This window comes from Rhipicephalus microplus, chromosome 8 (assembly GCF_043290135.1).
Source record: "Rhipicephalus microplus isolate Deutch F79 chromosome 8, USDA_Rmic, whole genome shotgun sequence".
In the NCBI taxonomy this organism is placed as follows: domain Eukaryota; kingdom Metazoa; phylum Arthropoda; class Arachnida; order Ixodida; family Ixodidae; genus Rhipicephalus; species Rhipicephalus microplus.
Genome location: NC_134707.1, coordinates 9999233 through 10226987, shown reverse-complemented (window position 1 = coordinate 10226987; position 227755 = coordinate 9999233). Strand labels below are relative to the sequence as shown.

Here is a 227755-nt window from a genome sequence, read left to right as displayed (position 1 = left end):
GATCGCTCGACACGGAAGCATGGCGAGCGTTTCACGACCCCTTTAAATCTGTCATCGGCTGCATATGAAAAGCACAGGTCTAAATACTTTTCAGAAACACAATGACATTGCACAGATCTCATTCAGATGACTCTTACACAAGAGTGGCCGTGGACAAGTTCAACAGGAGATGCCATAAGGTGGTCAACTTTGTCTTAGTTAAAGGGGTCGTGAAACGCTCGCCATAAAGCGACAATGCGAAGCCACCGGCGTCCACACGCACTAACTAGGTGACGTCATCATAAGTAATTCTTCGCCTATCGAGGAACGCGCAACTTTTCGGTACTTGCGTTCGTTCAACTGGGACACTCGTCAGCGTCTCTGTCATACGCAATCAGCGCTAACTTGAACTCTGACGTCATATTAAGCAGCGTCCTTGTGGGACGCGGATCGCGTATGGCAGACGCCGATGAGCGCCTCTTGCGCATGCTCGATATGCCATAGAGTTTCGCGTTCCTCGATAGGCAAAGCCTCTATGTAGGTACACTCGGGCTGATGATAAAGTTGGCGCATGTGTCTACCGATGGTGCCACATGGTCGTTGTAAAGCGACCGTTTCACGACCCCTTTAACCACGAGATCAGCAACAGTGCAACTCAATATATTCAAGCACTTCATCATCGTAAAAAAGGTTGATTTCGTTATTTTCCGGTTTAACCATTGACCTCACTCTCCTTCCAAACAGGCTTCACAGGAAATTCAAGTTAAACAGCTGTTAACGCGACCAATACTGCAGATATGTGCTTCACACTTGTGTAAGACTTCTAGCTGTTGAACACTTAGACTTATCAAAAATTTTACAATACGATGTCGAGGTATAACTTGTGTAAAGCATTTGCGTCGCCATGTTATCTGTGCTAGTAAACAGTAGCAATTTTAATTATGCCTTAATTTACCCTGCAGTTATGTGTGAGAAGATCCTGAAAAAAAATTAACTTCGCCACATTTCTATGACTTGGCGCATAAATAAATAAATATGACTTCATTCTGCTCGTCAGCCGAAACCTGAAGAACGGCATGCTTCGTTGACGAATGACGAGATGCAGATTACACCAGGGCTCGTATATGACCATTCCTGCTGCAGCGTCACGGGAGCTCTTACGTAACACCTGGCCGACGAATCCCTCCCAGTCCTGCTACCCACGGCTTTATGCTTGGGGGGTGTGGAAGCATACAATTGGTTTTCTTTAATTGGAAATTCACCTCAGGCGAGTAGCCTAAGAAGCAAATTGATTAACATAATTTTACTGAGCCGAATCTAAAAGTCATGCGCTAGTGTCTGATATTGGTGGTGGAAATATGGCATTTTGGCGACTGTTTGGTATTCATGCTGGGAAGAATCGTCGGCCATCAAGTAGCTGTGTTCATCCCTGTGATCAGTCGATACGACTGTGGTTTTGAAGAACCTTTTGAAGAACTTTAGATATCGCTTGACAAAAGGCCAAGCTATTTGCCTTCCCGATGACGTCGGGAAAATTCGTAAGGTGCCTACAAATCATGTTGATCTTTATGTGAAAAGCTTATTGAACATCATGAAAAAAGTGACTTAAGCTTGCTTTGTGTTTACCCAAACCACTAGAACAAAATGAAAGTGAGATTTGCATTCGGTCTACTTCATAACGATAGATCTGCCTGCTTGCACAGTCGGTTGAAAATGGTAAGATTAACACGCAGCGACAACAGCTTTGTTTATATCGACCATTTTTTTTATGGTTTATGCCAATGACTTCAAGAACTAGCAAACTGGCTTTCATGCATTCAGTGCAAGCAACTTGTGATGGAGCTGTTTAAGTTCCCAACTGAAATTATTGACTTAGATTTATACAGGGGTGTCGAGTAAGGCATCCTGGAAGCCAATACAGACCAACATCACTGTCGCCAAATTAACGGCATTAGATCTTCGATCTACAATGCTTGGCAAGTATAACTTCAGCTATTTTTTACTGAGCCAATTTAGCCAGGACCCACTAACTAGAGTACTTGTTTTCAACTCTGCGCTCGAAAAACCCCATACCGAGACTGTATGAATTCAAGTGTAGCCCAAGAAGTGCTGCATTGGCTCAGTTTCCAAGGTTGAGCAAGAACACGAGTTACTTGGATGACGGAGGGTTTATGCTGTTGTTCCTCGACGCCCAGCAGAACGTTGAGGGGCCGGAGCAGGCGTAATTTTTAGATGCACTGCTCGACCTGACAGCATAAGCCGAACATGCGATAGAATATTTGGCAGGGCATGTGGTGTCAAAGCTTTTGAAGCGGCTACACTGTGAAAACTGCCGTGTCGCACTCGTCATTGATGAGGTGCCAGCAAAATTAATCTCAATGAATAACTTATCAGTTGGGCCTTGCGCTGGTTAACCCTTCACCTGCCGTCCTAAGTTATCAAGGTAGTCCTTATCAGTTGGGCCTTGCGCTGGTTAACCCTTCACCTGCCGTCATAAGTTATCAAGGTAGTCGAAAACTTTTTCAAAGGCAACAGAGAGACATTAATAAACTCCATGACCGTTGTAGAACTTCAGGCCACAGTCACTGAAAGCATTTTTTTTGCGACATGGTTCCCTGCATGCCATGAAATCATTGTAGATATTGTAAGCATTCATGCCTAACTACACATTCACATTCTTGCAAAAACGAGGCATCAAAAATACCTCTGTGCTCGAGTTTTCCATTTTTCATGCACTGCTTTGTATGTTTTGCTTCAAGATACGTATTCAAGTTTCACTCAACGGTTAAGGAGTAGCCGGCACCATAATGGTGCGCCAACATCTCCTTATACATCATCACTAAAAAAAAAAAAAATACCTTTCCACCAACTGCAAATGTCCGAGCAAAAGTGTTGGTATGCACGTCTCTGTGGCAAATATAAGATCACAATTGTGCATGCTAGCACCAGCAAATGCAATTTCGTTATTGTACGCGCAGCACCAGAATAGCCACATTTGTTACAAGTGCAAAACCTTTGAACAATACTTCGGAACGTAGACCTTTCTAGAGTACAAGTGCTGTTTCGCGTTTCATGTTATTTTGGGCATAAATAGCGTGCACCTTCGTTTTTTCGAATTCTTTACATTGCTGTGCAAAAATAAAGGCGTTGCTACTCAAGTTTCTTGTCGCAGATTGCCATGAGAATGCTACGGCACCTCTCTTGATGCACACCTTTCTCAACTGTAAATAGAATGTCTTTTTTGTTTTTCTCTTCTACCAGAGTTTCTTTTTTCTCTCTCTCCGCAGTCTCCTTCCAACGTCTGTCCCCCTTCCGTGCAGGGTAGCGCATTGGATCCTAATATTGGGCTCAACTCACAGCCTTCCTCTTAGTTGCTATTTTCTACAAGGTGCACAAAATCGCATCCTTACAATGAACTGCTACAACAAAACCCACCCTCCACAGATGTTCATTCAACTGCAACACTCAAAAGAAAGCACTCTTGACACTTTCACATGTGCAAACTGGTTTAATGCAAGCCACAAATTACCATACGGGGCCGGCATCCCTCAACACAGGTGCAAATGTACAAGGCTGCAATTACTACGTGTGTGAACCTAAAGGAAACAAAACCTTAGCATACACCGACAGTACATATTTGTATTATATAAACACAAAAGTAAAAGAACTCTGCTGTCATTATGTACAAAAATGTTCATAAGTGTCTCCTTTCGTTTCTTCTTAACACTGTCATATATACCAACTTCATTTAAATATGCCCTTAAAAGCTAGCTCAGGTACTGCACGAGACAGCTTTACTTTCTTTTTGTACGATTCTTCATTTTGTGTGGGGACTCTCTAGTGTCATTTGCACTCCCAACGACCTGTAAAACTTGAACACATTTAAGCAAAAATGCTATGACTATGACCATCTCGCTTAAGAAGCAACAAGCTACACTGCAGCAAATTAAACTCCTGCACACAATAAAAACAAAACAAAACGGAAGTGTCGAAGTTTCACTAAGCAGATTTGAAATGCAAAAGCTAAGAATGGACTTTTTGAGAACAAGCTTCAGGCTGTATCCTCTAAGTTACACGAAAATTCCAGGAATGCTATCGGGGCGATTGAAAAGCCCACTACGATTAAATTTTGTAATTAAGATAGATTTATCAGTGCAAAAGAAAGACTTAACATTCAGGAAAAAAAAAACACGCACAGCGCTGACACACATTAAATTTTGCCTGTCTGGGGTTCTTTGATACACACTAAAATTTAAGTGCACGAGCCTTTTCACTTTTCACCCTCATAGAAATCTAGGTAGTATGATGGTACGTAAACCCACAATCTCAATCTTGAGAAGTAATGCTGTTGATTTTAAGCCCCTATGCAAATGACCTGTTGTACATACAATGTGAATAAAAAACACTGATCACACCAGCTTTAAACCTCCAAACAATGTGGTATTCAATAAGCATATACTTCTGTAGTAGCCACAAATTGGAAATCATCTCTCAACAGTTGCTAAAAATTCTGTTTTCTTCGATACATGATGAATTTCTTGTACTGTCCTTCAAAGTCTACGATGACATCATTTCTGCATGATACATATTTTGGAAGAAAGATAAAGATGCAGGCCCGGAGATAAGCGTCCTCTTTACCTAATATTAAACACAAACAGTGTGCACAAGGACTCAACACAAACTGGTATGTGTGCTCTCCACATAAATACACTATTTTTTTTTTTGTGCTTCCACCTAAGCACTTTCCAACGACATTTTGTAACAATGTACACACCGTGCATGAAAAAAATTTAACAATCCCGAAAACAACCGGGCTTTACTTCCTCCCGCACGACTGTCTTTCATGAAGGCCACATGCACACACATGCACGCATGAAATTGCCAATGTACACGGAGCCCAGGCGTACTTACACAGCTATAGTGACATGCGACACCATTCGTAACATGCGGTGAACGAAATCCTTTTGTCATGATGCTCGAACCACCGTATAATGAACACAGCCTTAACGCTATCCGATACAACCAAAAAATATTCAATAGACTGATGTGAAGATGTAAGCTCATGATTATCAGACATAGCATGAGACTTCAAGGGGGTTTGAATGTACAACTGTCGCAACAAAAGAAGCACCACGGCAAAAATTTTCTCGCAAGCCAATGCGTAGCCACAATTCTTTTAAAGTTTCGAATTTGCACAAAGCGAGACACTATTTGACGCAATTGCATACACATTTCACACATCGTGAATTGCTAGTACTCCTTTGCGAAATAAGTTCTCTCGCGGAAGGTATGGTTTTGATAAGCACAGCACTCGGAAGAGACCACTGCACAACTGAACATTGCATTTCTTCACACGCGATATGTCTGGCACACCACTTCAGAGATGTTGCCAGGTGGTCTTGATAACATCGGGAAACTGTGCAAAAGCAGATTTTTTTTTTTTTTTCAAGTGGAGCGAAATACGCTTTGCATTGGCAATACAGTTTTCTTGTGATGATTTAAACAGGAGCTCAACAACCTCGTAGATAGCACTGAACTGTAATGGTATTTTACCAAAAAGAATCAGCTTCACGTGTCAGAACTGTTGGAAATACTGCACCGCATCACAAGGCAGTACTAATATCACGCACTGCAGTCAACGTACTTCTGTTGTTTGGCGAGATACCAAATGCAAAAAAATAAAATAAAAAGAACTTGATATGACCTTTTAGAACTGAACACAGCTTTTAGAAAGTTTCCCAATTTGGCATAGCTGTGCTCTTACACATAAGCTTACAGCCAGACTAAATTGAAGACAATTCTTTCCCCTAATTATGGAAGTGAAACTTTGATAACCGAGTGCTGCAGCAAGAATTGTGCAAGTGTTACAACGTGAAATAAGTGCATGATCTATAAAGTTATCAAAAGAGCAGCAGGATTTTGTTTAAAGGATACAGGTGATGAACGAAGAAAACTACAAACCACACATTAGCAGTCAGAAACTGTAGGACAAACTGTGATACAGAAGATCTGAAAGTGCTATGCCATCATCCCTATAAATCATCACAAAGTAGTGCAATCAGAAAATACAAAGAATCATAACACAGAAGAAAGCTAGCAGTGTGATCTGCTTACAGGTACTAGCAACAATACGTTGACGCCTAGAGTAAGGGGAATAACAGTTTCACACAACAATTCTGTACAATTCGCTAATTTCACTAGCCGACTCAACGGCCGATGAAATTCGCAACTTCAACATCGAAAACTCAACACTCTTAAATGTTCACCGAAGATACCACGAAAGAAAATGCTTGCGTCACAATTAACATTTTTTTTTTCAAGAAAACACATTGTGTACAGAATATAGATCTCTTTTTCAAGTCTTTTTTTTTTTTTCGAAGACCCTCTCGTCGTAAAGACACAGCGAGATTGCCTCGATTATTTTTGTTTTATGCTACAGAACAGTCGTCCTTCATTCTTCGGGGCAACTTCCATAAAAAAGCTTTCGGCAAAAACGCCGTGCCGGTAGAATTATTCTAACATACAGACACAAGGTTTAATGAGCATTAAATGTTTGTGCCGAGCACGCTGAAATAGCACGTGGAAGTGTCAGACATCAAAATTACACTCAATTTAACTACATTTGCAGAGCATTTACAGGACACTTGAATGGAGGAAGTTTCTTGCCACCGCAAGTATTTAGCATTTACGTAGATAAACAATTTCACACACTGCTAATAATATTGCTAGTAATCATATTTGAAACCACATTAAAAAGACCCTAAGGTAAAAACACATAATATGCTTAGATTTATCAGCTGCACTCCGATCCCTTTGAATTCATGACCATTTTTAGACTCGCTCAACGAAAATAATATTACTCATTCAACAGACAACAAGAGTTACTTGCTCGTCTAACTTCTTGTGCATCGAAGTGGCATGTAGTAAATAATGCACACTTGTAACAGTCAAGTTCTGAATAAGCAAGGTACTAGCATATCTGCTAAAAGCATCAAATTAAATGCGACTGTACAGCATATAACAATATTTTGTCTATTACTGGCGTAATCTGCGGCAGAAAGAATGGCTCCAGCTCAAACGTCCATATACGACAAATGTTTGGCCCTAGGTTTCTCAAACCCGAACAATTTCTAATCAACACAAAGAATGACATTGCAACAACAACTCCTAAAGAACAGCCTTTCTAATGGTTTTGATAAAACAGCAGGCATGCCTCGAAAGCAATGAGGGTCGACTGTTCCCTGAAAAGCGGCCCGAGCAACGGTCACAAGCGCGCCTTCGATATTTTCATTAAACTCTGCATTAAAATCATTTCTTCTCGTCCGTGACGAGGCTATGTACATTTTTCTTCTCGGCAGTCGCTGCTGGTTATAAACCTCAACTGGCAAGAGTTGATTCGGTATGTTTATTTTAGCGGTGTTCCTTTTTTTAGGAAATCCAGGCAGTGTCGTTCTGTCTTCGAAGTAAGTGCGGCGCGTTTCTCCGCACTTCCTCATGTTTTTGTAAAAAAATAAAGATACAGATGTCACAGGCACACACAAGTCAAAGGTAAAGAAGAAACAAATGAAGGGGTACATGGTAAGCTTGGTTGCTTTGTCATTTTTCTGAAGGCAGCATCGATGTGACAGAGCATAAAAAGAGCGGATTATTTTTGTGGGGGACAAAAATCCTTGACTTTAGGGTTGGAGGCTCATAATAACAGATGTTCCAAAATTCTTGTGCTACAGAAATAACTGCAAATGTTTATGATGATGATGATATGTGGGGTTTAACGTCCCAAAACCACCATATGATTATGAGAGACGCCGTAGTGGAGGGCTCCGGAAATTTCGACCACCTGGGGTTCTTTAACGTGCACCCAAATCTGAGCACACGGGCCTACAACATTTCCGCCTTCATCGGAAATGCGGCCGCCGCAGCCGGGATTCGATCCCGCGACCTGCGGGTCAGCAGCCGAGTACCTTAGCCACTAGACCACCGCGGCGGGGCTGCAAATGTTTATGTGCAACGAGATGTTCTTTAACATTTTGACTTTACTGCTGAAGGGGTGCAGCTACATGTTCTTACATTTCGACAAGGAAATGAGAAATTCATCCAATCAGTATTACTAAATGACTCGGCACAATTTATGCAGAAGAGCGAACATTGAAACACCAATTGCATGGCTGTGTTTAACCAAGTGCCACGTATATAACTACAAATATTTTACCAGGATTCTCAAAGCACTTATAAGCTAGTTGTAAGCAGCTGTATATTACTGCACACTAATGGACTGATTTGCTCTATGAAAATTCTAGTTTTAACGCCATCTCGGGGGGCCTTGGAAGCAGCTGACGTTTACGTAACATTAACATTGACCACCAAAGGAAGTATGCTGCTTGATTCTGTATGAAAACTTTCAAAATACAAGAATTTCAGGCATTAATATCAACTGGGCACTAAGACTTTTTCACCCAAACACAAACTGCCCCGTAACAAAGCAAGTTATTACCAGCATGTGCGAGTGCCAATTTTTGGAAATTTCGAATATACTGGAAAGTATGCTCCACACTTCACTTGTTCAGCCGCTGCCTTCAGAAAAACAAAGAAACAAAAGATAGTCGTGAAAAACATTCGCACATTTTCACAACAAAGGAACCACGTCACGCAATACTTGCACTCGTAGCAGAGAAAAAGACGGTAAAGTATTAGTTGTAATATATTACAAATAGTTATATTACAGTAACAGTACAATGCCTAGTGGACAGTACAAGCTCATGACCACAGAAACAATATTTTTTTTCTTTTTATATACAATAAAGCCTCTCTACAGGAGAACGAGAGAACCTGGAAAAGCTATTAACACAGCAGTGTTTGTGCAATGAAGTAGATTTCTGTTCACTGACATAAAATAAAAGGTTTCACTGAGCAAGCTGGCAATAAGATGCGTGGCAAGCATCACACTAAACACCAAGATGAATTAAACATCTTCAATCATTATACTGTTACAAGCAGGAAAAAAAAATTGACGGCAGATCCACGAGGTGAATGATGACGAGATTGGGCGAAGCTCCTGGAAGTAATACCGTGAAATTTTCTTCCGTTAATTCGCCTTGCGATATGCGCGCTTCCTCGCCGCTTCCAATTGTCGAACGTTTTCAAGATCTGCTTTTTAACGTTGACGTGCTGCCTTGGCCTCTCGTTCCCGTACGGAAGGATCTTGCCGACGCTGACGTGCCGCTGCAGCTTCTGGTTCACAAACGGCGGGATCTTGCCGATGCTGCCTTGTTGATGTGGCTTCTTGTTCCCGTACAGCAGGATCTTGCTGACGCTGCCTTGCTGATGTGGCCTCTCGTTCCCGTACAAAAGGATCTTGCCGACGCTGACGTGCCGCTGCAGCTTCTTGTTCACAAACGGCGGGATCTTGTCGACGCCGATTTGCTGATGTGGCTTCTTGTTTCCGTACAGCAGAATCTTGGCGGCGACATCGCGCAGCTTCCCGGCGTGCTTTTGCCTCGCGTGCTCTCACTCAGGGTCCTGTCTGCGAGCGCGTGCTCTCACTTGACGTTGACGCCAAATGTATTCGGTGAACAAAAGTAATTGCTTGCGCCATATAACTTGCTGCTGCAAAATTTAATATAACTAGTGCCACTCCCGCTGCTGCCATTCTTAGCCTTTCCAAAATACTAGTGCAAGAATAACTTCACTATACAATGACCCCTGTGGCCACAATCGCTGCGGCAACGTTGCCACAACGTTCAGAAAGATGTTGCTTCAATGTTATTATAACCATATTGGTACTAGGGACGAAGTATTAACACTTTTGGTACAACAAAGATGCCTGTACAGTTGCGCCATATAAGGCATAGCAATGTGTTCATTTCAATGGTGCGAAAGGGGCAAAAATGATGCCGTAACAGGCATCCCGAAGTGATACGAACGTGCCCACATAAGGTTCCTACAGTCAATCGTAAACCTAGTATATTCAGTCACACAGACGTCTGCTGCACATGGAAAAAAAAATGTTCGTTAATAGTCTCCACACGTGTTGCAACATCACACACATTCGGCACATCCACACAATGGGAGAGTACATTTACGACATTCGTACACATGAAAAAGTAGCTTATTCACTTGCATATGTTTCGCAGCACCTACGCATGGCATTTCTTTCGCAATCTCCACATGTGCCAGAAAGAAAGGAACAACCCACTCCATGACAAAAACGTTCAAAAGTGACTGCATGTGGAATGGGATGCATTAGAATAACTGGGCTCACGTTCATGCTACATTTTTTTTTCTTTTTCTTCTTCTGGCCTTCAAACAGTTAAATCCCCCCACAAATTTAGAACAAGTACCACGAAAGCAAAGGACATGCGTGCCAAGGGTTTCAATATCTGCCACCCGCAGGCAAAGGTAGTTGCTTAAAACAAGCAGTGCTTGAAAGATTTTTACACTACACTTATGAACTTCACCCAAGGATAAAAAGAAATCCAGATTCATAAGAACTGCAGCAGCAGATAAAGGCCGGTCAGCAGCTAAAGATGCCGTATGGAATCTTGAAGATGCGTACATAGTTCATCAGAATAGAATGTTATCCAAGCACTGCAGCTCTCCGGAACCCGTCCTCCAGAATTAAAAAGCTACTTCAAAAAAAAAAAAAAAAAAAAAAAAAAAAAAAACCCTGCACTAATATTCCGCGTAGACGGCTTCACTACTCTTTATCCCGGCTAGCTCAACTCTTTTCAGACGGTCTATTATGCAAGTTGAGCACGCCCATATACAGCCCATTCCGATTTTGCACAAAGCACATATATCAAACTGGCAGGTCTGTATCGTAAGCGTCTGATGACTCGCAACGAAGAACTTCAACATATGCCACATCTCGCACACATACATATACGTTCCATTAAATTGTACACAAGAAATGTGTAGAACAGAACTCGAACTTTACAGTTTTCAACGTCACACTAATAAATAATACTCCCGACAAACCCTAGAAGAACAAAAGAGGAATAATGGTACCCCGGTCACTAATACCTATATACACGTACATGCACACGCTCATTTACGTGACATACAAAGAACAGTAGCCAAGTGCACAAGTAGCGTTGGCCCCTGTTCACACAGCAGTTGGCGTCGAATCTGTCACACAGTCGCAAATTACAATTCTGCCACATCGAAAATTAAGGTTTAACCAAATCAAGGTCTGTTGTAGTTATGACAACAGACAATTCTTTTTTTTTGTGGTTCTAGAGTTGCGCATAATGTCACAGAAGGCTAGTTTTTGCACACAAGTCAACCTGAGAGGCCTCTTCTATTACAGGATTTCAAGGTATAATGGTGACGAGATGGCATAAGCAGCAGCTGTGTAAACAAAGGTCTCAAGAAACTGACAAAAATTGCCTCACTCCACAAATGCGAACAGTGCCACAACAACCAAAATTATAGCGCCACAACAATTGTGCTAGTTTCCAACATTGCTTGCAGCTTGTGCAATGTTTTACTGTGACATCAGTCTTATTCAACAGTAAGCTACAACTAACACAAAGTACCAGAACGCAAATGACCTCACACGAGCAACAGAATTAGTCTAAAGTTTCACTAGCACAAGTGACACGAGGGGTGCCAACAAGCAGCCCCAAATGTATACACACTTGAGAAAACCGTCAAAATTGGTGACGGTAGTAAACGAGAATGCACGGTTGACTTAAACCAATCCTGCTGACAAACACTCGAAAGTTCTAACGATGACGCAAATGACGACGAGAATGACATGATGACAGAATGCTTGGAACGCAAGAATGATTTGCCTTCAGTGTTTCTGCTATGACGCGCCGACGTCATTCACCCTAGGATAGCCATGTGGCGGCAGCCTACTGTTGACCGGGTTGACTCGAACGCCATCTTCCTCATCCTGAAATAAAAGCAATGCCGCTGGATTACAATAACACACTGGTGAAGCATAAATGATTTTGTGCGAGCCCAATGCAGCCTTGGTAGAAATCATACGGGCTGCTCCACATCTTAGCTTTCCACTGAACACACAGGTTGCTCCAATGAAAGATTTTCTCACCTCAGACTCATAATCCTCGGAACTGTCTTCCTCAGAGTCATCCTCGTCCTCGGAGCCTGGGTCAACAATGGGCATGCCACCGTGGTCTCGCAGCAACAGTACCAAGCGTAACAGGTCCTTGCTGCGTGGGTCCTGCCGCTGCGCGTCCCACAGGTGGCGCAGTGCCGTCCTGCGGCCGTAGTCGGTGGCGTTGACGTCGACGCGGCCGGACTGAAGCAGCACGTTGGCCAGGTCAGGCCGGCCCAGCCGACAGGCCAGGTGCAGCGGTGTGGCACCACAGTACCGCTCCTGGGTTGACACATCAAAAGAATTTGCTGCAGATTCGTATAATACTCTTCAAATTGTTTCATTCTGCAATATTGAAACAGTGGGAGTGTGACAAGCTAGACCGGAGAGCAAAACCAGAGGTACAAGAAAAACAGGTTCACATTGAAGCCGGAGCAATCTGAAAGGTGGGCGACATTTTACTGCGGTAAGACGGCGAAGGTAGGAAGCTGCATTTTCCTACACGTAACTAAGAACTATATACAGTGGAACTCTGATTATACAACTTTCAGGGGACCACGCAAAGCTGTCGTATAATAAAAAAAAAAAACTAAGAATATATAAATGACACTCAGCCTTGCCCCAAAAATGGGATATGCCCCCTGAATATGCCCGCGGCACGACCTTGTGCCTCTGCTAGAAAGGTAGATTAAATTGTTCTTACTAGCGACAGCTAATCACAGCGTTACTTAGTTAAAAGAGATGCGAGCGAACCTCTATTCTCAAGTTTAAAAAGAATTGAATCCAACGCGCACCCTTCTACCGATAAATAGAGTCCAAAAATTGCCTGCGCGTGATAACGAAACCGTGTTGCCAATAGCCTCCAGTCAGAAGAGTCGGACACAGTGTCATCGCTGTCACATAATGGCGACCAACCACGAGTGTGCATAGAATGCCTTCGTGTGCGACTGAGCTATGCACGTTGCAATTTGTGGCCTCGTGAAGTGCAACTAGTGATGTCCTGCTGTTAGTATGAACGTCGAAGTCGAGTGAAAGCGATCGTTTACAGTGAAAACAGTTGCGTCGCACCCTTATGCGTCCGCAAGCCTGTGACTGCGAGTGCAACAAAGCAGGGAGATCAGCTGCATGTCGACCAGAAAATGTTTCCGTGAACCGAAAACATGAAAATATCAGCTTTTTGGCCGGCTGGAGCTACTTTGTGGGGATAGAGCTCGTCTAGGTAATGACCCCAGATACATACACACGATTGCGGCGTGTGTAGAAGCACACGAACTTCCAGGAGAATAAATTTTTCGTTCTAAGAAGACATCTGTCTCGCTCTCTACTTTTCTAATCGTCAACCTAGGAGAACGCAAATTTATAGTTTGCAATCGTGAATATTTGGTCCACGCTTGATTCGAGTAAAGGCGTTCTTTTTTCTTTTAGACGAAATCTGAATGTCGTCTTAAGTTGCGGGGTCGGCGTCAAACTCCGTCGTATAACCAAAGTTTTTAATACATTATTCCTACAGGGATTTTGCCGGGATTTAACGGATTCGTCGTAAAATGCGGGTAGTCGCAAAATCGGGGGACTTATAATCAAAGTTCCACTGTTAATAGTAACTGTTTTGAAAACGACACCCATCTTTGTTACTAGCAACTTAGCCAAGCTTCCCCCTTCAGCCATGCTTCCATGATTTTAGTCTCTCTTGATCTATAGTGTGAAAAAAAAAGTTTTATAATTGGAACAAGATACTAGATCAGACTGCCTGACTCTCTGCAGAGGCAGTGAACCTTGTGCTTTTGCAAAATGCCGCCACCTTGCGACTCTTCCAATAACTAGCTCAACTATTCACATGCATCCACTTACCATCCATTTGTGCAAGATGGCCAGATCGGTAAAAATGAGACTAAATAGTTGTGTAGCTTGTCATATAATACAGGGCAATGCTCAAGTTTTTGATAAAATGTGCACGAGAAAACATAGCTCGTTAGTGAGACTCTGTGGATGCCATTTTTTTTGTGTTATGATTGGCTGCAGCTAATTTGTGAAGCAGCACGGAGAAATAATGGAAGCGAGAGAGATAGCTTCACTCTATAGTTTTCCGCGCGCTTTTCTCCACTTTTCAGAATGATTGTCGCAGCTTGGCTGCTCTACTTTCGATGCGAACGCTCTATTACGGCCCAGGTAATACACTGCTGGGAAATGTCTCGTGCCTGGCTATCGCAGACGTGCGAGTGTGATGCGCACGACTGCAGAGTTGACACGAGTGCATTATGTCTCACGCTTGGGAACGGCCCTCGCCTCAAAACAGGAAAGTGAGGGCAGCTAGGCGTGATGCAGCATGACGTGCAAGACAAAAGTGTCTTGACAAAACACAAGCAAACAGAGAAACGCAATATACATCCACTTGCAGAAGTAAGCCCCAAGCTAAATAAATAAACAAATAAGAAAAGATGAAAGGACTAAGTCAACAAATCGTTCGGACATGAATAAAAACTGTTGAAATCTTCAAGAAGTTTTACAAGCCAATTAGGAGTCCTTAAGTTCCAGAGCCACACAAAGGCAGCGTGTCATACTAGACCTAACGCCAAAACGTGCTATCTTCAGTGAAAATGCCTCCTAACTTATCGATTCAGACATCTACGCAAACTTTCCTGACTTGGGTACAGGTAAGTTGAGTAAACAATATCTGCCAACATGGAGTAAAATGCTCCAAATGGCAGCCAATGTTCTTTCGCACCAGGGAAAAGTGCTGGGGACCAAATGCATCCTAAATTTGTCACGAACGCATACATCAGCTTGGCATATCTTGACCTAGTTGATGGTGCTTACTATATGACATTATCCTCCGGTAAAGATAACACGCATAAGGAATGCACCAACACTCGTCGTGATTGTGCCATTAAAGTGTGAATTGTCTTAAATACAGTGGCAAAAAGTCATACAGTAAACATTGATACTCGACTGAAATGCTCCTCACTGAAATTAACTTCACTCAAACCTCGATATAACAAAACATTGGTAATAACACATAAAGAATAGTCTATCAATAGACACAGTGTTAGGGAATTTACCTTTATAAATTTTCAGATGTTGCAAACATATTTTGCTGTAATGAAGATGCAACTTCATTATAATGAGGTTTGAGTGTATCCTTGAAAAAACAGTTCCTAAAGTTAACTAGAGGCGACTCTAGCACTGTGATAGCCCAGCGACCATAGGAATGATGACTTGTACACAGACTCACCTAGTCTTCGTACTTGTGGGTTTCAAATGCAATTGTGGCATCATTTATTGCTGTGTTTTGGTTTTGTTTCGAACAACAAAAAAAAAATTGACGGTTATAAACTTTGTGAGCCGATTCAAAATGGTGAGCCGAAAAGGTTATAGTGAAGTGCAACTGCTGAATATTTGTCGATTGTCGTTCTGTGACTAAGCAACTTCCAGGACACACGAAGCCGAAGGTATGAAAATTAGACAAATCTGTTTACTCCGCACCATTCTCATGCTCCCTGAAGCGTTGTGCATTGCAACTCTCATAGACGCTATAACCAGAGTTCCCTCCAGTGTATTTAGAGAAAACTCCAGGATAAAAGATAACACACACACACGAAATACACTAACACTCGTCTGTGTCAATCATGTGCGTGTTGTCTTTACTAGTAGTGGTGAAATGTCATACACTAAACATCGACCTTCGTTTCCTACGGTTCTCGCAGAAATTCATTATCCCCGCAACAACTCGTAGTCACTTACCCGAACGTTGGGGTCAGGCACATGTCGCAGCAGCAGCTCGACGAGGTCCAGCGAGCCGGAGCTGACCGCCAGGTGGAGTGCCGTGTCGCCCGTCAGCGTCCGCTGGGACACCAAAGCAGCTGTGCGGGCAGAATCGTGCCCGCCCGGGCGCACGCCGTAACGGGTCTGCAAGAAGTCAGTCTCCTCCTAAAGACGAGGAGGGCACGAGGGGCCCGTCACGAGAGAGACAGGGAGAGCAGTCCGAGACCGATAATGGCCAGGCGTCTTAATCGTTACAGAGCATGCAGAAAATGACCGATGATTTGCTGATCATCAGGGCGCGATAGAATTACAGACAACACAGTTACAAAGACAATTCGTTTCCTCTAGAAGACGTGGTCTCTTCCCGGATTTCAATTGCACCAGCTCGGTAAGTTTTGGGCACATGAATAAAATCGACCTCATTGTCTGCTATGCACTTCAGAAGAGCCGCCCAGACTTTGAAGTTAAAATAAAATAAAGGATACAAGCATAATGCGCTGAATTGTGATGTTATGGTGTCTTGAATGCATACGAATAAACCAATGTGGTTACTAATACTCTAGTGAGAGCACAGCTAATATTGTTACGGGGAATAAAGTATACACTGGCGAGCAAATGCGTACTGGCGAATATACTGTCGAGCAAATGCGTACAACGCTGCTGCAGTCCGAGCACGTTCACATTCAGCACTTCGTCGTCGTCATCCCCAGACATTTACTTAGCCCGTGACAATATTATCTATGCGACAAAGCCTGACAGTACAAAATAATTTAAATTATTAGTTCCTCATTTCAAGGCATTATCACTGCTTGTACAACTGTGCCCATTGCACAACTTGTTCAAGTTGCTTTTTTAGGCCATGATATATAATGCTTATCCAGAAAACATACTCTCAAATAGCCCAAATTGGTGAAGTTACATAGTCACTCAAAACTATTTGCTGAGCTTGCCACCTTTGAAGCCTTGCTATGCAAGTCAAGAACGCTACTCTAGCTTTCCATCTTTCGTGCGCATCTGCCGGAACTTTCAAGTGTCCGTATGAAATATAATCAGGTTTTAACGAAATGTGAAAAAGAAAAAGAAAAGGTATTCAAGCAGAGCACACGAAAGCATGTCCTGCCCCTGGTGAAAAAGAAAAAGAAAAGGTAGTCAAGCAGAGCAGACGAAAGCATGTCCTGCCCCTGGTTTTACCGCTGCCCAAATATGGGTGAGCAGCGGGGAATAGAGGACAAATTCTGCTGTCTCACGCACAAGAAAATCTTACCCCCTTCTTTGTAAAGTCAAAAAAGACGGCAGCTCAGCGTGAAATGCTCCAATTAGAGCAGGTTACGAAGAAAAAAAATAAAAACCTGAAAGAGTGGACAGGACATGACGAGCAAAAAAAGACCACCACTACAATATTGTAGATGACATACCTCAAGGCAAGCTCTGAGAAGTCGACACAAACTGAGTACTTCCCGATGGTTGGCCAATTCATAACAAACAACACTTGACTCTATGACAGAAAGTTAGCCTTAGTAATCAGCCATAACCACACTGGTAGAGGTTCTATACTCTAGTTGTAACGCAACCATTGATGATATTGAGAAACCACTTTGGAGACCATTCAGGTTCCTATAAGAGGGTACAAGACAGTTTTGAGTCATGTTTCACTGCATTGGTTCTCGCCAATAAAAAAAATGTGCATGCTTGAAAGAAACCGGTGCATTGAACTGCTTAGTAAGAAGTGGGAAATGTAGGTTGAATAGTTTAATCATTTCAATCCTGCCTGACAATGTAACATTGCCGCAGTAAAATGTCGTCGGGCAGTGGGGCATTACTCGACAAGTTCTTTCGTGGTTCATTGCCGTGCTGTTTTCTCGCATTAAGTGTCATCAGCAAAAGCGTAAGAAAACTTCTTTTACTTGAGTTTTGAGTCATTCAGTTTTGGACAAGAACGAACGGAAGGTGGGAAAAGGTTTCAGACGGGCCTCAAAGGGTTAGCAAATTAGTGGTTGTTATAGGGGGCATTTGCAGAGTGAACATCTAACTGCTGCTGCACAGCTTTCTGTGCGTCCTATGAAACTGTTTTTTTAATGAGCAAATACTCAGTTTGAGACCTTGTCATTTGTCCTTGCTGCACCTACAATGTCTGAAGCCGATTCATACCAAATAGCCAAACTCGCATCTCTAATAATTCTACCATCCATTCAGCAACAGCCTTCCAGCTCACCCCGGTGACGTCGGCAAGCAGGTCGCTGGCCACTCTGCAGTCGCCGCGTCGGCAGGCAATGTGCAATGGCGTCCTCCCGACATCGTCCGTTGCATCCACCGTTGCACCGGCAACGACCAGCAGGCGAGCCTCGTCGTGTCGGCCACATAGAGCAGCCACGTGCAGTGCAGTCTGCAGAACAAAAAAAGGTGCAGGTCAAGAGTGTAAATTGGAGACACTGAACTTTTTGGAGACACTGAACATTTTCAATAAATGAATAAATTGTTCTTTGACCTCTCTATTGTCATTAGTTCTGCCATCATGAAACAGTGGCCCTCAATATTACTTGCACCACGGTGGCCATGATTGAAGGGGCCTTAGGCCTATTCGCTAAATAAAGTGGAATTGCTTTTGAAATACAGTCAAAGCCCTTCATAAGAAATAGTGATGTAAGAGACACCGGTGTATCTACCTTAAAATAGGGGTTGATAAAAAATGTATTTAAGGTGCCCTCGTTGTAAGACACCTAATGTAAAAGACAATAATTCCTGCTTGGTGCATGTCTTTTATAAAGGGGTTTAACTGTGCTAGTCGAAAATGTTTACATCACCGATTGTTTTCTGCGTCCAATAAAAACCATGGAATTATTCAATCAAATCAAACACTTGATAATTATCGTGATCCTGTTTCGATTGATCTAGATTCCACTCTGTATACTGCATAAGGTTTTAAGACGACAAACCCAGATGGCACGCATGCAAGCACATGCACGCACACATCAGATGTTGAAAACACCATGTGCACTGACCTGCCCGTAGTCGTTTTGAATGTCAAGAAGATCCGGATGAGGCGTTTCACGAATTATGCGCACAAGCAGTCTCATCCAGCCTTTAATGACCGCGATGTGCAACAGCCTGTCATAAAGAAGAAAAAAACGTAAAGATAATTTTACTGCGTTCACGGTAACTTTGAGGAAGGCAAGGGTTCACACAGAATCGCAGATAACCACTAACGGAGCTTGAAGAGCCCCTTACATAAAAATCGGCACAATGTGACAGTATGCGTATTGCACATTGGCATTGTGTTGGCATTATGGATTTCCTAGAGTACACACAATGAAGTGCACACTACAGCTAACTTTTTCCACAGTGCTACATCACTTTAATAGACAAAAGCGTCATGCTGTAATGTTCATGGTTATATTGCAAATGGTGTAAGAGGCACTGTGCTGTGAACACAACCTTTATGAAAGAAAACATGGCAGTACATTGCCTGCTTTCTACTCTGCCTGCCCGTGACTACAACTAGAACTAATATTACTAGTCACTGGTGTAGCTAAGTGAAAAAAAAGTTCATGAGAAAATTTTTCGTTATTGGTAGCACATGTCAAACTATTGCTTAGGATGGCAAGTTACGAGTTGGTACGTTCCCTTTCATAAAAGCATTGAAAGTCCACATACATACTGTGAGGAATAGGCACATAACAAGGAGAACAAGTTTACCACCGTTGAGTACAAGTTTCTGATGCATGATTCCAAAGATACAGTTTGCAGGACTGAAAGGCACACATTTTCTTGCCCCTGGTTTTACCACCGCTTGAGAGGAACAAAACTGTGGGGAATAGGGGACTAGTTTTGCTGTCTCACGCAACAATAAAATTACCCTCTTCTTCGCAACATGAAAGAGAAGGTAGCTCTGCGTGAAGAGATCATGACAGAAGCATTTTCAATTACCAAGGTGTTGCGACTTGCTAAACCAGGCAAAAATACAGTGTTTTTATAACAACCCGAAACAGCACAGCAGCTCATAAGAAAGACCACAGGCTAAAGCTAAAGGCTAAACCCAACCCGACTGGTTGCCGGCCCAGTACTGTGTATGCTGTGACCATATTTTCCCAGCAAGCAAGTCACCTGACTCACTGTCTTTCACAAATATGCCTTCTTTTAGAATCCAGTCCATTATTTTAATGACAGACCTATACCTGTCATTAAAATGGCATTAAATATGCATCATTAATGTGACATTAAATGTATGTCATTTAATAATAAGCCTATGCATGCCATGCCTTTCATGATAGGCCTCCGCCTGTTAGCTACATGCCCTGCCCATGGCCATTTCTTCTTTCTGATTTTATTTTTTAACCAAGATGCCCTTAACGGCTGTTTGTTCCCTAAGCCACTCTGCTCCCTTCATGGCCCTTGAAGAACTACTGACACAAAAATTTTGGCCTCATAATTATTTGCTGCAATGCGTTGCTGGGGGCCTATTTGCCATAACACGCTAAGTTGTTTGCTCCAGCGCACAACAAATAATTACATGTTCCTCATCGTGAACCATGTCTCAGTCTTTGTTTGAAAGAGCTCTAAGCAGTAAGCCCCCGGATGAAACTCTCACCACCTAGCAAACAGAACTGCGACACACCTCCAAACAGGAAACAGGAAAGTCAGTGTTGCGAAACTATCATCACGTGTGCTGCAGCTACGGACTCGCAAGCAGCCGCTAAGTAGTAGTCTGCTGGCGCAAGCGCTACAAAAGGGCAACGGTGGCTATGACATGATCATAACTTGTTGTATCGGCTGCAGCACAGTGATGTGAGGAAAGTAGGGGTCACTTTTGAGGGTGTCAATACTGCTAGGCGTGGCGTAAGCACTCAAAGCTCGATATGAAGAACCCGGGTATAACGAAATACCGGTTACAATGAAGCGAAAGAAAAATAGTTTTGCAATATAGTGTTTGGAATAAACCTTTATGAAGAATTTTTAGATATAAGGAACTTATTTTCTAGTCAAATTCAGCTTTTTTGTAACGAGGTTTCAGTGCAGAGCTCAATAACACATGGAAACTTCAATATTCATTAACACCTTCCAAGCCATCTCTATTGTTAATATCTTGCAGGTGATATTTGCATGTTCACGGGAATCGATCCCACCCGCAAAATTTTAGTGTTCGTACCTCTTCAATCACTGTTATCCTCAATTTAAGGTAAATCCTCCTTGTAAGCCTTGATGTTTTCACTCGGTATTCAAGTACTACAGTACATCAGGGATAATGATAAACTGGCATTCATGATTTGAACCCCCCCTCGTATTCTCTACTTGCCACTTGAGTGGCCCCTTTCATTTGTAGACACTTGCAGAATAACATTCCAGGTTTCCTCCAAACAAAAAGGCCTTCTGACACATCACGGCAGAACGACAAGGCACAAACTTACGTGTCGCCATCTTCGTCCTGCGCATACATCTCTCGCACACTGAGCTTGCGGCGAAGCAGCTGCGCCTCGCAGTCCTCCTCTAGCAACAACGCCGACGAGGTCGGCTCGATGTAGCCGCTGTCCAGTTTCGCCGCCGATGCCATCTTCAGGTCACTGCTGGGCTGGACTTCTTCGTCCAGCAACCCGGAGTCAAGCATACTGCAGGTAGACCTTGAGATGATGTCTGGATCTGTTGCTGCATCAGGATACCACGAAACTTGTTATGTGGACAAGCTGGCGTTTCAATGAGACGTTATTTGAGCACAGTATGTCGCGACCCAGAAGCTCACCCCATCTCATATTTTGTTACATAGTCGAAATTGCAAATGCGCAAAAGACTCGTATAAAAAACCACCAGGCCTGCGCAGAACACGCAGCACAGTCACAGTGAATCCTGGAAGCCTACGGACCTTTCAGAGCCGTTTTTATAAACTATTCGGGTAACTGCTACTAGTACACTAACAGGGTACCCACTACACCATCAATCATCACAATTTTTGTATAGGTATCCACTATGAAATCCTTCGTCATTCCTTGGAGAAGCGCAGTATTGGCAACACACTTGCAAGAAAATTTGTGTAATTTTTTGATGCGTTGGCTGACGATTACGAAGAAATCTTCCCGTAGCTGTTTTAATGAATTGGAGCATTCGACGGCCGACTTTTCACGCAAATCACATTGTGTGACGCCAGGTTTGTTCCTTTGCTGTTACAAAACGCTTCGTTCCTCATATTAACGTGATTACTTTCCCGTTATCAAGCTCGCCTAAGGCCTGTTTGCAACGACGTTTCAAGCACCGCCATGGCTCTGTAGAAGGGGACTCGGCTTCGAATGCCACTGTGACGGTGTTTCTTATTTATCTAGCTTTTTTTTTCTTCTTATTTAACAGAATAGTGGCTATGGACAACGGTGGCGGTGGACAACTACGGCACACGCGACCCCTGTTGTGATGTCATAACGGCTTTGACTGTAACAATAATTGCTAAGGTTTTACCCGCCACAACCATGGTCCGATTATGAGGGCCGTCGTGATGGAGGCCTTTAGCATTTCACCTCGACCAAAATGTAGCCCTGGCGGCTACAGCGACCTTCGGGTCAGCAGTAAAACACCACAATTAGTTGACCACTGAGACAGGTTTGCACCTAGATACAATCAATGACTTTCCAGTTTTATACAGATACAAGATTGAAAAAACACATAGGTTTGAGACTTGACCCACGAATATTTTAGGAGAAGTACATGCATTAACCACTCTTCAGTTACGTAACATGAACAGGAAATGCCATGTTTAAACAGCTATCAGTTACGTAACATAAACAGGAAATGTCATTTTTAAACAGCTATCCATAGCTTGGGTTGGCATCTACGCCAGATGGACTTCGCTTTCAATTCAATTGCAGAAATTGCATTGCAAGGTTCTATCCTCTTACACCGATCTTTGCATGCCTTATTGGTTGATATGTGGGGTTTAACGTCCCAAAACCACTATATGATTATGAGAGACGCCGTAGTGGAGGGCTCCGGAAATTTAGACCACCTGGGGTTCTTTAACGTGCACCCAAATCTGAGCACACGGGCCTACAACATTTCCGCCTCCATCGGTTTGCATGCCTTATTCTCTACTACAATTAAAACATATAAGCTAGGTCAACTTCCTGCCATAAGTTAACACTGTTTTTATTTTTAGACAATGCATTTTTCCAAAAATTTTCACGAGAGGTAGCATAAGTGCAAGGTCATCAAAACACACAATCCACTCAAGCTCACTGACCACAAATTTTTATCTCCCCGATTACTTTTATATCTATTGGAATTGACCAATTGTAACATTCAAGTTTTCTATGCAAGTTTTCAATGTGCATTCCCTTGGATTGAAATCTCAGCATGGCATGGATATTGAGATAAGGGTCTTAAAAAACGTGCAAGAAACTACATTTTGCATGCTGAAGTAATGAACACTTGTGAGGGCAGTGATGGAAGTGACATTTTGCTTTTTGGAGCAGAAAATATGGTGCTTTGGAGCAGGCTCAAATGTATTCGGAGCAGAAAAAAAAAATGCTATAGCTCAGGGTTGCTATTGATGTTTTCGGAGTAGATGCATGTTCCCAACGACTTCTGAAGTGTAAAACATCACTTAAGCATCTAATAAATATTTATATTCATTATTGAACATGCCATATGCAGTATACAGCTAGTATACAAGCGATATAGTTGGCATAAATCATGGGCGAGGGGGGGGGGGGGGGGCAAGAAAGTTTGGACTTTTCTGGTGTTCAGACTGGGGAGTCTCCTCTTAAGCATTTTTAATGAACTTTGGGGAACGATTTCCTTGAAACTACCGTCACCCTGAAAGTTTGCTCCAATCCGGATATGCTAAGCACATTTGCAGGCTACAACTAGTAAATCTTCATATTTGCCGTGAAGTAATTAAGAGCATTGCTAATGTGTATTTTTGCAAATGAGCCAATCATGTAATTCGATGTCTTGCACAAGTAACGCTCACGACTTAGAGCAGTGGAGGCCAAGAACAACAATTGTGTTGTCTGTCACAGGCAATCTTCAGAATGTCAGCATTGATTAAATTAAAAGTACTATTAGAACTAAAATATTCACTCTTTCCTTCTCAAAATAATAAGCACAGGCCCACACTTGGTGATACATTTATGCATAGCCACAGTGTAGAGCAACAAATTAGCCCTGAAGAGAGCAGCTACCAGTTCATCGTTCAGGTTTGTCCCGTGCCTGGCTTTCGCAAATGTACGACGGTTAACGCACATTCACAGAGTTGACACGAGTTGGACAATGTCTCACGCTTGGGAACGACCCTAACCTCATAAACAAAAGGCAAGGGTAGCTAGGCGTGATGCAATTTGATGTGCAAAATGAAAATGGCATGCCGAAAAAAATTGAACAAAGACACTGTACAGTGCTCACGTGTGGAATGTGGCAGTAGAACCTCTTTAGTACGACTGGTATGCGCAACTTCTCTAGATAATGTTGTGTTGCTATGAATCCTACCAGTGAAGGTAGCGTTGGTTTTTTAATTACGAGTCAATACTACGCTGCTACGACACCAACTGGAGACTGTTTAAATGGAATTGAGCGCATTACTAACCACAAGATGCATTCCAATTTGTGAGCAATGTACTTGTAAGATGAAGTTTCTTGGCTTTCAATGAGAAAGGTATGATCTTTCTTTTTCACGTGGGTAACTTTAACTAGTGGTTCCATTGCTGCCTAGTACTTTTCAGACCCTCATCCACACATTTTATGCTCCTATGCCATTCACACATATGTAAACAAAAAATAAATTAGCCATTGAACAGATCAAACCAGACCACAATCGACAAAAGCAAGATTATCAGTAATTGTAATGAGCCGTGTTAAAGTGATTATAACCCTAATTGAAAGCGTATGAAAAAACACCCTTTCTATTGATGGGATCCAAAACCACAACCTTTGATTCTGCCTTTTTTAGGATTTCCCGGCACATGTGCTTTTTTTCCTAGCAGAAATTTATCAAATGTCTTTTCAACTCAAGGTCCTGCCTCTGGTAGTACCAGTTATCTGGGACCCAAATGACAGAAGACAGCACAGAAAAATGAAAGGGGCAGATTAAAAGCAAGTTTGTTACGTTACACTGGTTGTGTATAACAAAAAAAAAAAAAAATGAGCCCTTCGAACAATTACCCAACTTTCGTACTTTCATAGTGAATGTTTTGTCCCGGCAGACTTGATGCCTTATGTTAGCGTGCGAGGGTTTATTGGTCAGCTGGCACCTTGTGCAAAAATCGTATGTCATATGACACCCTCCTCCGGCAGTGGCGTAGCCAATGGTGGCACACACCGAGGACGCGCCTCTTCGGAAATTTTAGTTGCAATAGCATTGAGAGCCCAAAATGACACTCGATCACTGTACCCAGCCCCAACTTCAGATCCAAATGGTGTCTCTCCTCACCCCCCCCCCCCCCCCCCCCCCCCAAATAAATGTCTCCTTATGACCCTGCCCTCCAGCAAAGAGTGTTCCACACACAGCTTTAGCTACTAACATCACTGCCTAACACACCCATGAAATAAGCATGCACAAATACAAAAAAAGGTCCACTGGTAGATGGACAAATGTGTATTTCGAAGGTTGTGGGCTTGAATACTACCAATGGAAAGGGTGCTTTATTTGTCCAATTTATTTTCTTTTGATTTGGGTCATAATCATTACACTACAGTTAAAAACAACGAATCAAGTCCCCTATGCTTAGCTTGGCTCGACTGTCGGTTCGTTTCATTTTTAAGTCTAACAAAGAATTGAGCTTCTGAACGGTTCCCCTTTCGTAAAAACAGGGTACAGCCCCACTAACCAGTGGAGCAGCTCATTGATGTATAGCCAGCGTCGTATCCCGAATCCATCAGTGACTTGCGTTCATCCTTCTTCAACGGCGACACTGGCGGGGACGAGGCCGTCGGGTCTGTCCGCCCTTCCGCCCCGGGCTTCCGAGGCCCAACTCTTCGGCTCATTGTGAGTCGCTTGTGTTTGCCCTGCACAAAGAATAAACGCACTTGGCTTGACACCCTCCTCAAACTAGTCTTCCCACGGTGAATCATGGTATCAGGCACATTTAAAAGGAAACCACAGCGCATGAAAAATGCCAGGCCTGCACAGAACGCACAGCACTGTCACAGCGAAAGCTCGAAGAGCGGCGTTTCAGAGCCTTTTCTTAACACTGCTGCACATGCACTGCTGCACAAACAAGCACTTGGGAAACCCACCTCACAGGAGGGAGCAAGTCAACAACATTTCCGAGTTATCAGTCACGCGAGTTGTTTGATCACAAACACCCAGCACGCTTTAAAAAGACACACACCTGATATCAACACCACACCAGCTGCAGGTTTCGCAAACCAGTCTGCGCTTCGCATAGAGACCAAACTAACCAGCGAGATAGAGAAGCGCTGGAAACTATGCGCATAGAGTTTCTCACAAAATTACCCAGAGGGAAATCTTGCACCAGTGCGCTGCTGAATGCAACGGAATGCCGGGATATGTGATCTTCGAACTTGACTCTGATTTGTACACCTCGACAATGCGTTTGGCTTCACGTTAAAATGGTGTACTTCTTTAATAAAAGAGCATAAAATAAGCTATTTATGTTTCAACATTGCACGGGAACGTGTTTTATTTAACACTGGAACCTTAAGCGTTCATGTCCAATTTTACCAAGCATAAGAAGTAATCAACGGCGGCTAAACTTGGCAGGCAGACGACAATGCGAGCATTCCCTGTGCCACTTTATGTCGTCTGTTTTTCTTCGTCATTTAGTTGTGCCATCAAAGGGAGTGAACTTTTATTTTAGAATATAATGCGTGGTGATGAGATCCCCTTATAAACGTTTTGTCCTTTATAGAAGCTTTATTTAGGCAGTCCTATTCATTTTTGAGCCGAAGCCTCGCTCAACGCCAGCCAACACAAGCCTCACAGACACGTATACAGTTATTCTCATTGCTCCAACGGGGCGTCTCAAGATATTCGTATAGATAGTGGCCCCACATATCTGTCTAGGTATATTTGAGAGAAACTCTATGACTATGCCAAACAGAAAAAACAGTCCCAGATCTTCAACTTAAAGAGTCATTGGCTTCTGTATCAAGTTGCCACGAGGTCAAAGGAAGGGCATGTGCTTCAATCATGGAAATTCACAGGACTATGACCTGCATGCAATTAATAACATAACAACAGCTACTACGCCTTGAACAAGCAAGCCAGAGCCATGGAGAATGATGCGAGAAAAACAAATACACTCCAACACACTTTCGAGTGCCTTTGACCTCCACGTTAAATTGACCCCAAAATGAGAGATAAGGGGGGAGAAACCAGACCGGCACAAGAAGGAAAAACAAGCGACCCAAACTACGCTCTTCAATGGGGGAATTCCCCAGCCGGCCGGTCGCTACTGCTGCCAACGAAGCGTGACCAAAGAAACAAGCTAGCGAGCCGGCCAGCTGTTGCTCTAGGTCAAACTGGCACCAGGTTCAAGTAGCTAAAGAGGGGAAGCAGACACTTTGCGAAAGGGGCCTGTGTGGCTGTTCCTTTTTTTTGCGCATTCCAAGTGGCAAAAGAGCGAATCGAAAAAGAGAAATGGCCACGTAAACATCACGCACATACACAAAAATACACCGATAAAAGTAGTGCCCGGCGAGTAGGGGGTAGGTATAGAAGGCCGCGAGGCGAGAGAGGTCATGAAGAGAAGACCCGTCCAGATTGAAGATAGTGCACCGATACTTCCGACCCTGCTCCCATTTTGAATGCCAGGATTGCAAGCAGGCAAACATTTGAGAGGCTACAGTGAAAGCCATGGCAAAATGTATCACATTAGGATGAGAACTTCTCTACGAATACTGTCTCTTAACATTCAGAAACTAATCTAAGAGCCGCCGCATATATACATTTGCAAACTTAACTGAAAATCCATCTACACGTTAAACGAGACACATTGTCAACTGGTACGCTCCACGGCCTCGTACAAACTATAAGTCACAGCTACTACAATTTTGCCTACCCACTGTACTAAATACGTTGAAATTAACAAGCGATACTTTACATGTAATGCCTAAAAATTCTATTTGAAGTATGGTTTCTTCAAATGTTTTTACTTCTATGAAAAATGCTTCTTGAATGTTTGTCTTGATTTTTGCAGTGTGAATTCAAATGCTTGCCTCAATTAAACCATTCTTGGTACAACACATTGCTGCCATTGTGTCGTGGTGGCGTGGCTTGTCAAGCTGCTGATATTCCAGTTTTTACCCTGCTATCCTCACCATGAATAATACATTTCCTTTTTCCTATTCTACCTTTGTTATAATTGTAAACATTATTATGTATCGGTTATGGTGAAATAAACCAAATCTCAAAACTTATGCAAGTGCTGATGCAGCATCTTGTATGGTGGTGCTTATGATTGTGAACACTGTGTGCCAAGAGCCCATATGCTGCCCTGTGCATCGAACTTATGACTACGATAATTATTAGTTTGAGCAACCATGTATTATTAAATACCAAAAATTCAAGAGCTCTTGTCCTATAAGGAAAAATGGGGCAGGCAAAGCTTAGCGTCTGCATGCCGGACTTACTACTTTGCACAATGCTCCCTTCTCACTTTTTCCTTCCTCTATGCTGGGACTTGGACCTTCATCCACGCCCATTGTAGCTCAACACCTCAATTACCACATGGCAACGACGCTAGCAATGCATCCATATCTCGGCAACAATGAAATCGCAGGGATGTGAAATGACAAGCGACACCGATAAAAGATCTCGCAAGCAGCTGATTTTTGAATTATTGGAAAAACTGCGCATATGAAAACATACTTGACTGGCACACCCTTGAGGGCAGCATTTCCTTAGGCTCGCCATCACTTGGGTTTTCACAAACTGATACGACACTGCTGGTATCTACAAGTTATAGGAGCTTGGCTTAGGAAGCCAATCCTATTTGGCTGGAATGGGTTACAATGGGCACACTAGGTGTGTAACCACGCACTACACATTTGTGCAGCCCCCCCCCCCCCCCCCCCCCGAGATTACAACCTTTGCATTCGGCACTGCATTCCTTTCCATCAATGTTGTCCACACTACTTTGTGACAATGGTTTCTATGTGCATGCAAGAACAAATAAGCGACTTTTCTAAACTTGCGAGGTCCTGTCAGCAGTTTTAAGATGTCGCAGAAGTACAACCTCCACGTAATAACTTGTGTGACATATAAATGTAACAAAGGAACTGTCCCGTTTGATCCGTGCCTACAGCTGGGTGTTCAAGTACGAACAAAAGGGGGCGACTTATTCTCATTTAACTTCAATAAAGACCCATATCAGTAATCGGAAAGCACTACAATGTAGAACCTCAATTAACTAGATAAAATGACATGGCTAGTAATCTCAGCAACAACGGTTCAATTAAATTAGTTGATTCTGCAACTGGACAAAAGATTACTTTACGAGAAGCCTTCATAAAAGAAAAAATGCTCGCAATGAAGCAGACCTGTTAAAAACATTCAGCAGACATTCAAAAATTCTATTAAAACTCTCCCCCTCCTCCCATCTTTATTTTTTTAATGCTTGTTGACCATAACACTTTTTAAGCTGCCAAGTCTTGAAATGATGACTTCAGTTTGTTAAAAAAAAAAGAGGACACCAGAATTACTTGCCAAGAGATTTTCACACAGTTCCATGAAACTATTGTTCTTTTCCATGAACTGACATCACAGTATCTTTGTTCAAGGAACAGTGCCCACTATGGCTGCAGTACGTAAAAATTTTAAAGATTAATAAAAAAAATAAACTGAAAGCTCACTTGACATACCTCTCTTGCCAATATGGTCTCATCTTCAGCACAGTCAACAACAATAACCTTCTGACAGACACGAACAGTGCGACACAAGGTCGACATGAAAGTTTGCTAGAATGACGCCTTTTATAGGGGTGTGCCTCCAACAACTGCTGTCATAAATGAACAGTTTATGCTTTCATTCCCTCTCAAACGAAACCACAGGGGGCAGAAGAGTGCATGTGCTTGTAGCGCCCCCACACGTCATGTCAAAATGACATTTCACAATCACCCCCCCCCCCCCCCCCCCCGAAGAAAGAGGCATGCACCGACAAGTGCACATGGGGACACTTTATCAACAACGCCACCCCTCCAGTGTGGAAGCGGGCCGGCCATTCCATACAGACTGGGTTAACCCCCAAGTTTGATAACGGAGTGAGAGGAGAGGGGTTTGAAGGTGTACCCCCTCGCCACTTCTTTGTCAGAGGAATTCGGGAAGCGTACCTGTGCTTTCCTATGTGAAAGAGAAAGAAACAAATAAAGCAGACATGGAGCGAGGACGGTCGCCCCCTGATGTTTGTCACTGCTTTAGAAACGTCATTATTGAATATATATATATATATATATATATATATATATATATATATATATATATATATATATATATATATATATATATATATATATATATATGAGAGGAGAAAGCTTCGAACCTCATCCCCTTTGCCTGTTTCCTTGTTCTTAGCGCCCCCTTTAAAGGGGTGACGACAAATACAGGCATTCGGCGAAGCCCCGCGAATGTTGTCCGTAATATGGCAACGTCGATGGTTCGACGGAACCACTTCGGGGGAAACCCTACGGGGCCGGGATCCGATGCATGGCGGAACGGCTGGGCACCGTATCCGATAGAAATAACAGGAGGCCACGATGAGAATAAACAGGAATGGAGGAGGAGGAGGGGTGGATATGGTGGCGCCTCATCCATTTGTGGCGCGCCATTTTCGATAGGGTACAACAGCGCGGCAGCCGGAATACCCCAGACGTCAACATAGCGACGGGATCGCGTAATCCCACCAGCGCCGCAGCAGCTGCCGTCGAAAATATCTATCCCCCTCTCCCTCTTACACCCCCCCCCCCTTTTTTTTTCCGGCGTCAAGGCCAACGACTGCGTTGTGGCCGCCCCAGCCGTGGCCGAACTTGCGTCAACGGTAAAAAAAACGCGGCAGCAATCGAACGGTAGTGGAGGTAGATGACATATGGCCGCGGCCGCAGATGGTGGCGCAAATAACACCAGGTGGCACTAACCGCCTGACCCGAAGAACGGTGAAGGTCGCGGGATCGAATACCGGCCGCAGTGACATGCAGTACTTCGACGGAGGCAGGATGCTGGAGGGCCGTGCGCTTATATTTGGGCGCAGGTTAAACCCAAAAGGTCGAAATTTCTGGAGCCCCTCCACTACGGCGTCCCCATAGCGTACTTGCTCAATACGACCATGATGGTCAATTGTAACGCGAGGGTCAACTTTCAGGCGGCAAAAAATCTTGAGGACGTAAAAACCCCAACAAATTAATTATTATTAATACAAGGTGGTACGAATAGCTCCCGCCACAACGGTGTATCTCCTATAACGAACGCTTCCCGCTATAGTTCCCTATCAGACGTCGCAGATAAAAATAAAACAGGCATTCAGAACGGAACGCCACACGAACGAATAGCGCTTCGAAAGAGCAACGCACAAACTTCTCGTAGCCAAGAAAGAGAGAGAGGCAGGAAATTACGATGGCCGCGCGAGAAAGAATCAAGACCTGTGTACACACGGAAGACGACCCCCGTCTTGTCAAGAGAACTCGCTTCAAAAACATTCCGCCTACACGAATACGCGGTCAAGTTTGACAAAGTCGACCTACCGAAAAAAGAAGTGACGAAACGTTTCCTTCTCATTATCCTGTCTTCCAGTCTGAACAACAATTTGCTAGAAGGGGCCCTGTTTATTTCTCCGCTGAAATACGAGGTCCCCCCCAATCATCGCGGTTACGATAGTTGGCTCGCGAAGCGGCGCTATCGCTTAATCCGATAGACCACTGTGACGTTGCTTTCAATGATAAAAGTCATTGACAGCCAATTTTTTTTATGGTACTTATTTTCTTCAGCGCGACGGATCGAATGCTTACCGTTCCGAGTGTCTAATCACGGAAAGTGAACGCGGGAAACTTAACCCGAACTTTTCGATCTGCGACGACCAGGAACATGCTGCAAACAGTGAACACCAGAGGACGCACGCGCGCCCGGTGTTTAATCAGCGGAATGGTTCTAGGTACGCGATTGTGACTTTAGCGGCCTCGAGAAAACAAGGTACACACGTTTCGACGCGCCGGCGTGGCTTATCGCCAGCGATAGACGCTCCCAAACCCGACTTTGGCGCAATTCGCGTTGATGTCATCAGGATGGCGTAGTAAATCCGGTTCGGCGCAGTAGTGGAACCACTGCAAGAGGGTACCCAAGTTCGAGACGTACCGCCTTCCCTAGGCTTCACACCGTAACCACCAGAAGAATCTAGTCACGTTGGTAACCACCTCCCCTCACCAGTGCTCCATCCTCTCCACCCTTAGTCACGTTACCTTTTTTCGGCGCAATCATTTTCCCTCTCACATTACGCCCTCCTCACAACGCTGCTCACGTGACATTCTAGCGCGACCATGCCAACGAGGCCGACGGACCGCACAAACAAGCCTCGCTTTCAAAAATCGCCAAGAATTTGGTGTTATTCCAACGCCCACCGGATGATGTGACCCAACGCGCGCCCGAGTGTGTCGATGCAGCGACGAAGAGTTTAAAAAAGAAAAAAAAAAACAAATACTTCGTAAGAGATAAAGCCGCGGCATACGTGGCGATGATTACGCTGCCGCCAACAGTTGGCATGTAGGAAAAAAAAAAAAAGAAAAAGGACGCCCTTTCGCTAAGCGCGAGGGAAATACCCGAAGGGTGAGGAAAGCAGCTAGCCCACCGAGCGTGGAGATGGTGATCTTGAGAACGGAACCGTACAGTTTTTTTTTTTACTTATTTGAAAATGCGCGCTTTGCTACAGCAGTCGCGAGTGGATGACACGGAAACCAAAAAAAAAAAAACGGCTACCAGACAAGAAAATTCTGAAACATGCCTTTACCTTTTTTTTTACCGCCATCACCAACACAAAAAATGCGTTACCGACATAACAGCGATCGCTCTCGTTAAATGTGTGCAGCGCGTTGCGAGAAGGGTAGCTAACCGACAACAGAGATGTACGTACAGCTTCGTGAAATTGAAGGGCGCGAGAAAAAAAAAAAATACCTGGGCCGTTTCAGAGGATGAATAACTTGTAGCCAATCTGGGTAGGACACAACACAGAGGTGATACGTACATCATTTTGATGAAAGGTACAGCAGCTTTTTTTTTTTTTTCATTTAGCGAGTGCTCCTTGAAAGCACTTCCACCTCGACATACTTTGGCCAGGTGTGCAGAGCACTACTTATTTACACATTTGTTTACTCCATTTGTTATTTATAATTTTTATCAGTTATCGTCTTCAAAACTCCTTAGCTTCTACAGCACTCTGCACGATCTTTTACGAGAGATGAAAAGAACACTAAGAGAACATGACGGAGGGGGTATTTCCCCAGAGTCGGCTGGCCGGCCTGGCACGGCAGCCGTAGCAGCGGTCCCACCTATGCCGTGCCATGTGAGCAAGCAAGACCAGCAGGAAGTCTTGGCGTGGGTTCCTAGGGGAGACGTAACCGGCACAGCAGGACGTCGTTCATCCGGATTAGTCACACACACACGCGCGCGCGCCACAGAGAAGACGATTCCACCACCGGGGAGAGACGGGAAGAGCGGAACGAAAAATAGAAATGAAATAATGAAGTGCAGTAACGGCTCGAACGGATGCGATGGACACAAAGATGAACCGGACCTCTCTTGCGCAATTCTCGCGCCGCCGACTGCAGAACCGATCCCTCGGCACGCGCGTTCCTTTGGCCGATGCTTCTGTGCCTCAGGGGAGTCCCATGTGCGAAGAACCAATTAAAAAAAAAAAAACATGCATGCCTTAAATCAAACTTCGCTTCCAAATGCGGTCATAGTTTTTGTACCGGCAATAGGTAGCTTAGACGCTTGCGCTCTCCGTCGTGCGTGCCAGAAAGCAGGCTCTGTAGCGTGGATGACGCTGAAGAACTGATGGCGGGCAAGGTTATCGCGTTACACAGACAGATAATGCGGTACTCCCCCAGTGATCGCATAGCAAACATTTTTATGGGGGGCGCCACTTGTTATCCGTTCACTGACAATTCCGGGAACTGAAGATGGCTAGCGCCGCGCCATGATAGCGAAGTATCGCCGAAGGCCTGATAGCACCGGCAGGGCCTTTTGAGACGTCGTGAAACCATAAGCTCTAGTATAACAAATATGAGAAAGGTTGAGGTTGCCCAGAAGTTTGTACTTGTTATCTGTTCACTGATATTTCCGGGAAGATATATTTCCGTATCTGGCTAGATACGGGAAGTGCATAGAGACGCATCACCCAAGACCCAATATCGTCGGCAAGGATCTTTGGTGTGTCATTACGCCACGAGTTCAGCAAATATCGCAAAAGTTGATGGAACATCACATCGTAGTTTGGTGCAATGACTCGTTAATCACGTATCAGCCTTATGGGCGAACGTAAAGAACTGAAAAGAAATGTCACACTATATATTCTCAATTGAAGCATTCTAAAGAGAGCCAAGTCGATTGAAGCCTGTAGAAAAGAGGCGGGTCTCCATTTATCATTAGACTAGTCTTATCTCTCCGTACGCCCAGCGATCTCCAAAGCAATTTCGATCATCTTTACGTAGTTGCAAGCAAACGTGAGACATTCAGCCGTTTAAAGTGGCACTTCGGGATGACTGCACTTACGTAAAGCTACACGAAAGAAGAAAAAAAAAGAAAAACTGAAATCGACATGAGCCGATATACCGTTAATGAGACGACTGGAAGTTCTGAAGTCAACAAAAAAACCGGTTGTAGGTTGATGCTTCAGCGGATACAGGCGTACAAGAAAGCCACCTTTGTCCCCCCTTCCACCGCTTTCTGAATTTCAGTGATTCACATTTCAACGTTTTAGGGGCTATATTCGTGTGTAGCCTGGTACCAACTTGCTTCAAAAAGCAACTTTGTTGAACTTCTTGATATAAAAAAGCAAATACCCAAACATAACGGCCTAGATTGTATTTGCTCCAGACAATTTCGGAAACGACAAACACTCGTATATGCTGTATTTGGTGAGACGCACCGGCGGGAAGGTTTCATCAAACATGGTATGGGAGTAAATGCACTGACACTACGCCACTTTCACTAGCTCATGCGACACCTTACGCACAAACTCTGACGTCTTGGAAGAACAAGAAAGAAAAATGAGGGCAATTCGATCTGAACTCTGACGTCTTGGAAGAACAAGAAAGAAAAATGAGGGCAATTCGATCTGCAAAAAGCGTCAGGCAGTCTGCGACAGACCACAGGTGCAATCGATCGCGGAGACGAGGGGGGGGGGGGCAAAAATAGGAACCACGTTGGAACAAAGAAGGAGGGGAGGGGGATCAACTACGTCACACAAATTCAGGATGGCGTGGGCAAGGGGTAGATTGAGATTACGCAAATCCTTTCGAATGCTATCGATAAAACAGGCGATAGTTTCACCGGAAAAAGAAAAGTGATTTCCACGGGGGCTGAAGCAAAATCGTGGGGAATTTCGCGCGAAACGTGACCGTGAAGACGCGTTGCACAACGCGACACAAGAAGAAAAACGGGTGGTGTACACGTCGAACGGAGAAATGTCGTTAAGGCATGACGACACTGCACAGGTCAATCACTAGCTCAGAGGCGATGTCCATAACCTCACTGCCGGGTTCGTAGGCCTCTCTGACGAAAGGCAGGGCTGTCGCGTCTCGAAGAAACAGGCTACGCAAATCTTGAAGTAAAAACAAGAGGACAAGACAGACGACGCACGGGGAACCGGGATACGCGATATCAGAAGAGACCAACTTCCTTAGGCCTAGCGTTGAAGAACTGGGCCAAGCTCACGGGTCCCTTACCTCGTGGGTTATCCGTATGCAGACGAGCTTGGCACGTTGCAACAAAATCCTCGGCGATGCCTTGCTTCTCTCACAGGCACGGTATCCCTTGTTCACCACTCGGTCAGAGGACGGAGATAACCGCCATCGGCCGTATGCTGCGGCGTCCGCGAAATGAGGCACAGCATATTCGTTCACCGTCAAGCCCCCGAACGGTGGGGGAAACCCCACTCGAAGCGGGCGGCGGCAAAGGAGGCTTGGCGCGGCGGCGGCGACTAGGGAGAGGAAACCGGTAGTTTCGCCACACAGCGGCCTGGACCGACCCAGCCAATGGGAACAATGCTAGCGACGCTCCGACCAATGGAAGCACGGCGTTAGTGTCACGTGCCTTGCTTTTTTTATAAAAAGTGGAGGCAACCGGAAGTTTGAACTGCTCTCGCAAGTACATGGATGGATGACCTCGCCACTCTACTTTTTTTTTCCTGCTCGTTGTGTTGTCTGTACCCTACTGGCTGGGAATGGTGTGTTTCCGTTGCGTGTATTCTAGCCGCAGGTTTTTTTTTTCCCTTTCTGCCGCATTGGTTGGCCGTACCCCGCTGCGTATGGTGGAGTAAAAAAAAAAAAAAAAAAACGCGACCAGTCAGTTTGCGTGCAGTCTGCGTTCCACTCGTATTGTTCAAAGCGGGCATCATTAAAACGAAAAGCGGCGTTACTTGGCCGGAAAGTCTTGTTGATTCTCTCTTCGACTGGAGAGTCTTATCACGACTGGGAACTGCAAGGCGTGCGAAAGTCGCTGAGCGAGCGAAACGGGAAGGGAGCGGAAGCCTTTGCTGGCGTTTCCCCGTGTATTTTCATCGGAAAGTGTTTGTTTCTGGCAATGTGGCCAGAGAGAAACGCTCTAACCACCTCTTTGGGGGTCGCTTACTTTTCCCCAGCCATCGATCCGAACGTTGTGACGGTGGTCGATGCGCTAGAGTTCTCGCGGCCAAAATTAGTCACGGGTTCAGGTGAGTTCACCGCCTTCTCCGAAACCGAAACTGACGCGATTCGTAAGGCCTCGTCAGTGAATGCCTCGTGCACAGTTCCAACGCCGTAGTTATAAGTTGTTCACGGTTCGAAATCTGCAATAGTGAATAAGCAGTTTATCCAAAACTTTCACATGTTGTGCGATTGCGGCAAAAAAGTCAGCGGCAGTTTACGAAATACAGAGCTAGAAACTTTTTTTTTTTTTCCCCAGAGCTTCATGATCAGATTGTTCTCCTGATCATTTCCCCTGAAGTTCCTCGTAGAACTTAGCAGCCAGAGCATTACGAAAAAAATCGAGAGCATTGCAAGGTTGATAATTCAACGCTGAACGCTTATGCAATGCCCTCGGTGTGTTTCAATTAAAATCAGTGGGCTTATGGAAAATGTTGTTGCTTTATGACTGAAAGCTTACAAGCCATATTAGAAAAAAATATAATGAATAAGTGAAATTAACGATCCGTGGAAGTCCGCTAGCTGCAGATCAGAAGTTGGTGGCTCAAAAGTGGTGGACGTGACTTGATATATATCAGAACGTCGCGATTACACACGAAACTTTATTCGTGGTTCTGAGATAACACTATTCCAGCGGTGCACTAAAATTTAAAAGCTAAAGACAAAAGAAACGGTCGTCGATGTAAGATCCCTGAATACAATGAATTCAATGGTATTCAAAATCAAACGTCTGAAGATATACATACATCAGCTGGCACAACACAAACTTTGCGTCACCGAAGAACGCAGATCGTAGCTGTATTTAATACTAATTACAGGATAGTTTCCAACACTGTGAGTCTGAAAAACCTCAGCGGTTTCGTCCATAAATCAAAACATTGCTGAGGGGCAGAGTAAAATAACTCCAAACATGCAAGAAATCGCGAAAAAGTAGTAGTATTTCAATGAATCACGCAAAATTGATTCAACACTGCCGAAAAAAGTAATAAAAGGAAGTATCAACAAAAATGAGAACAATAATAATACTATAGCTAATCAGGTTACTGTTATAACTCGTACAGCTTGTTCTCGCACATTTTATAATAACGAAGATAGTCAATAATCAAGTATTTTAAGAGGTTAATTGTCTCTTCTAAAGAAGAAATTCAGTTAATTCCCGTCAAAGCAACCGTATGCCATGACGACATGACCAGAATACAGGGTTCTAATCACGTGATATGATGCAGTGGCGGGTGAATGGACAACCTAGCCTCAGTTCAATAAGAGGTGCTGTACGTAACGGAGTTCTGCGAAGTATGTATGACGTCATCCCCACTCCGCGCCCTTTGATGTCGTGGAGATTCTGTAACGTAGCATCGTCACGCCAACAGGTAATTCCCCTCGCAAAAGGGGACAGTGAGTGAGCTTGTAGTTTGTACGGGACCTAAGAAAAGGGCACGGTTTCCGGCTGTCCTCGGAAATAGCGCAGCACCTTGCATGTAAATGACCTACAAGATTTGCGAAATAATTTTTTTAGGGCAGACTGAGGCCGTAATATTCTGAATGGGCCTTTTCGGGTTCCAACAGCTACTCTATAGCCGAAATCGAAACTGGTGGCCAGTAGAAAATCTCGGGTGCAAGGTATTTCTCGTGATAATTTGCAAATGTTGCCAACCATGGTGATATGGTGCCTAATGGCGCTCCCAAAAAAGCACGGCGCGAGTGACGTCACCGCCGTTGCGCATGCGCAGATGGTCTCCTGAAAAAAAGGTCCATTTCTCTGTCTGCACACTACCCGTCATGAGCGATTTTTCTCTAATGTTCTCTCGGACAAGTAAAAGACCCGATGTATACACTATATATAAACTGGACCAGCTGGCACTAACGTGTCGGCACGCCTGTAGTTTCTGTCCGTTCATACGCAGTATTGAATGGTTACTCGGTTTCTCATACGGAGGTTGCGGGTTTGACCCCAGCCGCGGCAGTCGAATTTAGGTAAAGGCGAAATGCCAGAGGCCCGTGTGTTGTGCGATGTCAGTGCGCGTTAGGTCGAAACTTCCGGAGTCTTCCAGTGCAGCCTGTCTCATAATCATATCGTGGTTTAGTCACGGAAAGCTGCATAAAAAATCACAGCATATCTACAGAGTGAATAATGATGAGTGAGGTGAAGCGGTCGTCTGCCTGTCTGTCTGTCTGTTAGGTAGCACTAGAATCATCGTGCGCACTGGCGCGCGAGGGGGTTTTGTCACGTGGTATTTTTTTGTATTTCGCCGGCATTTGTAATTAGCGTAAAAACACTAATACTTAACAGATATAAAGTTCAAAGCGGTCTAATCGGAGGTTTTGCAAACCGATCTACAACTTTCTCATTGAATTTTTTATCCATCCTTGTTCCTTCAAAAGTTAGTTAATTAAAAGATATAATTAAACAATACTTGAGAAAAAAATGTTTGACTAACTCCAGGCTACGGTGAGCAACATGCATTTGGTCGTGTAGTAGTTACATGTGTCAGTCTATTTTTAAAGTCTGGCTAAAGATATCCGGGGCACCCTCCATATGCATGGTAATATAGGGATGATGGTGATACAGCACCAAGAGCAACAAGAGAGAATGCAGAGATGTTAACCAGGCGCATGCCCGGTTTGCTACCCTATGCTGGAGGAAGAGAAAAGTAACCATAAAGATGAAGGAGAGAGAGGAAAAAAAGTGAAAGAGACAAAAATTGTCAGTAAATGGGCTCATGCGTATGCAGCGGTGGAACAGAGAGAGAATGCAAAAATGGGCAGGGAGGTTAAATAGACTACGTCATGTTTACTGTCCTTCTCATATAGAGGGAAATGAAAGGACGGAAGAGAAACACCGCACACATTTCACAACACAGATGTACCGTGCAGTGTATATCACAGGCGGTCACTCGATTCCATCGCCTTAATGGGGCCCTGAAGCACTTTTTCACGTAACCATGGCATGAATTCAGTGGAAGAGCTTAATGCCTCACGAATTCAACGTCGCAATTTTTTTAAGAATCCATCTAGTGCGAGTGGAGATACAAAGATTTGTCGCATGTTGCAATTGCATTGTATCTTCTTTCGTCCCGACGAAAGCGCTGGAAGCTAAGCAGGAACGGATGGCAGGGGCAAAGAAAAACGTCACGCGCGCCCTTTGACCTTGATCACTTTTTTCTTTTTTTTTTCTTCTTCGAATGCGCGGCTTTTTTAGTGTGATCGCGTGCGCACGTGTAGACAAGTCGCAGCCTCCCGCGGCGATTCTGTAACGACCAAGCACGCCATGTTCAAAACAGCCAATGGCTGATAGATCAGCTTTTTACGAGTGATTTTTGAGTGTCTTTGAGATTCGTCGAGATAAGAGAAAACAGTTTTTAGCCGACCTTGATAATTTATTGTGAATAACAGGCCGCATGCTGCACTATACTAATTGGCTCGCGTGTTGTCGGGAGTCTCTATTACCAATCGCCAGCGTTTTCTGACCATGCTCAAAAAGTGTTGCAGGGCCTCTTTAAAGAACGTCAGAAGGGCTCAATCGTATATGGCCCCATAACTAATGTACGGAAAATATATCTTCAGACTTTATACAAGCAACGGCGAAATAGCCACTGGAGCATTCACTTAAACTCTTTTAATCCCCTACGCGCTGTCGCATCTGCATGCCTTCTTTCTTCGAGATCAAGAGCCGCAGTTGGCTAGGTGCTGCCGATTTTTATGAGAGCGCGCGACCTGGCACCGTACATAAACGTGACATAAGCTACTTTCCCACAGGGATCACGGTCTAGGCTGTCGTGGTTGGGAATTCCCTCTTTATGAATGCTCAACGGCGTGCGCCTCGAAGACTGAATTCTGCTATCGATGCCAAGATGGCGGCTAAAAGACAGACGATCAAGCAGACGACGATCATTGGTACGCTGATAACCGTGCACTCTTTTGGTAAAAACCATGCATGCATGGCCCGAGGAGCCGGAATCGGTAAGCATTTCGCTTTGAAATGCTTTGGTTAAACTATGTGAATGATTTATTAGCCCTCTGTCCTCTTGATATGTTCATTTCTTGTCCTCTCATCGGTTATGGGAGAATGAGGTGGTACAATACGATTATTAGAAGTCTGCAGGATCAAACAAATGTGGCAGTCAACTCAATGACTGAATTTGCATTGAGAAACCAACATTAACCAACGTAGCCAGCGTTAACATACCCTTAAGCCGCCGTTTATAATCACTTTAGCCGATTTTGTTGACAATTATATGCAAGCTGACGCACCTTCTCAAGGAAGTTCCCTTAGGGCTATATGCAGTGCTTTGGGGCTGTTGTAAGTATATTCGTGACCATCCCCCAGGTGGTCGAAATTTAAGGAGCCCTACGGCGTCTCTCATAATCATATGGTGATTTTGGGACGTTAAACACCACGTATACATATTCGTGACCATCCAAAAAACACAGTCGAGGTACCGACGTCATCGTTTGTATTTCCACGCAGTAGTCCAGAGAAGACGTACATGCATAACAACCGCAATGCAACAAGTATACGTGTTTTCAGTTGTTCATCAGTTGTTTGTGTTATCGTTTCTTGATCGAATTGTAGAATGGCGTTTGACGCGTGTATGCATTCGACTTTGCTGCATGCCACAGTGATCGCATTTGAATACACAAGCCGTCGTCTGTAAATCCCATGAACGTCGTTTGGATACGAATACAAAACCGAAGACGCCCAACTGAAGCAACATTCCACGGCATATACAGTAAGTGTTGTAGCAACTGTTTGCGTGGGTGCTGTCATATAGGAATACAGTGTTTTACGCCATGAAGGCCGCCATTTTGTAAGCAACGATAACATATTAGCGCTTTGCATTTGTTCCGTTGTGTATCCAGTGGCAGTGTACAAACTGTGGGACGCTTCAGTGCAGCGTCCGTATTGTCACGTGGTATTTGGCACCAGCCAAACAGGCCGGCTTACTGGATTTTACAAAAAAAAAAGAAAGTATTGAAATGGGGCAGGTCAATTTTGCCTAACACATTTGCTGCACATATATAGTGCGTTTGTTCAAGAATGCAGAAATGTACGTACTGAGGCTCATGAATGTGCTCTGGCCATTCAAAATTTGTCGAAATGGCAATCGACTATTGACTTTTGGAGAGCTATAGAACCATGATTCACACAGTATCGATCACACATTGCGCATTTCTCAATTGACGGGTAGTTGAACTGCTACATAACTCTATAAAATATGGGCCACCAAAATTTTATTGAAAACTGCATTGGCTATTTGAGCGCTACCTGGGGCACCATTGACTAGTGTACAATATCTAAAGACACATTGCGAATGACTGTAAATACTGTTATGAAAAATATGTAAACAGGGGTTGTGTCAAGCCGACGTTTGGACAAGTGGATACGTCTTCCTCAAGTCTAGAACACTTCCTGAAGGCTAGAAGAGATCTGCATGGTGTAGTCTTAAGGAAGTGCTCAAGCCTTGAGGAAGACGTGTCGACTTGTACGTCTTCCTCAAGACTAGATCACTTCCTGAAGGCTAGAAGAGATCTGTCTGTTCTAGTCTTAAGGAAGTGTTCTAGCCTTGAGGAAGACGTGTCGACTTGTACGTCTTCCTCAAGACTAGAACACTTCCTGAAGGCTAGAAGAGATCTGTCCTGGTCTTAAGGAAGCGTTTCAGCCTTGATTAAGACGTGTCCACTTGTACGTCTTCCTCAAGGCTAGACCACTTCCTGAAGGCTAGAAGAGATCTATCTGTTCTAGTCTTAAGGAAGCGTGTCGAAACGTCGGCTTGACACAACCCCTTGTTTACGGATTTTTCACCGCAAACTTCCATCTTCCCTTTCCTACTATTTCTGAAATACTGTTGGTATGCGCGTATGCGAAGAAATATCTCTTCAGTATTGGTCACGGCAGATTTATTGACAGTTTAAGGATACGCGAGCCACTAAAGACACTGCGTCGCAAGCAGGTGATGGTATCGCTATAGCACCATGCAGGCTAGTAGCCAAGAGGGGAGTCCCCCCCTTTCCCACTCCCTAAATTCTCACGGAGGGGATTTCACTGAAAGTAAGCAACAAAAATAAGTGGTTTTTCTGCGCTGTTCGTATATTCGGTCATGTCCTACCAACTTGCACAAGTTCCCACGCTTCATAAGTTCATTTCTATAGTACAACGGGCTCTTTTTATTGTTCTTTTGCCCCTCACAGTGTTTTATTAAGTTGTATTGCCCTGGCTGTTTGCAAAGCCGGGTCCTTGGCAGTGCCCTCTGCTGTCCTTGTTTCCTGCTTCCGTAGTTCCGCTGCATCTGCTGTTGCACTGTTCATATATTCAATCGTTTCTAAAATAAGGAAGATAGTCAATAAGTGAGCCGTCCCCCGTCCCCCCCTCCCTCCCCTGGTAAAACAAAATCTGGCTACAGGCCTGGTTACGCCTCGGCAACACATGGCGTGCTTTCGTTGAAGTATTGATTAAGAAATATGTTGGGACTTCTCGAGTATTTAAGAGTTATTACTTTCGATTGCGTCCGAAGTGTGATCACTGATTCCTACAATGCTGCGAGCTTCTGCGATGATAAATGGAGAAGTCAGAAGCGCAGTTTAGGTGGAAGAAAGTGGCGGTCCATTTTACTCGCTGATGGTATCGCATTGCACTGGAAGCATTCAAAGTACGCAGGTCGAATTACTAAAAGACGGGGAAACCCCTGACGAGCTGGAGTCGAGCTTCTGAGAATGAATAATTGGCTCCCAATCAAAGACAGACGTCTTTCGGCTGCTTCAGCGTAAAAAGCATTTTTTTGTGGCCAAGTCAGTGTCATTCCTTATTCGTCGTTGTTTTATTTTTGTTTTGTTTCAGGAATCTGTCTCCTCCATATATTTTGCAGCGCAACGTGCATCCGCATCGGCTGAATTTCTTCGCCGAAAAGCGGGTGGCCTGATTGACTCTGCATGCAGCTCACTTTTCGGGCAGTTCTCTGAAAATGACGCTTGGTTGGATGTGTCGAACGCCTTCTGCACATACGCACTCAGTTTATAATGTCTTATGTCATCCCTTCGAAATATCCGTCCACCTTGGGACCTGCACAGCCTGTGAAACGTGGATGGCTTCCCCCACGGTTGCTGTACAGTGAATATTCTAACATTCGATTACGATGTATTCCGAAGTTTCCAGACTATTCTTGCGGATTACGAAACGCTCATCTGGCTGCAAATATTAGGCCTTGTTATTTATTTCCCTGTAGTAATTAAGGCAGCTCGGACTTCAAAAGCAAACCGCTGCTTATTGAATTGAAGTTTATTTGTCCTGAAATTCTTACAGGATCGGGAGCAGAGGCTAATGGCTATATAACCTGACATGGGGCCTGTCATCATAACGATTATAGTTTTATTATGGCGAGAGCCAATGCAAGACATGTCCCCAGTCAGCATCGGTGTCAACGTGATTGATGCAAAATTATCATCATCAGGCGATACGTCATAAGACGTGAAAAATGTCTGACGTCATCATGACTTCGCATATGACGCCACATAACGTGACGTCGTATGATGACGCGATCACGTGACATTTAATGTCACCGATATCGGGAGCAGTGTAAACGCAAAACTTTCGGGAGAACAAGAGGAAGTTATGCCAATGCGTAAAAGACCGCCGTGACTTCGTTTCTTTCCACATTTTCAAACGTTCGCGCTGTTCTTTACAGCTTTTGCATCAACCCCCCCCCCCCCCTTCCCACCGGGTTCGAGTCGCAGGTTTCTTTAGAATACGTGCTGCCTATACGCGCGAGGCCCATGAGATCGCCACTATTTATTTATTTATTTATACATGTACCTACATCGCCCTTACGGGCATTATTGTAGGGGGGAGAACAAGCAAAAGAATACAGTACAGTCGATATACCGAAAAAGATGGTTGCGGATAAAAGGCTGTATCGTTTGAAAGAACATAGTCATAACAAAGTGAAACAACAAAGTGAAACAACACTGTCATAAATAAGGCATCAAATTGCAAATACAAAGCAAACGTTGAAAGAGAAGAGTGCTATTGGTAACACAGGGCAATAAAAACAAAAGAAAATAATTAGTACGAAACGCATCAGAAATGTACAGTAATGATTAGTTCAACAAAAAATTGTGCAGATTTTTAACAAAAGATAAGGGAGGCGCAGAGACAATTTCCTCTGGCAAGCCGTTCCACTCATGCGTGGTTCTTGGAAAAAAGGCGTATTTGAATGCATTGATCCTGGAAGTGTATTCACGCAGTTTTAAAGAATGGTCAGTACGGGGTGACACATAGGTAGGTGGCCTTATATACTCATTCTTGTCGATGCCTGTTTTGTTCATGAATATGCTGTAAAATAGGGACAGTCGTAGGTATTTTCGCCGGTCAGCTAACAGAGGCCATTGCAATCCTGAACGAATGTCAGCTGATCTTATGGTAAAGGCCCCTTTCCAAACGGGAGACGACGCGAACGTAGTGGGGTGACGTCACGTAGCTTATTCGGTGCGCGTGCTGCATCTACTTATGGAGCACGCGCATTAGGAACGCGAAGCCTGCTAGCGCGACATCGCCTACGCAGCGTCGCAGTCACCTCGCCGACACCGCCGGCGTGTTGTGAAGTCCCGTTGTGCAAAGACGTGGTGAGCATCTGCAAAGCCTGTTGCTCAATTAAAGAAAGCAAGAGTGCTCGTGCAAACTGAAGCGTCGGTAAGTGGTGCGGGTTATTCCCGCAATCGGTCTGCACGTCCATTAAGGAAGGGAAAAAAGAAAAGTTAGGAAATGAGTTTTGCGCAACGCAACGCCGTGGTCGCACTTCGATGAGAAAGAAAAATCGAAAAAAAATGAGTGAAGAGAACATCCGCGTACTTCGATGCAGCTACACTCTAAAAAAATATAGAGTAAAAGGGGTGTTTTTTTTGTCCCACAACAATAATCGTCATCAGGCTTGCGTGCGCTTCCTTTCTTGAAAACTCGGCGCTGGCCACTTACCTATCGAGAATGCAATGTAACCCTGATAATGGGCATGTCGATCGTGACCGGAATGTACCGGGCGCAGGGCGATAGCGCAAGGATGGAACGCAATATAGATGACGATTATTGTTGTGGGACAAAAAGACACCCTTTTTACTCGCTCTTTTTTTAGAGTGTAAGCACACATAAAACTTCGACCGGTTGTCCAGGTTATTCCGGAGCCCCACACCAATAATCATGCGGCTTTGGCGCGCATAACTCTGAGGGGATTACAACCCCCCAAAAAGTATATCCTCCCGAAGAGCATGACCCCTAAAGGAATATTATATCAAGAGGACTGTGCCCAAATAGGAGCCCAAGCAAGCGCCAGAGGATTATAACTCTAAAGGAGTATAACAGCGGAGGAGTGTAACACACCCCGCATGAGTGCAAACCGCAAAGGAGTGTAATCCCGGATAATGTATGACCCCCAGAGTAACCTCCGGGGGAGTATAATCCCTAGATCACTGTACACCCTCAGTGGAGTAAATCACCTAAATAAGCATTAGCTCCAGAGGAGTATAACCACTGAGGAGCCTAACCCAAGAAACACTATATATGACCGCTATGGGTGTAACTACTGATGGAATATAACCGGGATTCTAGGCAACGATTCCCGGTCAGAGTACTTGCGCACTGGCCAAGACAACGAGAATAAGAAATGATTATGCCACGCAAACTTTGAACAGGATTTGATGGGGGGGGGGGGAAATATTTTTATTACACGCAAGCGTGATGTATACCCAGATACATCTGGGTTTGTACAGCACTCACGGATTACATGACATCATTGTGTGTGCGTGTGCGTGTGTGTGCGCGCGTGTGTGTGTGTGCGTGCGTGTGTGTGCGTGTGTGTGTGTGTGTGTGTGTGCGTGTGTGTGTGTGTGCGTGCGTGTGTGTGTGCGCATGCGTGTGTGCGTGTGCGTGTGTGTGTAACATATGCGTGATAGCTCGAGATATCCACATCATGTTGCGACTAATGTGGTATTTTAATACAATGTTGGCTCTTATCCGCGCGTTCTATAGTCGAAATTACACAAATATGACCCAGACTGTCAACGCTGGAAACAAAAGTACGTGCGTTACTTAGTCCTAAACTGTCCCGATTCGATCCGTAAGCACTGTACACGTGTAATCTCAACGGCAACACGACATACTCTTGCACAGACACTATGTAATATCGATGCACTTCATATATTGAAACAAATAACAGTATCACACCAAAAATGGTGTAGCTCGCAGGGGAACCGCTCCATCCATCATTTGCAATAAGCATTGTAGAGTAAATAATGAAAAGTCAATGTTATGCGCATTTTATATAGTAAATGAGTCAATCACGCGTTTTATTATTTTCTGCTAGCCATGTCCACTATGTCAAGTCGTGAGGTCGAAGGTCTATAATTAAGAATTAAGCCATATGTCATGGGTGTTTGTTTTTTAAATTCTACATTTTCTAAATACTGCACGTAAAGCCTGAAATGATTGCTTTCATATAACAAGCGAACTGATAATGTTTGAAAACCATCTTTTTAACTTTGACAACGTGTAAGTAAAAAATTGGGATATGCAAAAAGGTTGCTTTTTTTCCTATCATCCGCATTTCCAACAAATTTATCAGCTCTGATTTTCGCCACCGTGATGGAAGATTTCGTCTCAGTTAAACATTTCACACACTGTGCCGTCTCCTGAAGGGTGGCCATTTTTGGTCAATGCCTTGCACGTAAACAGAGATACGCAAATACGCTAGAGAAGAGACATTTGTCGCGAGTGGATTCATAGAGAGCGAAACACAAGGCACGTGAAAATGATGCCGAAAATTGTTGTAGACTCTGTTGCAATCTGCTATTACACATAACACACATTTTCATACGGGGCATTCACCTGCAGCCAGATGCTCTGAGACTTACTTCTTTATACTTTCGCAAGAATGTGTGTTTCGTGCGAAGAAAAAAAAATATCTAAAGCCTGTTGCATGCATGCCTGTGAACGTGGAGTAAACAGCGGACCTCGCAAGCAAGCGCCACCACCTGGTCAATGCAAATGGAGTTGTTTCTTCATCCTATTTTTGTCCTCCCTTCTTTCGTTATCACGTATCCACATCTTCTTTTTCGTTGTTTCGTCTCGCTTTTCTCTTTCTGCGTCACTCTCTCCTCCTCACCCTCGCATCACCCCTTCTCGCACTCACTTCTCTTCCCCACCCTTTGCTACGCTCTGCTTTACAGGGTCGCGTTACGGTTTACCCTCCAACTCCTCCTTTGCTCTCTCGTCATCTTGACATGTATCATCCTCACCACCATTTCTCTTTCTAGTCCCCTCGCTAGGCCATACAAAGCTGTGCCTCGCTTTACCCTCTACCCCCCTCTATTGCTTCCCCTCGCCCTCACGTCGTTTATCCTTCCTCTCAAATCTCTTTCCCGCCTTTCTCTCCCTTCTAAACCACTCTATGCGATAGGATTCAGAGCCTGAATGTCTGGCGAGACGGAATGTCCAATAGGCCACGGGACCGGCGAGACTGAATGTCCAACAAGACAAAATGTCCGACCAAGCCAGAGTGTCCAACGACACCGAATGTCCAACCGAGACTGTGCGTCCAGCAAGACGGAATGTTCAATTTAGAGGAGGAGAATGCGCCCTATAGTTCAAAATTTGTTTTTGTGTGTACATCACCAGTTTTACGTTCCCCTTAATGTTATATCTCTTTCTTTCGATTTCTTCCCCTCTCTCTTTTATTTCTTTCTCTTTCTTTTTTTAGGGGCGAAGCTCCTTAAGTTCGAGGCTTGTCCGTTGGCGGCGTTGGCGTGCACCGTAGCCATGATGACGATGGCGATGACGCTGATGGCGATGAAGATGATGACTATGATGATCACGGACGACTGGCTTTTGTGCAGCATATGACGTCTCGGTGTGCTCTACGATGCATTCCGCATGACTGGAAACAACCACCAGGGGAACGTCCTCGTCTCTTCCAACTTCAGACTAGATCCGATGCCACAAAATCAGTAACGATGAAAGCAAAACGAAAATCACAACTCGTACCATACCATCTATGCCCAAAGTACACCGATTTGTCACTCAGTAATAGTAGAGTGGTCAATGTGGCGGGTGACTTACGGTAAAACACCGAACGATCCCTCTCACTCCGCGTTTTTCTCGTGTGCTCCCACTTCGCCGAGCAAAGTTTTCGCTTAACGTTTTCACTTGCTGCTGTGTACTCGTGGTAGTGGGCTTGCCTAATATCTGTGACGCATACCTACTTGTAGAGTTTTTTTTTTTTTTGGCAATACCGCACGAACTATGGCGACCCACGGCAGTTTGCTATTAATACGAAATATATAAAAAAAGGCACACCTTACTATCTCACCATCCACTTCTGACTTGCGTACGCGATCAAAGTTGAAAAGATCTTGTGCTGGCTTGTGCTTGACGTCGGGCGTTGTTTACCACAGACGATCGCAGGTTGCCTTCGTTTCTCAGAAGTATGTAGCGTGTCGCCGACTGGCTGATGCCGTATACAGACGGATAAAAACTGGATTTCCCTGTACACCCTCCCTGAATCACGACGTGCACCTTTTTCCTTCTCGTGTTTGTCGACCCGCATTGACATTCCTGATATCGGCTTACTGCGTGCGCTCAACTTGGCGTCTGCGCCAACGTCCTCTAAAATTTCACAGAAGCGTATCTACCTCCGACGGTTACTTTTCGTAAGTTCTGCTTTCCCGCAGCCTATATAAGGACAAAAATGCCAGACCACTTCTCCAGAATACAGGAGGGCGTTACAGCTATGCCACGATTAAAGGGAAAAAATAACCGTTTTTCAATAGTCTTGTAGCACGAATTAGCTACATACCACAGCCCACGCTGGTTTCTCAGACATAGTTTCTCTGCAATTTGACGAAGGAATCCGTCGTGGCTTATGGGATTTGAACTCACCAGTAACCTAGCCAGAAATTTCTCCGGCGGGATTGGCAAAACCATACTCTATGTACGTATGTTTCTGTGTGCATTCGTATGCATCTGCGCATACATGCGCCTGAAAAATCGGAAAATTTCGGGCGGGGGGGCTAATAAATTGCGCCCGTTGGCTATGCCAGTGGTTCGAGTAGGTGCTCAGTGATCTGGAGGTCAAGACGTCACCACGCTCTTTATGCCTTTGCATCCCGCAGAAGAAGTGCCTTGTTACTTGGCAAATAAACAGCCTTAAATATTGAAAACACGCGAAAAAGAACAGCTTTTTGTCAGGTTATAAACCTTATTTGTAAAAAAACCCCAACTTTCAGGGGAGGAAATGGTTGCACATGGGATTTACGAGAGCTTAGCTTTCGTGTCTTATAATGTGTTCCGACATGTGACGGCTGTTTAAGGGGCCAAATACAAGTAAAGGTGTATAATTAAGAATTAAGTCATATGTCATGGGTGTTTGTGTTTTAAATTCTACATTGTCTAAATACTGCACGTAAAGCCTGAAAGATTGCTTTCATATAATAAGCGAACTTATAATGTTTGAAAACCATCTTTTCAACTTTGACCACGTGTAAGTAAAAAAATTAAGATATGCAAAAAGGTTGCTTTTTTTCCTATATTCCGGTGATACATATGTATCACCGATTCAGTTTTGACTAAAAAAATATCGCTAGTTTCACCGCGATACATTCTTTATGGAAACGAAAATAAGCGTCAAAGTCTCATTGTTGAATTTCGCGCCTTAACTTCAGCTCCTGAATGTGAGTATAACGTCATACTTTCGAAGGTCTTTTGTTTTTTTGTTTTTTTTGTCGTACTTTGAGTCGAATGGCTCATTCTTAACCCGAAACATTTGTCCTGACATTGTAACTTTTAAAGGTCACTCGTCTCTTTGGTTTAACGGTTAGGATTTTCAACAACAGTGACGAAGGCCGTGGGATCGAATCCCGGTCCGCGGTTGCCGAACTGCGATGGAGGCGAAATTCTCGAAGCCCCTGTGAAAATGTCTTGATCCCTCCACTACGGCATCCCTCATGATCTTATCGTGGATTGGGGGCCCTAAAATCCCAACAATTAAGGAAATTTTAAGGGTTATTCGGAGCAGTAGTTCGCACTCGCCCAGTAATGGCACGCATCTCGCGTGCGATTACTGGGCGAATCTGTACTGGTCGATTACTGGGCGATTACTGGGCGATTACGGTACAGCGTAAGTACATCCAGGGGATGTACTTACGCTGTACAGAAAGGGGTCTGACGCGACTCTCCCACGCCGCGCTGTGTATGTGTCACGGTCTCGCGACCGTATATCGCGTGCATCGCTTCATTTTGTTCGTACACGCTGTTGTGCTTCTTTGTAACCCTCGCACGGCCGCTGAAGCACCCAGAAAAGGGAATCAGAGGCGCGCACACGCATACAGTCGCGTTGGTTTCTGACGCGCGCGCAGAAGAAGCGTTTTAACCACTCAGCGCGGCAACAACTGGTATCTTTTTTTGTTTCTCGTTACTCGCACGCCTCTGGCGACGGGGGTATTCCCCAAGGCCTGCGAGGTAAAGGCACGGCGTTCGGCATGACTGGTCTTGACGTCATAGTGGCCCGAGCAACCGCTGCTCCGCTCGGCAGCGCGAGGAACTGAGCGGGCGGCATTGACGAACGCACAGTCGTCGCCGTTGACGTGAAGCTCTGGCGTTCGACATGTCTCCACTGTTTATCCAAGAACGCGTCGCGACGGAAGAAACGAAAAATAAGTCCCGCGGTCCCTCGACGACGAGAGCCAACTCGTGTCTCTTCTCAGTCGATGTCCTCCCTCACTTTCGAAAGTCTCAGTGGTATCGTCACCCTACACTGCACTTGACATAAGCAAGCTCGAGGCCGCACAAAGCAAGGCAATAAGGTTCCCTTTTCACCGATATATTATCGCAATTTCTCTCGTTCATCTCGAGCATGCGCTTTATTGTTAGAGCCGCTAGTCCATGGACGCACGCTTGAGCGCATCTTTGCTGCATACTGGGACTGCACACGGCCACAGTTCCATTCGAGCTCCGATTTCTTCAGTCATTTCACTAGGCGTGCCACGCGCCGACCACACCCACTTACCCCCGCATTCACAAACGCTCCTCGACTCGACTTTCACCCTTCACTTGACAGAGTTGCGCACTGCACCGCTGCTTGGCTGAAAATGACGCTGCGTTACTCAAGAATAGCAGAAGATTATCACTGATATGCAGTGACTTTCCCCGCCTATAGATGGCGCTCCCATCAGCTTTCTCAAGTGACGGTGGAGCGTAGAGTGCAGGGGCATTCTAGAATACGGGAGTTAACATTCTTCTTCTTCAGCCATTTGTCAATTCTTTTAAGCACTCATTTTTTCCAAGCGTTGTGGACATTTGGAATATGCTAGATGGTTCCTTGCGAGAGAAACCACACGAACAGTTTGTGGAAGAATTGTCGAACCACGTAATGTGACACTTTTACTATGCTTTTTATGACTGTTGTTTACTAACTCATGTACCTACTACTGCTATGTCTCGTCTATTGAGACAACAGTACTTGTAAATAAATAAAAATAAATAACAATAAAGCTTCCTCCTTGCTGTGCCTCAGAGATATGAGGCATTGCAAGATCTTTGCATCTCATGCAGTTTTCTGCTGCCTCCGACATGCGCGCCCACCTTTCAACAAGCGGCGGTATCGTGCGATGAGGTCATCGTATCATCATGTGTCACAAGTTGGGTGATCTTGTCATGATGGCATCGTGTGAGTCACGTTAGTTTTGGTGGGTGGACTGCGCACATCCGCTAAAGTACACTTCAACATTAGCACTAACAACTTTATCCTGCCTAACCTGACCCCAACCTAACCTCAATGTAGTATCAGTCGCTGGTCCCGGACATGCCAGCTGGGGAGCGCATCCGCCTCAGATTCGGGAGGTACTGGATTCGATTCCCAGAGCCAATGTACGCCATAAATTTTTACTCCCTTAAGAGTGTATTTTTGGTCTCATGGGCAACATCCCGTTAGGGTGTTTAGAAACACCCTAAAAGCGTAGGGTGTAAGAAGACATTACACCCTACTTTTACAGGCGTTTATGAACAACTCTAAACTATAGTTGTTAGATCAAGCTACATCTGTGCGAGTGGGGTGTAACACATAAAACACCTTTGAAACGATGACAGTTACATGTACAAGCATACTTGGTCAAATGAAACGCAATTAACGGTACAACAAAAAGAGAGACACACAGGAGACGATTCACCCTGTAAGTCTCCTCTTTTGTTGTCCCTTTCATGGCCCTTCATTCCATCAAATATGCATCATAAACTGGTCCAAGCCTAAACTATTCTATAGAACAGTCGAGATACAAAGGACAAATCGTTTCTTCCTGTGTGTCTCTCCTTTTGTTGTCCCATTAACTGCGCTTAATTTGATTAAGTATGCTGATACATGTGCCTGTTATCGTTTCAAGGGTGTTTTTATGTGTTACACCTCATTCGCACGGATGTAGCTTGACCTAAAAGCCATAACTTAGGGGTGTTCATAAACACCTATAAAAGTCGTGTGACGTCTTCTTACACCCTACGTTTTCAGGGTGTTTCTAAACGCCCAAAATGGCGCTGCTCATGGGACAGAAACCCCCTTAAGGGTGCAAACAACTTCCCAGTGTATAGTCTCAGACGCTTTTTTTTTTCTTTCTTGTGTAGGCGCGAGGTGTACTCCAAGGATTGGCATTCGACAATGTATGGTTGTGTACTCATCTCGACAGGCGCGTCCTCCAAATTTTCAAGAGTCGAGATCTAACATATAGACACGCCGTTATTGTGGTCAAAATGTAGGATGTGTATACGTGTGGTTTATTGCAGCAGTGGGCTACACGTCTAAAACAAAATGCAACTGGCATATAGCCTCTGCATGCAGCTGTGACATAACGCCTCTTCAACCCCCCCCCCCCCAACACACACAATTTTTTTTGCAATTTTGCTTGCGTTTACTCGTACATACATGGACACTAAAAGTGCACGAATGAACATACATGAAGTGTGATTGAACCCTGCCACCCGGCGCAAAAAATTCTGGCTACGTCCTTGCTGTTGCCTTTGCCTGGCCACTACCTCTCACATGAATACACCAATTAACCCTCGGGCCTCCGTCCTCGGATTCGGCGAAGCAACTGCCCACGGCGACGGTCAGACCTGCGACGCAGCGGAGGATGCGAAGAATTCTTAGGTATGGACAGGCCGCCACTGGTATCTGAACTTTGCTACGTTTACTCGTGACCGTTACCTAGTGGGGACAGTCTATAGCTGTGCTATTCGAGGAACTTTAGGGTGATAAATTGGATGTAACAAGGCTCAGTGAAGTAAAGAGGACAGATGAGGCTTATAAACTTGCTGAAGAAAGGCCAAAGGGGGGGGGGCGAAAGTTAGGTGGGACAGATGAGATTAAGAAGTTTGCGGATACAGCGTGGCAGCAGCAGGCGCAGGAGCCACCATGACCATGTCCATTGAAGGAACATGGGAGCGGCCTTTATCGTGCAATGGGCGTCAGGGTTATGAGGATGTATATGTGAGGGTGTCAGCATACGTATTATTTGTGCATACAGACCCGTTCACTGTAGAAGCGAGCATCTGCGTGCCCAGCATGTTTACATCTCTCTATCTTACAGAAGGACGGTGGATTTGATTTGCACAAGGCGACCGGTGGTTGCGAGTTCTGATTTCTCTTGACAGATTAGTGACGTGCATGGTGATTGTTTCCTCATCCACTTGCTGTCAGAAGGTCAGCAACATTGATGGTGTTTATTTGAGTGTTTTCTTTGAGAGAAGACCGTGCTGCACATGACATAGCTGTACACATACCACGGTCATCGACCAACATCTGAAGTAGCAAGCAGAAAGTATGCTCTATGGCCACTTGCAGCCTCTTCATCGTCTTCTTGCTGCCTATGTGAAAAGCTGGACGGCCCTTTCTCATGACGGAAGGCCGGACCTTGTACGAACACGTGTTCTGGTAATGGACAACACGACGCTTTCACTGGAGCGTGGCAAGACGAGGATGCTATCGGCCGCCACCGTGCTGTGCTGGTGTGTGTACATACCACGTTTGTTCGCGTATAATTCTGACATGTTGGTCGCCAAGGAGCCACGTACAGGTAAGTACCTACATGTGGCTTCCTGGAAAAGGAGTGCAACATTTTGAAGAAAAAAAAAAGTATCGCAAGTGACACAAACAAGCGAAAAATTGTTCTATTTCGGTAATATAACCACAGTGTCCAGCACGACACTACCGATAAAGCAAGGCCGTGCAAAGTTTCGCGATTGCGCCATAAAAAGTACAATGTTTCACGAACTTAACAGTGTTGTCAACGTTCCCGTAAAATAGTACGCATCCACCATAAATGCATATTCAGCGAGACAACACGTACAGTTAAGCGGGCATTTCTTGAATATTATCCCATAGTTTGTTGCTGTGAATGATGTGAGTGCAAAAATGAATAAATTGTTTTTGCGACATGCGGCCGGATTGGTCGAGTTTGTCCTGATAAAAGATTTCCCCCTTCCCCAAGATCTTCATGTTTCAAGTGACAGAGCGAAAACACGAAGGGGACATAATGACAGACGGCTGACTTCTCCAACAAGCTGTCACCCACTCCGTTAAATATTATTCCTTGAGCAAACGTAGGAAAGTAATCATTCGGCGACCCATCATCACCGAAAGAGCGGTGAAGGCAGACGCATACTACATTCGATGATACTCGGTATACGCGCCTATAATGATCGTACGACTCCAATTTGCCGTTCCTGGGCCATTTACATAACTTGTCCAGAGAGTGAGCTGGGCTTGTTAATGAGGGTCGGTGCCGGCCAGAAAGCTCTTGGGTTGAGATGTACCTATCCTGTCACAGACCAGTCGTGAAAGTGAAGCGGCTGCAGACTACATATGTCGGTGTGTGTCAGAACAACGGTACACTTTACGTCAACACGTTCTTTCATCCCGTGTGGCTCCGCTATTTGAAGCAAGATGGGCGAGTTGATGGGGCTATGGCTGACTGAAAGATCGCATTGAACGGACTTCGAATACACAAATGCGAAACGTTGCAGAAACACACAAAATTAGAAAAGCAAAAGAAACCCGTTTATGTGGCACAAAGACACAAAGAAATTTATATGGATATCTCTGATCAGAAAAAAAGCCTCTTAGTTGCCCGTAATCAATCCTGTTTCGGGGATCGAACCTGGGACCAGCGTCTTTCTGAGGTGGTCGCTCCACCTATTGAGCTCACCAGGAATCTATAGCAATCTGGCATGCAGCGCCAGGGCGGATTCAAACAGACCGGACTGACAGGCGAGACCTTTCGTCCTCGTGGCAGTACAAGTTCCAAGAACGGCTGAACACCCGCTGTTGCGGTCAAGCTCGATTGCCGATCCGACGAAGGTCGTGGGATCGAATCCTGGCAACGGCTCTGGTACGGAAAACTCCATCAATTACTATTACGATCGGCTGAACATCTCTACGGTTGATCATCTATGTGGAGCAGCGAGGAATATTTTTTCGTGGGAGGCACGTCCATGTAGCTTGACCAGAGGTGCGCAGTCTGAAAGGGCAGTTGTATGTTGTGCATACATGCTCAGTATTTTACGGAGATAAACGTTTCGGGAAGGGTATGTACGTATTGTAGCTATCTGCCACTCCCTGGCAACGTACGCTTCTGACAATCACTGACTAGTCCGACTTGATATACCGTTTCGTTGTCTTGAACAACACATCGTAAAGGAATGATGAGGTGACCTCTCAATGACGTCAGTGGATATTTTCACCGGAGGGACATAGACACTGAAGAGAGACGATGAATTGATCAACACAGATAAATAAAGCCCCGAAAGCTCTATTGTAATTAGTTTCTTCGCCATAGGTTTTTTAATAGAAGAGAAAGTCAAAGAACCAATGATTTTTTTGTGTAATTTTGCGTCGAAATCTCCGCACGTGACATCAGGGATATCAAACCGACTTTTTTTTTTCGTATTTTGGCGACGTTGGTTCAACTAAATATTCTGGAGCTTAATTGGTATGCTACACATCTGGCGCCCGTTGAGGTTAATGTACCACATACTCACCGGTTAGTACTCACGTAGGCTCTAGTACACGCCGTTAAAATGTATGGCGTCACGGCAATGGGTGGTGGAACTTCAAGGTGACGTTTTGTTTTTGAGCCTTTTCTCCCGTACCAAGCGTCTTATCGGCGTGGTGCAAATACGAGGAAAAATGTTTTTTTTTTTCTATCAAGCATCCCTTTAACATATTCCGGCGGCGTAACTTGAACGCTAGGCTAAGCTGTTGTGCAGAGGCCAGACGCCACAGGCACACGACAGTGGGAGGCCACGCCACGTGCCCGGAAGACCGGCTTATGGCTGTCTGGCTGGCCGAGGACAGCACCAGGATTCAAGGCCTGCCCACCACCCGAGGAACGGGGGAAGGGTCCGTCACTCGGAGCGTTTTCACAAAGAACTGAGTGCACCGTCGAGTTGCCGTTCAGCCGCAGAAGCGTTTCATCGCGGTGCCGATGACAAACGCATCGCCCGTCAGAAACCTAAGTAGATGAGTTCTGTAATAATCCTTTTAGATATTTTGACTTGGCTGTACAGCTTCTTTACTATACCCTCCCGAAGTGTTGTTTCTGCAAAATGCGCGATTGTCGTGAACCCATGACCAATAAAGATATCTTTAAAATGGTCATTGTCGTTCTTAATTGCAGACCTCTTTATGTTTAAATATTTCGCTTTTTTTTTACTTTTATCCCTGTGAGGAGTAGCAGGTCAGAAGCCCGCTTTTCAGGCCAGGCCCTCTTCTTTTCTCATCAATAAACATACTCTTCTTCATGTTTCTTCATTAAACTTTCACCTCTTAGACAGTGCTTGAGTACTTCATTCTCTCGCACGTGTTACGATTATGACAAGCTTAAACGGAATTTACTCCGACGGCATTTACTCCGACTTGACGCAACAATTATTAACAAAGCGAGATAGACATTTTGACACCGTATGCGCGCATCGTATGCACTGTCCACAAAAAGAGTAAACTGCTCACAACCAAGAATTCATCCGGCTTATGGAACATTTTTGTGTTAGAACTGCACTGCGAAGTTAAGCGAGAGAAATAGAGAGAGGAGATTGGAATATAATTGTATTGATAGTTACCCCTCTAAGGGCGGAAATGAGAGCCATCTCGTGCCAGAAAGAGTGCACTGAACTAACGATGACGGTGGACAGTCGGAAACCAGTCACAACTGTCATCGAGTAGATGGCATATTTATACTTATAAATTAATCATTAGTACAAAACGTTACCATCCTACGTGCAGCGACTGATTTACTCTTTACGCGAAGGGCCCTTCGCTGTTGCCATTCGAGGACAGTATCTCCAAGGGACCTCTTCTGTTCAGTTCCTGGTATGATAATGTCGATGTATAGTTCTTATCTTATTAAGTTACCGTGTTCACTCACGCACTATACCGACACTATAACTATTATGCTGCAGTGTTCAAAGATTCAAAGATTGTGGCTCACATTGAGTTGCCGTGAGGGCCATAGGTGTGCGCATAAAGATAGAGGAAAAGAGCCCCCCCCCCCCCCGCCCTGACAAATTACTATAATGGGGGGGGGGGGGGGGGCAAAGCATGTCCCATGCGAGTCCGGGGTGAAGGCCTCGTCAGGAGACGTACGAGTGTCCTCTTGCCTTGCCTAATGGAAATATTTCATGTTGTTATGTAACTATGTCCGAAATAAACTATCCTGACCTTAGGTTCAGCAGCCGAGCACTGTGTGACCGCTGCACGAAAGCCCCTGATGTTGCATTCCAGGAGTTGCTCACGTCTTATCGTTGCTCCAGGAAAGCCGAGGACCAAAGGCAGGCCTTTGTGAGTAGCACGACATTGTTATTTCATCGAATTATTGTTGAGCACGCTGTCTTTTGGCCTCGACCAACCTGGCCAGGCTGAGTTAAAGGGTCCACGAAAGGTTTTTTTTACATTCCGTTTTTGATTAGACCCCTACTGGAGCAAATCGTTGGCAACACAGTTGAATTGAAACACTTATTACTAACGGAGATACGAGTTGTGAAAAAGTAGCCTCCTCCTCCGCTCCGCCTTTCACCCTTAACTTCCTTCAACTCTTCCTTCGAGCGCCCGCGGCTAAGCTCCGCCTTCACGGCGCCTGCGTCACGATGTGGCGCGAGACCACATACGCATAAATCCCGCCACCGATACGATACCGGCAATCTGTGCGTCGCGTTTCACAGCCAATCAGATCAGCTGAAAACGATGACGTCAGTAGGGCAGAAGCGTGTCGCTCGGTGCATGGGCGGTTGAAAACGCGTTTGGCCGACTCGCAGCGATCCGGGATCAATTCGCAGCTTTAAAGCGCTGTAATAAATTACACATGCAGTTTAAGCAAAGAGCTCAAATTGGTCTTTAAGTTACCTTTTTGGACTTAGTCTACCGGCCCAATGTAAAAAAAATCGTCAAAACCGTTTCAGCGTCCCTTTAAAACTTTGCCCACCGTGATGGGAAACCCTGCGCACGCCCTCTACGGTAGAAAACGTCAACACTTATTTCTTCATATGCCAACCAAACAGTTGAGTTAACTGTCTGCCAACATGTTTTCATTCGCAATTGATTCCAACGTTTTAAACTAATTGGTATACAGGTTATCTAAAGTGCAACTCACAAATTGTTTTTTTAATCCTCCTTCCGAAGATGAAGTTTTAGCTGTTGGATATAATGTGATGATGTCTTAACCTGCGGCGTAGAAAATTTCGCTGCCATTCCACGTACGCTCGGCGTAAACAGCCGGCCTCTAAAATTAGCCTCGGACATCTCTTGGCGAAGCCATAAGCGAGAAAATGAGAGACAGAAAAAAGGGCCCCGAGGCTGATTATAATCTGCGCGGGAAAAGAAAATAATTGTCGTACGATTACTTGTGAGCGTCCATGGGGCGGCCTTCGGTGAGCAGCAATCTCGCTTTGTTTCCCTCTCTCGACAACCCATATTTTTATTTATTATTTATTTGCGATTTATTCAATATTGATTAGTTATGCCGGCTCGTAAGGTCAAGAATTCAGCGACCATCGCCACATACCAGATGATAGTCGCGCAACCTTTCGGACCACATTCGCCGGCGGCAGTAGATGTTTATCTGCGTGGCACCGCCATCTTAATAGTGGGGACATGAGATATATCAGCCGTAGCCGCTTGCGCACGTGGCGTTTGACACAACCCGAAGGAAAGTCGGCCCGACTATTTGTGAGTCGGGAGCCACGATCGGTTGGTGGCATATTCTAGAAACAGCACTTCGTCGCCACCTGTCGGGGGCGTAGCCTGGATTTTATTTCGGACTATCCTACGTGCACGTTCACGCTTGTGTTTGTTGTGTTTGTATGTGTGCGCGTATACATATATGCATAGTTGTACAAGCTAAATATTTCAGAAAAATCGAGCCCCCCCACCCCCCTAACGCCCTCACGGAGTTAACCTTCTTAACTGCATGGTGCACGAAAAATTGAAGTACAAAACGATGGCACCTATAGACACAGCGCACACTATCAACTGAAAATTTATTGGGACAAACAGACATATATAGGCGGTTACGTGAGCACATGTAGAATACATGATTACACGAGCAGACAGATTTTCTTAATGACGCGCTTCCAGAAAAGCTGCCTCAGCGGCGAGTAACGTGACCGAGGTTTTCGAGACACATGAATCACCTGCTTTGTTGATAAAATACGTTTCTTCGATTTGCCGCGCTGCTCTATATCGCCAAGTTTCGGTTTCACTGTAGTATCAACGAACGAGGGCACGCAGCCACATTCACTACAATGCAAAGAAAGGTTAGAGAACGATTGTCCCTCTAAAGAAGTGTTGTGATCTACAACACCACTATTGAAACAACGCCCCGTCTATCCAACATAACGCTTCCCGCATGAAAGCGGAATGTCGTACACCACAACGACAGAGCAATCAACCACTTTGGCCCTCTGCTTAACCTGGTAAAAACCTTTGCCTTGCTTCTCACCAGCGACCTTATTTTCTACACCGCCACGCAAACGCTACATTGCATTTGCGTGGCGGTGTAGCGTGCTGAAAAGGAAACACTGCATCTGTACCTCGCTCCCACTCTTTTTAAACGGTGTGAGATACCATGTAGTTACGGAGTGCTGGCAACAGGCAGCCCCTTCAAGCACCTGCCACGCTGAGAACCTCTTGCCTGCGCTTTGACGTCCTGCAAGACCCTTTCGGCCAGCCTAGCAGAATTGTACTCAAAAACCTCGACAGCTTGAGCCTGTCCAGTTGCTTCTCGAGGTTTGCCCTCCATCCTGTGCGGGCAAGACTTCTTCAGCGTGGCCTTCAAACATGTCGTTGCGACAGCATTTTTCTCAACTTTAGAGTGCCCGGAACGAAAATCAAGGGCAGGCCTCTCGTTTCTTGGAGCATACATTCAACAAGTACAGCACCCATTGAAAAACACCTTCAGATCCCGAAGCTGAATGCACTTGTCTTCAAGAAGCTCAAAGGCGAACTGCAGACCCACTCCAACGTCCTTGAAAATCTTGAGCACGTTCACGTGCGATTGCACACGTTCGTTGTAATTTACCAACACGAGATAATCGTCCACATATCGAAACAGCGTAACAACAATGCCATCCAGGGCCAAATACAGGTCACGATCAACTGAACTTAAAAAAAAAAATTCTCTCAGCAAAGGTGCAACACTCGACGCAATACAGACACCCGATTTTTTTATAGTATATTCGTCTCCCTTTCATCCAATAATAGCTGAGGACAGGTACACAGTCAAAAGCTCTGAAAATGAAGCCACAGACACACCGCACCTGTCCTGAAGATTCAGTTCGTCGTTGTGAACTTTGATACACTCCTTCACCGGCTTCAACAACCCATTCCGTGACGAAGAGCGGAAAAGGTCCTGTACGTCCACGCTGGACCCTGACAAAGACTGCGGGGCAGCATTTATTAGAAAACGGATCACTTCCTCACAGTTCATGACCCGAAATAGATCCACCAAACACAAGAAAGACAAAGTTTTTTTGTAGGTACGCGGAAATCTCATGCTACCACGCACAGCGCTGGGAAACTATGAGGCGGAACGCTACGTCCGGCTTAATTGTGGGCCTTTATTGTGAGGAAAATTTGAAACAGCGAACATTTTCCTTTTTCACTTCGGCACACAGCTTATCCAAATGTAGCTCAAGCAACAGAGACACCGTCCGTTTTTTATTAACTTCCGCAGGCTTCTTATCTGTTCCCTTATGATTCTTCTCGATGGCCCGCGAGACCTTGTCCAGGGACAAGCACTCGGGAATGAAAGCGAAAGAACACTTTCTGGCCGCCCCCAATGGTCTAAGGTGTTCTTTAGTGAACTGGTTTACAAGCCAGCTATTGTCAAGCTTCAAACCTGGCTTTCCTTTGCTGCTCGTAATGACAGCCACACACTCGGCGACGCAGCGAACCCTTTTAGCTTCAGGAACCCATCAGCAACACAGCGTCCCAGTGCCAAAGATTCAGCTGGTTGCAACCATGTTTCAAAGAAAAACTTCAAACCGAGTTCGATTCCTCACCTTATCATCGAAAATTGCGCCACCCAAGGTTACCACTTTTCCTGGGAATGCAGCGAACTTCTTCGTCGGTAGTGTCGGACGTATCGTGTTCCACAAGAATTCCGCCACTTTCGCCTTCATTTCACCATTCCTTGTACCATAGGCATTTGCCGTACAATTCACAGTACGCACGTAGGCAGTCCTCGTAGATCTTTAGAAGTACTCGTTGCTGGGCTAGTTGGTTCGTCATACTGAGGGAAACTTCTAGACGCCTAAAAACACCATAAGAAAGAAACACTGAAAAAGAGCTTCGACGCTCTTTCTCTGTGTGTCTTTCTTTTTGTGGTGTTTTTACGCGTCTATAAGTTTCCCTCGTAGATCCTGTTTGTTCCAATAAATTGACAGCTGATAGCGTGTGTTGTGCCTAGGTGTATTCCTTTTGTACTTGGATTTTTCGCGAATTTCACTTAAGAAGTTACCAACTCGCCCAGCAGTCTGTGCTTCCCAGGGAATAAGCGCCTGTGATAAGTACCTATCAAATGGATGTATGCACTCAGAAGCTAGAACACGTTGTCTGATCAAGCATGAATTGCACCACCCAAGCGCTCCGTACACACGGTTAACCAAAGAAATGAAAACATGCGGCCTTTGGCGTTTATCGCGGAACTGAGATCTACGGAAGTGTCTCCTATTTATCTGTTGCAGCTTTTGATATCACTTTCGCTTCACTTCGATGATGTTAGTTTATAAATGACCATTAATGCTGCGGCGTGTGTCATCACAATCTATATATGCTATATGCTGACAAAACCTGCAGATAAACTAGCATTGCAAGGGCACAGATTTTACGAAGTTCAGATTGATTGATATTGATTGATATGTGGGGTTTAACGTCCCCAAACCACCATATGATTATGAGAGACGCCGTAGTGGAGGGCTCCGGAAATTTCGATCACCTGGGGTTCTTTAACGTGCACCCAAATCTGAGCACACGGGCCTACAACATTTCCGCCTCCATCGGGAATGCAGCCGCCACATCCGGGATTTGAACCCGCGACCTGCGGGTCACTTACGAAGTACAGTACGCTAGCATTGCTTTTTCATCGTCGTTTCTGCACATTCACTCACTAACGCGTGGACTCACTGGCCACTACATGTTTCGATCTTCCAGTCATATACTGATTCGATATATGAAATGACTATTACAACAGATCAAAGGCTACACAGCCACATCCATCCATCCATCGATGGAACTTTTCGTCTGCTTCGTGGCCACTGCCACCCTTCGCGATCCGCTTGAATGCGAATCACGCCGCATCTAGATTGTGACGTCACGAGGTCGATGTATACGCAGACACAAAACGAGGCCGAAAGGAAACATCTCACGCGTACCAGCAACTCACATATATAAACAGGGAAAGCGAACAGATCTACAGAAGCAAGAAAACAAGCGTCGCGTACAGTAAGTACGCATGCGCACTCTCATTCAAGCGTCACGTGTTGTCTGCCTCAGCGATCGACGCGCCCCTCGCAATAAACAAGGTCCTTTGCACGAACGGAGGAATAAACTGAAGGGAGGAAGGTTGCGCCACGCCGCAGCAGCGTCGGCACATGAAACACTCGATCGGGGAAGCACCATTACTTGTGCCCTCATACGATTTCCGAGCGTCGAGAGGTCATGTCCTGGCCAACCGTGTTTGCGCGCGTACTATCGGCACTGAATGGAGCGTTATATGCACCATGATAGGGACGTCGTGCTATGATGGATGGCATAGGTTTCGGCCGGAGTTTGTTTTTGGGGGTGCGAACCCGCTTTGCATCATGGAGGGAGTGGGGACTCTGGCATGGCTTTGGAGTGGGGGACGGAAGTAAAGACAGCGATGTTAACCAGTCTAGGAGGACTTGGAGCGCTTGTATGAAGCGTGAGGGAAATCAAGTGCTCCATTTCGCCCCCCCCCCACCCCTGCCGACACCCATGATAGAAGGAAGTTGACACATACATATCTTGTAACGAGATGGTGAGTCTGGCTCGTTGGTAGACTTTAGCGTAGCTAGGAAATGTTTTGAGATGGGAAAACAGATGCTTGTGCTAGTTATTGATTTGAAATCAACAAATTTCCACAGCGCAAGACAACTAGTGGTTACGGCGTAACTACGGAAGGAAGAGACATGGACAGGAAAGAGCGCTCTTTCCTGTCCATGTCTCTTCCTTCCGTATATAGTTACGCCGTAATTGTCTTGCGCTGAGTAAATATGAGGGAGGAGGTTCAACCATAATTTGTTCGTGCGTGCGCTTGTACGTGCCTGTATTTTGTACAAGAAGAATTGAGAGAAAAATTACTGTTGGGGAAGAAGGTGTTGACGCCCCCTCCTACTCACTGCGCCAGTGTTGGTAAATGTTCGCGTTAAAAATTTCGCTTGAAGCTCCGTGGAAACAGGCACAAAAATGGGACTAAGTAGAGGCAATACACAACACAACTGATGTGTTACCTCCACTTGAAGCCCCCTTTTAGCACTGTTTCCATGCAATACAATGTGCCAACTGGCCTTTCAAGACACCCATCTGCAGTTTTAAGCGCATCGAAAACCGGTGTGCCTCAAACGAAATTTCATTCCCGTAGAACGGGGTGTCGAACTAATCTTAGGCAACGGGCCACAGTCGTGGAATTTAGTCCCGCAAGGGTCGCGTTAGGGAAGAATGTAAGGACGGAGAAGGGGGTTTTCGTTCGCACATATTGTCAGCAAACACACCATTGAAAATAATACGGGTCACTTCTGAAGAACATTTGGGGTTATAGGATTCTATCCGACAATACCGATCGCCAAAATCTGGACGTCGATTCTGAAACACTGTTTTTGTTTTACGGCTACGCTTCATACACGGTCACCACATGGACTGCCTCACGAAAACAATGCTTTATATCAGTATGGCATGTGTAGCTCAGCTCACTCATGCTACAGAGGTAGACACAGAGCCATGGTGCACGCCTGCTCCGGCAACAATATCGAAATTTGCAAAAAAATGCCACGAAGTCGTCACGTGGGGCAACGAGGTGCGTCAACTTATGAAATTCTGCGCGGCAGAAGTGCAGAATGGCACCACAGTGTGAACGGGTGGTCGAATGCTGTCGACTCATTACAAAGGACCGAAATATAATTTATGATCCTCGTCATCTTCAGTTACAACATCGGCAAAGCGTGCAGCTGCTCACGTGACAACACGAGGTGCAATGAACTCCGGAAACTTCGACCACCCGGGGTTCTTTAACGTGCGCCTAAGTCTAAGCACACGGGCCTTCAGAATTTTCGCCGTCATCGAAACTGCGGCCGCCACGGCCGGGATTCGATCCCGCGACCTGCGGGTCAGCAGGCACTCCACTTGACCACCAGGGTGGGTGATGGCGGTAAAGAAGTTAAACCGGATTTGCTTTCGGCCCGCGGTTCTTGGCCGACCCCCATTAGCAGGCGATTGCCAGAAACGTGAGAGCAACATCATCTATCATATATTATCTCAAGCGCTAGATATAACACGTGACCTAAGTGGACGGCGACCATGAAAAGAGGGTGTCCGAGAAAATGGTGCACTCCGCTTCTAAACACTCTGCCGCGCACTACTGCAAGATTTGGCTGAGATGCTCCGTACAGTGTCTGCTATCCGCAGGATGCGTTTTCTCATCAAGCCCGTGGTGCTTCCCGACCAATTTAAGCCGTATCCGTAAGCAATGTGCATTTTGAGCTAGTATGAAAAATCGCGATTTCTTGTTTAGCGCACCAAGACAATTAGGGGACGAAGAAATATGTCAACACACAAGCGATAACTTCCAAATAAATTGTTATTGTTTGGACTCATGTTTTTAATGCTAACCGCGAACAATGACCGGCCCACTTCCCTAATCCCGAAATCCCAATGTCAGAGCTTACAAAAAGAAAAGCATTAGTTAAACTGAAAATTGGAAACTAACATGCTGCAGCTATATATTCTAATGATCGACCTTGCCCGATCTTCAACTTAGAAGCACGCACTAAACAAGAACACTATAGTACGCACTACATTTTAATTCGGAGGTAAAATCAGTTTACTTTTTCGTTGCAGTTTGGCCCAATCAGCGTTGACCATATCTACTGTTATTGCTGACGTCACCGGAAGGAAGCGACGGGACCGACTTCGTCGTTTCCAAGACAGAAAAATCCCTGGGATGGCGCAACTTGCGCCGAGAGCCAGTGACGTCGACGAAAAACGCTCCAATGAGGCGCCACGCGAGCGCGTACGTCTTCTCATCGTTGCGCGAAAAGGCCAGAGCCACGCAGGAGGCGGAGGCCAATGCGACGAGCGCCAGGAACGCCATCTGGCAGCGGCAGAGCGTAGCCGCGCGGCTGGACCTCCGCTGTGGTCGACGCGGCCGTTGCATCACCTCCGAGCTCGGTAGCCAACGATGCGATGACGAGCCTGTGAGTGCGTCTGCATGTGCGATTGACCGTTGAAAAGTACAATATGAGTAGGAAGGAAGCACATGGTGATGACAGTGAAAGCCACGGCATATCCCGTAGATGTGCCGACACGGACTAACTTGAGAGAACCCCGAGACCTCGCAATGGTGTCCCCCTTATTTTTTTCTTATTTTTTTTTTGGGGGGGGGGGGGGTCTGGGTGGGGGACGCTGAACTGTGAAGTAATAGCTTCGTAATCTTGCGGGCGTAGTGATGCGATGGTGGACTGGCTAAAGACATCTTAGACAAATCACACTGGTGCGCCCGGGCGCTACCTAGACGCGAAAGTTCCATTTCCATGTCGATTATTATTCCATAATTCTTTCCAGCTGGAAAGACTTGCGGTTGGATAATTCAGCTAGAGGTGAATGAACATGCGGCTCATATTCGGCAATATTCCAGCAATAGGTATTCACTGAATTCGAGCTGGAATTATAGCACATGCAGTGTTCTAGAAGTATTATATGTTTTTTTTTTTAATTCTAGCTCACCACAATTAAATTGCTATATAGCTGAATTATTGAAACGATAATTTTCCAGCTGGAGATATTTTAAGACGAAAGGTTCAATAATCTAGAATTTTTTTAAATACCATAAATTGTGAAGATACTATGATAAGTGGAAGAATACATTTCACAGAGCTTTAGCATGTTATAGCACATTGACCTGTAAAATTGGGATAAGCAAAAAACAGATGTATGCTTTAAGGGACAAGGAAGGCGAAGTAACGATCAATAAGAATAGAATAGTTAAAATAGCGTAGGAATTTTACATGGATTTGTACCGTAGCCGTCACAACGACGACCATAATGTAAGAACTAGAAGTAACTCAGATGAAAGGCCCACCAGTAATGACAGAAAAAGTAAAAAAAAAAAGACTTCTTCATTTGAAAAGAATCTGCAAAACTCTCAAGCCTGCAATTTGGCATGAATAGCGCAAACGCGCAAATGAACGTACCCAGGAAATTTCATTGAGATCCATTAAGAAGGCAAGCGGGTAAAGGGGAGACAAAGCAAGGTGAGCAGATGAGATTAGGAAGTTAGCGGGTAAAAGAGGCACCAGCAAGCACAGGACCAAGTTGACTGACGAAACATGGGAGAGGCCTTTGTCCTGCAGTGGACACAGTCGGGCTTATGATGATGACATTTGTAAATGCGTAAGCTGTTGAAATGATTAAGATAGATGGCTAGGTGGAATCGTACAGCTTTATTTTTTTTTCGTTATACGCCCCACCTGTTTCGTTGGTCGCAACGGCCCGGGCTGTCACTTTCACTCCGCGGCCAGTGCCACTTCTGGGGTGTTTGTCCTCGTCGTCGCAAGGTGCAGGCAGCCCAGGAGCTGACGGAAGCGTAGACAAGGGCTGCGTGAAGACAGGCTGATCTCCTTGCATCACTTTTGGTACCACTTTTCGCAGGCACCTTAGGTTTTTCCTCATCGATGGCTCATACCTACTACGCGGGGATTCGCAGGCGGGTGCACAGTCGAATTAATTTCCTAAGCAAGGCACCATCCGATTTATGGCTTATCCGCTGAAGTGGGTCACGCGGAGTGTTTCAGCGCGCGGAGCATAACGAAGCCACGAATCAACACGTTTTTTTTTATTAACAGCGAAGCTGTTCTTGATTGAACCTTTGATGCCGTATAGACTGCAGTGGGACTAATTATCCAAAGAAAACGGGTGAATCCTACATAAGGACATCCACTGCGCCACTACACACTATATTTCCAGAACTCATCACTACACCCACTACGGCTCCCCCCCGCTCCTCTTACTTCATTCAACCCCACTGCGCGCCACCAGCTTCGCTGTTTCATCAGCGTCCGTCAAGCAAAGCTGCCTGGACTTTTTAGGAGCTAAGTTCCTTAGGCTCACACACCGCCGTCGAAGCTCCCTGGCACAGTGCCAACTGTGACGTCTCCGCCTCCCACGGGAAGATAAATTAGCTTTATGAGCGCTCGAACACGGCGTCTGCGCGATGCGCGAGATTACGAACGCACGCGAAACGGAGGCAGGTTAGTCCCCCTATTTCTTCGTCTCTGCCCTTTCTCATCAAACCGGCGAGCGCACGATCCAGCCATTGGGAGCAGCAGACGCTATCCAGGCGAGCAGCGAAAAAAAAATCGCAGCATATTTACGGACCGAATGATGATGAGTGGGGCGCGAAGTGTCCGTAATTCCGTCCGCGCTTCCGTCCGTCCGTTCGTTCTTGCTTGCGTCCGCCCATGCGTCCGTACGCGCGGTCGTGCGTCAGTCCATTCATCCGTCCCAGCGTCCACCCCTGCGTTCGTCCATGCATCCGTCCGTCTGTACATGCGCCTGTACGTCCACGCGTGCTTCCATCCACCCGTCTGCTTGTCTATCTGTCTGTGTGTTCATCCATCCATCCGCATCTTTTCATCATATATATATAGAGAATAAAACATTTATTTGCGACCGAGGAAGGAATGTCGGTTAGTGGGCTCCTTAGTCCGGGATCCCATTGGCACGGGCCGCTGTCCTCGCTCGTCTCACGAGGGCCTCTTGGGTCTTCGGATCCGAGCTGAACAGAGCTGCCTCCCACCCTACAGTGTTATGTTGTGCTCTGGGTTGTAGAGGTGGATTGTGTGGGCTTCCCATACCGTGTGGTACAGGGTGGCTGTTTTAGTGACGCAGAACCTGCACTGTGGTGCGTATGTGTCGGGATCTATTTTGGACAGTACGCATAGATTGGGGTAAGACAAGGTCTGCAGGTGACGTCACGCTACCCGAGATTCTTTACTGAGCTTTGGCCCGCGGGGGCTGAAAAGTTTCCGTTTTTCGAGTCTTTGATGCTTTAGAATATATGTCCATGCTAGGAGCGGGTCCATACGCATAGCCGAGGGTGGGTTCGATATGCCGGGGTCGGAGGCCCGCAAGAGTAATTCTCGGGCCGAGGCATGGGCGAGCTCATTGCCTCTAACTCCGCAGTGGCCGGGTATCCATATCAGCTGTTTCCATTCGCCCTCTGAGCGTCAGGACTAGAGTTGTGTAAGAACTCGATGCGCAAAGGGGCCAATGTATATTCATCATAGAGAAGTACCGCCATCTAGCGGACATTCCAAGGCCTCAACGAGAGGTGACTACCTACAATTACATACATCGCGGACGCACATCGCGGACGCACATCGCGGACTCATGCTGCTATATGAGTGTTTAGCATACATGACCTCTGGGCAGCTGGACCTGGACCACGAAGTGCCGCTCCTCTCCCAGGAAGTTGCGCCTGGTGCAGGTTCTGAGCGCCACGTCCTTGCTCGCTGCCATGACCACCGGAGCGGAGGTGTCCTTCAGATACAGCCTGAACGGACTCGTCAGGCTCAGGCCACAGAGGGTCGAGGCGACCGCGGCACTGTATGCACTGTGAGGAATTCCGTTGCTGACCGCTTTTTCCATGAAAGCCGTGCTGCAACATTACGTCGGGAGACTCATACATGTCATTTCCAGGGCCCATCAAAGCGAATTTGCCGAGGACCTCCCAGCGGGCGTCGTGTTCCTGGACAATTGCGTCTACACGTCGTACCACAGAAGGGAGTCGCCTTACCGGAAAGTTGCCTACAGAAAGCTGCACATGGAGCCGCCGGTCATCGTCGCCGTCGTTTCCGGTTCTATGGAGCGGCTCGCACACAAGATGCAACCTCAGCAGCGTATTCCTCATTGCCCGGGACTACAGCAACGTGGTGAGACTGCTCAGCATCTTCCAGCACAACTCGGCACTCGAGACGTTTTGGTACGTGGCAGTGCAAATCCTGACAAACCTTCTGCAGTTCGACTACGTCAAGAGATTCGATATAGGGATCGGCAGGACCGACGAGACGACAGCCCTTCGAACCTGCTTTCTATCCATAAACGCCACCCTTTCTCCGATTTGGACCATGATGTCGAGGCACCTGATAACAAAGGAAGCAACACCTCTTCCTCCAATGGAAAGCCAGACCCAGCAGCAGCGCTCTTCCAAGCAGTCAAGAAGGTTTTCAAAAACAAGAGCAATTACCTGGAGAACGATCCGACGCTGGAAAGACTGCGAAGGTCTCTGGACCCTGTTGCGGTCGTCACTGGCACTAAGTTCGTCAGTAATGACGTCAGCGTGTTCCACACTTCGCAGCCGGTGACGTCTGGCGCCAGTTTCTTTGTGGACTACATCAACGTGCGAGCCCAGGTTCGGCGCCCGTCGCAGTTCTCTCCACCAGACTTCGCCTGGGACCTCTCGTCGATGCTGGAGTTCAAGACCAGAACTTTCTACGTGGCCGAACACGACTCCCTCTTCATCCCCACCGTGTTGCAGACACGCCACGTCTTTTAAACCGCGAGAGGAAACAACTCTTGGCGACTTTTTAACTACAGGACGCTCGGAGCAATAATAGCTCGGGAACTGGGCCAGACTGTCGCCCCTGTAGCCAGACAGGGCGGCGATGTGAACCACCTCTGGAGTCCAGAAGCAATGCGCAGTTAAGCGTCTTACATGAGCTGCTACACGTCATTCGATGCAGTGAGAAAGTTACCAGGGTTCGAGCTTCAACAGTTCTTGTGGCTCACGAGTGCGCGCATAGATTACGCGGCCCTTCAGAAAGGCTACTTCACGCTTCAAGGCAGAAACGCCACCTGGAAGTCCGTAAAGCAGAATTTCTTCTGGAGGTTCTGTCTCGCCGCATGTGACTCATAGAACAGGACTGCGCTCAGCGGCCAAGAGAAGTGCCACAGGCCCTTGTACGACATGCCAGAGTTTGCTAGTGTCGTCCATGGCGTCCGAGCGTCGGTGGTACGCATAGAGTGACAAATAGACGGCGCATGCGCAGTGCGGATCGATGTAGTTGACACGATATAATGAGGTGCAATTTAAGCAGAGACTTTTGAGACCAAGTACGTCTTGCTTAACTACACACAACTCGCACAACACACTACTCTCAACATATGTCGACGGCAAGAATGCACATTTCTCTGTCTTCACTGCATTTGCCAGCCTTGAAGCGTGCGACTGTGTATCATAGCATATGCCTATGCTGTTCAGAAGTTATCGCTGCTGACTTACCGAGTTTTTTTAGGCTCATTTTTGACATTTGGATGGCACATCTCATTAGGTGTACTAATATAAATTAGGGTTAGATTGTTGCACCACTGAATGAAAGTCAGCCGCACGTCTCATGTGTTTCTGTATATTGTATATATAAGCACAACCACTTGTTTGTTTCTTCCACTTTCTTTGTGTTGATAAGATGTCGCTGGTCATTTGTAAAATGCACACATGCACTATAGTAGCCTGGGGGGTGTTTGCATGCCCTTTTATTTGTTCTCGCCTCATGGTGCCTCCTAGTCCTGCGGGCCGGCTTCACCTCAAGGGCAGGCAGAAATCGGCGTAGTTAGCGTAGTTCCCACCATGCGGGAGATGGCGCTGGATTACGGCAGTGGCGCCGCCTCGTTGTTAGGCCGACTCATAAAGAGCAGAGCTGTTGCTTTTTTGGAGCTTGGTGCGTCTCGTCGACGGTCGTCTCTCATGGGCATAGGTGTGTGGTGGCTGTCCCTCTGATCCTCTAAGGGGGTTGCCAGGTGTGCACATACATTTACTCTGTTGAACCTGTCCTATCATTGTGAAATGTGAAGGAACACCGTTCACACTTATTAGAACGTCCCTGCGAAGATCGTGGCTCACCCCCCACAGACTGCTGTGGAAGTGAAGTGTCGCCGATTTCGCATTTGTGATACATTGCGTGTTACAATCGCATTCCAGTGATCTCTGGCGTATTACTTTAGTTATGCATATGATCTGGCCAGCCGGCTTGCTGTTGTGCAAAAGGCACTAATGTCTATGTGCTTGTTGCGTTACAGTGTGTTCTGTGTTTGCTGTTCCCCGAGCATGTCCGAGACTACATACTGTAATGGAGTGATGTTGCTCGTGCTACGTAAACCGCGTTCGAGCTATAAGCCAGTTAAATAAAAAAAAATAGCAATAAGTTATCCATGTTACCTAAATATTACTGATTTGTAACAGATGAATAACAAACCATTGCCAAAACCTGTAAGGCAACGCTTGTTCAGAAATATGTTAATATTCTTAACGCTCCCGCACCCAAGCCTGCAGAACATGCAAGAAATGAAACCGACAAGAGGTTACCGCTTTAGAGATCGCTTTTATTGACAAGCAACTATGTATCAAGGCCGCTCCTTTGTACACTTTGAAAATAATTAAGGAAGGCTTATGTACATTGAGTTTTTGTCCCATGAGCTACCTTTCAACATTAGGAGCACCGTCGTTTTCCTCACCGCTAGGTTGGCTGGTGCCGTAATGACTCCTGGCCACACCGTGGCCAAACACACACAAACACCCCCTTTTCCCCACTGTACAACACCACCTTTGTGTATATTTCTTTTTGGCATGAACAGTGAACGGGTCTCTCGTTGCATAGACAGCCTCTCAAGAACACCTGCGTAACGACACTTTTAATAGCCGCTGCAATCCTACGCAAGCCATGTCACAATCATCTCACTAGAGTTGCTAACAAGGATGGCCTTGCACTGGCTCAAATGAATATCACTTTCATAACGCACAAAATGACGATATTAAAAAGGAAAGAGAAAAACTGACGCAAGATGTAAACATTACACATGTACAATTGGGGAAAGCAAAAACAACAACTGTTAGCTTTACAACAAAAAACCACAATATCTAAGACCTTTGTGACAAGTCGCTTGAAAAACCAGCTCGCACGATTTGTTGAATGTCTTCATAAAGAACTCTTTTCAATGTGTCAGAAAAATCTCTGCTGTGCTTGGAACACCCGCTCTGTATGCAAACAAGGCGCAGCAAAAAAGAAGAATCAAATAAAAAAGAAAACAAAGAAAGTATCTAAGTTATCTATAAGTACATTTAAAAAGAGTAAAAGACAAATGTCCCATTTTTACAATTTTTATAACAGAACACTTCTCTTGTGTAAGAAAAAAGCTGTTAAAAAGTCATGTTTCAAAAGAAACACTGACCTTGTCTAATAAAACAGTAATTCACCACAGGAAGCTATTAACGAAAAACAGAAATAATCCTTACATCAGATTTAAAGAAACACTGGCTAGTTATAGGCAATGTCCCAAAGATGCCATGAATGGGGGAGCAGAGAGCCAAGTCACAAGCAGCTGTTCACTCGGTCCTTGTGCCGTCCCGTTTCTCTCAAGTAATCCAGCGTTCTAAAACAAAACACCCAACCTTCGTGTGTGCGGGATCCGGGTGCCCCTCCTGGGGGGCGTACTGAAGCCCAGACCTCATGCGTACCAATATTCCCCCCCCCCCCCCCCACCTCCGTCTTCAGGATCAGGCAGGATGAGAGAATTATCCCTCTCGAAATTACATTTTCGTGTTTGTGTGTGCGATTTGTGGGCGGCAGTGTTAATATTCCTCGTGCATGTGCAAACTCCATGAGAGCTTCAGTTTCAAAAACAACGGCAGCATAAGCAAAAAGAAAAACGGACAAAAATAAAAATGTGCTAGGAACTTTCCAAATCGTGGTGGTGACGACAAGCATTCGTTTCCATATCCTCATGGCAGTGAGTGTTGTTAATTAGAAAGCTTGCAGGGCAGTATATTTTGGAACTCTTTCATTTACTTTTTTGCTTTCTTGACATTTCCTATCAGCCACAACACCGGCATTTGGACGATGATGATCTGAAAATGGCACAACTGCCAGTACCTTCAAGGTGTGCTCTGGTGCTTCTCAATTGAAGAAGGCTCTAGGCATTCAAACTTTGAATAATGTTGACAGTATGGACAACCGCTACCACCGCAGGCCAGATGTAAGTTGTTCAGTAATGATGGATGGTTATGCATTAATCACAGTGCACAAGATCTTAATATGTGGCTAAAACTGATAGTTTTGTGAGACATAGATTAAAAACCAACAGCAGAAATTCGCGTTATGGTCAAACTTGAAACCCTTCACGATTGGTCTATTGTGTAATCAAGATGGACGAGAATCTCATTCCGAGCAGCACAGCTGCCCTGAAACAATGCTTTCATTTGACAAACAACAACACAAGACATTCGCAAACAGCGGCACTGCACACACGAGTGTTCGGCCCAGCAAACAAAAAGCAGTCATTTTTCTCAGCACTAATGGAGTGAAGGAATGTGTTCTTTTTTACAGGCAAATGAGAGAAGCTGCTGACAGAAAAACCCACAAACTTAATGAAAAACCAAGACGTTGCCGTTCATTCTACACATAACGAGAAATCCACTGCGACGCACTCTCATTTATCAAGAGTCAACGATGCGTCGTGCTCGTAGCACGACTGACCCTGCCGTGTCTGCGAGGAGAGGAGATAGGGGAAGATCAGGGCGACACTTCCGTCCCTGTGCGGTCCAGTTGGATGTTCTATTCTCTGTAGACCATCCAGTGCTGCAGTGTTCTTATGGTTGACTTCTCGGCACTACCAGGACGACGCGAATGCTCCGAGTGGGGCCATCAAGAGAACTCTTTGCACAGATGACCTGTAGAAAACAAGGGCTGCTAGGGCTGCTTCTTGCCGTCTGACAACGGTGTCTACAAACATCGCACGTTTTCTTCTCATTTCCTAAAACTGACAAGTCACACGATGCGTCAGTGTTCTTTCATTCGCTGTCTCACTGCCGCGTGCAACGTCGTTGGGCCCGTCTTTCTCGGTGGCTTCTGCCTTCTCCATTTGCGCGGTCAGCCAGGAGCGTTACGGGCTGCCACCGTGGGTGACGTGACTGAAGGCGGTGCACTCGGCTGATCAGAGGGGCGGATACTGCTGTGGCCGGTCTTCGAGCCGGTCGTAGTCGAGGTGGAACTCCTTGGCGACCTTCCGCCAGTTGACTGGGTCGAAGAAAAAGTATGTCCCACGCTCGTACGTCGACGTCTTTTCCGTTGGTGAGATGCCCGCTCGCGTGATCCAGACCCGCTCGTCCTTGTGGAAACGCCAGTCCCGGTTGTACCTGTCGTATTCGTACAGAATGTCGCACGCACATGATGCTTGTGATCTTTTAGGAAAACGTGCAATTCGTAAATGTGCTAAGAGCCAGCACTATGTAGTTCTACCGTGGGGTAGAATTGAAACGAGTGCCGCCCTGGCATTGAAGCCCAGTGCCAATTCCCAGTTACTGTTGCTACTTCCACAAGTTTCCTACGTGATACTAGAAGTTCAGCGCTATATTAGCAAGAATTGCAGATACAATAGGGTAACTGCGGTTAATAAATGTTTGAAGAGACTTTGCCCTGGCTTTATACCACTTTGCGGCTTTTGCAATATAAACTGTATTCAACAAAATACAAATTTATATGGATGCAGAAATTCAATATTCACCATAAGTTGTACAGGTATTCCTACTTTAGAGGCTTTCTCACTGCCTTAATGCATTCAGAATCATGTGATTCCTTAGCGATTAGGCCAATAATGCACTGCATTACATAGTGGACACATTGCAATATGTTCTAAACTGGTTCTGTGGATATGTATGATTAAATGTACGCAATTTTTTTTTAATATATCAAGGTTTATTAACCTCTTCTGTGTTTTGATTGAGCACACCTTAATCTTAGATATCTGTCCCCCGATTCGTTTTGGACAAATGGAGCCCATCCGCTTCACGTAAAGACTAAAATGATTAAAATTGTCAGATTGTTGAAGGCATTCCCGGAGTGCTAAAAACTTTTAACAGCACTCTTCTTCTTGCTTTGTTTTTATTGTTAATAATTACCCGTTAAGCTAGCCTTCTCATGAGAAATTAACAACACAGAAGACGAGACTCTCTTAAATAAAATATCTGCTTAAATGGAGCAACTGCCTTTAATAGGACTGGTTTTGTACTTGAATTCTGCACCCTCGTTTATCTCTGAGCAAACGAAACTCCCGTTATATGAAACACATTTTCCTGGTCCCTTAAGGTTTAATTTAACACGAGTCTACTATAAACTTCATTAAGCTAACTTGACTTTGTATATGCTTAAAATCTTTTTAAACAGAAAAAAACTTGCTTGGTAGAACTGAAATATTCAATAACATTTAAAAAAGCACATTTTGACAGGAAGACTCCTGAAAATATCAAAACCCTTAAGGGATCAACATCTTGGAAAATCATGACAATTATACACTTCTATGTTAACATAGCTACATGGGCACAAAATTACGAGCCTACAAAATTACGCAGGTGGATTTCGCGAAGAGTGAACAGAACAACACACTTACAACTCGGCAGCAGAAAGCAGCTGTAACAGGTCGCCCCCAAACATGTAGAATATGAAGAAGAGCAGGTCTTCACCATATCGATTCAGCTTGATGCCCGCTAGTTTGTCCCGGATGCTCTGGTTGATGATGTACTCTGAAGGAACGTGGTAGTCTGTGCCAAGGGAGGATGGAAATAGATGGGCAGTATTAACAACTGTATCTAACACAACTCACACATGCTCTGTAGAAAAACAGCACACAAAAATACAGAAGAAAAAGAGAGCGTGGATTGACTGCACTGCACTCACAAGTGAAAGTTCACTGGAAGAAAATGTGAACTTATAAAGCACGAATCGTGCATGTCATGTGAGGTCAACTTTATCAAATGAATACAAACCGACAGGCTAGCTCAACTTGTGACTTTGTAAGAACATATCTCACATGAGGTAATTATAGCATTAAATACTGTATCTAGGCAAACTCAAGTGACATACTCCATCACAAAAAAGAAAAGTGTACAAAGCTAGACTTGGAGAGGAATAATGACATGCCCAATGCTGTCAATGCCCCGAAGACATGTCTATCAGGTATCTGTCCATCGCAACAACATTAAATAACAGCATATGTCGTAATGTAGAGTAGCAATGTTGTACTATGCATGCAGGAGACGATTCAATATAAGAGACTGCACTGTGCCTACAATGAAATGGATGTTGATAAGAAAAATACGTGGTACCTTGCTTATAAGAGACATCTCATATAAAAGACAGGAATTGCTACCTGACGCGTGTCTCTTATAAAGGTGCACAACTTGTGTTTTATTTGCTGCACAACGAGCTTAACTTTTATTTTGATAGCAATCATATGGACACTTTTGGCTTATTTTCGCCGTCGCCGTTGCCATAGATGTCATGTCCCAGATATGTTTATGCATGTGTATATATAAATATAAAAGGCCCAAAGAAAAAAAGCTAGGGACACCTCGCTCCTGAATGCGCTGCATTACCGTATATACTCGTGTAAGGGCCACACTTTTTTTTTTCTCGAAAATTTTGCTAGGTGCGGCCCTTACACGAATCAGGCTGATGACAGCTCACCAAATGCCTGTACTGTTTATGCAACAGTAGCAGAGTGCAAGAGAGTCGCAAATTACATGCCAGGAATGTTTTTATTCAGATTCCATTTCGCTGTCGCTGTCCTCATTCTCGGAGGAGCTTGCCTCGGCGCGTCCGTGCCTTCCCAGAGACGGTCATCTAAGGTGCCGTTCATGCAGTTAGAAATACCTGTTATCTTGAAGCTTTTCGCAACTACTTCTACTTACATGACACGCTACGCATTCGAAATCCATTCACACACCTGTTGGAGCGACGCCCACTTCAGCCATCCTGTAGGGGTCTTCTCATGGATGCCTCCAGCCATCCATTCAGAGTAACATTGGCGAAATTCTACTTTGAGTGGACGGTTAACGCATACGCCGAGCAGCTGCAGCACACTCGTCAGGCCTCCGGGAGTAATGGCCGAGTCCGTACGAGTTGTGGCAAGTCGGTTCTTGACGCTGTCAATCAAGTGGCCCCTGAAAACCTCCAATAGAAGGAGGGCTTTCCATTGTAATAGCCCTTGAGGTCTGTTTGCCCAGACGATCCTAATCCACTCAACAACCAGTTCATTGGACATCCAGCCCTTCTATTGAGCACGTACGATTCCCTGAGGGAACATCTCTTTTGGGAGAGTCACGAGACGTACGGCGGAAGCTTTCTGCCATCTGCCGTGATGCACAACATCACAGTGCACCTTTGACGTTCTGCACCGGTCGTGCACACAGACACACTTTTCGCACTTGTCAAATCTACTGTGGTGCTTTCCGGTGCATCGAACCACACAGGTGTCTGGTCCGCATTCCCAATTTGTGACAGGTAGTATTCATGCTCCCACCCGTGAGCATTCACGAAGCAATGAAACTTTATAACATGGTCTTCGTAATCGCGTGGCAGTTTATGGCAAATCGTTGTTCGGCGCCGAGTAGAAAGCAGGTTATGGTTCATAAACTGCGTAGTCCAGCCCCGACTTGACTTGAATTGTGCCTGGGGTATTTCCATGTGGCGAGCGATGTTGAGGGCTTTGACGTGTATCATGTCGGTCGATTCGGCGTAGCCGTCCCTTCGTGTGTCGACGACGTTGTTGAGAAGCTCGCTTTTGAGTTGTGGGTATTTGCACTTTTTCCCGCATAACGCCTTTGGGTTCCTGTTAGTAGCGGCGAGGGCATCTTTTTGCTTCATCCAGTAACGCACGCGCTTCTCATCGTCATCGTACTTCCGTCCAGCTTCTCGCTTTCCGTGCTCCTCGGCATAGTCAATCACTTGCAGTTTAAATGCTGCAGTGAATGATCGCAGATTCTGGCCCATTGTCCGTTACTTGCGTTGGCTTCTGCAGGGCTCACTACTACTAACAAAGCGACACCGATCTGAAGTCACGCTGCCAGGAACGATGCCAACAAAGAGGCCGCACAAGGCAAACATGGCGGCGTGCTCTCAACTGCGTTAGCCACTGTAACTGCGTGGTCGGCGCGTCGGCAGATGTAGAATAAAAGCAGAAAAGCTTGCAGCCCCATCTGGCTGTAAATGAACTAACTACACTTTCCTGGCGGAACTTTTTGAACTTTATTGTATTTTTTTTTCGAAATTTCCACTTTCAAAGTTGGGGTGCGGCCCTCACACGAGTATATACGGTCACGCTGCTCATGCTATCCATTTCACTAAAGGCCCTCAGTATATACACCTATAATACGAACACCTGCGGAACAGCTGCAACAAAATGCCAGTCACGCTGAAGCAAGGCGGGCTTGCATACGTGCCCAAACGCAGGAAGAACATGCTGCTGCACGCGCGAGAAACGGTGCAGCTCAACACACATTCGACTGCGTTTGCTATACAATTCGTATATATTCGTATAGTTCCTAAGTGCCCTAGCCTCACTTTGTATAACAGTCCAATGTGTTGCTATTGCATTTATTGCTTCAGCCTTGTTGCGAAACTGTATTTGTTCTGATACCCGGTTGGTGAAAATGTTTCATTTTTTCCCTTGCAAAAGCCAGTGCTGTTCATAGTCGCCAATATTTTAAAAACATTTGTTATAATTCAAAGTTGAATTTCAATATTTAACAATACTTCGTTGAAGTAGCTCCACTGCAAGAACATGGTTCTGCTGGTGCAGCTTTGTCACTTTTGGGACTAATTTAACAACTTTTGTTAAACAAAATTTAACAAAAGTTGAAAACTTATTTGAATTCTCCCACTGTTTAGTTCCGTGTATTTTGTTAAATTTTATGCAGTCTCGGCAGGTTTTTGCCGCCCACACTGCATCATGTTCTGCATTTTATTTACGTATACACCAAAACCTCGATATAACAAACCTTGAGATAACGAACTATTGGTTATAAAAAAGTGAGTGAGGAATGGTTCTGTCATAGATACAGTGCTGCAAATATATATCTGCAACAAATTTTAGAATATAAAGAAGTATTGTCGTGGCAGGTGTGACTTTGTTACAATGAGTTTTAAGTGTATATAAATAAAGGTCACAAAAAAACATAATTCAGAAGAAATGTTTTTGCAGCGAGAGACTGGGGCACCTGCAACACCTCGCTCTGCAGCACACCATGCCACAACTCTGCCCAAAGCATACACTTTTTCGCATACTAATGATGAGCTATAGCCTAGAGGTGCTTCAGCATGTTCACGATCACACGCGAGATGGCGTGACGGGTGCGCTTTAAAGGCCGTCGCCAAGTTTTGTTTTGCAAGAGTTGAGGTGCGCACGTCCAACCTGTCTTTGCCATACACGAAGAGGTCACCCATGCTTGCATGCTTGTGTAGACATGGGAGGAGAGGTTTGCATGCCTTGTGCTTTCACCACAAAGTTTCCACGAAAGCAACAGACCGCACGAAGGTCACTTCGCTCGCTGCGGCGGCTGCGTTTGCGAAAAGAGTGAGCTGCTAGCAAGAAGAGCCAAAGTAGGGCCTACGTGGTTGCGCAGTGTCAACGCTTGTAGTTCACTGCTCAAACACCAAGTAACAACCACGACACTTAGTGTGGGCTCATCCTGCATAGACTTGTTCACTCTTTTCATGAGCACTTGTTGTGCTTGGGCTGCGTGCCGCAAGTGTCAAGCTGCTTGCCAATCTTACTGCGATATTCCAATTGGTTGCTATTGCATTTAATGCTATGGCCTTGTGGCAAAACTGACTTTCTGTATGTTGCAGACATTTTTGTTAAATTAGTCCCAAAAGTGACAAAGCTGCACCAGCAGAACCATGTTCTTGCAGTGGAGCTACTTATCTTAATAAACAAAGCATTATAAAATAAAAAAAGACAAAAAAACCCAAGAGGCACCATTGCTGTACAGTATCCATTCCAAGTTTGCCTTGTGCATGAATTTAAACATAGCTGGTTCCAGCATGGTCACCAAAAGATGGCAGAGGTGGCAAGCATGCCCCAGTTATCACAGTACTCGGACAAGTTTAGCTAGTGCGAACAATGTGCATAATTAGGTCAAAAAGCGCACAAAACATTAAGCTTCTGGCATCGTGTACCTGCCCGACTTCTCTCACTGCCTTCCGAATTATTTCAGAGGCGGCTGAGCACAAGTCCCGCTGAATGTCCAGCAAAGTGAACAGGATTTTTAAAACCCCTTCATGTTCATCCTGGGAATCAAGAGCAACTGCACAAACACACATATGCACATGCACACACACATACACACAGTAAGCACTAAAGTTTCTCCCTCACCGATGTCCTGCGGCCTGCAAGGCTGTTCTGCCCAGGGACCTCCGAACACAGGATAAAGGTTTCTAAGCAGAAAATCAGAAAAACAGTTCTTTTAAGTTAACCAATCCAAATGTACTGCATTCGTAGGAGAACTGCTAAGACGGCGACTCAATATTACGGCACTTTGTAGAGTCTCCTCAAATACAGTAGAGCATCATGTGGCCACATTGTGTTCAACACCAAAACGCGTTCACTAATATCGAATTCTTAAATGAACATTGAAGAAGAACAATGATCAATTCAGACTGATAAATTATTCTGTAAGAACTCACCACGATAGATGATGATGATAATAATCATTGGTGTCTAACATCCCAAAACCACCATATGATTATGAGAGACGCCATAGTGGAGGGTTCCAGAAATTTGGATCACCTAAGCTTCTTTAACACGCACACGCTGAAATTCGATCTTGCAGGTCAGCAGCTAAGTGCCTTAGTAACTAAACCACCCTGGCGAGTAAAGACTGGATTTGACTCTGACTCGAACCAAGGCTCTTATTACCTATTTTATTTGTACCTTTCTTGATTTTTCACTCACCGACAATGCTGATTTTTTGCTCACAACTAGCGATGCCTACACCGTAATTCTACGCAACAAGCTCTTCAACACTATTATCTGGCGATGGAGTCCATAACAAAGCAAGCACATAATGTAAATAAGTGCGTTCTACTTCATAGTCCGTGCAAATTTTTGGCAGTAACGTAATTGCGAATGAGTTGGCTTCACACCTTCGTTTACCATCAAGTCCACTCAGCAAAACGATTATTTCCTGACTGGTACATAGCTATATTACTCTGAAAAACTCAAATTAGTCACTATCATCAATATTGCAGTACATTTCACCAGCAACTCCTGCCGCTGATATGTTTTCACGATTGCACTATGCAAACATGGAACTTAACTGCACCATATATGGTGGAGTAATAAAGTCAACTTGCTAAAGCGTCCCCATTCCACAGTACCGTATTTACTCGAATCTAACGCGCACCTTTTTTCCTGTTAAGCGAGTTCATAAATCGCATGCGCGTTAGAATCGAGTACAAAAAAAAAAAATGAATACGGTCACCCCTACGTGCGTCGGCATGGCACGTCGGCCATTTCCGCCTATGTGTTTCCCATGTGCGGCACTTCGTAAGTGTGCTGAGGAGTTTGTCATCTTGTGCTGCATCAGCATCGACGGCATAAAAGGGCCGACATAAAAAACTTGACGAGTGCACCACGATGCCGCTTTTAAAAGAAAAGTAATTGCGTGTGCCGAAACGAATGGAAATTGAGCCACATCGCGGTCGTTCGGAGTTCCCGAAACGTGCGTGCGGGACCGGCGGAAACAAAAGCAGAAGATTGTCGACAGCAAAGATTCACGCAAAGGCTTCATTGGACCACAGCAGGGTCGGTTTCCGCAAATTGAAGAGCTGCTCGGCGAGTATGTGATTGAGCAGTGAGCGGCACAGCGGTCCGTGACGACAGAACTGCTCCAAGTGCAGGCTATGCAGTTAGCCTTAGAGAAAGGGCTAATGCGGAGCCAGTTTAAAGTGAGCAGGTGCTGGCTAACTAACTTTATGAAGAGGAAAGGCTTTTCCCTCCGAAGGCGAACGGGCATATGTGAAAAGTTTCCGGAGGAGTACGATGAAAACCTTCCCAGTTTTCAGAGGTTCGTTCTAAACTTGCGGCACAACAACGGCTACCTGCTTCGGCAAATCGGGAATGCCGATCAGACGCCTTTTTACTTCGACATGCCTGGCACCACAACCGTCAAGAAGAAGGGGCGAAGCAAGTTCGCGTGCTGACATCGGGCCACGGTAAAACTAGAGTGACGGCAATGCTCCGTTGCACATCAGATAGGCACAAGCTTCCCCCATACTTCACATTTAAATGGAAGACGCTCCCGAAAGGAGTCGTTTTCCCGAGTGGTGTGATCGTGCAGGCCATGGAGAAAAATGGGTGCGCGTTGCAATTGATGTCTTACTTTTCTACTTTTTTTTCGTCGTGGAAACCGGGTGCGCGTTACAATCGAGGGCGCGGTAGAATCGAGTAAATACAGTAAATCCTTGAATGATAAAGCCGCGTGTGAGGTGCACAATCAAGTTAATCGAGCACCATACCCACACACGCAGTACTAGAAAGCCCAAATGAAAATTACGAAAGCCAAACGAAGACGTACTCGGGAGAGTTGAGGTTGAGCCCTAACGTCGTGAGGTCGCTCCCCAAGGCCAGTGAGACAAGGTTGGGATCCGTCTCAGCCGCTCTGATGAATGTCAAGAGCCCCACCATGCCGTACTGGTCCGTGACCATGCCCGCAGGGATGTTCGTTACCGTCCCTGTGAGAAGCACACATTATGCATCACTATCCAATGTTAACACATGCACATAGCAGAGACAAAGAAGGGTGGCATTTGGGACCAGTCGTTAAAAGCAAAAGGTTGTCAGCTGTGCCCCTGCTATAAATTTTGGTCTCTCATTAAATATTTGTGAGATGTGTACCTTTGCATTTGCGTTTTCCATGCAGAGAGCATGTGAGTACAATTTGACTAAATTATATACATTTTACATGTGATGGGGACGGTTAGAAGAGAAACGCCGTAGTAGAGAAAAGGAAAAGACGACAAAGTTTCCATTTGGTGTGCATGGCGGGCATGGCCAACTTGGACTGGCAATGACTGGACACAGCTGTCTCCCACGATGTGCATACAGTAATACGTCGTTAACTCGAGCTCATATATCACACAAAAAACACCCCGGCTTAGTCGAAATTTGCCGCAGCACCTAACATTTTTCTATACGTCCCATGCATATTTTCACCTTTATCTCGAAGTATCTTTGGGTCAGATTGGAAATAACTCGAAATCTTTACTAGGAGTGAAATGAAAATTCTACCGCTGGACCATTTCACAAGATTCGTGCAATGCTGCCCCGCCTGAAGTACGTCGATTTTTTTTTCTTATTTAGCCGCCTCTGCCACTATGTTGATGCTTTCCGCGAATGTGAAGTGTGCGTAGTCTCAGCCCGGTGACATATCAACTTTGTCAAGCAGCCCTGTGGCACGTCATGTGACACATGCGCTGTGCAGGGAGGCCCTCTGCTCACACTTGGCATAGTTTGTCTCGTTCACTTTATGCAGTGCACATGACATTTCCCGAGGTATAATTTCCGTGCGTCTGCGCAAACCACACGATACGAATTTTTCGCTGACTGTGAGGAGCAGCAACTTAGCGTGAGTGCAGCAAGCATGGCATACGCCAAAAGAGTCGAAAGAGCCTTCCACCGAAAGAGTCTTCTCGACAGAATTTTGTTGTCTTATGAAAACAGCAAAGGCTATGAAATTGACCTACTGGGAGCAGTACACCTTCTCGGCAGCGCTTGGCAGCAAATTCGTGCTGCGGCTATCACCAACTCCTCTGCGCATGCTACGTTTGCACGTGCCGCCAGTTTGCCAGAAGCAGAGATGCTGTGGACGGATGACTTTACAGACTGTGAGAAACTTTTTCAAGAGGTCATCAAGCTTACAGGTAACAGTACCACCGAAAATGATGCGACCTTTCTGGAGTACGTGCTGTGTGAGGAGGATTTGGCAGTGACCGAAGAAATGACAGACGCCGAAGAGGACGGCAATGACAAACCATCTCGAAAGATGTCGACATCTTCAGAGATAAAAAATTTGCTTGCGCTTGCTTTCGAATAAGATCGAGCGCAGCAGAGGGGAACATCGACTGATGCGATGTGTCAAGCAGCTGGAAGCCGCCTTCTTTAGCCTGAGTACGACTGCAAAGCATACGAGCATTAGGCAGTTTTTCTCTGCTAAATAAAATGCAGGGCGAAAGCCAGCCGGTTAAAGTCTCTTGTATATTATTTTTTTCTTTTTTAAGCCTGCATGAGAAGAGAGGTTAGAAACTGCCGCTGAAGAGCCGGTAAGTAGCAGTGGTTTTTCTGAAAAAATGCTCAATTTTCCCGGCGATTAGCGCAACTTTGTTTATCTAAAAAATCCATTTATTTAGAAATTTTTCTTGGTTTTTATGACTTCGAGTTAATGAGGTATTACTGGAGACATTTTTATATCTTCCCGACAGATATGCTTTTTTATTAACATTCCCTGTCATCTCATTTTGAAACATCTTCATGTTATGGATCTACGACTAGCCTAACTGACCTGCAATTCAGATGTGTGATCCTTATATTGTCGAGCTATTTCTACTTGGAAACAAAAAAACAATTTTTTAATTTTGCACCGTTTCTTTTCAGTCTAACAAAAGAGGACATAGGGAGGCTTAGAACTGCAACTGAGAGGGATACAGAACATATCTGTTTTTTTTTTTAGGAAGGAAAGAAAGGTGAGGACACAGTAACAAGAAAAGGAAAAGAAAGAAGAAAATTAGAAGTATGGCTCAAGACGTAAACTTGGAGCGCGCGCCCATCACTGTAATTTAGCGTGCATCAATATTGGAGAAAATGCTGCAAACTTATGTTGTATCTGACCATAGGAATGACTGGCTGGGCTCCTTGCAGGTACTGAATGCGGGCCTGTGCGAGCACCGCAAAACTTAATGAAAGAATCGGCAGGTCTTAAGAGCTACACCTACAGACTCGCAATAATTTAAACTATGATAATTAATACTTTCGGTTAATTCAAACAAAATTCAATTTTTTGGGTTGGCCCTTCATTCTTTCAATGTATTTAAAAGCCTCTCATTTCAAACTCCATCGTTTAGTTAATTCGTTCTTTTTGCGGTTCCTATACCAGAAAATATCTCCTGCTTCCCCACTACTATTTAAAAATTTGTGAGCTCATATAATCCTAAAAGTCTAAAAATGAGGAATAAGCATCTGACGACTTAAAAGAAAAAAAGGCTTCGCAAGTAAACGATTGTTTGAAGTGAAACACATGCATGGTAGACCGTGATGCTTCTAAACTAGTATAGAGAGCTTTATGCTGAAGGCACATAGAGCAAAGAAGCAGTTGGCAATTGACAATTTCTTTAAAAGGTCTGATTAGCAGTAAATAGCCGTAAACTTGTGGCCGTTACATCTCTGCTTTCAGTTCATTGCATGCAGTTAAGGCAGAAAAACACTATACAAATTTTTAAATGTGATAAAATCAATGCCTAGTCATAATGTGTGGTGTCACCTCACCCACAGTCGTATATCTGAGAACTTCTGATAATTCGAACCTAATTCAGAGGTCTCTTCAAGTTTGAATTAATGAGAGTCGACTGTATTTCAAACGTGGCTGCAGGGATTTCATCGCTTGAGTGAGAAAAAAAAAAGAGCACTTGAATGAGTCTTCTCAGACTGCCCCACTATTCGGTCTTTGGCTCTACAAGAAAATGGCTGCTTACCATCTTTTGATGTCTGGATGCCTCTCTTGACCGGCTGTGACGTCACCTTGTCGCTAGAGAAACCACTGCCATCTTTCGAGGACTCGCTGGTGGCATTACTCGTCTGAAAAGCGACATTTCGTCACTCGAACAAGTATGCTAAGAATGCGCAAACATAAAAGTTGTTTTATATTGTATGTGCTTATACATCCACTATTAAACGCATAAAAACAGGGTGCAAGCATGCGTGCCAATACACATAAGGAGCAGTGCCTTTTAACTCACCTGTTTACTTAGGCTGTCTTGACTGTTTTCCTGACCTTCAAGGATAAAAAAAAGAATAAAAATTAAGAGAAATTCATATAATGCAACCATACTCTTGCAGTGCAGTGACACCAGGAAAATGATTAAAAAAACAAACCGCTTTAAAAAAGCGACATCCTTACGCTTAGTAGTTTTGACGTGAACCGCAGAATCTGTTAGAAGCATGAAGTTACAGAATCATGAAAACGCAGCTTCCGTATTTTTCCGACTTAAATTTCTTGATATACAATAGCACTGGTTCCGAAATCTGGGTGTCTAAACTAGCTGCATGTATCAGCAAATACTTGTTGTTGAACTTATTGGTACATGTTAACTGGAATACAAAAGCCACCAGATTGTGGTACTTTTTGTCAGATGAGAATAATCGCAATGTTCCTTCTATAAAATTTTGCAAATGCACAATAGAAAACGCTGTTTGGAAATGGTTAATGGTTAGCTTACTATTTGAGAACTATTCGAATAGTATTAAATTTACACTTGATTTGGCATCTTCACTATTTAAATCCTATTCAATCTGGTTCTAACTATCGCTCTTCGCAAGCCCCCCCCCCCCCCCCCCCCCTGTAGGAAAGACATTTTCCAGGAAGAGGCAAAACTTAGCGAGTTTTCTGGCTAGTCATTGACCGGATCAACAGCTCACAGCCAAGTGAACCGATTCGTTATCATCAACCAGTCAAGGTGCACTCACCTTGAGAGCCCGGTAACGCGGGGAAGTCCTCATTGTGAATGTGGAACTCATTGGAGTCGTTGTTGGGCTGCTTCACCATACCGACTGCATGTCAGAGATAAGAGTGAAATACCCTATTCAGGTCAACTTTACTCTACTCGACAGTCTGAAGTTTACTACAGACCTTTATGGCCATGCATTTCACACTTTTACGGAAACCAACGAAAATTGTCACAGGTTCCCTAACAACTTTAGCACATAGAAAAACACTGTACACCAACTATGTGAAACGACCATACAGTATATTTAATAAAATCAAAAGCACCCACAGATAAAAGCATGTAGTATGGTATGATATAAAGTGGTCCCTGTTATCAAATGATATATAAATTTACAGATGAAGCAACTTAATGAAATTAATACCAAGAAAAAACAACAGAAAAGCAGCTTCTTGAGTCTTTAGTCGATTTTTGCTATGCTCCAGTATTCTAGTGTATAAGAAGAAACATTTTTTTAAGGGAGTGCCGGTACAGCATTTTTGCATACTTAATTTATGCCCGACACCTCGAACTTAGAGAAAAAGTACTGTATAATTCTCGAGTGCCCTAAATAATTTAGCACAAAGGCTTTTCTACATCTAGCTTCAGCGTAATTTCTTGAGATTGTACTGTGCTGTGGCATCACAGCCCAAAAGACGATTAGCCAGTGAAAGCACCAAAACGCCTCTATGGACTGCTCTAACAAGACCAGTTGTGATGTACCAACGGAGTACACTAATGTGCCAAAACACGTAAAACTAAAATTAGCCGCAGAAGCGCCCCTAAGTTTAAATTATTGACGATGCTCAACAGCTGTTTACCAAAGTTACCTATGTTCTAAACCTCAGCTTAGCACAGGAAATTAGCACAAGAACATCATGTCAGTATTCTTTGAACTAGAACAACATCTTAGAGGGCCCCTCACCAACCTGCATTCAAAAACGAAGAAATGGTTTTCTCCTTGCCTTCGTTACCCTTCCTACAGCAGATACCTCCTTCTCGCTATTTATTTCTTAAAGGCGCGTGTACAGCGGAAGCGCTGAGCATTGAACCTATTCAGATTTTGTACTTGTTGACTACGCGTTGCTGGCTCCACTTGCAGAACAAAATGAAACTAAATCAGTTGGTCGCGCACGATAGTCGTACAAGACAAGGAAAAACCGACAGGTAGCTGCACGGCAAATAGGCCGAGGAGATAATTCACGTTTTACAGTTAGTGTATATGGACCATCGAAAGCATGTAATCTATAGACGTTACAGGAATCGCTAGAAAGACGAGAAACGTTATGCAAGGATAATGCGCCCGTTTTTCGTATTTTTAGAGACTGGTGAGGAGGCCCTTTAATATAATGCGAGTGAGGTAAAAGAAGCACTTATTCACTGGTTCACTAACTGAAGACGATCAGTAAAAATTTAATTAAAAAATTTCATTAAGGTACACTACATGCCAAAATCATACAATAATGAGGCAGACCACATAGAGGGACCTTGAAGTTTGTACAACCTTGGGTTCTGCAATGTGGACATTAATCTAATTGCATAAATGGTCGTGGATCAACCCACTGACCCAGAGGTCGTGGGATCGAATCTCGGCTGCGATGTGTGACACTGAACAATCAGCATTTTACACCGCGGCTGTTCACCTCCCTATACCTAGTAAACTTTCAACATCAAAACCAAAGTAACAACACTGCTCAAGGCATGATATACCAATTGACCAGAACTTACAGAGTTTGCCGTATGCCGCCCTCCCTGCCATGGGATTGCTGTTCAAGGACTGCGCTGACCCTTCTTGGGAACCCCGGTTCGTCAGTGACGGAAACTCGGAGAGATCCAACGCTGTTAAAAAAAAAAAAAAAAAGGAGCATGGTCTGGTCCATTTGCCAAATGCCATTTGCCAAATGCACAGTCTACCTTCCGTACAGCTTCGCAACAAAATAGACCTCCTTTGCTGAGGAAAGGTCCAGTTAAAAACAGCTATGTAAAACAGCATGCCTTGCCAGTAAGACTGTACTTTATTTTAGCATTCCTTTTAGAAATTAAAAGATTTGCCCATTCCCAAAATTAACAGTTATTACATTAACTACTGCATAGGTGTATATTCATTGGTCTATTTAGAATCTTCCTGTATGGAACAACTGCTTGACTAGGGAGTTGCGTTTCAGATCTTATACGACAGAAGTCAGTCAGGCACTTCACTGGCCGATCAGTAAGGCTTCTGTATCTTGGAATTAGTGATGGCAACCTTGATAATAGCATTTTAATCAATCTCTCAATAGCATTCACATGCCCTAGAGTCAGCAGGTCAATGAATGCATGTATTAATCAATCGACTGCTCAATTATGAGCCGTGTATATAAGCCAATCAATCAATCAGTATCAGTTACAGTTCTGTCATGGATACATTACTAAACAGCTGGCAATGAATTAGCTAATTATAGAGTGAACAATAAGTAAATAACCAATGCACACGGTTGATTTAGAACTGAGGCATATCAGCCACTCAATCAATCTATGAATCAATCAATTACCCATCGACCAGCCAATTCAGTGATGGACACCATAATGAGGCTGACTAGGAATGAGCTAGCGAATGGCCGTACCAATCAGCTCCAAGCAATAGATTAGAATTTGAGGAAGTGCTATCACCCCCTGTAAAATCGTTTGTACCTCGTAGTGCACACATGCCTCGAGGATAGGCCGCATTTAGGTTCTACAGCCACCGAGCGGAAAATGGCACTGGGCTCGTGCGGGTATGGGTAACCGCGGTCCGGGAGAGAGGCTAGGCCGGTGCACAAAGGAGAAGGTCTCTGTTGGACACTTGGCAGCGATCGTGGATGGACGTCTCTTGCGGGGGTTCACAATCCATGACACCGACAGTCGTCTTCTGTAAATCCCTTGTCATGACTCGAACATTGGCGATGCCGCATTCGCGGTACCTTGTGTTTGCCGTTATGTTTGCGTTTTGCAATGGAATATTTGATAAGGTTTTTGGCGTTTCACTAGGGGCGTATTTGACCAGGCTGGAGATATTATAGATGTAAAAGCAAGTGAATAAATCTGCATTTGCTTGTCTGTGTTGCCCGATCGCGTCTGCTGTCTCCGTTTGTTTCATGAGCGTACCTACTCTTGAAACGCCATCAACTGAACCCATTACTCCACCAATAAACCGGTGACAAATACCTGGGTTAGAGTTGAACAGCTGGCTCTGAAGACTGTTCCCCATGAGTGACTGTGATGAAGGGAAGTTACGAGAACTGTGCGACATGCCAAAGCTTGATATGCCACCCCCCGATGCTGGGACATTGTTCCTGTTGCATGGAAAGAACACATGGTTAGCCTTGCCGACCACATTGCTCCTCTACACTACCAAATGGACTGCACTGCAGTCGCTCAGAAATGCAACACCGCTGAATGCAGCGTCAACTTACAGATGAACTCCTGTTATCATGTAGAACATTTAATATTAGATGAGCAACGTTACAGACCCCACCAGTCTGCATCACATGATCTTGGCAGTGCAAACAAAGTGGTATGTGGATAAAAACATACAGCAAGGAATAATGATCACTCAGCAATAGTGTTATTTTTCTGTTTTCACACCTAACGTGGAAACACACGTTTTATCCTAGACATTATCAGTAGACGTTCGTTACACATTATATTTGGTGAGAAACTGATGCAACCATATGTAGTCTAGTTAAGATCTAGGGTATTACATGCCACAACCACAGTACAATTGTTCAGCATACCATAATTAGCAGTGCCTAATTATCTTGACCACGCTAACACACCTTAGTGTGCAGCTAAATCTTTTTCTCGCTTCGACATCACTGATATGCAGCTGCTGTGGCCAGGAATCAAACCAGTTGTTTGTGCTTGTCAATGAAAGACAATTGTCATTAAATCATGGTGGGCATAAACATATGTAATTAATATCATTATTATAATTACAGTCTCACCTCCATAGTGAACTCTGGTCCGTGTACCTGTGGGAAGAGAAAGCAGCGACATACCAGGTAAGACAAAAGCGAGCAATAAAGCGAACGGCAAATCCTCAGGCCAGAAAAAGCAGCAGCTTTCCGTCAAGAACTTACCCTGTCCTGGGGGGTGCTCCCAATCCAACTAACCGATTGATGTCGGGGCCAACTTGCCGCTGTCCGGGCAACGCTCTCGACCCGATTGTCAGCATATTTCGGCTGCAAGAGACAGCAAACAGCGGAGTGACAACATGATACAAATGCAAATGACCCTGCATACAAATCCCAAATAATTGGAATCAGAGCAAAGAGTTCCCATACTGCGCGACGCCATTCTTGTCAGCATTGTCTTCCATGCCCAGTTGACCAAAAGACCAAAACTACCCAGCTGCTGAGTCATGTACGGCTGATAGCTCTGATAATGACCCAATACAACTGCTTCCTAAACACACTGTAACCCCCTAGAACACTAGCAATCAAAGGTTATCAATCAAGGAATGTCTTGTCCAAATGTTGGCTTCACTGTGTGGGAGTGCCTGTACCCCGTGTATTTCTGCTTCCAACTGTGCTTTCTTCGAACCGACTTCACCAAGGGCCACTAATGTCGGCATGTTTACAGTAGTCGCTATGTGGGGGATGGCGCTGTGTTATCCCGGTGGCGCTGCACTCGTGGTGAGGTTGCACAGGCCCATGATGAACAACGCAGATGCTCTCTGGGGCAGGGCGCTGCTCGTTTGGGATCATCTCTCGTGGAGAGGCCTGTTGTGATGGATTGCACGGCGTGTGCACATGCACTCCCGTAGTAAGCTAAACATCGGCGTTGCATGCTGTATTCGCGGTACGTTGTGTGCATATTATTTGTTGTGTTACATAAGCTATTCGTCGGATTCTGCTGGCAGGCTCACTTTTGTAAAAAAAAAAAAAATGATAGAAAATGACCCCTTTTTTGTCGAACTGCAGTGTAAGCTGCGTCTGGTGTTTTTTGAGCAGCTGAGAGACCAGCCGATCAAGCATTCCTTGCTTGACAACTCACTACTTCAAGCCTCCATCTTCCCACTCATTTAGAGAAACACTTGGCACATATACACCTTTGAACAAAAACGAAATGCAACCACGGGCAAAAACCGACAGTCAAGTCCAGGCACACGAGTATTTTCTACACCACCAGCCCCGTGCACACGAACCTGTTTGGTGATGCCTGCTGTGGCGGCGGCAGAGATGCTGGTGGGAAACCAGACAGACTTGTTGGCGGAGGCCTCGCCACCGACGGAGGGAACTGAGAGAGTGTGCCCCCGAGAGTGCCTCGCAGGCCCAGGTCCCCAAATGATGACGAGCTGGTCGCCTTGTCGGCACCGAACATGTCGGGAAAGGGTGCCCCCCGGGAACCCCCACCGCCAGGCAGCACTCCCGGCTGCTGCTGCTGGGAGACCGACGGGAAAAAAGGGACTGCACCGAATCGGGGGAAGAGGGGGGGGGAGGGGTTGAGACAGTGCATAGAGTGGCTGCTGTCTACTCGGCTACCCATTTAGCCATCTATGGTGACTACTGGAACATTGCCCCAACTCGCCACAGGTTCAGGAGAGCAGCATGCATCTTGAACTGCCAAAACCAGGCGACGATAGATAAGAGGGTTGGTGGGAAGTAATGGAGAGTTAGCAAAAGAGTTAAACCTTTTGAAAAACACTCCACACAGCAAATGGCAGTCAAAAAGAGCACAGACAAGAAAACGCAGCAGCAAGCAGTGCGAGAGTTTGCAGAAAGTATGCACGGAAATACAGAAGGAGCTGTAACCAAGGAGACACCACACCGATGGAAGATCTTCATGCAACCACAGTAAACCGTCCCCAAGTCGCCCCAGAATTTTGGGTGGACAGGAGAGTGTCATCGAGAGAACAACCTTCGTGAGAGTCTATAGACAGGGGGAGAAGAGGCAGTAGGTGCTGCCACACAGCAGGCACGGAGTCAACTACAAATGGTCCTGTGCATAAAGTCGCACTGTTACATGACTGCAGTTTTCTGGAAGTGTAAAATCTCGGCATTGGTTCCAACTGTGTTGCTGCATATCCCCAAAAGGTAGGGCCCCTTGAAAGTTTATCTCAGCACTGCGGGCATGCACCCATAACAAGTTTTCTGCCGCCTGACAATGATTCCCCAGCACATTGGAATTCCCACTCCTGTGCAACCAATGCATTGCACGAGCAAGATTCCACCAGGTGGGACAAATGCGAGACGCTTTAAGTACACAGAGAGTGTGGCAGCATTTATCGTGCACCAAGTAAGTAGTGGAAGCAACTCAGTGAAAGAGAAGGCAGCGAAAGTAGGCCATCAAGCAAAAGCAACATTCATAAACAGCAAGTGAATAGAATTACACAAACACTAATAATAAGACCTCTAAAAGGAAAGGGCATATAAAATGCATGCACTCATTGATAACACATATGCACAGTGACGCCATTAACATAGAGGAGAAAAGAAAAAAAACCTTGACCGTGTTCACCACACTTCATATGACAACAAACAATTTCTCAGCCTTTAAACTGTGCTTTATAAACTGGCCACAGCAGATGGTATAGGCTTACTGTCAACTTTGTTTACTAACCTAAAACTTTGAGCTTCATGGTTAAGCATAGTGAAGTAAATGAACGACACCTTTTACATACAACAAAGACGGTAGTTTGCTGCTGCCAATGACATGGCACTACACTCATACTTGAAAAACTTATGTCTCCATCTAATCTTCAAACACCCTTGACTTTTGTTGGTGCTACTCATTCACTGATATGATAGATAAATTCCAGAGAAGAAAGTTCTCATGGGGTTCAAGAATTCTAAAAACAGATCCCGAGACAGAAACATAAAAGATACACCACTCAAAAAGTGTCCATGCTAAGACAAGTGGACTTTTGCGATAAGATTACCATGAAAGTACACAAGGCACAGCACATTAGATATCATCATATCCTTTTGAGAGGAAAAAAAAAGTAAACTGTGCTATATTTATCATCTCACACCTCCTTTTCCTCTTCCTTGCCCTTGCATCCTTTCTCCTCACACTCACTTCCTTTTCTTACCCTTTGCCAGACTAATTTATAGATGGTTATGCTATGCTATGCGATGAGATTGGTAAGTTTGCAGGAACAATGCTGCAGCTGCAAGCACTGGATGAGGCTAACTGGTGAAACAAGGCAGTGGCACTGTCCCTGCTGCATGCATAGTCAGGTTTTTGATGATAATAACCATATGCTAGGAGCTGCTTGGTGCACATTCAACGTCTGTGGTGCATAAACTATACTACACAAGGCTGTGCATGCTTTAGCCTCTCTCCTCCTCCTTTCCTTCCTACTCATGCTCTTATCACTCCTCACCCTTCTCCCTTTACCATTGATATACTACTGCAAGCATACTAGGATCTGCTTGGCACATATCCGGACTGTTGTGCATAAACTATATAGCACGAGGCTACAAACACGTCAATTTCAGTTCAATGGCAGTAACAAAAAAAAAAAAGACTATAGCTTTTCAACAGAAACAGATATAAACAATTTTTTTTTCTGCACCAAAATAACCTCTTCCTGTTTGCAAACAGCACATCGCAGCATGCACTTGTGCACTCTATCCCCTCCCATGGAGCAGGTGCTGGTTAGCAAGAAATTTCCGCCAGTGGGGCCATTCTGCATAGCAGCGCTGCGTGTGTTGGCATGCCTTCGACAAAATTTTCTGCGAATGGCTATTTTTCAAAGTAACAGGTTTTAAAGGGAGGGCCACTGCCTATAATGCGTGACCCTGTTAGGTTAGCATGTAATGCTTTGCTCGTTGTAGATGGCAGTCATAAAAAATCTCCGAAAGCGAACGTTCTGCATGGTTACAATGACTGGTACTGAAAAATACTTGAATGGCATCGATATGAACATGCCCAATTTTCATAGCGACATGTGCGGTTTTAAACGAGGTACAGCCTTGGCAGCAGCATGGTTTCGAGCTTGTGTACGCGAGGTGCCGGATAAGATTCCAACTCACTACACCAAATTCTGGTCAGAGATGACAAAAAAAGGGAACACATTTTACGATGCGTTAGGCTGAGCTGTACAAATTCCCGTGAATATTAAAGCGGAGTTCTCCCCTACAATGTTCCTCGTAACCCACTGAAAATTTATGCGATTTAAAATCTGATAACTTGTTTATATACATAATCTCTTGTGCAGCTACCGCACTGCATCTGATGCCTAAAACGTGTTTGCATACTTACTTGGCCTCTTTAAACCTGAAACACAAACTTGCAATGAGCATTGTGACTTCAAAGATCAAACTACAAAAGTGCCACATTTATGAGAAACAATCTCCACTGTTTCCATTAAGACGTATGAGGCCTCCGATACAACAAGCTATACCTTTATTGGGTTGGTATTCGTCATGGCGAAGAGCATATGCAGCTTTTGCGATGCTAAAACATACTAATACCTGATGGGTAGTTATATCGTTCAGCCCAAAACATCATGCACTTTTTTTTCTGCACACAGCACGAACGCTCATATGTATACAATCACGCATGATCGCGTCAAATGCATTTTTGCCTTGACTAAAATGTTGAACAAGGATGTTCCGGTGACAACCAGTCACAGCCACTAGCCCACAACGAGTGCCAATGTTTTCGCAAACAAGACGCAAACAAATCTGGAACTTTATATATATATATATATACATACATAAAAAAATTTAAAAAGCTAACGTCATTTCAAAGGGTAGTGACATGCCTTAAAACCCTTGACCTAGAAGTCCCAAACAAGTGCACCTTTTATAACCATTATTCTGACACCTTTTATAAAGTTCATGGCTTCAAATACCACATAAAACAAAGCAGGGCAAAATGTCATTCGTGAGTGAACCTTCAGTTTTTCTCACAGAGAAAGAGTTCGCGTTTCTAGACAGCTGATGTTTCGCGTTTATTTGAACGTTGTTTCACACATTTTATGCTCTGTACGGTAAGGTGCGTAGGTTTGACATGGCTCAGATGGCCTTTTTACGCATGCGCTGCTGATTCATTAGTTGGGGTGTGTGCAGTTCTTCAATAAACATTCAGTTTTAAGTCCAGCGCTTGTCCTGTGCGGTTTTTGACTGGTTTAATCGTCCTACTACTACGAAGCAACTCGCCCAGAAAGTTACGCTACTGTACACAATAACGAATGTAGTAAACAAACAAAACATGAAAATGCTCAGCCACTGTTCATTATATTCAAATCATACGAGCTTTGCTTCAATATTTGAGGTGCCTGTCTCACAAAGCACATTTGGTCCTCAGGAAAAATGTCAGCAAACACTTCAATAGAAGTTCCACAAGAACATGACAATGAACAAATCTGCTTCAGCTCAATTTAAGGAACACTCTGAACATTTGGGGAGTGACTTTGGAGAGACAACTCACTGAGCGAGCTTCCAGTAGGTTGGCCATATCCAAATGGTTGTGATGGCGACGATGTCATAATCTGCAGGAAAACGAAACGACGCCCATTCATATTAATTATGAATAGTTCAGACAACAGAGGAATGGACGATTAGAACGTGACAATTCATTAGAAGCCTGCATGCAGAATCAAGAGTGATTGAATGAGTTTATGAAGAAAAAAGCTGCAACAAAGATGACACAGAACTGAAGTTACAAAACGACATGCTTTTTATGATGAGTAAAAAAAAAAACATTTCTCGAAACTTCCTAAGGCTTTAAGAAAATCATTGGAGTAAACGCAATCACAAGGATTCCTTATTCACTTGGCACTTCCAATTATGGGTTCACTCGGATTTTTTTTCACAATCATTTCCAAGTTTATTATGTATAAGCATGGTATATGGTGAAATTATACAAACAGTGTAGGAGTCCCCAAAGTGAATGAAGTCAGTGTGTGCTGAGTGAAAAAGTAATTGCTCGCAGTGACAAATGGTTCTGGTCAGTCATTTTGTATGTTTGGTGGTGCGGCTAGCAATTGCTTCAATGATACAGCTTAAAGTACTGACCACCGAACACAGCTGCCGCTAGTGTTCGGTGGTCAGTACTTTAAACAAAAGTAAACAAAATATGCGCATGTTGGAAGTATCCCCTGCAACAGCCAGTATTTTAAGATTACTGCAAATATCAAATGAATATTGAGTCATTTAGCAGATAAGCATAGCTACTTTGAAACTAACTTACATTCTGGAAAAACTGAAAAAATGATACAGAATAATAATCCATGTAAACCTATTAATCAAACATGCACAGATTTCATCGTTAAGTTCATTAGGGGCTGAACTTTGCAGCTGCAGCCGATTCCCTAGTACACTGCACTACACAACTTCAACCTCTTTTTTAAAGCCTCAGCTAAAAATTTTAACACTGCAATTACAATGAGATGCATTTATTCACAAGTGATTGGCTGAAGCGTTGGCGTGCAAACACCAAGCAGCTTCAAAAAAAAAAAAATGCACTTTTTTCTTCTGCTCTTCCAACCTCATGATAGCATGACGACATTAAAAGATCTTCAAAATGCCAAAACCGTTTTATGCAACATCGCATGAAGCAAGGGGTCATTTTGCAATGCCTTGATGCATTTGTGTCAAATGTAAATGGGCCCCCAGATCAATAATCCCTTTACTCAAGTATAATCTTGTTGCGATACGCTGTGAAGCCTCTTGAGGCTACTTATGTAAACACTAATGTTGGTATAATAGTACCATTCCATGTTTGTTTGACAAGCTTAAAATGCAGGGATGAGAAGTTTAAACCAGCAGTGAGCCAATGCCAATGAGATCTGGTACTGTACTGACACCAATTAAAATTCACCAGTGTACCAAATTACTGGGGTACTAATACCAGCCAGATCTGCTAAAAAAAAAACATTCTTTTTAAATCCCAGATATTTTCCCTACGACCTGTTTAATACAGCTGCATGATCGCAGCCTTTTTTTTTTACTATAAAAAAAGTGTAGTTCCAAGTTACCTTCAGTTCTTCAACTAATACACAAATATACAAAAAATTGTATACCCGAGTTTCTAGTGCCAAAAACCACGATGATTACGAAGTACATTGTAGCGTCTCTTAGTATTGGTTGTTATCCCCTGGTATTCTTTAACGCTCCCTTGACTCTAAGCGCACAAGTGTTCCTACACTTCGTCCCAATAAAAATGCGGTCACTGCAGTCGGGAATCGAACCCATGTCCTTGTGTGTAGCAGCACGACACCATAGCTGCCAAGTGACCACGGCACAATGAGGCAAATATAACAAACATGTTTATCATTTTTGAGCGTTTCAGATAATTTTATAAATGCAAAATGTCCACTTACATCAGCCCAACTGTATGAGAAGACAATGTGCTCCAAACTGTCCTACGCAATCTCCATCAGCCCAAGTTTGAATTTTCTTTAAGGGAACAGCGTGAAAAATGGTACTGAAGGAAATGACGGACGACACACACAGCTAACAACTGCTTTATGCTTCAGACTGAGAATGGATATCTATTGTTATGGGACTTGTAAACAAGGTTGAACAGATGTTTATACACAGCGGATGGACATCAACTGCGTGCCGGTACTGCGTGTTGTTGTTCTCTTCTCCCTTCGATCGTTGTTGTCGCTGCTGTTGGTTCACTAGATTGAACCCACTATAACTGCTCCCCTCGCAGCTGAAGCCCTCTGGGCGAGAAATCAGCTAGGCAGTCGCTCAGTGAATGTTGCAGATTGGAGGCATACAGATGCAGAACTTCTTCAAACACATCAGCTGTGAAGTGACAGCCACAGTTGCTAATTACTGCACGAGGGATACCATGACGAAGTATTATGTAATGCAGCATAAACTGCGACACTCCGCCTGCAGTTGCAGAGGGTATCACTGCCATCTTGGACAACTGAGTCAGGTTATCAGAGTACAGGCTTCTTGTAAAGATGCGAATAAGCCACCGTCCTCGGAACTTGGAATTCTCGATGCATCTCTCCTGTTGAGATTGGTGGTAGTCCCACAAGGCGACGACTATGACGAAGGCCAAGGGATGAAAATTTTGTTGCAAAGAACTCGGGGTACCCAGCGCCTCCACCACTCTGTTGCAGGACTTGTGGACGAGGTTCAACAGCGCTTTATTTACAGGAGGCAGACGTCCCCAAGTGCGTGCCAGTACTGCACATTGTTCCCTTCACGCTTCTGTTGTTGTCGCTGCTGTCGGTTCACGAGATGGAGAGCACTGTCACAATATATACCATAAAATCCCACGCAAGCGCCCTCTTCATATTTAGGGAGATTTGAAATATGAGGGTGCTCCCCCAAACTCCCCTCTATTCCAATCATTCTTACTGTTTCACTCACCCTTTTATTTTAGGCTCAAGGATGACGAATGAAAACAATGAATGCATCTATATATTCAAAGAAGCATTTAAATAAAAGTCCCGGGTGTATGTTTATTATTCCTAGCAGCCCTTCTCCTGCCACTATGAATTTTGATCTGACTGAGCAAGGGTTGCCCTCCAATCATTGGCAGATTTTTCTCTACCATGGAGGGGGGGGGGGGGGCACTTGCTCAGGATTTTACGCTGTGCACTTGTGACAAAAACTTGGTGAAGAACGAAACATTTGCACAAACACACACACACACACGAACTTTTTCGAGGGGGTGACGGTTGCAAGTAGAATTGTGAGGTTTGGTAACTGGTGGTTCTTGTGAAGGTGTGTGAATATTTTAGTATCACCCGAAAAGTTAAAGCATGAAAGTTTTAAAAAGTGAGGGGGAGGTAAGAACTTCCTCAACTTACACCCCGGCTGTTATGGCTTCGTGTATGCGTAAAACACAAATTCTTTATTATTGAGTGAGATTTTTGTCAAGTTTGCAGGGCTTAGGGTCAATGCAAGAGGTCTCTCTACAGAAACTCTATATATGAAAACGTTCCAACTATTTCACATCCAGCATTCCTTTTTAAAAGCCCGTGACAACACTTCCGAAGCTATGCAGCTAACATTAAACACTGCAGAATACCATGAAAGCATTCGACAAGCGCTATGATAGTGCACTAAAATTGAGATCATATGCCTATCGGCCTACTTTGTAAAACCCGTATAGTTTTTGAAACATCATGCACATTATTCAAGCTAGCAGCACAGGTCCAATCAAAAGTAGTTTGAGATATATACAACACATTTTGAACACATCACTTTAAATGCATTACCTTTATGTAATAGTATGCACACACAGAGAAAAAATAAATAAAGGAGCTCTTTCGCTATTACAAATATGAGGGCAAGTTAAGTATGGCAGTAATTTTATTGCTACTTCTACTATTTTTTAGTTTTTCTTCAACCACACTGCTTCTTCAATGCCGGCAAAAGGAGCTTGATCTATGTGTTTAGAAGTGCAACACCTCATTTGCTACAGGCAACAACGTTCATGTGTGAAACAATAAACGCCAGCTATGAAATGTGGCATGATAAAATGATTAGCTCAAATTGCCATATTAGAAACTGCTGATCGTCATTATGCCCACTACCAAGAGAGCATCAGTTGTTGAGAAATGGTACACACAAACACGCATGCGACCAGTCCTCTTTAGAGGCCCACATCCCTATGTTCCCGGGGACTACACTGGGTTTTTTGCGAACAATAACACTACCACTGAGATCTGTAACTTATAAAAGCTTCTCTTAAAACTTCAAGCTTTCTCAACGGGACACTAAAGAGAAACAACGAATTGGTTTGTGTTGACAAACTGTAATTCGAGAACTCTATTGTTGCATGTTTCTTTGCTACTGGAAAAAATCAAGGTTGAAGTGTCACATTTAAATTTCGTGCCGAAATCTCCACTCGTGACGTCAAAATCTTCAAAATGTATTTTTGGTATTTTCGTGACATTGTCTCGACAAAATTTTCTAAAATTTCATATGCTAGGTCTATGGGACCCATTGATCACAATGCACTTCATTTTCATCCATTGAACTCTACACAGGACTCGGTAGCCACCTTCAAAATGTGTGATGTCATGGTGTTTGGTGCGGGAATCTCTAGGTGGCATCTGCACTCACTTTTTCTTTTGGCGCATTTTCTCGAGATTGTGAAATCGTACTTTACCAAAACGCGAAAAATTGTTTCGCTCTTTAGAGTCCCTTCAAGAGTGGAATGCGACAGTGCTATCAGGCCTGTTCGCTGTTTTGTCCATGCTGTGAGAAAAAAAATGCATGTGTGTGTGAGACACTGGCCGTTGCAAACCAAGGCGTCCACTGCAAGCACAGACAAAGAGAAATGTCCACTACTTCATAATTAATTTCGTGTATTAGGGAAATACCCACTACATCAAAATTATTTTGTAAATAAGCAAAGTGTCTACTATGCCACATTTTATCACTTTTTTAATTAGCTGCACACTGTTGGTGATGCTATGGCTCATGATGATTTACTGAGCCCTTTGTGATTGATGGGCAGCTTGCTCCACCCACTTGTTATGCATTCTAAATTACATGATGCAATGTGCTATTCAACGCTTCTGCCGTGCAATGCTACATTTGCTAACATGACTCTATGCAAGGTAATTCCTGCATATTGTTGTCTTTTGAAGCATTTTCATGCAATAGCACCACTCTGTGATAAAACACTTGACTGCCATGCACAATGCCAAGGGTTTGGTTCCAGCCTAAACCATGACATTTATCATTTGCATCCATTGGGAGTTTTCCCTTAAAGACAACATCCATGACACCAGGTTTTCTGCGACATCGACTCCTTAACGCTATCACATAAACACACTAACAGGACATTTTCCTATTAGTTACTCAAGTGTAAGGCAAGATGTATTTGGATTGAGTTCAAAAGCAAGCAGAATGGTAAGTGCCCACACTGGCACACCCTATCATATTCACTGCAGCTGCACATGACAGCTTCTATTGTGACTGATTTATGTTGATAACTCACATGACATGAACGAAGCCGTCACGCTTAAGTATCAGCACAATGGGAAGCTAGGTTTCTGGCTAACGGGGGTTTTGTAAGTACATTCCATGTAGGTTCCACGGTTGTTCAAGCACAGAGGCCAACAATTTTTTCGCTACACTTTGATCACAGTGAAGAAAACTAACTAATAACAATACCTAGAGTTCTATGCCTGAAAACCACTTCTTACATCCCAAAACCACAATATGATTATGAGAGACGCTGAAGTGAAGGCCTCCAGAAGTTTTGACCATCTGATAATCTTTAATGTGCATGGATACTGCACACTACACGGACCTCTACCATTACAAAAACTAACTGCACCAGCAAATGCATGCCGTTGATGTCGCCACAGTACCTATTGGTGCATGTGTGTTTGAAGAAAGTAGAGATCACAAGAGGGAGAGCTTGCACATGGCAAGCAGCAAAAGAACATTTTGCCTGACTAGGACATGCTTTTCCCCGAGTTATTAAACCTTTGCTTTCATTAAACCTCTACTCTACTGGCAAAGTCGTGTTTATTCATCATTTTACGATGCCGAGAAATTCAAGACTCTCTGACCCAAGCGACCCAACGAAAGGACTTGGCCCCTGAAGAAGACGGAGCACATCAAAAGCAAATGAACGACTCAGCCAGCTCTGCACACGCCCCAACGAAACCAGGCAAGACAACTAACCAAACCAGGCTAATTTTCCTCATCGAATCTTCGTGTGGTGCATGATGGGCTAAAGGCATGCCGAAATGAAGGGACGCCTTTTTTATCGGAGTCATTAAACCTTTGTTCGTTTCCACTCTACTGACAAAGTCACCTTTATTTAAAAGCTATGTTGTGCCAATACACAAAAAAACTCCGTCCAGAGCACCACGTGCAATCTATCAAGTGATATGATCTGACTTGCAACCCGACATCACACGCATATAGAGCGCAGAAAGTTGACACAAGTAAGGCCACTGCTGCGGCACAGTTTAGAGCACACTGCATGTTTAACGCAGAGGTTGTGGGTTCGTATTCCTGAGGTTGCTTTATTGTCCCCTTTTGTTTTCTTATCACAATAATCATGAGCCCATTTCATTAAGAACTAGAATCGGCACCACCTATGCTTTCTTTGGCTCTCATCTGTTTGTTACGTGGTCATGTCTGAAGAAATAGGCGAGCCTTTCGATCATTTCAATTGCAAAAAAAAAAAAAAAAACAGTTTTGGTCAGAGCACCCCTTCGAATACCAGGCAATCTGTACACAACGTGGTCAAAAATGCCGATCAGGAATGTCTAGTTATTACAGCTGCATTAAAAAAAAAAACAATTCCCTGCTTTTGATAGCTAAGGTGCTTGAGGAAATCTAAATCTTTACTAAGAGTTGCAGCTGTCACAGAGTGCCAGGACAAACTTAGTCCAGTAGACAAGCCCAAGTTTCGAGATTCGCTCGTATGAACCGGTATTTCGCGTTATCCCAACTTTCGATCACGCAGGAACATGCCGCGTCGTTGCTACATACCAGGTTTTTACAATCATTGGCGGTTCGCAGGTTGCGGTAGTTTCGCAGTTTTCGAAACATTCCCGCGAATTTACGCTAAAAACGATTGCGCTGCGACGTCTGAGCACACAAAACACCTCCAGTTCGGGAGTACAATGAACTTAAACGCGTGCAAGGTGCGTTTCGTGCCGATTGACAGGCCAACGAGGAAAACCAATTACAAGCTGGCCACTAACCGGTTTCTCGAAAAGTTTAGAAACCAATCGCCAAGCCCGACAGCCGGTTTAAAACCTAGGCAGGCACCGACATGTCGGAATGATTTCGCAGACAAATACTGTGGGGTCCTAAGGCACGCTAGCGAAAACACTAGGCTACTGTCGCAAAAGCCAGCAGTTGCGACAGTTTAAAAGGGCAGTTTAAAGATGAAATTTTCAGAAACTTCAGTGGCAACGCGTGATCGGACACTGCTCGAAGAAACAGGTCTTCACAAAAGGACCCACTAGGCTCCGTCAAAACAATAGGACGGCTACCATCTTGCGATGGGCATTTTTGAAGCGAACAAAACCTCAGTCGAGCAGGTTTTTCAGAGTTTACGTAGGTGTTTCAAATCACGGTATCGGGAAGATGTATATTTTTTTTTTCCACAGTCGCCGGGTTAAAAGAGCGGCGTAAGTGAACTTCAGCTGGTAAGCCATCCATCCGTCTCGTACGGGGAGGTGCGAGCAACTTACGGAAGGAGCTCGCGGTCAAGTTCCGCGAATGTCGGCCAGGTGTTAGCTACTCCTTCCGATGCGGCCAGCCTGGTGGGGGGCAACAAACAACGCCGAGGTCACAAGGCGCAGGGTGCTTAACCAAACCCCCCCTCTGCAGCACAAGCAGCAAACCGCATCTCACGTAGTCGTGGGACAAAAAAAACACTACGCGCGTTTGAGAACTTTTGAAGCACGTAACGAAAAGTGTTTTCGTCTCGTTCAACACTGGCGTGGAACATACGGCGCCCGTTCCCCGAGGAAGAGCGCACCCGAAAACGTAGCTGCCGACCTGTTTATTGGAAAGTCGGCTACGCGGAACAGTTCGAAATGAACTTACGGGGGGAGCCGTGTTTTTTCTAAACGCGAGCCTTAGCACGTGCGGCCACGCCACTGTACGAACACCCACGTGTTTCCCGATTCCCAGGTTGGCCCGTTAAAAGCCAGAAATGACGGGCCACTTCTCTTGACAAGCACTCAACCCCCCGCTCACTGCGACCGCCACGGCACGCGTCAGTGCTGTAAGAAGCAATAGGCGAGTCGGGTAGCCCGTCTCAGAGCACTGGGGAAACTTTCGACGGGGCTCTTATCAAAGGCGGGTAAAAAACAATAAAGTGAGGTAGTCACCTGATGAGGCAATCCGTGTTAACTTATCCTAAACAAACGCTACCAGTCCGGTCTATTTTTGTACACTTTTTTGGGCCACAGCACGGTTCACTCACACAACACCAACTCGGGTAACAAACATGGCGATTTGAACTACTGTCGCCCTCTGAAGGAAAAGCGGTGAAACTTACTGTCGTACGGTCGTGAGTTCGTGGTTTCGTAATGGCACTCTGAACTTTTAGTTCAATATTTCGGCTTTTGAAAGCTATAAAAAGTTAAGTTCCAGTGCATAATGTATATTTGTGTCAGTTTTAAACTTTTACAATTGATTACGTGTTGTAGTAACGCCACCTTATGTTCAAGCTTATCAAAAATTAAAGTAATTAGATTTTGTAACAAAAAATACGTAAACGCAATAAAAAATTAATTTTTAAAATACATATTAGTCTTCTACAACAAAAACAATTGAATACTAACAAGGCAAACAAAAAGTAAAGTTGTTGGCTTACTTAATTGAACAGTATCCACGTGAGGTTTTAATACATAAATTACAAATTTAAGACGTTTTTAATTAAGAAATCATAGGTCTTATTGAACAATACCTACTTATAAATAATACGGCAACTACGTCTTTAGAATAAGCGGCGTGTCTCCGTCCGTCTGCTCGGCGGTGCTGTCATCTGGCGGTTGGTGCGGGAGTGTGTTCGGCTGTGATGCGGTGTTGTGCTGCGAGGCGAGGCGGTGGATAACAAAAAAAAGTGTGGCCCTGCGAAAGTTATGTCTCTGGAATCGCGTCCCAGCAATTCGCTTTTCAAGCGAAAAGAGCAACTCAAGCGCTGGGAGGACTCCGAGACGAACCGCGTGAGTGCCGAGCCCCCTGCGGACAAGTCTCCCAGGATCAAGTTCAGCGATGGATGTGTTTTCCTCGCCGCCTGCGCCGCCGGAGACACCGCCGAAGTCGAGCGACTGCTCGCCGCAGGTGCCGACATCAACACGACCAACGTGGACGGGCTCACCGCTCTACACCAGGTACGACGAGACCCCGGCACACACAAACCTCACCCGCCACACTACGAAAACAAAACGAGAAAAAAAACTTGCCCCGGAAAAGCTAGCTCCCGTGGGGTCACACAGGCTTCGGATGTGGTACGGGAGGTCTTGGGCCCTGCCGACAACTACGGCAGGGTGTCTTAAAGCGGAATCGCTGCTTAAAAGCCACAGCTTCGGCCCTAACACGATTGCTTTCTGACGTGAATACTGCAACACTGTTCAGCTCTCGAAACACTGCTTCTACCAACAACTTTGGAGGGGTGTCGCTGCCTAAATGGGAAAAACTGGCTGTTGCTTTCGTACCCTGGCTCCGCAACTGTGTTCATCTCGTGTTAAAACGGAACATCTTTGTTGGTTCGGGCTCCGTCGAACGAAAATCTACTTTTAAAGCAGTGGGGAGGTCATTTTTTTTTCTTTCTCGGGCCTTACCGACAAGTTTGGAAGGGTATGCGTAGTGACACCCAGTATCGTACGTTTTGTGCTCTGCGCGTTTTGTGCTTGATCAGTATCAAGCGTTCTTCGATCTCAATTCGGTGGCGTTCGAGGGAAAAAAAAAAAGCCTTCGGAGGTAGAGAAACGCCGTCTTTCGTAGTTACTTCTTCCGGCGACACCCCTGTTTTTTTTTTTTTTTTTCGTCATTTCTGTCTCTACCCGGTGATTACGAGCTCTATTTCTTGGCATTCGTGTCACGGCAGATGTCTTAATCACTTTTGCTTACGAACTGAACGAAAACGAGGTACTATACTAACAACGACTGTCAGACCGATCCCAGCATCTGTAGGCAGTCGGGTGTAAGTGCTGCAAAGCAGCACTGAGATCGACACGCCTTTTTCTTTTTACCCTCTCCCAACAATACGGACTTTGTTGTTGGCGGTGTGCTTTAGTGCGTGCGTGTGTATTCACTGCATAACAAGTTAAGAAAGAAATGGACGTGGGGGGGGGGGGGGGGTCCGTTTGTGCGCTATCCGGCCAGGGTCGAGTTTGGCTCGTTAAGCCTAGCCCGCCCTGAAGTGGGATTTGCCGGGCGCAGTTGCATCTCGGGAGGAGTTTTGTTTCTGTTATTTATTGCCACCCCACACTCTCCCCGAAAAAAGCCGGCAGGTTTTCGGAACTTGAAGGAGTAAACGGCGGCAAACCCCCAATGGGCGCCACGATATCGCAGTTTCTGCACAGCCCCTCGCACACACACTTACGAAGCCGCCCCACCAAAGGTTGACACATTGCAAGAACGACGCCTTCGTTTGCCCGCTTTCGCGACTGTCTCTCCAGTGAAGGATCTGAACGACAGGCCCGCTCGGAGAAGAGTTGACCTCCGTCTCTGTCGGAAGGGAACTGTTTCTTTGGTCAACTCAGCTATGGTCGTTGGTTGATTTTAGTAAAGTTGCGTTTGGTAAAGAGGGAGAAAAGGGGCTTTTTCCGAAGGTGTGTTTTTAAGAGGCGAGATAGAAATAGAGAATCGGGGGGAAACATTCGGTCAGTCGCCGGTTGGCTGAGAGAGACAAACATAAATAAATGATAAAACGTTGCAAGGGTCGTTTTGGCGGACCCTTGGCCAGGAGGGGTGAAGGCAGCGGGAACGAAACCATGCTGCTGGAAGTCTGCGCCTTTTTTTTTTTTTTTTGTCGGCTGGCCGGACCCTCGGCTCGAGCTCTGTGTTTTAGTTTATATTTAGCTCCCGGGAGAGTACGGAGTGGGGTAAGGGTAGATGCTTTTGGCAAAGGCGGAGAGAGAAAGGGGGGTGATTGCGGCGAGTAGACGTACTACAGGCCGCCCGCCTTGCCAGCCAACTCCACCGGTCTCTTGCTAGCTGCTGTCGACGGTCCCATTGCGGGCCAGGCTGGGGCTCCTGCCGGCAGGCGGTGGGTTGTGCCACCGCAGCATGCGAAAGAGCTCTCTTCGCACTACCCTCCTCACGGCCGCCACTGACTGGAAAAAGAGCGAGCCGGAACCCCCTTAGGCGGAGAGGAGGGGGTTCAGACTCGAGGCTCGCTTGTCGTAACGTTTTCTTCGTCTGCAGCGTTTTTAAGTGCAGGGTCACGGGGAGTAAAAAATTTCTCCTTTTTTTTTCCAAAGTAATACTGGGTCTAAAGGAAGGTGTTATTGGTGAAAAAATCCCTTTTTTTTCGGGGGAGTAGTAAAAGCTGCAGAGAAACCTTTTACGGTGTAATATGGGATGTAGAAGAGGGTGTTTGTTAGCAAAGAAAACTCTTGTTTCGAGTAATATGGGATGGAAAAAAAGGGTGATTTAGGTGAAGAAGACAATTTTTTTTCCACTAATACAGAATGCAAAGAAGTATATTGCTAGTGAAAAAAAAAATTTAGCAACTATTTTTGCCTTTCACTTTCTTTTTCTTCCTCCATCTCTTTGGAATCTTGCTTGGCTAGACGCGGTCTGGTGAACTGGGACATTTTGGAAGCCTTCGCAGATCTAAAAACAAAGAAAAAGGCCATTCTTTCAGCTGGCATGGGACAAAAATTGTGGGTGCACCCCCTCCGAACTATACGGAGAGTAAGAGGGTTGCAAGAGTGCTTGGCTTTTCTGAGTCTCTGTTCGCTTCTTAAAAGAAGAATAAACAAAAAGCAAGCGCCTGTGGTGACGTACACGTGACTGCCTGTGACGTAAGAAGAGTGATGTCTTGCGGTGACGGTTTTTTTTTTTTCTGCAACAGGTCGTCTGCGTATGGAAAGCCATTATGCCGTAATCTCGTGTGGCACTGCTGATATTGTTGTTACAGCTGAGTCGCATCCATAGCTACTTTTGGTTGGCATGATTTCGTTCCCTAGCTAAAAAGTCTGCGTGGACGATGTCGCATAAAACTTCCTAATACATTTGAATCTAATAAAAAAAGATGATGGCCTAATTTTTCATTAGTATGACTGAAAGGTGCTCAATAAATAGTTTTTGTTTTACTAATTCAGCTGATCGAGACTGACAATGTTGTCTGAAGTGCGCTAATTAGGTTCAAATTGCTATAAAAAAACAACAGTTTTCGATTTGTGGCATTACTATTACTGAGATACGCTTCCCGTGATAGGTCTTATTTAGTCCCTTGGCAAACCAATTTTGCCCCATATATGAGTAGATTCATATGAGTAGATTGACCTTTTGTGATGTGGTCTTGTAGAAGCATAACATACTTGTTCATTTTAAAGGGAAGCTATGCATAAAATTTATTTGTGATATATTAGTAGATTGACCTTTTGTGATATGAACTGGATAACTCTTCCTAAAAGAGAAAGATTAATGAGTAAAGAGTTGAGAGAAAGAAAAATTCAAATAACTGTGTTGTCTTCAGATTTCCATACCAAATCGTCATGATGTTGTAGATTTTGATGGCATTTGATGTGGCCTGCATGATTTTCATTAGTAAAGACAAATATATTGTGTTATATGGGAGCTGAAGGCCCAATGTGGCTAGTATTGGGATATTTTATTAAAATGATGTGTCTAAAATAAGCATACACAAAGAAAGACTGCAATCTTTGATTTCTCACAGGCACCCAGGTGCTGAAATTATCATGTGGTATACAATTCTGAAACTTTAAATTCTCATTTTGTATACTAATAATGAAGCTAGAATGATAGATTTACCATAAAAAGGTTTTTAGATAATCATTTGTCAGTATAAACTTACCATATCACTTCGGTGTAGTCTTAAGTACAGTGATCACCGAGTCATGACACTGTTGTACCATATCTTCTGTCTGGGCAAAACACTGAGCCAAGAAATATTCTGGAATATAGTCAAAGCTTGTGCGGCAAGTTCTGACTGATTCTCAAATTGTGGACAATACCAGTCATATACGTAAACAAAAGTTGTTTGCACCATAGGTGACCAGAAGGAAAGGTGACATAGCGTGACTCTTTGGGTCGAAGCATCAGTAATTGCTTTACACATACCTATCGAATTCTTTCGCTGTGAGACATTGGTCCAGGAGGTGAAAAAAAGAGCATGAAAATTTCAAGGCAAACAACTGATAGCGGCATGTGTGACGCCATGCTGGCATTGTGTTCTTGAAATTGTCCAACCAGTCGTGACATTCGCCGGAATGTATGCAGTCGTGATCCTGCCATGTCAGATTTTTTTTTCTCATGTGAACGTGCCTGTCACCCGTAGATTGGACCTGTCACTTAAGGCAGCTGTGGTCATTTGCGCTTCAGACTTAAAACTTTCCCGCCGGGGACATTTGTGACATCTGTCTCTCGGTTTGTGATGTTGGCTTGCAATTTTGCTTTATTAACAAATTGCGCAAGCATCTGTGACAATAAATGCAGTTTTGGGCTTTGTTTCATAATGGGGTGAGGGTTATGAAAGTTTTTAGCCATCAAAAGTCATTTTAGCTTAGTGCTTCCATTCTAATACGCGAAAACCTCCGTTTTATTCAAATGTGCATTCATTATCCTGCACAACAAACAGCTCTTCCCGAAGCCCTACGGTCTCTGCACTGTGTGCATATTGAACTGCGGCAATCTAACGAGGATGCAATGCGAATGGGGCCCGTTGTGTTATCAAGTTCGAATTATGAAGGCGCAGCTCAAGTGTGGTTCGAAGTTTTTTCTGTTTGTTTTTGTTTTCATGACAGCAATAAGCAGGGACAGCAGTTATCGCTTTTGTGGCCGATAGTAAAACCTATTCATCGCAAAGCCACCAGGATCGTTGCAGCCCTGTCGAGACAGCACAATCGGGCAACAAATGCTATGGTCATTCGTAGCGGGATGTTGGGGAACACTATAATCATCGTGCGCACTGGCGCTAGCGAGTTTGTCCCGTGTTTTTTTTTTTGTATTTCGTGGGCATTTGTAGTTTGCAGAAAAACACTAATAATTAACAAATATAAAGTTCGAAACTGTCTAGTCAGACGTTTTACAAACCAATCTACACCTTTGTTATAGAAATTTTTTATCCATTTTGAGTCCTTCATAAGTAAATAATTAAATATATCTAATTAAACAATATTTTAGAGCACGAAAAATGGTCTAACTCCAGGCAACAGTCAGCAATATGCATTTGGTTGCGTCGTAATTGCATGTCGGCATATTTTAAAGCTCTGGCTAAAAATAGCTGGGGCACCCTGTATATCATGTCCGTGCATTCTTAGTGTGCGTCCATATATGTACTTTGATTATCACCTACTGCTAACACGAACAAGCGAGAGTTTGGAAGCACACGATCTTAATGACTAGGAACATAATAACTTAAATTGGTGAACGAAAAAAAAGGATGCCTCCTATAACATTCTAAACTATTATTTGCAGTGTCTCAAGATACACTGGCCCAAGCGTAGCTCTGTTCTGTAATCATGTGAACGGGATGCATATTCAGCTTTTGATGGTACAACGAAACTCAGTGTGATACTTGCAATTGGCAGCACGAGTTGTGGCATAGTTACCTCAAAAACTGTCAAGGCCTTGCATGTAGCAGTGTAGCAAAAGTGCTAGCACCTTTCGGAGAGGTCCGCTACACATGAGTAGTTGCCTTCTCTTACGTCAGGCTCGTTTGACAGGTTCTTCAACTTAAAATAAATATGATGCGGTTCGCCGAAGAGGCTCGATGTTTTCGCGCACAGCTGAACGATTTGCACTGTTTCGCCAGTGAATTCTATGCCAATGAGAATGAGACGATCCACTGCCGGCAGCCTTTCACTTTCGATGAAACAACGTGATCCGATGCCACAGTCCAGAATATTCCGCACAGCGCCAAGCGAAAGTGGGGCATTGACCCTGTTAAGTGCAGCCATCTTTTTTTTACCAGTGTTGCCAGCACATGGAGTGTTTCTTTGAGTTGCAAATAGTACAGCAAGGGGTGAGAAAGAGAAGTGAGGAGGAGGGTAAATTAGAGATGAGAGGGTAAAGCATAGCATAGTCTTGTATACTAAATCAAGGTTTGGGAAAGGGAGACATTGCCTTCCCACTGCTTCTTGATTCGTAGCACTACCACTACGTTGCTGCCCCAATTTTTTACATTTGATATTTCTTATTTTGGTATTTGATTTTTCCATATCATTTCAATTTTTGTCCCCTTCCTTTTTTTCGGGATTTTCTCTCCTTCTGTACAGAAGGCGCTTACAATATTGAAAAGCCCTCTTTTTTTTGGTGCTCATGCACCTTCGCTGGAATGGGTAAGGGTGAACACGCTTGGAGCGAGAAAAGTGTTTTAGGAATGAGACAAGAACCGAGCGTTGGGCAAATTGTTATCCTGTTGTGGATACAATTTTACGTAAAAAAAAAAGACAAGAAGGAAGTTCCTTTTTTCTTGCACAAAATGGCATCCTTAAGAGAACGAGAGGTTTTTGTTGTGAAAAGAATCACACAGGAAAGCCGACCTACATAGGTTTGCAAAGTGTACGCTAGGAGATGCACTAAGTGTTATTACGTTCAGGTGAAATGTCCATAGAAGGCCAAGCGAATTGAGAGCAGAGAGTGCATGTACGGGTAGGCGGTTGGGAAGAAGGGTATGTTTGCGCTCCTCTTCTTCCAAGGTTGCAAACAAGTATGGTGGAAAAGAAAAGGCTCCCATTTCTTCTGGAATTGCAAATAGCAGCCCCAATTAGACTCTCCTCTTTGTTTTTGACATTCATTGGACGGAACCTGTCATAAACTTTAAATTTCGGCTGCAACAATAATGGATTTATTTTGCGCACCTCCCTAAATACAGAGTTATTGATATTTTTTGCATTCCTCTGCCACAATTTTGGTAAAATAGGGAAAGCTACATCACACTGAGCCTTTATCTTGCTTGACGTACTGTAATTAATTTTTTAAGCAGCATTTTTGTTGATGCTGGGGACACAGCATAGAGCACCATTTTCGAGGGACTTCAGTGGCTCACGACAAAGGGTCCAATAAAAACGGCAATGTTTACTACAAACACTGCCCACTGCGAACATTGTTGCCAGCGCGTCTTTTTTTGTTGTTTCTTGTGGCTCTGCTGCGACCGTCGTTGCTTTGATATCACGCCCTTGGCGGCTTCTAAATTTGACACTGTGATTCACAGTTGGGGGTAACAGCTGCCACTCCGAGGCAGGGTGCTGAGACAAATTAATTTTTGCTCATGCGGAATCGTCTCAACCTCTGGAACCCTGGGGTGCATGGAGGGGTGAAATGGCTCTGTGTTTGGGACTTTATGTTGTTGTCTTTGCAGTGCTGCTGGTTTTTATTTTTCATTTTTCTTGTTCCCTCTGTTTTTCAGTTTTTTTTGTGTTTCTGTTTCTTCACTCGCCTGTTTATTTATTATTTTTAAATACTCCCTTCGGCAACCTTGACAGGGCGAGGGATGGATTGAGTCTCTGACTCAATCTTTTAGAACTGTTATCATGCCAGCACTGCTGAGCTCTGTGCCAGACTTTCTGGAAGGATTCAGTGTTTTATTTTAGAAGGGTGGCAAGATTGTGTAGATGAGTTTGCTCTGATAAGGACTTAGTAACCTCTGTAGGCTCATTTGTTTAGAACAGAGAAGTAGGCAAAAATTGTTTATATAAAATAGTATTTGCTTTGCAGACTTTGCTTCAGGAAGTGCAAAATTGTTCATAATATTCGACTTTTTACAGTGTGTTTTATTCTAGTGTTAGCAGATTAAAAAAAAGAACATCATCACGTGATGATGTTACGGATTGCCAAAATTCGGGCCGTCATCATGATGTCACATGACATTGATGTTAAGTCAAAGACAGGCTGATCACTGAGGCAATGCGAAACCAGGTGAGGTGCAGGAAGCTTGCAATGCCTTCGATCTTTGAGGCAATGTAAACTACATTAGTTGGAGGGAGCTTGTAAAAGGGTGTGGGCGAGGATCAATACATTGACTGAGAAAAAAAAAAGAAAGGTGGCTTTTGCCTTCGAGTCATCTTAGTCAAACGCAAAGGAGACCCCATGAGGCTTTGAAAGCTGAGTAGTTACTATATTTTAGCCATCACTTCTGTTACGAATATTGTGTACTGAAACAAAGTGTGCACTAGCCTTTACTGCACCTCCATTGAAGTGTTGCTGCTGTCATTAGTGGTATGCGTTGGCTCCTAGCTTAGCCATGCATTGTTTTTTTTTCTTCGACAGTCTATCCAACTCACCAAATGGGCACTTTTAGTAGCGCAATGGTGCTTCTCTGAGCAAGTCGTGCATGTATTATTCGCCACAGGGGTCTAGTGGTAATGTTACTTTGCTGCTGACCTGAAGGTCGTAGGATCGAATCCCGGCTTCTGCGGCTGCATTTTCGGTAGAGGCGAAAATGCTTGAGGTTCATGTACATAAATTTAGGTGCTCGTTAGAAAACTCTGCGTGATTGAAATTTCCGGAGCCCGCGACTACGGCGTTTCTCATAATGATACTGTGGTTTCGGGGCATAAAACTTCAACAATTATTATTATAGTGCACATCTTGAGTGTGTTGGTACACAGCTCCTCTGGGAAACTTTAATCAGACACAACATTTCTACTATAAAGTTTTTACAAATACACTTAAGGAATCTCTGGCACCAGTGTCCATGAGATCTGCGATTCACGGTACTTCAGCCAACGTGAGAATAATGGGTAGTTCACAACGGTACATTCTTTCATCTGAAACAGAAGCAAAACACAGCGATAGACAAAGCCTCAGGTGCATTCAAAGCCCACAAGCACGAAGACTAGGCAGATTTGCGTAGTACCCATCATTCTCAGAGTGGCTGAACGATAGCAGCACCATAGTCCCCTCTAGTTAACTTTAGGAAACTCTATAGCTTCAACCTAACTTGCCAATGGCATGCTAGTTGCCAACCCGGCCTGGGGTTGGCATGCCTCCTTTGTTCTCACTGCATCAAGGTTGGACATGTTACAGTCTCAGTGCCTCCGGCGTAATTGCAGCAGCACTGCTGCCAGAACACCGAGGCGCTCCTTGAATACATGCGCTCGTGTGTTCATTGTCTCGTTCGGTTTCTCGTAAGAGAGTGGCCACGGTTTGGTGACACTCACGGTTTCATTGTTGCTCTTCAAAACAAATGGCTGTTGCATTGAAAGTTGGGTTTGCATTGAGCTTATTAGGCAAAGGGCTACATGTCTCTTTCTGTTCTTTTTCTCCTCAATTCATTCATGTTTCATTGTTTAATTTTGTAGATTAGACACGCATTGTTTATGTCTTGCTGTCTCTTTTGATTTTTTCGCTTTCTATGAATTTCACATCAATCAATAGAGAGAGAGAAGCAAAGCAAGAAAGGCAGGAAAGTCAACTTTGCCGGTGTCTAGTTTGCTACCCTACATTGGGAGTAAGGGAAATGAGGGGAAGAAATAATGTATACTGCGAGCAAACTGACATAGGCAGGGCATGTAGCATGTAAGCGAGATAATCGCTGGCCATTAAGGGTAACTGACTATATTCGAAGAGAAGGCAAAGGCGCGAAGGGGACACAAAGTTAGGTGGGCAGATGAGATTAAGAAGTCTGCAGGTTATAACATGGCAGCAGCAAGCACAGGATTCGGTTGATTGGCAGAACTTAAGAGAGGCTTCTGCCCTGTGATAAGCATAGCCAGGTTGATGATTTTATTTTTATTTAGTCAATACTGCCGACTTCTATGCGAAGTCGTAGGCAGGAGTGGGTACATACATATGCATTTGAAATCACATTTCACAATGCAAGAAAAGAACAGGAATAAACATGAGTCAGTGTAACAGGTTTTGCCCCCTTTTGGACAGAATGAGCGAGTTTTGCCTAAAAAGAAGGCATGAGTGACTAATACTGCAAAACAATGGACGAAAACGAACAAAATGACAAATTGACACAATGAGCAAAAAGTAACAAGTGCGTACAAAGTAGCATACAAACGAGCTAGTGTTTAATATAACAAAGCAATACAACTCATACACACAGAATTTAGATGCAGTGCCAATAATCATATTACTGATACCGACAACAAATAAATCAAAGGATGGAAGGCAGATTCGTTGTCGCATTCATTAATGATGAAACAGTTGTGGATGATGCAATTCAAAAGCTCAGCGACAAACCCTCTCGCGCAGGTGCCGTAGTATAAAGGACTCCATGCTGACAACAAACACTATGCCAAGCGCGTAGTTTCCAGAAGTAGCAAGGGGCAAGCGCGCACGTGGGCAGGGGAGGGCTCCAACTCGGGCCCAAAGCGGCCGTCTCCGTCTGATAAGCCAGTGACAATGTGGCGCGCTGTTTCCATCGTCTGCCACACTTCCCGCGTTGTCTGCTTCTCCTCTCCACCTTGCCCAACCCCCTGTTGCACCCAATCTGGCCTGCACGCGGCAAGTGACAGGTCATTGTTCACCTAGTGAGCCCTGGCCTGCTGGGTCGGTGCCGTGATACTTTTTAGCCCGCCTTCGCGCCCCGCACCTCGGTCATGTTCTCCTCAGTTAACGATGCAGGAGACGATCACGCTTATTTGAAGTTGGGCGGTAGATAATAGTGCCTTGCCCAAAGCACAATGGGAATCACCAGTGTTTTGATTACGCCTGGCATTTGCCACCTCTGCGTTTCTCTAGGATGCCAACGTTTTCAGTTCCGTAGTCAGCCGCAAACATTTGCCGGACGTGGGACCTGGGGACATCGAAATTGAATTTTCGTTGAAACTGGGCATGGGCGTATAGCTTTAGTCTAACAGTACCAATCTGCAATAGCTTTCAGGGACCAAGAAAATAATTTATAGCACTTGAACTGCCATTTCTTAACGGAGCGTAATTTCTTGTTTGCCTTGGAAACCGTGTCCCGTTAACATTTATTACAACATAAGTAAATGTAAAAGATTCATGAACCTGTGAAAGCATGCTTACTATGAGGAGAGGTGGGTGTGATTAACCTTGCGCACAAGAAAAGGAGGATACTGGATGAGTGCGTCGTCCTGTGTCCCTCTTGTGTGTCGTGTTAACCGTGCCTGCATCGTGAACTAATACCAACTTGTCCAACTCTTTATTATACCATGATTACTAGTAATACTGGTCCTAGGTATTTGAACTTTTCAGTCTAGGAAGCTGTCTTTCACAGTTCCTCTCTCCATTTTTTTAATAGAAAATGTAGAATAATTGATTGAACGAGTTAGGGGTAGTTCGATTCTTACTGTCGCTCTCTCAAGACTGCAGGCTGGCTGGCCATTGCTCACCCGATGTTTGCAATCCTTTGACTGCTTTTGTGTCTTTTTGTAGGCTGTACACACTAGCATTCCTTTAATCTTACTCTTCACAGGGGCCATGCTTGCACCTGTGGACAACATGTATAATTGGCAAAGTTACCCAAGGAGCAATAATGTCTAATTATGAGGTGTTGCATAAAGCAGTACATCTCAAGCATGTATCATTCTTGTTTGAAAGTAAGTTTGTAATTAATGCAAAGTGCACTTTTGCATCGTCATTTATGATGACGTTGGGCACTCGAATCGAGATGATGCTGCAACTCGAGCACTGGAAGGGACTATTGGAAACAGTCATGTCATGTTTTGTATCAACACACACAAAAATAATAAATGAATAAACAAAGCACATTTCTGTCAGAACAAGCCGAAAATGGCCACATAATTGTGTAGGTGCTAATTTTAGCATCTGACGACGTAATATAATCAAGTACTTCTTTTTTTTTTTAGAATGATAGGACTGTTGGGATATGAGAACTGACTTTAGAACAGTTTGTGTCACTAGTATTTCATTGCATCTGAAGAACCTGAAGTTCAGTGTGACAGCTGCAGGAAGAGAACAGGCAAACTTTTCATACATTGGCAGTGCTTGCATTCTGCCATTTACCTCAATGATTAGGGATGCATTGGATAACGAATATCAGCATTGTCTGCCAGTTGTTGCTGTAGATGAGAACCTGGCTATGCAAACTTTTCATACATTGGCAGTGCTTGCATTCTGCCATTTACCTCAAAGATTAGGGATGCATTGGATAATGAATATCAGCATTGTTTGCCAGTTGTTTCTGTAGATGAGAGCCTGGCTATGCAAACTTTTCATACATTGGCAGTGCTTGCATTCTGCCATTTACCTCAAAGATTAGGGATGCATTGGATAATGAATATCAGCATTGTTTCCCAGTTGTTTCTGTAGATGAGAGCCTGGCTATGCAAACTTTTCATACATTGGCAGTGCTTGCATTCTGCCATTTACCTCAATCATTAGTGATGCATTGGATAATGAATGTCAGCATTGTTTCCCAGTTGTTGCAGTAGATGAGAGCCTGGCTATGCAAACTTTTCATGCATTGGCAGTGCTTGCATTCCGCCATTTACCTCAATGATTAGGGATGCATTGGATAATGAATATCAGCACTGTTTGCCAGTTGTTGCTGTAGATGAGAGCCTGGCTATGCAAACTTTTCATACATTGGCAGTGCTTGCATTCTGCCATTTACCTCAATGATTAGTGATGCATTGGATAATGAATATCAGCATTGTTTGCCAGTTGTTGCAGTAGATGAGAGCCTGGCTATGCAAACTTTTCATACATTGGCAGTGCTTGCATTCTGCCATTTACCTCAATGATTAGTGATGCATTGGATAATGAATATCATTGTTTGTCAATTGTTGCAGTAGATGAGAGCCTGGCTATGCAAACTTTTCATGCATTGGCAGTGCTTGCATTCTACCATTTACCTCAATGATTAGGGATGCATTGGATAATGAATATCAGCACTGTTTGCCAGTTGTTGCTGTAGATGAGAGCCTGGCTATGCAAACTTTTCATGCATTGGCAGTGCTTGCATTCTGCCATTTACCTCAATGATTAGTGATGCATTGGATAATGAATATCAGCATTGTTTGTCAATTGTTGCAGTAGATGAGAGCCTGGCTATGCAAACTTTTCATGCATTGGCAGTGCTTGCATTCTACCATTTACCTCAATGATTAGGGATGCATTGGATAATGAATATCAGCACTGTTTGCCAGTTGTTGCTGTAGATGAGAGCCTGGCTATGCAAACTTTTCATGCATTGGCAGTGCTTGCATTCTGCCATTTACCTCAATGATTAGTGATGCATTGGATAATGAATATCAGCATTGTTTGTCAATTGTTGCAGTAGATGAGAGCCTGGCTATGCAAACTTTTCATGCATTGGCAGTGCTTGCATTCTGCCATTTACCTCAATGATTAGTGATGCATTGGATAATGAATATCAGCATTGTTTGCCAGTTGTTGCAGTAGATGAGAGCCTGGCTATGCAAACTTTTCATACATTGGCAGTGCTTGCATTCTGCCATTTACCTCAATGATTAGTGATGCATTGGATAATGAATATCAGCATTGTTTGTCAATTGTTGCAGTAGATGAGAGCCTGGCTATGCAAACTTTTCATGCATTGGCAGTGCTTGCATTCTACCATTTACCTCAATGATTAGGGATGCATTGGATAATGAATATCAGCATTTTTTGCCAGTTGTTTCTGTAGATGAGAGCCTGGCTATGCAAACTTTTCATACATTGGCAGTGCTTGCATTCTGCCATTTACCTCAATAATTAGGGATGCATTGGATAATGAATATCAGCATTGTTTGCCAGTTGTTTCTGTAGATGAGAGCCTGGCTATGCAAACTTTTCATACATTGGCAGTGCTTGCATTCTGCCATTTACCTCAATGATTAGTGATGCATTGGATAATGAATATCAGCATTGTTTGCCAGTTGTTGCAGTAGATGAGAGCCTGGCTATGCAAACTTTTCATAAATTGGCAGTGCGTGCATTCTGCCATTTACCTCAATGATTAGTGATGCATTGGATAATGAATATCAGCATTGTTTGCCAGTTGTTTCTGTATATGAGAGCCTGGCTATGCAAACTTTTCATACATTGGCAGTGCTTGCATTCTGCCATTTACCTCAATGATTAGTGGTGCATTGGATAATGAATGTCAGCATTGTTTGCCAGTTGTTGCAGTAGATTAGAGCCTGGCTATGCAAACTTTTCATACATTGGCAGTGCTTGCATTCTGCCATTTACCTCAACGATTAGGGATGCATTGGATAATGAATATCAGCATTGTTTGCCAGTTGTTGCTGTAGATGATAGCCTGGATATGCAAACTTTTCATACATTGGCAGTGCTTGCATTCTGTTATTTACCTCAATGATTAGTGATGCATTGGATAATGAATATCAGCATTGTTTGCCAGTTGTTGCAGTAGATGAGAGCCTGGCTATGTAACAGCTTCGATGAATATGGGCTGCATCTCGTGTGCTAAGGATATCTTTATCTTAGACGACAGCAGTATTAGCAGTCCCAGGGAAGTCTTTGTATTTTTAACATTGTGTGATAGACATGAGGCTGGAGCTAGAAATATGCCTGACCGAACTCCTAGTAGAAGGAGTAGTACTGAAGTTATTTTTGTTAGTTTATTTGTATCGTTGTTTAGTCTTCAATGTGCCGCATAGTATATGGGTGACAAAATAGTTCTCAGAGAAGCCATCACATTATGCTGCACGCTGTACATTGCATGAGTGAAGAGCTCTCAGAACAGTCTAGCCTGTCTAGACATTGTGCACCAAAATGGGAGGCGAGTGGGTGGTTTCACATGTGCCATTATCATTATTGGCTAGCGCAATAGCAATGCTTTGGGCAACGCTCGGATGGCAGCCAAGGGTGATCACGTGATGTCGTTTTAAAGGCGGTATTGGAACGTAGAATGTCCTTCTCAGTATTCTCAACTTTCTTGCACTTATAAAAGTGCATGCCCTCTTGGTCTTCAACAAATGTATGAGCACTATTTCATGTCACTGCAAAAAAAAAAAAGAAAAAAAAGAGAGAGACAGTGTTGCATCATGGAAATTGTTGGACAGCAAAGCTGTAAATGCATGACTGTATGTGATTGGCTGACAGTCACGTGCATTATCATCATCATTTATTATAGTTATCGTATTTAGTCTATTGCATCCAGGAAGAGAAAAAAAGTATTTGGGCATTCGATTGTAATGTGAGACTAATGTCATATTTAAGGTATCAAAAATCTGGGGAAAAACAAAAACAATAAAACACTTGCATTAATTACATTCAATTAAATAAAATATCATCATTCGACTATCATCGTTGGGCTCATTGATTTCTTTTTTCAATACTTCCTTTGGTCACATGACCTGCATCGCTACTACTACTACTACTACTACTACTACTACTACTACTACTACTACTAGACTAAGACAGCTTTGCTGTAAGAAAACCTTTTGTAGCAGATCTAGTAGTTAGTGTGGGCTATCTATGCATGGAGACTACACTTGCTTGAATAAGCCCTGTGACATTCTACAACGTGGATAAAAGTACAGAAAAAGGAAGTTCACCACAAGGTTGCTGAGCATTTCTCAAAACAATCAGGGGCTTTCTTTTAGTCATTGTGCTGCTGTAGGATGGGTGACCATTTTCCTTCTGGCCTTCTCATTGCTAAAGAAAATCCACTTTGCAGATATAACAGGCCCGCCATCCTTTCCATCTCCATAACCAAAAACGGATGCACATCTGTCTCCTTTAAAATTTTTACACGGGACGCGCAACAGTAAACGGGAATGCATTGCAGGGAAGGCGCAGCCTCCCGTGAAGATCACGGCAGAAGCCGCTGGCAACTGCAGAGCCAGCGGCAACAGTAGCAGCCGCATCGGTGTCGGCCCAGAGGCCAAACATCGCTGCACCGCTGCTCTTTCTCCACAACCCGCTCGCTGGTGGGCTTCAGCCCACCCTCCCCTCTTCTTCTTCCTTCTTGCTTGCACCCATCCCTTGCTCTCTTGGGGGGGAGAGTCTGATAGGCTAAAATTAGAAAACCTCCCACGCCCCTTCGTTTTCTCTGGGGTGCAGTATCGTGCTCGCTCTTGCCCGGCTTCTCGGAGTGGGCACGCACACACACTCACACACTCCTCCTTCCTCTTCTCTTAGCGAAGCAGCTCGTGCAAACATAGGGCCACCTTCTCGCGTTGCTAGATGGGCCTGCTATTCCGAGGATGATGAAATGCTCCCTGGCGCCGCCACCCACTGTCGTGTGTGGCCGACTCCTCATCGGCAGTCAAGGCGGGCTGCTTTGACGATTCAGGAAGAAACGGTTGTAGGGAGATTGGGGGGGGGGGGGGGGGCTAGGGTAGTGAAGGAAAAGGTTATATTCTTTGTGTAACCAGTCCACCCCCTCCTCGTCTGGTTCGCTTGTTTTCTTCTCTTTTTCTGTTTGTCTTTCGTCGTCGATTGGCCTGCTGTTTCGTTGAGGATGTACGGGGGATCAGGAAGTTGTTGTCGAAGCCTGGGTTGATGGTTTGTTTTAGGTGAATGCGTTCTTGAAGGGGTCGTCGATGAGGAGGTTGGTTCGGGTGTTGGGCTCGGCTGCTATTTTTTGATTGCGTGTTCTGCGGAGAATCGCGCGTTTGCATGCGGGCGAACAAGGAGGAGTCTCGTGCTGCTGTTCTGGGGGCCATGTGCGCATAGTGCCGGTGCGTTGGACAAGCACACTCGACTAGTACCAGAACGAAACAAGAGGCGGGCATACTCACGTAATGAGACTTTAATGCCTTCGAATCAGTGCATCGAAATTCACAAATGCTACTAATATTCTCTTTGCAAGAGTTGCTTGGTAAGGTTCATTCAATGATAAAAAATTGACGTTTTGGCTAGCGCATTGTGATATCGGCGCTGGAAACAGTTGAGCATTTCTCGTGCAGTGTGGTGTACCTAACTGCAGCTTAACACACATCTCCCAAGTACTTGTGTTGCCGGGTCACATTGATGCCATGCATTAATTTCATTTCTAGCTTATCTTATCACCATTGCAAAACTTAGCCCTGTCCCAACAGTATTAAATTAATGCTCCCAAATGCCAGCTGATGTAGTTTTCAATTTCATCGTCAGCATCATTGCCGTCATCAGCCTGGGTACGCCCACTGCAGAGCAAAGGCCTCTCCCATGTTCTGTCATTCAACCACGTGCTGTTTTTTCAATTTATTCAGCCTGAAATGTCAAACCTCAGGATAAGGCAGTTTAGACATCTGTGGAAGGTTGAATTAATGTACTGGGCAGAAATGAAATGAAGCTGTTATACTCCACGTTGACTGAATAGGTGTACATACCATGGGCATTATATATTTAAAACTTCTACATTTTTAAGCATTCTATTACCATTAAGCTTTAAAGAAGCCTCTATACTGTTGTTAAGTGATTGGAAGTAAGTTCACTATTGTAAGGTTTTGACTGCTGCTTTATACCCTTACTTATGGTCTTCATGTCATTAATACCACATATTAGCAAAACCAGATATCACTTGGCTGTCTGCTAATTGGAATTTAATCATATCACACATGCAGGAAGTACTAATGAATCTTCCTTTCAATTCGTTAGTGCAAAGGATGCCTAGTTACAAAGCAGCTCCTTGCGTCACAAACTGGATTATGATGATCATTTACATGCTGGACATTGTGTGGTTTTCATTTTCAACTGTTTCGTGACTGCATTAGTGGACTCTAAGAATGTGAACCGCACCTACTCATGTGTGCATTTGCATGCACACTACAAGTGGACTCTCAGCAAACGGAACCTGAAGGGACCGGGAAAATGTGTTCTATTTAACAGGAGTTTCATTTGCTGAGGGGTGAACATGGGTGCAGAATACAAGCCCGAAACCAAGCATTGCAGAGGCAATAGTCCCGTTTAAGCAGTAGTTTCGTTTAACAGATTTCCGTTTACTGAGAGTCGATTGTATAATACGGAACCCTCTGCTACACAGTGTCCTGGTTCAGATCTGCGACTTACTTTAATCATTTATGGTCAATATTAACGTGTTGGCAATAAAGAGCTTGTTTCGCATAAGTACCAGTGTCAGAATTGATGTTGGCGTCGACGATTGTGAGTAAAAAATCCTCTTGCCTATGACTGAACAATGTAGAAGGATGCAAAAATGAGATGAGTGAAAATTTTTGTTTGCTGTGAGAATTGAATTCAGGCTGTCTGTGTGGCTACCACAGAGCCATGCTATTGCTTGATACTGACCCCCCCCCCCCCCTCCCAAAAAAAAAACACTATATGAGTGTCATGTAGCAGAAGGAGTCTCGTAACGCATGTAATATTGCATGGCAGAAGCATAGAATCGCGACGGACGTCAAACATGTGAATTGTGCTACGGGTGCGTGTTTTAAAGCACCCACCCATTGCAAAACGCTCAGATATATTTAATCATTGTTGGCTGCAAAAGCATTAATAAAGTGAGCAGCAGCATAGATCGTGTGTTGCCTTACAGACTCCTAGCTGGCCCTTCAATGATTTGCAAGAGGAAGAATTATGGTGTAGTAGGCATTGTAGAACGGTTCGAAATGGCCAGTGCTAGGTGCACTGTTCGTTTCTTTACAACATGGTTGAGTCGTGCACCAAGAACTGAAGCCATGCTAGCAATCGATCAAGCAAAGGATCAACAGGGCCTTATTATACTATCTTGTTTTACTCCTGAAGGCAAAGCTTAAGCATCCTGCAAGTTTTTGGTAAGTTTTACTGCGAATGCTGAGCTTATGGTAAATTAAAGGTGCCTTGAAACACATTTTAGAGTAACTGTGGAATGAATTTACTGGAAGAGCCTATTGCCTCACGAATTCAACGCCGCAAAAATTTTAAGAATCCGTTCAGTGCAAGCGGAGTTGCAAAGATTTGTCACACGTTGCAATCGCATTCTCTCGTCTGTCGTCCCGGTGAAAGCGCTGGAACCTAAGCAAGGAGGGATGGCAGGTCCATAGAGAAACATCCCGCGTGCCCCGTGACCTTCAGCACTTTTTTTTTCTTCGAATGCACGGCTTTTTCAGTGTGATCGCGCGCGTTTACGTGGACAAGTAGTGGCCTCCTGCAACGATCTCTGTAACGAGCGAGCGCGCCATGTTCAATTCAGCCAATGGCTGATAAATGGGTAATTCGCACGTGATTTTTGGGTATATTGCGTGATTTGTCGAGAGAAGAGAAAGCAATTTTTAGCTGACTTTGATAATTTATTGTGAATTCCAGGCCGCGTCCTTCGTTATAATATTTGGCTCGCGTGTTGTCGGGAGCCTCTACTACTGATCGGCAGTGTTTTCTGACCATGCTCAATAAGTGTTGCAGGGCTCCTTTAAGTATTCTTGTTGCCTAAAGTTTCCTTCTGTCCTTCGTAGTTGAAAAAAAAAAAAATTAGGGGACCCAAAAGCTTGGTCTTTAGGAGTTGAACGCGATATCGGCATCCTATTTGTAGTGCATGAAAGATATTCGAATTTGCTATGCACCCACTACGTGACTTCAAGGGAATAGGCGCAGTAGCGTGTGTGCCTTTTGTAGTGGGGTACCAGCCATGAAGCTTTATTACTCCAATATTTCATGTTGCATTGTGTAGTATACATACAGGACGCATGTGTTTGTGAACCATGAAAGCTACTTTCAGTGCATTTTCAAGCAGCGGAAGTTCTCTTCACTGTTTTGGCAAGCAGAGGCATGGCCGTGTGTTAGAACATCCGCTTCCCACGCAAACAACCCAGGTTCAATCCTCATTCCGACCCCAACCACTCTGGTTCGGTCTCTATTCTCCTCCAGGGTTTTTTTTTTGTCATTTATTTATTTTATTTGCATTATTCTCAATTTCTTGGTCGCACATAAGATGATGAATTTTCGCTGACAACCAACAACGCCGACACCGGAATTTTTGCGAAATGAGCTCTTTAACGCTATTGCGTTAATATTTTGCTACAAACTCCAGTGTTGGTGAAGGCAATACAATGTTTAAAGACCTACTCCGGCGATTCTTTGACCAAATCAGGATAATGGTGCTTTTATGTAGCTGACTCTTGTCCCACGCCCAATAGCTGAAATGCTAAACAAATTCAAAAATAATTTTCAATTAGTAAAAAAAATGCAATACCGAAACTGAAACCCAACCGAGTGCGCTTCTATGTATGATGTAATACTTTGCTAGAACCTGTCTGGTTGTGCATAACGCTGCCAGATGGCACGACTTGTCCAGGCCATGCAAGTTTGTGCCCGCAGTAATTGGCTAAAACGCTTATATGTGGCTTACGCTAATAGTGTGCCACCCACAACACAACACCACTTGGCACCACTTGCACGCCCACCAACACAGAAAAGGAAATTGCACGCTCAACCAAGGAAGCGCTGACCAAGCCCACATTATCTACAGCAGACAAGAAGACGTTGCAGTGGCACACCAGCTCCATCACTTCTGCTTTGCAAAAATTAATGTCACACACACAATGTTGCTATTAATTCTGGAAAGCGAGGTGAGTGTTTCGAGGCAAGCTGTAAAATTCATTTGAAAAGAATCTGCGAGACTCTCAAGCCTGCAATTTGGCATGAATGGCACAAACGGGCAAATGAAAGTACCCAGTGAAATTCATTGAGATTTATTGGCCTCGAAAAATCGCCGGAGTTGCCCTTTAACGAGACATGGGACATAGTGTTTTGCAGGAACTCAAGTATTTTTCCTGCTTTCTTTAGGAACGCTCTGTACCAGCAAATAACTATTGCATGTCTATCATGAAGGAAAAAAAAAAACACGAGGACAGGCATTGATTGTCAAGAGCATATTTATTGTGTGTGCACTAATATACAGTAAGTAAAAGGAAGGAGAGGGGGATGCGTGTTGTCAGCGCATGTGGCTCAGATGATGAAAACAAAGGCATTCATCAACATTAGTGATTGACAAAGTTTCATTTAAGACAGAGGACAGCATATTTTTTCTTTTTGCATTTTAAAGCAGTGCTGTTTTTCTGAATATGTTTATACCAATGACCTCGTATTGAAATTCTTTCTTGTGATTGCGCATGTAATATGAGTGGGCCATTGAACTTGGTTTATGAAGAAATAAAGCAGCTATAAATATTTATTTTGTTACTGAAGTTAACTGCTAATAAGTATTCTGTAATCAATTCTAACACTTATACTTTCTCTTAATCTGTTCTCCAGAACCTTGGTATGAAATCACGTAAGTTTCACACGTTTATAGACTATCGGTCTTAATGCATCTTGTCAAGGTTTACAGATTAGTAATGTGCCTAAGCTCTCACTGGTTTCTGGACCTCGGAACGTGTACCATCATTTCTTGTGTGCAGGCGTGCATCGACGACAACATGGGGATGGTGGAGTTCCTCGTGGAGCATGGCTGCGACCTCAACCTCGGCGACAACGAGGGCTGGACGCCGCTCCATGCTACGGCCTCCTGTGGCTTTGTCAGCGTGGCCAGGTGAGTACTCCTGCCTTGGCTTCTGTTGGAAAGCGTGTGGAAGCCAAATGACGTGTCTGTGTGTTGTCTGTGCCAATGCTCGCCATGAAGCGATGAGTTTAAATCTAAACATTTCGCCGGGAATCTGCCTTCCTGGACAGAAGATTTAGAAAGTTGAAATGGCTCCAGCCTAGTTCGTCGAGAGCATGACACAGGCATTTCCCGAGGAAGTAACCGAATAGGTCCCGAAATGTCGGACTTTTTACGAACTTGGCTGGAGCCATTTAAACTTCCTAAACGATGAGTTTGCATTGTTGTCTGCTTGCATGTTGATATGGTTTAAAATAACGGAGGGCTGTGCTAGTATGACCATTCTTTCTATTTAAAGGGACACTAAAGTCAAATAACAATTTACTTCATAGTGACAGCTCAATGTATGACAACATCTAAAATAAGAGTATTATCAACAGCAGTGCACTACTTACCGAGAAATCAAGCTAAATGCTCGACGAGTAGGAGATTCGCAGAATGAGCCCGATGACATCAGAGTTACCACCTACAGTTAATCATTAGTGGTCAAACTAGCTGTACTAAATAACGAACCTTCTCTGCATCAAGAGACGTAATAAAATCCTGCTTGTTCGTTTCTGTTTGATTCATGGAAAAAAGAAGTGCCGTATGTGGCTATGGGGAATGGAGCAAGTGGTTCAAAAGTTCAATTTTCGCCTGGATAAACCGGACAAGTCATACCATCTAGTGAGGCCCAGTTGAACCGAGCACGCCTGCCATCTTGGAGGCCATGACAGGAAATTGCTCAATGGCCGTTGTTGCTGCTGTGGCTCCCGCTAGTTTTGCTCTGTTAATGAAAGTGTTGGCGGCCGCGCAGTAAAGCCGGGAAATGTTGTGCACGGTAACAATGACGCGAGTCGGTCCGCTTCTTGAGGCAGGAAATTTGAGGTGCATTAACGCGACACGGACCACTAAAATGTGGTCCGTGTCGGTTTTGTTGTGGTTTTGTTTTTTCCAAAATAAGCTCTTCCTTGGCACAAAAGAGGTTTTCTGACTGCTATTTCAGCAATGAACATCGACTCAATATTTGCCTATAGTGTCCCTTTAAAGAACCTCAGAGGGTAAAAATTTCAAGAGCCCTGTACTACAGTGTCTCTCATAATGATATTGTGGATTTGGGATGTAAAACCCCAACAATCACTGTTATTAAATTGCATTGCAGGTACCTGATTGAGCATGGAGCGGATGTCTCCCGAGTGAACAACGATGGCGACCTTCCCATTGACATCGCCGAGTCTGAGGAGATGGAAGAGCTGCTTCAAGCCGAGATTGACAGGCTCAGTGAGTGGACGCTGAAATCCAAGATTTTTTTGCCTTTCCAAAATACCTTTCACCCTTGACTCTGCCAAAAAGTTTGGTGCCAGAAATCAACAAGGGTATCTGCTATATTAGTGCACCGGCATGGTATGTTGTTCCATTTTGATTAATAATGCATGCGTGTTCTTTCGCTAGGTCTCTAGGAGACACAATGTATTGTACGCATTCAATCATAGAAAAAAGCGTGCCACCATGAGAAAGAGCGAATAGCTAGTATAGTTGAAGAAGCACCCCTGAAGAATGCTTCATCATGTGTGATTGTCTGCTGAAGGGCAGTATAGAGAATTCTGAAAAGCTTTAAACGCATGAGGAAATATGGCATTATTATAGCTGAATATCAACATTTGGGGCATAGTTTGTCAAAGGTGGTGTCGCATATTATGATTGCTCACGTTCCGATCCAATACACGGTTAGTGATCGTTATTCACCTGTTCTATAGGATGGGACACTGTCTTGGTTCGTTCTGTGCCCCTTCTTTGTCTAGCAAATGACAAAATGATTTACAGCACTGCCTTTTCCACATGCTGCTTTCATGACTGACCGTCAGATGGGCCTTGACCGATCCGGTGCGACCCAACAGAATGTTCTGTCACTGTACGTGTACGAGCTTAGGTCCCAGGGAAGAGCCCTTGTATGTGCAACAGTGTGACAGAAAAAGCATCCTGGCATAACCGCAGTCATCCTCGCACTACCATTACCTGGCCTACTGTGTTTGAAAGTCGACTTAATGTGAACTTCATTCCAATCAGGCCCACTTCTACAACCTCTTTATTGTAATCTCCCTAAAAAAATATTTTTCATTTATTTACACTCGTACCCACTGCGCCATTTAGGCATTACAGTGCGGGGGGGGGGGGGGGGGGGTTACACAGAGAATTCTTAAATCATGCATTTCAAGAACATTGGTAGTGAAAAACTAAGGAGAAACAGCGGCATACATTGTTGTCAATGCACATGAATTTCATAAAGATCAGCTAACCCAGACGAAGAGAGAAAACAAAAATGAAATTTATACTGTACAAACATAAATGTAGAAAAATGATGTGATACGAACTAAACACTGCATAAAATTCGACTGCAGCTGAAGACAGAATGAAATGTCAAAGAGTGGCCGTAAAAGCTTCAGTATATATTATGCTGACCTTGTCAGCAGGCAGACGATTTCATTCAGAAATAGTTTTGGGGAAAAGTGCCTTTAAAAAGATTAGCCCTGCAGCTATATTCTCTAACCTTGAGCTCATGATCTGTTCGTCTTGATATATAATGGGGCTGAAGAATATACTGATTACGGTCAATTCTAATGTGGCCATGATATATATTGTGAAAAAGCTTCAAGCGCAAAATTTGTTTTCTTTTTTCTAGAAGCTCCCATTTTAATGTTTCCTTTGTAGCAGTAATGCTAAGGTTTCTCTCATAGCTACGGATAACATATCTTGCAGCTATGTTCTGAACTCGCTCAAGCTTGTCGCAATCGGCATTTGTGGGAGGATCCCACACAGTGCACCCATACTCTAATATTGGTCTGACGTAGCTCTTGTACAGAAGAACACACACACATGCACACGCACACACACACACACACAAATATATATATATATTTGTGTGTGTGTCTGTGTGTGTGTGTGTGTGTGTTTATATTCCTGGTTTTTGGCACCTCTTTGGTCTCCCTGCGCGCGTTAACACCCACACATTCTCCAGCCTTTGCCAAGAATAACTCGACAACAGTAGTGGCAACCTAAACCTCTGGTTAGAGGGTGTTCCCCAGCTTTCATGCTTCGTGTCCTCTTTTGCTCTTTCTCTCTTTCTCCTACATTCTGGCACAATGGGTGGCACACTTACTTTCTCATTTCTCTTGATCTTTTGTTTATTTTCCCGTATTCGTCGGCAGTCTTCTTACGTTGTCACTGTTATGTCAGGGCGACGAGCGACATGCTCCGGGAGGCAACGAAAGGGTGCCGCCGCCAGAAATGCTGCAGTTGGGGCGCAGTCTTTGTGTTTCTTTCATGCGCTTGTTTACTGAATAGAAGAGAATGCAGTGTGGAAGAAGGGGGAGGCATTGTTTTTGCCATTTCACCCGTTTTCCCCTATGGGATCTGGATCGTCTTGATTGAAGTGTTTGTTTTCTATAATGTAAAATCTATAATGTAAAACACCAACAATTATATATTGTTGTTAATACCTTCAAGAGAAGAAGAGTAGCAGCTTGTAACTTCATCTAGCTGAGTCAAGTGAGAACCCCTCCTTCACTTGTATACAGTGACATTGTTTTCAAACCTTAGGGGCCGTGAAATTGCTCCGATGTTGACTGCCAGCAATTTGGACTAGCCCTAACTTAAGCTAACCTAACTTAAAGCCACCTAACCTAAAATGACCAACTGTTTACCTCCTCCGCTGCACGCAGACGTGGATTGTGAGGCGGCTCGCAACGAGGAGGAGCGGCTCATGTTGGAGGATGCCAAGCAGATGCTAAACAACAACCGGGTGCCGGACAAGGTGCATCCCAAGACGGGCGCCACCTCCCTCCACGTGGCGGCTGCCAAGGGCTACCTCAAGGTCATGAGGTCGGTCTCTCTCTCTCTCTCTCACTTGCGTGCATACACATTGCTACGTGGCAGCGTGAACCCAATGAAGGCCCTCTCTTGAGCTTGAATCTGCGCGAAGAGCACGAGCAGAAACAAAGTGGCACAAGTGATGCCTATGCCAAGCGATTGAAGTGAAACCCCACCTACAACGAACTATCGCGTAGATTAAACAATAGTGTAAACATATTTTCAGTATTTGAGATATCTTGTATAGAATTACCAGTGTGTAGAACTTCTTGTGATTCTTGTCGGATTCTTTATATCTGGGTTAACTATGCTCAAACTTTGATATAAAGAAACCATTCATAACAGTTTTGATTATAACAGAGTAAATTAAAAACAGTTTTGCAATAGATAAGTGTTATGAGTGTACCTTTATAACGAATATTTGGTTATAACAAACTTATCTTCTTATAAGATGCAACTGTGCTATAATGAGGAATGAGTGTATATTAGAGTTTGTTGGGACAAAATTTCGAGAAACTCTCCCAGAGAATGTGTAATTAGGGAAGCAGCCTTCAAAAGCAGCTGATGTATATATATTTTTTTTTCAGTGAGACGCTTGTGACTAGGCATAAAGTTTCTGTATTGTTTGATGTGCTGGTGATTGTTGCTCTCACTTTGCTATTCGCCAAAGTTTCAGTGTAATATTTCTTCTGGATATCTGTTCTCTGCTCTTTCTCGTTTTCTTGTAATAAAGGTTTTCATTTTGTGGTGTACACGTATCCCGAAGGAGTACGGACACTAGCGTGGGTCCGGTCTTAGCGAGCGGCAGGGCACGCGTTAACCGTTGCCGTGGCGAGAACACGATACTGCTCAAAGTCGCAACACTTTATTGTGGCAACACCCAACGCAGTAGAGCCCGTTGCAAAAGGGTGCGACGGAAAAAGCAATTAGGCTTATCCACGCCACGGGCGCAAAGTACTACACAGGGTGCCACGAGCACGTCTCCGCGGTAAAGGTGATCCACGAAGACACCGGGACCAAGGCCCGGTTGCTCGAGTGAGGGCAAAGGCGCTCGCGTTGGCTTCAGAGGGAGATGGGTCGGTGTAGCTAGGCCACGCACTAGGACACCGTACCGCCCTTCGGCCGTGCGTACGCAGTGGGGCAACAAAAAGTGAGCGTTCGCCTCGGGCGCGAGGCGCCGTCAGCGAAGTCCGACGAGCCCCGAGCGACGGGAGTCGACGGACGGAAAAGATTGCGTGGCTCACCGTTTAAAGTCCCAGAGAGTCTCTGGCTGTCCGCTACCGACGTAGCGCGCGAAAACCTCTCGGGAAGCTCTGCGCGCAGCGCCACAGTCAACATCCGCTACCGGGTGAGGGGGTTAAACGTCACTCCTCTCCCCCAGCGCGGCAGGCAGCAAAGGAGGGGAGACGACATGTTGGGACATGAGAACGGCAAAAAAGGCGGCAAAGCCCGCGCAAAGGCAGCGGGCTAGCCTTAATCCCCACAATTTCCACTGTGATTTCTACAAAATTTGCAGTGTAAATCTCTTATTTTAGTTACCTTACATCACGAAAAAAAAATCTGATACATGCTTTGTTTGTTTTACTCACTTGCCTGTACATTTGTATCACAGTTAATCTTACCTGCTTGCCAAAGATGGACTAAGAGAGAGACTGTAGACCTTGGTGGCAAGGCAAACACTTCATCATGCAAAATGGGAAAAGAAAGCACTCGAAATTAACGTAGCATGCACAAGCACATACAACTCGGCTCAACTCTAGCCCTAGCCTGTAGCTAGCCAATATGGCATCTTGGTAGTCGAACTATCATACAGTTCCCCTCGTTGTCTTCGTGCCTTTTGCCATGGCGACAGTTCATTGAGTCCATTGTTGACGTCCTCGGCAAGCTCCTACGGTCGCTCCCGGCTCGTTGGGTGCTCCCACCCAACGAGCCACTTGTCTTAATTGCCGGTGTCCAAGTCGTCGTCGGCATCTTCAGCCCAGCTTGATTAAGCCTAACTCGTCAATGGCACCGTTTCATGTTGCGCAGCTAACAACGGGTCACTCGGATGACTGTGGTGGGGACCGCAACTGTCCTGGCACAAGGCGGAAAGAGTTGTAGGCCCACTGGGAACTGCTGTGAAAGGGTGTAGCAAGTCTGGGCCTCCCCACTCTGAGTCTTTCGAGGTCGATGGCCACTTTCTGGGCCTCTTGCCATGTCAGCATTCAGAACCATGCTTTGGTCGCCGTAGCAATGCTAATTTCCTGATCTTCACAGCTCGAAGCCCCACAACTCAGTGACACCTCATCTTCCAAGGATTCTATTACCACCGCTCGGGTCATGTGCCGCAGGCTTTTCCTCCGACCAATCCTGCTCAAGGAACGTGGTGCATATGCGCACCCTCGCGTCCTCACACACCACCACATTCCAGCAGTTGGCACGCGCCTCGCGCCCTCTCACTCATGACAGTTTCTTTTAACCCCATACTAGCTTCTGGCTGTGAGTCTAGGTAGTCTTGTAGGAAAGGTGGTAAATTTAAGGGCTCGTTTTCCTTTTTAGATGCAATACCAATGAGAACTGACAGACAATTATGCCAAGGAAAGTGTAGGGGATGTTGATAGAAGTAATTTAATGCAATTTTGAAGAAAGAATAGTGGACAAAACGATAACTTGCCGTGGGCAGGAACCATATCTGTAACCTTCGAGTAATGCATTTTCCATGCTCTACCAACTGAGCTACCACGGCGGCTATCCCCTTGTCCACTTTATGGGGTATGTATGTGCATGCGTGGGAGTGTCAGTCAGTGCTGCCTGTTGCCGATGGCAAGTTTCAGGCACATCTTACTGTTGCCAGGATATAAATGCATAACCGTCATTGTTGCCTGTAGCAACTGAAGTGTAGCGCTACTGAGCAGGTGAATGAAGCTCCGATCGCCGTCGTGGAGGAAGGAAACTGCTAGGAGGGAGTTTTGCGCGATTCGATAAAAAAAAAAAAGAAAGTAATATGTCAAGCATGCTCACTGGCTTGCCCCTGTTTTTCCTATTGGGCAAGGGCATCTGAATCTTTGTATTATAATCTTTATTCTTTTCTGTTTCTGCAGTGTGCTAATTCAGGCCGGTGTGGACCTGAACGCCCAGGACGTGGATGGCTGGACGCCCCTGCACGCCGCTGCGCACTGGGGACAGAAAGCGGCCTGTCGCCTCCTCTGTGAGAACCTGGCCAACATGGCTCTGCCCAACTACGTGGGCCAGACATGCTTCGACCTGGCCGACCCCGAAGTGCTGCCTGTGCTGGAGGAGCTTCGCAAGAAGCAGGATAGTGTGAGTTCAATCAATCAATCAATCAATCAATCAATCAACTATATTGTTTTCACAATCAGGTATGAAGTGGGAACTCCACTGTGGTTAATTTGTAGAATAGCGCAAATGATAGGGACACAGGCTAGACAGATGGCGCAGGGGCTACAACTCGTACAGCAAACGATGTACCTCATTGGTTCGTGCTAAAAAAGTTATAGTGCTTGTATCTTCTGTCCAGCATGTGCACGTCTATCTTTTATGCTATTTTACAGTGCAACCAAATAAACTAGAAGCTGTAGCACTGCATTGGGAAACATGGGGGCAGAAGTTTTTCTATGAGCTATGGTGGTTGCATATTGATGATGTCAATAGGAACCAAAAAAAAAAAAAAAAAAACAGGCATATATTTTTTTTAGTGGAGATTCATTTGTTGCATTTGTTTGGTGTGTGTAGAAACTCTGCTACATTATGGCGTTGCCTAGCAACACTGTGCGCAGGAAGAATAGGAGGAGGGGAGAGGGCAAAATATGGCATAGCTTTGTATTGTGTGGTTCAGCAAGTGAATGGCAAATGGAAGTGAGAATGAGGAGGAGGGAAAGCAAGTGAAAAATGGAGATGATCATGAGAGGCTGAACGAAAGTGTTGTGCAGTGAGTTCGTTCGATTGACCTGCACCAGTCCGAACTAGTTCGCGGGTTCAGCGGTGCAGGCACAGTGCGACGCCAGAAACGAATGACGAGTAGGCACCGACAAAGGGCAGAGTTAATATCTGTTCTCCTAATTTATCCAGTCTACTAACATTGACCTTGATGGCAAATCGCACAAACACCTCGGCAAAACACATCGCGTTAGTATAGATTCAAACCTCTACACAATGAAACTGGATATAACAAAATATCACTTATAACGAAGTAAGTGAAAAATAGTCTTGCAGTAGATATAGTATTACAAATAAACCGTTATAATGAATATTTGAATATAACGAAATTATTTTCGTGTAGGATGAAGCCTTGTTATGATGAGGATTGAGTGTAGGCAGGCACGTACAGCGTATATGCCTAAATGCTGGGTCCTCTGCTTGGCTTTGTACGCACATACACGGCTGCACCAAGCTGGCTCCATCAGCGTAGGAGCTGTAGGAAAATCGTGAACCAGTGCTTCACCTCTCCTGCACCCTTTGAAACGAATGGCATGGCTCAGAGGTCGTCATTGCTGCACTGCTGAAACAAATGGCAAAGTGCAGCGCTTCAGGAACTGGTTCGTGTGGTGCAGGCAAATCGAACAGACCAGGTATAGTATAGTGAGGGCATGGGAAAGGGTAGTAGGAGTGAGGAGGGCATTAAGGCGGAAGGGAAAGTCACCAGATCCACTGTTTCTTTAGTGGGGGCCACTAGTCACTTCAGGAACTGGTTCGTGTGGTGCAGGCGAATCGAACAGACCAGGTATAGTATAGTGAGGGCATGGGAAAGGGTAGTAGGAGGGAGGAGGGCATTAAGGTGGAAGGGAAAGTCACCAGATCCACTGTTTCTTTAGTGGGGGCCACTAGTGTGAGCTGCCTTAATCGTTTTTTTTTTCGCCACGTTATGAACTCTTGGTGGTCAAACATTATATGGTGTCTTCTACTATGGCTTGCTTTGTAGCGATACCTTATGGTAGTAAACACCATAATTTAAAGTTTTGCATATTTGTGCTGCCTTTGAACACAACCAAAAAGTTATTTTTGTATTGATCGATTTCCTACCATTTTCTATCGCCCTGTGCAGATGCAGAAGGAGCGTCCCGAAATCCAGGAGATCCTGGAGCGGAAAGCACAGCGGCCGCCGCCCCTCAAGCGCCGCACGTCTGTCACGCGCATGAGCCTCGCCGACAAGAACAGCGTCGTGGTCAAGGACACCTCGGCCGAGCGCACCGCCATCGAGTCGCAACTCCTGCTCGCCAAGGTCGACGAAGAGGGTCAGTCTCTCCACATTTTTCTCACGTTCTCTCTGGCTGCCAGCTCTTGACTCGTGTGCTGCGACCATGAAAAGGAAAAGATAGATGTAATTTTAAGGAAAAAAAAACAGAGCACAGAACAAATGTGCGTTGAGGACATTTTAGGCAAAATCAAAAGGAAATCTTCATTGGCAGGGCATTTAGCAAATAGGCGTGATTACTGCCGGTCATTAACATACTGGATTCCAAGAGAAGTAAACATGTCAGGATGAGGCAGAAAGTTTGGTGGGCAGATGAGATTAAGAAGTTTGCGTTGGGGTCAAGAAGATTGAGAAAGTTCAGGCAACCGTGGTGCGGTTTTGCTGCCATCGTCAACTGTGTTCATTTTTCACTGCTTCTTTCTGTCAATTTGCTTCTTTGAAATTTTTTGATGAATTTTAATGAAGCTTGCAGAGCTTTTATAATATTTGCGGGCAGATTTTTTAACATGCAGATTTTTTTCCTCATACAATGCAGTTTTCTAAATTTCAGATGTTTCAGGTGCCTTTATGGGAGCAAGTATATTTCCTGAACAAAGAAAGTTAGGGAGTGCATTAGCATATTACAATAATGTGTAATGAGAATTGTATGTTGTAAAAAAAAGATGTTCTATACCTATTTGAACAAAGCATGTGGAATATTGAGCAGTCATAAGTGAAATCCTTATGTGATATCAACTCACCCATGAATGTTATCATACCGTAACTTCTTTCATATAGGTTTAGGGCATACATTCTTGCTTTGAACATACAGTTCTTTAGTACATACAATTACTGTAATTGCAGGTTTACATTGTAACTCTCTTTGTTTAGGAAAAACCTTGCTCCCAAATAGCACATAAAATGTGTGATATTTATAAAATTACACTTTACTAAACAAAAAACTTAATAATCAAAATTTACACATAACTATGCTTAAACTCGGCCAGTTTTGTTAAAATTAATCAAGAATATAAAAAAATATAAAAAGGAGTGTCCCCACGGTAGGAATGTGCGAAACGTTGCGACTGCCGATGCTTGTATGGGCAGTATGCATTTCAATGATAACAGCATTGCTATCATTCACACGTACAGTTCTCATATTAAATATGTGCCAGAATATCCTTGAGTTGACAAGGATATTCTGACTCTGGTGGATAGACATGTGATGGACAGTCGAGCTCCAGGGTCAGTGCCGTCAAACGAACACTGTGTACATGTACTTCAAGTTCGTTTTCAATTTAAAGGTGGCGTCGCCACCCGTATTTTCTTTTTTTTGCGCACTATCTCGCTTACCGAGTGTGTTCTCGCAGCTAGCATAGTGATTCTGGAATTGTGAAAGAGTTATCTACTAATATGAGAAAAGTAATTTTTTTCTTTTGTGCCCTTAAAATTGAAAGGAGTTTTATAACTAAACTCGTGCGGCCATTTTTCCTGCACAGTCGAACGCAAGTCAGAAGAGCGGGAGATCCAACTGCACCCAAGCTCACCCGAGGAGCGACAGGTGGCGCGAAAGAACGAGGTGAACCGAGCAGTGAGCAACGCATACCTGGACGCCGACACTGCAGCCGACAACAAGCCAAAGCCACAGGCGGAGAAGGAAGAGGAGGTGACGCTGGCGCTGAGGAGGCTGCGGCGGCCAAGTCCCGACAACGCGGAGCCGGTCTCCGCGGAGGTGACCGTCGCCCACCCCGGGCTGGCCCCGAGGACCGTCGAGTCACCGCCCGTCACCGTAGCAACCATTACCATCGACGACAAGGTGAGTGTTTGTAAAGGCCTCCTAAGCAACTCCTGAAAATGGCGTCTCTCATAATCATATGGTGGATTTAGGACGTCAAACCCGAACAATCAAATCAAACCATAAATACACAGGACTAGTGCGTTATTCTCTCCTGCATTTCCCATCTTTTCGGCACGATTCTTGACACCAGCAAGTCTGCCAACGTGAAGTCATGGGGAAATAATCTCTCGATTAGTCTAATGATAATGATAACCATATTTCTTTTCAGAAAAGTTGCCTTCGATTTGGGGGGGGGGGGGTCATTACACGGGAGCAAAAAAAAAGTCACGGGAGTTATAACGTCAAAAATTTCACATGACAGTAATAAGAAACTCGCTGTCCAATTGATGCTGGCCTTCCATTTAGTGGCAGCAATATGGAGTCCCTATTCGAGAACTTTGCTCTCCACAAGAAGAAACTGTCCTTGTCTTTTTTTCTGTAGCTCAAAGCTCTTTTTTCCTGTAAGGAACACGCACGGATTGATGCCAAAGTGTCATCCAGCCGCTCGGTTCCCATGCTCCTGCGCATACTCGACCAACTTTAAGTTTAAAACGGCTGATCGTGCCCTGCGCAGCAGATGTTCAACGATGTTCACAAAGACGTCTAACAATGTCGGCGCATGCACGCTGCAACTTTGCGGGTGAACCGTGCCGTCGCACCAGATTGTGCTTTGTTTTTTGCTTTGTTTTCATGCCGCTGTGCTTGCGTGGCGCTATAAGCAAAGAGGTTTCTTCTGTGCTCAACAGATGGCACTCTGCCGCAAATCGCACGACTTTTAAACTTTGATTGGCGTCGTGCGTGCTTGCGCTGCTCGCAACTGTCGGAGGAAGGGTTCGAAACATGGGTCGAACCTTGCTATTGTTGTTACAATAGCATGGTTCTTAAACTATGCTTTTACTTTTATTGCGTCGTTCTTTTCTGTTATAATAGCGTAATTCAACATTGTTTCGATCATCAACATCACTGGTTATCTCACCGAAATAAAATGAACAGGTACATGAAAAAGTAGATTTTTCTCGCAGGGATCAATTGGGGGGGGGGGGGGGGGTGCATTATGTGAGTGGGTTCATTACGCGAGTAAATGTGGTAAGTTGCAAATCGTCTTCCGCCCTGCTTTGCCATGCAGTTACGTGCCTGCTCTGCCTTGTCTCGCATGAATATCATGCGTGATTAACTCATTTCAAATTGTTTTGTCCATTTTACGCTGTGCCAGCGAAGATTACAGTATGCTACCAAATAGGACCACACTTTCATGTACTGAATGCCTAGTGATGACATTATCCATGTGTTTTTATCAAGGAAAGAGTCGCGAGAAGGAGCTAGTGCTTTTAGGAAAGGAAGTCAAGGTGAGAAAGCAACCACTATCTCGCCTTTGAACTCTGGTGGATTTAGCGTGCTCATATTAGGAGATACTGTGCCAAGAAGTGTATGAGTTTGAAGTCTCATGCATTTGCTTGCTTAATGTCTTCACCATCAGCAAGCGTAGATGGTCAAGGCTGTGAGCGTAATACCAATGCATTTCTATTACGTCTTGTTTGAAATTGAGACCAAATTTTTTTTAAGGTCTTGTTAAGTGGTAACACCAGCCTCTACTGCTTTTGCTCAACAAATTTGGAAGTCGCTTGCAACAAGATTCCACTTTGGTTAAGCGCCCCCAGTTGTACCTATGCTATATCGTAACAGCCTTGAAAAGACTGGCAGGACTTGACTCTCGGCAAAAGGAAATAAAGGGAGCCCTCTTGGTTTGCTCTAGTTATCTTGAGTTTTACACGGTGAAAGCATTGAGTCTGTGAGGCTCAGGGCAGTAAACCAGCACACAAGAATTTTCTAGCATTTCCTTACTCCTAGATTTCACATTCTGCATAATGCTTACGGCTGAAATGATCCATCTGCTGCTGTGGCTTTGACTGGAGCTGGCTAATTTACCAAAATGTAACAGTGACCTTTGCACTTCAAAACACTGCATGGTACCATTATCATTATGCAGTATACCATCATTGTCTGTGCAATGAGCAGGCTTGTGCACACAAATTTTGTGTCTAATTTGCTGTGTTGTACTGCTACAAGACTCAAGACATAGCCCTAGTAGTTAGGCCTGTGCGAATAGTGAATTTTAAGTCTGAAGCGAATAGGGATTTTCGAATCGAATTCGAATAGTACATATGACATATTATAAAGAAAAGTGGGCATATTTGTAATACCTCACTAACCTGCACAGTATTTTTTTTTTAAACTGAAACAAGGCCTGTGGAATTGCCTTCTTTTGGAGAGGGGGGGGGGGGAGGGGGTTATAAGGAAGTGCAAACAACTTTGAATTGTAGCAGGATTCGACTTTCAAAAGAATCCAAGTGATAACCTGCAAAATATGTAACATCTAAAATTGACTATACTTAGAGCATATCAGCCAGTATCCAGCTTCTAAACTTAAAAAAATGGTGAATCGGTTTCAGGGTAGTGTGTTCATTTAACCTTGAAGTAGGTCCTTGCGACAATGCGAATTTTTTTGGATAGGTGTTTTCACAGCTTAGCACTTCTGTATTGCAGTGAAACCACCTTTACTGAAAGTTACACACAGGCTTTTATACATCTATTCATTCATTGCGAATGCTTTGGAATTTTCAATAACTTAAATTAGAGCTCAAGCAAATTTGAGTACTGTACTATATTCGTTCGAATATTCGCACAAGCCTACTTATAGCAGAGGCCTGGCGCAGGGGCATAGATAGAAATTTTTTAGAGGGGTTAAGGGGCACCGGCCCAGTGTGCCACTGCCTGGCTCTGCCACTGACCAGCTGGAGTTGATAGCAGTGGTAGCACACGTGTGAGCCAGCCATTTAAATTGCATGAAGAACAAATGCTTGACTGCACTCAAACCTCGTTATAACAAATGTGAATATAATGAAATATCCGTTATAATAAAGTAAACGATAAATAGTCTTGCAATAGATACTGTTAATTATGAATGTACCCTTATAACGAAATTTTGGATATAACGAACTTTTGTGTGAGATGCAGCTTCGTCATTATGAAGTTTGAGTGCAGTTCTTTCTCACATAGATCGCCGCGCATACGCAGCGTGTCTGCGCATGTACAGGTAAATTTTGGTGTCTACAGCAAACTCCTGTTAAATGAAATCGAAAGAACTAGGAAAATGTTTCCTTTGACAGGAGTTTCGTTTACTGAGAGATAAACAGGGGTGCATAAGTATAAAACCAATTATATTAGAGGCAGTTGTTTCGTTTAATCTTATTTAACCAGCTATTTCATTTTATAGTGTTTGTTTTCTGAGACTCTCCTGTGCTTTCTTTAGTGCCACAGTGGGCTCTTAGTTGTTGATAGGCGTTTGTGCAGTTCTGATAATTTATCTCATGTCCATGTATGCACAATGACTTTATCGAAAGTCCGTACCCCACTAGCTCAGCTTTCTATTGTTTTCATTATTATTATCCTGGGGCTAACCTCGTGCACAGGTTGAATGCTTTCAAGCGCTGGTATACTGCACTTGGGTGTGTGGAAATTTCGAGAGATTGTCTCTCTTGTGACGTCTTGTTTTTTTTTTATCTCTCTCACCTCTCGCAGAAGAAAGAGCCCTCACCACCAACGGAAATTGTCACGCTTCGAAAACCGCTCCGGGTCAGCGCCGACACCGGGGTCACGGAGGTCACGAGCTCCGCACCTTCCACGCCACCCACCGACAACACTCCGAAAAGGTAGTGTTAGTTGCCCATTATGTGTGCATTGTTGAGTTAGCTTTGGTGAAATCTCGTTTGTTTCCTGTGTAAGGGGTGAAGGTGCAAACAGTTGCAGGTACAATGTTTCTCACAAAATTTGCTGCAGGACTCCCAGCACTAGTGTCCACAGATGCTTTGTAAACGTGGCATTTTTGCCAGTACTTACGATAACCGACATCCGTTGTGAATTCACCCGTGAATTCAACCAAGTTTTGTCATTTTGCCCTCTAATGTATTTACAACTTTTGTAGATTAACACTTTTTAACAGCTTTCATATCCTCTAATAATGTAAGTTCTCGCTGTGACTGCTCATTAACAGAAAACCTGTTGACACTTATTTAAGGGCCATATTTATTGTGAATAAACCTGCATGGTGTAATCTTGTATGGACTCGTACTACACAATGAACATGAAATAGGAAGCTGTTTTGTAGAGAAAGCTTTTTGTTAATTTATGGCTTCCATTCATGGGGGTCTTGGAAACTCTTGGAAAAGCTTTTTAATAGGTTCTGTTGCGCCATATTCCTGTTTTGTGTCTGAGGTACGAGAAGTGCTTCAATATTTTATTATTTAGTGATTGATCAGCAAAATTCATTGTTTTTTTTTTTTCTGTTGCCTCTCTTTTCTTGAGCAGGACGTTCGTGCTACCAGTACGGGACGAGGAATCCGAAACCCAGCGGAAAGCCCATGCAAAGAGAGTCCGAGAGACGAGACGGTCGACACAGGTGAGACCTGTCAGCAGGAGAAAGTGCTTCTACTATGCATGATCTGGGCTACTTGTTCCCACTGTTCTGAAAAAGAGGCTTAAAGGGGAACTTTGGCGTTTTTATTGCGATAGCAAATATATGGACACTCTCAGCTGGATTTTGCCATCGGCGTTGACGTGGGCATCGCCGTCATTCACCGTATATATATATATGTATCCATATATGTGCAAATGCAAGAAAGAAAAATAATCCAAAAAAAAGACTCCAGCACGCAGAATCGAACGTCCGACCTCTGAATTGTGAGTGCGAAGCGTTAGCCACTGAGCCACGAAGGAGCACCTCCTTCAACGTTTAAACGGCAAGTTATTTATATCTACCACTTACCGCTGGTGATGCACATCTTGGACAGGAACTATCGTGTTTTCAGATTACCAGCGAGTTGGTGCAATGAGTGCGCGTCGCCAGATCGTCACGACGCAGCAGCGCGCTCTCTCATATCCGACGCGTACTTTGCCCTGCGGAGAGGGGGCACAGGGGACGATCGTGCGTGCGCTCGCTTATCTCGTGGTGGGGACAATCGTATGCCTTGGCTGGCCTTGGGCTTTCACCGGAATGATTCTGTTGTAGTTACCGGGCGCACAAAGGTCACTGCAATAGTTCCACAATCTCAGTTTTCAAAAAGGGCACGCTTTTCAGACGCAGCGAAAAAACAACTGAGATACTTATTCACCTTCATCTGTGCCTGTTAGTATGTTGCATGCGTCGTTTGTGCGTGAGAAATGCAGGGCACGTTTCGATCTGTTCGCCATTCTGGGCGTGACCTTCCAATTTGTCGCTATAGCGTTTGCTGCGCCTTTGCGGCAAAGCTGGGACTTTTTCTTAACATGTAGCTTAAAAAGCTTTTCAGGACAATATAAATTGAAAGATTTTCCTTTAAATCGCTTTTCCTTTGTTTAAATTGTTTCATATATAATTTGTTTGACATGGGTTTTGTATATGAAACTTTGAATTGAATTTTTACCTATAAAAGAAAGCCTTGACATCTCATATACTCTTGAATCGATTACACATCAAAGAAAGGCTTAGTTTACCTGATATGCGGACTGTCAGATAGTATACATATAATTACATACAAATTATACTCGAAGCTTTTTTCACAAATGGAGATCGTATTCTGCAATTCACGCACTGCACGTCTTGTGCCTGCAGGGCGTGACGCTAGAGGACGTCAAGTCAGCCGAGCAACAGCTGCTCAAGCGCCAGCAGGAGCTTGAAGACAAAAAAGAGGACAAGCCTCCACCGCCAACAGTCATTGGCATAGCACCTGTTGCTACGACGACCACTACAACCACCACTACCACCACCACCACGACCGAGGAGCTCGTACGGCGGCATTCCTGGAGAAACAGGGACAAGGTAATGCGGGCGTTGCACTGGCGCTACTCTCGAGCCTCGGTATAATGAACCTAAATATAATGAATTATTGGTGATAATGAATTAAATGAACAATAAGAATAGCTCTGTTATAGTGTTGCAAATATATTTTTATAATGAATTTTATAATATAACGAAGTATTCTCTGGGTAGGTGTGACATCGTTATAGGGATGTTTGATTGTATAGTCGAGGTCCGATTCCTTGGACTCCAGAAATTTTGGACATGCCTGATTTCTCAGACTCATCTGTGGCACCGTCAAGCTCTTCACAGAGTCAATGTATAACCAATGTTTCATTACTGATACTTTGTTATAACCGATATATCTGATTATCCGATTTCGTTATATTGAGGTTTGAGTTTAGCTAGTTGGGTATGTCCACGGCAAGCTTTGCTTGCTTCTATTTTTCCAATAGGGGAAGGGCTCCTAACTTTTTGTCCCGTCTTTCGATCAAGGAGGAAGAACCACCCGCAGTGCGAGTAGTGCCCAGCAGTCCCGAAACCACCCCCGTGGTGACCTTCTCCATGCCCAGGACGCGAGCTCCGAGGGGAGTGACCGCCACCGTGGGCTCCGACATCAGCCACACTGTCACCATACCTATTCGACCACGGGGCATTGTAGACGACACGGCCATCACCACCAGGGAAGGTGCGTTCTCCACTCTTGTCAGCGCAACCGGAAGTTTACATAGTGTCGTCACTTGGATGTTTTTCAGATGTCTTTGACAAATATGCGAGTCAAGCAGGTCGTGTGAGGCTTTATTGGATATGAAGCTAATCGAGCTAGTCTTTCATTCAACTCTTGAGTTGTAATAAAGTAACACTTCTGTTACAATATCTGTGTGCGGCCTTATTACCTGTGTGTTGCCTCATTAAACAAAACCGTATTATTTGGGTGCCCCCATAAGGAAGACTTATTGAAGTTGCCATGTTAGTACTGCTGTTTACTGATTGAAAATATGCGTTGTTTGCGTCTTGTAGTACAATTATCTGTTTTGTTTTTTGCATTCAGTGGGTGATGGAGACAAGGACGACACGAAGACCAATGCGCAGTCGGCGATTTCAAGGCGAAGGCGACCAAAGCGGAGATCGACAGGCGTTGTGTACCTCGAAGGGGATAACATTGGTGGCCAGGTACGTCGTCGAGAGATCTGTGCAGTGCTTTCCGCCAGGGCCCACGAAGTGATGTCAGTCTATTCAGAGCACAGTAGTAATGATAATAGTAATGATAAAAAAAAGGCCAGAAATGAGTTTCCAGGTGTACATAAAAAAGCGAAAGCACAAAAAATATATCCATTTCTCTGTTCTTAGCTTTAGATTTAGACATCTCATGAAATTCAACAGAATAAAGAAATTAGCAGCATGTTTAGGAGCTGGCCTGGACTTTGTCAAACTTTTCCTTGCCCAGGCACAGTCTCTTATGATTGTGGCTGCAAGAAATAAATGGCGAAATTGGCCATCGCTTCAACAATGTTTTCATGTTTTGCGTAGTACTCGCAGATTCAAATGCGACATCAAGTATTTTAGTGTAACGACTGGTAGGCATGATTGCTCGAGATAATCTCATTATGTTGCGACAAATCTGGTCTCTAAATATAACGTTGCCTCTGATCCATTGGTCTGGTTTTAAATTACTTCGGTACGACCTGTGCTGAAGACGGTGGAAACGAAAGCATGTGCTTTACTTTGCCGTAAATTGTCCTCTTTCAATCTCTGAGTACTGTACATCGTGACACTGCTAGGCCTTGGGAAACAATACTTGGCAGGAAAAGTGTGTGTCTTTTTATTCAACAGATTGTATCATCACAATTGTACTGGGTTGATCACTGCAAATGCACCTTTCTTAATTTTAGGACAACATGCTTTTCCACCTTGGTGCCCTACTTATAAGCCTGAAAACATCAAACAATCGATTTCTATAACAGTGTCATAGCGTCACCTAAACTTAATGTTGAGTCATAGGTGACATTTATGTTTGTTTTTGTAGTCGTGTACAAATATTCAAAATTTCCAATATTTTTCTAATGGTGTTTTCTATTTGCTTCAATTCACGCTGGAATTTTACTATTCGAACTTCTCAAAGACACAGTCAATTTCCGATTGGCCGTGGGCGCTTTAGATTTTGTATGTTCTTCACACCGTCACACTCTTATTGCGACAGAGCTGCCTGTCAGGCTCTGCTGTGGTCGCAACTGTATTGACTCGAGAAAATGAGGGTTCCAACACGAGGTGATTGATGTGGCAGAGGTGGTGGTTCAATTAATGTAGTTTCGGACTGGAAATTTAGGCAGGAAGTCCAAAAAAATAAAACACTGAAGAGTTTTACCATTCTAAATTTCTGACGTTTTTATATATTGATGCCTACAAGACAGATTTGTAACTCTGCGCTTGAGGGGAGCACATTCTTGTCTACTTCCACGGAAGTTAAAACAGGAGTATAGGCTGAGGAAATAGCAAATTTGCCTTTAACTTGTGCATAATGCAGTTTGACCTCTGCTTTACCTCATTCTTGTTAACAGTTATGGAACACCACCCTGCCAGCACTGCGTAAAACTAGCCAAAAAAAATACTTTCATGTTGATAGCTCTTAAAGGGGCCCTGCAACACTTTTTGAGCATGGTCAGAAAACGGTGCCGATCGGTAGTAGAGGCTCCCGACAAAACACGAGCCAAATATTATAGCACAGCACGCGGCCTGGAATTCACAATAAATTATCAAAGTCAGCTAAAAATGACTTTCTCTTCTCTCTACAACTCACGGAATATACCCAAAAATCACACGTAGCAAGCCCATCTATCAGCCATTGGCTGATTTGAACATGACGCGCTCGCTCGTTACAGAGATCGCCGCAGGAGGCCGCTACTTGTCCTCGCGTGATCACTCTGAGAAAGCCACTCATTCGAACAAATAAAAAAGAAGATAAAAAGTGCTCAAGGTCACAGGGTGCACGTGACATTTTTCTGTGGACCTGCCATCCATCCATGCTTAGCGTCCAGCGCTTTGGTCAGGACGAGAGAAGGGAGAATGCAATTGCAGCATGCAACAAACCTTTGTAACTCCTCTTGCACTGGACGGATTCTTAAAATTTATGCGTTGTTGAATTCGTGAGGCAATTAGCTCATCCAGTGAACTCATTCAATGGTTACTTGAAAAAGTGTTTTAGGGCCCCTTGAAGAGTATGCTTTGGAATCCTCTCCAACTTTCTCTTCAATATTGCTTCAAGCTATTAAAAAATATTCTTGAAATATTGAAAAATGTTTGATCCGATCGACGCTCCCACTTCAGTATTTGAACTCGCTTCGCCCCCTATATTTTTTTATTCACACAGCTCTAGCACTTTGCTTTGCTAACGGAGAGAAAATGTCATGGATCAATGGTGGTCAAGGTGGGCAGCCAAGGCAAATTCATGTCATGTGATCGCGACAACTTTTTAGAGTTGTTTTTGTTAACCTATGAGTAATGAGAAACTTCCATGATCGATTTACGTTAGCACTGTCACAAGTTGCAAAATATGTGCTTTGATCGTTACAGGATTCTCAGGCAGAAAAGGAAGGATCAGATAGGGATAAACTGAGAATAGGAGCCGTCAACAATGTCTCCAACGACGCAGAGGTAAGCGATATTGCTTCTACCATGTTCTTACTTTGCTACCAAAATCTCATACAAGTCATAGTAGCTGTGTCCCATTCCAGAAAGGTTTTAACCTCATGGTAGCAATCAGCATCAAATTAGAGCATATGTACCGTGTGAGTTTTCTGAATTAGAGAAAATGGCCTTGCGTACATTTCGAAATTATGTTCGAAGTGATGCTAATGCAAAACACTGAATAAAACTTTATAGACTGAATATTTGTCATGTGAAAATTCTGGTAATAACCTGTGATCACAACTGTTACAAGAGAGAGTGATTTAGTTCTTTTTTTTTTTTAACTTTTCGAAACTTCAGTGCCAGTGTGTGATCAGGGTTGAAGCTTTTGGCATTTACTATTTCAGGGAAAATTTTCATTTTTTGCATGTTTTTGAAGCTAACTTTATTTGCTGTGCTCATTGTCCCATCCAGATGTTGTGAATCGCTGTGGTTATTATTTCATCTGAATGGAATAAAAGTGCTGGCAGAAGGGAGCTCATTTGCATCGTTGGTTGATGTCATTAATGTTAGCATAGCCCCACCGCGGTGGTCTAGTGGCTAAGGTACTCGGCTGCTGACTCGCAGGTCGCGGGTTCAAATCCCAGCTGCGGCGGCTGCATTTCCGATGGAGGCGGAAATGTTGTAGGCCCGTGTGCTCAGATTTGGGTGCACGTTAAAGAACCCCAGGTGGTCAAAATTTCCGGAACCCCTCCACTACGGCGTCTCTCATAGTCATATGGTGGTTTTGGTACGTTAAACCGCACAAATGAATCATCATTAATGTTAGCATAATGTTTACGGCTTCAGTGGTGCACCCTTGGGCTCTCAATATTCTGTTCTCAGCACAACTGTGAGTGCAACATTCTAGAATAAAACCTAAACGCTGACCTAGGTAAAATGCACTGAATGAAAAAAAACTTTTCAGCTTCCTGCACTGGAGACTTGTTCACCATCAGATAGGGATAAGGAAGGCCGAAATGTCTTTTTTAATTCTTGTGCATTTTACCTTGTCTGGGATTTTCGTTTAATTATGCCATGGGTTCGTCCCCAAGTAGACGAGATTCTGTCAGGACCTTTGACTATAGAGTGCGACATTTATCATTAATGGACCAGGGCATACTCGCTGCCAACACGTGTGCATATGAACTGTAATTAGGCTGTTTTCAGCCTGAAAATTGCTAACGAAGAAAAACTTGCACAACACAGCTTATCTAAACCACATAAAAATGTGAGTTATGGTGACCTGTGACCTCAAACTGTTGAACAGAATGCTTCTCTATTTGAAGCCATGAAATACTGAGCATGAATAAATCTGTCAATGAGTCTTTAACTGTTGTCTCCACAAAATGCCACTTGCAGCAGTTTAGTTTGTCCAGATCAAACTTTGTCCTTTAGAGGACGTCATTCTAGTCACGCACAACACTAGATGTGTGAAATCTTGTGTGGTGTTGACTGAAAGACGAAGAAGTGGGGTCTGTTCTATAAATGCCATGTTGGGACGGCATTGCACAATGCTTCAGTAAAAGCTGCAGAAGAGATTTTCCCCATTAGACACAGCAAATTATGAAATGCACATTAGTGCTAAATGCCTTCTGTGACATCTACAGTGGTGGCTGTGTCAAAAAAAGGAAAAGATTTACATTTTGCTGTAAATTAAAGAGTTGAAAGCTTTCCGAGGGACTTCTAGAAATAGAGTAGAAATGCTTCATAGATGGGCTAGAGATTGGTTGCTGAGTTATGTGGCCTAATTGCACCATATGAAAGCTTCAGTCTTAATAAACTGAAGAACCTGCTATGCATGGCTTCCACTAAGCTAGAGTTGCAGGCTACTACCTGTTGAGGCTGAAATGCATAGACATTCATACACTATTCTTTGAGAAAAGCTCAATTGTGTGAACACTCAAAGCCCATGAACATTCGAAACAATGCCACCCCACACAACTCTAATGTTAGAATAGAATCTATTGCGGAAACTGAAAGTGCCACAAAAACATGTTGACAGCATTGCTTTCCAAAGAATGTTAGTGAGGTTTCTCAAAGTGGATGCAGGTGCCTTACTGGCTCTCTAAAGAGTATAGAGCTGACAACTTTCCAGAGACAGGTTAAACTAACTTGCGAGAAACCGCGTATTCATGAACCGACCCTAACTTATGGCGGTAAGGCTACTTATGAAAGGATGAGAAAAGTATAATGAAAGTAAAAGGTGAGTTTCAGAAGCCTCCCTTATCCTGTCATAAGGGCGCCTTTCATAAGGCTCCCTTAACTCGTCAAGTATAGCACCTGGGTGCGAGGGTAGGTAAATTTTTGCTATAAAATCATTACCTCGAGCAGCAATAAATTAGCTTCACTGCAAGAAACCAACAGTATGCACAGAAGCAACCAAACATAAACAGTAGCAATGTTTGTTTAGGCACCAGCAGCTTTTGGCAAAATACACGTTTTTCGTATGGCCACTTTCCTGCAACTCCCGTCGACACGGGTCACTTTTGTTGTTTCGATGTCTTGTATGTTTTTGCTGTGTTCGATGGTGTTGTCGTGCTCGCTTCAGCATTTGCTGTTTTCTTTCACATTTTTTTTTTTGAAATTTCATTAGATTTATTTGACAGTGTCAGCCGTTTTACAGCTCTTTTTACAAAGTTGCATTTATTGTGCAACGGTGCACTGAAGATAACTTCACCGCCTAAGTGACTACGTCCTGATGGATTTTGTGAACAAGTCCCAAGACGGTCGTCGAGTGCCTTCAGAGAAAACGAAGCAGCTCGCGATGGAATTCAACAGCCGACCCATTGTGCATCCGGGAACGGCTGACATAACAACTAGAAAAGTGTTTATGCCACTTCGAGTAGATTTACCAGTACGGGAGAAAGTCTTCTTGCAAGCATAGCGTGTATCCGCTTGACTGTATATTCCTGACACAGTCGGCTACAAGACACTGACAAGGCCATCGCTCTCAAGTTGAAACATGCCAACTCCATAAAAGTGCGATGCGATTAGCAGCTGCACGAGACGGGGCACAACGAACCCATGACCATGGATGGATATTTTCTTGCAGAAACAGCACAGCGAGCAGATTCTTCATGGCACTTTATGTAAAGCGGGGCTGGCACAAAAATTCCTGCTTGTCGTAGGTCTCAACCAGGTTCCGTCGATCGTTAAGGACTCGCCGCGGCTGTACGCGTATGCTGTGCCGTTCAATATTTCTTCCTTGCGGTTCACATAATAAACGAAATATGCAAAGTTGTCGTCCCCCGCCATGTTAAGGAAGCCTTAAGGTAAGTCATAGGCTACCTTAACCGAGCCTTACTTAAGTACGAGGAAAGTTTCGCAATAAGTACAAGGTAGGTTATTGAAACGCGTTAAGGGTGGACTTATGGCTAAGGTTGACTTAAGTCATAAGTATAAGGTTAAGTTAGGTTCTTGAATACGGGGGTAAGTGCTGGGAATTCGGTTGTGAGCATTTGTTTGGCATCTTTCACATCAACTGGTCATTGAAAGTTCAGATGAGTTTTCGTGATCCAGGTGACACTGGATGGCACTAACTTTCCAACTTCTTCTAGACTTGGCTCCTGGAAGAATTAGCAGGGGCCCTGGGCTGCATTTACCATATTTATTCAAATCTAGGTCGATATTTTTTTTAAGTTTCTTTGCATCAAACTCGAGGGTCAGCTTAGATTTGAAGATTTTGAAAGACGCGCCATTTTCGTCATGAAGAAAAGTGGTGCTCAACTAGTGCCACCTAGATGGTTTTATAGCTGTTCGTAGCCAAGTCGACCCCTGGCCGCCATTTTGATCTTTGTGGTGAGTGTTGAGGCTAGCTGTTTTGTTATTTTGAGTTGCACTTCGAGTGGTCTGTGTGTGGCGTAGCTCAATGGTGCCAAACAGGTGGTGCCACTTATAAAAGGAAAGTTGTCCTAGCCGTGGATTATTCATCCAACGTTCAAGCCGGGCGGGACTTTGGAGGGGATGAAAAAAATCGGCGCCGCTAGAGGGGCTGCAGCGTGGGACAACCCTGAAATTCGATTATATGCTCTTTTAAGAAGTGTGGCATATCCGGTGCGCTTGATGGCACCGAGGATTGCGCACTGTTTGAAGACAGCGACAAAGAAGTTGGTGATGATGACTCGGAATGAGCGTGGCATCGGACTAGAAGCTGCTCGAAAAAAAAAAAAAAGTCAAAGAAACACACACAACAGAACTAGAGGCCGTATGTTTCTTGAGTTATTTGCATCAAGAACCAACTGCTTTGTTTTATTTTCATGTTTAATAAATGTTTTCTCTTTGTAAACGCTGTCTTCGCTGTTTGGTTCGGCCTACGTTCGAGGCAAGTTTTATTTTTTATGGGGATGGACTCCAGGGGGTCGACTCAGAATCGGGGTCGGCCTAGATTCGAGTAAATACAGTAAATGGCCTCTCTGCTGCATTATAATAGAAGCTTGAGGGAGTTCGTAGGGATTCATACTGGAAAAGTTATGCATTTCACAGTGCTATCTACAGGAGACCAACAGAAGTATAGATGGGACAGATGCAAAGTAACAACTGAAGTGAAATGGAATCTAAAAGCATATATCAAGAGTTAACATGCGGTGCACATGTGTGTGCATGCCCACGAAAGGCTTCATTCTGGTAGTTCATTTATATCAGGTTGTGAGGACATCTATCGGTATTGATAAGAGGGTATGCGGTAGCCCCTGGATGAGGTGGCAACAGCGGACATCGGTCCTGTGTGGGAATGTGTGTGCGGATGGTGTGGTGATAAGACGTTCGAGTCGCGGGGACTGGGGAGTGAAGCCTAACGAACATGACAACTGGGGGCTCGTCTGGGATTGAGCCGACTGAAATTTGTGACGAATTCGTGCAGCTTATGCTGAGACAGACTAATGGATCTGCAATGAAATGCGAACGCCTTGCAGCCGAGTTGTGGCAAGCTCTGATGGCTGCTCCCTTGATACCCGTGAGTGACGAACGCCAACCGGCCCAAGTTTAACCACCGGCGCCGGCTACTCTAATGACTGTGACATCGCCCATTGCGACCACGCTGCCGAGGTTCGCTGGGTTCAGGAATGTATAGACACCGGAGGAATTCCTCTGCAGGGTAAACAATTTTTGTCTGATTGATGGCATAACCACGGAAGATCGAGTTCGCCGCGTCGTTACGGCGGCTCTTGACGGCAGAGCTTAGTTATAGTATCGCTTCGCTGGACCCTTCACCTCGTGGGATGACTTTGTCGCAACTTTCCGTCTGCGATTTGCGTCGGCCGACGAAAAGAAGCGTCTGAAGGATGAATTGGAGGCCTGCACCCAGGACCCCGAGGAAAATTTGAAAGAATTCATATATGTTATCTCTGAGTTTTATGACGGAATCGGAGAGGATATTGCTGACGACGTCAAGGTCGACAGAGTGCTGCACCAGATGTACCCAGAGCTGGAAGACTTGGTAGCGTGGTTTACTTTCTCAAGTTTGAAGGCTTTGGCAGATGTGGCTGATGGTCTGTTGGAGCGAGCGCAGCGCTGACTACAATATTGGCCTCCGCCACCCAAAACAAACCAAGTTGCGCGTGACTTGGCATATTCGACGCACGCCATGCCTGACGCAATGGCAGTCCTCCAGCACTCCACGGCGGTCGTCTTTGCACCGAATGCCAGTCGGACACCTGGGTGAGCGTGGCCCCTCCACCTCGCAGCAGTGCAACCATCATATCACCGGGACCAGTGGCCTATCATGCAGGCCCAACCTGTCGGCGTGCCAACATTCAGACCACCAGCGGGACGTCGACCTCAGCAGGCACTGAACCAGGTTGTTTGCTGACGATGTGGCGGTGTGGGCCACATTGCATGCAACTGTGCGAGTAGACCACGCCAAGACCAAGTCGTTTGCTTCCAGTGCTGCCGACCTGGGCACTTCTAGGCGCAGTGCTCGGGAAACGAGCGCCAGTAGGCACTGGTTCATTGAGTGCCTACAGTGATTTTAGTATGCAAGTCGCACCTGCTGCCGGAAAAGGGAATTAGCCACTTTTAGACATTCGAATCGGCAGTACGACGTTTTGTGCCTTGCTCGACACCGGGTTCAGCGCGTCTCCTGGGTCCACTGGCGACCAGTACGGCGTGCTCTTCGAGGGGGGGGGGGATAAACGCGAAATTCGAATACTTTGCCTGGCATCAGGTGAGTCCCAAAGCTCCGTGTCTACCAAATGCAAAATAAAGTAGAGTGGCGGCTCCCGGGTTCAAAAATTTCTCTGTCTGCCCGACCTGTGCCAAGATGTGGTTCTTGGAAGGGACTTCCTTACAGCCACTGGCATAGCTTTGCACATAGCTTTGGGAGGATGGACTCTGGGCATGGAACCACAGCTTGTTGTGTCCTTTGTCAAACCTAACAATGAAGTTGTCCCAGATCCAGTGGATGATGCCAATTTTCTTGGAGGTCTGTTTGAGCAACACCCAGACATTGTGGCATGCAACACCATTAGTTGCTCAGGACAGTGGGCAAAGGTATTGAATGAGTTCAGGGTCCTGTTGGGAGAGTACAAGACACTGTTCACAAAGTTGCCTGGTTGTACTACCCTCATTGAGCACTGTATCGACACAGGTGACAGCACACCAGTGCGCACAAAGCTGCGCCCAGTCAATCCAAAGAAACAACACATCATGGATGCCTGTTTGGACGAGATGCTGGAATGAGGCCTGATCAGGCGCAGCACAAGTAGCTGGACAAGTGCATTGCTCCTGGTGGGAAAAAAATCCGGAGGCTACTGCGTGGCTGTTGACCACAGATGTTTCAATTCCTGCACGAAGGTACCAGTGTACCCGATGCCTCGCACTGACTGGCTCTTGGCGCATCTAGGTAATGCCCAGTGGTTCACAAGCTTTGACCTGTCCCATGGGCTCTTCCGAATTCCAATACGGGAACAAGATGTTGAGAAGACTTCATTGATATGTCATAGGGGCACCTTTGAGTTCACAAGAATTCCGTTTGGTGTGGCAGGAGGCCCGGCCACATTTCAAGCTTTGATGGACAGGGTTTTTGAGGGCATAAACCACAAATTTACCATGGCATTATTGGATGATGTCTTGGTCTACTCTTCAACAATAGAAGATCATCTGGTACAAGTCCGTGAAGTTCTCCAACGCATTGCGACTGCAGGACTTACAATTAATACCACCAAAGCGCAACAGTGCACCCAATCCCTCACCTTTCTCGGTCATGTTGTTTCTCCAGGAGAGCGCAGGCCAGACTTAGATAAGGTGTGTGCAGTGGCAGAGTATCCACGACGTTCCAACAGGAAGCAACTCTAGGCATTTTTGGGCATGGCCGGATTCTGCAAGAACTTTATTCCACAATATTCTCTCACTGCTAAGCCATTGATGAACTTGCTCAAGCAGCAACAGCAATGGCAGTGGATGAGCATTGAAGAGTGGTCATTTGCAACTCTCCGTTCAATGCTGGCAACAGATGCAGTTCTCAGCTTGCCAAACCTCAATACACCATTTATAGTTGAAACAGATGCCAGTAGTGTGGGTATAGCAGCAGTGCTACTGAAACGTCGGGATGACATTTTGAAGCCAGTTTCATCCATCAGTAGAGGCTTGTCGGACTCGGAGCGTAATTACGCAGTCCAGGACTGGTAGTGTTTGGCTGTTGTATGGGCTATGGAGAAACTTCGACCCTATTCACAGAATTTGAAGTCCACTGTGATCATGCATCATTAGCCTGGATGTTCACCACTTAGCAGGCTTCTCCTCGTGTGCACCGCTGGGTGCTACGCCTTCAAGGGTTTCAGTGCAAAATTAAGCACCGTCGTGGGAAGGCCAACATCCCGGCTGATGCCCTAAGCCAGGCACCTGTTGAGCCAGACTGCAAGAGAGTAGCTAAAAGACTGCCTGGGAGACTTTTGTCACTTAACTTGGACACTGAAGAAGGCTCTGTCACGTTTGAGACCTGCCTGCTGACCACCGTTGAGGACCTCAGTGTAATAAACAATGCGGGAAAACTACCACAGGAACAACAACGTGATGCCATTTTGTGTGACATAACAAAGACTATCCAGGGAGAATCTCTGCCGAAAGGCACTGCCCAAACCAGTCTCCTGGAGGACCTAGCATTCACATTCCATCTAGAGTCATCGGGACTTTTGGTACAATGCTGCGGCGACCGTACAGTAGCTTGATTGCCTGCTCACCTTCGTTCCTTGGTCCTGCAGATGGCCCATGACCACCCAACAAGTGTCCATGCAGGATTCTTCAAGACATTGCGGCGCATCAGGGAGAAGTTTGTGTGGTTGGGCATGAACAATGACATATCAAAGTATGTCCGCGGTTGCTCAGTCTGTCAAAGGACAAAAGCACAGCGTTGCAACCCTCAGGGTTTTATGGCAAGTCAATGGCCTGCTGCACCAATGGAAGAACTTAGTATTGACTTGATGGGGCCTTTACCTACTAGCCCTCGGGGGCACAAGCACTTGCTAGTCATTGTTGACAAATTCACCAAATTCATTGAGCTCTTCTCTCTTCAAACAGCAAATACACAGCAAATAGCAAGCCATGTGGAAGAATTCATCTACAGACATGGGGTACCCATTGCTATTTCTAGGGATGATGGGAAACGCTTTGTTAGTAAGTTACGGAAGAACCTCCTTAGGCGATGGAGTATCTCGGAGCGTCACACTGTACCCTACAGGCCAGCAGGACAAATGGTCGAACGGCATAATGGCACCTTGAAGCAGTGCCTTCGTGCATACTGCGATGAGCACAAAAACTGGGACCAACACATTCCCGAGATCGCTTTTGTAATGCGAACTGCCATAAGTGTTGCTACTGGGTACACTCCAGCCCTCCTTTGCTATGGCTGTGAACTACGAACCCTCTGGCAACCTACCAAAGAGAAAAGCAGGATGCCGAGCCGGCTGCAGCGGCTTCTTATGCATTCGCTGCAGAACTTCAGTCCCATTTGGCGGAGATCATGGATGCTGCACGGCAGTATCAGCAACATGCTTCTTATGCTCAGAAGCAGCACTACGATCAGCGACGGGGAGCCACAACATTGGAGGAAGGTGACCTTGTCCTGCGTGAAACCCACGAACTCAGTGACGCTGCAAAGGGCATCTCGTCAAAGCTCGCACCAAAGCGAAATGGACCATTCCGCGTCTACAGGCGTGCTGGTACAAATACCTTCAAGCTCGCCCACCCGCAGACTGTAAAAGCTCCTGGAGAGGCCCATGCCGACCAACTTGCCAAATACTATCCTCCATGGTCGACAGGGCGGGAGCATCGCGCTTCAATGGGGGGGGGGACAGGTGTGAGGACATTCATCGGTCCTATGTGGGAGTGTGGGAGCGGACGGTGTGGTAATATGACATTCGAGTCGCAGGGACTGGGGAGTGAGGCCTAACGAACATGACAACATTGTGCTTTTGTTACCTATCTGTTTTTTTCTATTAGTTATTCATCAAAGTTGGGAGCACTCACTTTCCAAACATGTCTTCTCTTTTCCTGAGTTTTTTTGGATTGAGGGATGGCAAGTCTTGGGGATGCTCCAATCAGAGTTCACTTAATTGTCGTAAAGCTCCTTTATTAAGATATTACCATGTCCAATTTTGTTTGAGGGGTAGAGGAACAGGTGTTTATTTCACCGCTGTCCAGTGGGTCAACAACCATGATATAGACACAGCATTAACTTCCAACAAATTTTTTTACGAAGCAGTACAGTTAATATAGAAACCAGGCAGAAGCACGGGTGGGTGCATGTATACAAGATTGCTTATTTTGGGCGTACAGGTGTTAATATGAAGGAACCAACATGCCCAAGCTCCCATTATTTCATGTTCAGCGAGCTTTCACGCTTCCTATGCACCATACCAACGCATACACACCCCTGCGTCTGCAGTGTACCTCTTTTGTTCATTGGTATGCACATATACAGTAACAACAGCCGGCCATTTGGCATCATATTTTCCGAGGCTTTCTTACTACTTGGGAGACATATTCCGGAGTGCCCAGACGCTTGCCGACTTCTCTTTTCAGTAACCTTCATTTCTTGAGAGGTGCAGAAAACAGGTCCTTTCTTTTGTTCTTCACAAAAGATTGCGTACTCGTCATAGTGACGCCAACCAACTCTGGGCCTTCTTTAGGCATTAAACGACAGTACCCAACTGACAATGCTTACCTTTCCTTAGGCGGAACAATTGCCGACAATTTAGGCCAGGCTAACCCCACCTGTTGCAACATCACAACCACCAGTACCACCACCACTACTTACCTTTCCTGGAGGACTCTGCTGTCATGACTTAGTGCTGCCAGAGAATCTGCCCATCACCAATTCGGACTGCGTGCTTTCAGCATGAGGCACTGTTTTTGTGTTGCTACATGCACTGATCGGACTGCATTTTCAAGGATTTCTGTGCCGCATGTAGGTCTGTCCACTGTTTGTGAAAGAGTGGAGGATTTTGGGGAAGTGAATATTCAGAATTCTGTAGGTCCCGGCAGCAACAACCTTTTAACACTTTTAGAATTTCATCTTCATTCAACGACCTTCGAGTTTGACAGCCATTTTTACATCCAGCAAACCGAAATCTGTACAGCTGCAACCATAGCTTCTATTTTGTGTGCCATATCTTTAGCTTCTCTTGACATTGTTATCGCCGCTGAGTTGGTAGAGAGGCCTGTACCACTAGCGTTGAGGTACATAGACGATTGCTTAGTTGTTATGAAGAACAGCGATTGCAACTGTTCTCGTGACTAAGTAATATACTCGACATTTTTGACAAGTCATCGGGAGCATAGTTTTCTAAGATTAACTAGAGGGAACTCTGGCACTGCGATCATTCAGCGACCATGGGAATGATGGGTAGTCCACGAATTTTCAGAATCTTCAGGCTTGCGGTCCTCAAACGCACTTGTGGCTTCGTATATTGGTGTGTTTTGGTTTAGTTTTGAATGAAAAAACGAACGGTTTTAAACTTGATGAGCCAATTTGAATTGGCGAGTCTAAATAGTTAAGGCAGTGAGTGGAACTGCTGAACATTTTCTGATTTTCGTTTCGTGACAAAGCAACTTTAAGCCATGCGAAGCCAAGCGGAGCCGAAAGTACTAATATTACACAAATTCTTGTACTACCAGTGATTTCTATGCTCGCTGAAGCGCCGCGCGTTGCAGCTCCGGTAGACACCAGTGCCCGAGTTTCCTCTAGTGTATTTATAGGAAACTCTATGTTTGGGAGGACTCAAGTTCACGTTTAAATTGCCGGTCAATATCCGAATTCAGTTTTTCGACATCAACCTATGTTTATTATCAAGTAAGCATGTATTCTTGGCCTATCAGCCTAGCTAAAAAAAAAAAAAAACCTTGTTGCCGTATGACAACATGTAGACCAAATTAAGAGCGGCATAGCAGCCACGCGTGCTAAGGCAGTAATAAATGAGCCATGTAAGCACAAATGTGAACGTAGCCTGATGAATTGGCTAGCACTGTTACGGGATGCAGGCTTTCTCTATTCCGTCATAACATGCGTCTGCGGAACAATCCTGCTGGGAACAAATACAGAACCTAGCAACAAAGAAAAGAGGGAAGGCGAGAGACCGGTGCATGTAGTTCTGTACTTGCACAAGATGTCACACAATCTTGAAAAAGCTTCAAATAGGCACAACGGTCACTTGCTTTTCAATACCCTTGGCAAGCTGTCTTTGATATGTGCACGTATGAAGTTTTGAAAAATACACACATCTCCACGAAGTGAATCAGTAAGAGTGGGCAAAGCACTGGGAAGTTGAATCTCCACTCCCGCACGTAACTTAGTGACAAAGCATGTGTACAGTATATACAATGTTTTATTGGTCATAACTCCTATGTTGTGTTCAGTTCTTCATTCCATTTTACCTTCATTATTACTGCTTTGTAGCTGATGAAATGTAGAGCTAATGGTTTTTTGATGGCATATAGCCTAAAGTTGGCGAAGACGAGGCCTATGCAGATTTTCTTTATATTTAGGTATTGGTAGAAGCGTGGGTCCTCTGGGTACTTCAACCACGCATGAATGTTTCATTTCTTTACTAGGTCGGACTTGTACGAGAGCTTGCTTATCAGCAAAGTGCACGTTGATGTCTGTGTCGTCGAGTCTCTTTCTAGGAAGGCATTGCACTATTTTCTCAACGTTAAGTGGACACCTGAACACTTGATTTTTAATTCCGCTTTGTCCGCTGCCATGCATTAAATGCCTGATGTTCATGAATGGGAGCCACGGAATGATAAATCACTGCATCCCAAGCCTTCGTCTATGGGGTAGTTTGCTGTCTACATAGACGTTGAGCCGCTCCATGTTGGGCTCTTGCACATGGAATAACAGCTCGTTGTCGGAGTTGCCACTTTGCCGCTGCTTTGGCAAAGTGACAAAGTTGCCACTTTGCCTCTTTACCGCTCCCCTCGCCGCAGGTGTTGGAGCGGTGCCAAGTAGCTTGCGCCCTCCTAGCAGTGCGTGGTGACGTCTCTCCCTCACCTGCCGTGCGCTCGCCACATGTCAGCTCTCTCGCTTCACCCTCTCCACCGTTCGCAACACTCGAGCCCACTCCTCACGTGAGCATCATCTCACCTGCGGCACCTCTCTCCATCTGTCACCAAAAAGAAGCCGCGAGCTGGCGGGTGCGCGCGCCTCGAGAATCTTGTGGCGCCGACAATATGGACAATGCACCGCTGCTTGCCGCGCCATCGCGCCAACAGGCGAGACGTCGTCACGGCATGCTTCCCGCTAGTGTGCACGTACCTTATCCGGGTGTCGCTGGCGTTGCAAGGGCTGGCGAAGCCAATCGCGTTCGTGAATGGCGACGTCAACACTGACGAGGCGCAAGCCAGGGAAGCCGAACACAAGCGTCAGTAGTGGGAAACCAGCGACACCAATCAGGTGCGTGTCAAGAACACAGAAGATGCGCGGAAACACTGACAAGACGTGAGCCATGGAAGCCTAACCCAAGCATATCCAACGCGTCCCACCTTCCGTGTCTTTGCCTTTCAAACAAACGCTTACTTGACTAAATGCTACACCGAGTTTCTCTTCAAACCGTTCTTCCAGTACCCGCATTGACGCTTGTTTCAACCGGGGGAACTACCGTGCACATCTCTGCTGCTTCGCATACCATCAGGGTTCCATTCGGGGAGCTGTCCATAGATTTTTATTAATTTTTTGTTGGGTATCGCGATCAAGTGGTATATTATTCAATAAATACATGCTTGTCTTGGAATTCTTGCCAGTGAAGTAATTTTACCAGTAACAGGTTGCAGTAAAACCTTGTTTGGAATTGTGTCAAAATTGACTGCATTTCAAATTATCAGATGCACTCGAGAAACAAACAAATGCTCTTTGATAAAACATTGTTTAGCATCATAGCTTTGGTGTTACTATTGTGAAGAAGAAAACGAATCGTTGGCAAGCAACATCGCCTCCGCTTGGGTACTGGGTCCTGGGCTTCGCTCGCTCGGCTCGTGCTGATCATCGCCGGCATCTGCTTGACCGTTGCTCGTTCCCGAGCGTGTTTCATCGTAGGACCACCGTCGCAACAGTCGCCAATAAACCCTTTTTCAATTGGTGGAGGGTGCTGACATTCCCCGTCCCCTGAACCTGGGTGCTGCCATTCGCCGTCGCCTAAACCTGGAGCTGCGCAACCGAACGCTACCTCCCATCATGGCTACCAACAACGCGCAACCTGGCTCTTCCACTCCATCCCCCAGCAACCCCGGCGTTCTTCATTTGCGAGAGCCTAAGGTCTTTAGCGGAGCTGATGAGACCGACGTGGAAGACTGGTTCGCTAACTACGAACTGGTGAGCGCATTCAACAAGTGGGATGACGTGGACAAATTGACTAACGTCATCTTTTACCTCACTGACGTGGCCGAAATGTGGTATAACAACCACAAAAACGACATTACGACAAGGTCCATCTTTAAAACGTTGTTTGCTGACGTTTTTGGCCGACCCGCTGTCCGCAAGTGCAGAGCCGAACAACGCTTGCGGACTCGCGCACAAAAGCCAACTGGATCTTTCACCAGCTACATCGAAGACATTATTGGTCTTTGCAACCGTGTGAACACCACCATGCCCGAGTCGGAGAAGATTCAACTTATCCTCAAAGGGATAAATGATGGTGCATATCAGCTGCTCCTGGCCCGTAATCCTGCCACCGTTGCGGAACTTGTCACTTTGTGTCAAAGTTTCGACGAGTTGAGCAAGCAGCGCGCCCTGACTCGGCCATTTTTCTCACACGCCGACTCGCTCTCCAGTCTCACTTCCGTTCCCGACCACTCACCAACCCTGCAAGAGATTAAAGACTTCGTGCGTGAAGAAGTAGCTCGGCAACTGTCGTTGATTCCCTTCAGGCAGCAGCCGCCGTCCTCTCGTCTGCCCTCACCACTCCGCGACGTTATTGCCGAAGAGGTAGCTCAGGCTGTTCCCGTCGCTCCCTATCCATACTGCTCCCTATCCCTCACCGCAGTATGGATACACTAACCTTCCTGAGTCTCGGTCACCCCAGCCCTCACCTCAGACTCACTCTCCCCGCTCCCCATCTCCTCGCAGGCGATCACTGTCCCCAATGCGTCCTAGACCCGCTTCCTTCAACCGGGAAAACTGAACGCCGCAGTTCCAGAAAGAACTGCGCCGTCGTCGAAATGCTCAAGTCCTCGCACTTCACCAGCTAACGTAGTCGCCATATCTGTCGATGGTGTTTCTACCTTTGCCCTCATTGACACAGGTGCTGCCGTTTCTGTTATAGCCACCCAGCTCGGCCGCTCCCTACGCAAAGTGACCACGCCGCTCTCTGGACTATCGCTTCGTACAGCTAGCGCACAACCAGTTCAACCTCTCGGCACCTGTACGGCCCGCATATTCATCCAAGGCTCTATGTACGTTGTCGAGTTCATCGTCCTTTCGGTGTGCTCGCATGACGTTATCCTCGGGTGGGACTTTCTGTCAAATCATCATGCCATCATCGACTGCGCACGCGCTGAAGTTCAATTTTCGCACCTGTGTGACGAACCTTTGCACGAAACTCTTGAGCGGTCGCCAAAACTTGTCGTGCGTGAGGACACTGAAATTCCGCCAGCCTCTCTTGCCATTGTCCCGGTTTGCTGCGATGACTATAACGATGCTACGGTAATGTTTACACCTTCCGACATTTTCATGAGCCGCAGAGCCGTTTCTTTGCCTTTCGCTACACTTGACGTCACTGCTGGCCGAAGCAATATTTTCGTCCACAACCCCCTTTCTGCACCGCTTACGCTACTTGCCGGCGAATGTCTCGGTCGAGTGGATTACCTTGATTCTTCTTTATTCCTTAACCTGCCAGACGAATCGTGCAGTAGCGCCTCTACCGAACTTCATGCCCTTTCCCCACTGGAATGCTCGTCGAGTGACACCTTCTCGAGTTCCATCGCCAACACCTTAACTGCTCAAGAACTTGCCGAGCTTCTTAATCTCTTCCAGCACTTCGCGAATTCATTCGACGTTTCTCAGCCGCAGTTGGGTCGTACTTCGGCCGTGCACCACTACATTGACACTGGTTCGCACCAGCCATTGCGTCAAAGACCGTACCGTGTCTCTGCTGCAGAACGTCACGTCATCAACGACCAGGTCGAATAGATGCTACGTCGCTGCTTTATTCAACCATCGCACAGTCCTTGGGCATCTCCTATCGCTCTAGTTCGAAAGAAGGATGGATCAATTCGATTTTGCGTCGACTACCGGCGATTAAACAAGGTGACACGGAAAGACGTCTATCCATTACCGCGCATTGGCGACGCCCTTGACAGCCTCCAAAAAGCAGAATTCTTCTCCTCCTTAGACTTACGATCTGGATACTGGCAGATCCCTATGGCAGAAGCTGATCGCCAGAAAACTGCCTTCATTACACCAGATGCCCTGTATGAATTTAACGTAATGCCTTTTGGGCTTTGTAATGCCCCTGCCACGTTTGAACGACTCATGGACAACACACTGCGTGGACTGAAGTGGTCTGTGTGTCTATGCTACCTTGACGACATTGTCGCTTTCTCTCCCGATTTTCCTACACATCTGCTTCGGCTCCAACTGGTTCTGACGTGTTTAACCAACGCTGGGCTCCAACTGAACCTCAAAAAGTGCCGCTTCACTGCGCGAGAGCTGTCCATCTTAGGGCACATCGTGTCCAAGCATGGTGTTCTACCCGACCCAGCAGTCGCAGAGTTCTCGAAACCTACTACACTGAAAGAATTACGCAGTTTCATCGGACTATGCTCGTACTTCCGGCGCTTTGTTCGAAATTTGGCGTCGATCATGTCACCACTGACCAACCTCCTACGCGGTGACGCAGACCTTTCATTCTGGTCTCCTGACTGCGTCGTCGCGTTCGCCACGCTCCGTAGTCTGCTAACATCTCCTCCCATTCTACGGCATTTCGACCCAACAGCTGCAACGGAAGTTCACACAGACGCTTGCGGGGTTGGTCTTGGCGCTGTCCTCGCCCAGCGCAAGCCAGGCTACTTTGAATACGTCGTTGCTTATGCGAGTCGCACGCTCACTAAAGCTGAGGCCAATTACAGCGTCACTGAAAAAGAGTGCTTAGTGCTAGTGTGGGCGCTTCGCAAGTTCCGTCCTTGTTTGTACGGTCGCCCATTCGACCTGCTAATGGACCACCATGCACTTTGTTGGCTCGCCACATTGAAAGATCCTTCTGGCCGCCTAGCTCGGTGGGCACTGCAAATCCAGAAGTACGACATTCGCGTGATCTATCGCAGCAGACGCAAGCATTCTGACGCCGACGCCCTGTCCCGTTCGCCTTTACCTCCCGACTCGGCCTGCGGAACCACTGGTACCAACTCCGTCGCATCTCTCGACCTCGATTCGTTTGCCAGTGAACAACACAAGGACCCATGGATCGCTTCCCTTTTTGACTGTCTCTCTGGATCGTCAACCACTGCGGTATCACGATCTCTCCGACGTCAAGCTGCTCATTTCGCCATTCGTGATCGGCTGATACACTGACGCAACTACGCCCCTGAAGGTCGTAAGTGGCTCTTGGTTGTCCCCCACAGCTTGCGATCACAAATATGCACCACCTTTCACGACGATCCCCAATGTGGCCATGCTGGAGTTATCAAAACTTACGAACGCATTCGCCTTCTCTTCTACTAGCGCGGAATGTATAATTTTGTTCGAAAATTCGTTATGGGCTGCCCTGACTGTCAACGCCCCAAGTCACCGCCTTTTCACTCCGGTGCACTTCAACCGCTTCCGTGCCCTGCCAAACCTTTCGATCGAATCGGAATTGATCTCTATGGCCCTCTACTGACAACATCAGATGAAAATCGGTGGATCATAGTCGCTGTTGGTTACTTAACCCGCTACGCTGAGACCGCCGCCCTTCCAAGTGTCACTGCGCGGGACGTAGCGTCCTTCGACCTCCATCTATTCATACTACGACATGGTGCTCCTCGAGAACTACTAAGTGACAGAGGACGAGCCTTCCTATCAGAAGTCGTCACGGCTCTGCTTTCTGAATGCCATGTTGTTCATCGCAAGACCACGGCATACCATCCGCGGACTAACAGGCTCACGGAAAGATTTAACCGCACACTCGGCGATATGCTCGCAATGTATGTGACATCTGATCATACTAACTGGGATCGCATTCTTCCATTCATCACGTTCGCATACAACACCGCGGCACAGTCCACCACTGGATTTTCACCTTTCTTTCTCCTTTATGGACGCGAACCATCCCACACCATCGACACTCTCCTTCCATACCGTCCTGACGCATTCGAATGCCCATCTGTGTCCGAAGCTGCCCGAAAAGCGGAAGAGTGCCGTGAACTCGCACGCACCTTTACGTCACAAGAACAGCAGCGCCAGAAAGAAAACAACGCCGGCTCTTCACGAAGCCACAGCTATTCCCCGGGATCATTTGTATGGCTGGCTGTTCCTTACCGAACCCCCGGCCTTTCCTCAAAACTAGTCCCGAAGTACGAGGGTCCTTACCGCGTTTTGGAGCAAACCTCACCGGTGAATTTTCTCATTGAGCCACTTTCCCATCTGACGACATGCGCCGGCGTGGACGTGACATTGTCCACGTCGCCCGCCTTAAGCCATATTATAGCCCTCTGCCTCCAGACTCTTAGGTCGCCAGGATGGCTCTTTTTCGGCGGGGGAATCTTGTGAAGAAGAAAACGCGTCGTTGGCAAGCAACATCGCCTCCGCTTGGGTACTGGGTCCTGGGCTTCGCTCGCTCGGCTCGTGCTGATCGTCGCCGGCATCTGCTTGACCGTTGCTCTTTCCCGATCATGTTTCATCGTTGGACCACCGTCGCAACAGTCACCAATATACCATTTTTCACTATTTATAATGATGCTTTGCTTGAAGAGGTGATACTTTCAGTTTTTATTCAGGTTTTTTTTTTTCTTGTACTGTCACGACCGCTGTTAGAGAGAAGGCTGCACATATGGCCACTCTCTTCGGGCCGCCAAGCGGGCGCTACGTGAAGTATTGCAGCACAAACGCAATCAGTGCCAGAGGCGGAGTTGGCTGTGTGATGTCTGCTACAGTGCCTCCCACTTCGCATGCGTGCAATCTAGGTCTCGCCGCTCAAGGCAAAGTGGGAGGCACCGTAGCAGACGCTGCGCAGCTAACTCCACCTGTGGGACTGATTGCTCTTGCACCGCACTAGCTTGCGCGACGCCTGTCCTGGCGCTCTGCAAAGCGCGGTAACCCGCTCTGTACTCCCTCTAACAGTGGCCGTGACTGTACAACAGAACTTGGATCTATAGAAGACATAATATTTTGCAGTATATAGGTGCTGTGTTTTAGATAGTTGTATGGTTTTTATGTATCTCATTGATGCACCATAATGTCCGTCTTTTCATATGAATGAGTTTCACAGCTAGTGAACAACAACAGGAAAAGATTCTAGCCATCCATCTTTGCACCTTTAGTGAGACTTAAAATCACGGCTTCTTTCCGAGCGGGTGGCCGGGCAGCCACTGCCAGCTTGGTAGACGTGCTGCAGTACCTCTACCAAGCTGGCAGTTGAGAGGCATTTGTGGGGCCACATCTTTCAACTTTGGGTCTCTCTCAAATTTGCTTGTTGTTGCAGTCGGCACCTTGCAAAAGGTTTATACAAATCAAAACTCGCCCTGCTCTTCTTTCTGCTCTTTATTTCGACTACTTCTTCAAGCCTTTCCTAAAATACCCTCAGTTCTCAGTTATTTTTTTCACAAACTCTCTGCTGTGTTGTCTTAACGGGAGCAGTCGTAATTTTTCCGGCTGTCTTGTGCTGGTGGAGTGCGGGGATGTGCCTGTAAGCGATGGCATCCGCACTCAGAGGGCATTGACGCAGGAATAGAACGATGAGATTCTTCAAGGCCAGCATTTTGTTGGTTTTGAGATTGGAATGTCTCGTCGTGCTGCAAACTTGACAGATAAGAGTTGGCAAAGCTGGAATATTACTGGAGGCTCTTGCACTGTGGTGCATGCCGGTTGAGGGATACCACGAAGGGCAGGTGGAGTTAGGCACTGTGCATCTTCTTTCAAACAGTATTCGAAAAGCATTTAGCATTCACATTTTTAAAGTAGTAGTGAGAAGAGCATTTTAGAGATGAGACAGAAGGAATGCCAGCAAGAGATTCTACTTATTGTAATCATTCATAAGAAAATAAAGTGCAGTGAAAACAGGAAATATTCTCATGATTTAATCACTGTTTTTGGCCAGTAAAAGCACAAAACACTTTTGTTAAGTCTAATATAATGCAAAATACAAGAGTTGATCTCTACTTATTGTAGTATTGTGATAGAGCTCCATTTTATATATGGAATGCTTTGTAAATTTGGCATGAAGAGACAATGTACTTGAGTCATTTTAGGCTATGTAACACAGCCAGATTGCTGAAAGCATGACTTCAAAAATATTTTTTCGAGCCTTTTCTTGCTGCATACATCTAAAGAGCATTGTGTCTTGGTCCGTGCAGCAACATCTCATGGCCAACTGCAGTGCTTGATTCAAGCTTCTGGGACAAGTTTGAGCAAATGTTTTTTTTGCCCAAGTGTGCCGTGTTAGAGGCACCATGAGTGCCTGAATACAGACAATGCAATTTCATAATTTGTAGGAGTTCTGTATCGCTTCTGTTTTTGTGTGTGTGCAGCATTGGTAGCTGGGCTACTAAAAAAATCGCACCCCTTGCGAAGTGTCGTCAAGTTCTATTCAAAGCAGCAGCTGACATGCATTTTTTTTACCGCTCGGCAGTTGCGACCTAGACAGCTGCCGAGACACTTGGATTGCAGCCAAGGAAGTACAGGAAAATAGTGGGGGAAGGGGGCGGGTGAAAGTGGGTTTGGCGGGCTCTTGAGCCCATAGTCTCGAACCATGTTGCAACCAGACTGCTGGTGTCAAAAGCTTGTGTCGCCGTCATAAGCACTTGAGAACTGTGGCACACCACATGAGTCGTTCACTGTCACTACAGCCCGACTGTCACTCAGTATTCTTGCTGGATTGCTCAAAGATGGGAGGCCCTGCATATTGCCTCCGAACCATGCCTCACTGTTTGCACTGGCCATTATTAAGTTTCGAGATTTTGAACATCTATTTCAATTGATAGAGTATGCTTACAACCACCCTGGTGGTCTAGTGGTATGGTGCTCGACTGCTGACCGGTTGGTTCTGGGATCGCATCTCGGTCTCGGCGGCCACGTTTTCGATGAAGGTGGAAAATGCTTGAGGCTCGTATGCTTGGATATAGGTGAACTTAAAAAAAACTTCGGGTGGTTAGAATTTCTGTAGTCCTCCACTACGACGCTTCTTATTAATCATATCATGGTTTCGGGTCATATATACTCCAACAGTTGTTAATTATAGAGAGTATGCTCACGTCCTAACATTCGTAATTTCAGCTTTAAAAGCACATATTGAGCATAATGAAGAATAAGCAGGTTCTTTTGCGTGGGCTAAAGTCTTGAAGTGCAAATGATAATTTCATGGCTTCTTAAGTCTGGCAACACAAGTAACTCGCTTGCTGTCATGTTTTGCACAGGCCTGATTAAGTATATCATGCGATAGCAGCAATTCAGTGTTTATTTTGTTGCAGCTAAATTTTGAAATATTTCAGAACCATTTTAAAACCGTTGTATCTATGCATAAACAGTTAGATAATTTTAAGACTGAATCAGATAAGCTGCTATTTCAAAAAATTTTCAAATATTTACACACAAGCTACAACCAAGCCTCTGGACTTACGCAATCCAAAAGGCACAGTCTGAATACCAGTATTATGGGCAGTTTTTGTAGTATTTTAGGTATTCAGTGGTGAAAAGGGGGGTGCTAAATTCATGCAGTTATGTTATTACAATTCTGACATTGTAACCTAATTCAACTGATGACACCTCAGTAGAAGCATGGCACATTGGACACACAGTTTTTCTAAGCAGCGAAACTGCACTTCTCTTCGCAAGGTGTAGTTACGTGCACTTATTTTTGTTCATGTGTGAAATAACCCCCCCCCCCCCTCCAAAGGCATTTATTTGCATTCTTTAGGGAAAAGGCCAACTCCGGTGATTATTTTTTTATCATGTCAGGATAATGGTTCTTTCATGTTCGCGAGGCACTATTGTCACGCGCCCGATAGCTGAAATGCTCAACAAATTCAAAAATACTTAGCAAAAAACCGCAATACCGAAACCCAACCGAGTGCGTTGGCTACGTATGACGTAATACATATGCCAGCACCGGAAATCCTGCAAGGCATGCCGGTCCTGCCAGTGCGAAATACAAAAAACTGCGAAAGCCACAATGAGCACATGCCAAACGGGTACTTGACTACGTCAACAACGCTGCACAATGTCTGGGACTGATCGTGCCTCGTGCACAAGCTCCTCGGAGCTCTCACACAATGACAACTACGCTTCAGACACAGTTGAAGTTTAACACAAGATGTCACTACTTGTCCAGGCCGTCCAAGTTTGTGTCTGCGGCGATCCACTAGAACGCTTATGCCGTTATGGTGAATGTATGATGAATCGTGTGCAGCCCACAACGCAACATCATTTGCCACCCATTGCACGCACACCAACACAGAAAAGGAAATCGCACGCTCAACTAAGGAAGCTCCGGCCAAACCCACACAATCCATAGCAGACAAGTAGACACTGCAATGGCACATCAATTCCGTCAGTTTTGCTGCTTCGGAAAATTAATGTCACGCACACAATGTTGCCATTAATTCTGGCAATAGAGGCAAGGGTTTGAAGACAAGCTATAAATTTAATTTGAAGAGAATCTTCAAAACTCGCAAGCCTGCAATTTGGCATGAATAAAGCAAACGTGTCCAGTGAATTTCATTGATATTCATCGACGTCGAAAAATCGCCGGAGTTGGCCTTTTAGGCATCATTATACTTCATGGAATGTTACACCTGTTGGAGAATGTAACTCGTGTTTTATGGGTATCAAAATTACACTCCTTTTTTTTGGTGTAAATTTGCTCGTTGGAGCTGTACTGTTTGTTTCCATGATTCCATGAGAGGACCTATAGATTCGCGGCCTGTACCGTAACGCTGAATACGGAATACTATTACATGTTGGTCCTCCCTGGTCCCTCACATGAGCAGAGGTGGTGGCGCGAAGCGTGCTGACGCAGAACAGATGAAATATTACTGCGTAGTTCGTTTAGGCCTGCTGAACTGTTGTAAGGTGTAATCTGCGATAGTGTACGCTGACCGCGTGCGACGTGAACAGTAGCATTGCAGCGATTTGGCTGTACAGTGGTGTCCTGGAACGCTGTTAAAATGTGCCGCTGCAACTTCTGGCGCGCAGTCTAGGCCTCGCGGTGTCAACGACACGTAATAAGGCGTCGTCTAGCTCTCTTGGCACCCTAAGCTGTTGTCAGCTTTTTAAACAAATCCTGCTGGCAGCGGCCCTGGCGGAGTTTGGGCGCGTGGCTTGGGTGCCCCTGCGCAGTTGTTGCGGTCGCGCCTGTCACGCTCTACTTGGAGGACTTCCCCGTTGCCGATCTATAGATATTGTTTTCAGACTTTGCCATGCCTGGTGTCGGCGCCTATCGGGTGTCGCTGCATTACCGAGTTTGGTTGTTCTGCTTCTCCAGTCATGCACTGCTTGCCGTAAATCGCATACACTATTAAATAGTTCGTGTTGGTTATACAGCCGCCGAAAAAAATTCTGATGAACACATTACCTCAGTGAGCACGAGAACTATATCGCGTAACAGTCAGTCTTAGGCCTCGCGGTGTTGACGACTGTTACCAGGTAACGAGGGAGTTGTCTTAATTTAGCAGTTAGGGTCACGGCTGCTTTGAAAAAGTCTGATCAACAGCTACTTTATCGGAGTTGGAGCGCACCGTTCGAGCCCGTGACTTCGAACTGGCGTTTAAGGGGGAAAGGGGTTCGTCATCTGTGGCCGTGCCTGTCTCGCCCCTACTTTATGAGGATGCCTTGTATTCCTCTGTTCGTTGTGTTGCATCTAATGGGCAGCGCATGTGCTCTGAGAACCTACACAGTAATATAAAAACAAGGACTCATTTTTACTATTTTCTTGCATCATATGTGACGCATATGTATTAAAACACTCTTTAGAGAGACTCGTCGACTTACGTTCGGAGAGTTGTGAGACGCTCGACACTCCGAAGAGAGTTAGCTTGTCTCTTTACGGAGAGTCATAATCTCACCACTCTCCAAAAAAGCCATCGTGACTCTCTAAAGAGAATTATAGTTATACGTGTGAGAGTCGCAAAGGTATCCATTTCAAAACATTTAATTCGAGCGCAAACACACTGCGCTGCGCGTGTTTAATTCCTGTGTGTGTGTGTGTGTGTGTGTGTGTGTGTGACTGTGTGCGATTGTGTCGTGTGTTTGCGCTCGAATTAATTTTTCGAAATGTTGTACCAACTAGCCCCACAGCAAGTTGTCACAAAGGTAGCAAGGAAGTCAAATCACTTTTTTTTTTTCCTTAGGTTATAGCAGAGACTCGTGGTGGCGTATTTAGGTCCGTCCGCGTTTCCCAGTGGCACCCTGAAACACGTGATGGGTGGACGGATGGGGACATTCATATAAAATTAAAAAAAAAAAAAGGTGGTTCCCTCTGTTGGCTCGCCGAGGGTGGTATTTATAACCTTTTAGCCTCTCCTCATCGGGCTGTTGCTTTCGTTTTACTGCGCGGATGGCCAGGGGCTTTCTGTGGTGCCTGCCCTGGGTGCAGTTCGCTTCGGGTTCTTCGGGTCGGAAAAAGACCTCGTCGGCGACGTGTGAGAGGGTGCTGCGTGCCATGGGAGAGGAGGAATGACATTTCGGGGAGGAGAGGATGTAACTCGGAAGTTCGAAAAAAAATAATAATAAACGAGGGGAAAAAGAAGCCAGCGAGGAGCCGGGCAAAGAAAAGCGCAGGCCGGGCGACTTCTTTCAACTCCTGCTTCTATCCAGTCTTTTTCCAGCACTGTCCTTCAATTCCCTTCTTTCTTTTCGCGGCGTGCTCGGGTGTTCGTTCGTTCTGGCGCTGCCAGTTCCGTTTGGCGCGCTGGTTGCATATTGCAGCCAATTTGGCGCCCGCCGAAAACTCGCGTTGCGCCGCCCGCTGGCGTTCTGTGTCTCCCTTGTGCGCTTGTCCAGTGTACGACCGTGTTTTCTACCCGCGCACTACCGCTGCTTTTTGACCGCGTGTCGCCGACTGGTGCATTAATCGTGTCGGAAGCGATAGCTACTGAACCATGTCGACCCATTTATTGGTCGCAGTGTTCGCGTTGGTGGTGTGACTGCGTTGTGAGCGTTTTATTGTTAATTTTTTTTTTTGCTTTTCCCGCTGAATTGGTGACCATCGTTTTTTCACGCGGTCGTCGCCAGATGTAAGACGTCTACTGGCGCTGTTTTGCATTGCACTTTCCTCTTCGTCGTCTGCTGCAGCGCGGGAAAATTTTTCGCGCGCGCTGGTATTTTTCTCGAGGTGAAGTCACGGCCGTGTGCGTACCTTTTCATTGTGCGCGTGGACAAGAAATGTGTCCGTGAGGAATTGCGCGGCACGATTCTTTGAGAAGGTTCTGGTTTCGTTTCGTATCCGTGAAGCAAGAAACCGCCTCCTTCCCCTAGGCCTCTTCCTTCTCGTCGTCTGCTGAACCAACTTCGTCCATCTTTACTAAGGACCTTCGTTGTGTCATCCGCTACACGTGTGTTTCAAGCGAGAAAGTTTTTCAGTGGTGTTTCTCGACTCGTGCTTGTGGGTCCTGTGCAACGTATAAGGTGTGGGACACCAGAGCCTCGCGACCTTCTTGACAGAGTGGCATTGTCCCTTATCGTTAGGCGCGGAGTGAAGAAATTGGCCGTTGTGACACACTGTTTCGTTCCCTGGTCGTCTACCGGCCTCTTGTCTAACGACTTGGCGGTAATATCGGCGCAGTCACCGGCCGCATATATTTGCGTTTTTTTCGACGACGGTTCCCCTCGCAAGGCGTTTGTTTCGGCGTCCGTGGATGCGTACCAGGTCGACGTTTGCTGCCGAGGCATCGCGTGGTTCTGCGTGAACGGCTTCGAAGAAAAAAGAGCAAGTGCGGCAGGCTGGCTGCACAATCACGCCGGCCCGGTTTCTTCTTTTCTTTCGTTGTTGCGGGTTTTCTAGGATATAACTGCAAGAAGGGCGCGCTTCGTCGTGCTCGTTCCGATCCGGGTGACCGCAACAGCGTGAGCCGTTGTGTGTGTGTGTGTGTTCTTTCGGCTATAACCGGCGGCTTTGAAAGCGTTCAAGGTCGGCCTTCCACTTCCTCCGAAAATTGCGGGTTCTACCCCACTGAGACCGCGGAAGGCGGCAGCAGTCGAGATTTTGCGTTCTTTACAATCTGCTCCCCGGCATCGTCCGCTTCTTCGGTGTGCATCTACCCTACGGCCGTCTACTGGAAAACGCGCCTTCTCATGACTTAACAGACTTGCGTAGTCCGTTCGATTACGTCATTTTTTAGTGTGCTGCATACTAGGCATCGTGTGTCTACTTCTCGGTGCTCGTGTACGTCTAGTCTTCCGTTCTCATCGTCTGCTTCTTCAGTGCGCGTCTATCGCCGGCCCTCTACCGGAAAGCGTACCATCTGCTGACGTAACGGACTTAGGTGACGTCATTTGTTAGTTTGCTGCGCTGCGGGCCTGGCAGTGTGTGCCGTCTGCTTCTTCGGTGACGTCGTTTGTCAGTGTGCTGCAAATCTGTCAGTGTGTGCACTGGTGTATCGTCCGCTCGCTCGGCGCGCGGATGGTTGTCTACAGGAAAGCGTACCATCTGCTGACGTAACGGATTTGAAGTGGCCCGTTTGGATGAAGCCGTTAAGTGCGCTGCCGAGCTGACATTGTGTGCGTGGATGTATCTTTAACGTGTGCATCCGTCAAAAGCGGTACCGGTTTATCGCCCTTCTGCGTCGACATCAACGAAGCGGTGCGCTGAGCAGCTTGTCCGTCGGTTCGCGTTTTGCTGCGGCTCTTTACCTCTTGTGACAGCGGTTGTCAGTCGCCAAAGCAAACGCGGTTCGTTTTATTGTTTCTTACCTGTCGCCTAAAACCAGGCATCTGAAAGAACTATCAAAAGGTGCGTACACACCTTTGGCGTTTGCTTAGCTGCGTAGGGTTTTCGCGCGTCACCTGTCGAACACGCTGCTTCGGCTTCGCTACTTGTGCTCTCACTTTTGCCGGTGACGGCTCTGTCTGCTTTTCTTTCGCCGGTTAAAAATAGTCACCGATGTCCTTGCGCCTCTCTTTTAAACCAGCGGAGGAGGGAAGGCAGTGTCTTATTCTACGGGACGCCCGTTCGAAGTTTACTTTTTCTCTCCCCACTTCTAGGCGGGTCGCGGTTTGGTACGTCCCCGTGGAGCCCTGCTTAGAAAGTTTGGGATTAATGCGCAAGCTTGAGTGACGTAGACACTCACTTTGTTGTTATCCGAGCGCACGGTGGAAGCTGATCTTAGTTCGTTGGAAAAGTTGAGTCATGGGACAGTAGACCATCGGGGTCTCCTGGTAGGATTCTGGTTGTGGTTAGTGGTCTCAAGCCTGGGTCAAGCATACATTTTTTTCGTGGTTATCTCAGCGCGCGGTGAATGCCGATTTTCGCGCGCACTGTGTCGGAGTAGACGCGCGGCCGGGGCATAGACCATCGGGATAGACCGCGATCTCCCGGTGTGGCGGGGCAGGCCGTGGCGGCCTCCTGTTCGTTCCGATCGCCGCTCGAGGTGGAATTCTTTCTCTCCGGGCGGACCTGCGCGGTTCGGCTGGCCGGCACTTCGCCCAGTCGGACCAGGACAGTGCTGGTCGTCGACGTCCGGTCAACACCCGTTCCCTGGCTACCCCGGTTCTCGGTTGGCGGCGGTTCTCCCCTGCAAGTTGTCGCGGCCGTCTGGGTCGGCCTGGCGGTCGGTGCTTCTGCGTCGTCGTCTCTGCTCCCGTCGTCATGTCGTACGGTTTCTTTGGCGGCGGCGGAGGGGGTAGCCGCTACGGCGGCTACTCCTCTGGCCTGGGCACGCCGTATAGCTCGCTAGCCGCTCCGTCGGCGCTGAGCCGCTCGCTGTCGCCTTCGCCCGCCTCGTACAGCGTTGACCGGCCGCGGAGCCCGCTTCGGGGCGGCGCCGGCCTGAGCGCGTACACGGCTGCGGGCGCCCGCATGTCGCCGTCGCGAAGCCCGACCTTGTCGCGCAGCTACGTCGGTGCCACCAGAGCCGCCGGAGGCCTTGCCACATTATACGTGAGTGCCTTTGTTCATATCTGTGAAAAGAGGGAAACATTTTTTAAAACGTCGGAGCTATTTAGGTTTGAGTTCCAGCCGCGGCGGGCGACTGCTCAAAACTGCGCAGGACGAAGTGGAAGCACGTCATAGCCATGTATAGCCACTTGAACGAACTTCAGGGGCTCCCAGAAAAAAGTTCCATAAAGTGAAAGTTCGCAGAACTGAAATAGATATCTTGCAACTCTTTGTCAGAAGCTCAAGAAAACATCAGTGATTGGAATGAAATTTGAACCCTTTATTTGCAATGCTGTTATTTGAATGGTGATTTCTACACATTTTATGTTGTGAAAAATATAGCAATCGCATGCTGCACTACAGACTTCAGTGTTTATGAATTTAGTGACTGTGACCTAGTTCTCATACACATCTGGGACTACACTCTGCTGGGCAGTATAGGACTTCACTTTTTCGAGTATATCAGCTCTTCTTCAGCATCAAATCTTGGCGCTTCCTCTACAAAGGGTTACTTCTTCCTCCTCTTTTTTAGTGAGACACTTGTTATAATCTCTTGTGTAGACAGTGGTGCATGTCTCAACGTGAGAGTCGCAGGTGGCGATCAGCGTATTGAAACAGAAGGAAAACCAAAAGAGAACGTCAAAAAATTACCTGAACAAAAACATGACTGAAACATTACCCACCATTTCGTTCTGGAGTCAAACCGAAATTGGTTTATTATTTTTGTTTAGTTCATGCTGAGACTTAGCAATTTGGAACAACTGAGGTCATGCAATGTGACCAATAATGCATATCGAAGCACAGTACTCGCACGTATCTCAGGCAGGAATTCTAAAGTAAAATGTGTTGAAATGCACCAGCTAACACACTGGACGAAAAAGTTCGGCCAATGCACAGGAGTGCAAGTTGTTTTTTTCTGCACCTCGTAAACTTTCCCAGCTTGCCTAACTGACATGTGCAAACACTAAGCCTAAACGCTCCTGCAATGTTGGGCACAAATCCTAGTTTGTTTGATGTGTCACGAATGTAGTATACAGGATTTCGCTGTCATGTGGTGCATGCCACATCGGGCAGACCGGGAGGTGCCCCAGTGAGCAGCTGCGTGAACACGCACGTAATGTATGCAATGGCAATCGAAGCTTCTTGGCTTGGCATGTCAGCAGCTGTGGTTTTCATGCGCGGTTCGGAAATCGATGATCACATTCGCATGATTACTAAAGCAGAGAGAATGGCTCGGGAACCTGACAACTGCGCAAGCAAACCGTCGGTTGCACTCCTAGATAAAGAGCTTTATTATCTGGGAAATGGCACATCTGTTAATGAATCGGGTAATCTGCCTCGCGCTTTGTGTGTATGAAGTTTGTCGCTTGTTCAAATGCTAACTTCCTTTTCTTTTTTCCTGGTTGTGATATACAAATGCAGTGCGGGATAAATAAACCTTCAGTTGATAGTCTTGTCCTTTTCCCGTCAGTGTTTTCTGCCGCGTAGTATTCTTAAATCACGTATCACCAACTGGCCCGATGGTCCACTTTGATTAGCTAATAACAAGGTGGAATGTGGTTGTTCAACTGGTAGCTAACATTTTACCTTTTCCCAGTGTTGTGCTGTCAGTGTGCACTACCCCACCATCTGGTATTTTACCAAAAAATACAGTCAAGAAACGTTATTTTTACTACCACGAACGTGCCATTAGGTAGCATACTAGACGATTTGCTTGTGTCACTGGAGGGCCAGTAACACGGATTTGCTGCTTTATGGCCAGTCCACATTATTAAAAACGGATGTTTACACAAGAAAATTATGGCTCAATGAGCTGCAGTTGTCTTGCATTATTATAAGTACATCCATTGTTGAACACCTCCGAATCAATTGTACTCTATTGGGTGAATTTTTGCCACTTGGCAATAATCTTCATCAGTCTTGTGTATCTCTTCTTGCTTTAATTTCGCACGGTAGCAATATGGTGTAATTTACGGTTAAAGAGAGGAGAGCACCGAGTTAAAAAAAGCAACAACACACAAGCATGATAAAATTATTGTGAAATGAAAGACACCTCTGAGAGTGTGTCACAAGCGGCCCTAAAAGGTGCAACTGTGATTAGAGGGAATGGGTACGAAGCCGAGAACAAGCTCTGGACTGTAGTCTGATTGCTCCTTGGGAATCTTCGTGCAGAGCACTCCAGACACGGTCCGGGGTCGCAGTGGGTCCGCGGGCTCCTTAGCAGATAGCACCAAGTCCGAGACAGAGTCGCGGCTCAGTGGCAGTGCAGCCAGCCTTCAGGACGATGGCGAGCTCGACTACAAAAAGGTACGTGCTGGACAACTGCTGGGCCAACCAATCAGGTTCAGGCAATTGATCGGGTGACTCGCAAAGTGCGTACAGGAAGCACGGCTGTTCTAAGAGGAGTACAGAAATGGGGATGTTGCGACATGACTTGGAACGTAAAAAGAAAAATTACAGCATGATATAAAAAGGCTGTACGTGGGACAAGCATTTATCTTTCATTCCCTGTTTATTTTCATCAACTTGACCCTGCTATGTCAAATTTTACAAGCATGTTACCTTATTCTGTTCATTAACTCGGAACTTTTTACAACCACTGTTGGGCATAAAACACCTGTTCCCAGTTGAGTAGTTTTCCAGCTTCCATATATTTTCCATATAATTTTTCATATATTCCAGCTTTGCATACCTTCGTGCCTATTGTTTGGTAAACCAAATTCAATTCTGGCATCAATGTACTACATACATACATACATACATCTCTCTACAACTTTCTATCTGACACATTGGAGGTTTTTCAGGTTTTCTGGAGAAGAAATATTGTTAATGTAAAAGTTCTGCCTTTCAGTCCTTGATCGTATTCTTGAAACGTTTGATTGGCAAAGAATGTTGGACATTTTTCAGTGTCAAAAAAGTTTCATCAGGCAAGTTCCTCTCGTCGGAAAAGTTGATAACAGCAATGTCACTGAAAAGGCCAAGGTGGCCTAAAAACTGTATGTTGCTTGTTACAGTCCTTTGGAAAATGGCTTTCTGGGGGCCGCCATATTCCTTACTGAGCTGTGCAAATTGGCGTGACCCCCCCAAAATGCAGTGCAGAAACTGTGACTATAGCCTTTGTACACCCACGCGCAACCCAGCACAGTGGAGTTTTTTCGCACCTATAAAAAGGTGTATGAGCATCTGCTATAAAGGATTTTTGAAACGAGAATGAAAAGCTGTTGGGTTGTAATTTTCTCTGCTTCAAAAAGGATTAGACATGCCGATTTGGACATATTTCAGCACAATATTTAGGCTATAATTAATGATGCCGGTGTGAAATCCCATTTTTCTTGAGCTCCTAAACAACTGTGCGGCCCTGCAGGCTGCCATAGGCACTAAAATGTTACGTTAGTGAAATGTCATGGTAAAAGAAGTTATAAACAGAAGTTAGCTTTCTTTTGCTCCAAAATGACAGATTTATAGGAACCTAGGAAAGAAAAAGAAGAAAACGGCAATTTTTGCACTCTGAGGTGTGCATACTGTGGAAGTACTCCAAGTGATAAACTTGGTTCCACTTTTGAGTAAATCCAGGCTTTGTTATTTATTGCCTTTGTTTGCCTGGTACAGCATCCCTGTGTTTTTCTTATTGGGTGCATTAGGTTGAGTTTTACAGCGTGTCTGGAGTGGCGTATTGAGACAGTGCTCCACAACTTAACAAAGTGGAAACAATGTTCATGGCGGATTTATAGTGCCTCAATCTAGATGGTATCTCAGTAAACTGCAGCTCAGCAAACATGACTGCATTGCCATGTTCTGTCGACGACAGACTTTTCATTGACTGACTCAAAGTGACATCGGCTGTACACTTCAGGCAAATGTGAGTGGGGAATCGAAATTGTACTCTTTAGCCATTAAATGAACCCAGACGATGAAACTAGTTGAGCTATAGCATTGAATTGATGGCTAGAATTCAGAAAACACACATTTGAAAATTTTCAGAAAACGTTTCACGACAACTCTAATAGTTTACCGGCTCCTAAAATTAACCGTATATAAAATGCATATTTGTCCCCATCAAGTTCTTTGCTTGCCTCATAGGTCTGCAGGTATCCTCATTGCTCTGCTTACAAATGTACACACATGTGCAACTCGGATTTTAATATGCGATTTTATGAATATGGAAGCATGTTTTCTTATTTAACACTACTGCAGCTTGAGCTGTACTCATGGTTTTCAAACACTACAGAGACTCCGTTTCCATGTCTGTGTGTGTGTTGTTTTTTTTCTCGCATGATCTAGCTCTACACTGAACTGAAGGAGGACTACAATAAACTGAAAGGCAAGCTGTCTCGGACGGAAGACGAGCTTGAGACAACGAGGCGTCAACTTGAGAAGGCACAGTTGGTGAGCACCACATATACATTAGGGCTTGGTTTCCTGATGGGTGGTGGGAATACTGCTGATTCGAAAAATTCGGATATAAGTACACACTCCGGTGGACTAATACCGTACCACAGAACATATAATGATATTTGGAAATGCGGAATACTATTTCAAAATACGGAATACAATTTGTTCTGCATCATTCTGTATTGTGTGCTGTTTTGTTGGAACCTTTTAACATCACTATCTAGAAAAGCATTTTTAAACGCTTTGATTGGCTATATAGAAATACGTCAGGACCATAAGATGTGTAGCACCAAGTGTGGTAACCTGGAGGTATTGAGGTGGTATTTCATATTTCTCGGTAGAGTATAGGCACGCTGCAAAAGTTCGAAAGCCATGTTCTCGTGTTGTCTTGCAAGACTTCTTCCAAATAAATTTTAATGCCTATTGCAATTCTTACGAACCTGTGCAGTTAACCACAAGATCTGAAGTGCCATGCAGTAACGGGGTGGAAATTAACATTTTCATTAAAGTACATGTCGTGTAAACTTTTGCTGCTAGTTGCAGGCTTAGAATGCAGAAGTGTTCTTGCTAAAAAGCCACCTAGTCAATTGGAAGGAAATTCGTCTCGTAAGAAAAGGCCGAATCTTGCTGATGTTCGGAAGCGTAATTTTCGTTTAGGCCCTGATACATCTTAAAGAGTTGGTGAGAACTGTCGACTTTTAAAAGCTGCTGGGCTGTAAGGGTGCTAGCTCGGCCTGTTCTTATGTCATTGTAATGTGTTCCAACGTTGCACTTGAAGGGGCACGTTCCAAAGAAACAGGGCAAAACACAAGGAGACTCGTGTATTTTGTCATTAGTTTTTTTGGGGCTCTTGTATGCGCAATGTTGTACATACAGAATGGTAATGCTTACAATGCTCTAATCGTATCGTAAAAAGGTATCCCACTTCTGTGAACTGCATTTGCAATTGGATAAGCTGGTAAATTTGACACTTATGTGAATTTAGTTTGCATGAAATTCTAGCTATTTTGCAGGATTATGCTGCAGTTCTCCTGACGAAGTAGTGGTATGTAGGGATTTATTAGTTCGAGAAGTTACGAAATTTGGACATTTTTTCAATGGGAATTTGTTAGCAGGCTTCAGAACGGTGCTTCGTGATGTCATACAGTTGTTCTAAAGTGGTAACCTAGATGAAATATCCTCTCTGTACAGTTTGTAAATGTGAACTTTGTTGATTTAGGTTAACCACATCAAATCTGAAGCACTGAATTCTGCACAATATTCTTTGAGTGACACTGCACTAGTTGAGCTTTTGTTTTTGGTTTCATGTAATTTAATAGCCAGTTTCAATACTGCATAAGTAAGAAGTTCAATGTTTTTTCATAGGAGATGTGTGCAGAACTTTGCTTGCGTGCCTTGTGACATTGGAAGTCCTTATGCACACGATTGCATTACAGACTCTACATATGCAGTGCTGAAACTCTCAAAAGTTTGTGTGACCCTTGCGTGTGCTGTGCTTCCAGTTGGTGTTCTCAACTAATGTTTGCTTCCCCTGATAAGCATTGGTTGACATCACCTTTGTTGTCTGCTTTGCTTGTATTTTTCAATCTGCCAAGTTTACTTGAAATGTATCAATAACTGCAATGCCATGTATACCTAAAAACTTCACGCCAAGCCGGATTTGGATTGGCATTTGCACACTTGCACCATGATTGGGCTACAATGGTTCTGCAGAATGCTTATAAATAATGGGGAGTTCGTAATGTTTTCAATTCAATCGGCTTATGCTTCTTGTTTGTAGTCTTTCACAGAGAAATTTGGCGGACTGACATGTTTTAATGGCATATTTGGGTGGTCACTTGGGAGCGCTATGGTTGTGCATGGAAGATGGTCAAAAACAGCTTTGGAGCTTTGTTGTGAGAATAACCTTCTGTTGGATAGATACTTCTGCTTTGGCATTATTGGTGAAGCTGTCTACGGATGTCACAAGTGTCATTTACTAGCTCTGTTTTTGGAGCTTGGTAGCTCTGCTGGATCGCTCCGAAATGACTACCCAGATATAAAGTCTCCCTCGTCTTATCCCCTTCCCAATGTCTGTGAACCCTGTAGGATGTGCCTGCCTGTTGGTAGGTTGTCAAACTGTGCCTTGCCATGTGCCTTAAGAGGGCGGTTCAATGTGCTAAACGAAAAAAAAAAAAAGTGTGCTGTAATACCATTTTACACAGTACCCACCTTATCTGTTGAATTTCTCTAATGCTGTAGTTCTAGTTTTGATGGTGAGTGTGCCATCGAAGGGGTGTCAGCCCCCTTCTTAACAGACCCTAATTAGTGCAAACTCAGAGGGCTTAGTTTGCTTGGTAATTAATTTGGGTAATTGCAAAATAATCACATACCAAGAAAGCTGACATGCCTTGGTGCACAAGAAGTTCTTTTGTCTATTTCAAACCATGTTTGGCTGAAAAAGCATGTGAATTTTTTATGGCAAACGGCATAGTTTGTTCACTTTCTTACGCCTTGTAGGCTTCGCTAACTCGGCTCCAGGATCACCGGTAAGAATCATGTGTATATGTAAATTAGTAGCTTTAGCTTCTAGTGCCTATGCACATTTAAATACGTAGTGTTTAATGGAACTTAAATAGAGAAACAATTATATTCATATTGGTTAGCTACTCTTTCCCATATCCCCGCGCTTGCCATGAAAAGACGTTTGGTAAGCGAGAAATCGGCCAAAAAGGAAAAAGGCAGGTGGTGACGTCACCGTGAAACTTTCGCATCAGACATTAGATCATGGATTTTGACAGCATATGTGAAATCTAATGTAGTGGGTTCGGCTCGTGCTATCATTTATAACTCGAGATTGAGCCACAGTGTTCGCGGAATTGTGTACTTTGACTTTGAGAACTGAACTTCTTGTGTACCTTCTGCAGCATTACAGGATGTATACGAAATAGGCCCCAAGTTGTGAGGGGGGGGGGGGGGAGGAGAAAGGACAGATAAATGACAAGCTTAATTAGGGTACTATTTGCATAGAACTCATGTCATTTGCTCCAATGAGGGTCTGCTGTACCTCTTGAAACATTCCGTTTGCACTTTGAATATTGCATATGTTATCTGCAAAATTGATTGGTAGTTTGACGGAATGTTCATGAAACATGCATATACTCCGTAAATTTATGTGGTAAATATGCGTAATATAATGGGAAAACGGAATGTTTCAATAGGTGTGTTGCTTTGTTGCTGTTCTCTTGCTAATCATTCACACCCAGCTGTATTGTGCCGTCTCACCAATGTGGTGGTCCCGCATGCTTTCCAGAACAATCGGAATTCACTCAGCGATGCTGAGAAGCGGGTGAGTTTACTAGGGAAAGAAAAAGCCCTTGTCTTTTTTCTGTCTTTACTGTTGTTTTGGTTTTACATCTCGAATCCTCGCCCGTCTGTTGACATATCTCGTTCGTTGTTGCTGCAATCTGCTGCATGTGTGATTACGGCTTTGTGGCCTTGCATCAAATGTTAGAAAGCACTTGCTACAAGTAAAGCTTTAATTGGCATTAACTTGTCATGTGTATGGAATGGTTATGTAGGAGCTCAAATAGTGAGTAGGGTGCTTGTTTCAGTCAAGTGCGAAGACTATGATAATGCAGTGTTGTCTGGGTGGCCCAAATAAGTAGAATCCTCACTTTGCAAGCAGACTTCACAAGAGTGCGCTATGCATATTCTCGCTAGTCGCCCCAGATTTGTTAGTTGGACCAGACTGAGCAAATCATGGGAAGAGTGATTGTAACAATCAACTGTTGAAAAAATGAATTTTTTAACTCCGGCAGCACAGATTGTTGTAGCAATATTGGAGCAACGTCTGCAGCGTTAAGGCAGCATTCAGAGCATTAATGTAACATTGTGTCTACACTTGTTGAGGAATTGCACCAACTCCCACTTGATTTGCTTCTGTAGCTAACTGCCTGTGTGCAGCAATGTGCCGGCAAGCGAAGTATTAGAGGCTAGTTTCTGATACCACAGATTACTAACTAGCCCAACCTTGCTGGAGCAATGCACAGCCCTCACAGACTGAAATGCTACACCATTTCTTTGTTAAGATAGCAATTATATGGACACTCTTCGCGAATTTTCGTCGTCGTGGTCAAGTCCCAGATACGTATACGTGTATATAAATGAAAGCGACAGAAAAATAAATTGGAAAAAAAAATTTCCAAGTTTTCCACCATTATTTGAACCTGTGACCCCTCGCCTGCCATGTTGGAAAGTTCAGCCATGTGCCACTGATTGTTTGGAATGCTAGTGGCAAGCTTTTACTGCTAGTAGTACGAAAATCTCGGAGGTGCTTCTGCATGTTGAGTACCACCTGCAGGGCGGTGTGAAAGATGTGCTCAAAGGGGCCCGCCGACACTATTTGACCCGCCCATTTTTACTCGCCAACTGTGTAGACCGAAGTACAGAGAAATTAATGCAGCTAGAACGGCAGTGGTTGGGGCACGCAGTCCTAAGTTATTCAATTTAGAAAATTCAAAATACAAGACGAAAAAAATGTCTACCCTCTTATTGGTTTTCGTGGGGTCACCTGACCACATTGCACTCGTCCGGTGACGTTGGATGGCTGTCCCAAGGAAGTGAGCTGGAAACTCAACGTTGGGGAAGCTCACACATCGTTGTTGCTTGTCCTCTACTGCGTGTTCTAGGCCTCATCGGCATAATAACAAACGTGGTGCCCGACTCCTGACTTGTCTGAACACGAAGGGACGCTATAGTTTCGAAACGTGGTATTTTCTACTGAGAAGGGAGTGACATTGTTGACCCTTCGCTAGTTGTTCAGTGAGCCGCTCGAGGAACCATAAGGGTGCGTTGCACCCCTTAAAGAACACAATGAAAAGCCTCCCATATGTGCTGAAATAGGCAGCTTGCAAATGCACAAAAGCAAGAGGAGGGAAGAGAGAGGTCTTTCGTACTGATCTGACCTGCACAGGCAGAAAATTCAGGGGGCAAAATGGTAGCCAGTGTCTCTATCGCGCTTTGTAGTCGTAGTGATCTTTTTTTGTTGCCTTCGCATCTGTTTTGGATTCAATGAAAAAGCACAAAAAAAGAAAAGTGAAACACATTAGTAATCTCTGTTTTTGTAGCACGGCACGATCTTTTCTAACATTACATTTATCCAATCATAGGTTTGCAGCCGTCCGCCGTCATATCCGCCCACAACTGTTATAGCGAGCGCCACCATGTGCTGATGCGGTTGGCAGCAATGTAGGGACATTATTGTGTGATTAAAATACTAAATCATTTGAAATTCGTGTTTAGACCTGTGCTAATATTATCCCCAGTCCTCACTATATGCAAAACACAAATTAAAAAAAATATAGAGGTGGGTCAATAGCGTTGAAAGGCCCCTCTTACACAGCGCCCCTATATTTTGTTTCAACTGTTCTTGATGTGCGCACTAAAAAGTGACCCAGAGCTGTACCCTTTCGCGCTGTGGAATGCCACATATTGCAGTTGTCGCAGAGGGGTGACACCACCCACCACTGTGTTCAACTAGGAGGCTTTGGTATAGTTGACACTTCCAGCATGCTGATCAGAAACGAAAAAGTAGTTCGTGTTCGTCCTGTGTGTGCCTCCGCATTCTTTTAGAGCATCGTTCTTTGATTGAGCAGCATGTTGAGAGTGTCGAGCTCGCAGTTAATATTTTGCGCTCGTCCCGTGTGTGTTCTTTTCGTGCGTCCTTCGCTGTTTAGCAACGCTGCATAAGTATGGAGTTGCTTACCGCTCATTTTGTGACATCGCAATTTGTCGCTCCCGCTTTCATTGCTTCGCCCTTGTGACGAAACTCACTTTTTTAGTTTTACAACTGCTACGAACGACTACTCGACTTAAACTTGTTATAATGGTGGTTCTTATGGAAGTGCTTAAGTTGAAAATACACCGACATGACACGAGCTGAAGATTGTGAAAACGAAAGTCTGTGCACTACTTGCCTTGCATTTTTGCATCTGAATCCGTGAGTGCTGTACATGCGTCGGAATGCAGTAACAATGTGCAATATCGATCCAGCTAACCTAACCTTGCCTAGTTTTTAAGCTTTTCATCTAGGGCTATTTTTTTCAAGAAAGGGCAGTTTGTCGCGAGTTCTGCGAGATGCCATTGCTATTTGCATCATTGATAAGCACCATTCTCAGCTTTTGTCATAACAGGCATGAAAACAAGCATGTAGTGAGTTTTGAAAAGATATGCTCACTGTTGATAGCACATTCCTTGTACTCTACTTGCATGTTTCCTTATTGTCCAGATGTTGCTCTATTTGCATACAGCGATGCACAATGTAGTTACCCGAGTAAAAGACATTGCAGCTTTTCTTCTTATTTCCAGTTTTCACATTTTCAAGCAACTCTCCCCTATCTTAAAAAATCTCACCCAACCGCTGGAAATAAGATTTTATGGTGCAATTAGTTGCTGGATGTTGGTGTTGTATGTACAGTAAAATTTGCTCGTTTTATAGCATTGTTGGAGGATTCTGTGTAACCTAATGTTTGTTGGTGAGTGAAAAATGTCAGGTTGCGACAAGCAGCAGCAGTGGCACTGGAAAACCTTTAGCCTTCTTAAAGCCTTTCTTTTTTCAATAAATTGCCACAATTTTGTGCATTTTTTTTTTTACTGAAGCTTTACTATCTAAAGTCTGTTTCAGTTCTTTTCACTGTCACAGTGACCATGAAAGTAGCCATACTTTATTGAATTTTTGTTGAAGGGGTTTGAAACTACTCCATGAATTATAGGTCGAAGCTTTTTTGAAAGCAAAGTGGAGGGGTTCGACAGATGCGAAAATTGCGTCAATTTAATACGATTTCTTAATTTTTTGCATAGTAGTCAAAACAGGGAAATTTGTTGAAATTACACTAAGCTGCACCAAAATGCCCGGCCAACCTCAAATTTTTCTCACTTGCACTACCTTTAGCAAGAAATGGAGGCCGATTTCGGCCACTTACAGTTTGGGCAATTTTTCTCACTTGCACTACCTTTAGCAAGAAATGGAGGCCGATTTCGGCCACTTACAGTTTGGGCATCATTCGATTCAATCCAGATGTGTAGTTACTAACCCTAATCACAATGTAAAAGTAAAAAAGAAAGGACAGCTCTTTTAAAACTTCCTTGCCTTGTTCTATAACATGCAGAATCTTTCCTAAGCCACTTTTGCTTCAGCGCACCAATGCGTTGTGGAAAACGTAATAATACTTAGAAGGGGCTATTAGTACAAGCTGTAACGGGGCACCGTACATTTTATTCCTAATTATGTATGCATGCACTGTATGATTACGGTTACCAGTATAATCCGAAATGCCTAAACAATGGCTGGAAATCAATCAGAGCTGTCTATGATCTGTGATATCCCTGCATCCCTGAGAAACAAATAAAAAATTTCGCCAGCTTTTCACTACCCCCATTTTCTCCTGATTGATGAATCTTTCTTGAATTTCGAGGTCGCCAGCTTGGCATGTCTACATTAGCATTCACAGTGCCTGTAAAATGATTTGACAGGCAACGCAAATGCTAGTGTGGACTTAGTCATTGTTTGCATTGTAGGATTGGCTCAACAAACTGCTTTTATTGAAAAGCAGTGCTCATGTGTACTCTGCATCAGTTCATTGATGTTGAATGGTTCATACATAAATATATATTTTCTAAAAACGGGCCTTTTTCGTTGTACTGCTCTAAATTAGCAATTTCAAGCTCCAAACGCTACATTTTGCTGCTCCATAAATTACTGCAAATTAGTTTTTGTTTGTTTGTTTGGCTGTTGCACTCCTGGAAAGTGGTATTATCGATAAATGTACAATCTTCAAAAGCTTTACCAAAAAGTGCACACTTCAAAGCGAGCATTCAGAGTATTCCAGCATGACGTTGCCATTGTATCTTTATACCACCTGCTGCTGGCTGCAGAAGTATGCTCATAGCAGTATATTCAAAGCTAATGTAAGGATGTTAGTTTTGCAAAATGCTATATGCACTCGCAGGGTTTGAAGGTTCCCAATTTTGTCGGATGGCACTTTCACTTGTGAACCTGCATTTAAGCACATTTTTTGGGGCTTTGATATGCATGCTTGCTTTATTTTTTCATGTTGAGAAGTGAAATAGCGCTCATTTGTGAAATTAAAAGATGCTCGTTATGTTTTTACATGCCTTACAATTTGTGTTGTCTTCACACAGGAACGTCGAGCGCTCGAGAGGAAAATCTCGGAAATGGAGGAGGAGCTCAAGGTGCGTTACCATTCGCTCCTTGTTTTCACTTAGCCATTTGTGTCTGTTTGCCATGCAGTAGAACTAGCATGCTGCAACCAGGCCATGTTCAAACAGCACCGGGAATCGCTACGTTAGCAACTTCAGGGCAGTCCACACTACTATTAGGTTACAGTGATTGGCATATGGCACGACTACTGCTCGCATTCTCAGAACGCTTACATTTGCTTGGTTTGTTTAGTTCAGCGGCCTTGTTTGGGTGAACTTTGGTCATTTACAATGACTTTGCTTTGTCACTCCTTCATGCAGTTGTGTGTTGAGGTTCCTTGTGCACTTCACGTTTTAAAAAGTGGCTGAGACACTGTTGTCGCAATGAAGTCTTGAATCTGCTTTTCCTTGACAAATGCTTTCAAGAGCCGGTGATATTATCAGTGTTACTTGTTCAGAGACTAAATACTTGAGAACAACTTCTTTTTTTGTACAATAAAGCTGTGCAACACTTAAATACAGGAGCAAAGTTTAGTTAGTCAAGTTTGGTTCCTTGTTTATTTGAAACACCTGACAAATACATTGGGCATTGTGTAAGAGGGGCACTGTGATTGCAACATTGTATATAGATTAAAAATTATTTTAAAAAAAACATACTGTACATCTTATGTAAAACTTGAACTTGTATTGTATAACAAAAATTCGTAATGCATAAGTAATACATACCTAATACGCTTATAATACACTATATATAGGAATCTAAGTACGTTTTCAGACAGTTTGAGTGAAAATTGGCCAAGGGACATTTCTTTCTGAGCTTAATGTGAATGCAAATATTATGCAGATGATATGCTATCTATGAAATGGTGCCAGCGTTATTATCTTGCACATTTTCTCAACCTAACATGCCCAGTGGCCGTGGTGCAACGAAAATTGGGCAACGCTTGTAGCGCTTGCGTCTTTCAAATCAGCCTTGTCTCTTCGTGTTTTTTTTTTGCTGTTTTTTTTTTTCAGTTGAGTGTTCCTGTAGCATGTGCTGTAGGCAATTCGTGTCATACCAGTGCACTTTTGCATCCCACCATTGCGTAACAACTTAGGCAACCTTGGAGGGCATGGCAAACTTGCTACTTGTAGAGGCAAGCCTTGTCATGACCACTTGCCACGGCCATTTCCTCGAGCAGATGTCGGACATCTCCGGGCGTCAGCAAATCATCAGGCGATTCCCTTTCAGCAGCCTGTGGCGCCAAGCACTGTCACCTTGACAACCGTGGACATATCGTTGCAGGTTCTGGCTCAGCTCAAGGCCGAGAATGCCAAGCTCAAGGCTGAAAACCGTGCGCTGACTCGCGTCGTGTCGAACTTGTCCAAATGAGGAAGGTAAAAAAAATCCTGACCGCTCTCGTTGGTCACGCATCTTGGCAAGAGTTGGCGCCTGGCTTCTGATAAAACCTCTGACACTCGGCCTGCCATGCGCTGTGGAGTGGCGTGACTAGTTGCGGCTCGTGACGTTGCTTGTTTGCTGAAACGGCTCGGGGCTTTTGTGCAGCACGTAAAAGAAAACCCCGAGGCGTTGAGGGAACTAAGGGCAATTGCTCATTTCCTCTGCTTTAGGGTAAGCAATTGCCCTGAATTTTTTACCTTTGTAATTGACTTGTTGGCAGTAAGTCAAATACAAAAGCTTCATAACATTTCGATTTTAGCTCTGCAAAAGACGTACACAAGTGAGAGGCAAACAACAGACAAATAGAAAACAGTGCTTGTCTGTCATCTGTCTCTTGCGTATGTAAGTCTTATGTAGTGCTGAAATCGCCATGTTATGTAATCAACTCGCTCAACAATTTCTTATTAAATAAAAGCTGTAGTTACTGAATGGAGAATACAGACAGGTGATCAGGCAGTATTTTTCAGCAAATTTGAAGAGTGCAATTGAAGATAACAAAATCGAAAGTATTTGCAGCTGTACAATAGACGTGCAGCATTCGTGGAACAAATGCAGCTGGAAATAATTGGGAAGCTATTAAACCCGCTGTTTATATAAATGAACATCCGCTAAATACAATATCTGTCACAGATGTGGTGTCGGTCATGGAATTCTTTAATGCATATTTTGATCTTGAAAGAAATGTTTGCTTGTAAATTGATTCAAGTTCATAATTATTGAAGAGTTTGTAATGCGTATGAATTGCAACAGCCATAATAATAAAAATTTGCTATGTAAATCCATGCTTCGCTGCAAAGGTCATAGAAAGACGATAGTCTTCTGTCTGGAGGTGCTGCATGAGATATGCTGCCTTCTGGCAGTAACGTGAAGAAACGAAAAGTTTTTTAGAACGCAGAGCCACTGGTAGGTGGCAGCACCGAATCGTTCTAGTTAAAGCCCCACAATTTTTTAGTCAAGCATTGGAAGCACTCACTTTTTCGTTCATAGTGTCGCATTCTCAGCGCAGAATAATAAACACTTCGGTTTTTAGAATGACGCATCTATGCATTTTCTAAATAAAAAGACGCTGCCGGACTCTTACATATTTATGTTGCACTTGAAGTATGCATAATATTTGCTTTATGATTGACAGTGTTCACAAGTAGGAATGCAGCCACCAGCTCAAGATGAGTGGGCGTTGCACTAGGTGTTAAAATGAATCGTTCACAGGAAGGCAGACAGACCACAATTTCTGCATTCAAGTATCCTAATAAAGATTAAAGCTTTTAATAGCACATTCAGGGATGCTGTAAACTTTGAAGAAAAATGCTTGTGTAAATCTTGGCATGATGTTCATATTACCGAACATATATCCTATGCCCGGTGGCATAAGGTGGAGATAGGAGGACCAACACTTTTAACATGCATGGCGTTACTGTGTAACAAAAGCAATGAAAACAGTCCTAAAGCAGAAAATAGTGTTGCCCTGTAGTCTTAGCCTGATTGCAATGTTACCTGTTAATTTCATTGCACTGCAAAGCAAACATGATGGTCATTTTACCGTAAGGTTAAGTAGCGCAGCTTTTAACACGGACAAGAGAGATAAAAAGGACACGGCACTGGCTAGTAATGAGTGTCATGTCCTTCTTATCCCTCTTGTCCATGTTAAAAACTGCGCCACTTAACCTTACGGTAAAACGATCAACTAGCCCAGTTATCAACCTTATTGAAACATGATGATGTTGATCACAAACAGTTGTCCCAAGTGCAAGTACATTGTCAGTTATTGCACAAGATACATTGCCTATTTATCTGTTGGGTTGTGTGAATGTTCATTTACGACTCGTTTTTGTCGTAAAGGTTTTGAACGGTGTGATCACTAAGAGTGACAATTTTGTGGATATTTTGTTAATCCTTACACAGACATAAGGAAGCACCAAGTGTAACGTTTCATTTTTTACTAGCACAAAATCTTTTGGGAACTTTTGTAGGAGAGATGCATCTACAGTATTTTTCTGAGCTCGGTGTCTTTTTTATTGTTGGAAGAAAGTGTGATTTGATGAGGCCATTTTGATAACCTCCTTGTGTTTGCAATCAAGACATTACACACCTAACACTTCGGGTTTGTCATCGAGACATTGCACAACTCCTTTGTAGAAAACACTTTGTGTTTAGGTAACACCTTGTGCTGTCTTCAACATAATCTAACTGCTGTAACAATTTGGCTACACAGGGGAATAATTGGAAGGCCATTTGCGACAAGCTCATTATGTGCTATACTGCACTGCAGGTGTGGGCCGAGTATAACCATGTGCGAGTTGGCACAGGAGCACATGTTCCTGTTTGGTGTTGTAATGCCCCACTTAAGTGGTCATCTTTTTTAAAAAATAGTCATAGGTCTCCTCTTTAGCAAGCAAATTGATAACGTATACCATTAGTGTTTGTATAAGAGAGTTATGTCATCTTTCATTTTTTTTCTAAACCCTTAGTTTGTTGCAGAGTTCCTGTTTTTTTTTTTTTTTTTGCCTCTATATAGTTGTGTGTGCCTTGCCTACCAGATCACAAATGAGCAAATGGAACCAGTGTTATGTTTGTTGTAGGTTTACTTTAGTTGTCCATGTAGGCTGATACTTTCTCGCTGTATTGGACACTTTTTCCGAAATTTACATGGTTGCTTTATGTGATCATCGCAAGGTAGACATGAAGCCACAGACTAGCTTTCATATTAGTCATGAGGCTTGCAGGTCTTGAGCAATAAGAGGTTGTGGCAAGTTAGTAGGTCAGTCATAATTTTTGACAGTATGCATTGCGGGGTCTCGAATTGGCGAGCGAGCGCCACGCCACGCTCTTGGAGTGAACGGACACAGCAGATGTGGTTGGTACAAACCAAAGAACAATACACATTTGCTTAACTAATTTAAAACGACGATATTGTTTACCGAATCGATACATCAATTGTAGTTAACACGCTAGGGCATCCTTACACAATAACACGACAAGCACACATGACTAACACACCCAAGGCGACGTCGCCAACACTTGACTTACCACGAGGGCTCCCGGCGCGCAGGCCTGCGGTGCCACGTGCCGAGGACCCATGCTAAAGGCAACCGTTCGCGGCAACCACCACGTGCAGAAGTCTCTCAACTCTCGTCCACCACCAAGGCTTGCTTTCCACCAGGGGTCACCGCTGGCGCTACACCATGATGATGATGACGATAGTTGTGGCCAACTCTCGCGAACACAACGCCACCTATCGCCTGGTGGTTGTCACCCGAAATGCGACTTTTGGGTGAGACACATGCGCCACGTAGCGCAAGCAAACTTACAGGGGTGTCAGCACCTCCACCTTCGCAACAGCGACGTTGCTGTCGGCGCGACGAACCGTCACTAGCGCTGACACGTCTGCCGATTGCGACCAGCACTCACGAGGGCACCGGACTGCAGGCAGTTGCCCAGGTCCCAGGCATCTCCATCGCCCGACCTCCCGACTGCATTCCTGGCCAACGGCGCTGACGATGCGCAGAAGACAGCTAGCCATGAATTACATCCCACCCTCTGCATGCATTCCATAACACTCGAAAGAACAATGGAGCAGGCCTAGGGTAGGAAGCCTCGGGCTTTTCGCCCATGTGGTACGATGGTCAGTACTGCTAGACATCGGCGGCGGCCGAAACGCCCATCAAAATAAAACAAAAATCGCTTTTTGCTAACTCGTGCATCGCAAGATGAAATAAAAAGTGAAGGAAGCAGAGTGCGACAGGCGGCTGCGCAGAGCCTTAGGCCTAATGAGTCGCTCGGCAACAACCAGCATCCACCCAGCCTAGGCGCAGAAGAGGTAGCCACGAGGAAGCATCCACTCTGTGGGGTGGCCCTATCGCTCACCGCACGCGGCAGCTTACCGAGCGATTGGAGTCCACCGTCCCGGGCGGTGTAGCGACGCCACGTCGTCGAGCCGCAATGCAAGACAGCAACGACACCCGACTACCTGAGCCCAAAAAAGATAGAAGCTATTTACAGAAAATCGGACTACCCACGAGGCTTCCATACTCACTTGCTTCGGGCCTGGCCTACAAACCACGTGCTGTAAGCCTTGCTCACCCCAGGGTGCAGGCCGCATGGCTCTCATCCCAACTGAACGTCACAAATATCCATCTCCTCGCTCTCAACAAAGCACACCGCCGATGCTAGCAATGAGAAGTCCCCTCTAGGTCTACTGTACCCCGAAGCTTGTACCCAACCGCGAAAACTGTCGTCGAACGCTAGAAGATCCCCACGTTGTGCGCCAGTGTGGGGTCTCGCAACGGCGAGCGAGCGCCACGCCACGCTCTTGGAGTGAACGGACACAGCAGACGCGGTCGGTGCAAACCAAGTAACAACACACATTTAACTACTTTTGATTGACGATATCGTCTGTGAATTGATACATCAATTGTAATTAACCCGCTAAGACATCCACACACAATATTAACATACACTCCATAACAAACATAATAACATGACACACAGTAACATGACACACCCAAGGAGGCGCCGCCAACGCTTTACTTACCACGAGGGCCCGCGGTGCCACGCACCGAGGACCCATGCTAGAGGCAACCGTTCGCGGCAACCACCATGCGCAGAAGAGTCGTACTCTCGCCCACCACCAAGGCTTGCTGTCCACCAGGGTTCATTGCCGGCGCTACACCATGATGATGATGATGATAGTGGTGGCCAACTCTCGCGAACACAACGCCACCGATCGCCTGGTGGTTGTTATTCGAAATGCAGCTTTTGGGCGATACATGTGTGCCACGTAGCCCAAACAACCTTATAGGGGGCATCAGCACCCTCACAGCATCATACGCAGACTGCACAGTACATGAGAAAAATATATAGTTCAGCACTTGGGTCTTTTGCCTATGCTCACATGCTGTGTATGCACACTGCCTTAAGTTATCTTATGCCGTAGTATGTTTAATGTGTTGTGTTCCTAATTAATCTACGATTGCAGTGTTTACTAATTTTCAGCAACATTACTTGATCTTAATTAATGATTGCTTTCTTATTTGGAGTCGACACATGCATTTCATGCTGTACTTGGTGTACACTACTGCACCTCGTAGATTTTTACTTTCATTCTTCCCCCAGAATACTGCAGTGTGGTATGTCTTGAATCATGCACGTTTTAACAGCATGTGTAGATTCACCCGTGTGTGCAAGAATACTCACATAGCATCATATGTATGCAGTGAATACGAGCCTGTCTGGAGTGTAACATTATGTGAGTGACCCTGTCTCTGCACATCTTGAGAGGTCACTTGTCAAACCTGTTTGTGCAGCGACAACATATCTGCTTATCCTTTTCACAGAAAATTCTGGTACGAGTATTTTGCTTGTGATAGCGAACAGCTTGAAGAATGTTCTCCTTACTGGGGTGTTGTGTTTTCATTGATTGTGGGTTTTATTTTTGTATTGGTTGAACAAATACTGAGAAATCGGTGTTGGGATGCAACGAATGTGCTTTTTACTGGCTTGCTTAAATGAATGCTGTTGGGTACTGAAATCCTGTGGCATCGCTTCAACATTGGTACAAATATGTGTTGCATTTGAGGTTATTTATTCAATCATACGAGTTGCGAAACTCCCCATAGGCTCCCATATATCAAAATCCGGACATGTCGTTGGCCCAGATGGCGGGAGTGTGCATATTGTCGTGCCACTTGTTGATCAGCGCACCAACCATTAAACGCATTATTTCATGTTTTGCATTGTTGCTCCCAGGCGGCGCGGCAGTCTGCTAATTCCCGCAGTCTGCAAATTGCGTGTCCAGCTTTTAGATCGCAGTTTCGCAACTGGTATGATGTAATAACTCAGACTGTAAGGGCTTGGCCACATATCTTCTTTACACCTGCGTACCTGCATGAAGAGCCCGAAGTTCAAATGTGAAATGGCTTTGGGTTCATGTGAGCTTTAGTATTTGCCATGAGCATGAGCATTTCGCGGTGTACAAAATTTACGGCTGGCCAGCCATTCATAACTGCTGAGCCCTAATTGCATTCATCCATGTGAGATTACTGGAAAGTTTAATTATTCATTCTCATAGCTTCATGTAGCTTTCATACTAGAATTTCACATGAGACATCCTTTGAGCGTCATGTACAGGAAACATAGAGTGGGACTGCACACAAACCTTCCTGCGATTTATTTTATGGTAATACCAGCTAACTGCTTGTGGAATTTAAGTTGTACTTGTTGCAGACTGTTATATGTGATCGAGCTGCAAGTAAGCATAATGCATTCTTCTGTTTCTTCATTCACCAATGGATTTAATAAGCATAACTTCTGCCAATATTTTGTGAGCTTGAGGCTTTCTGTTCATACTCTTATGCAGTTCTCGCACTAGTGATTTCTATTTGCCTCACTTTAGCATGTGTACTTGCAGCAAATAGCAGATGTAAGACTAGTATTTCTATGTCAAATTCTTGTGTGAAAGTTTTGTTGGTTATGATTATTACTTTCAAAGGGCGTTACTGTTCGCACTTTATTTGTACCCGGATGTGCTATAGGCGTAAAATTGAACCCGAGCACCAGGCAGCATTAGAAACGGTATAGTGCGCGTGGCGTAGTTACTACAACTGACAGGCATGCAGCACTCCTATTTCCCAGCCCAGTGCACGTCTAGAGTGATGACTGATGTCTACAGTGGTGACCATAATCAGTTTTTATTTCATTTGTCACTGATGGTACATTCTCAGTTGTGTGGTTCATGTTAGCCCGAATGATCGCTCTCAACCCAAATTTATCTGCTGCCAAAACACTCGCAGAAACATGTGGTTCCCGAGCCAAACAATAGTTAAAGCATGCGCATAAGTTTCTGAAAGAAAAAGGCTGATGAATAATGGCTCTAAAATTTATCGGGAAACATCACAAGCGAGTGGTCGAAAAAAAGGCTTACAGGTCTCTGGCAAGTTGTGGCGTAATGTTTAAATAAAGTATAGCGTACTTTATGGCAAAAAACTGCAGTTAAATTCAATAACTGTACACTTAGTCATGCAAGATTTCTGCAGGAGATATATTCAATTACCTTTTTAATTTCCATTCAGTAATCTGTTGACAGCAAGCATTCCTAAGTATTTAAAAATATTTTGAAATTTGTGTTGAAGCATCCCATTTCCAGCGTCTATCATTAACACAGTAGTGCCTTATACAAAGTGATTGTGTGTAGTGAAATCTTTCACCCAGAAGTAAGACATTACAAGTTTAGGTAACAAGAACATTTAATTTGCCATTATCTCAGTGTTCATTACATCTTTGTGGCCTCTAGTGCTTAGAAATTGTAGGGAGCTGATAGTGGCCGGGAGCGACTGCAGCCAGGGACGAGTTGTAGCTGAGGGCCAGACTGATCGCGATGCTGAGCGTATTTTTGCAAAGCATCATTTCCCCATGAGATTCATATTACCGCATCTTTCTTTTTTATGCCTTCCAGCAATCTGAACAGCTGCGAGCTGAAAACGCCCGGCTTCGTGAGGAGAATGGTGCCCTGATACGCGTCATCAGCAAGCTGTCCAAGTAGCCCCCTTCCCTTAGCCATCTTTTCCTCTCCCACTCTTCGTCGGGAGCTGTGCGTCCTTCTGCAAGAACTATCTCGTCTTCCCTTGTCCATCGAATCGTGGCTACGCCGCTGTTGTGAACGAAAGTGGAATGCTCAGTGCTTGTTTGTTCTTCACCAGTCGCCATTGTTTTTGTAGTTAGCCCACTGCTTCGTTGTCGATTTGGCCTCTGCTCTCAAACCGGCTTGCCAAGCGACTCCGTCTTGAAATGAAACAGTCAACGGCTTCAACAACTTGCCTGTGTAGATAATCAAGCTATAGGTGCACTCACTGGAAAAGTTTTGTGCCCCCTGGTGGTTAGTCCTGTCCCCAAACAGTAATCGCCTGTCTAGCGCACCTTTTCCCTCTTCAAAGTTGCAACATGCCTGCATCTCTAGAGTCTTGAATAATGTGCTCTTAGCAGTGCGGCATGTTGTGTACGACATGAAAGTCGTACGCAAAGAATGTTGAAGAAAAGTGCCCACTTAAGAGGAACAAGGTTTTGCGGACAAGCCAAGCACCATAGGCTGTAAAATGTCGTTGGTATATATATCTTGTACAGAGGCTGAATTGACAGCAGTGCCCCAGGAATGTTGAGACGTGCCTGAAATGTGCTTTCTTTTTAGTGTGCTGTGGCGTGTGGAACCTAAGTGAGGCTTTGGATGTTTTTGTCGGTGCATCGGCTCTTAACTTATGACCTGCTTGGTGTTCAAGCATCTAATCCCTCCTGCAAGCAGTGTTGGCAGAATATAGCAGCTTTTAAACTTGTCCAAGTGAGAGTTTAGTGTTTTTAGCTGATGGGTTAATGTACTGCATTTGTGAAGGTATTTTTAATGGTTAGTTGGGAATCCTAAGGGGTGAATTTTAATGTTTTTTTGGGGTGAGGGGCACTGAATTTTGGGTTAGCAAACTAATTTTGCTATAATAGTATATCATAATTATTTTGCGATTGATTGTATTACATTGAACATTGAAAGAAACCCAATTAGTAAAATGATGAATAGCATACCCGAGCAAGTATAATTAGGTCGAATTTCTGCTGCCTCAAGTGCCACGTTCGTTGAAACACCACATTGGAAGACTCAGAATAGCTCCAGTTTTCTAGCGAACTGTTGTATTGGTAGACTAAACATAATCACTATCGGCAAGGTTGTAAAATCCTGCAGGCCTGACACCATGGAAACTATGAGGTAACATCAAAATGCACACCTTGCAGTCGCTATTTCAAGGCTAGCAGGCAAGCTGGTAAACACTAAAAGCATCCCTGTGAACTCAATGTTTCAAAACACCACCTATTAAAAAGTCTTCAAGATGACTTTCCAAAGCCAATAATGATAACGACACGAGACGGTCCAAAATAAACCAGAACAAACAGCATTCACACAATTCAGCTGGTAAAGCAAATGAAGTTCTATGCCTAGTGTGAAGCATAGACCAGCTTATAAATGTCGCATATTTTTGTGTAGTATTTTTTAATGACATGCAGGGAGAAAATTTTATTTTTTAAAAGTGAAATATTAGCATCTGTAATATCAAGCAGTTAGAAGATAGTAGGCTAGCACTAGTTACTCAGTTGCTTAGACAAGAGCACGATTAATAGTGTGGTTATAATGTTTTAGTGACTAATTGTTTGCTAAACCACTTTTCTTGGCTCTCTCGAGTTCATCTTTGTGAAAGTTCACTGTATAGCAGATGCTATAGTGGAACCTGGTTGTGCAGTTATAATTGTGAGGTTGTCTCGCAGCTAAACGAACGATTCATGAACACGGTCATTTTAACAGTGGGAAAACATAATTAGTTAAGAGTACATGTGAACAGTCTTTGACACTACTTCCCTAGATTTGACTTTTCAGTATCACATAAGGTATCTTGCTCAATTCAGTCTGTTTTGAGTGAAACAATTTGCACTAAATGTGGCAGCACTGCCTGTGAGGGGAATTAGCTGTTTGTTTGTCTGACCACTGCTGGACGGATACTGTGAGGATTGTATGCGTGCACCCATTAGAATGCGTTATGGTGCTCTTTGTCACGCTCGGCTGCCTCTTGTCATTTTAGGTTGAAAACTGCTATAATGTTTGTAACAAATGAACCCAGCACTGGCCGGTAGGAACAAATAGAAAGCCCTGTGATAACCGACGCGAGATTGCAGTTCTGTTCGGCACCGACGTCGGTCAAGCATTCGAAATGGCATCCTGCATCCAAGCCTCGGCAGCAAGGAGGGGCATGTTGATCGTTGCATGTGAGATAATGTGCACATTGAGTCCTAGCAGTAGTTCAATGTCTTAGTTGAATGGCTGGAGATTGTCACAATAGCTTTTTATCCCTCCCCCCTTCCCCCCCCCCCCCCCTGTATGCCTGCATTTCTCGACTGCTGTAGAGTAATCTCGTTTTTTTTTTAACGTGGATTGATGTCTCACGACAGTTTCGGGTACCATGAACAAGGGCTGAACAGCCAATGCGTGGACCAGACTGGTCACAAACGTGCTTATGGGACCGCAGCTTGCCAGCTGCAACTTTGTAGAAAAGATGAGAGCCCTCACTGCAAAGGTGTCATGATATGAGTGAATTAGCCAGAGAAGTTTCATTGCTAGGACTGTGCGTGGTCATTACTGCGAGAGACCCGTTTCACGTGGCGATAGAAAAGTGCGTGCACTTGTGATGCCTCAATTGCGGAGATATGAGACACCTGTCTCCATGGGGAACAGATCTTTGCAGCACCCTGATCTTGTTGAGAGAGTGCGGAAGCTCCTTCCTTTTTTCTTTTTTCCATGCGCAGAGCATTGAACGAAGCACAGTTTATGAGATTTTTTTGATAGCCACAACCCTTTGTTTCTTCCTTACTTTTGGTCTAGTCTGATGTACATGGGTTGCTTGTACTGTTGCTCATCTGTAGCCCAACAGCTTTCATCCTTTAGGGGCATATGCTTGCTTTTTTAGCTGTTGCAAGACAAACCTTGCTTATTAGTAGGCCAATGTCAAGCAGATTGAGAACTGCAATGGTGGCGCAATGATGGTCTTGCCTGTCATTGGCTCTTATTTTGTCCATCTGGGAGAGTGAAGTTCAAATCACAAGCGTGGCAGTGTGTTTAAGTTACACTGGTAAATTTTATGATGTTTTATGCTTAAGTGCAGTCATGTGTAGTAGAGTTCAAACCAGGCCGCCACCCTTTCGTCAGCTCTTTTTCTGTGGGCTTGCATTTTGTCAATTCAAACTTTTGTCGGGTTTGAGGTCACTATTGAATGATTACCACGCTCTTTTGTCTTTTTTGATCCTACGTGATAAAGTGTGTCACTTTGCAGCGTTGCACTTCCAAAGCTGTCAATTAATTTGAAAAATTGGTTATTTTCATTCTTATGCTCCTTGTAACTTTTTGATTTCTCTCGAAGTTGTGCTGCATTCCAGTTGACTAGTTTTACAAAGTGGGGCTGTCAGATTTGTGTCTTTACTTTTTTGCTGCTGTATGCTCACCAAGCTTCGCTGATTTTTACGGCACGAGCTACTTTAAACTACTTTTTCTTTGATGGAATAGTTGTCAAACACAATAATCTTGCTTCGAACTAAAGCATTTAATTTGTTTAGCTTCATTTGCACGAGAACATGCTTGTGCACCTTTAGGCAATTTGGTCGCCCAAATATTTTGTTTTTCAAGGTTCGTTAGTGAGAGTATTTATAGCAGGAGGCTTAGGAAGCAGTAATGAAGCTTTTTGTTGTCTCAAAAAGAAAATGAGAAGCCCAACTTTAAAGCTTTACTATGTTCCAGTAGAATGTGGAATCATCTTGGCACTCCCGTTCTTGCTGCTGTTGTATGATCAATGTGGGCTTACCACATGCCATATAACTATATTATGGAGAAATAGTTGGTGCAGAAATTTAAGGTCATGCATGAGTTGTCAATGAATTACCGTTACGTGGTCTTTGTTTTCGCCACACTTGCTTATTGGGACAACTTGGCCACATTGCCGGACACCTAAACTGTGAACGAGAAACTATGTTGTCGTGAACAACCATTTGCAACCTGTAAGACCCATTCCCCCCCCCCCAGTGCCATGAAATCTTTGTTCCTAAACGAGCTGTTATAGAGAACAGCTTAGACGATATCAACAACCTTTCCCTTCCATCATGTCTTGGGCCTGTTGCTTCATTTGTGCAAAACTTGATGTCATGCTCTTTTAGAAGAAACGTGTACGAAAGTGCTACGCAGTTGTGTGTCACTTTGTTTCAAGTGCCCACATCTGTTGGGTGACTGCCACGAACAAAACGCCACCCTTGGCAAGATTATTAAATCACAGGCCATCCAACCTTACACATGTGTGCTCTTTCTCTCCATTCTGTACATATCCTTCCTGCCTGGCCAGCATTTCAGTATCTCGCACGTTGCATCAAGTCGCGTCGCGCTGCGCACTATGGTGCCTTGGACTTTACAGAGCCGGTGGGGTGTTATAGCCCATTTTTACTTAAAGATGTCTTTTTCGTATGATGCGTAACTTGACCGCAGAAGTCTCGCAAAACTCATAGTACAATGAAAGTGTCGTATTTTATGAAAAAGTCACGATTATGGTAGTTGATGAAGCTGCTTCTTTTTTATAGTGCATTCACCGGCTGGTGACTGCCTGCTGCGTTGTTGTTTGTTTTGATTGCAAAGAATATATGTGTATGTGTGCACGTGTGATGCTGCGGTTTGTTAAACTGGCTAAGCGCCGCCAAGGTAAGATGTGGAAAATCGCAGACTTCCGCATTCTAGAACGGGACAGTAAAGCACTTTTCCAATGTGCACGTTAATATATTTATTTATGAAGCGCCTGCACACGTGGACTGCAGTGTTTTACCCATGCTGTGTTTTTCTTTCAGTTTATTATCCCACCTGCCCCCTTCTCCCATTCCCTCTTGCTTTATATATTCCTTGGACAGAACGATCTTTGCTGTGCCTGTGTTGTACGAAGTGTTTTACTGAAGTCGTGGGCACTCATTCTTGCGAAGGAATTTGTCGCCTCTCAGATGAGTGTTTGTAATAAAAAGTTTTTTTTTTCTGAATAGTGTTTTCGACTGGGTTATTGCCAGATGCTCCGGTGTGCTACATCGTGTAAACCATGTCGGTAGGTTGGAAAGCAGGGGTAACTGGTATTGTTGCATAGTTAACCCCTTAACCATTTTGACATTGTGAGATGCTTTCTTTTTAATGTCGAGTTGTTTAAGTGGTTCAGTTGAGTTACATGGTGAGCATTACTACAGCAGGAGGTTTCAAAGTATAAGAGACTGTCAGGACACCTAGGATTACATGAATTTGATAACAAAAATACAGTGAAACCCGAGCGCAGGTATGTGCGACAAAAATTCGGTAAATCCTACTACCAACCTCTAGTTCACTGAAAGCGAGGTAGTTGGTCAAAACTCCACGACCTGCCACTGGTCCATCGAAATGTTGCAAAATAGATAATGAGTCAAAAGACTCGTGCTACTAATATCTAAAGCGGCTCTCTGCACCTATCATTAAAATTCCGTGCATTTATGTTCCTTCTATCACTTCTCTGGCGCTGTTCATGGCGCATCCCTTGTCGTACATCGTCACAGGGGAGTGGCAAATCATTTTTTTTATTTAAGGTGGTACCCACTAAACAGGTAGCTGCGTTACTCGCAGTGGCCGTCTCAAGTTTGATGACGTTTGCCGCTAGGGGCAAAAATGAGCCCCCCCTCTGGCTCTGCCACAGAGGCGCACGTTCCGTGTTCCCAACTTCATAAGAAACTCGCAGCAAGGGAATCGGTGGCGTTATGCAGAATCCAAACAAACACATACACGAACTTACACAGGCTGCATGTATTCTACCCCACAGCATACAAAGATATATATGTCTGTGGTGTGGGGCCACACCAACTTTGTTTCACATCATGTGGAAGTGTACGCATCACAATGAAGAACACCACAACATGAACAACGCAGAGGAACAATGGGAGGCACTGCTGTCCAGCTCGGCCATTGTTGATCAGCGCTGGCATGTCCAATGGGTAGAGATGATGGCTAGGGCCAGCGGAGCCCTGGAATAGGGGCCCGACCATTTGGAATGCTCCGCGTTATGCGCAAATAAAGTTTTCTCTCTCTCTCCCATATTGCGCGTGCCCGGGCCAGTCTCAATCAACATAGCTCTTCTTATCTGCTAGGCTGTGCGTTTTAGCGCTGCAGTCACACTCGAAAACTCGACGGCATGATGCAAATTCAGCGGATTTCTGCGAAAGAGAATACAACTTTTTTTTTGGTGCGTGAAATCCGTGCATTAGTTACCCTTCAAAATAGCGAATTGTTGGGCTAGTTAGTTTGAAATTTGTCATAGAATAGCAAAGGCTTCGGAGGAAAAGCAGACTACTTGGAAGAATGACGCTAAACTTGCAACTGAGTTTGGTTCGAGAAGTGTCTCGCCACGACAACAAATGCGCAGGCGCAGTCGCATAACAAAGGCGTTAACTATCGTAACATGAAGGAGGTACGTTTAATAAGTGTGTTAGCTAAACTGCCTCTTTCAAAGCCATGCACCGAAGGTGCACTGATGCACGCTTCTGCAGCAGTCTCAATCTCTTTCGCCTCTACAATATCTATCTCACGCCTACCCTTTGCCATACCCATTGTATAAAGTACATTCTATAGAGTTAATATACAGACTCTAGAGGGAAAGCTTTCCATAGGGTCCATGCATTAAAACCTATAACCACTGCGTGCCGCCATGATAGAACGATACACAGGTTTCGGGTGATGTACGCACTCGCCACTGCATAACCCCTGTGATTTTTTTTTCTCTTTTGTGGATCTCTCTTGTATCGCAGAAAGAGACTGTCATACAAATTCTAGTTGTTCGCTCATGGCAACAAAAAGCACGGACGACGAGGCGCAAACAAGCTGGGGAAATGCCGCACGGACCCGCGCTGTATGTTGATGCGGTACAACTTACAATGATGGTGGCGTCATCTACTAAAGAAAACTGAAAACGCTTTTTTTTTTTTCGTGCGCAGCAATTTACATAAATGATCATTGTATTTTTCGTAAAAGTAACTGATATAAAGATCACACAATTTAGGTTTTATATTATATGTGAACACGCTTACCATTTATGCTACGAGAATTTGACTGTTTTGAACTGATATATTTAGCGCTTCTTCAAGCATTGTAATGACAAGAATCATAGTGCCTAGAAACCATAGAGGAAGTTTTTGCCTTCCTCCATGCTAGAAACAGTATATTTCTAGACACTGTACAACAACTACAATGCTCCTGTTCCAAGATAGCAGTGTTGCGGTGGTTATCGCCTTTCCGGCCCAGCTTTCCCTCTAGACTCTGTATATTAACTCTATCGTGCATTGTATCAGCATGTACTGCAATGCGCAGGAAGATGCGCCCAATCATTCAGAGCATTCACCGTATAATCTCTATCAGTTAAGCACTGCTCTCTTAGTGGCGCTACAGGCGTAGGGTAACTATCCTATTCCTTTAGCGTCATCAAGGAAGCAGTGCCTAATATCGAAACATTAAAATGCAGAGTCAAATTATGCCCTATAGAGGCAGCAAAAGGCGCTAATATATTAGAATAACGCGCCCGAGGAATAAATTATGACAATATTTTCTGTGCACGGCTGGATTTTGAGCTGGGCCCACTCGCTCCAACAGCGAATCTCTTCACAGCAGGACTACACATTTTTTTTCATAATGCGTTGAAATATCTCGATCAAATCTGGTCCTTAATTTTAATAGAATTGCACTATTGAGTTGCATTGACACTCATGCATAAAATAAGTATATCTGAATGATGTGAATGCGTTGTACCCGTGATTCAAAACAAATGTAAAACGACATAGCCTATTTATAGGAAGCCCTCGTTCACTTACGTCGTGGTGGTATATAAGCCTTGCTTAGGAGAAAGATAATGGCGATATGGGTAATCGTATGCATTAAAAAAAACTGAAAAGTCATATGCTATACATGTGTTCCGCCATGCACATAGGAGGATGGAGGGGGGCTTCTCAAATTACTGAACGTTAGAAGACAACAGTCCAACTTGCGAACATGTATTTATTGAGAAAACTGTGACCTACGCGCCCATAAAACGCTACGAAAAGTATTCCTTGGTCAATTCGTAAAGGAGGTCTTGCTCATCTACTCCGTACAACACGAGATGTGACCCAGCATGCTCTCGTACCTCACGCTGTTTTACTAACTGTAAGCACCCAAAAAAGCAACTGTCTTTGCTATTCTGGTCTATCTCAACGGTTGCACGCTTACTTTATTTGCCCCTGCGTTCGAGTGAAGCGACACGTGGTGCGCTACCCCATCGTCATTTCAACCAGAAATCGAAGTCCGAAAAGCGCGATTGCCACACTCCTCCGTTCGAGACGTCCGGAATCATGAGGGAGTGTCGTTTTCACAACCATCGATATAGTTCGCTTCTGTGTATGCTGCGCTTCAGGGTAGAACATTGACGTGCGTGGACGTTGACGAATGCAGAGATAGCATCGACTAATCTGGTTACTTCAAATCGAAACTAAAGGTCCGAAGAGCGCAACCATTGTACGAGTCTTCGAATATGTCCAAAATGAATGAGTATTGCAATGCATCGATCTGGTTTGATTCGTGATTCTTCGGATCGCACCTGGCACTATAGCACACGTGGTGTACAAGTGGACGAATGCAGATATAACACCACTGACGTCATTCTGGTAGTCTGCTATAGCAAACGCGCTCTTAGGTTGCTCAATTTGGGCGGCATCGGTAATCTTGGTAAAAATTCGCTACTCCGCAAACAATACTATATCGGTTCATTATGGAAGAAGTGAGGCGCGGTACATAACATGGACAGGAGGAGAGAACAACTCAAGCGTTACGTACCAACCCCCACCTCTTTCATATTGAACTGTTACCAACTAGCCCATATGGCTGTTTCACTACAATACTATTTCGGCTGCTTCTTGGATATCTCAAAGCGGGCATAATATGTTCGTACGATACGTTTTCAATTCATTTTCACTCGTCTGAACACTTGTCGTATAGTATTAAAATGTAAATATGTTGATTTTTAGAATTCATAAATCTAATTATTTCAGGATTCCTGCCGCCATAAAAAGGTGATTATGAAGGCAGGGAGGAAAAATCGCATTTCCAGAATTTCTGATAACTTTCGAGAACATTGACTAGCATACTGTAAGCACTTGTAAAGACAGCACTGTGAATACGGTTATCATGAGCGAATCAGTGTTTTTCACTTTGCTGTATCTTTCTTGTTTCTTAATTGTAGAAAATAGTGTACACAGGAAGAAATATTAACAAATCGTCATCCCAACAATATAGCAGTGCCTTCAGCTTGAAGAGGTATGGTGCAGTAACCTTCCGAAAAATCGGATATACAGTTTTCCCACCCAAAAACCCACTGCAATATGAAAAACAAATTTACGGAAGCTCGGCTTCGAGTGGATGTTCTGAATGGTTTAAAATATGCGCCAAAGTGCGCTGCGCGCCCTGGCATTTAAAAATGTGAAAAGACACTCGAAGAATGGTATGCTTATGGTTTTTTTTTTTTTGCAGTACGCTTTCTTATGGTGCGTTTTTATTGAGTTTTGTGGGTAGTACAAGTAACCATGCATACTAATACATGAGCGGTTGTCGAAAACACTTTTATGACAGAGCTACCTCTAGTGTTGCTTTTGTAGTATGTTTTGTCTGCTTTTTGTTCTCATCATCTCGATTGCTGTTGCCTCTGCCTCGCTGCCACGCTTTTCAAACGCGTTGCTTTCCCAAAAGATGGCATGATCACCCCGCAAATTGAGCAGAAAGAGAACATTAGGTGTTCGCTTCCCCAGCAAAAAAAGCACCAAGAGATCGCCACGGTGGAGCGCCAGCTGAAAGAAACATGGTTAAATAATCGGTGATGAAAACTTCGATGTAGAAGGCGCAAGTATGACTGGCTACCGTGTAATCGACTTGGATCTTCTCCGCCGCTTCTTTCAAGATATATTGTTTTGTGTAAACAGTGCAACAAGGGTAAAATATATTTATTTATTTATTTATTTTATTTATTCATCTATAGATTACCGCGGGCAAAAATCCAAGCAGGGTGAACATACATGAAACACACTAAATAACAGAATGAAACAAGGTTGCAAAGCGTTTTTTACACAATTTCTTTGCATATAAGACAGAGGGGTTATGACTTTAAAAAAGGTAACAATTGAACAACAAGGTGATAATACAGTTTTAAGGAAATCATGGAAGAATAGTATTTACACAAATGGTCAAGGGCGTTGAGGAAATGCTTCGGTTAGTTTATTCCAATCATCTATTGTTTGTGGGAAGGAGGAGTACCGAAAAGTATCAGTCCTTGCGAAGATTAGCGTTAGGGAACGAGGATAGTGGTGCCGAGGGGGTCTGCTTAACAAGGGGGATACGTATGCTGCGGTGTCTAAGGATAGCCTGTGGTTTACTATGTCTGAAAGAAACTGTTGCCGACTTTTTTTCTTCGAATTTGTAATAGTTCTATGCCATGATGTGATTTGAACGAAGCTACGACAGGCGGAGTGGTTTCGCATCCTTCATAAGCGCCAATTATTGCAGTACAATGCTGTCAACCTATTTGAAGTTAACCGAAGGTTAGTTTATGAACTCTGCACCTATACTTCCATAAACTACCAAATCAAAACTACGGACTTGGCCCAAAGGAACCATCTTCGTGGTATAAACCACAGCATTATTCAAGGAAGTCATGACACTTACTGCCACAAAAATAGCATTCCTGAAGCTGTAATGATCATCATGAAGCCGATGTTCAAGGCGTTGAGTGATCCAAAACTTTTTAGCAAATCTCTTCATGAAAAAAAACAAAAACAAAAACACCAATAAGTCGCTTAAACAACTCATCTGGTGTCGCTGCCCTATAATACATTTGTCATTGCTGACACACTGAACACGAGTCAGTTGCTCACAAACGAAACAAAAGCAGCCTAAAGTTTTTTGTTGTTTTTTTCAAGAGCTTGAAATGGTTTCACTACATGAGATATTCAGTTATAATACAAGATGCCTCTAGAAAACATTGTTCATCATTTTGTCGTATGATTTGGTTGTCTTATTATTTTAACTTTGGAAGCTTATTACATGGTCAATAAAGTTGTTACCAACAATAAAGTTGTTACCAACCAGCCAACCTATTACAAAGGTGAAAAACATTCCATATTACTGCCAAAAGAAGGGTGGCTTCCCTGCTACGCATTGAATCGGTGCCGTGCTCTGCTCATAGACGGTTGTCCTCCTCCTCCACACTCTCCACCACACATGGCGGCAGCCACGGAGTGGCGGCAGCTGTCGGCTCCACCGAAAACGCGCCTAAGGGCGGCGCTAGGGAAAAGTGAGCCATATTTTCTCTGCCTAGGATTGCCGCGATGCGCAATATCTCCGCTAGGTTGATATTTGGCACGACGATCGGAGCCACTGCCCGCTAGCCTGGCGCAGACGGCAGCTGTTCGCACTTTTTGCAGTGTATACATAGCATGCGCTGTTGTAGCGAAATTCTGATCGCTTTCTTCAAGTGCTTCACAACATCTGCGACGTTCCACTTGGTTCACTTCATTTTGTGTGTCCTTATAGTACTAAATGGCGTCAACCAAGAAACAAACAAAAAAAAAAACCGCTGCAGACTTGTGCCAGTGTGCAACTCAGGACTCAAATCATGCGCGGAAAAGGTGTCCCTTTATTATGCGCTGGCATGCAAAAACAGGTTTTCAATACGGGAGCGGGCCATACCAAGGGTTGACAAAGCTCTCCAGAAGAATTCCGTCGTCTGCGAAAAAAAAAAAAACATTTCAACGCTACGTAAATATATTGATCTTATTTAAGTGGAGCAAATACTTTTGTGTACTTGTGTGAAACGTGTCTGCAGCATGCCAGTGAAGTCGCCCCACATTGTGGCGCTTTTAAACACTCGATCATTGTTTTCAGACTAACACAAGTATTTGCGCAAACATTATTTCTTATTTAGCTTTTATATTCATTCTGCGAAAATTTCTGCATATTGTGGGAGGTCAGGCAGTCTGAATGAAGCGCGATATGCCTAGCTTAAGAGATGGTGCAATACCCACCACACTCCCAAGCCCGGCTAATTAAATTTCAAAAATCTTACCTAAAGAACAAAAGAGACGAAATGCTTCTGCATCTAACTTTGTACTCGCAAAGAGGTGTCACGAAGTGCCCGTCACGTTGGAGGAGTGCGTGTCTGACTCGATGTACACTGTGGATCTTCCAAGTGGAGGCGACGACCCAGCGGAACATTTTATTTATAAGCTTCAATTACCACCCGCGCATTAGTCACTACAGACATTTCAGAACCAAAGCTCTGTGTCGTAACATACTGCCCAGTTTCTCAGTGGCCAAACACCAACTGTTTTGTTTTTGTTTTCACAAGGTTGCCGTGTGTGAGGTACACAGAAACACCATTTCAGTTACTTGCAAACTTTTTTCTGGCTGGCTAACTACACAGTAAGCATGAAATTCAATTTGAAAAACAAGTCCAGCATTTTCTCTAACACTCAGATAGCCTATATGTGTGTTGTGGCATTGGGAAGGACAAGACCCATCAGATGTGTCCAAACTTTATAGTGATCGCTTGTTTACTAGAGCATGCAATAGCTCTTCTGGCACTGTGTCGAAAGGTATGTGATGCTTCACGACCCAAAAAAGGTTCTTTCAATTGCCTCATCAGACATCTCGAACGCTGTGATTGTTGGAATGGTTGCATTGCTAGCTTGTGGGCACGTTCCTATGTTTTTATTTGTTTAGGGACATCACATGCAGCTCAAAAGTGCTCCTTCTGTAAGAGAGTAACAAAATTGCTACTTATGTGCTTGCATCGAGTGAGGCATCAGGTACTACGGTCTCTCACAAAATCTGCAGAAAAAAGACTAAAATGTGCTTCGAAAAAGAATCAAATGCACTGTGTATGTGCCACCATGAAAAAGTTACACCAAGAACACCAGTAGTACTCTGTGGTTCAAGAGACTGGCTTTGAAAAAAAAAGCTCTTAAATGATATTTTATAGTACACTTACAATGTAGCTATTTAACCTTTTTTGTTTTATTTAAATCATGCAGGTTCCAAAAAAAAAAACCGCATCACCGTGCGAGCCTGTTTTAAGGCTTCAAAGCGGTGTTCCATGCAATGGTACAAGTATGATAAAAAGTGGCTCTTAGAATGCATCATTTTAAGGATGAAAATCCCGCGCTTATATCAGCATCTAAGGTGTCACAAAATCCTTGCCGTGCCAAGTGGTGTATGCCAGCAGAAATATACGAATAAGGTCGAATGTTCGCAAGAGGAAATGTTTGCGTGTATTCATCATCATCATCATCATCATCATCATCACCATCATCAGCCTAACTACGTCCACTGCAGGACAAAGGCCTCTCCCATGTTCCGCCAGTTAACCCGGTCCTGTGCTTGCCGCTGCCAATTTATACCCGCAAACTTCTTAATCTCATCTGCCCACCTAACCCTCTGTCTCCCCCTAACTCGCTTGCCTTGCGTGTATTGCCTGTACTTATATAATTCTGTTTTATTTTATTTTTGTTTGCTTCAAAGCTGACCTGTACTTTCTCTATACACGTTGTATTAGACTGGTCACTAGCCACTTAAGGCTATCAGTCCACATGCTGTTTGTATTTTTATTCTTTTCATAAAAGAATAAAGTTACTTGATTGATTGATTTATTGATTGAATGTTTGTATCCACTGCATCGTACCATGCGCACGCGGGTGCATTGCCAAGAAGAAAGCTGGCAGCGCCTCCGACAACAGCGCCACGCTGCGGTATCGCGAATGGGGGACAGCTTGGAGCGGCCGGTTTTCGCACCCTAGCGGTGCAAACGCACTCCCTCTTTCAGTTCGCTCCCCTATTTTTTTTCTCTCTGCCTCTCTTTTTTGTCTAACAGAGGAGAAAGAGAACACGAGAGAGAGAGAGAAACGCACCTCCTCTCAGCTTGCGGCAGCCGGTGCTTCGCCGTGCGCTGCTTCGCCCGGCGCCTCTGCCGCCGCAGCACAACGTTCATTCGCGACGTGGGCACGGTGCGGGTAGGTTTGCAGTCGGGGGGTTCATCGCACGCCGCGGCAAAACTCCGGTGACACAGGGCTCGGGGTTTCATCAAAGAGACACTGAAACCGGCGCACGCGACACTGCCAGGAAAGAAGAGCAGACGACGGAAGCTTGGACTGGCAGCAGACGACAATATAACCGTGAACACCGGCATAACTGTGGCATTTAAGGCGCGTCTCCTGATGTGATTGAGAAGATACGGTAATTTCGCGCGACATCGGAACGGCATTTTAACATTCCCGGAGGTGTGAATACAAGGGAGGAAACATGGCCGATGCCACGCAATATTCGGAGGTGCCGCAGAACGAGCAGCAGACCAAGCCCACCAAGGGCGGCGATACCGACGTGGTTTGCCTGAAACCCAAGATGAGTTTGCTCAATGGTATCACTGTCATCGTCGGCAGCATCATCGGTTCGGGTATCTTCGTATCGCCGCGCGGAGTCCTGGCCAACACCGGTAGCGTCGGAGCGTCTCTCATAGTATGGGTTGCGTGCGGCATCTTTTCCATGATCGGTGCTTACTGCTACGCCGAACTGGGATGCATGATCACCAAGTAAGTGACTTCACTCAACTCGGTTAACGGTGCTTTGTGTCTGTGCAAGTGTCCCGGTCTGCGAGGCAGTCCACGTGTTGCTTACAAGAAAAATTCGTAGTCTTGCGCCTCTCTATCCACGGGGTAGCTGCTATTTATTCCCGCCAGAGACCCAGTGTCTTGAAACCGGACAAGCTGTCTTCACCGCAGCGCTTGTATGTCGTCCACGCGGCATATTCCACGCTGGCTGCATGACGGAAATGATGTAACGAGGTTTGGTTGCCGTACCGTTCAACTTTCTAAACTATGCGGTGAGATAAGACTCTGGCTCAACTATTTCGGAGCAACACAGACGCGAAGTTGGTGGGTTTACGAATTTAAAAAGTGCCATTGCCGGACATCGATGATATTTTGGTGATCATACAGAACATATGCTGCGACTAAACGCTCTTTGGGTACCTCATCGAAGAAATGATCTTAGTACAGGCATTCGGTTTAATCTACCCAGTGTTACTATAATATCCTTAAGGAAAAAAATACATGTATATATATCGGTATTGTGAAATTCGGGCTATGGATGTTGCAGTGATTCGTGTGGAAGGTCACTATACCGCATTGAATGCCGTATAAGCAGTGTGTGTGGCAAATGCCGTTGAATGATCTTGCTAATTATGAGTAGTATAATTAGCACTGTTTTTTGTGTATCTGTAGACAATTTTATGTCGTTAACTGCTTTTTATGAAGAGGCGCAAGAAAACAACATCAAAACGAGACGTCTTGGCTGATTGATTGATTGATTGATATGTGGGGTTTAACGTCCCAAAACCACCATATGATTATGAGAGACGCCGTAGTGGAGGGCTCCGGAAATTTCGACCACCTGGGGTTCTTTAGCGTGTACCCAAATCTGAGTACACGGGCCTACACCATTTCCGGACATCTTAGCTGTTGAATGCATTAAATGTATATAAATAATAAAGGGAACTACACTTAGAACGCAGGACTTTACTTCCAGGATACTTCAAAAATTCAATGCCCATCTCTTGTGCCCATAAAAAGTCATTTCACACAAACTTACGCATCTACATTGCAAGTAGTATTGGGATTCTTGCTGTGCGTGTAATATTGATTGCGCGCTTAACGATGACTTCGTATAATGTAAAAAAAGAGAGAACTGTTGAGTAATAGTGCTAATTCTTTTAGGCCCGGCGTTTCGTAATCTCATTATGTTTTTTTTTCGTTGACTGCTTTTCAAAAATTTATTGAAGTTTAACGACAGGTTAATTGTCATTTCAGCTTAACTTCCATTTTTAAGCGTCAAAGTAAAAATCCCTTCAAAGAATCAGTGGCACTCGGCAAAAGACTGCGATAAGCAGATGGTGGCATGAATAGCGCACGTTTATCTCTTTATGACCAAGTAGCCTCGGTGATACAAGGCAGCGACTGCTCTCCCAAACTGTAATCTCTGAACTGTAATCTGTAAGTTTAGGGAACTGTAGTACCTATGAATTGTAGCGAGTTACCAGTACTTATAAGCTAAGCTGTTTAGATATCCCGAACTTCATGTTTGAGCTCATAAAACAATGCACAGCCTATATTTTTATGCCTTAGATAATAACACGCAGCGAGTCCACAGCTTTGAAAAATCAGGCAACCAATTATTATAATCGAATATAGCTCTAATTAAGTTGAATATTGCTGCCTAAAGATTCTTATTTTAGCATGGAAAGCAAGGCAAAAGCCCTATAGACAATATTACAGCGTTTTCTATGTGTTGTAGCAAATCAGTGAAAAACTGAGATCGAAGCTAATTTATCAAATAAATTGGTAGGTCATTCAGTAACTAAGCTAATTAAGTTATGACACTTTGCATTTTATATACTTCTTTTTGTTTCACAAATTCTCGTTAGAGGACCATATTGCACTTTGTGTGCATAAACTGTGCTTCGAAAAATTGAAAATTAGTGGCAAGAAGCAATGTTTCATAGTCCAGACTCAGGAACTGTCGGTCCAGTTCATCCTACTAAAGGTAGCGGGTTCGATTACTCGCAAGGCGGCCACATTTAGGCGGTCTTAAATTTAGTATCATACTTATAAATTAATTCGTAATCGCTTGCTGCGCCCTGCTTCGTGATCGCATCATGATATTGGCTCGTAAAAAGACCCGGGAAAAAAAAAAAAGAAGACGCAACGCGGGTCCACAAAAGGAAAGTGACGAAACGCTCAGAACTACAATCTTCCGTGCGAGTCTTCGTGTCTGTGCTGCCGTTGAATATTTATTGCTCTAGCTCTCCATGTAGCTTTTTGTGAATGCGAAGAATTATGACACCCGTAGACCGTAGCCGTCTTTCTCTTTTAGTCATGGATGATATTCAAGTCACGTCCATGTTAACGCACCGATGGTCTTCTTTCTTTCTTTCTTTCTTTCTTTCTTTCTTTCTTTCTTTCTTTCTTTCTTTCTTTCTTTCTTTCTTTCTTTCTTTCTTTCTTTCTTTCTTTCTTTCTTTCTTTCTTTCTGTAGGGTGCACAAGGGATAGAAAACCAAGGAAAAATGTAGCACACACTGAACGACTGGACTATCACATTTGATAGTCGGGTCGTGCCATTTATATATCTCGTTTTTCGTCCTTTTGACTGGCTGATTCTTTAATTTATTCGTCCATTTCATTCCTTCGTGCATTGATTGGTTGATTGGTTGATTGATTCAGCCGTTCCATTTATCTATCGCCTCTCATTATTGACTATGTCCATCATTCTCCAGTTCATTCCCCGCTTCTTTTCCTTCACTCGCCCCGCCGCGGTGGTCTAGTGGCTAAGGTACTCAGCTGCTAACCCGCAGGTCGCGGGATCGAATCCCGGCTGCGGCGGCTGCATTTCCGATGGAGGCGGAAATGTTGTAGGCCCGTGTGCTCAGATTTGGGTGCACGTTAAAGAACCCCAGGTGGTCGAAATTTCCGGAGCCCTCCACTACGGCGTCTCTCATAATCATATGGTGGTTTTGGGACGTTAAACCCCACAAATCAATCAATCTTTTCCTTCACTCACTGACTGATTGGTTCGTTCATTCTCTATTCCTTCATTCATTACTTCTTTTCCCAATCTCGTAAGTAATGCCACGTAACAGGCGCCTTCCCAAAACGATAGCTCTTCCTCCGTACAAAACGCATCGACTTGGTTTCGCCACCGAATTGCGTAACACCGTTGTGGCCGGCATAGTCTGCCAACGGCCAAACTATAACCGAGGTAGCCATATTGTTGTACAGCCAACACTGTGAGGGGAAGCAGAAGAGTCACCTACGATATTTCCATATTCGGAAATTACAACTTAACCATTAAAGTTAATTAAATTACCCACGCGTCGCCGGTATTGCACGTATATAATCTGGGAACGTAAAGGTATAGGCGACGTTAGAGCCGGCTGTTACATCATCGTAATGTCAATGTTAAAAAATCACAAGAGAAAACAAGAGCGTAACGATAAGAAAAGAAATAATTATTAGTACCATGTCCATATATGATCCAAGGTACAAAAAGAATAAGCCGAGTTTCAGCGCGGTGCTGTCTCAAATAACTGCGCTTATCAGCGCTGATCTAGTCGTGCAGAAGCTGAACTGTCGAGGTTATCGTTGTAGCTGCGTCCATATTTATTGGGATCAGTCAGTGCAACCTAGATGGCATTGGGTCAGCTCGCGTGTGTTCAAGAGCAAAACAAAATAATAATGATAAAAATTGGGGGATACATGGCGTGATTTAGAAAGACAGTCGTATAGTCGTGGTCGCCCGTGTAATGACGAAAACAGAACTTTATTTAAGATAGCGCGTCGAATTGAAATAATAAAAAAGAACGATCAATAACGAGCCCTGGAGTATTCTCGGTTTCCGCGTTTTAATGTGACTGATGATATTATCACGCGCGTTCCTTATTTTTCACTTTGTGACGTTCGGTTTTCGCCCACAAAAGCCTGTCAGGAATGGTGAGCGCAAACTGCGCCTCATTGTTCTAGAAGGCTCGTGATTACTGTAGACCGTTCTGTTACGATTGTGCGCAAGACACAGACACTTTATATTATTCCGGAGCTTGCACGACGACAACTATTAAGGACGGAATCAGAACCATTTATTTCGAATAAAGCAAAGAAAGACGTACATCGCAAGAATGTACATATGGAGGTCTCTAGTCACAGACTGGAGTGAGTGATAAAGATAACAGGATGAATAATAATATTCTCAAAATGGCATATTCGGCGGCACATGCATAAATGCCGACGCGCTTCGCCGCTTGTCAGTGGATCGACGGCCGATGCTCTGCTCGCCGCTCTTGTATACTCTGTATCGCTGTAATGTGACTTTCTGTTGACCGGCCACAAGTTCGGTCAAATAAACACTTTGATCTTGAAACTAAGTCTGATCTCTTAGACGACGTCACGACCCCGTGACATGATGATACATTTATAATGTGCTATATCCAATCACGAGGTGAAGCAACAAATATATATATATATATATATATATATATATATATATATATATATATATATATATATATATATATATATATATATATATATATATATATATATATATATATATATATATATATATATATATATATATATATATATATTGGCTTCCTTTCACCCATCTCTTTCTATTGAAGATTCACGCAACAAACAGCGCGAAAAACAATATGGGCCGTACAGCAGGGATTGACAAACAGAAGTGGTCACCAACTAGCCCACTTAACAGGACTTCTGCAATTAAAAGGGTACTCTGGCAGTTTCAGACCTACTCTTCTGCTTTCCGTGTCCAGTTCAGGAATCGTGAGCTGAAATTTGTCCCCTGAGGTACTGATTGAGGCAATGTCATTAGCGAATTGCAGGTTACTAGGATACTCTCAATTAACTCTTATCCCTAGCTCTTCCCAATTTAGGGCCCTGAAAACCTCCTGTAAACACGCAAAAGCATTGGAGAGATCGTGTCTCCCTGCCTTACACCCTTCATTATTGACATTCTGACGCTTTCTTTATGGAGAACAATGGCGGCTGTGGATCCGCTGCAGATATTTTTCAGTCTTTTGATGTAGAGTTCGTTGATGCCATGATTCCGCAGTGCCTGCATCATCAGGGCTGATATCTCGACTGAATCATATACCCACATCAGCTATCGTGCCTGTATATATGCTCATGCAAAATTGAAAAAAAAAATTCAGTGGGGAGTTTGGGTTTGAACCTCCCAAATACCGGTACAGGCTACGCCAATGTAGTGGACAAAATCATTCAACAGATCTGTCATTCACTTGACCGTGAATGAACGCACGGCTCACTCACTCACTCACTAAATCAATCAATCAATCAATCAATCAATTACGTCACCAATCAATCGATCAATAAATCATTCCAATCAATCAAAGAGTCAATCTGTAATCGACGTTACGATTACACGTACGTCGCGAACACCAGCCTGAAGTGGACGCTGATGTACAGATAGGAACGGCGTTTACGTAGGTATGTCTCGAGTTTCTGCACATATCGCTTCCTGAGCTATACGTGAGCGTCGAACCGGCAAAAAAGAGGAACAAGCAACAAAGGGAGAGGCAGACGAAGGAAAAGAAAGAAGTAAACCAACGGCGGCGACAAGAGAGGAAGTGCGTTGCATGCGTACCACGTGGTGCGTACGGCGGCGCGCCCTCTCCTCCAGTTTGTATTGAGCGGCGGGGGCGCGGCCGTGTTCCGGCTGCAAAGGTCTTTCCCCCCTTCCCGCCATTTTTGTAGCAGCGTCTGCGTCGGCGCCCGCCCAGTGCGAGCAGCTTGCAACGCGACCGGATTATTGCACCATCTTTTTCCTCAGTCGTCGCGGTTTTCTGTACAGCGGCTGCAGGCCTAAACACGGCATGGTCGCTCTGCACCGCGCCGACTTTGCAAAAATTATTCAAATTAATTTTAAAAATACGTTTAAGAAGAGCGCTGCTTAGCACGAGTAGATGGGTTCGGTTCCCGGCTACCGTGGCTGCACTTCGATGTGGGAGGAACCGGACTGTACCCAGAAATGTAACTTAGAAGTGTGGCAGCTTGGGCTAGTTGGTATGGTATCACGATAGTTATAGCGCGAGAACAAAACGACGACACAGAGACAAGAAAAACGTATCTTTCGTGTCCTTCTTGTCTCTGTGTCGTCGTTTTGTTCTCGAGCTGTAACTATCGTCATGTACCCAGAAATTCTTTTCGGGGGGGTGGGGGAAGGGAGGAGGGGTTATGGGTGGAGCTAAGTTTGACAAGGGGTAGTCGGTTTGAACCAGTGCAACTACACTTTAGTGTCCCTCGGAATGTTCTGGCCAGAAAAGATTTCGGTGGGTGTTAGAACTCATTGAACTTCGCCATAGTTACGACCCTGGGGAGGAATAAACGAATAAATGAAATCATTGTGAAAGATAGATGTGGGGCTCAGTAGGTAACTGGGACTGCAGAAGGGAATAACAAGACAGGCGCACACTCACAACTGGAAGTTTATTGAAGGGGCGACGCATATATGCCTTACAAAAATTGTCGCATGGTACAACTTCTTTCGCCCTAAAAAAAAAAAAACGGAAAAAACTATCGCCGTTCCACAAAAATCATCAAGGCGCAATAGCTACACATATATAGCTTGTAAGCTATATATGTGTTGCCTCTTCAATAAACTTCCAGTTTCGAGTGTGCGCCTGTGTTCTTCTCTTCTTCAGTCCCGGTTAGGTACTGCGCCCCACTTCAATATTTCGCAATGAACCGTTATCAACTAAACCAAATGGCGCTTTTGCTGAAAATAAATGCAAAAATAAATAAAATTATAAAAAACACGCCTTTGGTGCCCTAGATTTCAATGAACGCAGATGAACACCTCAGGGGGCCGAAGTTAATCCGCACAATAGGGATGCCACTTGTAAATTTTCTTCTAACGGCACCAAAACTTAGCCGCACCAGCACCTTAACCGCTACACGACCGCGGCGGACGGACCGAGGTGTTGTGGGTTGCGCGAAACAAATGTTTCCTCTTTGTAGACGCTGATTGATTTGTGGGGTTTAACGTCCCAAAACCACGATATGATTATGAGAGACGCCGTAGTGGAGGGCTCCGGAAATTTTGACCACCTGGGGTTCTTCAACGTGCACCCAAATCTGAGCACACGGGCCTACAACATTTCCGCCTCCATCGGAAATGCAGCCGCCGCAGCCGGGATTCGAACCCGCGACGTGCGGGTCAGCAGCCGAGTACCTTAGCCACTAGACCACCGCGGCGGGGCTCTTTGTGGACGCTCGTTTGTCGTCTCGCTCAGCAGAGAACTCGCTTGCGAAAGGTGTTTCTCCACGCTCCGTCGCCTTTGTCGCGTCAAGCTGTGGGGACGCCTGTCGATTACGCAAGTAGCACCCAAGGAAGGCTGCTGTGTATGAGACGCCGTACGGATAAAGTGTGCAGGCTACGACGCTAATTAACAGATAGCTGTTGATGATTAAAGGGACACTTGATAGAAAGAAAACGCCCCGCCACGGTGGTTTAGTGGCTAAGGTACTCGGCTGCTGACCCGCAGGTCGCGGGTTCGAATCCCGGCTGTGGCGGCTACATTTCCGATGGAGGCGGAAATGTTGTAGGCCCGTGTACTCAGATTTGGGCGCACGTTAAAGAACCCCAGGTGGTCGAAATTTCTGGAGCCCTCCACTACGGCGTCTCTCATAATCATATCGTGGTTTTGGGACGTTAAACCCCACAAATCAATCAATAGAAAGAAAACGACTTATTTCGTATAAGTACTCTCAAACTTCAATATGCGAACCTGGATATAACAAAATATTGGTTAAAACGAAGTAAATGAAGATAAGTCTTGCAATAAATACAGTGTTAGGAAAAAAGACATGTACGGTACTTCTTTTTTGCAAATAATTGTTTGTACTTCCACCCTGTAACGGCCCACTTCTGGGCTAACAGTATAAATAAATGAAATGAAATGAAATGAAAATATTACAAAAGTTTTTGGATATAACGAACTTATTTTTCTGTAAGGTACGTGCAACTATGCCACAATGAAGCTTGAGTGTATAAACTACCCTTTCGCAACACACGAAGACAACTCACTTGCCGCGGAAAGGTGGTTGCTAAGCGAGAAAATGCGAGTGAAAAAGTGTTTCTAAAGACGCAGCATGTGGCGCCACCATCTAGAAATTTTCGAACCACTTGCCGTGACGTCACAAAATTGGACAGTATATGCTTTCCCCTAGGCGTAATTGCTTGCTGGTAAAAAGCAAAGTACACTGCATTCTGTGGGAGTGGCAGGTTTAACGTAGCAAGATTCGGCAAATTTTATTGAGCCAATGTGTGAAGAATGCGAACAAGAAGAAGCATTGGAACTCTTGATGTCATAGATTGATTCAAGTGTGGACGTTGCGACTACCAATGCAGAAAGACAAGACTGACCTTTAATGTGAGTCGGCGACGAAGAAATCAATGACACATCTTTAAGGAAATAAATTACTAGGCTGAACTTATTTTGTCTTTCCCTTGAAAGACGGGTAAAAGACGGTTGTTCTAAGACTATTAGAGTTTTCGTTTTTTTTCGCAGCTTTTCCTGATCCGTCAATACATCAGCATTACACAAGACAGCGGGATACAATACAAAAAGAATATTTTATCCTAGCTGTTTGTGTGTTCATAGCTCTACAGTCAAGAGTATAGTCCAAACGCCGCTTAGTATGCGCATTCGGAAATGCTGTTCAAGCTCTAGGAAGGCGAGCGGCTGTGAACAATGTCACTTCGGAGAGTAGATGATATATAATTTATTTGTTTTATTTAGTAAATACTACAGCCACTGAAGACCAGGCAGGTGGTTAACATTACAATAAACTTTTGGGACGTTAAACCCCACATATCAATCAACATTACAATAAACAATATATGCAAATATCGAGAAAAATTATTGCAATAAACAAATTTGCAAGAATACAAAATGGGTAATACAACAAACGTAAACACAATCCTATGGCGTTTAATGTGACACCATTTTCGTGAAAAACGGCTGGGTCACTCGGAAAAGTTGCCAGTGCTGACCTTTACTAGGAAACCCTGCAGATGTTTCGGACGAGTTCGTCTCATTTATTTCCGTGAATTGTGGTCGTGGGCGACGTCGTCAAGGAGTGCGCAGTTTAACAAAGCGCACATGTTCGAGTTTGCGTCAATAGATGCACTCCCCCTCTCCTCTCCTTGTTCGGTGATCTATTTTTTATGGTTACCACCCACTGGCTTCCGATTTTTTTTCTGACGTTGAATGGTAGCGATGACGTTGGTTTCGCCTAGGAATCATAAATCACGGTAATCGCGGAACTGGCGAACAAAATTAGATGCAGTGATCGATTGTTGTACACAGCAACTGCCGCAACTGAGAGACGGAAGATACTCTGAAATACAAGGCGCGGTTTCGGATCAGAACTCTTACTCGTTGTGGTTTCATAAGCCCTTCGCAAGTAAACATTAATCTTAGTGGATCATTGTCACAAAACATTTCGTTATCTCGAGAAATACAACTAAGATTTCAGAATACATAGTCCTCTTTCAGGCAATCTATCTTCAAAAGCGTGCCCAAAAATGCTTTTTAGAGGGAGGGGGATTCTACCAATGTTGGTGTGGGTTCGTGCGTACTTCGTACGTTTGCGCGAGTATATATACACATGGACGCATAAATTAAGCGGAGGAGAGGTGATCTTGAATCTCCCACCCTTCTAGCTACACCAATGGAGCTTGCCTGCCGAAGCAGAGGTCGCGGGTTCGATTCGGCTACGGGATATGCATTTTGATGGAGTTGAAACGCCAGAGTCCCACATACTGTACGATGTCACTGCAGTTTGAAGAGAACCAGATGGTCGAAATTTCTCGAGTCCTCCCCTACGGCGTCTCTCCTAATTTTGTCGTTGTTTTGCGGGCTAAACCCACGTATATTGTTATTGTTATGTATGTCCCATTAGTGCACGACGCTACTCCTATTCGATGACGTGTAAAACAAACAAAAATTCGAACACACGAAAGATAAGAGTACAGCATTGAACATGGGTACCCAGCCATAGGCCACTAAATCCAAATGAACTATGACCCTCCTCTAGGGCAGCATTGAACATAATTACCCAGCCATAGGACATTAAATGCAGACAAACTAAGACCCAGGCCTACTCTACGCCTGAAATGTTTCGAGGGGGGTTAACACTCTGCGAACTTTTGCTTGCAATAACGAGGCACGCCAAGCTTTTCCTCAACGCGTGTTCCATCGTGGAAATTGGAGGTGGAAGTCCAACGTCACACATCCGGTGCTGCACGCACGTTGGGCTGCAATCAGCACATGTCTCGTGGCTTCGCTTTTGTCTGCACGTAAGGCCCGCCTGCTTACTCATCCGTTGGTTGTCAATTATCCACACCGCCTCTCTCGAGCAGGCGTGTGTAGATAACTAGAGCCTGGTTTGTATGTGTGTAACTCTATAAACACTTCAGCACTGGGAGGGTAAAAGAGACCGTTATAGAGATAATGGAAAGGTCGCTATGGCTTGGAATTGATAAAGGACACAAATTAAATAGCCTAAAAACCAATGTTACTATACCATAAAATGCTGAAAGTTGAGCCATCAAATTGTACGTTTGTACTAAATCTGCCGCGGGGACGTGTTGATTCATGATTCAGATGGACTCACCAGCGCAAAAAGACGAAACACTTCGGAAGCCACACAAATACAGCGCTGGCGTATATTCTTGTTTTTATTAGAGAGAGAATTAAACTTCCTAATACGACGAGGGACGCATTATTTCCCACTTAGAGACAGGTGGTGACTTTCTTATTTCACATAGCCGTGTCTTGCAAGTTGCAACCGACGCCCGACATCTTTTCACCAGCCGGATCTGGTCCTTGTCGTTTTGTGACGCTGAGAACGCCTCCCAATAACCGTCCGGATTTTGTTCTATGCTCTGGTCGTCTATGGCTGAAATATCTGAATTATTTGGATGATCCTGTACCACGTGGTACAAAGTGTTCACACTTTTCCGGGTATATGCGATGTTTCTATATTTACCCCTTTTTTTTTGGGGGGGGGGGTTATAATTCCGAATTCACCATATGATTATGAGAGACGCCATAGTTGAGAACTCCGGTAATTTCGACTACCTAATGTTTTTCAACGTGCACCTATGTCTAAGCACATGGGGCTCAAGCATTTCCGCCTGCATCGAAAATGCGGCCGTCGCTGCCAGGATTCGATCCCGCAACTGTTCCTATACTGAAGTGGCCGGGGTACATTGTGTGGAGTAGAATATGCCGTGCGGATATGTACCTGCCCGAATCTTTCTTGAACTCGCTTCCTTGTCCCTAGTCAGCCTTTTGTAAGCAAGGGGGATAGTGTGTCGTTGATTTCCGTGGCGCTCGAGTATCTCTGAGTGGTCTCCTAGTATTCGCTCCTCGGCGTTTATGCAGCCTGCTTTAGCCCGGTGTGTATGAATGCAATACTTATTACGAGCAGACAATTACAGTTACGTCTAATTAGAAGTCGTTATTGGTGCTCACAGAACATTACCATATAAAGGGGAACGCTTGCAGCGTCCGCCAATTCTTCAGTTCTTAGAAAATATATGAAGCAGGATGATGCCAGCGTGATGCTCCTATCATTACATCAACACTGATACGAAGATACTGTCATCGTAGAAATGCAAGAAGTCATTCTGCATTAACCATCCACGATGTGTAATTCGGTCCTGTCGACTGCGCCAAATTTCGAGCAGAGTCAAGAGCGAGATTGTGAGACAGATTGCCTGGTATCTGGTAATCTTTTTTTGCTAGATACTAACGGTACGCGCACACTCGCGCGCGTTTGTGTGTGTGTTTGCGTGCGTGTGCACATTGACAGTCTTCGAGCTTTCCATTTCTGGCTAATACTTCGTAGTCTCCCAACATTTCCCGCAAGTCTGACCGCGTCATTTGTCGTGACTTACCTTTTCTTGTGCAACGCAGCTGCTAATGAAGAGGGGGGGGAGTGCTGTTTTTCAAGCGCTTAGACGTTCTCGTCGTTGCTAATGGTAACATTTTTTTGCTGTATTCACGAATGCTAATATCATACTGACCCTTACTTTATTTTATTTTTTTTTCTTCGATTACAGTGGTATATTGCTTCGTGCGCTTCTCTCTATAAGATGTGCCCTTCATTCAGGGGTGGAAATAAAAAAAAAGTAGTCGCATGTAGGCAGTTTGCATGCCACGCCCAGTTCGTGTTGCGCAATAAAAAGGCTCTGCGCGCCGGTGGAAAGAATAACGCGAAGCCCTTGGCATAAGCGGATGAAAGGTTGATTGATATGTGGGGTTTAACGTCCCAAAACCACCATATGATTATGAGAGACGCCGTAGTGGAGGGCTCCGGAAATTTCCACCACCTGGGGTTCTTTAACGTGCACCCAAATCTAAGTACACGGGCCTACAACATTTCCGCCTCCATCGGAAATGCAGCCGCCGCAGCCGGGATTCGAACCCGCGACGTGCGGGTCAACAGCCGAGTACCTTAGCCACTAGACCACCGCGGCGGGGCGCGGATGAAAGGTTCGCGCCCTAATTACGCGGACTGCGATTCTTCACAATTAATTGATATGTGGGGTTTAATGTCCCAAAACCACCATGTGATTATGAGAGACGCCGTAGTGGAGGGCTCCGGGATTCTTGACAAGATCATTCGGCATGCCGTAATTGTCACATCATCACCGCCGTCAGCATCATCATACTAATTTGTATCCACTGCAAGAGACAGGCATCCCGCAATGTTCTCTAGTTTACCCATATTTAGCAAGCTATGTATGTGGTTAAATTTTACTTTTACACGCTTCCTAGTTTCATCATCCCATCTAACTTTCTGTTGGTTGCCTTTTTCGTTCATCGCTACAGATTTCGTTGCTCTAGATATCGGTTATTTGCCCTTCGCGTTTATACAGCCTGCCAGCTTTCTTTTCTTCCCTCTTCATGCGACCTAGAATTCAGGATATACGCCCGCTTGTCTTGTTATCCACTTGTTGTCTTCCTAGCTCTTAATCTGGGGCATATCACTTTCTTATAAAATAATATTACGTTTTCGTGTATACTCGTATCCAGCGTGCTTTTTCTTTCAGTGGTCGATTGATCAGCACCGATCTCCCAACTATGTTGGCCTGATGCAAATCCTGGACTGAACGTAGCTGCATTGCGCTGCTAGTCCAAGGGTCTACAAAAACTCGTTAGGCAAGGGTAATTAATTCAATGAAGTAGATAATACGGGCAATCGTGTTGTCCAACAAATGAACGAATAGTGGCGCCCTCCTGCACCCTCTTCATTATGAACAAGAATAATATTAATAATAAAATATTAGCCGGGGTTTTACGTCCCAAATTGAGGACATGGTTATGAGGAATGCTTTAGCGGAGTGCTCCGGAAATTTTGACCATCCGGCGTTCTTGAACCTGCACTGACACCCCAAACAGTACATGGGCCTCTAAAATTTCACTTCCATCGAAATTCGATCACCACGACCGGGATCGAACCGGCGAACTTCGGGTCAGCGGCCGAGCATCGGACTCTTTCTTCATCGTGAACAAGGGGCCCGTGGCGGCCCCAGACGTCAATTTATTTATTTATTTATTTATTTATTTATTTATTTATTTATTTATTTATTTATTTATTTATTTATTATTTATTACAAGTACCTACATCGCCCATTGGGCATTGTTGTAGGGGGGTTACAGTAGAAAATAGAATACAAAACAGCAAAATTAACAGCAAATAAATTGTGCATTACAGTATACAGGAGAAATCAACACTTGTAGTACAGCATTAGAACAAAAGTACAAAACACAGGATTATACAACAAAAGCAGTAATTATACATATAAAAAATCAACAACCAAGAGAAGTACAAAGCCAACGTTAAATATATGGGTTATTTCAACAGCTCAAAATGCTAAATCAATGGCTGTTAGGAAATTAGAATCAGAGAATATTGGTATTTTTAGCGCATTCCAGTCACTAATAGAATTCGGAAAGAAAGAGTATTTAAGGACATTCAATCGACAGGCATATTCTCTAATTTTATATAAGTGATTTTTCCGTTCGGACATATAACTAGGCGTCTTTAATGTATGTTTGTTATCCTTTGGACAAGGTGTGTGACTGTTTTATTTCCTCAACTGCGCTACTGGGCAGCACAGCTCTACGCCGGCCCACCGCGTGTGAAAGTCATGCCGCGACAGTCTCTTCGCTTCGTCAATGGTCGTTGCGTCGTTTGCGTGCGTTCGCACATCCTTGGCTCTTATCGCGGTCTGCACTTGCATATCTTGCTTATGCGAAGCGTCTCACGTCGTAAGGTTGTCAACACTTCGCGCTCAGCTGCGTTAGCCAGTCGCCTCTTGATAAAAAATTAACGACCAAGGCTTGGCGTGATAACGGATGCCGACGACGAGGCAATTTCGTTCGGCGTTTTTTATTCGTTGTTTATTGTTGCAATTGCGGGATTACTGTAAGCTATTTACACCGTCTAATTGCTTCTAAGGTTTCGTTTACAGTACACCGAGTTTCGCCAGTTTTAACTTGTTTGTTATCCAAACCATTCTGTTAGATGTTTTAGATGTGCTTGAAGAAGTGGTGTTCAGATCAGAGGAAAGAAGAAGGAATTTGCGGAGCTTAAGTTGGGTAAAATATATCTTGCTCTGCACGCTACGACATTTGGTTATTTTGACGAGAACCATGGAGTTAGAGACTTGCGTTGAATGTAACCGACTCTAGGGGGGATTGATCGTATTTAGACTTGCCGTCAATAGTTGAACACTGAGCAAATAATTGCGCAATTGGCGAAGTGCCAGAACGACTGAAGGCGTTTTTCGGGTTTTGTGTTCGCAATCCTTTTACATTGCTAGAGGAAAAAAATAAATCTTGTAGAGCTGTTTGGAGTTGGGCTTAGCGTCAGGCCACGAGCCGAGGATTAACCGTTATCGGCGACGGACAGGACAGTGGTGCGGGCCTTGCGAAATCAAGCCGTTCGTTCGCTTGGTACACTCGGATCGCTAGGCCCACTCGAAACTATATAATTAAACAATGATTACTATACTATGCCCTATCAAAACTTTCTGCAGGGCTAGTTGGTGCATGCACACTTACTAAAATGTAAGAAAAACGCGAAACCACAAAGAAGAACTCAGGACAGAAAAGAAAAAAAAAGTCAGATCTCTTTAGAATCAGATCTCTTTAAAATGTGGTCACTTTAAAATCAGCACAACGTTACGGGGCGGACGTAAATTATACTGCACACAACTTACATGTCATGATTATCATGTTTGGGCGTGCCATTTGCCTTCGTCGTCTATTCACGTCACGTGACACCGACTTTGTATTTCAGTGAATATACCGTACTCCCTGAACGAATTTGTATACATTGGTCTTGGTGTTTCTGTGTGTGCCACATATCTCCCTTTCTTGT

The 227755-nt window shown here is 44.7% G+C and overlaps 5 protein-coding genes across 10 annotated transcripts in view; 2 read left to right on the top strand and 3 right to left on the bottom strand.

Moving 5' to 3' along the window:
• Positions 1-11403: 11403 nt before the first annotated feature.
• LOC119164101 (NF-kappa-B inhibitor cactus-like) lies at positions 11404-35961 on the bottom strand. Of its 2 annotated transcripts, none has more exons than XM_037416207.2 (8): positions 35660-35961; positions 25597-25774; positions 21202-21436; positions 18799-18904; positions 18012-18182; positions 15779-15964; positions 12035-12322; positions 11404-11875 (listed from the first exon to the last, which is right to left on the bottom strand). In XM_037416207.2, the coding sequence occupies exons 2-8, from the start codon at positions 25751-25753 to the stop codon at positions 11786-11788; spliced, it is 1233 nt and encodes a 410-aa protein (XP_037272104.2). In that variant the 5' UTR covers positions 25754-25774; positions 35660-35961; the 3' UTR covers positions 11404-11785. The 2 variants fall into 2 exon arrangements, with proteins under 2 accessions (XP_037272104.2, XP_075727123.1); XM_075871008.1 differs by having other exon boundaries at positions 15779-15943; positions 35660-35895.
• Positions 35962-66148: 30187 nt separating this feature from the next.
• Positions 66149-68220, bottom strand: LOC142768799 (uncharacterized). The gene is made up of 2 exons (XM_075870987.1): positions 67887-68220; positions 66149-66624 (listed from the first exon to the last, which is right to left on the bottom strand). The coding sequence occupies exons 1-2, from the start codon at positions 68086-68088 to the stop codon at positions 66269-66271; spliced, it is 558 nt and encodes a 185-aa protein (XP_075727102.1). The 5' UTR covers positions 68089-68220; the 3' UTR covers positions 66149-66268.
• Positions 68221-74992: 6772 nt separating this feature from the next.
• LOC119164100 (CCR4-NOT transcription complex subunit 2) lies at positions 74993-105897 on the bottom strand. Of its 2 annotated transcripts, XM_075870986.1 has the most exons (15): positions 105760-105893; positions 102054-102142; positions 97398-97458; positions 93163-93424; positions 92096-92197; positions 91961-91987; positions 91182-91309; positions 89727-89837; positions 87982-88065; positions 87255-87289; positions 86991-87093; positions 83822-83978; positions 81619-81680; positions 76855-77005; positions 74993-75604 (listed from the first exon to the last, which is right to left on the bottom strand). In XM_075870986.1, exons 3-15 carry the CDS (start codon positions 97453-97455, stop codon positions 75403-75405), a joined length of 1482 nt encoding a protein of 493 aa, XP_075727101.1. In that variant the 5' UTR covers positions 97456-97458; positions 102054-102142; positions 105760-105893; the 3' UTR covers positions 74993-75402. The 2 variants fall into 2 exon arrangements, with proteins under 2 accessions (XP_075727101.1, XP_037272103.1); XM_037416206.2 differs by lacking the exon at positions 102054-102142 and having other exon boundaries at positions 105760-105897.
• Positions 105898-106409: 512 nt separating this feature from the next.
• On the top strand, positions 106410-197933 carry Mbs (Myosin binding subunit). Of its 4 annotated transcripts, XM_037416205.2 has the most exons (19): positions 106410-106767; positions 127798-127928; positions 129139-129257; positions 131696-131855; positions 134924-135143; positions 136885-137074; positions 138513-138829; positions 142430-142560; positions 143216-143306; positions 144498-144704; positions 145179-145371; positions 145735-145856; positions 148254-148334; positions 178226-178360; positions 180335-180439; positions 183738-183773; positions 188627-188677; positions 189930-190021; positions 197536-197673. In XM_037416205.2, exons 1-18 carry the CDS (start codon positions 106516-106518, stop codon positions 190014-190016), a joined length of 2628 nt encoding a protein of 875 aa, XP_037272102.2. In that variant the 5' UTR covers positions 106410-106515; the 3' UTR covers positions 190017-190021; positions 197536-197673. The 4 variants fall into 4 exon arrangements, with proteins under 4 accessions (XP_037272102.2, XP_075727117.1, XP_075727119.1 ...); XM_075871002.1 differs by lacking the exon at positions 189930-190021 and having other exon boundaries at positions 197536-197933; XM_075871004.1 differs by lacking the exon at positions 183738-183773.
• A 13783-nt stretch (positions 197934-211716) lies between these two features.
• Positions 211717-227755, top strand: part of LOC119165189 (large neutral amino acids transporter small subunit 2) — a 113727-nt gene continuing 97688 nt past the window's right edge. The window contains exon 1 of the mRNA XM_075870985.1: positions 211717-212297. Coding sequence (XP_075727100.1) covers positions 212011-212297 — 287 coding nt within the window. The 5' untranslated portion in view covers positions 211717-212010. The remainder of the gene's footprint in view (positions 212298-227755) is intronic.

Bases quoted from the DNA above. Each gene is read 5' to 3' on its own strand.
- Mbs (XM_075871002.1), top strand. From the start codon at position 106,516: ATGTCTCTGGAATCGCGTCCCAGCAATTCGCTTTTCAAGCGAAAAGAG. The intron at 137,075-138,512 runs GTCAGTCTCTCC...TTTCCTGCACAG, and splicing joins CGCCAAGGTCGACGAAGAGG to TCGAACGCAAGTCAGAAGAG. The intron at 188,678-197,535 runs GTGCGTTACCAT...TATGCCTTCCAG, and splicing joins AAATGGAGGAGGAGCTCAAG to CAATCTGAACAGCTGCGAGC.
- LOC119164101 (XM_037416207.2), bottom strand. From the start codon at position 25,753: ATGAGCCGAAGAGTTGGGCCTCGGAAGCCCGGGGCGGAAGGGCGGACA. The intron at 21,437-25,596 runs GTTAGTGGGGCT...ATCCTGATGCAG, and splicing joins ATCAATGAGCTGCTCCACTG to CAACAGATCCAGACATCATC. The intron at 18,183-18,798 runs GTCAGTGCACAT...TTTGTTCTGCAG, and splicing joins TTCAAAACGACTACGGGCAG to ACTGCACTGCACGTGGCTGC.
- LOC142768799 (XM_075870987.1), bottom strand. From the start codon at position 68,088: ATGAGGAAAAACCTAAGGTGCCTGCGAAAAGTGGTACCAAAAGTGATG. The intron at 66,625-67,886 runs GTGGGGCGTATA...TCGCACATGCAG, and splicing joins CGTTGCGACCAACGAAACAG to ACGCACTCACAGGCTCGTCA.
- LOC119164100 (XM_037416206.2), bottom strand. From the start codon at position 97,455: ATGACATCGTCGCCATCACAACCATTTGGATATGGCCAACCTACTGGA. The intron at 93,425-97,397 runs GTGAGTTGTCTC...GATTCGGTGCAG, and splicing joins ACCTACTGGAAGCTCGCTCA to TCCCTTTTTTCCCGTCGGTC. The intron at 91,310-91,960 runs GTGAGACTGTAA...TCCATGCAACAG, and splicing joins GACCAGAGTTCACTATGGAG to GAACAATGTCCCAGCATCGG.